The 288,358-nt window shown below is 43.3% G+C and overlaps 1 protein-coding gene across 4 annotated transcripts; it reads left to right on the top strand.

The window, feature by feature from the left end:
• Positions 1–61,095: 61,095 nt before the first annotated feature.
• LOC140717270 (transcription factor SOX-13-like) lies at positions 61,096–268,627 on the top strand. 4 transcript variants are annotated; one of them, XM_073030688.1, is made up of 15 exons: positions 61,096–61,316; positions 212,939–213,161; positions 223,793–223,895; positions 227,913–227,999; positions 229,175–229,347; positions 230,963–231,031; positions 233,977–234,094; positions 237,279–237,355; positions 238,919–239,084; positions 243,230–243,268; positions 246,958–247,073; positions 253,283–253,379; positions 254,140–254,304; positions 261,878–262,094; positions 264,832–268,627. In XM_073030688.1, the coding sequence occupies exons 2-15, from the start codon at positions 212,940–212,942 to the stop codon at positions 265,115–265,117; spliced, it is 1,935 nt and encodes a 644-aa protein (XP_072886789.1). In that variant the 5' UTR covers positions 61,096–61,316; position 212,939; the 3' UTR covers positions 265,118–268,627. The 4 variants fall into 4 exon arrangements, with proteins under 4 accessions (XP_072886789.1, XP_072886787.1, XP_072886788.1 ...); XM_073030686.1 differs by lacking the exon at positions 61,096–61,316 and adding an exon at positions 192,777–192,840; XM_073030689.1 differs by lacking the exon at positions 61,096–61,316 and adding an exon at positions 207,647–207,754.
• Positions 268,628–288,358: the final 19,731 nt, after the last annotated feature.

The raw sequence follows: 288,358 nt of genomic DNA, 5'->3' as shown, positions 1-288,358 counted from the left end.
ATGTAGGAATTTCTTGTTCCACGGGACACTTCCCTGTCCCGGACAGATGTGGAGAACTCTGCCATGGACAGTCCCAAACCTGGCTGGGAAAGGAGAGATAGATAGATAGATAGATAGATAGATAGATAGATAGATAGATAGATAGATAGATAGATAGATAGATAGATAGATAGATAGATAGATACTTTATTCATCCCCATGGGGAAATTCAACTTTTTTTTCCAATGTCCCATACACTTGTTGTAGCAAAACTAATTACATACAATACTAACTCAGTAAAAAATATGATATGCATCTAAATCACTATCTCAAAAAGCATTAATAATAGCTTTTAAAAAGTTCTTAAGTCCTGGCGGTAGAATTGTAAAGCCTAATGGCATTGGGGAGTATTGACCTCTTCATCCTGTCTGAGGAGCATTGCATCGATAGTAACCTGTCGCTGAAACTGCTTCTCTGTCTCTGGATGGTGCTATGTAGAGGAGAGGGGTTAGGCCAGGGGCTAGCAACCCCATCCCATAAGTCAAGTCAACTCAAGTCACTTTTATTGTCATTTTGACCATAACTGCTGGTACAGTACATAGTAAAAATGAGACAATGTTTTTTCAGGACCATGGTATTACATAACACAGTACAAAAACTAGACTGAACTACGTAAAAAACAACACAGAGAGAAAAAACAACTACACGAGACTACAGACCTACCCAGGATTGCATTAAGTGCACAAAACAGTGCAGGCATTACAATAAATAATAAACAGGACAGTAGGGCAAGGTGTCAGTCCAGGCTCTGGGTATTGAGGAATCTGATAGCATGGGGGAAGAAACTGTTACACAGTCTGGTTGTGAGAGCCCAAATGCTTCGGTGCCTTTTCCCAGACGGCAGGAGGGAGAAGAGTTTTTATGAGGGTGTGTGAGGTCCTTCATAATGCTGTTTGCTTTGCGGATGCAGTGTGTAATGTAAGTGTCCATGATGGCGGGAAGAGAGACCCCGGTGATCTTCTCAGCTGACCTCACTATCCGCTGCATGGTCTTGCAATCTGAGATGGTGCAATTTCCGAACCAAGCAGACCCAGACCCAGAGACCCAGAACTACTGAAATGCTGACATAGGCTCCAGAGAGCTCTTTCCTTGGGAAAGGAGGACATTTGCCTGGAAGATGGGCTACATCTGGGAACAGCTTGAAGTACCGGCCCAGGACAGAGAACTCTGGCGAGCTGCTATCAGAAGCCTATGCCCCAGTAGGGATGATCTGCTTAAGAAAGTAAGAGGGATGTGGAGATGGGATCATTTGAAATCTTTAAAATGGAGATAGATACATCCTTGAAAGATCGGGATCGGGCAGAGAGAAGGCGCTGGGGGCCGGGGTGGACTGATCATACTGAATGGAAGGAAAGGTCTCAGAGGCCAGCTGGTTTATTTCTGCTCCCACTTTGGTGCGTTGTGTTCTGAGAATATTGGCCAATTGGTAAATTAGTTTATTATTGTCGCATGTATAACAATAATACGAGTGCGATCTCTCTCCGAGGAGCGTCACCTTGTCACGGTGGAGAGGCTTGTCAGTCCCTGGGACCCTGAGAGCCATGCTGCCTGGCGGATAGCTCCCGGCAGGGTCACCCATGATGGTTTGGTCAAGGGAGGAGGTTCCAGAGAAAGAGCTGGTGGAGCAGGTGGAAGATGACGGCACATCACATCACCAGTGAAGGCGGCGGAAGGCTGCAGCAGCAAAGGGACCCAGTCATGTTGCATTCAAGGACCATATGGACTGTCAGCGCGTCAACCTTCCCATGTTACACAAAATCATGCACAGGTGTTCCCCACAAAGGGAACAACCCCTAAGGAGATCCCCTTAGAACATCATACACTACTTGAGTGATCGCATTACTGCTGCTACGGGGCAAATCATTGCTGTAAATGCCACCCATACAGATCATTTAATTACTGCAGTGCACTGAGGTAATACAAGGAAAACCAAAAAGGGAATGTAAAATAAAGTGTTACAGTTAAAGAGAAAGTGCAGTTCAGGCAGACAATAAGGTGCAAGGCCATAACAAGGTTGACTGTAAGGCCAAGAGGCCTTATCATACCTGCGGACCTTTCAATGGTCATCTAACCAGTGGTACGTGCTTTCAGGTTTTTGTATCTTCTGCCCCATGTAGAAGGGTAGAGGAGGGAACGACTGAGGTGGGAAAGGTCTTTGATTATGTTTTCTGCTTTAACAAGTCAGCAAGAAGCACAGACAGAATCTGCGGAGGGGAGGCTGGTCTCTGTGAGGTGCTGGACTTGTGTCCACGATTCCCTGCCACTTCTCCTGCTCCTGGGCAGAGCAGCTGCCATAGCAAACGGTGAGGCAGCCGGATCACGGCTAGGTGTGACAACTGCCTGCCCAAGACCACAAGAATGAGCTATGAGAACTGGAATGGACCGTTGCAGGCAACTGATCGCATTATATCAGAGAGCTGCTTGCTGCAGCAATTGCTTGCATGCTGCAACTTTTTTATTTCGAGGTACAGCTTCAGAACAGGCCACACAGCCCCCTCAGCGTACCTAATTCACAGGTCGATTTACTTCATTTGGTACACCGCAAGTTTGATTCGCTGATTTATCGGATGGGTTGCAGGGGCGGATGGAGAGATGGAGGGGTATGGAAGCCTGTTTGCAGCTGCCCCGGAGTGAGGGGACAAAGCCGTTGCGCTTCACCGGGGTGGGGGGGTGGCACGGTGTCCAGAACAGAGCCGGAGCCGGAACCGGAACCGTCCTCTCGGGGTTTCGCTCGGCAGAAGACAAGCTCTGTTGTGGGTGACTGCATCTTTTTTTTAGCGGCCCTCGGCCTCAAGCTGTGGGGCCGCTTGCTTTTCAAACGCCGGAGGAGAGACGCCCGGGCCATCGTGCTCTACCAGGGGCAGCGCAGCTGTGGGACTGAATATTTAAAATGGACCCAGGGGTCTGGACCATATACATATATATTTGCCTGGCTGTGTTTATATTTACATTCCATGTGTGCTTGTATATGTGAGGACTGGGCCTCAAAGCCATGGTGTTGCTTAGCGGGCGTTGGTGGCCAGTCAGCACATGAGATCGGTAGGCTGAACGGCCTGCACTCTATATATGCATATTCTGCACATTGTAGTTTTACTGATATTCTATGTGGGTTTGTTGACTTGTATGCATCAAGCCACAACATCGCAGTGAGGGGGAGAGGTGGGCCTCGGGACTCTTATTACCTGATTGTAATCTAGTGTGTGCTTTCTGTGCTGGTAATGTGTCTTTGCACCTTGACCCCGTGGTAACACTGTCCCGTTTGACTGTATTCATGTATGGTTAAATGACAATTAAACTTGAATTGAATTGACTCAAATTTCTTTGGGCTGTGGGAGGAAACCCGTGCGCTCACGCGAAGGACGTACAAACTTACTTCAGAGAATGCTGGAAATGGACTCCGATGCCTTGAGCTGTGTTGGTGTTAAACTAACCACTACGCCGCTGTTGTTGTAGTTTGCTAAGTAGATTGTGGTGGCTGTCCGACGAGGATAGGAAACCTGTGCAGGAGAGCTTTTAAAGTGGAAAATTCATATTTCACTCGCTCCACCTCGTCGGTCCGGGTCCGGAGCGTCACAAACTGGGATCGTTCTCGGCCGCAGTGGATGACCATCACCTTGTCCTGCTCTTCGCTCTCCGCAGCACAGCCTTCCTGGCCGTTGGATTTCACCCATCCAGTCTGCCATAGCTGACCTCACGTGCTAGAACAGGCAGCTCCCTATCTCACCGGGGTATTAAGCCTGCCTGCTACCCTCCCCTGCTTTAGCTCGCCTGTCGAAGTGTGTACCTCTGTCGCATGCAGGCAGCTACTTGGAGCCACAGGCGAGGGCCGAGTATCTGGTGCGCACCAAAGGTGAGGGAGCTGCCCCAGAATGGACGCGACAAACCCCTTTATCAGAGGTGCTGGACACCCTATACACAATAGATTGCAATAAAAAGCTGCCATAGTTGGTCAAATTGTTGCATTATTGGTTCTGCAATATAGTGTTCTACTTGATTGGGTTACAGAGTGTAAAGCTAGAATACTTTTTGAATTAAACAAAATATACTGCAGTGGGTAGCTGGTGGAAAAAGATCAAGCGTCTGCAAAGTACAATGTTTCAAAGTTACAACAGGGAATGGTTGATGAGTAGCTCATAACCTTTGGTCTCTGGAGACCCCAGGACACTGGTAACATTGTCTTCTTCTTTTCCTGTTACCTCACACAGTCCTTAAGCTTTAGTGAGTCTTTCTTCTGTGTACTTTGCTTACCCTCGGTTCCGAGACAGAGTCCACTCAATCAATGTCTCCACTTGGTTGTTAGTAAAATATACAATTTCATTAACTCACTTGCTCAAACATACTGCCGTCATTTTTCACCTGACCTTAACGTGTAGGAGTAGAATTTGGCCTTTCAGCCCGTCGATTCCGTTCAAGCATTCAATCATGGTCGATTATTTTAACCCCATTCTCCTGCCTTCTCCCTGTAATTCTTAACCAGTCAATAACCCATTAATCTCTGCCTTAAATATACCTAAAGACTCTGTTTCCACAGCCCTCTGTAGCAATGAATTCCACAAAATCACTACGCTCTGGGGAGTTCAGAGTTAATCCCAATGCTGTCTGTAAGGAATTTGCATGACCTCCCAATGAATGTATGGGTTTCCTCCAGGTGCTCTGGTTTCCTCCCACATTTCAAAGACATACTGGTTAGTAGCTTAATTGGTATAAGTTGATCTATGAAAAGGCGAGGCTTAAATAGGACGGCTGGGCCAGTTCTGCACTGTATCTCTAAATAAATAAATAAGAAATTCCTACTCAGTCAGTGCTAAAGGGGCACCCCTTTATTCTGAGGATGTGTCCCCACATCCTAGATCCTCCTACTGATGAATGTACCGTGACCACACCCACTTTATCCAGGGCTTTTTGTCTCTGGTAGGCTTCCGTGAGATCCCTCATCATACTCCTGAAGTCCACTGAAGATCCTTATTCCTCCCCACAAGTCCGAACCTCATGGTAATTCAGACACTGTTAACATCCTGTTCCTCTGACAGATAACTCACATCCTCTTTCTTCCTGCAGATTGCCAATCATGATTAAAGATTTGTCACATGTACATCAAAACGTTGAAACACACAGTGGAATGTGCCCTTTGTGTTAAAACAAATCATCTAGGATTTTGAGAGCAAACACGAGGAAATCTGCAGATGCTGGGAATCCAAGCAACACACACAAAATGCTGGTGGAACGCAGCAGGCCAGGCAGCACTATAGGGAGAAGCACTGACGAAGGGTCTCGGCCCGAAACGTCGACAGTGCTTCTCCCTATAGATGCTGCCTGGCCTGCTGCGTTCCATCAGCATTTTGTGTGTGTGGCTAGGATTTTGCTAAGCTGCCCTCAGATATCGCCATGCTTCTGGTGCCAACATAACATGCCCACAACTCATTACCCATAAGTGCATATCTTCTGATTATAGGAGGAGAGTGAAGCACTCAGAGGAAACCCCTGAGGAGAATGTACAAACTACTTACAGACAGTGGTGGGAATTGAACTCAGACCTGTGTTTACTGTAAAGCACTGCACTAACCAACCTGCTACCAATATTGTGAAAATTTTCACATACTGGAACTCACCAGATGACTTACAGAAACACGACATTATGCAAATTCTCCCGCAAACTTTTAAAGAAGTTTTTCAATGTAGAAAAGCTATTTACAGAAATGAAAGCTAACAGCATCCTTCTTTATTTCTTGAGTTAGCGACTGTACTACTATTTATTTAATATACAGTACTGTGTAAAAGTTCAAGGCATACATCTATAGCCAGGGTGCCTCAGACTTTTACAGAGTACTATAGTAATTTTAGGTACTGCTCTTACTGCTGCCACAAGAAAAAAACAAATTTCATGTCACGTGTGAGTGATGATAAACCTGATGCTGATATGGGTCTCTATTGCGGACTGAGAGTGGGTTGGGGGCAAGGAGAGAGGAAAAGGGGAAGGGAGAGGGGAGGGAGCGGGAAGCACCAGAGAGACATTCTGTAATGATCAATAAACCAATTTTTGGGAATCAAATTACCGTGCCTGGTGTCCCAGAGCTGGGTGTGTTTGCACCCATGCCACCCACCACCTCTGGCACTCCTTCTCAGCCATCTGTCCCCCATCTCTGCATGGCAGTCCACCCTCGACATTCCCAACATCCTTTGCGCCTGCCAGATTTACAAACTCGCTCTCCGCTCCACGTTGACAAACGCAGTACTGTGCAAAAGTCTCAGGCACCCTCGATACATAAATGCCTAAGATTTTGTACAGGACTGTAGTTTAACTTTAATTACTTCCAACCTCAGTCAACACTCTGAAGTGGATGTTTTGTTCAGCTAACAAATATTAATAAAAAGTTCTGTTGTATTCATTAACAACTAAATACAGTATATGTTCTATTACTTTAATTATGGTGTGATGATGTTGAGTGCACCCATTCTAAAACACTAACTTAATCAACACCGTAAGTCTTATAGTTAGAGATGTTCATGAATACCCTCACTTTAGGGAGATTATTCTATATTAACTTATAATTCAAAACAGGGCAGCAGTTAGCACAATGCTTTACAGCACCACTGTAAGACTGGGGTTCAAATCCCGCTGCTGTCTGTAAGGAGTTCTGTGCGTTCTCCATGAGACTGTGTGTGTTTCCTCTGGGTATTTCAGCATCCTCCCACATTCCAGCGGTTTGGGTGAGTGAGCTGTGGGCATGCTATGTTGATGCTGGAAGCTTGGTGACACTTCCAGGCTACCCAGAGTAATTCCCGCCAGTTTGATTTGACACAAAACACTGCATTTCATTTTACATTTCAGTATACAAGTGACAAATATACCTAATCTTTTAAGATAGACTCCAAGCTGATGACATGAACTTCGATTTCTCGAACTTCCGGCAATGCTCAGCCCCCTTCACCATTCCCCATTCCCTTTTCCCTCTCTCACATTATCTCCTTACTTGCCCATCGCCTCTCTCTGGTGCTCCTCCCCCTTTTCTTTTTCCCCATGGCCTTCTGTCCTCTCCTATCAGATTCCCTCTCCTCCAGCCCTGTATTTCTTTCACCAATCAACTTCACCCATCACCCTGTGTTTCTCCTTTCCCTCCACACCTTTTAACTCTACCCCTCATCTTTTTTTCTCTAGTCCTGCTGAAAGGCCTCGGCCCAAAACGTCGACTATACTCTTTTCCGTAGATGCTGCCTGGCCTGATGAACTCCTCCAGCATTGTGTGTGTGTTACTTGGATTTCTAGCACCTGCAGGTTTTCTCTTGTCTGTAATCTTTTAAGATTAAGGTCTTAATTTTAAACTGTAAATAATCTCTATTTCAAGCAATGACCCCCCCCCCCACCCCCACCAGGGAGAAGAAACTTCCAGCACAGATTTAAAAGTCATTTTATTTTAAGTGGAGCGCATTTATTTTGATGAATAATTCCAATGGAAATTATAATTCTACAAACAATTTTCAAACACAAGTACAATTCTCACAAGCTAGAAAAATGTACTGATGGGTTGCAGATGAACATATCGTCTGTTACAGAAAGGGGGTTCAGGGAAGAGATCTTCCTTGGGTCAGGACTGAGGAGTGGACTCTATGTCTTCATGTCTGTAACTCTTCCCCACTCTTATTGCCTTCTAATATATATATATTTGTATTTTCCAGTAATCTAGTGATGATCCATGTTCTTTATTCCTACTCCCGCCCCCGTTCTCCATTCTGACCTTTTACTTCTTCTCATCTGCCTATTTCTTCCCCCTTATGCCCCTCCTCCTCCTTTCTCCTACTGCCCATTCTCCTGTCCTATCAGATTCTTTCTTCTCCAGCCCTTGACCTTTCCCACCCACTTGGTTTCACCTATCAACTTCCAGACAGCCTCTTTCCCCAATCTCCACCTTTTAATCAAGACATCTTCCCCTTTCTCCTTCAGTCCTGAAGAAGAGCCTCAGTCCGAAACGTTGACTGTTTATTAATTTCCATAGATGCTGCCTGACCTGCTGAGTTCCTCCAGCATTTTGTGTTTGTTGCTAGTGACAACCTCATCAGTGTGGGATGATTTCACAACTGCATTAATTAGGTCAGATGGCGGGAGCTTCAGGCTAGCAGACAATGCTATTTCTTCTGATTAGGATACAGTCTCAGTTAAGTCAACAATAGGCTTTCTGAGCCTGGACAGTATTGTTTCTCAAGAGGATGGCTAAGTAATGCTAGTTAAAAATTAACAATAAACATCTTGAACCTTGAACAGTTTCTTCTACTGTGCTAAAAAGCTGAGCTTAGCAAAAAGCTTCCAGCTACCATGAGACTCGACATAGATCGGGAGATCGCTTTGCCGAGCAGCTACGTTCCATCCACCAGAAGAAGCGGGATCTCCCAGTGGCCAACCATTTTAATTCCACTTCCCATTCCCATTCCGATATGTCAAATCCATGGATTCCTGTACTGTCATGATGAGGCCACACTCAGGTTGGAGAAACAACACCTTATATATTCCGTCTGGGTAGCCTCCAACCTGATGGCATGAACATTGATTTCTCTAACTTCCGTTAATTCCCCCTCCCTTCACCATTCTCCATCCCCTTTCCCCCCTCTCATCCTATCTCCTTACCTGCCCATCACCTCCCTCTGGTGCTCCTCCCCTTTTCTTTCTTTCACGGCCTTCTGCCCTCTCCTATCAGATTCCCCCTTCTCCAGCCCTGTATTTATTTCACCCATCAACTTCCCAGCTCTTTACTTCCTCCTTCCCTCTCCCGGTTTCACTTATCACTTTGTGTTTCGCTCTCCCCTCCCCCACTTTTGAAATCTACACATCTTTTTTTCTCCAATCTTGCCGAAGGGTCTCGGCCCGAGATGTTGACTGTACTTTTCCATGGATGCTGCCTGTCCAGCTTCTGGGTCGTGAACAATGGGCAATATGAACGTGACACAGAAGAAACTGGATGGAATTAAAGAATTCTAGGAAGTGTATGATATGATATCCAGAGGGATATGATATGAATGTGATATATCCTACAAAAAAGTGTAACTGTGCAAGTCAGTTCTGAGAGAAAAGTAGAGTTGCACATCAGGAAGGGGAAGCTCAAATAGTCTGGACAATTGGCTTTTATCAAACACATAAGGGATTCTGTAGGTGCTGGAGGTCCAGTACAACAAACACAAAATGCTGCAGGAACTCAGCAAGTCAGGCAGCATCTACAAAGAGGAATAAACAGTCAACGTTCTGGCCGAGACCAAAATCGACAATTCATTCCTCACGATAGATGCTGTCTGACCTGTTGAGTTCCTCAAGCTCTTTGGGCTTTTATCCAAGTCAGAATTCTAAATCAAGTTTATTGTCATTATGCACAGGTGCAATGAAAGACTTACTAGCAACAGCATCACAGGCACATGACATCATACAAGGGAATCGTAAAGCAAACATTAATAAAGCAGGTTTGCAAGAAAGTAAGCAACCAGAACAAAAAAAAAAGTTTTGTTCCGTTTAGGGGAAATCATCTGCCCCTAATTTACAGAAAACCAGTTTGAGAACAGAACTCTGACATAACCCAGAAACTGCCTTGATCTATCCCGTTGTGTCTATCAGCCTGATGACTGTATAAGTTTGGCCTGATTCATTGGTGTTCACAATCTTACCATGCAGCAGATAGGCTCTGCATCATCTCCTCAGGAAATGATAAAACTAGAGAGATTGTTTATAGGTATCAGGAACATCAGTGCCTGTATGGTTTACGAAGCAGCTGCAGAATTCCTGCTGGCACGGTAGTATAGTGGTCAACATAACGCTCTACAGAGCCAGTGACCTGGGCTCAATCCCCGTGCTGTCCGTGAGGCAGGATGGTAGTGAAGGTAGTAAAATGTTCCTCCTGTGCGATGAGGGATCTCAGGGTACCTAACGGTCTCCACTTTCTGCAGGAAGTGCACCAAACAGGCACGGTCAAGGAACTGGGGCTGGAGTTGGAAACGCTCAAGGCCATTTGGGAGGCTGAGAACCTCAGCTGAGATTTTACTGAGCTGGCCACGCCCAGCGTGCAGGCTTCAGATAGTGGATTGGTGACCACCAGGAGAAGTAAGGGGAGTAAGCAGTCAGTGCAGGGTTATCCAGTCCCCTCAGCAGCAAGTATACTCCTGGGGGGGTGACCCCTCAGGACACCACAGCACCAACCAGGCCAGTAGCACTGTGGCGCAGCAGCGGACAAAGTCAGGCAGAGTGATAGTGACAGGTGACTCTGAAGTTAGGGGGATGGACAGGAGATTCTGTGGCCACAAAATGACACCAGGATTGTATGTCACCTCCCAGGTGCTAGGGTCTAGCACAGGGGTCACCAACAGTTTTTTGCACCGCGGACCGGTTTAATATTGACAATATTCTTACAGAATGGCTGGGGGGGTGGTGGGCACGGTGTGGGTGTTAATATTGACCGGAATATAAGTGATAAGTCAACTATAAGTCACTTATAAGTGGCTAATACACTCAATTTCATTTCTAAAAGGGTTTATCTAACAAATTTAATATTAAACACACAGCGCATATTTTCCTTGCATGAATATAGTGATAATTCAATTATAACTCACTTATAAGTCAATAGCATCATAACATTTTAAGTAACATTTGGATATTAACCACACAGTGCATATTTTCTTTGAGGAAGTACAGGCAAGATAGACAAAGTAGAGTTGTTTATTTGGATTTTCAGAGGGCCTTTGACAAGGTGCCAAATTTGAGGTTGTTTAACAAGATAAGAACCCATGAAATTACAGGAAAGATACTAGCATAGATAGAAGATGGGCTGACTGGCAAGAAGCAAAGAGTGGGAATAAAGGGGGCCTTTTCTGGTTAGCTGCTGGTGACTACTGGTGTTCCACAAGGATCTGTGTTGGGACTACTTCTTTTTACATGTAATGCGCTGTAAGGTTTCTCTGCTAATGTAATGGCCTCTCTGTAATGTCTCACGGCGAAGGTAGTGGTTTCTCTGTAGCAGCAATGTTTGAGTTATGTCTAGAGATAATGGGGGCTTTGGAATGTATGCTAGCCAATGAGAGGTGTGTTGTTTTTTCTCTTGTGGATCTGGGAGCAGGGATTTCATGGCCTTTTGTTCAGTGGAAGATGGAGAGAGGAAGTCGTAGACTGCAGGACGGAGTGGACTTGGAATGGGGGTCGGGAGTCGATGCCCAGGGATGAATTCGATGGAGAACGAACAGACAGGAAAACCACGAGCACCAAAGTTGCAAAATAAACTGTTTCAAGAGAATGGGCCCTTTTCCTTTTTTTTGTTTCTTTACTAACCCTATAGTCAAGTTAAGAATTATAAAGCTCAATGGTTCATTTGCATATTGTGTACTGTTTGTTATTTCGTGGTACTGATTTGTAACAGGGGAACACATCACACAGCATCCACACAAACAAGATTTCTCAAGTTTGGCCGGGCCGGGGGCTGTTTTTTCCTAGAGTAATCCACTAGGTGAATCTGAGGGTTACATACATTATATGTCAATTACTCAGATGATGGAATTGATGGCTTCGTGGTCAACTTTACAGAAAACACAAGATAGGTGGAGGGGCAAATAGTGTTGAGGAAGCACAGAGTCTGCAGAAGGACTGAGATACATTGGGAGGATGGGCATAGAAGTAGTAGTTGGAATACAGTGTAGGGAAGTGTATGGTTGTGCACTTTGGAAGATGGAATAAAGATGTTGACTGTTTTATAACCCATAATGTACTTAATTAAGACTGGCTGACAACTCCTGCGATGCTGCTAGTGCCAAACTGCATTGGTCTTTGCCGTTCCTTTGTGTTTATCAGATATGTGGAGAGGGCGAGCTTGCTACATGGGCAACAGCTTGCTTTCCATACTTTACTGCCCAGGCTTGTGTACCTAGCCAGCTAGGACGCCGCATCTATAGTCGACCCAGACCAACAGAGGCCTAACTTAATAAAGCTTCCCATCATGGTTTGCAATTGGGGTTTTATAAGTATTCACAAATAAAAGATCAAGCGGGATTTATTCAATAAAATTACACTCCCATAGACTTGTCTACTTTGTTACAGGTGGTCACAACTTTAATAGATTACTGCATTCTATCACTACTACTTCCCAAGATTGTTGCTTCCCAATACGACTGATTAAATAACGCAAAGGAGTCTTTTGAGATTGTAGTTGACGAATATTGCAGTAGACTGCTACATGCTGCCACAAAACATTCGTTCATTATGTGCCAGTTGCCAAGGGTGATCATGGACTTTCCACGACCACGATTGTTCTTGGCAAATTTTTTGACGGAAATAGTTTGCCATTGCCTTCTTCTGGGTACTGCCCTGACAAAACAGATGGCCCCAGTCACTACCAATACTCTTCAGAGATTGCCTGCCAAGCGTCATAACCAGGACTTGTGATATGCATCAGCTGCTCATACGACCATCCACTACCTGCACCCATGGCCTCACGTGACACTGATTTGGGGGGGTTAAGCTGGTGCTACACCTTGCCCAAGGGGGATCTGCAGGCTAACAGGCTGCAGGCTTACACCTCCGTTGGTAGAAGCATATCTCCACCCTGCCACCCAGATTGATCATAGAGTAGATTAAAACGTCAACATTACATCGTGGGCCGAAGGCTCTGTAGTGTGCTGTCATGTTCCATGTCTGTTTTTCCAACTGGTTCTGTCAGGTTGTTATAGCCGGGGGTGGTAATGGGAACCACCCATTACCTATTAAATGCTCCCAAAGGCATGTGACTCAAATAGCCTCTGCCAACCAAGTCCAGCTCCTGGCCTTCATGTGTGGCTTAGCTACGAAGCCTAGCGGAACCATTTCTACTGACAGGAGAAGAGGCAAAGGTGGGTTACTGGCGCCTTAAAGCCAGTCACTTCGGGCAGAAGGGGCTTATCAGCTATGGTTGGCAGGTCATCTAGGAGAAAGAAAACTCTGATCTCAAACATCCACTGCCTTGTGGCTATACCCACTCATGGGCGAGGTTTCGGGAGTAAAGCCAGAGAGAAAACTCTGGAGCTAGAGCACTTAAGGCAGTCTTACGTTGAGTTCAACACTGACTGGCATCTCCTGTGATGCTGCTGGTGCCAAACTATATTGGACTCTACTGCTCCTTGAGATTCATCAGATGTGTGGAGGAGGGAGCTTGCTACACGAGCAACAGCTTGCTTTCCATAGCATACTGGCCAGGCTTGCGTATCTAGACAGCTAGGACGCAACATCCGTGGTTGACCCCGACCGATGGAGACCTCAATGTTTCCAACTCAATAGAAAGTGTCTCAAATACTTACCAGCAAGTAAATAATCTATGTGACCAAATATTGTCACTCACATTGATTGGTTGGCCAGAGTAAGTGGACAAACTGACCCTCACATGTCAGTTTTGTAGGTGTACAGTGAAGATCTGACCTTTAGATAAACTCACTAGGAGGAAAGCTTCATGGAAAGAAAACACCAGAATGAAAAAGGCAGTCAAAGTATTCTCGATTGATTTATTTTCTGTGTGTTGTCTGTACCTACATGTTTGTGGTGCTGTTGCAAGCAAATTTGTCATTCTACCTCTATCTCACCATACTTGTTCTTGACTTGATTATCACATACAGTGATTCCAAAGTGAGCAATATCGACACATCCCCCCCCCCAAGCTGGGGGGTGGAGGGAGTTTCTAATGGAGAGGTGGGAGAGGGCAGCTGAAGCACTACATGTTTAACTTAAGAAATGAATTACTTACTGTAAGCATTTCATTCTCAGTGCCTCGTAATTGATTACAATGATCACATAATCATCTCATCTCTTGCTAACCCACTGTTCTCTTACTCTTTGCTCAAAGCATATTATAGTTGTTGAAAAGCAATGTGACACTTCTGTATTTGGGATATCATGCAAAATCTGGACTGACTGAAGAAATTGTGTTATTTCCAGGCCTGCCATTCACTAGTGTGGTACAGTGTTAGTTAGTACAATTCCCATACTCTTATCACACAGTGACACAATTCCTGCAAATTTGGGTATGGTGTTTAATGGGGCAATGTTCAGAATCTACCCTTTCGAATGGTCTGGACTGCATTTCTCTAGCCCATTGCCCAATTGAGATATCGCAGCTCTGCTTTACACACCTTCAGCTGGAAAGTCAGGTTTTGCCTGAGCTATGAAGATGTCATAACTTTCCCCTTTATTGAGCACAGTGCTTGAGATTGGGCTTAAACAAAAGGCAATTGACTATCGCTGGTAATCTGTAATGAAGATAGCAGAAGCAGATGAAACAAAAGGAAGTGTAGACAGTAAACTGTGGAGTATCTCATACATGGATTTACACCTGAACCAAGCAACCAACAGCAGCCAACGTATCTGTTGTGTAAATTCTCTTTCAAATGAGGCAATGAAATCATCCAGGCTCCTTAAGCATTTGCAGAGAATACGTTCTGATAAAGCAAACAAGAACTTGGCTTATTTCAGTCACTTCTTGAAAGATTTCAGAAACAGAAAACACTTCTAATCATGTCTGTCAGTACTTAACAATAAAACAGTAATGTTTTGCAAGCTTCAAGCAACATTTCATTGCTCATTGCTAAATCTGGAAAGCCCCATACAATTGGAGCAGAACTGATTCAGCCAGCAGTAAGGGAGTTCTGTGTATGGTTTTCCATTAGTCATCAGACCAAATAATTAAAGGGATTCCAAGGAAATGTTTAACAATGTAGAAGACATATTGTGCAACCTATTTGGAACAGCAGAATTTGTTCTGCATTTGGATGAGTGAACTTTGTCAGACAACAAATATTTGCTTCGTGGTTACATTCACTTCATAAAAGATGGAAGCATGGTTCAAGAGCTGTTATTTGCAAGAATAGAAACAGATACAAAGGGGGAGCAACATTGCAGGTTCTTGAGCAATCACATGCTTGTGCAACAGATGGGGCACCATCATTGACAGGACACCGCCTTGGGGTTATTGCTTTCTTGATAAGTGTCATACCTAACGTATCTACCATTCACTGTGTAATTCAGAGACAACATCTTGTTGCAAAAAAAAAACAGTGATCAGCTGCACAAGTCATTAGATACTGTTATTACAGTGGTAAATAAAATCAAGTCCCATGCTCTCAATTTTCAGCTGCTTTGAGGGCTTTGCTTTGAGAACGATGAACAGTTTGAAAGCTTGCTTTTGCACACAGAAGACAGATAGTTCTCAAAAGGAAATGGACTGAGAAACTTTTATGTGCTTTTTGAAACTTTGATAAAATTATTTGAAGACTTGAATGCTTCATTCATTAATCGTCTCAAGAATATTAGGCATGATATTGCTTATTTGTCAGAATTCACAAAGAGTAATAAACTCAATCTTCAATTGCAAGAAAATGATGCGAATCTTGTCAAAGTCAAATCAGTCATCTCCATATTTCTGTCCAAGTTGACCCTATTTAAGTGCAACATTGTTCTTTGTGAACATTTCTAATTTCCGAGCCTCTCTGAGTTGAAAGAGAAAGAAAGAATACCAGATGATAATCTTCAAGTACACTGTGCCGACCTGGGTGAGCTGCATAAAGACGCATCAGAGAGACTGGATCTTCTCTCAATCCAAATTCCAGATTGGGTAATGAATCCATTCCTGAACACTTGTAATGAGAAATTAACAGAAAGGATGGAGGGAGATCTGAACTCTATACAAAATGATTTTGTGCTGAGGTCAAAGTTCAGAAAAATCATATCAAGACTTTTGGCTGCAGAAAGAAATCTCTGAACACTATCCTGCTCTGTGGAAAAGGGTCAAGATGTTCTTTATCGCCTTTCCAACATCATATTTAGTGGAGAGCAGTTTCAGTGCAGACACACAAATTCTTTCAAAGCAACAAAACAGACTGTAAATTACTGAATATGCAGAGCTGAGGCTCCTTCTGATGTTGAGAAGCTGATATCACTGTGCCAAGGCCATCCATCTCACTGGAAGGAAAAAAAGCAAGGAAGTAGTGAACAGTTGGACTACTGACGTATACTCTAAAATTGATGAAAATTGCTTTTACCATAATTAAATAAAGAAATAATCTTATTTATAGCTTTAAATCGATTTGATTTTTTTTGGCAATTATTTGCCACTGCTTTGAATTTGCAATTCCTATTTTCTTTCACTGTGCATCGTAAATCAAAATTCTTTGAAGTTTTGTCATGGCTGACAGGGAGGATGGTGGGGGGGGCACGGAGAATGTGGTCTAGGAGCCAAGGAGGCAGGAACCCAAAAAAAATTTGGGAACCCACTGGTAATATAGACTGCTGTGTGTTACAATTTTACAATTACAGCTAACTTGTACTAGATTGTTACAATTAGTTAATGTGGCAATGATTGTTCCATGGTGTTTCAAGTAACTAATAATGTGATGGATTGTTGCAATTAACTAAATACCATACTAGATTGTTTCATGTTGTTACAATAAGCTAATATTGTAATAGATTGTTTAATGCTGTTGCAGTATGTTAATATGTCATAGAATGTAACAGATGGTTATTGTATTAAGTTGTTATGTGTCATTGTAATTTGTTATCAACTGTAAGAGGTTACTTCATACTTTTTGAAACTTGTTCATTTTGTGAATGTATAGAATTACAATCAGAATTCACAAGGCTTTACATTTGGTTAAGTAAGTTCAGGATCAAGGGACTGTGTAACTAATATTTAGCAGTAGTAGTGCGATCACTCAAATCGAGTATGATGTTCTCCAAAAGGGTTGCCTGTTGCTGGGTCCTCAGGTGGTTGGAGACGCCGATCAGAGGGCCACATAACTGCGATGTTGAGGTGGATTCCGCTAATGGGGAATGCAGTGTTTGATTTTGTTTAAGGTACGGAGACTGATGTAGGGGCATCCAATGCGCAGTCCTTGACATATTGGGGTGAGGGTCCAGTAGCCAAATCATCCAGTGAGTGGCAGTTCTATGGCTGAAACTGCCTTGCTAATGAGAGAGGTCAGAGGAGAATGGTCAGACTGGTTCAAGCTGGCAGAAAGATGGCGGTAACTCAAATGACCTTGCGTTACAACGGTGGTGTGCAGAAGCTCATATCTGAATCTTGAAATGGATGAGCTGCAACAGCAGAAGACCACGAATATACACTCAGTGGCTACTTTCCGAGGTACAGGACGTACCTCATAAAGTGCTCACTGAGTGTATTGCCTCCAAGAGGACCACAACTTCATCGTAGGGTTTGGAGGCTTATGTGCCTCACTGACCCGGACAGCTATGCTGGCTGGAGTCAGGGCTTGATGCTTTGTCTCTTGGTAGGGTCACCCATGCCAAACAGGTCAAAGGGTGGAGGCCAGACTAAGAGTCGTTCACCAGTCCTCCAGGTTCGGGGGGTTCAGCTCAGGGCTAACAACCCTGACTGGTAAAACAAAACTGCTACGGAAACAGCAATGAAGAATCCTTCTACATCTGTGTGCGATGGTATTCCTGAGTCTCCATCCGGGACTTGCGTGACTAACAGCAGTGAAAATTGAGATACTGACACGATGAAGGAAGCCCAGTGCACCGCCAGAGACAGAGGGCTTTTGCTGCTGCCCGAAGTGGGCAGTGCAGAGTGAGTGTATTGCACAAATGCTGCCTATTTTGCCTTCCAGTCCTACGGTGCCGTGCACAAAGCTTCTGGAAGTCACAAACGGCTGCAGACATTCAGTGGTCACTTCGTGCCTCTAGGCATTGTAATTGGCAACGACGATACTCTCACAATAACGTCGATGTTTACAGACTGCTGTAAATTGTTGCATGCAGTTGGTCATTGATAGGCTTGGATGACTGCAAATTGATAGAGATTATTGCACACGCATGCAAATAGATGGGTGGTTTTGCCAAGGCCTTGCAGGTCATTGCATGCCATTGCAGATAATTCTTGCAGACAATTGCATTTATTGCCAACTGCTGACTATTGTTGCCGATGCTTACACCCTCATTGATTCCCGCACGCTATTGCAGTTGGCATATACTGCTCTGGACCGCTGCCTGCTGATACATGAGTCTATTGCCTGGTGAGCGTAGCCGCAGATTATTTCTGACTGCTTCTTGCTAGTATGAATTGATGCCAAATGTTACATATTGTATCACTCATTTAAGCTACTGCAGATTGTTAACCATTACATACTACTTTGAAATGGTTTTCAATTGTTATCAGATCTTGCCTGCTTCTGTAACAAGGAAACAAGACCAGAGGTCCCACAACACCCGGTTCAGGGTCAGTTATTACCCCTCAACCAATGGGCTCCTGAACCAGCATGGATAACGTCTCTCATCTCAACACTAATCCCACAATTTACAGACTCATTTTCAAGGCCTCTGCAACTCAACTTCTCAGTATTATTTATTATTTTGTTTTTCTTCTTGTATTTCCACAATTTTATAGTCTTCTGCTCATTGGTTGTCCATTGTACACAGTTTTAAAAAAAGATTTATTGATTTATTGAGATAAAGCACAGAAAAGGCCCTTGCAGTCCTTTGCGCCATGCCACCCAGCAATCCCTGATTTAACCCTTGCCTAACCATGGGGCAATTTACAATGACCAATTAACCTACCAAACAGCAGGTCTTTGGACAGTGGGAGGAAGCTGGAGCACCTGGAGGAAACCCATGCGGTCATGGGGAGAATGTACACACTCCTTACAGGCAGTGGCACCAATCGAACCCAGGTCGCTAGTACTGTAAAGTGTTGGGCTAACCACTACCCTGCTGTGCTGCCCCCAGTAGATGATTCTATTGTGTTTCTTTGTATCTACAGTGAATGCTGCAAGAACACGGATCTCAGGTGATAGGTATGTACTCTGATAATAAATTTACTTTGAACTTTAAACTTTGAATGCCAACTCCAATGGCCTCTGTCAGCAGTTGTCTTACGGAGATTTATTTGAAAGCTTGCCACACTTTCCATTTGCAGGATTACAGTCTTAGCAAAGTGTATGGAAGAAGGAGTCTTGAGACGTTGGAGGACACAGAGAAGTTGGGATATACAATACTGCCTGCCGGTCTTGGAAATATTTTTTTGGCAGGACAGTGCAGTACACCTTCTGAGCCCTGTGCTGTCCCTTCAGAGGTGTCTGGCTGACTCATGAGCAATGAGAGACATGAGCATATTGATCAACAACAGTGATGGTTCGGAGTACAGAGGGGAAGTGGAGCAGCTTGTGGACTAGTGTGAGAAGAACAACCTAATTCTGAACGTGGAGAAGACCAGGGAAGTTATTGTGTTCTTCAGGAAAGTACAGACAAGCCATTCCTCTCTGCGAATACATGTCTCCTCTGTACAGAGAGTTAAGTGCGCCACGTTCCTGCGAGTTCACATCATAGACAATCTCACCTGGTCCCTTACTATCACCTCCCTGGACAAGAAGGCACAGCAGCGCCTTCCTAAGGAGATTGAAGCAAGCAAGGCTCCCACATCACCCCCACCCCAATCTTAACTACAGTTTACAGGAGCACCATCGAGAGTGTGTTGACAAGTTGCATCTCCATCTGGTATGGGAGCAGCCGAGCGTCAGAGTGGAAGTCCCTATAGAGGACTGTAAGAACAGCTGGGAGAATCATAGGGGTCTCCCTACCATCCATCAGGGACATTTATCAGGAGCGCTGTATATTCAGGGCCCTTAGTATTGTCAAGGATTCTACCCACCCATCCAGCATCTGCTTTGACATCAGGCAGGAGACTCCGATGCATAAAAACAAGAACAGTCAGAATGGGAAACAGTTTCTTTCCTCTGGCCTCCAGGCTTCTGAACTCCCTGCCCAATGGCATTCAAAATGTCACAGTTTAAACTGTTCTATACCTTACAGTATTTAACTTATGCATTTTACTTTGTTTATGAATGCTTAATTCATCTGTAGATTTTATCCCTACTTTCCTAAGTTATTGTGTGTTATGTGTACCACTGTGTTTTGCACTCTGGTCTGGAGAAACGTTGTCTTGTTTGAAGGTATACATGTACAGGTTTATAGTTAAATGACAATAAACCTGACTCTACCAGCAGTAAGAAGCTTCTACTTGCTCATTCTACAAATTCCTGTGGTGAAAGGAAACCTCGAACAATGCAAACCAGATCTCAATCCCAATGAAAAAAGTATTGTCTCTGCTTGGAGTCATTCTTGATAGCTTGGTAGCTTCAAGTGACCAGCTTCCCACTATAGAGGATATCTTCAAAAGTTGATGCCTTAAGAAGGTGGTATCCATCATTAAGAACCCTCACCAACAGGACACGCCCTCTTCTCATTGCCACCAGCAGAGAGGAGGTACAGGAGCCTAAAGACCCACACTCAACATTTTAAAGACAGCTTCTTTCCCTCTGCCATCAGATTTTTGCATGGTCCATGAATCTGTAAACACTACTTCACTTTTTTATTCTCTTTCTGCACTAATTATTTATTTGTTTGTTTGTTATTTATTTATATGTATTTCTTGTTGTAACTTTATGGTATTTCTTTATGTATTGCACTGTACTGCTGCCTCAACACAATAAATTTTACAACATGTCAGTGAGAATAAATCTGATTCTGATTTTATTACAAGTAAAGTCAAAGTCAAGTCAAAGTTGACATAAATGTAGTATTAAAGTATGTATATGTCACCATATATTACTTTGAGATTCATTTTCTTGCAGGCATTTACAGGAAAATAAAGAAATACGATAGAATTTATGAAAAGCTATACATAAACAAAGACTGACAAACAACCAATGTGCAATAGAAGACAAATAGTCCAAGTAAAAAAAATAAAACTGAGGATAAAACTCAGTTGTAGAGACTTTGAAAGTCAGTCTAAAGGTTGTGGAATCAGTTCAGTGTGGAATCTGGTTCTGGAGTGTTTCTTATTGAAAGCATGATCCAATTAAAACATATAAATACTTTACGTGTTATGTTCTTTAATAAAAAAAAAAGAACTTCCAGTCCTTTCATGACCTTGGATTACTCAAAAATCCTTCTATGTCAGTGGAATCTCTTTCAAGTTCAAATCACCGCTGGAATTTGTGAAACACCACGGCCAATTTCTGCCATGTGACTACCCATGAGTGCAAGAGTGACCAGATAGTGTGATAGACAGGAGAATAGGGTTGAGACAGATAATAAATCAATCATGATCAAAAGGCAGAGAAGGGACAAATGACCCAATTCTGCTCCTATGTCTCATGGTCCAGTCAATCTCCTTTAGATATGTTGACTGAGCCTTGATTACTGGTCTTTATTCTTTGGAGCGTAGAAGGTTGAGGGGGGACTTGATAGAGGTGTTTAAAATTATGAGGGGGATGGATAGGGTTGACATGGATAGGCTTTTTCCATTGACAGTAGGGGAGATGCAAACAAGAGGACATGAGTTGAGAGTTGGGGGCAAAAGTTTAGGGGTAACACGAGAGGGAACTTCTTTACTCAGAGAGTGGTAGCTGTGTGGAACGAGCTTCCAGTAGAAGTGGTAGAGGCAGGTTCAGTATTGACATTTAAAGTAAAATTGGATAGGTATATGGACAGGAAAGGAATGGAGGGTTATGGGCTGAGTGCGGGTCAGTGGGACTAGGTGAGGGTAAGGTTTTGACATGGACTAGAAGGGCCAAGATGGTCTGTTTCCATGCTGTAATTGTTATGTGGTTATAAGAATCAGTATATTGTCTCCTGTTCTCCCGTGAGGTACACAATAGTTCCAGGAGACATTTTCTACCCATCCAGAAGAGCAGATAAAGATTACACTTCTGTCAGTGGAGCATCAGAATGCACTTTCATGCTCAGGTTTCCAGAGTGGAAATTGATGATAGGAAAATGGAGGGCTACGTAGGAGGGAAGGGTTGGGTTTTTCTTGGAGTAGGTTAAAAAGTCAGCACATCACTGTAAATCAATAGGTCTGTACTGTGCTGTAATGTTCTGTTCTCAGATTCCAATGAAAGCACAAAGTGACCTAAATCCTTACCAGCAAGTAAATAATTTAGGTGACCAAATATTGTCACTCAAGTTGATTGGTTGGCCTGAGTAAGTGGACTAACTGACCCTCACCTGGAGGTTTTTGAGGTGTTGAGTAAAGATCTGGCTCTAGGATAAGCTCACCTCGTGGAACATTTAGCAGAAAAAAACCCCAATAGAATGAGAAAAAGCAGCCAAATTATTCTCCAAACACGAGGAAATCTGCAGAGGCTGGAAATTCAAAAAACAACACACACAAAATGCTGGTGGAACACAGCAGGCCAGGCAGCATCTATAGGGAGAAGCGCTATCGACGTTTCGGGCCGAGACCCTTCGTCAGGAGACAAAATCAACTGACGAAATACAAAATCAATTGATTTTGTATGTCCCAGACCTTTACACCCACCTGTCAAGGCAAACAGTTAGCATTGAGGACATCTTCATAAGACGATGCCTTAAAAAGCCATCATTAAGGACCCTTATCGTCCAGGACATGCCCTCTTCTCATTGCTACCATCAGCAAGGAGGTACAGAAATCTGAAGACGCATACTCAGTTTACCAGAACAGGTACTTTCCATTCTCCATCAGATTTCGGAACGGACAATGAACAATGGACAATGTACATTACAGTACCTCTATATTTTTAAATATATACATACTTATTGTTGTAATTTTTAGTGTTTTTTAATATGTATTGCACTGTACTGTTGCCGCAAAACATCATAACAATGCCAGTGATATTAAACCTAATACCGATTCTCAGTTTATAGACAATAGACAATAGGTGCAGAAGTAGACCATTCGGCCCTTCGAGCCTGCACCGCCATTCTGAGATCATGGCTGATCATCTACTAGCAATATCCGGTTCCTGCCTTGTCCCCATATCCCTTGATTCCCCTATCCATAAGTAACCTATCTAGCTCCTTCTTGAAAGCATCCAGAGAATTGGCCTCCACTGCCTTCCGAGGCAGTGCATTCCAGACCCCCACAACTCTTTGGGAGAAGAAGTTTTTCCTTAACTCTGTCCTAAATGACCTACCCCTTATTCTCAAACCGTGCCCTCTGGTACTGGACTCTCCCAGCATCTGGAACATATTTCCTGCCTCTATCTTGTCCAATCCCTTAATAATCTTACATGTTGCAATCAGATCCCTTCTCAATCTCCTTAATTCCAGCGTGTACAAGCCCAGTCTCTCTAACCTCTCTGCGTAAGACAGTCCGGACATCCCAGGAATTAACCTTGTGAATCTACGCTGCACTTCCTCTACAGCCAGGATGTCCTTCCTTAACCCTGGAGACCAAAACTGTACACAATACTCCAGGTGTGGTCTCACCAGGGCTCTGTACAAATGCAAAAGGATTTCCTTGCTCTTGTACTCATTTCCCTTTGTAATAAAGGCCAAAATTCCATTAGCCTTCTTCACTGCCTGCTGCACTTGCTCATTCACCTTCAGTGACTGATGAATAAGGACTCTGAGATCTCTTTGTATTTCTCCCTTACCCAACTCTACACCGTTCAGATAATAATCTGCCTTCCTGTTCTTACTCCCAAAGTGGATAACCTCACACTTATTCACATTAAACGTCATCTGCCAAGTATCTGCCCACTCACTCAGCCTATCCAAGTCACCCTGAATTCTCCTAACATCCTCATCACATGTCACACTGCCACCCAGCTTAGTATCATCAGCAAACTTGCTGATGTTATTCTCAATGCCTTCATCTAAATCGTTGATGTAAATCGTAAACAGCTGTGGTCCCAATACCAAGCCCTGTGGCACCCCACTAGTCACCATCTGCCATTTCGAGAAACACCCATTCACCGTTACCCTTTGCTTTCAGTTTTCTACCAATGTCAATATCTTCCCCCCAATGCCATGAGCTCTGATCTTACCCAGCAATCTCCTATGTGGGACCTTATCAAATGCCTTCTGAAAATCGAGGTACACTACATCCACTGGATCTCCCTTGTTTAACTTCCTGGTTACATCCTCGAAAAACTCCAATAGATTAGTCAAACATGATTTGCCCTTGGTAAATCCATGCTGGCTTGGCCCAATCCTATCACTGCTATCAAGATATGCCACTATTTCATCTTTAATAATGGACTCTAGCATCTTCCCCACTACTGATGTTAGGCTGACAGGACGATAGTTCTCTGTTTTCTCCCTCCCTCCTTTCTTAAAAAGTGGGATAACATTAGCCATTCTCCAATCCTCAGGAACTGATCCTGAATCTAAGGAACATTGGAAAATGATTACCAATGCATCTGCAATTTCCAGAGCCACCTCCTTTAGTACCCTAGGATGCAGACCATCTGGACCTGGGGATTTGTCAGCCTTCAGTCCCATCAGTCTACTCATCACCGTTTCCTTCCTAATGTCAATCTGTTTCATTTCCTCTGTTACCCTATGTCCTTGGCTTGTGTCTTCCCTAGTGAAGACAGATCTAAAGTACTTATTAAATTCTTCTGCCATTTCTCTGTTTCCCATAACAATTTCACCCAATTCATTCTTCAAGGGCCCAACATTGTTCTTAACTATCTTCTTTCTCTTCACATACCTAAAAAAGCTTTTGCTATCCTCCTTTATATTCCTGGCTAGCTTGCGTTCATACCTCATTTTTTCTCCCCGTATTGCCTTTTTACTTAAATTCTGTTGTTCCTTAAAAATTTTCCAATCATCTGTCCTCCCACTCACCTTAGCTCTGTCATACTTCCTTTTTTTTAATGCTATGCAATCTCTGACTTCCTTTGTCAACCACTGTGGCCCCTTTCCCCCCTTTGAATCCTTCCTTCTCCGGGGGATGAACTGATTTTGCACCTTGTGCGTTATTCCCAAGAATACCTGCCATTGCTGCTCCACTGTCTTTTCTGCTAGGATATCCGTCCATTTAACTTTAGCCAGCTCCTCCCTCATGGCTCCATAGTCTCCTTTGTTCAACTGCAACACTGACACCTCCGATCTGCCCTTATCCTTCTCAAATTGCAGATAAAAACTTATCATATTATGGTCACTACCTCCTAATGGCTCCTTTTCTTCAAGATCACTTACCAAATCCTGTTCATAACACAACACTAAATCCAGAATAGCCTTGTCCCTGGTCAGCTCTCGTACAAGCTGTTCCAAGAATGCATCCCGTAGGCACTCTACAAACTCCCTATCCTGGGGTCCAGCACCAACCTGATTCTCCCAGTTCACCTGCATTTTGAAATCCCCTTGGTTTTAACTACTGCGACATTACCTTTGCCACATGCCAATGTTAACTCCCTATTCAACTTGCACCCAATATCCATGCTACTGTTTGGTGGCCTGTAGACAACACCCATTAGGGTCTTTTTGCCCTTATTGTTCCTCAGTTCTATCCACACAGACTCTAATTCTCCTGATCCTATGTCCCTCTTGCAAAGGACTGAATCTCATTCCTCACCAACAGGGCCACCCCACCCCCTCTGCCCACATTTCTGTCCCTACGATAGCACGTATACCCTTGTACATTCATTTCCCAGGTCTGATCTCCCTGCAGCCATGTCTCCGTTATCCCAACAACATCATAGTTACCCATTCGCACCTGAGCTTCAAGCTCATCCGCCTTATTTCTGACACTTCTTGCATTCAGATATAGAATTTTTAGACCATTTCTCCTCTCTCTGTTTAAATCGCTGCCTATTGTGCTTAACCCTGCTCCCCGAACTCCCATCGGGTTATACGCCCCTTGAATTTTGTTGTCCTTCCTAAATTTACTTATTCTTTCTGCACATTTAACTCCATGTTCCGTCAGACCATCCCTCTGTACATGTGTCCTCCTTATCACTTGTTCCGCCTCACCTTTCTCTACTATACACTTAATATTCCGGAACCGTGTAGTCCCCACCTTAAAATTTATTTAAAGTTTTTAAGTTTATTGTTTAATCTGAAAGATGACACCTCTGGCAGTGTCTCTTTGGTGCTGCATTGGATCTGCAATTCAGATTTTTTATCATTTAGTTCTTGTTAGGGATTTGAATCAACAATGTTGAAATTCAGAGGTGCAAGCGTACCAACTGAGGCTCAGCAAGCACGTCGAAGTCAAAGGCAATGTATTATCAAAGAACATATATTTCACCATGTACTATCTTGAGATTCCTTCTCCAGGGATCTGTCATTGTCGTGGTGTGATTTCCTGAGATCCTGAGAGCAGTGCCAGTTGGAGTTTAGCCATCCGGCCCTTAACATTAGCTGGGGCTATCCATGGCAGTAAGGTCAAAGGTGAGGTTCCAGGCAAAGAACGATCCAACCAAGAGCTGGCAGAAGATGGTGAGATGTCACAATGTCAGTAAAGGCTGAGGAAGGCTGCTGCAGTGAAAGGCCCCTAATTGTCTTGCCCTCCAAACCACTGGACTCTGACCCCAATTTGACAAGGACCTGTGTATCAGCCTCCCTGCGTTAAACAGTCACACACAGGCATTCTCCATTAAGGGAACAAGTACTTAGGAGAACATCATACTCAGGACGAGTAATCACACAAATAATACCTTGAGGTTCATTTTCTTGATGGTATTTACAGGAAAATAAAGAAAAACTATGAAATTTATGAAAAACTATACATATACTATTTACTTACAAAGAATTATTCAATAAAATCTATTTGCCATCCATTAAAGGAGCTTAATTCAGACCTGGAATTTGAATTCTCTTTGTTTCCATCAGACTGGTTTTGCAACTTCGAGGTGAAAAAACATTGTTTCTTTCGATCTTCTTTTATTCCCTCAGTCGTATGTTACTAGAAGGAACACAATAGAGCTGGGAGGGTGAGAAAAAATATTTTTTGATGTAGTGAGTCGTAAATGGAATGCTTGCCTCTGTTTCCATCACTGCTTTTTAAAATAATACTTTTGAACAAACTCATGTATATTTCAAACTCACTGGCAGAAAGCGGTATAGCAACTAAATTAACAATTTCTCATTTTTCATTGGCTAAGCATTAGCACGTTACCCACACAATGTAATTGTTTTAATCATGTTTCCTATTAATCCATTCATTCCTATCTAAGAAATTTGCTTTATCTTATCTATAAAAGTTATAGATCTTTCAGAGGCGCCATCCTTATTCCATTTGCGTTTGTTCTTTTGTCTTACACCCTGAACATTAATTCTCCCCTTAGCATCGTTTCTCAGCTCTTTATCTAGTTTCCTTAGTATTTTTATGTTTGTCTGTACTCTAAAATAAACTAAAATCTTGGACTTAAGTTTGCTCACCATTCCAGATTCCCACAAGAACCCTAAGGATCAGAAATTAAACAGAAATCCAACACCTCCTTGCCTGAACTTGGGCGCATAGCAGCTGTGTTTCTGACTTTGTCGGACTGTCGTAGGGAAAGTCCCATGACACACCGAGGGAGAGAAGCAGGGTCACAGAGTCATGGAGTCGTACAGCATAGAAATAGGCCCTTCAGCCCACCATGCTCATGAAAACCAGCATGCCTACCTTTCCAGATCCTACATACCTGCATTAATTCTGTATCCCTCTATGCCATGCTTATACAGCACGTGTTAATGGTTCAATTTAATATCAGAGAATGTATACAGTATACAATCTGAAATCCTTACTCTTCGTAGAAATTAACAAAACAGAGAAAAAACCCCAAAAGAATGAATGACAGAAGTGCGTTGGAACCCCAATCCTCCCCCACACTTCCACATACAAGCAACAGCAAAAACATCAATACTCCCCTCTCCTCCTTCCCTCCTCGCTCCAACAAAGGCACCAACATCCACACCACCCACCATGCAAGAAATAGGAAGCCCTCACAGACCACGATCTACAGTCCATCAAAAACTATTGTCCATCCCAGCACTTCGACATCCCCTCTCACTAACGAGGGAGAAAGAGACATCGTTCCTGTCACAGCGAGAGGAGGGGCCAACAGCTCACTTGCAACGCTTCTTAAGTATTGTTCCTGTCCCTGTCTCCACCACCTCCAGATCCCAGCTACTGTTTGAGTGAAAGATTTACCACTGATATCTCCTTTTCACCTTCATCGTTCGTTCATTTGCTCGTTATGTGCCCTGCCGTATGACATAGGTGATCGTGGGCTTTCCATGACCATGATTGTTCTTGGCAAATATTTCTACAGAAGTGGTTTGCCATTGCCTTCTTCTGGTCTGTGTCTTTACGAGATGGGAGACCTCAGCCATTATCGATACGCTTCAGAGATTGTCTGCCTGGCATCAGTAGTTGCATAGCTAGGAGTTGTGATATGTCCCAGCTGCATATACGACCATCCACCACCTGTTCCCATGGCTTCATATGATCCTGATCGGGAGCTAAGCAGGTGCTACGCCTTACCCTAGGGTGACCTGCAGGCTGGTGGAGGGAAGGAGTACATTACACCTCCTTTGGTAGCAATGTGTCTCCACTCCACCACCCGTAAACCTTCATCATCTCTCTTTAAACCTATGCTTTCTAGTTTTAGACATGTCTAGCATAGGAACCACATTCTGGCTCTCTCCCATCTCTATTTTGTCACCTGTCAGCCTCCTTCTCTCCAAGGAACACAGACCCAATCTATCCAACCTCTCCTGAGTACACAAATCTTCCAGGGATAGACAACATCCTTGTAAATGTTTTCTGCACCCTTTGAGAATAGAGATGAGGAGGGATTTCTTTAACAGGAGGTTAGTAAATCTGTGGACTTGATTGCTACAGATGTCTGTGGAGAGCAAGTCATTGGGTTTATTTAAAAAGGAGGTTGATAGGTTCTTCAATAGTAAGGGTGTCAAAGGTTATGGGGAGAAGACAGGAGAATGTGGTTGAGAAGGATAATAAATCAGCCATGATGGAATGATGAAAAAGACTTGATGGGCTAAATAGTCCAATTCTGCTCTTATGCTCTCATGGTCTCTGACATAATCATGTCCTTCCAATATAAGACCATAAGTTATAGGAGCAGAAGTAGGCCATTCAGCCCATTGAGTCTGCTCCACCATTCAATCATGGGCTGATCCAATTCTTCCAGTCATCCACACTCCCCTGCCTTCTCCCCATACTCTTTGATGTCCTGGCTAATCAAGAACCTATCTATCTCTGCCTTAAATACACCCAATGATTCAGCCTCCACAGCTGTTTGTGGCAACAAATTCCATAGATTTACCACCCTCTGACTAAAGTAATTTCTCCGCATTTCTGTTCTAAATGGACGTCCTTCAATCCTGAAGTCGTGCCCTCTTGTTCTAGACTCATACCATGGGAAATAACTTTGCCATATCTAATCTGTTCAGGCCTTTTAACATTCAGAATGTTTCTATGAGATCCTCCCTCATTCTCCTGACCTCCAGGGAATACAGCTCAAGAGCTGCTAGACATTCCTTATATGGTAACCATTTCATTCCTGGAATTATTCTCGTGAATCTTCTCTGAACCCTCTCCAATATCAGTATATCCTTTCTAAACTAAGGAGTCCAAATCTGCACACAATACTCCAAGTGTGGTCTTACGAGTGCCTTATAGAACCTCAACATCACATCCCTGCTGTTAGATTCTATACTTCTAGAAATAAATGCCACCATTGCATTCACCTTCTGCACCACCCACTCAACCTGGACATTAACCTTTAGGGTATCCTGCACAAGGACTCCCAAGTCCCTTTGTGTCTCTGCATTTTGAATTCTCTCTCCATCTAGATAATAGTCTGCCTGTTTATTTCTTCCACCAAAGTGCATGACCAGACACTTCCCAACATTGCATTTCATTTGCCACTTTTGTCCATTCCCCTAAGCTATCTAAGTGTCCCTGCAGGCTTTCTGTTTCTTCATCACTACCTGTTCCTCTACCTATCTTTGTATCATTGGCAAATTTAGCCACAAATCCACTAATCCCACAGTTCAAATCATTGATATGCATCATAAAAAGCAGCGGTCCCAACACCGACCCCTATGGAACTCCACTGGTAACCAGCAGCCAGCCAGAATAGGATCCCTTTATTCCCACTCTCTGTTTTCTACCGACCAACCAATGCTCCATCCATGCTAGTAACTTCCCTGTAATTCCTTGGGCTCTTATCTTGCTAAGCAGCCTCATGTGTGGCACCTAGTCAAAGGCCTTCTGAAAATCCAAGTACACCACGTCTACTGCATCTCCTTTGTCTACCCTGCTTGTAATTTCCTCAAAAAATTGCAGTAGGTTAGTCAGGCAGGATTTTCCTTTCAGGAAACCATGCTGGCTTTGGCCTATCTTGTCATGTGCTCAAGGTACTCTGTAATCTCATCCCTAACGATCGATTCCAACAGCTTCCCAACCACTGAAATCAGGCTAACAGGTCTATAGTTTCCTTTCTGCTGCCTCCCACCCTTCTTAAATAGCGGGGTAACATTTGCAATTTTCCAGTCATTCAGTACAATGCCAGAATCTATCAATTCTTGAAAGATCTTTATTACTGCCTCCCCAATCCCTCCAGTCAATTCCTTCTGAACCTGAGGGTGCATTCCATCAGGACCAGGAGATTTATCCACCCTCAGACCATTAAGCTTCCTGAGCACCTTCTCAATCATATTTTTCACTGCACATTCTTCACTTCACTGACACTCTTGAATGTCCGGTATACTGCAGATGTCTTCCACTGTGAAGGCTGATGCAAAATTTGTATTCAGTCCCTCTGCCATTTCTGTGTCTCTCATTACAATATCTCCAGCATCATTTTCTATTGGTCCTATATCTACTCTCAACTCTCTTTTACCCTTTATATACTTAAAAAAGCTTTTGGTATCTTCTTTGATATTAGTTGTCAGCTTCCTTTCATAATTCACCTTTTCCTTTCTAATGACTTTCTTAGTCTCCTTCTGCAATATCGTGCTGATCAGAACTGTATGCAGTGATGCCCAACAAAGCCTTTGTACAGCTGTAACGTGGATTCCCAATTCTTATACCCAATACCCCAGTTGATCTTGTATGCTTGCTTTACCATCTGTGTTCCGGATTTAGGGAACAATGTGCTTTTACCTCTTGGTCTCACTAGTCGACAACTCTCCCCAAGGCCCTACCACTCATTATGTACATCCTGCCCTGATTCAATTGCCCAAAATCCTGCATTTTTCACTTGTCCAAGACATTTGCCAATTCTTTCCCCATTTTCCCCGGTGATCTGATTCTACATCGTGTTGTCTGTCAATCTGAACGAATAACCCAATTAAATGTGTTATTCCCCTCCATAGATGCTGCCTGACCTGCTGAGTGCCTCCAGCATTTTGTGTGCATCCTGACAATGGGCTTTCTCTAAAAGGTTCTGAAAGTTCTGAATTCTCTACCACTCTGCTATCTGAACCACTCAATGCACCCTTCCCTAACACCTCCATCTGTTAAGTTTTACTTGGCACCTCTCCAGTGGATTGGCTTTGCACCTTCTGCCATGCAAGGGGCACTACAGAAATGCATGTAGTTGCTGCAACGTCCTTGTGCCCAATTACTGGAGGAGTGTTTTGTTGAACGTTCAAAGTAAATTTATCATCAAAGAGCGTCCTATATGTTACCATATACGACTGTGAGATTGATTTTCTTGCTGCATGTTCGGGAGAAATAAAGAAATGCAATAGAATTTATGAAAAACCAAGGCTGACAAATAACCAATGTGAAACAGAAGATAAACTGTGCAAATAACAAAAATACTGAGAACATGAATTGAAACTGAGTCTGTGCATCACAGAGTCAGTTCAGAGTAATGGTGGGTTTTCCATGGCTGTTCAGGAGTCAAATGGCTGTAGGGTAACAACTCTTCCTGAACCTGGTGCTGCGGGGTTTAAGGCTTCTGTACCTCCAGCCTGTGGGTGGTAATGAGAAGAAAACATGCCCCAGATAGTGGGGGTCCTTAATGATGGATGCTGCTTTCTTGTGCCAGTACTCCATGAAAATGGGCTCAATGGTGGGGAGGGCTTTGCCTGTGACAGACTGTGCTGACTCCACCAACTTCTGTAGCCTTTTCGTTTCGTGGGCGTTCGGGTTTTCATACCAGGCAGGCCATGAAGCAAACAGTTAGGGTTCTCTTCACTGTGCAGCTATAGAAGTTCAAAGTAAATTTATTATCAAAGTACATATATATGACTCAGATTCATTTTTTTGCGGGCATTCATACAAGAAACACAGTAGAATCTATGAAAGACCTCACCCAACAACCAATGTGCCAAAGTCTGTAAATACAAAAAGAAAAAATATATAATAAATAAATAAATAAATAAATGGACAAACGAATGAATGGATGAATAAATAAATAGATATATAGATAGATAAACAAATTTTGAGAATATGAGATGAAGAGTCCTTGAAATTGAGTCCCTATGTGCTGGGAACATTTTAGTCATGGGGCAAGTAAAGTTAACCCCTCTGGTTCAAAAGGCTGATGGTTGAGGGATATTAACTGTTCCTGAACCTGGGAGTGTGGGTCCTGAGGCTCCTGTACTTACATCCTGATGGCAACAGCGAGAAGAGAGCATGTCCTGTGAGGTGGGCGCCCTTGATGATGGATGCTGCTTTCCTGCGACAGCACTCCATTTTGATGTGTTCAATGTGCTCAATTTGTTGAAGAAGTTTGTTCCCTGCTTCTCCTACACTAACTTAGCTCACTTGATTACTTGCATTTAGAAGTAACTGCCAGGAAATACCAAAAGTAAAAATACAAATATTCTCAAGATGTCACAGTTCCAGCTTTGGTTAATCCCAAATTTAAATAAACTGGTCCCACCCTTGTTGAAGGAATGGGTTCATTGTATGTATATCAAGTGTAAATTTTCAACACTCATAATAGACTGGCTCGAAAGAGATGAAGAGGCAAGAAAGAATGGCAAGTCCATTCACGGCAAGAAAGAGGCGTAGATAAAGGGAGTGAGGAGAATGCCTACCGTGCTATTCCACGCCCTCACTTCGGGAAGTCTGATCTCCTGGCTGTACTTCTACTCCCTGAGTATAGGCAGAGTCTGAAGACTGCAGCACCAGCAGTGAGGACCGAGAAGGTATGAACAAGGGAAGCACAGGAGTGCTTACAGGACTGCTTTGAATCAGTAGACTGGACTGTATTCAGGGATTCATCTTAGAATCTGGATGAGTATGCTGCAGTTGTTACCGACTTCATTAAAACTTGTGTGGATGAGTGTGTGCCTACAAAGAATTACTGTACATTCCCAAACCAAAAGCAGTGGATGAACCAAGAGGTAAATCATCTGCTAAAGGCTAGATCTGTAGCATTCAGGACTGTACCAGAAAACCAGGTATGACTTGCGGAGGGCTATTTCAAGGGTGAAGAGACAATTTTGAATGAGGTTGGAGGTGACATTGGATGTACGACCACTCCGGCAGTGTTTGCAAGACATTACTTCCTACAAAGCGAAACACAACAGCATGAAAGGCAATGATGCTTCACTACCAGATGGACTGAACACCTCCTATGCCCGCTTTGCAAGGGAGAGTATAACTACAGCTGTGAAGATCCCTGCTGCACCCGGCGACCCAGTGATTTCTGTCTCGGAGGCCGATGTTAGGCTGTCTTTAAGGAGGGTGAACCCTTGCAAGGTGGAAAGTCCCAACGGAGTACCGGGTAAGGCTCTGAAAACCTGTGCCAACCAACTGGCAGGGGTATTTAAAGATATTTTCAACCTCAAACTGCTACGGGTGGAAGTTCCCACTCGCTTCAAAAAGGCAACAATTATATCAGTGCCTCAAAAGAATAATGTGAGATGCCTTAATGACTATCGCCCAATAGCACTTGCATCTACAGTGATAAAATACTTTGAGAGGTTGGTCATGACTAGACTGATCTCCTGCCTCAACAAGCACCCGGACCCATTGCAATTTGCCTATCACCACAATAGGTCAATGGCAGGCATAATCTCGATGGCTCTTCACATGGCCTTAGATCACCTGGACCTATATCTATATCAAACACCTATATCAGGATGTGGTTCATTGACTATTGCTCAGCATTTAACACAATCATTTCCACAATCCTGATTGAGAAGTTACAGAACGTGGGCCCCTGTAACTCCCTCTACAATTGGATCCTTGACTTCCTAACTGGAAGACCACAATCTGTGTGGATTGGTGATAAATATCTCCTCCTTGCTGACAATCAACATTGTTGCACCTCAGGGGTGTGTGCTTAGCCCACTGCTCTACTCTCTCTATACCCATGACTGTGTGGCGAGGCATAGCTCAAATACCATCTAGAAATTTGCTGGTGATACAACCATTGTTGGTGGAATCTCAGATGAAAATGAGAGGGCGTACAAGAGCGAGAGATGCCAACTAGTGGAGTGGTGTCACAGCAACAACCTTGCACTCAACATCAGTAAGACTAGAGAGCTAATTGTGGACTTCAGGAAGGGTAAGATGAAGGAACACATATCAATCCTCATAGAGGGATCAGAAGTGGAGGGAGTGAGCAGTTTCATGTTCCTGGGTGTCAAGATCTTTGAGGACCTAACCCGGTCCCAACATATCAATGTAGCAATAAAGAAGGCAAGACAGTGACTATACTTCATTAGGAGTTTGAAGAGATTTGGTATGTCAACAAAAACACTCAAAAACCTCCATAATTTAATGGTGGAGAAGACTTGATGGGCTGAATGGCCTAATTCTGCTGCTTCAGGATATCTTAAGGTCTTATAGTCTTATGAAAGGATGGTTTGAACACTAAGACCTCAAACTCAACACAAAGTTCAAAGTGTACCAGGCAATGGTGATATCTGCTCTTTGTGCGTTTCTGACGCATGGTTTACACACAGCAGCACCTGAAGTTCAAGTTTATTGTCGTATGCATACATACCCAGGGTATAAATATCATGAAAGGGTTTGCACTGATCTACCTGCTGGGAGATCTGTCCAGTGAAGTACAATAGAAACATGTAAACCCTTCAGCATATTCTCAGCATTGTTACTTCTTGTTCTCTGGGTGTAGCCGGGATTTAGAGTTGGCCTGAACCTTTAAATGCAGTCTTGCCTGTTTGCTGGGTCTATGATATTCATAAATTCTCACAAACAAAGCCCAGAATATCTGACATTTCTTTTACATATCAGCTGAACAATTAAAAGGAGTTTAAACAGCTTGAGGGTGCACATGCTTTTATCTCTCTTACAAACTTCTCTCAGCTCACTGCAAGGAACATAGGTACCAAAGAAATACTTGCACCTACCCCTACGAAACTCCATTTGTGCTTCTGATTATATACGTCACACAAGTGGACATGGGGAGGCAGATTTAAGAGACCTGACCACCCAGTCGCCACTTCCTTAGGTACACCTGCTCATTAATGCAAATATCTAATCAGCCAATCATGCGGCAGCAACTCAATGCCTAAAAGCATGCAAGCGTGGTCAAGAGGTTCAGGCCAAACATCAGAATGGAGAAGAAAAGTGATCTAAGTGACATTGACCATGGAATGATTGTTGGTGCCAGACAGGGTGGTTTTAGTGTGTCTCAGAAACTGGGATTTTCACTCGCAACAGTCTCCAGAGTTTACAGAGGATGGTGTGAAAGACAAAACAACATCCAGTGAGCAGCAGTTCTGTGGGTGAAAACGCCTTGTTAATGAGAAAGATGAGAGGACAATGGGCAGACTGGTTCAAGCTGACAGGAAGGCAAAACTAACTCAAGTAACCATACATTACAAGTGATGTGCAGAGGAGAATCTCTGAATGCACAACTCATTGAACCTTGAAGGATATGGGCTACAGCAGCAGAATACCATGAACATATACTCATTGGCCACTCTATTAGGTACAGGAGATAAACTCTCAACTCGTTTACGGGAACACAAACTGGCAGTATGGAGACATGATCCATTGGCGCTGACTCTCGGTCACCACTTCAAATGGGACACCGGGAAGGTTCTGGCGCAGGCAAGCACAAAGCAGGCACGAGAATTTTTAGATGCGTGGTTCTCGTCTGAAAACTCTGTAAACAAACAATGAAATAGATGCAGTCGACTATCCCTTGAGAGCCAAAGAAAGGCGAGCCAGTAGAATTCAAAGGTCAGCTGAAGGGGTAGCCAATCAGGACTGAGGCAAGCGAACAGGAGAGCTATATAAACGCGAACGCTCCCAGACAGAAACACCAACAACTGTGTTCTGAAGATGTCACCTCGTCTGGTGATGAAATGTCTGCAAGACAATTGCTAAACTCAGCGAGCACCGCAATATTGACAGAAGGTACCTAATAAAGTGGCCACCGAATGTTTGTACCAAAGGAAGGCTTGCCTCAACTGAAGCTCCATTTCTACATCTATTATAAGTGTCACACAAAAGGGGGGAGAGAGAAGGACAAATTCAAAGGAACAGATGAAAGCCGTCCTGACCACCCAACATAATTGAATCTTTCTACATGTGGCTCCCATGCATTCACACCAGACTCTTTTGTTGATGCGTCTGTGGAATTCAAAGCACTCAGCTTTTTTCTCCCCTCTCCTTCTGACAGATGATTGCTAATGGCTTTGTTGTCACCTCAGCAATTGTGTAGTATGTAATGCAAGAGGAATTTGAAGGGGAATGGATTGTTCTAGACAAAGAGAAAATAGATGCCTCACCTTCTGCCGCTTGTGTTAGCTCTGTCTGAGATTTGGAGCCTCCTGGGATGAGGTCAGCTGACAGTTCAATGGTGTAAAAGGCAAATGAACAACGACAAACAGGACTATTAACAATGCCTTGAGTTAACTGGTTTATGCACCTATTGTTGAATGTGATGCAGAGCTGGAACATTAGTAGACAAGAAGGTTGATGCACAGACACAGTCGCTGTCCCATTGCTACCTAGAAGAGTTCTCCTTGCCAAGAACCACTTTGTCATTTCATCATATCCTGTCAGAGTCACCTTATGTACAGATACTCCTGCCCCAAGTGTCGCTTTATGAACATACAATCAGTCTATGAGACCATTAGATACAGGAGCAGAACTAAGCTGTTTGGCCCATTGTGTCTGCACTGCCCGTTCTTCACGGCTGATCCAGTTTTCCTCTCAGCCCCAATCTCCTGCCTTCTCGCCGCATCTCTTCATGCCCTGACCAATCAAGATTTAGACAAAATGAGTCAGCCTCCACAGCTGCCTGTGGCAAATAATTCCACAGATCAACCACTCACTGGCTGAAGGAATTTCTCCTCATCTTCTGTGTCCCTAGTCTTGGACTCTCCAACCATAGGAAACATCCTCTCCCCATCCACTCTGTTAAGGACTTTACTGTTCGATAGGTTTCAATAGGTCACCCCTCATTCTTCTGAATTCTAATGAATACAGGCCCAGAGCCATCAAACACTCTTCATATGACAAGCCATTCAATTCTGGAATCATTTTTGTGAACCTCCTTTGAACCCTTTCTAGTTTCAGGACATCCTTTCTATGATGAGGGGCCCAAACCTGCTCACAATACTCCAAGTGAGGCCTCACCAATGATTCTTAAAGTCTCAACATTACATCCTTGCTTTTACATTCTAGTCCTCTTGAAATGAATGTTAACATTGCATTTGCCTTCCTCACCACAGACTCAACCTGAAAATTAATCTTCAGGGAATCCATCAGTTTTTTGTAGAAATTAGTCAACCTTTTCATTTCTTCTACCAAAGTACATGACCACACACTTCCCAGCACAGTATTCCATCTGCCATTCCATTGCCCATTCTCCTAATCTGTCTAAGTCCTTCTGTAGCCTCTCAACTTCTTCAAAACTACCTACACCTCCATCTATCTTCATAAAACTGTCTGAAAACTTTGCAACAAAACCTTCAATTCCATCATCCAAATCTTTGAAATATAACATAAAAAGAATCAGCCCCTGTGGAACACCACTGGTCACTGGCAGCCAACCAGAAAAGGCTCCCTTTATTCTGATTCTTTGCCTCTTGCCAGTCAGGCACTGTTTTATCCATGCTAGAATCTTTCCTGTAATACAGTGGGCTTGTAGCTTGTTAAGCAGCCTCATGTGTGGCACCTTGTCAAAGGCCTTCTGAAAATCCAAGTACACATCATCAACCACTTTGATTCTTGGAAGATCATTAGTAAGGCCTCCATGATCTCTTCAGCCTCCTCTTTCAGAACTCTGGGGTGTACACTATATGGTCCAGGTGACTTTCCTGCCTTTCAGTTTCCCAAGAACCTTCTCTCTTATTTTGGTAACATCACATGCTTCATGCCCCCAACACCTGGAACTTTCATCATACTGCTAGAGTCTTCCACAGTGAAGACTGATGCAAAATACTTGTTCAGTTCTTCTGCCATTTTGTTGTCCCTCATTACTACCTCTGCAGCATTGTTTTCCAGCAGTCCGATATCCACTCTCGCCTCTCTTTTACACTTTATGTATCTGAAGAAAATTTGGTACCCTCCTTAATATTATTGGCTAGCTTACTCTTGTATTCCATCTTTACTTGCTTAATAAATTGTTCGTTGCCCTCTGTTGGTTTTTCAAAAGCTTCCCTATCCTCTAACTTCCCACCAATTTTTACTCTATTATATGCCCTCTCTTTGGATTTTATGTTGGCTTTGACTTCTTTAGTAGGCCATGGTCATGCCATCTTTCCTTTAGAATACTTCTTCCTCTTTGGGAAGTATATATTCTATGCTGTCCGATTTCCTTCCAGAAATTCCAGCCATTGTTGCTCTGTTGTCATCCCTGCCAGTTTTCTTTTCCAATCAATTCTGGCCAACTCCTCTCTCCTGCCTCCGTAATTCCCTTTACTCCACTGTAATACTGATACATCTGTCCTTAGCCTTCTCCTTCCGAAATTTCAGGGTGAATTCAATCATATGATTATCAGTTACCCCTAAGAGTTCTTTTAGCTTAAGCTCCCTAATCAATTCTGGTTCATTGCACAACTCCAGAATAGCTGATCCACTAGTGGGCTCAACCATGAGCCATCTAAAAAGCCATCTCGTAGGCACTCTAGAAACTCCCCAGTTTCTAGAAAATCCAGCACCAGCCTAATTTCCCCAATCTATCGGCATATTGAAGTCCTCTATGACTATTGTAACATTGCTCTTTTGGCATGCAGTTTCTATTTCCCATTGTGATTTGTAGGCCATATCCTTACTACTGTTTGGGGGTCTGTATGCCATTAGGCTTTACAATTCTACCGCCAGGACTTAAGAACTTTTTAAAAGCTATTATTAATGCTTTTTGAGACGGTGATTTAGATGCATATCATATTTTCTTACTGAGTTAAGTATTGTATGTAATTAGTTTTGCTACAACAAGTGTATGGGACATTGGAAAAAAGTTGAATTTCCCCATGGGGATGAATAAAGTATCTATCTATCTATCTATCTATCTATCTATCTATCTATCTATCTGTATACAGCTCCAACCAGGGTCTTCATACCCTTGCAGTTCCATCATTCAATCCACAATGATTCAACACCTTCCAACCATTTGTCACTTCTTTCTAATGATTTGATTTCACTTTTTACCATCAGAGCAATGCTGCCCCCTCTGCCATCTTGCTTATCCCTTCAATACAATGTATAGCCTTAGTCACTAAGTTCCCAGCGATAATCTCTCAGCATGATTCAGTGATGCCTACAACATCATACCTGCCCATCTGCAACCATGCTGCAAGTTCATCTACCTTGTATACCGTGTGAATTCAGATACAACACCTTCAGTCCTGTATTCACCCTTTTCGATTTTGTCGCACCATTTGATTCCTAACTTTGTCTGAGTCTTTCCAACCTCTCCACTAACTGCTCTGGCAATCTGGTTCCCATCCCCCTGCAACTCTAGTTTAAACCCCACCGTGCAGCATTAACAAACCTTCCCGCTAGGATATTATTCCCTTTCCAGTTCATGTGCAAACCGTCCCTTATGTAGAGGTCACACCTTCCCTGGAAAAGAGCCCAATGATCAAAAAATCTTCTGCCCTCTCTCCTACACCAACTCCTTAGCCACACATTAAACTGTATAATTTTCCTAGTTCTAGCCTCACTAGCACATGACATGGGTAGCAATACTGAGATCACAACCCTGGAGGTCCTGCCCTTTAACTTAGCACCTAATGCCCTGAACTCACTATGCAGAATCTCGTCACTCATCCTACCTATATCACTGGTACCAAATGGACCATGACTTCTGGCTGTTCACCCTCCCACTTAAAAATGCTGAGGACTCAAACTGAGATATCCCGGACTCTGGCACCCTGGAATCGTGTTCTTGCCCACAGAACCTCCTGTCCATTCCCCTAACTACTAAATCCCCTATCACCACAACATGCCTCTTCTTCCCCCTTCCTTTCTGAGTCACAGAGGCAGGCAGCCTCACCACTGTGACTTTCCTCTGTTAGGTCATCCCCCCGACAGTATCCAAAGTGATGTACCTGTTGTTGAGGGGGATGGCCACAGGGATACTCTGCACAGGTGTGTGACCCCTTTCCCCTTCTTGACTGTCACCCAGTTTCCTGTGCCCTGCACCTTGGGTGTAACTACTTCTTTATCTACCTATCACTGCTTCAGCCTCCCAAATGATCTGGAGTTCATCCAGTTCCAGATCCAACTCCTTAACGCAGTTTGTTAGAAGCTGCAGCTGGATGCACTTCCCACAGGTGTAGTCAGGGATACTGGAGGTCTCCCTGTCCTCCCTCAGCTTGCAGGAGCAACATTGCACTATCCTGCCTGTTATCTCTATGGTCCTAGCTTGCCAGATATAAAGAATAGAAGTGAAGAAAAACCTTGAGCTTTTCTTTCCTTTGCTTTCTCAGAGTTAAACCTCTCTTTGCTGAAGCCTCGAAGAGCTCAAGCCTTAAGATCACTGCTTGCACTATATCCACTCAAATGATGGCCGCTGTGACAATGGCCGCTGCACTTGCCCCATCCTTCCTTTAATTTGCTGTTACTAATCAATCCCAGATGCCGACTGGCCACTGGTCAAAGCTCTGTTACACTGCCACCACCTGCTTCTAACTTTTATCCTTGGGCAGTGGATTTGATTTATGTCCCCTCCTCTCCAAGCATCCAATGTCCGGACTGGCCACTGGTCAAAGCTCTATAATGTACATACATAAGCTAAGCTTACATATATAAGACCATATGACCATAAGACATAGGAATAGGGCACTGTCTCTTTGAGATTACTTTGCTATTCCATCATGGCTGATGTATTATCTTTCTCAACACTATTCACCAGCCTTCCCCCCGTAACCTTTGACACCCTAATTAGTCAAGAACCTATCAACTTCTGCTGTATATATACATGATAACTTGCCCTCCATAGTCGTCCATAGAGATGAATTCCACAAACTCACCTTCGTCTAGCTGAAGAAATTCCTTCTCATCTCTGTTCTAAATGGACGTCCCTCGATTCTGAGGCTGCACCCTCTGTTCCTAGAGTCACCCACTATTGGAAACATCCTCTCCACATCCACTCAATCTAGGCGTGCCAATATTCAATAAGTTTCAAGGAGATCCCCCCTCATTCTGTTACACTGCAGCAAGTATGGGCCCAGAACCATCAAATGCTCCTCATACCTTTTCATTCCTGGAATCATTCTCATGAACTTCCTCTGGACCCTCTCCAATTCCAGCACATCTATTATGTAAGTGGCCCAAAATTGCTCACAATACTCCAAGTATGGACTGATCAATGCCTTTAAAGCCTCAGCATCACAACTTTGCTTTGATATTCAAGTTTTCTTGAAATCAATGCTAACAATGCACTTACCTTTCTTACCATCAACTGAACCTGCAAATAAACCTTACAGGAATCCTGCACAAGAGCTCCAGGTCCATTTACTGCTGTGGTTTTTGAACTTTTTCCCTGTTCTACAGACCCCCAGCTTCCACAGCACTAGGTGTCCTTTCAGCTATCTTTGTATTGTCTGTAAACATGGCCACAAAGTCATCAATTCCATCATCCAAATCATTGACAGATAATGTAAAAAGAAGCGGCTCCAATACCATTTGTCTCCTATCACTACCCCCCCCCCCCCGCCCACCTGACATCACACGTCCCTGCTGAGCCTCAGAGCCAGCCAGAGTGCCTCTAGCCTGGCTGCTGTTGCTGTGCCACTAAAGGTCATCCCATCCAGCAGTATCCAAAGGGGTATACTTGTTGCTGAGGGGAATAGTCACAGGGGAAACCTGAACTTATTGCTTACTTCTTCTGGTGGTCACCCATCTACAACCTGAAGCCTGCACTCTGGGTGAGACCAGCTCAATAAAAGACTCATCTGTGAAGTTTTCAGCCTTCTGGATCCTGAGTACATCCAGTTCCAGCTCCAGTTCCTTGACCTTGTCGGTCAGGAGCTGAGGTCGGCTCTGTAAAGGAAAATCATTATGTACCCTGAAATCCCAAATCTCACAGAAGGAGCTTTCCACTGCCTGAACTACCATCCTGCCTATACTTGTTATGCCTCTAACTTCTCAAACTTAAGTTCTAGCCTGAGGCAGTACTTGCCCAAGCCCATTGAGCCAAAGCCTGACCACTCTAACACTGTCCTCGCCAACAACTGCTGCTCTGCTCAAATCCTGCTTCTTTTTATTGGCCCCTGATAATTAATCCTAGTTATTATTAACCCAAGCTATCTCCCACTCTGCAGACAAGTCCTGACAAGCTATGTTCACTTTTTGACACTGACGGGTAAAGCCCACAAGGAACTGTCTCCAACTCAGTCTGTGGTCGTTAGTTAGATGGATAGACTGGAGAAGGCAAGGCTTATGTCCTTAGAACCGAATGGGAGATGCGATAGAGCAGGGTGGTGAACCTTTTAGAGAGCATATCTCCAAATTGGCAAGAATATTATATTAAAAAAATTCTTGTAATTTTGAACAAAGATTACCATTGATTAATGAATGAATAATAATAATTATGGATTTTTAAGGAAAAAGGATGTTCTGTTGCCTATTTGTGTATACATTATTCTACTATTAATAAAAGTATAAAAAAGACAGATTGAAATAAAGCATTATAGAAAATCTGATCAAAATTTCAAAATTAAGTTTTTTAAAAGACAATTAAAAAATAACATTATTTCTAAATAGTATTATTAATATAACCATCGCCTATCCAAATCCTGATGTCGATACATATCATCTAATGTCATGCGCTCTCGCAACTGTCTAGCTGGTGCCAAGCTGGTGTGAGATGTGAAAAATCATTTGCTGCTTCATTTGACTACAAAGACAATCATTATGTATCTGTTCTATTATGGGTGGGGCTTGAAGAGTCGAGGCATACCACATGAAAAAAAAATCTGCCACCTGCCATCTTGGGCACTTGTGCCGTATCTTTGCCACCCCTGCAAGAGAGCAATGTGAAGTGTTCAGCTCCCTCAGGGGACTGTGAAAGCTAAAGTTCAAGTGTAATTATCATTCAGCCATACATAAATATAGCTAAACGAAACAGCGCTCCTCCGGGGCCAAGGTGCAGAACACATTAGCAATAGTGCACAGCACATATGGTTACAAAAGCTCACTGGAGAATTTAATAAAATGGAGATAATTAAATTAGAAAGCTATAAAAATTGTCAATGAAAATTCACTTAGCTTCTAAGGGTAATGAAGCCTCAAGAGGTTTCTGGGAATGAAGAGCACTAGACCCCCGGACTGTAATTTCAGCTCCACTAAAGTCAATGGACAAGGTTGACTTCTGGAGGTTCGTAATGAGCAGGTGCCACAATACAGAGGCTTTAATGCACAAGAGAGAAGTTACATTTCTTATATTCTGTAAAATGAATAAACCATCACATATGGACCCTGTCCAGTGCAAGTCTAGAGGTTTTCCACTCACTTGGGCCAACTGCTGAGCAGATGTTATGGCTGAATCTCCCAGCTGCCACATTCCACAAATGGTTGAGCTTGGCGCAAGTGCACTGGAAGAGTCAACAGAACAGTGGTGCGTTGCTGCAAAACAATATGCTCTGAGCTCTCCATCTGACTTGGGGAGATCTGGAAAGCGAGTGGGCCAAGGAATGGCAAATAGAGTTTAATTCAGAGAAGGTCAAATCATTGCGTTTTGGAAAGTCAGATCTAGGAGGGACTTTCACAGTGAACAGTAGCGCCCTTTGGTTTGTCCAACAGAAGAATAAAAGTAGACAGGGTGATAAAGAAGGCTTTTGATACTCTGGCCTTCATAAGTCAAGATAAAGTTGGGAGTTTATGGTACAGTTGTACAGGATGTTGGTGAGTATTGTGTTCAGTTTTGGTTGCTGTCTTGTAGGAAAACTGTAATTAAACTTGAAAGAGTACTGAAACAATTCGCAACAGGAGAGGTTGGACATACTAGGACCTTATACTTCAGAGCATAGGAAATTGAAAGGTGATCATATAGAGATTCATAAATAAGAGGAATTTGTTGAGGCAAGTGCAATAACAACTTTTAAAAGACAGTTTGGGTTGCAAATGTTACTATGACTGGCAAATGGGACTAGCTTGGATGAGGCATCTTGGTCAACATGGACTAGTTGAGCCAAAGGGCCTGTTTCTGTTCTGTATGACTATAACTCTCTCTCAGTGATGTTCAGCGGAGCTATCTGTTGATTAGAATGGCCAAAAGTAATATTCTCAAGTTGCTTGTTTGGAGCCAGGATCCAAGTTATCATCAACCTGTCTGCTTGCATATGAGAAAGAAAGTGCCTTAATCTAAACACCCACAAAACAAAGGTCCTTGACCAACTTTCCTCTGCCGTACAACACCAGCATTAGATCATAAAGGTCCACGATGACAGTCTGGAAAATGTAGAAAGTCATTGAGAGATACAGCCTGGGAAAAGGCCCTATGTTTATGCGGACCATCAATAATCAATTTACATTAATCTATGTAAATCCCATTTTTTATTCACTCACATTTTCACCAACTTCTCCCAGGTTCTGCCACTTACTTACCTTCTAGAGACAACTTACAGTAGCCAATGAACCAATCAGCCCCCAAGTTATTGGAATGATGGAGGAAACTGTGATGTGGGATAAAGTCCATACAGCTATAGGGAGAACTTAACATTGATATCAGATTTCTGAATGGACCATAAAGACTACCTCACGGGGTAATCATGCACTATTTTGCTCTCTTTTTCCACTACTTATTTATTTTTTATATATTTCTTATTGTAACTTACAGTATTTCTTTTATGTATTGCAATTTACTGGTGATGCAAGACAACAAATTTCATGACATACAGTACTGTGCAAACGTCTTAGGCACATATATATTACTAGAGTGTCTAAGACTTTGGCACAGTACTCTATTTGTAAAGTGAAGGAGAATGTGAGTTTGTAAATCTGGCAGGAGCAAAAGATGGTGAGGGTGGAGTGCCATGGGAGGGGCGTGGGACAGGTTGCAGAGAAGCAGTGCCAGGGGTGGGGTGTTGCCCAGGTGCAGACACACCCAGCCCTGAGACATTAGGGAAGGTCATTTGATCCAAGCAATCAGTTTATTGATCATTACAGAGTATCTCCCTGGTGCTTTCTGCTCCCTCCCCTCTCCCAGTCCACAAGAGAGACCCATATCAGAATCAGATTTATCATCACTCATATATAATGAATTTTGGTTTTTTTTTGTGGCAGCGGTACAGTGTGATACATAAAATTACTACAATACTGTGCATATGACTGAGGCACCCCAGGTATAGTATATATATGTGCCTAAGACTTTTGCACAGCACCATATTCTGATTCTGATCCAGACAGACAGTACCTGAGGTCAAGATTGAACGTGGGTCTCTGGCACTGTGAGGCAGTGACTCTGTACCACTGCTGTGCCTTCCAGATATCCAGAGCAATTTCTCAACAGAGACAGCGCAATGCAATTCACCATCACCCTCTGAGGACCACAACAGCCTTTGGCTGTCTGTGAAGAGGGATTTTTGAAGACTAACTCAGCAAAAAATTCAGGCAGTGGTGATACCTGCTCCGCTGTATGTTTCTAACAGGTGGAGGTACCTACTGGAGGCACCTCAAGTTCAAGTTTATTGCCATGGGCATACACACCTAATGCCATAGAAGTTAGTAGCAGCAGAGTACATTATAAACATAACAAACATGAGATAGCATGACTTAAATTAATGTAAATTATAGCTAAATTACATGACAAAAAAACTACTATAAATATATTAGTACAAGTTGAGAGAAAAATGATTATAGTCTGAGGTAGCGTTAGGTTCTTTCAGGCTTGTTTGAGAGCTGACACAGTGGAGAAGCTGTTGTTGAAATCTGAAGTATTGATTTTCAGTTTCCTGTACCTCCTGCCTGATGGCAGCATCAGGGAGGGTGCTTCAGAAACATCACTAGTGCTCTCTTTGTAAAATCTTTTAAACCCACTCAAAAGTTCAGTGAATCATTTTCTCTTCTCCCCTCTGCCGTTGGGTAGAATATACAAAAGTTGTTGCAAGGAGGTGGCTGGGGATGAACCCAGGTGCAGGACACAGGCGCTGAGGCAGAGTCGTTAGGTGTTAGCACCACTGTGAACGGAGAGACAGTATCTCAGAGAGTCTTTATACAGAGACAAGGTTTACGTAGAGAATCCAGGAGATGATGCAGAACTTAGAACTGACAGTCCTAAATGAGCATGAAACGAGGTTACTCATACAAGACTTGATCAATGAACTGGCCGTTCCCTGTTGTGATTCCAGGGTTTTTATCCTGCATTTAGTGATGGGAAGCAGATGTATGTAATTTGCTGAAGTGGGAACGATTGGAAATCAGGCAAGGGGATTTAAGGCTCAATTAAGGAGGTAATGGGGAATTGCCAAGACGGGACCATGACAAAGGCAAACCACTAGGCATGAGGACAGCTTCTGTCTCACTACTGCGCCCAGCAATCCCCTGATTTGATGCTAGCCTAATCATGGGAAAATTTACATTGACCAATTAACCTAACAGCTGGAACATCTCTGGACTGTGGGAGGAAACTGGAGCACCCAGAGAAAACCCACGCAGTCACGGAGAGAACGTATGAACTCTTACAGGCAATGGCACTATGCTGCCTTGCCACCTTACGCCGTACCTCTGTACATACTACACTAGTAAACCAATTCTAGTCTTCATCAGGGTTCCCTCCCAGACAACATGACAAACTAGCTCTAATGCACAGGCTAGCTCATCCACTTGCCTAATTCTGGACTCCTCCCTATTCTGAGTTCTGTCACATCGAGAGAGCGGAGGAAACAATTTAATCATGTTCTTAAATCCTCCTTGAGAAAGGGAGATAGTTCCACAGAATCACTGCCCCATTACCACTCAATAAGGACTCAGAATACCACGAGGACCTTAAGAGTCCTCATTAGTTACAGAAGGTAATTGTAAATGGTAGATGGAATGCAGCCCATCCCAAGCTCTTCAACTACGTGCCCTGCCTTCTCTGGAACTAAGTCCACAAATCCCAGTTTAGCTTCATCAGTTATCTTGGAGCTTTGCAGAATTGGAATAGAAACAAGCATTTCTCGATCCTAAGAAGGTGAAGAAGAAGAGAGTTCCATTGTCAGTGCCAGCCACTGGCCCAACTCAATAATCTGTGCTAATTACTCAGAGGAGGAGGGTAGAAATACTCAGGGACCATGGAATGAAATGTGAAAGCAGCAGTCTTGAATAATACAACCAGAGAACAATAATATGCCGTCAGATTCAGATTCATCTAACACATGTACTTTGAAAGATACAGTGAAATGCATCTTTTGTGTTAACAACCAACACAATCTAAAGATGTAGTGGCGGCAGCCCGCAAGTGTCACCACACATTCTGGCACTAACATAGCATGTCCGCAATGTTCAGCAGTATGTCCAAACAACAACAGCGAAAAAAGCCTCTTTCCACCCTCCCATGTGGCGATTGACACAACCTCAACAGTATTAACCCTCAGAAAGATGCAATGCCATGGAGTGGGTTCGCAGTGGAAGATGTTAGCACACATTAATACAAAGGAAGGATTGCAAGGTGGAATCTTTTGGGATTCAGCGCATGAATTTCAAGTTCCTGGGTGTCAACATCTCTGAGGATCTAACCTGTACCGAACATATTGATTCAGTTACAAAATAGAGACGACAGTGGCAATATTTTATTAGGAGTGTGAGCTGATTTGGTATGCCACCAAAAACACTTGAAAATTGCTACAGATGTACCCCGGAGAGCAACTTAACTGGTTGCATCACCATCTGGTATGGAAGGACCACTGGAGTGGATCGGAAAAAGCTGCAGAAAGTTGTAAACTCGGCCAGCACCATCATGGGCACTAACCTTCCCAGCATCAAGGACACCTTCAAAAGGTGCTGCCCCAAAAAGGTAACATCCACCATTAAGAACTCCCATCACCCGCTTTTCATTACTACCATCAGGGAGTCTGAAGGCATACACAACGATTCAGGAATAGCTTCTTCCCCTCTGCCATCAGATTTCTGAATGGACATTGAATGGTTTTTTCCCCCTCTTTTTTTGCATTACTATTTAATTTAAATTTTTAAATCTCTCTATACTTCTTACTGTAATCTTCAAACGTTTGTGCAAGTTTTATCACTGGGTATTGCAATGTATTGCTGCTGCATAACAACAAATTACACGACATATTCCTGCTTCTGATTCTGATCCTGACAATTTTCTGAAAGGTGATCTGTGATCGTTGCATGGTTCGGTAGTCTCCAATGCTCACCACTCTGGGACTTACTGCATGCTTACTGTGAAGCTCCACAAGAGAGATCATGTACCACAATGTGGGAACCACAGTTCAGAAAGTGACGCTATTACAGCTCGGGCCACTAGAGTTTGGAGTTCAGTTCGGGTGTCCTTTGTTAGCAAACTTGTATGCTCTTCCCATGAGTGCACGGGTTTCCTCCGGGTGCTCCGGTTTCCTCCCACAGTCCAAAGACATACACAATTAGCAGGTTAATTGGTCATTGTAAATTGTCCTGTGATTAGGCTAGGGTTAAATAGATGGGTTGTTGGCTGCCACAGCTCAGTGAGCTGAAAGGGATTGTTCCGTTCTGCATCTTTAAATAAGCATAAAAACAAAATATATTGGAATTTCCACTTTTTCATAAATGTTATTGTATTTCTATATTATCCTGTAAATGCCTGCAAAAAAATGAATCTTAAGATAGTATTGGTCACATACACATGTGACCAAAAATTTTGATAACTATGTTACTTTGAATTTGACAATAATGCTATATCAGGGTGGCAAGGGAAACTAAATACATTCTGATGTTTGTTACTGAGTGATCCCTAATTTGGTCTAAGGAAAAAGTGATTGAGGTTCATTTGAAGAGCTTTAATTAGCTTTACTGGTCTATTCTTAGGACTAACCAACTAACTTTAATTGACTTCAATTAATCTAAATTGTTACCAATATGTTTTCTCCATGTAGTCAAATTGTCTATGTATCAGAGAAATGTGCTTATATTTATAAATAGGTTATTTCAGATAACTGTGCAAATTATTCTGCATTCAATGCCCACTTATTAGTTACTTCCTGTACCTTATAAAGTGGCCACTGCATGGTGGAGTTTGGTCTTCTGCTGCAGTAGCCCATCCACTTCAAGGTCTGATGTGTCGCGCATTTAGAGAGGCTCTTCTGCACGCCACTGTTGTAACATGTGGTTATCCGAGCTACTGTCACCTTCCTGTCCGCTAGAACCGGTTTGGCCATTTTCCACTGACTCCTTTCGTTTACAAGGTGTTTTTGTCTACAGAACTGCTCACGGGATTTTTTTCGCATCACTCTGTAAACCAGAGAATGCTCTGCATGAAATCCTGGGAGATCAGCAGTTTCTGAGATACTCAAACCGCCCTACCTGACACCACGGTCAAAGTCATTTAGATCACATTTCTTCCACATTCTGATGGTTGGTCTGAAAAACAACTGATCTTCTTAACCATGTTTGCATGTTTTTATGCATTGTGTTGCTGCCACATGATTGTCTGATCAGATATTTGCATTAATGAGCAGGTGTACAGGTGTAGCTAATAGAGTGCCCACTGCGTTTATATCAGTAGCAGGGACATTTATGCAGAGCAACTAGACCTGAGTTATACCTGTTATACTGCACGCGTCTGCAAAATTCAAGTCCCATTATGAATTGAGATCCTTTCTCTAAGAAAGAAGGTGTAAGGCACTCCTTCTCTCTGCTAGCCTGCAAGTCACCCTTGTGCAAGGTGTAACACCTGCTTAGCCCCACCTCGATCAAGGTTACATGAAGCCATGGGAGCAGGTCGTATGAGCAGATGGTGCACATCACAAGCGCCGGTTATGTGGCCACTGACGCCAGGCAGACAATCTCTGAAGAGTAACGATAATGGCTGGCGTCACCTATCTAGTAAGGATACTGACCAGAAGAATGCAATGGCAAACCACTTCTGTAGAAAACTTTGGCAAGAATTATTCTGGTCACGGAAAGACTGTGATCGCTCACGTCATACAATGCGGCACAAAATGATGATGATTCATTATCATCACACACTCACCAACGCACTGGTTCTCAGTGAAGTTAGGTTCTGATCTTATCAATCTCACACCCGTTTCCAAACGCCTTAAAGATCTTACATTTGTTGATGGATGCTGCTTTCTTGTGGCAATGCTCTGTGTAAATGCCCTTCTCCAATTTTACTCACTTTTAAATTTATTGTCTTGGACACTTTCCACTCTTGCCTTTGGCAGCTGAGCCTCGAAACTCCGGAATTGCAGCAAGTGCAAGTAGAGTGATATGAACCGACTTGCAGAGAAATTGGCTTATGGGCTGTTCCCAGGAACAAACCTTGCATAACCTGGAGATTCTTTGTAGACTGCATGGTACGGGAGGTTATAAACTGCAAAAATGACCTTGCCTAAATTGCAGTACTGCAGAAATTGTGAATTCTGTAACATCAGCTCTCTATTTGGGAAATGGGGAAGGGTGAAGATGCCTTAACACTGCTCCCGCATCTTGTGTCGCTGACCTGCACTGTAACTAGTGCTGGGGCTTGCTGTGTGCCCTGGCCATTTTCTGACCACTGTCTCACTTGTTACTGTATTAGACTCAGCAAACCAATAAACTTTAGTGTACCAAGGGATGGATATTTGACTACAGAATATAGTTACTTGGGCAAAATACTCCTCCAGTGTTTAAAAAAAATCTTTAAAAATGTTTATGTTGTTAAGCTGCTTTTCCCATCAAAAATTAATGTGCTGACTGAATAGTTCAAGTTAGTTAAGCCCACCAACCCTATTGGGGCATAGGCCGCAGACAGTACTTGCCAGAGTCCTCTGTTCTGAGCCAGTCCTTCAAGTTGTCCACAGCGGTAGCCATCTTCTTAGTGTCAGCTTCTATGTCGCGTCACCAAAAGTTCTTTGGGAAGGCTCTCTTCAGCTTTCCCTGGGGATACATAGTCCAAAGGTCATGGTCTTGGATATGGAAGGTTGATTGGCCTTGTGGTTTCCGTGGACTTGTGGCTTTCATCATATGACTTCATACATCTTCCGGGCAAAGATCATTCCCCTCCAAGGGATGAGGTGTTTGGAGCTTCAGTTGGCGTTCCTGTAGTTCTGGGTTTTTATGGGATGGGGTTGCTAGCCCCATGCCCAACTCTCCTTTTGCAGCCGGGCTTGGCGGAGTTGACTGTCCACGTGCAAGGTACTGCAATAACTAAAAGGTAGATATTACTTTGAAGAAGTTTTGTCTGCCTTGTTTGAAACTAGATCGCGGTTTTTTAATTGCACTGTATAAATGAGCCCTTTTTGCATTTTGTTTAGTAGCAATCTCAACTCCGACTTCCTGAGATTTCTCAAAAATGTAGTTTGACACTGCAAAGCAGCGAGGTAGTAAGCAGTGCATTGAAGTAGTATAAAGGCAACATTCCCTCAATTTTATTTTACAGCTGTGCAGACCAACCATTGCTTTGAGCAGGAAATTTTTACACCGCCTGAAAACTGTGTGGATCCTTATATGTTCTTGTTAGTAATATGCACATCAAACAAACACAAACCACAACTGACTATACAAGTAAATGAATGTCAGACGGTCAAAAAAACTAATAGGCACAATGGCAAAAGTAAAATGTTTTGACTAGATGGTGTCAGTGTTCAGCAGGCTGGTGGTTTATTAACAATGAGCTCCAACTTCCATTCTATATTTATTGGTACAATTTGTAACACTGTTGTCACTTGAAACTGACAATGTAAATACATTGAAGTTCTAAAATGCTTCAAAGTAAAGGTTGTGGTGCATTTATTATTTAGGAAATGTGTAAGACCATTTGCTAGCTGGTGGCGTAGTGGCATCAGTGCTGGACTTTGGGACGGAAGGTCCCAAGTTCAAATCCGGCTCCTGCTGGCAACTCGGCCTCGTAAAAAAGAAATTGCCTGCTACAGAAACATCAACGGCAAAAAAGTTGATGGCCTATGCTCTCTCGTGAGTTGAAAGGCAATTTCTTATTCTTCTTCTATAAGACCATAGTACCATAAGACGTAGGAGCAGAATTATATAGCAGAGGCTCGTTTCGGTGATGAGCTAGGCTGTGTCCTCAACAGTTTCTAGTGTTCTCGGGCATGGCAATTGCCATACCAAGCCGAGATGCATCTGGATAAGATGCTTTCTATAGTGCATTGGTTAATAATTGAAAGCATCCTATCCGAATGCAGTATACTTTGATATGTAACTGCTCTAAAACAATAACACAGATGCCAACAACAGCAGATGCTGAAATTTGAAATAAAAATAGAAAATGCTGGAACTATTGAGCAGTGGTATGGGGAAACAGAGTTAATATGTCACGTTCATAGCTTTTCATCAGAATTATTCTGATGAAGATTTACTACAAATGGCTGTTAAGGGATCAGGGGCATTCTAAGGCTATGTGAGGCTCTGTAAATGTGTGTTTTATATTTGCAGCCTGGGGTCCATGGCATAAAAAAGGTTGGGAGCCCCTGATACATAGGGTGCCAATCTTCATAGTAATTCAGCCATGCCCATGTGGAAAGGTGAGTTGCAACATGTTAACCCCAAAAATTGACATTAAGGAGTACTATAATTAAAATTAATTGACTAAAATAATTATTAAATCTAATTGACTGAAATAAAACTAATTATAATTATAACTAATTGACTAAAAATGCTCAAAATAAGAAACAAAATCAGAAAATGCTATATACAGGCAGGAAGTCAGACAGTGACTTGATGAACCAAATGCCCTCCTGCAGTTCTACAATCCTATTTCCTGCTCAGTGAGTCTTTATTGAGCAGGGAACAGAGTTGTAGAACTATGATGACGTAGGAGGCCATTTGGTTCATTGAGTCAATGCTAGATCTTAGAACAGTCCTGTCAGTCGCATTTCCCTTTTCCTTTCCCAGAGACCTGCTAGTTATTTTCCCATGTATACTTCCCCAATTTTTAAAACTCCAGATTACTCTGTTCTACCAGCTTTCTGGTCAATAAGGTCCAGATCATAACTTACTTTCTCGGATCATATTCTCTTCCTTAAGATCTGCCTTGAATCTCTGCCTAAACATGTTGTCTAGTTCTTGAGCCTTCCAACACTGGTTACAGTGTCCTCCTCTCTATCCTTTCCCAATAGGGCAGTGCCTTGTGCACCTGCATTAAATCTCTGAATTTACTTCGCTCCATTAACTCTACTTCTCTCCACAGATGCTGTCTGATCTGCTGAGCATTCTGTTTTTAAGTCCTAATGAGTAGTAAGCTGAACAAAACAAATAAATCTGGAAAAAAGAACCAGCATAATATTTTTAATTTCCTTACATATTCCAGAAAGCTAAGTTAAAAGAATGACATGCGTATCTTAATAGGGAGACACTCAGGATGAGGATGATTTGCTAATGATTCCAGTTCTCTATGTTCTGAGGTGATTGATGGGCACTGCAGGCATCTGCAATTGGGAACAAAGGTGCTCAAATCAGCTGGATGGGTGATGTCCTCCACTCCTTCACAGGGCTTCTATCTGCTCTCTATTCATGAACTTGTTTCTCAATAACATTCTGAATGTTCCTTCTCTAGTTTGAGCAGTCATGGGCTAGCGATCCCTAGGAATCAGAGGGGAAGTCATAATTATTTTAAGGAGCCACCGAGAACATCCTTGAATCTTTTGCTCTGTCCACTAGATAATCTCTCCAATGGACAAAGTGCCTATTTCAGGAGTCTGGTATTGTGTATGTGAACATCCTAGAGTCACAGAGTGTTACAGCAAAGAGACAGACCCTTTAGCTCATCTCATCCATAGTGACCATGGTGCCCACTAAGCTAATCCTATTTGACTATGCTTGCCCTATATCCCTCTAAACCTCTTATCCAAGTACTTATTCAACTGTCTTTTGAATGTTGTCATTACACCTGTCTCAACCACTCACTCTGGCAGCTTATTCTGTATACGATCCACCCTCTACATCAGGGGTTCCCAATGTAGAGTCCAATGACCCCTTGCTTAATAGTGTAGGTCCATGGTATTAAACAGCTTGGGGACCCCTGCTCTACATGAAGAGCTTTCCCCTCAGGCTCTTCTTAAATCTTTCACCTCTCACCTATGGCCTCTAGTTTTTAGGCCCCCTTCCCTGGGGAAAAGGCTGTGTGTGTTCACCCTGTCTCTGCCACTCAATATTACCTGCATAACAGAGCTGATAGAGTTTAACTGGATAGGGAGAGAACACTATCTACTCATGTTCCTGGTTTAGTTGGGGTGGTCTGTGGAGATGGAATTGAAGGTACCAGTCCTGTGTCCAGTGCCTGGAGATACTGGGTCTAAATGTATAAAGAAAGGTTACCAGCACCAGCTTCATTTTACTGTCCTGCAGTGCCAGATTCAATCCTGACCTTGGTTGCTGTCTGTGTGGAGTTTTCACATTGTCAGAATCAGAATCAGGTCTGTTTGTTTGTTTGTTTATTTATTGGTTGATTGATTGGCATACGTTGTGGAGTAGGCCCTTTGTGTCGCGCCATCCAGCAATCCCCCGATTTAATCCCAGCCTAATCATGGGACAATTTACAATGACCAATTAACCTACTGACCAGTAAATCTTTGGACTGTGGGAGGAAACTGGAGCATCTGGAGGAAACCCATGTGGTCTCAGGGAGAACATACAAACTCCTTACGGACAGCGGTGGTCACTGACGTACAGTATGTCACTGAATTTGTTGTTTTACAGCAGCAGTACAGTGCAAATAAAATATACAGTACAGATAACATATACTATATATACTATAAAAATATATGCTAAATGTACAATAAAGAAATAAATTATATGTAAGTTAAATAAGTAGTGCAAAATTAGTGGGATAGTGTTTATGTATTCATTGTCCATTCAGAAATCTGATGGCAGAGAGGAAGAAACTGTTCCTAAAATTTGCCTTATTTGCAGGGAGAAAGCAGGAGAATGGTGTCAAGGAGGGTAATGAATCAGCCGTGATGGAATAGCACAGCTGACTCGAAGGGTCGAGTGGCCTAATTTGGCTCCTATGTCTTATGGTCTAAAATGTTGAGTGTATTTCTTCAGGCACTTGTACCTCCTCTCTGGTGGTAGTAATACGAAAAGAGAATGTCCAGGGTGCTGGGTGTCTTTAATGATGTGTGCTACCTTTTTAAGGTATCACCTTTTGAAGACATTCACGATGGTGGGGAGGCTAGTGCCCATTATGGAACTGGCTGAGTTTACTCTGCAACTCAATGTGATGGTGGGAGTTTTCATAAGACCATAAGACACAGGAGCAGAACTAGGCCATTTGGCCCATTGAATCTGCTCCACCATTCAATCACGGCTGATCCCTTTTTCCCCTCCTTAGCCCCACTCCCCAGCCTTCTCCCCATAACCTTTGATGCTGTGTCCAATCAAGAATATATCAAGCTCTGCCTTAAATACACCCAACGACCTGGCCTCCACAGCTTCCACAAATTCACCACCCTCTGGCTGAAGAAATTTCTCTGCATCTCTGTTTTAAATGGATGCCCCTATATCCTGAGGCTGTGCCCTCTTGTCCTAGACCCCTCCACCATGGAAAACATCCTTTCCATATGTACTCTGTCTAGGCCTTTCAACATTCGAAAGGTTTCAATGAGATTCCCCTTCATCCTTCTAAATTCCAATAACTACAGACCCAGAGCTATCAAACGTTCCTTATATGACAACCCTTTCATTCTCAGAATCATTCTTGCGAGCCTCCTCTGAAGCCCCTCCAATGCTAGCACATCTTTTCCTAGATGAGGAGCCCAAAACTGTTCACAATTCTCAAGGTGAGGCCTCACCAGTGCCTTGTAAGGGCTCAGCAGCACATCCCTGCTCTTGTATTCAAGACCTCTTGAAATGAATGCTAACATTGCATTTGCCTTCCTCACCACCGATTCGAACCTTTAGGGTGTCCTGCACAAGGACTTACAAGTCCCTTTGCATCTCAGATTTTTCGACTTTCTCCCTGTTGAGAAAACAGTCTGCCCATTTATTACTACCAAAGTGCATGACCATGCAGTTCCCAACACTGAAGTCCATAATTTCCGCCACCTCCAACGGGATCCCACTACCAAACACATTTTTCCCTCCCCCCCCCTTTCTGCTTTTTGCAGGGATCGCTCCCTACGTGACTCCGTTGTCCTCTCGTCCCCCACATCCCTTCCCACCAATCTCCCTCTTGGCACTTATCCTTGTAAACGGAACAAGTGCTACACCTGCCCTTACACTTCCTCCCTCACCACCATTCAGGGCCCCAGACAGTCCTTCCAGGTGAGGTGACACTTCACCTGTGAGTTGGCTGGTGTGGTATACTGCGTCCGGTGCTCCCGGTGTGGTCTTTTATATATTGGTGAGACCCGATGCAGACTGGGAGACCATTTCGCTGAACACCTATGCTCAGTCCGCCAGAAAAAGCAGGATCTCCCAGTGGCCACACATTTTAATTCCACGTCCCATTCCCATTCTGATATGTCTATCCATAGCCTCCTCTACTGTCAAAATGAATCCAAACTCAGGTTGGAGGAACAACACCTTATATACCGGCTGGGTAGCCTCCAACCTGATGGCATGAACATTGACTTCTCCAACTTCCGTTAATGCCCCTCCTCCCCTTCTTACCCCATCCCTGACATATTTAGTTGTTTGCCTGTCCTCCATCTCCCTCTGGTGCTTCCCCCCCCACCTCCTTTCTTTCTCCTGAGGCCTCCCGTCCCATGATCCTTTCCCACCATGCCAGAGACCGACGATTCTTGAAAGACCATTGCTAATGCCTCCACAGTCTCTACCACTACCTCTTTCAGAACCCTCGGGTGCACTCAGGTGCTCTGGATTTCCTCCACATCCCAAAAACATATAGGTTGGTAGGTTAACTGTCACTGTAAATTACCCCTAGTGCATAGGTAGTAGTGAAATCTGGGGCAGTTGATGGGAATGTTGGGAATAAAAAATAAAATAGGATTAATATAGGATTAGAGTGGTTGATGGTCAGCATAGACAATGTGTCAAGCTGGCTGTTTCTCTACTCCATCTCTCTACAAATCCATAACTATATAAAACTTTTGTTCTACCTGTTTCATAAACACTAGTGATTCTGAGGATGCTGGAAATCCAGAGCAACACACACATAATTCTGGAAGAACTCAGCAAGTCAGGCATCAACCATGGAAAGAATAAACAGTTGATATTTCAGGCTAAGACCCTTCATCAGGACTAAAAAGGAAGGGGGGGGGGGTTAGATGCCAGAATAAAAAGGTGGGGGAGGGGAGTGGAAGCAGGATAGCTAGAAGGTGATGGGTGAAACCAAGTGAGTTAGAAAGATGAAGGGCTGGAGAAGAAGGAGTCTGATAGGAGGGGAGAGAGGACCATCGGAGAAAGGGAAGAAGGAGGGGACCGAGGGGGAGGTGATAAGCAGGTGAGAAGAGGTAAGAAGCCAGAATGAGGAATAGAAGAAGGGGGGAATGGGAGGGGGAAATCCAGAGTAGTATACACAAAATGCTGGAGGAACTCAGCAGGTCAGGCAGCATCTATGAAAAGGAGCAAACAGTTAACATTTCAGGCTGAGACCCTTCATCAGGACGGGAAAGGAAGAGAGAAGAAGCTGGAATAAGAAGGTGTCGGAGGTGAAGGAATACGAGCTAGAAGCTGATAGTGAAACCAGGTGAGTGGGAAGGCAGATTCAACTTTCAAGACTGTTTTATATAATTTCCAGTGCACAGTTGTAAAGAACACAGTAGATGTAACTCTGGATGTGACGCAGCATGAAAAAAGTGTATCACTTTTGCCAATCACCTTTCCAGCTCTCAGCTTCACCTCCGGTCTTCTCCTATCATTTCACATTTCCCCCTCCCCCCACTACTTTCAAATCTCTTACTATCTTTCCTTTCGGTTAGTCCTGACAAAGGGTCTTGGCCCGAAACGTCGACAGCGCTTCTCCCTATAGATGCTGCCTGGCCTGCTGTGTTCTACCAGCATTTTGTGTGTCGTTGTTTGAATTTCCAACATCTGCAGATTTCCTCGTGTTTGCTCTTTGTATTTCATTTGCCACTTACTTTCCCATTCTCCTAATCTGTCTAAGTCCTCCTGCAGCCTACCTGTTTCCTCAACACTACCTGCCCCTCACCAGTATTCATATTATCTGCAAACTAGACAGCAAAGCCATCTATTCCATCAAATAAATCATTGATATACAGCATAAAAAGAACTGATCCCAACATCGACCCCTGCAGAACACCACGAGTCATGGGTAGCCAATCAGAAAAGGATCCTTTTACTCCCACTTGCAGCCTCCTGACTATGCTCTAACCATGCCAGTAATGCCATAGGCTCTTAACTTCATGTGTTGCACCTTGTCAAAGGCCTTCTGAAGGTCCAAATATACAACATCCATTGCATCCCATTATCTATCCTACTTGTAATCTCAAAGTATTCCAACAAGTTCATCAGACAAGATTTTCCCATAAGGAAACCATGCTGACTTTGTCCTACCTTGTCCTGTGTCACCTAGTACTCCATAACCTCATCCTTAACAATTGGCTCCAACATAATCCCAAACACAGAGGTCAGGCTAACTGGTCTATAATTTCCTTTCTGTTGCCTTCCTCCTTTCTTAAAGAGTGGAGTGACACCTGCAACTTACCAGTCCTCTGGCACTGTGCCAGAGACCGATGATTCTTGAAAGATCATTGCTAATGCCTCCACAGTCTCTACCACTACCTCTTTCAGAACCCTCGGGTGCACTCAGGTGCTCTGGATTTCCTCCACATCCCAAAAACATATAGGTTGGTAGGTTAACTGTCACTGTAAGTTACCCCTAGTGTATAGGTAGTAGTGAAATCTGGGGCAGTTGATGGGAATGTTGGGAATAAAAAAAAAGGTAGGATTAATATAGGATTAGAGTGGTTGATGGTCAGCATAGACAATGTGTCAAGCTGGCTGTTTCTCTACTCAATCTCTCTGCAAATCCATAACTATATAAAACTTCTGTTCTACCTGTTTCATAAACACAAGTGATTCTGAGGATGCTGGAAATCCAGAGCAACACACACAAAATTCTGGAAGAACTCTGCAAGTCAGGCATTAACCATGGAAAGAATAAACAGTTAATATTTCAGGCTAAGACCCTTCATCAGGACTAAAAAGGAAGGGGGGGGGGGTTAGATGCCAGAATAAAAAGGTGGGGGAGGGGAGTGGAAGCAGGATAGCTAGAAGATGATAGGTGAAACCAAGTGAGTTAGAAAGATGAAGGGCTGGAGAAGAAGGAGTCTGATAGGAGGGGAGAGAGGACCATCGGAGAAAGGGAAGCAGGAGGGGACCGTGGGGGAGGTGATAAGCAGGTGAGAAGAGGTAAGAAGCCAGAATGAGGAATAGAAGAAGAGGGGAATGGGAGGGGGAAATCCAGAGAAGTATACACAAAATGCTGGAGGAACTCAGCAGGTCAGGCGGCATCTATGAAAAGGAGCAAACAGTTTACATTTCAGGCTGTGACCCTTCATCAGGATGGGAAAGGAAGAGAGAAGAAGCTGGAATAAGAAGGTGTCGGAGGTGAAGGAATACGAGCTAGAAGCTGATAGTGAAACCAGGTGAGTGGGAAGGCAGATTCAACTTTCAAGACTGTTTTATATCATTTGCAGTGCACAGTTGTAAAGAACACAGTAGATGTAACTCTGGATCTGACGCAGCATGAAAAAGTCACACTAAGATAAGGACGACGATGAAAAAACAATAGAAATAAATACAAAAGATAGCTTATGTACATAGATTGATTAAATGTACATAAGGTGATGCTAGGCACAGGAGAGTCTGTACATAAAGCGACTCTGGCAGGAAATGATAAAGTAGTGGTGATGAGGTGGTTAGTGGGAAGAGGTGTTTTTCATCCTTACTGGTTTTGAGCCTGGTGCTCCTGGTGTGGATACTATGTAGTCTTCTCCCTGATGGGACTGGGACAAACAGTCCATGAGCAGGGGAGGTAGGATCCTTCATGATGTTACTGGTCGTTTTTTCCTGGCACGTTTCTGTATATATTTCCTTGATGGGTGATGCTGGTAGTTTTTGACTACCTGTTGTAAAGCCTTCCTGTCTGCTGTAGTGCACTTTCTATACCACACAGTCATGCAGTATGTTAGGACACTCTGTCTGTAGAAGGTTGTTAGTAGTATTGAGGTAGATACCTTCTTCTTCAGTCAATCACCTCAGAGCTTCTCACTTCATCCACCTTCCCCACTCGTCTACCATCCCCCTCACCAGGTTTCCCCTATCGCCTTCTAGCTCATACTCCTTCCCCTCTCCCCCCCCCCCACATTCTTTCTCTGGCTTCTTTCCCTCTTCCTTTCCAGTTCTGATGAACGGACTTGGCCCGAAACATCGGCTCTTTATTCCTCTCCATTCCTGACCAGCTGATTTCCTCCAGCACTTTGTATGTGTCTACCTGCATTTATATATTGACTTTCACATCCACTTCCCTGATCTCATACCTACCAGGGCAGCGGTCTCTTAGCAACGCACTGCAATATAGGTCCTGATTTTTGTGTTCAAATGTCTAGTTTGGATGTTAAGCTCTTTCGCAGAGAAGCAAGAGTTCCACTAGTATTATAATTAATAGTCACATTGCAATTACCATTTCTTTTCAATCATTGTATATCATAGCAGGAAGGAATAAACTAAAAGACTAACCTGCCTGGCGGTTAGAGAGCAACGCTTAACTTTCCTCAGGCCACCGTGAGAGCGGCACGACCCGCGCCTTTAATGAGATTGCTGTCGGCCAAAGGTTGCGAGACCTGCCCCTTTAAGTGCCGGCGAGTGGCTTACAATGGAAAAGAAGCCGGGATCTCAGCAGACGCGCCGCCGACACCAGCCGCTCCGCACGGGGCAGCTCTGATTGTAACCCCTGCCTGTCCCCATTTCCCCTCTCCCTCCTTCGCTCTTGCTTCCCCGAGGACGAGAGCGGGTACACACAAGCTCCGGTCCAGTCAACAGTACTCATCCAGAGCCCAGCGGAGAGCCGAGGCACGGGAACAAAAGGAAGCCAAGGAGTCCGCTGTAAGTGGGGTAGGGAGCCGGGCGATGGGTCGGGTCGGGTCTGCCCAGGGTGATTGTACCAGGATCCTTACTCTGAAATCGCCTTGTCAATATCTCCCGTCCTGCCGCTGAATGTGAGGAATCCTGCAACATTTCATGTCCACTTTCACTATTTTCATAATGTCCTGTTTTAAAGTTCAAAGCAACAATAACCCCCTTGTCAACATCAGCGCTTTTAATTCTCCTCGCTACCCGCGTTATTGGCGAATATGTCATGTTTAATAGAACCTGACTTGAACGCAAATTGGACTGCAGTTTGGATGATTTTAGTCTAAACTTTTCCTCTGCAAACTTCTGAGTTAACAGTATATTTAAATAAAGACAGACAATTCGTAAGTCGGCTTGGAAGTTATAAGGGACTGTTCACCGCTGGTCACAGTCGCATTTGTGAAATGTAAATATTTTTTAAACATGTTAATTATAAACTAGGCAGCTCAGAAAATATCCAAGAATGTTGACGGGAGATTTGGCGCCAACATTAACTACAGAAACCAGTTTTTCCTTGTATATTAAAACTTTTCTCTCCCTATCCGATATAAATGGAGCGATTGTTTGTGTGTTCATCTATTGATAGACCAAAGAGTAAGTCTGTTTCATAGTAAATTCCAACCACTGTTCCTGGGTAATTATTGCTCGCAGTCGAGTCCACTGTGTACTCTACACAAGCGCTGAATTAAGTGAAGTTAGCTAATTAATCCTGTGTTTTAATAATCAGATAAACCCCGATCAAAGTAGGAGACAGGAAACTAAAGCGCGAGATGCATTTTGTTTATAACCTGGCTGTTAATGTTGCCTGATCCTTGAATTTGAAGTTAGCCATTAAAAAAATAACTTGGCTTTTGAACCCAACAGTTTTGCAAAATGCTTACCAGGTTGGTCTGTAAGCAATTTAACTCTTTTTTTCATTAAAAGGCAAATTAAAATATAATCAGTGGCCCCTCATAAAGCCAGTTTGAACTTCAAAGAGGAGCCCTCCATTCAATCTGATAGTATTGTTTTACTGAGAGATGTCGCCTGTTTTTTTGGGGGAAGTGATTGGGAAGAAGAGCATCTTTCTCTGTACTCCAAAATCCCTGTTTAATCCTGCAGATTACGCTGGTTTTCAATCTATGTACCTGGGCATTATATTTGCTCTCCTTAACTTTTCTCCTGTACCCGAGCAGGGTAGGCACTGAGCTCTGATCAGCTGCTGTGTGGGGCGCATCTCATCTCTAAAACCCACACACAGCTGCCGGACGCAAATTTCTTGTCGTCTGAATGACGGATTGAAATTGCTTCAGTTTTACAGCCGGTTCTGCTAACGCTGACATTAGAAGAGAAAATACTTGTCAGGCGCACTGATATTCTCCATCAAAACATCTTGTGCATCCACTGAAATGGCTGCAAGTCAGCTAGTGTGTGGGCTACAACTGCTCGTCCCTGTGCACTGAAAGGCAAAGCAAAGCACCTATCGAATCTCCCCAGTCACTGAGGGGAATTTCAGGAAGTGCGGTGCCTAGATAGTCACACCAGATTGTGAAATCCTTTTGTTGTCCCGGCCCTTGCTTCCTTGTTAACAGATTCTTTCTCAGACAGAAATGTTGGTTTTGTGTCTCTCTTTAGTCCAGTGAGGCACAGTGGAAGATTTCTCCCGCTAGGGCTTTGTGCATGTAAGTAAATTGTATTCATAGTAGATATCATCTGCCCCCTCTCTAATTCCCCAATTTCAATACTAAACAGTACAAGCCAATCACACGTTAATTCAACAGTATCTTTGCAATCAGTGGACATTTTGCTGAAAAACTGAACATTGTAATCCACTTGAATTTAGATATGTAAATATTATTCAGAAGTTTAAAGGCTTGCTTGCTGTCGTCTGCAATACAATTAGGGTCAGGAATGGATTAATACAATAAATATTATTTCATGTCATTTGACCATAATTGTTGCAGCATGTAAAATTCATGTTAACTGTTATAAAAGTTCCAATACTTTATAGCAAAGTTTGCCAGCAGCATTGGTATGCAATGAATAGTTGTGCTTACTTGTACAGAGTCCCTGTACCACTGCTTATAAAGCTGATTTTTGTGTGAATTTACAATTCCGATGCTTTATTTACAATTTATACGGGGACTCTTTAGTGAGTTCATACACAAAAGTGGTTAATCCAGCTAAACTTCCAGTGGGCAAGTGAGTCATGGCCACAGACCTATATACGGGGGCACCGTGGTGAGGGCCTTTATTTTAAATAAAGCTGAGAGGGAAATGAAACAATCACAATGTACAAATGTGAGTGATGCCAGTGGGAAAGAAGAAACAGTCACTAAAATAAAGCAACTGTAAATAAGGCTTTGATAATTTAACTGTGGAAGTTCATCTGCATCATTGCTGAGGGACTGTCCGTGTCTACATTGTGGGCTGGGCACAGAAAAAGTTAGGCTGAAATGGAGCTCGTCGAACCGGGCAGTTTTCCCTCACTTCAACTTTTTGTTTTTCCATTTGCCCTCCCGCTCTTACTGGTCCACTTTTGCATCCAGATGCCAATAAAACAATGGCTTGAACTGTCTATTTTCTAAAAAGTAATATTGAGCTCAGAGGCAACTTGCATTTGGGAACCATTGCACTCTTCCTGCTTTATAGCTTGGGCCCTTGTTTCAAGGTTGTCGTGTGATTGCTTCCGTATTTTTCTTGTTGAAAATCCCTCCCTGTTGTGGAAATCAGTCGATGTTGAAAGAGCCAGGGTAATGGATTGAGAGGTCAGAATAATCTTCAACCCAATGACAACAGGACCAGAATGCATTTTCTCTGCACTTCTGTAATCTCTAACACCCTGTGTTTGCATGCGCATTGGTTTCTACGCTCCGGTCGAGTTTTATAGATTGACAACAGATTTAATGATTTGGAGCTAAACACATAAAAAGATTGCTGGCCCATATAATTTTTAAAATGGATAATTGATTGAGCCCCGTATTGGGGTGCGAGAACTATGATGTCCAGCAGTAATGTTTTGACAAGAGGGACTTGGCCATTCAAATCTTTGGGCCTCGACTTGGAGGTTAGATTTCACACTGGTATGGGACTTGCAGCAGTGTTGAACAAGGAAGGTCTTTATTTCAAGCAGCAGGCTGCAAGCCTGTTTAACTTTTTGTTTAAACTGGTTTCCTCTCAGGCCGTTGTTAGTTTTCCCCTCTCGGGTCCTGGCCATGATTTTGGTGATGCTGACTGGCGTTGTGGGGAAAGGTGCTCCTTACCCATCCGTGTTCCCTCCAGAGCTGGTGTAGGGTTTGCAAGAATGGTTTTGAATTATGATGATACAAAACTGCAGAGTACAGCTTTGTTGTTAGGACTCAAGAGTTTTGATTAAATATATTTGGTTGATGTAAAAGAGGGCCATTGAAGGCCAAGGGAAGAGAAAGGCGGATTTGGGTTCCGACTCAACACTCTGTGCTTCATGTGAGTGTTACCTGAGGACTGCTGATTTCACCCAAAGGATTTACTTGCGAATTTGCTGTTGAGGGGAGGGTAATGTGGCTGCTATTTGTCGAGAGCAAGGCAGTAAGTACAATGAACAGAAAACTACGGTACTTCTTCTCCCTTATTTCCAGTCCTAATGAAGGGTTTTGGCCTAAAACATTGACTGTTTCAATAGGTTTCAGTAGGTACATTTAATGTCAGAGAAATGTATACAATATACGTCACGAAATTCTTTTTCTTTGCAAACATCAGTGAAAACAGAGGAGTGCCCCAAAGAATGAATGACAGTTAAACATTAAAACTCCAATGCCCCCCACCCAGCTCCCCCCTTCCATGCACAAGACCCTTCTCTCCATGGCCACTGCCTGACCTGCTGAGTTCCTCCAGCATTTTGCGTGCATCTCTTGTGTTTAAGTACAATGGGGTGTGATAAGGAAGCTGAGATGAGTGAGCAGTAATCTTAACTGTTGCTGATTGGGTCAACTGGTTTAAATTGAGCAGGGCGGACATTGCTGGGAAATAGGGCCCAGCCATTCCCGGCACGGACCAGGTACAGAGAGAGTCTGAAGATGGAGTGGAAATTGTGAGAGTCAGAATTGCTGGTGGGGTGGCGACACCTGAAAGCCTGATGGAAAGTACTGTAGAGATGTACAAAGTGGTATGGAGAGGGTGGGTGTAAAGTTTACACCTGAGGATTGTCTGTAAGTATCTCACTGTGCTACCACTAATAGATTAATGTTGGAAAAGGTTGTTGTGTTAAGTGTGTCGCTGAAAAACTTGATGTTTGTTCTATGTTGTATACAGTGGGGAGCATGTTTATTGCAGGCTGGTATCCTTTGTTTTGTTCTTAATATGCAGGCCTTTAACAGCTAGGCTGTAAGGTGACACCCTATTTTGCATCTTATGTTCTTGCTTTTGTATTGGGTGAGATTTGGCTTTGCTTTGTTTTTAAACATTTTAGCATCGAGCAACTCGCCAGAAAGAGTTGCTGGATGGTCGTGGAATAGGGGAGAATTTAGAAGAGTTTTTATTCTCCTGTTTTGTGCGCTTGTTGGTGAAGAGGAGGGGGACTAATTGAAGTTGGGATGGGGGAGAGCTGAGATGTTCTGGATTTCCAGCATCTGCAGAATCTCTTGTGTTTAGGTACAATGACGTGTTATAAGGAAGCTTTCAGGTTTAAAATCACCTTCATGTGCCATGAAATTTGTCATTATGTGGCAATAGTACATTGCAATAGATAAAAACAGTAAATTACAGTAAAAATGTATCTATTAGAAAGTTAAATAAGTAGTGCACTTAGTGTTCATGTGCACAGTTGTGGGTGTAGAATAGAGTGGTGGGCTAAGCACACATCTTTGAGGTGTGTCAGTTCTGATGGGAGTGGAGTGGAGTGATAACTTTGCCATTTGAGTTCAGACCAGAGTGTCCTTTTTGGCCTGCTCTTATTTTGGGCATTGAAAATTTGCTGAACACCTTAACAGGAGAGGGTAAAATATTTGGGGTTCTGTTTTCATTAGATAAAGGGGGTATTTTGGATTTATTCAAGGCTGGAGCCAGCATTTGATTACATTGTGAGCTGATGGGCCCATTTCTTGCGCTCTCCTGTTCCAGTTGCCCTTGAGAAGGTAGTGGTGTGCTGCCTTCATGAACTGCTGTAGCCCTTGGAGGTCTGGGTAGACCCATAATACTGTTATGATCTGACAAGACTTCTTCAAATACCTGAAAGGTGCAAATGTCTTTTCTGTAATATTAATAATCATGGTTAAGATCAATAAAAATCAGAGTGGAAAGGTGAACAAATTCAGCTTTGATATTCCTCAGCACCAGAGCAGTCTGAGAGTTTTACAGCAAACTCTTGCTGCCATTTCTCAACACAGCTCAATGTCAGTGTGATGCTTGAAATTGGTCTACTTTTGTCCATATTTGTTTCAAATTAATCTTTTAAATTAGACAACTGAAACAATTTTGAAGCACAATGAGTTTATATTTCTGCAACAAAAACAAGGGCTTGTGAATGTTTCCTGAAACTTTGAAGGAAATGGCATGCGGTTCTGCATTTACCTTAAATACAAACTCATAGACAAGCATGCGTTCATTTGGTTTCTCTCCATGGCTTCTAAAGAATGTAACAGTCATTAGAAATGAAGATTGACTTAAGCTGCATCCTTATCACATTTCTACAATCCGACTGGTTAAAACTTCCCGTGTGGAAGTGAGGCTCTATTACGAATCTTCTTAGCAACTAAAATTATTTGTCAGTTTGTTTTTTTTTTAAAGCCCCCTTTTATTACTCCCACAAATGCCTGCCTGTCTGTAAGTGATGTCTTTGTGCTGTTGGCTGAGTTACCCTTGAGCTGAGTTTCCAACAGACCTTCAGAAACTAAAGGCTGGTGTAGCAGTGTGTAGGAGTCTGAGGAAGAGCACTTTATAAGTAGGAATATTTTAAAAGTGTTTGTGCGTCTTCCTTCTGAAGTTAAGCTCGTACATTGGAGGCACCCAGAACATACAATTTACTTTATTACTTACTTTTACTTTAATTGCTTACTTTATTTCTACCAGGTAGAGCCATTGTGGATTTTGAATGAGAGGAGTCCAAAATCTGTGCTAGTTAAACATGCGTTATTTACATGGCATTTGCTATTGACAGTGTTCATTTCCCGTCAGTTATTTATTGACTGTTAAATATTATTTTTTAAAATTTAAATGATGATAAAACGGTACAAGCTTCACTGTGGAAACCCCAGCTGTTCTATATGATTGCTGTATAAAGTGCCTTTGTTTTGCCGTTGGAAAGCAAATTATAAGATATAACTTTAGATCGGTGAGATTGCTGTGACGAGCTTTGATTGGATTTGTGGCCCGTCTAGTTTCCCTTGGTAATGGCAAACTAACGTTTTGTTCACCCCCCGCCCCCCACCACTAAGGGTGGCTTCTCCTGTGCAGGCTTGTTGCCACCATTTTAACTGCTGGTTGTGGTGAGATGCGCCATTTTGTTTTGATCGTGTCTGTGTGCATTTTGTGCAGTGGGTTGGAAGTGACGCAGATCTGTCACGTTTGTGCACAGGCACCGAGTTTAAAACTACGCACTCAGTTCTTGGGGGGTATGAGAGGTGCTAATGCTTAGTGGAGACAACAGACAGTAGGAGGCCAGCGCACATATCAGGTGCCACGTTAGCGTGATGCGTTTTGGAATTCGATTCCGGCGTTGCTTTGTAAGGAGTCTCTTTGCGTCCTCCCCGTAGAATGCATGGGTTTTCCGAGTGCTCCGATTTCCTCCCACAGTCCAAAGACATACGTTATAGGCTAATTGGCCATTGTAAAGTGTCTCGTGATTAGGTTAGGGTTTCTCAGGGTTGTCGGGTTGCTGGAGGGCTGGGAGAACGTAATCCACGCAGTGTTGTTAAACAAGTACCATCTATCCCTTATGACAAGATGAGGCCACCCTTGGGGTGGGGGTGCAACACTTTGTATTTTGTCAGGGTAGCCTCCAACCTGATGGCACGAATGTCGATTTCCCCCCCCCCCCCCCGGTAAAAAAAATCCCTCCCCCTCCCCGTTCCCCTTCCCCCACTCTGGCCCTTTTCCTCTTCTCATCTGCCTTTCACTTCCTCTGGGACCCTTTCTCCTATCAGATTCCTTCTTCTCCAGCCCTTTTACCTTTCCCACCCACCTTCCAGCTGGTCTCCCTCACCCCCACATCCCACCACCACCACCTTGTTCTTCTAGCATCTTTCCCCCTTCCTTTCCAGTCCTGAAGAAGGATCTTGGTCTGAATCGTTGACTGTTTATTCATTTCCATAGATGCTGCCTGGCCTGCTGAGTTCCTCCAGCATCTTGTGTGCACGTATGTGCGTGCGCGCATTGCTCTGGATTTCCGGCATCTGCAGAATCTCATGTGTTTATCATTTCACCCTTGATGTTCATCTATACCAGAGGCATTTAGTCGTACCTTGGTTTGTTGCAGGGAAGTGTTTAGAACTTCATTCTTGGATTTTATTTTATTGTCACGTGTACTGAGATACAATGAAAAGTTTTGTTTTGCATGTCACCCATATAGATTATATTATCACATGGAGGTGGTACAAGGGAAAACCAGAACAGAATACAGGATGGTGTCACGGCTACAGAGAAAGAGTAGGCAGGCGATAAGGAGAAGGCTCAAACACGAGGAAGTCTGCAGATGCTGGAAATCTAAGCAACACACACAAAATGCTGGAGGAACTCAGCAGGCCAGGCAGCGTCTATGGGGAAAAGTACAGCCGACGTTTTGGGCCGAGACCCTTCGGCAGGACTGGAGAAAAAAAAAGAGGAGTAGATTTGAAAAGGTCAGGGAGCGGAGAGAGAAACACAAGGCGGTAGGTGAAACCGGGAGGGGGAGAGTTGAAGTAAAGAGCTGGGAAGTTGATTGGTGAAAGAGATACAGGGCTGTAGAAGGGAGAGTCTAATAGGTGAGGCTAGGAGGCCATGGAAGGTGTTGGGCAGGCAAGGAGATAAGGTGAGAGAGGGAAAAAGGGATGGGAATGATGGCACTACCAGAAGTTCGAGAAATCGATGTTCATGGCATTAGGTTGGAGGCTACCCAGACACAATATAAGGTGTTGTTCCTCCAGCAACAGCGGAGGAGGCCATGGATTAATATATTGGAATGGGAAGTGGAATTAAAATGGGCGGACACTGGGAGATCCTGCTTCCTGCGGACAGAGCGTAGGTGCTCACGGAAACGGTCTCCCAATCTACGTCGGGCCTCATCGATATACAGGAAGCTACACCGGAAGCCCAAACACAGTAAATGACCCCAACAGGCTCATGGGTGAGGTTGCGAGGGAGGAAGTGTAGGGGCAGACGAAGCACTTGTTCAGCTTACAAGGATAAGCTGATAGGATTAACTGAATTATTTCTTTTTACCCTCCCTGTTCCTTGCCACACACCACCAGTGTTTACAGGCTTGGGGTCGGATTGCCTGTATCCATGAGGTGGCTGATTGCTACCTCCTGATGGCAGATGATTAGTTGTTTTAATTCTTGAGTTTCTTGTTTGTCAGAATGGAAATGACAAAGCTTCAGGCCCAGCATGGCAGTCAACAGCTTTGATTAAATCTTGGTCCATTGTTCAAACACTAATTCTGATTTATTTATTGCCTAAGATGATGCCTTAATGTGGACTTCGGCCTCATTCTCTCCCCTGACTTGTCCGTTTGCTTGCTTTCCCCCACACTGTGGCGGCAGGCAGAGCGTGTATGAAAAAAACCTCACCTCTGGTCTGCTGTCTCTCCTGGGCAACTTCATAATTGAATTGAATTTGCGTTATTTCTAACATCCCTCACATACATGAGGAGTAAAAATCATTGTTACGTCTCCATCTAAATGTGCCAAGTGCAGTCATTGTAATTTATAATAATTTATAATAAATAGAACAGTCAATGTAATAAGAGTACACTCAAATCAGCATTAATTAATCAGTCTGATGGCCTGGTGGAAGAAGCTGTCCCGGGGCCTGTTGGTCCTGGCTTTTGTGTTGCGGTATCTGGCTGAGTGGGAGTTTGAAAGAATTCAAAGCAACAGCAAAGAGAACTTCAGACATTCTTGAGGAATGTACTAAGTCTATTCGGTTTATCAACTCTGTCAAATAGGGTGGCATGGTAGCGTAGCAGCTAGCACACTGCTTTACAATGTAGGAGTCCTGGTTCAATTTCTGCCACTGCCTGTAAAGAGACTGTATGTTCTCCGTGTGACCATGTGGGTTTCCTCCGGGTGCTCCCACAGTCCAAAGACATACCAGTTGGTAGATTAATTAGTCATTGTAAACTGTCCTGTGTTTAGTCTAGGATTAAATCGTGCATTGCCAGGCAGCGTGCATCAAAGGACGAGAAGGGCCTGTCCCGTGCTATATCGCAATAAAAAGAAATTATTTTTAGCAAATTGAGTTAGCAGTTCTGAACATTTCTTATCTTTAATATTTCCAAATATGAGGTAAATAAGAGAACCTACAGGCTTGTTTAACTAATCTTTAAATGAATTATTGAATACAATATTGTGGTGATTGTGCCAATTACCGTAGGGAAGAAAGTTATCACTTTCTCATTTGTTTGGTATGATTTATTAGAACTGCAGCGTGCATTGTTTTGTTACCAGAAGTCCTTGACACAGAACCTATTATTTCCTCATTGGGTTACAGCTGGGTGCCAGAATACTTTGGTGAGAGACTGGAGCCGTAGGTATTGGCTTATTGTTGTCACATGCACGGAGATACTCTGAAAGGCTTCAGTCTTGCATCCCATCCAGACAGATCGTGCCAAACGTAATTACAGCAAGGTAGTAAAAAAGAAATAAAATGCAGTTAAGGTTGAAAAGTAAAGTGCAAGGGTTATGACAAGGAGATCAAAAGTTCACCTTCAGTGTATTTGCTACTTACCTAGTGAGACGTGGTGTTTAATGGGCCTTTCCAGCCTTTGTTCTGCACCTCCCGGCAACCCACCTACTTAACCCCAGCCTAATCACGGGACAAGTTGCAATGACCAATTAACCTACCAGCTGGCGTGTCTTGGACTGTGGGAAGAAACGCATGCGGTCACAGGGAGAACAGACAGCAGAGGGAGTTGAGCCTGCGTTGGTTGTACCGTAATGTCCTGTGCTGACCACTATGATACCGTGCATGATTTCTGGAAGACACCAGTGGAATAGCACAGGTGCAATGGGCCGAAAATGCTCATGACTTTTGTACTGATGATTTTGCATTTTCTAAATTTTCCTCTACTTGTTGCTGGAGTGACTGCCATGGTCTGAACAATCTGTTGAATGACCCAAGTGGCTTTGTTTGGCTAATCTGGCCTAAACCTTTACTAATATCTGGGTGTGCGGGTCCTGTGGCTTGTTATCTACCTTCACTGTCAACCTTACAATGTTCACCTCTCATCCTCTGTGTTCCTCTCAGTTCTGTGCACATGTGACCACTCTGTCAGTGACCTTTTCTCTTGAGCCAGTGCTGACCATGAGAGACCAAGAACCCTGGGTGGGTTGTAACAGCATTTAATGGCAAGAACTTTTGAAACCCAAGGTTGTTGGCTTCCCTTTATTCTTGGGTTCTGCTTTAGTATTCAGATCAACTTTCTTTTCAGACTGAAGAAAGGCCGGTTCTTTGCTGCAGTTTCGGGCTTTGAGCCTCTGTCCACAATGTGATGACATCCATGAACCTAGCCCCCACCAGGGATCAATCCCAGCATTCGCACAACCAGTACACCATTCTGATGACAGAGCATAGGACAGTACAGCAAGAATGCAACAGGTTCTGCAGATGCTGGAAATCCAGAGTAACACACAAAATACTGGAGGAACTCAGCAGGCCTGGCAGCATATATGCAGGAGAATAAACAGTCATTGTTTCCGGCTGAAACCTTTCACCAGATCCTCCTGATGAAGGGTCTTTGCTTGAAAACAGTCATGGTTACTCCTCTTCTGATGGTATTGGGTTTACTGACCGCGAATTCCTAAACTCAAGCGACCTTGAGCCTTATCCAATTATACATACTGACTGGCTCCCGCTTATGACGAGAAGCTAAATAAAGAATATTGGTTGGAAGTTTAACTTACTCAAAAACAATACTCTAGAAGTGTCAGTTACTATGTTTAGAAAGCTGAGCTTGACAATAAAGGAAAAAAAATCTCCTGGGCAGTAAATATCTATCATGCTCTCCATAGATGCTGCCTGCCCATCTCAAGTCCTCCAGTATTTTGTATGTTGCTGTAGAACGTTACAGCACAGGAACAGGTCCTTTAACCCATGATATTGTGTTGAGTTCATTAAGTTGAGTTTTATTAGTCTGTTCATGCTGCATGTGCCCCATATCCCTATATTCTCTGTACATTCATGCACTTGTCTAGGAGCCACTTAATGCCTCTTGTCTATCTCCACCACCACTCCTGGCGGTGCATTTCAGACACTCTCCATTCTTCTTAATAATAAAAAAAAATGCCTAGCTCTTCTTTTGAATCTACCCTTTCTCAACTTAAATGTGTGCCCTCTAATAATAGACATATCAGCCGTGGGAAAAGATACTGGCTGTCTACTGTATCAAAGTCTATTATAATTTTATGAACTTCTGTCAGGTCTCCAAAGAAAATAACACAAGTTTGTCCCAACTCTCCTTGTATCATCTGCCCTCTAATCCAGGCAGCATCCTGGTAAACAGCTTCTGCACCCTCTCCAAAGCCTCACATCTATCCTATAAAGAGGTGGCCAGGATTGAATGCACTGCCCCAGATGAAGCCTAAGCAAAGTTTTATAACACTGCATCATAACTTGCTGACTCTCAGTTCAATAGAACCATAGAACATTACAGCACAGAAACAGGCCTTTTGGCCCTTCTTGGCTGTGCCGAACCATTTTTCTGCCTAGTCCCACCGACCTACACCTGGATACTGCACCTGCATCCCTCCAAACCCCTCTCATCCATGTACCCATCCAAGTTTTTCTTAAATGTTAGAAGTGAGCCCGCATTTACCACTTCATCTGGCAGCTCATTCCACACTCCCACTACACTGTGTGAAGAAGCCCCCCCTAATGTTCCCTTTAAACTTTTCCTCCTTCACCCTTAACCCATGTCCTCTGGTTTTTTTCTCCCCTAACCTCAGTGGAAAATGCCTGCTTGCATTCACTCTATCTATACCCATCATAATTTTACATACCTCTATTAAATCTCCCCTCATTCTTCTAAGTCCTAACCTATTCAACCTTTCTCTGTAACTCAGTTTCTCAAGTCCCAGCAACATCCTTGTAAACCTTCTCTGTGCTCTTTCAACCTTATTAATATCCTTCCTGCAACTTGGTGACCAAAACTGCACACAATACCTCATCTGATAAAGACAAGGATACCACCAGCTTTCCCTACAACCCTGTCGACTTGTGCGGCCAGTTTTAGGGAGCTATGGACTTTGATGCCAAGATCCCTCTGCACGTCACCAGTGTTATGGATCCTGCTATTAACTGTGTACTGTCTCTTCACATTTAGATCTTGATTTCATGTGATTGATTTGATATTGCATAATATCTGAGATGTACAATGAAACACCCTGGTTTCCTTGGTTGCCTAAGTCTAGGGAAGACAACCTCCGGCCCCGCCAAACTCGTGAGATTGAGGCGCGCTTGATCCCACCCTAAACCTCGGTTTGTGTGGATGCTGTGTCATTTTCTACACTGTTACAAAATAATACCCATCCTAATTAAACAGTCAAATATGCACAAGTCGGATCTCATCTTGAACTTCTTTATCACTCTGTCAACGTGAAAGCACACATCACTTTCCAAAAGTCGCTCACAATCGATCTCGAACAAGCAGGTCTCCCACTGGATCGTATGCTACGATCGGTTCTCCCCAACGTCTTCTCTCTTCATCTCCTCTCGAACAAAAGCCCCAAGCCCAACTTTGGTGTCCCGCACCAGAGAAACCTCCCCTTAATCCGACCATCCTAGTTGGATGGCAGACATTTCTCCTGTCTCTCATCTTCAACAGTGACCCAAACAAGCATGAAAACAGAACAGCCTGCTCTTACAGAACTGCCAAAATGAAATGCATACAGCATAACAGTAAACATATAAACCAGGGCACTACATACATGTGTGTTCCTTCATAGTTGCTAGAACTTCTTGCCTGTTAACTCTATGGAGACATGTTAGCTGTAAGATTCAAGAATCTTTGTCACAGGAAAGCACCATCCAACATCTGTGATTTCCTTCCCCACCCCCAATTTGCCACCACTTGGGTCATGCTATCTTCTCATTGCCACCATCAGGAAGAAGTTATAAGAGTCACGGGATTCTCACCACCAAGTTCACGAACAGTTATTACCCTCCAGTCATCAGGCTCTTGAACCAAAGGTGATAACTTCATTCAACTTTGCTTGCCCCATCACGGAACTGTTCCCTCAACCTATGGACTCATTTTCAAGGATTTTTCAGCTAATGTTCTTGAAATTTATTACTTAATTATTTATTATTATTATTGTTTCTTTTTTCTTTTTTCTTTGTATAGTTTGTTGTCTTTTGTGCACTGGTTGCTCTGTTGCTGCAGTCTTTCATTCTATTATGGTCATTGGCTTTATTGAGTGTGCTTACAAGAAAATGAATCTCAGGGTTATATATGGTGACTTGTATGTAGTTTGATAATAAATTGAATTTGAGCTTTGAACTCTTCTCCCAACCCCACCATTTCCTCAAAGCCTCATAATGACCAATTTAAGGTGGCCATTAACCATAGGTTTTTATTTCCATTAAGTGTATCCACAAGTTCTCTCTAGACTTTGAAGCAAGTGGAGAAGACCTGTGGGGCATTTCAAGAGCAGATGATTTGGGCGCCATCGCCTGTGTGCTTCACCATACGCCTCCAAAGGCCCTGATAAGAATACTGTCCTCTTTGAATTATGGGTTTCAGGGTGAAAGGTCAGAGAATGTAAACCAACCATTTCAGTAATAAATGACTTCACGTTTGACTAGCTTATTCTTTCTCCTAATTTTATGTCAGCAGCACTTATTGGGTGAGTTCCTTGATGATGTAACTTCCCAGTCTAACAACCATCCTGTAAACAAAGATTTTTTTGATGTGTGTGAACTTCCTGTAGTTCTATTCATGGTGATTTGTCTTGCCAGTGACACAGTAGTCCGTCGAGCCTGTGAAATGAATGGTGTTTAGTCATAGGAGGCTCTATAGCTCAACACATTAGTGTTGACTTCTCTGCCCTTCCACAGGAATCCTATCTATCCATACTAGGAACATTATGCCTTGCCTATTTAAGTGCCTTTCTAAATGTAACTTCACATTTGATTGTATCTAATTCCATCACCAACTCTGTCAGCACAATTCCAATATCAACTGCTTTCTGTGTGTTTTAACAAAACTCTTCTCAGCTCGCCTTTCAAAAGAAAAATGGAGGTGATGGCGCAGGGAAAAGTTGCTGTTGGAGTAGGTTGAAAGTCAGCACATAGCAGAGTCTGCGCTCTGCTATGTTGTAAGACCCCTTCCTGTCACTCTTAACCTCTTTTTCATGGTAACCCCACCATACAGGGCATTGAAATAATTTCTATCTACTATGTTGTCTATGCTTCTTAAAACTTTATGCATCATTTGTATCTTCCTTCCCCCTGTAATAACAGCTCAAAAATCTATGGTGATAAGCTCAAGTGGAGTGCTAAGAATGAAGCCATGTCAATGTTGGGCAAATAATGATTGTGGCCAAACTACTAAGGGCAAATGTGCAAGTGTCTCCACACTTCCAGTGCCAACATAGGATACCCACAATTTACTAATCCTAACCTGTACATCTTTGGAATGTGGGAGGAAATGGGATCACTTGGAGGAAATCCACACAATTTACTGGGAGAACGTGAAAACAGAAAAGAACTCAACCTCGATGGCTGATTGCAGGTGTTATGCTAATTGCTATACTATGATACTAGCCCACTATTGTCACTGACATATGTCATGAAATTTGTTATTTTGTGGCAGCAATATAATGCTATATTTTTTTCAAGATTATGGACCATAAGATATGAGAGCAGAATTGGATTATTCAGCCCATCAAGTCTGCTCTGGCGCCATGGTAACGTAGCATTTAGTGCAACGCTATTACAGCTTCCATAGTTTTGAGTTCAATTCTGGTGCCATACTTGTATGTCCTCCCCTCAGAATGCGTGGGTCTTCCCCAGGTGCTCTGGTTTCCTCCCGCAGTACAAAGGTGTACCGGGTTGGATAATTGGCCATTGTGAATTGTCCCATGGTTATTTTGGGATTAGTCAGAGTTGTGGGGTTGCTGGGGTGGAATGGTTGGAAGGGTCAGAAGAGCCTATTCTGTGCTGTATCACTAAATAAGATAAGGTAAGTTTAATAACCCTCTTAAGCCCACTCTCCTGCCTTCTGTCCCTAATTTTTGACACCACTAATAATCAAGAACACATCAATCTCCACTTTTTCTATACCCAATGACTTGGCCTCCAAAACCCTCTGTGGCAATGAATTCCACAGATTCACCACCCACTTGCTGAAGAAACTCCTCTTTATCTCAGTTCTAAATGTATTTTCATGCTGTCCTAGACTCGCCCACTACAGGAAACATCCTCTCCACATCCACTCTTTCTAGGCATTTCAATATTTGATAGATGTCATTAAGATCCCTCCTTATTCAACTCCAGTGTGTGTAGGCCCAGAGCCATCAAATGCTGCTCGGGGATTAACGTTTTCATTCCCAGAATCATTCTCGTGAACTTCCTCTGGACCCCCTCTAAAGCCAAATAAGAGGTCCAAAACTGCTTATAATACTCCCAAGTGCGATCTAAACAATGCCTTATAAAGCTTCAGCATCACATCCATGCTTTTATATTCTAGTTCTCTCAAAACGAACACAAATATTGCATTTGCCTTCCTTACCACCAACTCAAATGACAAGTTAACTTTTAGGGAATCTTGCATCTGTTCCTTTGCACCTCTGATTTCTGAATTTCCCGCCCATTTAGAAAATAGTCTACGACCGAATTTCATGAAGCGTGCTCTTCCCTACACTATGTTCCATCTGCCATCTCTTTCCCCATTCTCCTAATCTGCAGTCCTTTTGCAGACTCTCTGCTTCCTCAGTCAACCTGTTCACCCCCACCCCCGCCCCACCTATCTTCGTATCATCTGCAAACTTAGCTACAACGTCATCGATTCCATCATCCAAATCATTGACATGCAACGTGCAAAAGTACCAATCCCGACACTGACCCCTGCGGAACACCACGAGTCACTGGCAGCCAACCAGAAAAGGCCCACATATTTTAGCTCTTGGCCTCCTACCAATCAGCTAATCTTCTATCCATGCTGGTATCTTTCCTGTTATACCATAGGTTCTTATCTTGTTTAGCAGCTTCATGTGTGGCACCTTGTCAGCAGCCTTTTTAAAATCCAAGTAAACAATATCCACTGGCTCTCCTTTGTCTATTCTGTTATATCCTCAAAGAATTCCAACAGATTTGTCGGGCAAGACTTTCCCTTGAGAAAACCATGCTGACTTTGACCTATAGTTTACATTGAGAAACATAAAACTAAATAGTGTAAAGAGAACAATACAGTGAATGATGTTCATGAACCATTCTAGCATCCGATGTCAGAAGGGAAGAAGCTGTTCCTGAAATGTTGAGAATGCTTCTTGGGCTTTTGAGATCTCTTGAGATGTTGACACCCGGGAACTTGAAGCTGCTCACCCTTTTAACTGCTGACCCCTCTGTATGCTGTTGTGTGTTCCCTTGACTTCCCCCTTCATGAAGTACACAATCAGTTCCTTGGTTTTTATGTATGAATCAAGAGAATGCAGACATGATTGATGGAGAATTCATTGGGCTGGGTCAAGATTATTTGGTGTGTGACTGTCTTGACTTTGAATACTGTGGATTATTCATCTTCTCACTTAGACACCAATTACCATGGAACAGAACTGATCTTAGTGATGGTCAGCTGAAGGCACAGTATTACTGTAATAAATTGCATGGCATGTCCTCTTAGATATTGGAAGCTCACCATCTCTAAAATAACCAGTCACCCCTCTGCTGTTACTCATCCCCCTATTTTTTTAAGAAATTAAAAATGCTGTTCAAACAGGTAAACATATTTACAATAGAAGTTTGTTTACACTGGAAGTAGAAATGTTTGTTTTAATTATATTTGGAAATGTAAACATGTAAAGCTAGTTATGTTGAAGATAGCACGTACGTCAGCAAAACTCTGTGGGTTCATAAACACAAGATTCTACAGATGGCTGGAAATCTTGAGCAACGTACACAAAGGGCTGGAGGAACTCACTAGTTCAGGCAGCATCAATAGAGGGGAATGAACAGTCGATGTTTTGGGCTGAGACCCTTTATCAAGGAAGGAGGAAGAAGCCACTTCTAGGCTCTGCCCAACTTCTCATTCTGGCTTCTGTTCCCTTCCTTTCCAGTCTTGAAGAGGCATCTTGGCCCGAAATGTCGACTGTCTATTCCTCCCCATAGATGCTGCCTGATCTGCTGAGTTCCTCCAGCATTTTGTGTGTATCCCTGGCTAAGTTTTTCCAACATTCTTGTTTATTTAGGAATCATGACAGAGCAGTCTAAAGCATTTCACATTTTACATTTTTTGTCCTTTGTTCCAATTCGTCTTCTATTTGCACCATTAGACAAGTCATCTAAAGGTTGAACAAGTTAGGTCTCTATTCATTGGAGCGTAGAAAAGGTTGAACAAGTTAGGTCTCTATTCATTGGAGCGTAGAAGGTTGAGGGGGGATTTGATCGAGGTATTTAAAATGTTGAGAGGGATAGATAGAGTTGACGTGAATAGGCTGTTTCCATTGAGAGTAGGGGAGATTCAAACGAGAGGACATGATTTGAGAGTTAGGGGGCAAAAGTTTAAGGGAAACACGAGGGGGTATTTCTTTACTCAGAGAGTGATAGGTGTGTGGAATGAGCTTCCTGTAGAAGTAGTAGAGGCCAGTTCAGTTGTGTCATTTAAGGTAAAATTGGATAGGTATATGGACAGGAAAGGAGTGGAGGGTTATGGGCTGAGTGCGGGTAGGTGGGACTAGGTGAGATTAAGAGTTCGGCACGGACTAGGAGGGCCAGAATGGCCTGTTTCCATGCTGTGATTGTTATATCTATAGTTGTCAAACTTTCATAGCCCACCTTTACCAGCAGCACCACCAACTTTCTTGGTCTCCACCCCATCAGCCATTACTGTCGAGAATGATGGTGCTGCATCCTCTTGATACAGCATATTGAGAGGGGGATGCTGTTGTCAGGTCAGCAGAAGAAGTCATTAGCTGTTGTTTACCATCACTGCAGACTTGTATGTGGGCAGGAAAAATCATTTATAGTCCCTAACCACCCTGCAAACTGTCTTTTCCGAAAGTGCTGTTGGATTATTAAAATAAAAACTTCATGCCATGTTAAACAATTCTTCCCCTAGGCGATTAGTCTGATCAACAATTCTAATTACCCCCCCCCAATTTCCCCTCTAACTATTGCCCCAGTCTCTGCACTGCACTGTAAATACTTTAAACCGCTTTTTAAAATGTTGTTTTTATTGGAAGTACATGCTGTTATTTATGTATTTATGCACATTTTATTCTAGATTCATACTTAACCTCTAACTTTATTTTTATATAAATATTTACTCTTTATAATTGTTGAATATTATTATTTTTCTTGTTGCATGTCACGCCATGACCAACACACTGCAGCAAATTCTTAATATGTGTAAATATATATAGCAAATAAAATTGATCCTTGATCACAGACAGCCTCTGTTTCCACCTCCCCTCTTTACCTCGACCTTAATAACTTGTTTTCCAACTTCACTTAGTAGTGCGATCACTTGCGTCAAGCAGGACCTCTTCCTAAGGGGTTATTCTCTTAATAGAGAACGCCCGTGCATGACTTGGAGTAACATGGGAAGGCTGATGCATAGACAGCCACCATGTGGTCCATGACAGATCAGGGTCCAGCGGTATGGAGTGCAAGATGACTGGGGACCCTTCACTGCCGTTGAGATGTGTCATTACCTTCCATCAGCTCCACTGTTGAGGTTTTGGTTGGATCGCTCTTTGCCTGAGCTCCCTCTTGATCTTACCACAATGAGTGACCCTACCAGGAGTTAAGCACCAGATTGCCTTTCCCTCGGGAACTCTCAAGCCTCCCCACTATGACAAGGTGACAATCCTTGGTAACTTTGCTCACCTCCTAAGTCATTGTGAAGCCTGAACTCTCTGCTGGGTCTCTGTGTGTCTCCTGCTCAGTCTTTGTTTCGGATTTGCAGCGTTATGCCCAAATGCTGAGACATTTTCTCTGCCAAGCTGAATAATACAGTCGGCCCTCCTTATCCTCAGGGGATTGGTTCCGGGACCCCCCGCGGATACCAAAGAACGCGGATGCTCAAGTCCCTTATTTAACCTGTCTCAGTGCGGTGGACATCAGGACCCGGTGCAGCTCTGAATCCGCAGTGTTTCTGTTCACGAAAATAATCACGATCACGATTGAAAATAAGGTGGAAGTAATAAAGCAATCGGAAAGAGGTGAAACGCCATCGGTCATTGGAAAAGTGTTAGGCTACAGTCGGTCAATGATCGGAACAATTTTAATGGAGCATGTGAAAGGCCCTGCCCCGATGAAAGCTACAATTATTACTAAGCAACGCAGTGGTTAAATTATTGAAATACGTATGTTTCTTAAGTGTTTTATATGCATAGAAAGATAAAATATGTACTATATACTAAGAAAAACGTTTGACTAACTGACGCTAAATAATACCGGATGTACTTGTTCCGACTTCAAATCTGACTTAAAGATGGACTCGGGAACGGAACACATTCATAACCCAGGGACTGCCTGTACTCTAAAATCATCTCTAGATTACTTATAATACCTAATACAATGTAAATAGTTGTTGTACTGTATTGTTTAGGGAATAATGACAAGAAAAAAATAGTCTGTACATGCTCAAACAACGAGTGCTGGAGAGAGAACTTCCGGGTTTTCCTGATCTGCAGTTGGTTGAATCCGCGCATGTGGGACCCGCGAATAAGGAGGGCCGACTGTACTTCAGTGCTAATACCTATTGTATTCTGTAGGGCTGTGCATCTTTTCTGTGGTCATATCCTTTCCTGATACTGAGTCGTAGTTTTGTGTCTCATTTGCCCAGGCATTTCCTGCTTCTGCTTGTCCCAGAGGCTTGCTTGAGTGTTTGTCTCTCTTTATCATGCCAAGACAAAGGCAGCGCGAAAGATTCTAGTGGGAAATGCCTCGTCTTTGTCTTTTCCTACTCCACCAAGCTAAGAGTTTAAGCAGGATGTGTTGACCCCATATTCCCCAGTGCTGTTGGGTCTTGTCTGATGTTTTGATCCACAGTTTAACATTCCACCTAGTCCACCACATTGCTCCTCGTGTTACTAACCCATCTGCAGAGTAGACAATGGGCTGTCACGTCCGCTGTTCACGGGGGATATTTCACCTCATTTCTGAGCTACTGAAATGGTACTTACACCCATTACTACTTCATTCAGAGGGTGGTGATTCAGAAATTCAAAAGTTTCCAATACATTTATTCTCAAAGATTGTAAGCAGTATACAGTCCTGAGATTCGTCTTTCCGCAGGCAGTCTCGAAACATGGAAACCATGTGGAACCCGTTCAACGACAAACATCTAACACCCAACATGCAAAAAGATCAAAGAACAAATCACACAAATGGCATAAACCGATTGAATAACACAGTATTAACATCAAACCGCAGAGTCCTTGAAACCGTCTAGGCTTGTTCAGTGTAGTTCAGTCAATTCAGTGCTGTGTTGGTCTTGACTGCAGGCTGGAGACCCAGTCAGTGTCAAAGTGCCCTGTCCAAAATAGCAATTAAAAAAAAAAATGGTGTAACCAGAAACACATTTAACATGAGCTGCAGAGTTCACTAAAAATGAGTCCAAGCCACAGACCTCACTGATCAAGCCTTGCCCAAGACCCAAGACTCCTGTACCTTCCTCTGGTAACAGCGAGCGAGGGGGCGAGGGAGACTGGTCGAACACTGGCAGACGGTGTTGAACACCCACTCACCTTCCACTCTCATCCTCATTGGTCAGCATGTAGACCGAGCTAGCTGCCAGCAGGAGTGGTCGATGCGGGTTCATTTGTAGCATTTGAGAGATGTTTGGTTAGAGACATGGATGAGAGGGGTATGGCTGAAGAAATCCCTCCTCATTCCTGTTCTGAAGGGAGAACCATCTATTCTGAGGCTGTGCCCTCTGATTCTAGACTTTCCCACTATTGGAAACATCATCTGCACATCCACTCTATCTAAGCCTTTCAATGTTTGGTAGATTTTCCCCCTCTCCCCATATTCTTGAACTCCAATGAGTGCAAGCCCAAAGCCATCGAATGCTCCGCATATGTTAACCCTTCCATGATCATTCTCATGAGCCTCCTCTGGATCCTCTCCAACGCCCACATATCCTTTCTTAGATATGGGATGCAAAACTGGTCACAATTCTCCAAATGAAGCCTGACCAATTCCTTATAAAGCCCTGGTTATCCTAAGAAGCACAAACACAAGCACGGACTACAATTTTGTTCAAGCATCGTAGTCCAAGTGAAGACCAGGCCGGCTTGAGGTAGATGGGCTATCGGATTATTCCATCCTGCCAGTTATCATAATGGAGTTTGCAAACTTCCTGCAGTCTTTGGGGTGTGATTATTATTCAACTAGCATTCCTCTTACCATCATTAAATTTAATGGTTTGCCTTGGAGCACATTTTGAACTGTTTTTTTTCTACATCAGCCACATTTTTTTGGATTCTGCAAACCGGTGCCAATTGTCCCCAATTTTCTTTTATTGGAGTAGTTTACAATGCCTGCTTGAACTGAGCAAATGGATTAGTAATAAAGCCATGGGGAAAAACAAGCTACTGGAGGAACTTGGCAAGTCAGGTAGCATCTGTGTGAGGCATAGAGGTCGTCAACGTTTTGGGTTGAGACCCTGCAGCAGAACTCAGAGTGTGTGCTTGACCTTCTGAGTTCCTCCACCAGCAGCTTGTTTTTTGTTTCATGTTCCTGCATCTGCACTCTCTTGTGCCTGCAATAATAAGGCCACCTGGGTTTCACCTTCAGCCGCTGATGCAGTTTATAGAAGTTGACAAACTTCTATAGATGGACAGTGGAGAGTGTCCTGACTGGCTGCATGGAAGCACCAATGCACAAGGAAGGAAAAGCCTACAACAAATAGTGGATACAGCCCGGTCTATCACAGGAAAAACCTTTCTCACCACTGAGCACATCTACAAGGAGTGCTGCCACGAAAAAAGCAACATCCATCACCAAGAAGCCCCCCACCATCCAGGCCATGCTCTCTTCTCACTGCTGCCATTGGGGAAAGAGGTACAGGAGCCTGAGGACTCACACAACTAGATTCAGGAACACATTGCCCATCAGCCTCAGGTTCTTGGACTTCTCTCACCACAACATAAAACTCAAGCTACAGATTCACTTTGAAGGACTCTACAACTCATGCTCTCAGTGTAATTTATTCACTTATTTAATATTATTTTCTATTTGCACTGTTTTCTTCTTTTGCAGATTAGTGTGTAGTTTTTCATTGATGCTATTGCACTTCTTTGCTCTACTGCAAATGTCTGCAAGAAAATGCATCTCAATGTTGCATACGGTGACACATATTGACTTAGATAATAAATTTAATTTGAACTTTAAAAGCTGATGCCCAGCAATCTTACCCTTACATCTTAAGCATACTGGAGCCCCTTCACATATCTCAATAGCTCTACATACGTTTACAGCCACTTCGCAACGGTTAAACATGGTACATGGTCCTCAAGGTGACATTCTCCCCACCATCTATAAATGGTAGTCACTCTTTGCAATTAGATATGTATGTTAATTTGCCTTTGATGTAAAGATTTGGGGTGGTCTATCACTGTTTAAGGTTGTGGAACAAGAACATTAGAATGTGGCATTAAAACCAGACTCCGTGGGTGAAGATCAGTTGATGTAGATTATCTAGAACAAAGAACACTGCTGTGCAGAACAGGCCCTTTGGCCCACGATGCTGTGTGGATCTTTTAAACCATTCTAAGATCAATCTAACCCTTCCCTTCAGCATAGCCTTCCATTTTTTTTAATCATCCATGTACTCATCTAAAAGTTTCTAAGTTTCCCTTTTGTGTCTGTCTTTATCACCATCTCTGGCAGGGTGGTCTACACACACTCCACTCTGTGGGTGTGAGGAACTTACCTCTGGCATCTCCCCGATACTCTCCTCCAATCACCTTAAATTTAAGCCCCCTTGTATTAACCATTTCAGCCCTGGGAAAATGCCTCTGGCTGTCCACTCGATCTATGCCACTTGTCATGTACACTTTTCATCCTTATTCTCTCCAAAGGGAGCAGCCTAGCTCACTCAACTTATCTTCATTTCTCGCAAATCCAGGCAGCATCCTGGTAAATCTCTGCACCCTCTCTAAAGCTTCCACATCCTTCCTATAATTAGGCAACTGGAACTGAACACAATTTAGTCCAAGTGTGCTCTAACCAGAATCTTATAGAGCTGCTACGTTACTTTGTGGCTCTTGAACCCACTAATGAAGATCAACACATCATACACCTTCTTAACAACCCTATCATCTCTAAGAGTTTCAGACTTCGAAAGCAAAGGAACAATCAGCTGTCATGTTGTAGATTTGCCTTTCTAGTTGGTTTTTGGATCTGAGGGTAGAGAACGCATCAAAAGGGCATGTCTCCTCACTTTTTCAGCAGTCAGAACTTGTATGGGTTATATTGTCCCATCACTCAATCTGATACTCATCCATCCCACAGTACTCTTCCAAAAATTACTGTTGTGCTAAATCCTTCAGGCTGATAATATCAACCCTGATACAATCCTAATCAAGGGTCTCAGCCCAAAACCTGGAATGTTTATTCATCTCCATAGATGCTCCCTGAACTGCTGAGTGCCCCCAGTATTTTGCTCAATGTAACCCCCTAAAAGCTTTCTCTGACATCCCAGTCAGGTCAAATTTATAATCTCAAGTATGTCTATGCCAGCATGTCCTACCTTGAGATTCATTTTCTTGTAGGCGTTTACAGAAAAGCTAAAAGAAGCAAAACAGAAATCATGAAAAATTATACATAAAGTTTGACAAATAACCAATGTACAAAAATAAACAAATTGTGCAAATAAAAATTAAAAATGCTGAGAGCATGTAGAGTCGTTGAAAGTGAGTGTGCATACCTACAAGTTACAAGCACTAAACTTGTAATTACTAAATATTTGAGACAGTGCTGGACTGACAAGTTTTTCTTTAGCTTTAGAATAATTTCATCTACTCTAATAGGATACTTATTGTAGTCTGCAGAGCTAACATGGTCAACACCAACCATCTGCTAATACAGATCCTAAACAGGTTAGGAGCACTCGACTTGTGTGTAGTCAGTACATTTGGGTAACAGACAGGATGGATTTATCGGCTGCTGGCATCTTCTGCCTGGTTTGTAGCAACATTGTCGCATCTTGCTGAGAAGTCAGAATGGTAGAGTTAAATGCCCTGATTTAACTACATTTTGGCCTACGCATTTATTGAGTTATACAGCCGGGCAGCCACATTCCTAGCTTGTGAACTGCTCCGCGTAATTTTGGGAGGAACTATCCCTTGCATTTTTTTTCACTTGCTGATCATTGCGGTAGCGTCAATCTTCTTGATATTTAGTGAGATTTCTCCTCCATCCAGTATTGGATTCCAGGCGAGCAGTGTTACAAATCAGAGACAGTGGCGAGATCTGGAGAAGTGGACATGAGGTTAGAATAATGCCTTGCAGTGCCAGCGACCAGGGTTCAATTCCTGGCGCTGTCTGGGCTGAATTAGTGATCGCCTGGGTTTCCTCCAGGTGCTCCGGTTTCTCCACATTCCAAAGACATACAGATTAGTAGGTCAATTAGTCACATAGATGTAATTGGGCATTCATGGCTTGTGAGACTGGAAGGGATTGTTACCATGGTGCATTCCAAATAAGTCAAATAAATGAACACCAGTGAACACAAGGAGTCGGATGTATTTTTAGATCATAACAATGTGGTGAAGCATAGATCATTGGACACCTCAGTCGCGAAAGACCAATCCCTATTTTTGATACTGTTTCCACAATCCACAGCCAGGAGCTTCATCAGCTGCTCATCACACCATGAATTTTGTATATGTTGATAATTCTTCTGAAATGCAACATTATCGGTACAGCTATTACTCATTAGACAAACCCTCCTCTCACAAACCAACCTGGTGATTCTTTGCTCCTTTCCCTCTTTCTTGAGTTGATCTTTAATTTTGGTCCAGAGGGTGCCATCTCACCTGGACTCTATTTAATTGCAGTATGACATCTTTACTCCTGAACGCCAATCCTCTTCTAATAATGGCCATTGCACTTTTTACCTTCCTAATTACTTGTTGTAGCTTAACTTTCAGTGATTTGTGTACAAAGACCTGGGTGTTTCTGAACTCTTAAAAACCTTTCCCTTGCCACTTTAAAAAAAATGCAATGGCTTTCTGAATTGCATTCAGCCATGGTGAATGATCTCGCACTCTGCCCTTTCATTCAGCATGTCTTTGTCCCCCTTGTTTTGCATTCACAATTTACCTCACCATGGCCTTGCACCATATTTTCTGTCAGTGTTTCACTTTTGCTATAACTGTAACACCGTGTACTAATCGGTTTGTCCTTGTACTCCCTCAAGATGTCATTGTGATGAAGTTACCTGCATGAATGTCATGCAGAGCAAGGGTTTTTCATTATACCATGGTATCTGGGGCAATAATTATCCAATTTTCTAATTTCCTTGCAACTTACACTGCCACTTGACTTGGTATCATCAGCTTATGAGACTACATTTCACTTGGGGTGGGATGCCTGGATACATTACAAAGGTTATCTACATGATCTGACTGTTGAAAAACCGAATGGTAGGCAACTTTGGAGCAGACTGCCTGATGCATCCAGCCTACCCCACTGTTCATTACGTTATGGTAGATTTGCCCCAGTCTTCAACTTCTCTTCTCCACCTGTTCCCTGGAGCCATCAATTCCCTGGTCTTTTAAACACGTATCTACATCTTTAAATACCTCCAGTGACCTAACTGTCAGTATCTTGGATCTTTCCTGGGCCCACCATTTTGATGGAATTACAAAGATACAGCAGTGTTTCTTCATTAGGATTTTGAGGAGATTTGGTATGTCTTCAAAGACTCTAGCAAATTTCCACAGATGTACCGTGGAGAGCATTCTGACTGGTGGTATCACTGTCTTGTATAGAGGCATCAATTGGGGGGGAAAAACTGCAGAGGGTTTGTCTTTCAGCCAGCTCCATCGTGGGCACTAGCCTCCCCACCATCGAGGACATCTTCAAAAGGCAGTGCCTCAAGAAGTTGACATCCATGATTAAGGACCTTCACCACCCAGGACATGCCCTCTTCTCATTACTAAGAAGGAGGTACAGAAGCCTGAAGACACACACTCAGTGTTTCAGGAACCACTTCTTCCCTACCGCCACTGGTGTTCTGAATGGTCCATGAACCTTGGTCTCCACAAGATCCAGGCTTTCTATTCATCAAGCCTCACACACACAATGCTGGAGGAACTCTGCAGGCCAAGCAGCATATATGGAAAAGAGTAAACAGTTGACGATTCAGGCTAAGACCCTTCACCAGTCCTGTGTGTGTGTGTTGCTTGGATTTCAAGCATCTGCAGATCTTCTCTCGTTTGTTTACTTGGACCTGACTATACTACTTTGGATTCTCATGCAAGCAAACTATTGAAGGACCATCTCTGGTGTTCCACAAAGACTTATGCCACTGCAATTTACTTTTTGGCAATTTCTTATGAACTAAATTGCTTCTTCAGTCTATATTAGTCCATGGATCTATGCTATGCTGGATGCTTTGTCAAATAAGTATTTTTACCTAAGTGATTATGTAAGGAGGATCCACTCAATTGATTCTGGGGGAAAAAAAGGAGTTATCTTCTGAGGAATAATTGGATCTTTTCTAAATATATGACATCCATTTCTAAATGTTCTTTAGAGAGTAGATGGTGCGGATGTGTTGCCGTCGTGGGGCAAGCTAAAACTAGAGGGGCTAGCATCTGCTAATAGTTAGTTTAAGATGGAGTTCTCAAATTCAAAAAGTAAATTTATTATCAAAGTACATGCATGTCACCATATATAGTACTGTAAGATTTATTTCCTTGCAAATGTTTACAGGAAGGTAAAGAAACATAACAGGATTTATGGAGAACTATACAGAAATAAAGGTTGACTAACAACTGGTGTGCAAGACCCTTAACGGTGTTGCTGAGCAGAGAGATCTTGGGGTCCAAGTTCATTGCTCTATGAATGTGGCTACACCGGTCGATAGGATGGCTAAGATGGCTTATGAGATGCTTGCTTTTATTAGTTGAGGCATTAATTTCAAAAATCACAAGGTTATGTTACAACATTATAGAACTCTGGTTAGACCACTTCTGGAGCATTGCATACAATTCTGGTGGCCCCACTATAGGAAGGATGTCAAGCTTTGGAGAAGGTGCAGAAGAGATTTACTAGAGTGCTGACTGGTTTAGAGGGCATGTGCTATCATGAGAGGCTGAATGAATTTGGGTTGTTTTCTTTGGAGTGGCTGAGGGGATATCTGACAGAGATTTATAAGATTATGAGAGGCATAGATAGAGTAGACAGGGAGTGTCTTTTTCCCAGGATAGTAATATCTTAATAGCGGAGGGCATGCCTTGAAAGTGAGGGGGGGGGTAGATTCAAAGGGGATATGAAGGCTAAGATTTTACTGGGTGGTGAATGCTTGATATGGTAGTAGAGGTGAATGCATTAGAGGCTTTTCAGAAATGTTTAGATAGGCACATAAGTATGAGGAAGATGGAAGGCTATGGACATTGTGTAGGTAGGAGGGATTAGTTTTGGGTTTAAAAAAAATACTTTTAGCTGATTTGGCACAATATTGTGGTCTGGTTGGCCTGTTCCTGTGCTGCACTGTTCAGTGTTCTTTCAAAGAGGACAAATTGTGAAAATAAAGGTAAATAAGACAAGGTAAATTGGGAAGTCCTTCAAAGTGGACTTCCAAGGTTGTGGAATCAGTTCAGAGTTGAGATGAGAGAAATAATCCAAAATCTTTGGAAACATCTACCCCAGAGATCATTGGTATATCTGAGGCTAAGGGAGGTGGGGCTGTAGGGATCATGCAGAAAAGAAGCGAGGAAGTGATTGTTCAGATCAGCCGTTGAATGATCAAGCAAGCATTGAATACTTGTTGCATTCTCCCGTACAGGCTGACAGTGTTGTCCATTTTCATGGTTGATGCACTGGTTGGGTTATAATTGTGAAAGAATAGGCATGTTAGAGGAACAGATAGGGAGAGAAAATGTGTTGGAGCTGACATTGGGACCCAGGTGCCTCCTTTTCTCCTAGGAGAAGTGTAAGTACTCTTCTCCCTGATGAACACTCCTGGAATCCATTTGGGAGCTGGGGTCCTCCATAATAGTCAGGTATCAGGCTGCCAACTTGAAAACAGGCTGAAGGTAATGAACAATGAAAATGAAAGACAAAATATAGACTTGGGAGAGAAGCATGCAAGCAGAATCAGCTTTGCCTTCAATGCCAATTAAAATCTTCTGTCCCTGTGGTGACATGGGGGGGGGGTTAGGGGATATTTTTCTGTTTTTTAATATGTTTGCATTTATGATTAATAGCTCATTGTACATATTTTTGAATCCACAACTTGTGCAGCGCAGGTGTGTCAAGTCAAGTTTATTGTCATTTAACTATACACATGTATGCTGTTAAATATTTTTCTGGACCAGGGTGTAAAACACAGTAGGACACATAACACAATAACTTAGGAAAGTAAGGATAAAATATACAGATGAATTTAGCATAAATAAAGTACATAAATTAAATATTGTAAGGTATAGTACGAATTAACCAGTGACACTTCGAAGGTGAAGTGGCAGGGAGTTCAGAAGTATAAAGGCCTGACAGAAGAAACTATTTTCCATCCTGACCGTTCTTGTCTTTATGCATCAGAGTCTCCAGCCTGATGGGTAGAACGTCAAAGAGGATGCTAGCTGGATGGGTGGGATCCTTGATAAAACGAAGTCCCTTGTGTACACAGCACTCCTGGAAAATGTCCCCGATAGATGAGAGGGAGGTACCAATTATCCTCTCAGCCGTTCTCGCAGTCCTTTGTAGGAACTTCCGGTCTGGAACTCTGCTGCTCCCGTACCAGATGGAGATGCAGCTCGTGTTCCTCCGTTAACGTTTCCTGACTTTTGAGTTGGTCAGGCGCGGATGTGAGAGCTCAACAACTGGAGCTCGGGCTCTGTCTTTCCATTGGGTGGGAGTGACCCCGCAGTTTTTTAAGCGTCAACAAATACACTCAAAAACTTCTATAGTTGTACCGTGGAGAGGATTCTGACAGGCTGCGTCACTGTCTGGTATGGAGGGGCTACTGCACAGGACCGAAAGAAGCTGCAGAAGGTTGTAAATCTAGTCAGCTCCATCTTGGGTACTAGCCTACAAAGTACCCAGGACATCTGTAGAGAGTCTCAGAAAGGCAGCGTCCGTTATTAAGGGCCTCCAGCACCCAGGGCATGCCCTTTTCTCACTGTTACCATCAGGGAGGAGGTACAGAAGCCTGAAGGCACACACTCAGAAATTCAGGAACAGCTTCTTCCCCTCTGCCATCCGATTCCTAAATGGACATTGAATCTTTGGACACTACCTCACTTTTTAAAATCTACAGTATTTCTGTTTTGGCACGTTTTAAAAAATCTATTCAATACATGTAATTGATTTACTTGTTTGTTTATTATTATTATTTTATTTATTAATATTATTATTTTGTTTTCTGCTAGATTATGTATTGCATTGAACTGCTGCTGCTAAGTTAACAAATTTCACGTCACATGCCGGTGATAATAAACCTGATTCAGATATTGTTGTGTGCTGTACATTCAGGGCCTGATTATTCCATGAAGCCCAACCAGCCATGGAGTGGAGTCATACAACATGCTGACCAAGATGATCATCAATAGTGGTCCTATTTTGGCCCTTAGCTTTCTAAACCTTTCCTATCCATCTACCCATCCAAGTACCTTTTTAAATATTAATGTACCTGCCTCAGCCACTTCCTCAGGCAGCTTACTCCATATACTGATACCTTCTGTGTGAAGAAGTTTCCCCCTGTAAATTTTTATTATTAATTTTGCACTTCTCACCATAAACCTATACCCTTTAGTTCTTGATTCCCCAAACTTTGAAGGGCAAGGAAGAACTGAGTGTTTTCTATGCATGCTCTGTGTGAAGAAATTGCCCTAGAGTTAATCTACATTTTGGATGATCTCTTCCCCAATTAGCTCTCCAATTACTGACCCACAATCCATCCACTGTTACTGAGGAGTTGGGCTTCCCAATGTGACATAAATGTTCATGCATTTAAGATAGCTTTTCCCCATCTTTTTTGTCATTTCCCTGTTGGGGTGAGGCTAATTATGGTGAGGTTGTCAATTCCTTTCATGACTAGGACATCTTGATTAGACTTTTGAAATCCAAATAATGAAATGATTTGCCTTCTTGTGGACGTGCAAGTTTGGTTCACTCTACCTGTTGCCTGATTGGGTGCTGTTGACTTGTCTAACTCCAAGTGGGCAGTGCTCTTGGTGGTTTATGAAAGATTTCCATTTGAACCGGCTTAACAAATGGAACCTGACAGTTACCAGACACCTTTGTTTGCCATTTGTGAAGCTGCTGCTGGCCCTGCTCTCGTTGGTCTTTGGCAGAGAGTCATACAGCGTGGAAATTTGGGCCCTTTGGCCCAACTGGTCCATACTAACCAAAGCAGAATCAGAACCAGGTTTAATATCACTGGCGTATGTCATAAATTTGTTGTTCTGTGGCGCCAGTACATTGCAATTTATAGTTTTTTAAAATTGTGTATTGCAATGAGAAAAAGCATTTCAGGATGTATATTGTATACATTTCTCTGACATTAAAACTTTTGAAATATTTAAAAATAAATTAAATAAGTAACGCACAAAGAGAGCAAAAAAAAATGAGGTTTAGTACATGGGTTCATTGACTACTCAGAAATCTGATGGTGGAGAGGAAGAAGCTGTTCTTAAAATGTTGAGTGTGCGTCTTCAGGCTTTTCCTCCTCCTTGAAGGTAGCTATGAGAAGAGGCCATGTCTTGGGTGATGGGGGATCAAAATGATAGATACGGCCTTTGTGAGGCATCACATTTGAAGATGTCATGGATGCTGGGGAGGCTATTGGCCATGATGGAGCTGGCTGAGTTTACAATCCTCTGCAGCTTTTTTTTCCTATACAGTGGCCCCTCCATACCAGATGGTGTCAGTTAGAATGCTCTCCATGGTACCCAGTTAAGCTAGTCCAATTTGCCTGCATTTGGCCCATATCTAGCTAAAATTCCTATTTACGTACCTTTTAAAATATTATTAATGCACCTAACTTGTATTCCATATAGTGACCACTGTCTGTCAGTTTGAATTCCCCCCCCCCTCCAGATTCCTATTAAATATCGTCTCCACGTACCTTAAATCTATATACCCACCATCTATACACCTGACTTCACTGGGACCTACAGTGACAGATTATAATGACACCGTTATATACTATACTTAATTTCACACAAGATGACCACCAGGGTAAGCTTGTGGCTGGCTGGTGACTCCCACTTAAAGACCAGGGTGGAGAGTGTCAGGGAAACTGAATGTGCTCGACTTTAGTTTGATGTAATGAGATTTGTCAATGGCAGCTTGCTGCTCGTGGCACCTTTTAAGGGAACAGAACATCACGAGAGGCTTGGCAACACTTGGAACAAAGCAGATCCTACAAGGATGTATCAGGGCAGGTGGACAAAGGTAAGGGGGGGACTTCTATGGAGTTATCTCATAGGGGAAAGTAGAATCCTGACATTTATGGGGTGGGGGAAATTATTTTTATGCAGGAGTTTTAAACCTAAATTCATAAAATATCCAAGAGTATTGCAAGGCCTTGTGAGCCCAAAATGTTCTGCTGAACCCATTCAACTAGTAATTAAACTAGCCCCTACTGCCTACACAATGTCCGTAACTCTCCATTCTATGCATGTTTATGAACGTATCTGAGATCCTCTTTAAAAAAAAACCTCTCCTATTTGCCTCTAGTACTATCCCTGGCTTTCCAGGAAACCAGCACATTGTGTTCTACCAAAGACCAATTTGCCTCGTATGTCTCCTTTGAACTTGCCTTCTCTCACTTTAAATGCATGCCCTCTAGCATCAGCCGTTTTGACCCTGGGATCACGTGCCAGCTGTCTGCTCTGTCTATGCCTCTCACAGTTCTATAAGCTAAAAATCGGGTCTTCGCTCAGCTTCCACCGCTTCAGGAGAAAACAGCCCAAGCTTGTCGGATGGCTCCTCATTTTCATAATCCAGGCCCTCAGGGCACTTCTAAGTGTTGTTTCCGCAACGTGCACAAAATACTAGAGCAACTCAGTGATCATAAGCTATTCTACCATGGCTGATCCCTTTCAACACTTCTGGAGGGAAGAGAATAGTTGATATTTTGGTCCGAGACTCCTCACCAGGATTGGAAAGGAAGAGAGCAGTGGTAGAATAAGGAGGTGGGGAAGGAATACCAGTTGACAGATGATAGCTGAGATCGCGTCAGGAGGAAATAGTTGATGTTTCCTCCCCTTCCTTCTCAGTAGCTTTCTGACTTGATTATATTACTAAGATCTTTCCAGGCTTTTCATTCCAGCACAATGATAAAACCACAGATTTGTTTTTTAGCAGACAATATTTCCATTGCTTTGTGTGCAACATCAAGCCTCACTCACCTATCATTATGGACCCAGTTTATTATATAAAGCCTTGTATCTAAGGTAGTCATTGCATTCCCAGGTATTACAAATACTGATAGAAAATATTACTGTTTATACAGAAGGCTGGAATCCTCTTTACTGGAGCTGGCACGTTTCCAGTGACTTCTGGAGGATGTAAGGTTTTGTAGTTTTGTCAAGTTGCATCTACACAGGGGACACTCCCATCCCTTTAGTCCCACAGTCTCTTTGCCCTCCTACGGTCAGGCAGAAGGTATTGAGACTATAAGAACAAGGATTGTTATTCTGGATATCATCTTCTCCCCCCCACCCCAGGCTGTGAGACTTCTGAACACCCTGTTACCCCCCAGTACACATTAATTATGACTGTGCTAGTGGCATTATACTGTTGTATATTTAACTATATGCACTTTGTGTCAACTTGTGCATCTACAGAATACATTTTTTAATCAGTTAGTATTAAGTAATGTTTTTTTATGTGCTGTATGTGATATATGTGCTGTGTTTTGCACTTTGGTCCCTGAGGAACGTTGTTTCGTTTAGCTGCGTGCGCATGTACAGTTAAATGACGGAGAACTTGAAAATGAACTGTGCCCTCGAGGGGATGGGTGCATCACTACATCAAAATCTCCTCAGTCTCTTTCTGGAGCCCCACTTCTTAACCATGGGAAGGATTTGGCCAATCAAACCTAAACCAAGTCCTTTGTTGAGTTACGGAATAATCCCAGTTCCCAGCACAGACTTGGAAGTTCATAATTCCAGCTCCCATTGAAATATTAGTACTGAACCCAATCTTGAGTTGTACACTGCAGATCACTCTATATCTCTCAGTCAAACCCCTCCAGGGTATTGACCAGTTTGTGAAGACTGGAATAGATGCAGCACTGACCCATCTAATTCCCATTCAACTTCATTTATTTATCACAGTGCCACCGCACATTCCATTGCCAACGTAGCATGCCTACAGTGGTCAGCAGAACAACACGACTCCAAACTCCGGACACGCCAACACAGGAGTCTTGACCATCGTGCTGTGACTTCCTGACGTACTGACTTTGGGTCTTGAGCTTCAGGCTTGGACCTTTGGTATTGGACCGCAGGACTCACAGATCACGGGACTTTGAACGCTGGACAAGTGCAATTGCTTCCCTTCTCTACCAACTTCCTGCCACCCATCCCTATCAGTTCGCAACTCTACTTCCACATTAATCTGCCCTCATTATCATTGCCGGTTTCTGTAGCACCTTCTCTGATGCAAGTTCTTGCTGCTCTCTGGATCAAGAATATTTGCTTTCTTTATTAAGTTATATTTTAATTGGTTTATTACTGAGCTATGATGAAATATTTCTGTTTGCATGCTGTCCAGATAAATCATTTCATACATAGGTATGTTGAGGTAGTACAGAAGGGCAGGGGAATACAGATTGCAGAAAATAACATCACAGTTACAGGAAAAAATACAGTGCAGGTAGATAAGTGTAAGGTCTACAACAAGATAGATTGAGAGATCAAGATTTCATCTTTGTCAGTTGAGAGCTCTGTCAGAGAGTTTCAGACAAAAAGCAGGATAGAAGCTGTCCTTGAGCCTGCTGGTATAAGACCATAAGAGATAGGAGCAGAAGTAGGCCATTTAAACCATTGAGTCTGCTCCATCATTTCATAATGACTGATCCATTTTTCCTCTCAGCCCCAGTCTTCTGCCTTCTCCCCATATCCCTTCTTGCCCTGACTAATCAAGAATCTATCAACCTCTATATTAAGTATACCCAAAGACTTGGCCTTCGCAGCCGCCTGGGGTAACAAATTCCACAGATTCGCCACTCTGGCTAAACAAATTCCTTCTTGTCTCCATTCTAAATGGACGTCACTCTATTCTGAGGCTGTGTCCTCTGGTCTTGGACTCCCCCACCATAGGAAACATCCTCTCCACATCCACTCTATCAGGGCCTTTCAGCATTTGATAACTTCAACGAGACCCTGAATTCCAGTGAGGGCAGGCTCGGAGCCATCAAACACTTTTCAAATATCAAGCCTTTCAGTCCCAGAATCATTTTGAACCCTCTCCAAAGTCAGAACGCCCTTTAGTTAAGGGACCCAAAACTGCTCACAAATACTCAAGTGAGGGCTCACCAGTGCCTTAATAAGCATTAAAATTATATCCTTGCTTTTGTTTTCCTAAACCTCTACCCGGTGGGAGGAGTTCTTGACTACTTTGTTGGCTACTTTCCCAAAGCAGGAGGAAGTGTAAATGGAGGGGAGGGATGTTCTGAAATCAATCACAATATTCTGCAATTATTTTTCAACACTCATGTATTTATTAAACAAATGCCTGGGACCTGTTAGTAATTTAGATACTTCCTGACCCCCTTTCTTGTGTTGGAAGTCAGCACGTGGTTTTCTTGGGTGCTTCTCTGACTCATCTGTCTGATTGTGTCTTCGGAGAGCGACGAAAACCCTCTTACCATGGGACTGTGAGCCATTGGAAATCTCCAGGTGCTGCAGCATTAAGTGTGGTTGTGACCAAGAGTCGGAGATGTTTTCATAATGGGCAGGGTGGTAGAAGCCTGGGGAAGGAAGAGTGGAGTTGAGATAGAAAGTTGACGATCAGTTCAAGTTCCAGTGCACTCGTCGTTCGACCATACACAGGAATACAGCCAAATGAAGCAGCGTTTCTCTGGTGCCAAGATGGGAAACACAGCTCCAGCAGACGCAAATGGCACACGTAGCACAGAAAAACGTGCAGATAGAAAAATAAAATAATTTGTACAGAAATGATGATGATATAGTCCGAGTCACTGAGTGTCGTGGCCTGTAAATTGATGGTGCATGGGATGTTGTCCTGGAGCCACGTCTCTGCAAGAACAAGTCGTAGCAGTTGTACAAGTACGGCTGCAGACAAGCACAATTCAGCGTGTCTTCCACTGAGCGAGCACTGGAGGGCAGCACTGACAGGAAAGGGCCAGCTCCAAGCCCAGTGCATAATCCAGCAGCGCAGAGCCAGCTCCGCGGAGCACTTCCTTCAGCGATAGGCAACCCCGAGGTGTGAGGGCCTTGTCCGCTCAATAACTGAGGCAATGCAGCTCCCTTGCCATCGGACTCACAGTATTCTATGTTGCTGATGTCCAACAGGGTCTTGCTGTCATAATAAAAGCATGCAAGGCAATCATCGGTTAGACGGCGCTCTGCGCGCCACCTCTGATGCCGCCTTCCCTACGTGGCTGAAGCAGCCACAACACGATACCCAGCAAGTCCAGCGGCGTCGCTATTCAGCAGCTCACTCGAGGGGTAGGCCTGCAATATTTAATGTTCTTGATATCCAACAGTGTCTTGTGATCGTAAGGCACGGCAGCATAGAGGTTAGCACAACGCTTTACCTTACCAGTGACCTGGGCTCAATCCCCTCAAATGTCTGTAAGGACCTTGTACGTTTTCCCCGTGACCGCCTGCGTTCCTCCAGGTACTCTGGTTTCCTCCCACAGTCCAAAAGTGTACCAGTTGATAGGTGAATTGATCATTGTAAATTGTCCTGTGAGTAGGCCTGGGTTAAATTGGGGTTGCTAGGTGACACAGCTCAAAGAGTTGGAAAGGCCTATTCCACGCTGTAAATAAATGGGAGCTATATTCCCATTTATAATGAATAAATAATTTTAAAAGAAGACAAAGGATGAATAATTGGACCCAGAGAGGTCACCGCGTCCAAGCGCACGGTCATTTTGCCGCTAATTCATAAATCCACCGGGGAAACCGAAGGCGCAGTGTCTGTGCATCCACGGGCCTGCTGGCGGCTGGAGGCCGAAGAGGATGGGCTGTCCTGGGATAAGAGGGTTGTGTACATGCATGGGAGGCAGGAACAGGGCTTGTTCTTCTGTTGTCGCTTCGTCACTTGGTATGTTCTGGGCTGCTCCGCCAAGTATTGCGAGCATGCTATATTGGCGCTGGAATTCGTAGTGACGGTTTCGGGCTGTCCCCTGCACATCCACGTGTGTGTTGGTTGTTAACGCAAACAACGCATTTCCCTGTACATTTTGGTGTACGTGCAATAATCAAATCTGAATCTGGTGAAACAAAAACAAAGGATTATTCATCCTTTGTGAGGGGCTATACGTTTTTGGATCGTGTGCTGCTTCTGCCTCGAGGAAGTGACCCCCTCTGGCTGGAGATGACCTGCAGAGTGCTGTGGACAGCTTTAATACCCTGGCTGATATCCTGACTCGTGTCACCTGTCACTATATAAACCAGAGAACGAGCCCTTTAGTAATCCTTATTTTCCACTCCATTTAGCTAATGATGAAGACTCCAGTGCAAGTATTTAGCTCCAATTAAAACACTTAATTCCTTATTCTGGATCAGCTAATGATAATTTTATTTAGTGCTTTTCATACAAAGTGCTTCACAATGGGATAAAAATACAAATATGAAAATAAAATTAAAAATAGAAATTTAAAAAAACATGAAAATAAAGACAAAATAATGTTAGTTAAAAGCAAGGTTAAATAAATAGGTTTTGAGCTGGCTTTTAAAAGTGTCAACTGAGTTTGCATCCCTTATAGTTTTAGGTATTGAATTCCACAGCTTAGGAGCGTAACTCAGAAAAGCCGACATGCCAATTATTTTTTGAGGGAGATTGTTTAAATTGAAGAGACCGGCAGAAGAAGGCCTGAGAGCTCGAGTGGGATTATAAAACAAAAACGATTCTGTGATGTACTCCGGTCGCATTCCATTCAGAGCCTTAGAACAAGTAGAACTTTAAAATCAATTCTAAGAGATACAGGAAGTCAATGCAGAGTCACTAGTATGGGAGTGATATGTTCCCTCATCCTGGTTTTGGCAGAAGTCCAGCAGTGTTGCTCTGAATGAGTTGAAGTTTATTAATAGATTGCTTTGGAAGGCCAGTAGAAAGTGCATTGCAGTAATCTAGTCTATTCGATACAAAAGTGTGAATTAATTCAGCAGCATCATTATGTGATGAAACGAATGTACCTTTGCAATATTTCTTGAGTGTAGAAATGCTGCTCTGGTCACTTTCTTAATGAGGAACTTAAATTTGAGTCAAAGTTAACACGCAGGCTTGTTACTTCTGATTTGACAAGAGGGGTCACATTTATCAAGAAGTTTATCTTTCGACTTTGTGACCCACCAAAAGTATTTGTTTTATCTTCATTTAGTTTTAGGAAATGATTGCTCATCCATTTGTTTATTGCAGCTGTACCAGATGTCAGAGAAGATAGGGTGTTATCGCCATCAGACTCAACTGAGATGTACAATTGTGTGTCATCTGCATAAATGTGGAAATTAAATTCATGCTCTTGAATTAGGTCTCGTAAGGGGAACATGTGTAAGGAGAAGAGAAAGGGGCGAAGACAGCTTCCCTGAGAAACACCAATAGATACTTTGTATCTCTTTAAGAATTGGTCTTCAAGACAGACAAAACAATTCTCTGTAAGATATATGAACAAAATCAGTTAGGGGCAGTACCAGAGAGGCCAACCCAGTTCTCAAGGTGGTCTAGAAGAATGTTGTGGTCATTTGTGACAAAGGCTGCATTTAGGTCTAGAAGCACTTGGGTCTAGAAGAATTAGAACAGAAAATGCTGAACTTAAGGTCACCTACAATTTTGCTAAGGGCTGTCTCCGTGTTGTGGTCTGTTTTAAAACCTAACCGAAACTTTTCTAGAACATTGTTCTCATTCTGAAAGCTGCTGAGTTGGTTGAAAGTGAATTTCTCAGGAAGGGAAGATTTGATTATAGGCCTGTAGATGGCTATCACCTCACTGTCAATGTTTGACTTTTGAAATATTGAGTGGTTTGACAACCACAGTATTGAAGGCATTTGGAAAAATTCCAGTTTCAGTGGATGAGTTAATAATTTTCATAACAGAATTGAAAACACTATTAAAAGAGCCTTTAAAAATGTGGTAGGGACAGGGTTGAGATAGCAAGTAGACGGTTTACTCTTTGTTACTATCTTATAAAGTTCTGATTCAGAAATGTTATAAATTTTGACATGGTTCTATCTTTTTAAGAGCTTGGTTGTGGCTATACTCTCCCTAATGGAAGTAATTTTGTTGATAAAAATACTGCAAATTCCTCACTTTTTGTGACAGATGCTTGACTGTCAACATTACAGGATGGATTTCAACAGTTGGTTTATAGTAGAGAACAATATTCTTGGATCACCACTACTCTCTGTAATAATATTGGGAAAATGGGTGCTTCTTGCAAGGTGTATAGCAGCATTGAAGGAGCTTAGTTCTCCCCTGAAAATATTACGAGGGAGTCCTAGTCCAGTTTTCCTCCATTTTCTCATACAGCCACTGTATGATCTCTTGAGTTCACGGACAGAATTGTTTAGCCATGGTGATTTTTTTTTTACTAAGTGATTTATTTTTAATCTTAAGTGGGGCCACTGTGTTTAATACCTTTGTCAAGTTATTGTTGAAAGAATCAACCATTTTATTTACTGAGTAGTTGAAGTTGCATGGGTCAGATAAACTCGCCAAGTTACGTTGCAGCATCAAGAAACAGTTTTTTAAACTGTAATTTCTTTTGTGGTCTCGGGTCAGAGCAGGAGGGCATCAAAAAATACACAAAGACCTAGTCTGTCTGCTAAGCTGATGAATTCACCTGCCATAGAATTTGTATTTGAGATATCAATAATATGAATATTGACATCACCAGAGATGAGAATCCTGTCATGGTTCAATATAATAGTGGATAAGAATTCTGAGAATTCCAAGAGAAAGCAGCCACTGGATTTAGGAAGGCGATAAATGATAACACAGCCAACCGGATCCGTACCACAAATTTTAAACATACGTACATCAAAACTTTGAAAATTGTTGACAGACAGTAGATTGTGCCTAAAATGCTATTTAAAAAGCCCACCACCTCATCCTCTGGGCCTTGGCATGCTGAAGCTGTCAGAGCCAGGGGGAACACAGTTTGGATAAGGGGCTGCAATCGTTTGATTTGACCAGGCCTCAGCTAAAGAAACATAAAATCAAGGTCTGTAGAGGTAATTAAAATCATTGAAGATAAAAGTCATGTTTGAAAGGGATCTCGCATTTGGAAGAGCGACTTTAAGCAGAGTAGCTTGGAGTGGTGCAACCGGGGAGGCAGATTTTAAGAGTAGTTTATTTCTGTTGACCCATTTAATAGGATAGTTCAATCTGGGCACCCTTCCAATATTTATTTATTTATTGAGATACAGCACGGATTAGGCCCTGTGAACTGTGCCGCCCTGCAATCCCCCAGTTTAACCTTAGCCTACCCACGGGACAATTTACAATGACCAATTAACCCAGTGGTCCCCAACCACCAGGCTGTGGACCGACTGGGCTGCAAAGCACGTGCTACCGGGCCACGAGGAAACGATATGATTTGGCGATATGAAATGATATGAGTCCGCTGCTCCTTTCCTCGTTCCCTGTCACGCCCACTGTTGAACTTGAACGCACGCGAGGTCATCAGTTGCCTAAACGCAGTGATACCCTAGTGACAGGGGTCACTGGTTGGTCTCGGGTAACCGGCTGGCGAGAAGTGCCGTTGCTACCGGCCTGGAGCGCGGACAGATGGGCGCCGCCTCTAAACCTGCTTAGCACACCGAATGTTCGTGGGGAACCCGGTGCTAAAATATTGGCAGACGACCTAATTCGGGCTCAGGGTTTCGTAGGTAGCAGACCTCGCTGCGATCTACTGAAAGTCATCCCTCGAGCCAAACTTCTGTCGGCCGATAGATCCTACCCACCTCCGGGGGGGGGGGGGGGGGGGCATGCACTCTGTGGCACTCCTGTTTGATCAGTCACTCTCTCCGGACTGCGACTGCTGTGGCCCCGGTACTGGGACCTCCAGCCCTTACCTTGTCCTCTCACTGGTGTGTTGCAATGATTTTATATGTTCATATGAGGAAAATATGCACTGTGTGGTTAATATCCAAACATTACTTCAAATGTTATGATGCTATTGACTTATAAGCGAGTTATAATTGACATCACTATATTCATGCGAGGAAAATATGTGCTGTGTGTTTAATATTAAATTCGTTGGAAAAACCCTTTTAGAAATGAAATTGAGTGTATTAGCCTCTAGTAAGTGACTTATAGTTGACCTAGCACCTATACTCCAGTTGTGATTAACATCCCTCCACCCCCACACCCGTCAGCCAGTCCGCAAAAAATATTGTCAATATTAAACTGGTCCCCGGTTCAAAAAAGGTTGGTGACCCCTGAACTAATTTACCAACTAGTATGTCTTTGAACTGTGGGAGGAAACTGGAGCATCTGGAAACCCACGGAGAAAACATACAAACTCCTCACAGGCAGCTGTGGGAATTGAACCCCGGTTGCTGGTACTGTAAAGCATTGTGCTAACCACTACGCTACAGTGCCAAATAGTCTGAATAGGATGGGTATCATTTACAGAACTGGTGGACAGTGAGAACATAGTTAGGGAAGGCTCACATACCCAGGGGTGTGCCAAAGTGAAGTGGAATATGTTTGCACACAGCATCTGTGTGCCCTTAGTGTTTGGCTGAAGATTATCGTGTTTGAAAAAGGTGGGGTTTTCCCAAAATGGGTTAAAATTGTCAATGTTGCTTAAGTCCAGTGCTCTACATGGTGTCTGAAGCCAATAATGCAGGCTGAAGAGCTTCTACAATGCCCAGAGCTGCAATCCAACGTGTGAATTGGACATGGGAGCAGAATAAGGCCATTCAACCCATCATCTGCTCCACCATTCTATCATGGCTGATTTATTATCGCTTTCAATCCCATTCACATGCCTTCCCCCTGTAACTTTTGACACCATTACTAATCAAGAACCTATCAACCTCTGCTTTAAAAACACCCAATGACTTGGCCTCCACAGCTGTCTGTGGCTATGAATTCACCACCCTCTGGCTAAAGAACATTCTTCCTCATCTGTGAGTAGACTCCCACATTCTGTATGAATTAGAGTTGCTCTAGATTCTATCCTGCTGAGGTTCCTGATGTTTACCTCACAGACGAGACTTTGTGGGCAGTCTGCAAATAAGAACTTGCCCCCCCCCCCCCCCCCGCTTCACATGGTAAGCATTTTCCTCCTTAAAGCTGCATTTGAGATCTAACTACTGTGACTGTAAAAATGACATGGTGGGACCTTGTAGATCCTGCAACTGTTTGCCATATCACTTCTTGGGGAGGAAAAAAGGTCAGGAAAATGGCATTAGTGGTCCTCTTTGGAATAGAATCTCAAAAAATTTACAAAGGATGAGGCCATTCTTCTCATCCAGCTGTTGCTGGTCAAAGCAGACCTCCCAAGCCTACTCACAGTTCCCAGTGCTGTAGCTCTACGTGAACTTTCCTTGAAGTGCACACCAAGTACTGTTGTAGTAGTGGTGTGGGTATCTACCTCCACAGTGTTGGCTGGGGTTTCAGACTCCAACCTTCCTCTGGGCTCATCTCCTCTAGTTAGTACACCGGTTTAAAATTTTACCCCCGTCTCTTTAGACCCCCGTTAGCGAGAGGAAACGGGCCTCTACGCAGCCGTCATGATTGTAGGTACCCCCATTAGGTTTCCCTCGTCTTCCTCGTTGGGCGAGAACAGCATTGGAGCAAAGTTTAGTACAGCATGAGGTGGGACAAAGAGGGAAGAAATGACAATATATGCCTATGTTTATTGTGCACGTGAAGTAATTGTATTTAAATGGTACTTTTCTGTATCTTGGGATCCTACCATCAATTTCCCATCCAATGTTACTATGATAACTAGGTTGGTCAGAATCCTCCAGCACAGAAATGAGCTATTTAGCCCAATGACCATTGTTGATTTCCATCTTTTACACATATCCTAGGATTATTCCAATTTTTTTTTGATCCCCATGGATTTGGGGAATGCTTACAGCACCCAGTTGTGTTGGCTTGTGGCTAAGTGGTTAAGGCGTTCGTCTAGTGATCTGAAGGTCGCTAGTTCAAGCCTTGGCTGAGGCAGCATGTTGTGTCCTTGAGCAAGGCACTTAACCACACATTGCTCTGCGACGACACCGGTGCCAAAGTGTATGGGTCCTAATACCCTTCCCTTGGACAACATTGGTGGCATGGAGAGGGGAGACTTGCAGCTTGGGCAACTGCTGGTCTTCCATTTTAAAAAAAAACCTTGCCCAGGCTTGCGCCCTGGAAACTTCCCAAGGTGCAAATCCATGGGCTATCGAGACTAACGGAGGCCTACACAGCACCCAGCAGCACGTAATGCAAATTGTGACAAAGTGCTTTGAGAAGTTGGTGGTGAAACATATTATCTCCTGCTTGAGAAGCGACATGGTTCTGCTCCAATTTGTCTTCTGGAACAGCAAGTCAAAAGCAGATGTCTCTTCGTTGACTCTTCTCTCAAGCCAGAAACATCAGGACGTTCTTCATTGACTACAGCTTTCCCTGAAGCAAACCAATAAGCTTCAATACCTCTGTGCAGCTGGATACTCAACTTTCTCACTTGCAGACCCAAGGCAATTTGGATTGGTCGCAACCTTCCCTCCACCATCTCCAGCAACACAGGTGCACCACAAGACTGTGTGCTTAGCCCCCTGCTCTCCTTGCTTTGTACTTATGACTGTGAAGCTAAGCACAGCTCCAACGCCATATTTAAATTTGCTGATGGCACCATTGTCATTGACCAAATCGAAGGTGGTGTTGAAGGAGCATCTAGGAGGGAAATGGAAGTCTGGCTGAGTGATGCCATAACAACCACCTCTCTCTCAATGCCAGCAAGACCAAGGAGCTATAGCTTCAACAGGAGGAAAATGAAGGTCCACGAGCCAGTCTTCATTGGGAGACCAGAGATGGAGAGGATCAGCAACTTAAAATTATTTGGTGCTATCACTTCAGCAGATCTGTCTTGGGCCCAGTTTGTAAGTGCCATTACAAAAAAAAGCACAGCAGCACCTGTGCTTTCATAGAATTTTGTGAAGATTTGGCAGGTCATCTAAAACTTTGACATTCTTCTATAGATGTGCGGTGGAGAGTACAGTGCTTACAAAAAGAAGTATTCACCCCACTTCAAAGTTTTCATGTTGTATTGTTTTACAAAATTGAATCACAGTGGGTTTAATTTGAGGTTTTTTGACACTGATCGACAGAAAAAGACACTTCCGTGTCAAAATGAGAACTACAAAGTGATATAAGTTAATTACAAATATAAAACGCAAAGTAATTGATTGCATAAGTATTCAGCCTCTTTAATTCAACACGCCAAATTATCACTGGTGCAGTCAATTGGTTTTAGAAGTCACATAATTAGTTAAATGAAGATCACTATGTACAGTCAAGGTGTTTCAATTGATTCTAGTAAAAATGCAGCTGTATTGACTGCTGGTGAGTCAGTATCCTAGCAAAAACTACACCATGAAGACAAAAGAACTCTCCAAGCAACTCCGTGAAAAGGTTTTTGAATAGCACAAGTCAAGAGATGGATACAAGAAAATTTCCAAGTCACTGAATATCCCTTGGAGTACAGTTAGGTCAAACATCAGGAATGGAAAGAATATGGCACAGCTGTAAATCTGACTAGAGCAGGCTGTCCTCAAAAACTGAGTGACCGTGCAAGAAGGGGACAAGTGAGGGAGGCCACCAAGACTATGACGTCACTGGAGGAGTTGCAAGCTCCAGCGGCTAAGATGGGAGAGACTGAATATACAACAACTGTTGCCCGGGTGCTTCACCTGTCGCAGCTTTCTGGGAGAGTGGCAAAGAGGAAGCCACTATTGGGGGGCAGGGTAAAAAAAACTCGCATGAAATCTCAGCTAGAGTTTGCCAGAAGGCATGTCAGTTGGAAGAAGGTTCTATGGGCTGATGAAATTAAAACTGAGCTTTTCGGCCATCAGATTAAATGCTATGTTTGGCTCACGCACATCATCAAAGACACACCGTCCTTACCGTGAAGCATGGTGGTGACTGCTTCATTCTGTGGGGATGCTTCACTGCAGCAGGCCCTGGAAGGCTTGTGAAGGTAGAGGGTAAAATGAATACAGAAAAATACAGGGAAATCCTGTACACAGTCACAAGAGAACTGCGACTTGGAAGATTATTTTCCAGCAAGACGATGACCCCAAGCATTAAGCCATATTTACACGGGAATGGCTTAAAAACAGCAAAGCTAATGTCCTGGACTGGCTAAGTCAGAGTGCAGACCTCAATCCAATTGAGAATTTGTGCTGGGCTTGAAAAGGTCTGTTTACTCATGATCTTCCTGCAATCTGACAGAGCTGGAGCAGTTTTGTAAAGAAGGATGGGGAAACATTGCAGTGTCCAGATGTGCAAAGCTATAAGTAATTGGATTGAGTTAATCTGTTGCAAGATCCTGTAATGTGTTGGATTGTTTCTGGTTTCTCTTGGCATTTTCTGCATTTATCATCTTGAATTTGTTGGTCTTCTGCTGTGCATTTTTGATAATAGTTTGTGTTAACCACCTGGTCTTGTATTGCCACAGGGAACCCTCCTGCTTCTGGGGAAGGGTCTGCAACTCTGAGCCGTCTGTTTGACACTTCCTTACCGACATCTAGTCTGCTCAGATCTTGGGGTTGCCTTCCATGGAGGGTCATGCTCTTCCATTGGTTAACTTTTTCTTCAATAGTGATCATTTCTTCATTTTTCTTGATTGTGCCTTCAGTTACGTTTAGTGGTGCGTACTTATCAGAATTGCATGAGGTGTTAATCGATGTGTTTGTTGACGAAAATGTATCCAAAGATGTTTTATCTGACTGTTACGTATTTTTTTTAATATCTATTATTCCTCTTCCTCCTATCTAGATAGTGTTATCTAAGCATGTTTGAGTGTTCATGGTGTTTTCTAAAATTTGTCCTATCAGTTCTTGTTTTTCTCCTGATCAGTTTCCAGCCAAGTCTCTATGCCAAAAGAGTACGTTAATATAAGTATAGCAAACATGTTTAATGCCTTTGTTATATTTTTAATGTTGAGCTTTGTTTGGCAGATTTTCTTAAGCCTTGAAGTAAATTCTGTTGAAGATTTTCCCTTTATTGGACCATGATCTTTTTTCTTGGTTTATTGATATCTCAGATAATTGTTTATATGTTTCACATTCATCCATCAGTTGTATTGTATCCTGCTCTGTTTTATATGTTACTAGCTCAATTGCACCTTTATGGCTAATGGTCTGCACTTATCCAGTCCAAAGTTGCTATTATTATTTTTTGTATTGGCACAGTTTGGGGCATCATTTCCATTTTGTTTCTTTGCCTGTCCTTTTGGATATGGTCTTTCATTGATTTTGTAGTGTTGCTTGTATCTACATGAATGCCCTTAAGTAACTGAATCTCAGGGTTGTATATGGTGACATGTATGAACTTGGATAATACATTTACTTCGAGCTTTGAAGCTCCCAAAAGAAGTGACTGGGGTATACTGTTTGAGGTTTGCTGGTAAACGGACAACCAACACCAGCCAAATATTTCCCCTGGGCCTTTGGGATTCAGCAACAATGGCTTCTCCCCAAGTCCAACCTTCCTTGATGAAATCTTGATGACGGATCCCAGCGTGAAATGTTAGCCATTTATACCCTCCATAGATATCACTTGACCCGTTGAGTTCCTCCTGCATTTTGTGTGTGTTGCCCATCATTGCTGTTTTCTTCCCTTTATGGATGGCTTTTCACTTGTTTGTTGGAAGGCTACCTCTTTAAGGTAATATCCGGGTTGCAAAATTTTCTTTTTGTGCACAGGCTGTTCCCCTGTGTTCACCAACAATAGTGATGCTATCTCGTCAAAGAATCTGAACAGCAAAATTTCTCTGTCACAATCATAAATCTGTGATTATTTTTCCTTGGTGAAGCGTGGAGACTTGAGATGGTTATCTCTCCTTTCTGAGGGAGTGGAGCCTGTTTTCCACAGAGTGCTGCTGTACTTTTTATAGGTGAGAAAGCTTTAAATGTCAAGACTGCTCCTTTGAACCCATTGATGCTGGCTCTCCATTAGAGTGCCCTTCACTTTATTTTAGCCTGTGGGTCTGAAGAGAATGGATGCCTATTGTTCTCTCATCTTGGCCTGTTCACCACTGATTGTTTCACACACTGCAAGCTGACAAATACAAACAAACCCTATACTTTTAAATCATGTTTTCCTTTTATATAAAAAGAAACTGCAGAAACTTCCTTATCTAAGCTTCAGATGGACAGCCATTCCAAAAGTAGTTAAAATGTAATCCTTCTTGCTCGAAAGTCGTGCTCAGAGTTCAAGGAGGGCTGAATATTGAACAGGGTGCTGGGTAAACCATGCAACCTGAGACTGAAGGGTGGTCTTATAGAGGGATACAAAATCATGTGGGTAAACGTACACAGTCTTTTTCTCCCCCAGGGAAGCATACTAGACAGCCTAAACTTAAGGTGAGAGGGGTTCAATTTAAAAAGGGACCGGAGGGTCATCAACAGCTTCCTAGTGTGGGTGGTGGATGCATGAGACTCTGGCAGGCTTTTCCAGGAAAATAAATATAATAGAATTATAGGACGTAGAAGCAGAATTGGGCCATTCAGCCCATCGAGTCTGATGTGCCACTTCCTCATGGCTGATCCATTTTCCTCTCAGCCCCATTCTCCTGCCTTCTCCCCATAACCTTTCACACCACGACTGATCAAAAACCAGTGAACCTCCACCCAGTGACTGAGCTCCACAGCCACCTCTGGTATAAATTCCACAGTTCCACCACCTAAAGAATTTCCTCCTTATTCTGTTCTGAATGGATGTCCCTCTATTTTGAGGCTGTGCCCTCTGGTTCTAGATTCCCCCCACCAAAGAAACGTCCTCTTTGTAACTACTGTAGGCTTTTCGACATCAATAGGTTTCATTGAGATCCCTCCTCATTATTCTAAGTTCCAGCACTTATGTAAGATTATACTTAAAAAGTGACAAACAAGCGATGTGCAAAAGAAGACGAGTTGTGAAAATGTAAAAAACTACTGAGAAGCAGTTCCTGTTCCTGATGGTAGCAGTGAGAAGAGAGCACGTCCTCGATGGTGGGCGTCCTTGATGATGGATACTGCTTTCTTGAAGGAGCAATGATCTTTGGAAATGTGTTCAGTGTAGGGGAGGCTTTGCCTGTGATGGACTGGACTGTACTGTATCTACCGCTTTCTGTGCTTAATGTAATGTTGACAATTACATTATTAATTGTCTTTAACGTGGCAGTGCAGATTGTTCAGATCCTCTGGTGGCTAGAGTCTAGCCTGTTTGGTGTGATCACATCTGATCAACCTCCTTATTCTTAAAGAGAACAATTGAGCAGCTGGAACCCCTACTCATTGGAGCTTCTAGGAATTTACCGAAGTGTTGAGAATTCTAAGGGGGCCTGACAGAGAAGATGGGTGTCTTCTTAGAGAATTAAGAACCAGGAGATCTTGGCTCTCAGAATTCTGGTAAACAAGAACTGTGTAGGGGCTAGTCTAATTTGTAAGGCCAACGGGATGGAGATCAGTGCGGCAGAGTTTAGATTTCATAGTTCAGTGATCTACCAAATGTTTCAATCCTCAAAATCAGTGGACCCACCACCAAAAGTCGATGCCTCAAGAAGACGGCATCCATTATGAAGGACCACCCCCCCTCACCACACCACCTCCCAATGCATGCCCTCGTCTCATTGCTCCCATCAGAGAGGAGGCACAGGAGTCTGAAGACCCACACTAAGTGTTTTTGGAACAGTTTCTGCTCCTCTGCCATCAGACTTCTGAACAGACAATAAACCCATGAACACTTCTTATTTCTGCTTTCTTTTTGTGTTATAATTTATAATATATTTTATGTATTGCACAGTACTACTGCTGCAAAACAAGAAGTTTTGTGATTCATATCAGTGATGATAAACCTGATTCTGATTCATTAACCTGTGATTCAGACACTTGCTGTTCCACTGAACTATAAAGCGCAGGAGTAAATAACCTGTGTTTGGAAATATTTAATGGTTACTTCTACTTCTCGGGAGTGCTGCTGTTGGATCATTAGTGGGATGATGGCTATTGTGCTGATTTCTAGGCCTATCCAAATTAAAAGTCCGTCTGATCAAATAAATATAATTGCTGTGCCTCCATCCTAGATTTAGGGCCATGCTCGATCAAGACATGAATCGGATTTAGCTTTTATTATCACTGATGGATGCAATAAAATTTGTTGTACTTAGTTATTTTGTATTTTTGAAATTACAGTTTAGGCCCTTCTGGCCCAATGGGTCTCACCTCCCAGCAACCCACCTATTCAACCCTAGTTTAATTACAGGAAAGTTTACAATGACCAATTAACCTACTAGCTTCGGGATGTGGAAGGAAACAGTAGCACCTGGAGGAAGCCCGCACATTCACAGGACAAACTAACTCTGAATTCTGATGCCCTGAGCAGTAATGGCATCTGGCTAATAAGTGTGCATTTTGTCACATGGTCTGTGATTACATGTGACAACCCCAGCAGTACAGTGCAATACATTTAAAATAATATAAGTTACAATCTCACACAAAATGCTGGAGGAACTCAGCAGGCCAGGCAGCATCTATGGAAACAAATACTCAAAAAAGTTACAATCTCTCCTATCAAATTCCATCTTCTCCAGCCCATTACCTTTTCCTCCCTCCTGTCTTTTCCTATTGTTTCGTAGCTATCCTCCCCTCCCCACCCCCGTCATTTCTATTCTGTAGTGTTCCCCCTTCCTTCTCAGTCCTGAAGAAGGGTCTTGGGCCAAAACACTGACTGTTTATTCATTCCCGCAGATGCTGCCTGGCCTGCCAGAGTTCCTCCAGCAGAGTGAGTGAGTGAGTGAGTGTGTGTGTGTGTGTACGTGTCAAATCAATGCAAACTTTTAAGAAATTAGAGGCGCTGCTGTGCCTTCTTTGTGATGACACTTCCATGGTATTTCCAGGGAAGATCCTCAGATAAGCTAATGCCAAGGAATTTAAAGCTACTTGTACTTTCCACCTCCATTCAAGTTTACTTTGAACTTTGAATTAATTTTTCATTCTGTTACCAGATTGTACGTGATGAAATGATCTGTATGGAGGGCATACAAAAAGAGTTTTTCACTGTACATCAGAACATGTGACAATAATAAACTAATTCCTGATGATTTACCATGGAGTACTGAGTCCAATTCCAGGCCTTGGCAAGGATACAGAACCGATTTACTGTTATATGGCTACGTAGGGCGAGTGATTTAGTTACTGAAGAAACTGGGTGGTGTCTTCTTGAAACAGGGAGAGGACTGGCAATCTTGTTGCCAATTTGTACTAAAGGTCCTTCCCTCTATCATTCATATTCCCTTCATAATCATGAAAATGCCCGTTTCCTTGACTACCCCAATAACCAGTTCAGGTATGGACCATCAGTGTTCCCATTAATTTCTGATGACCAGTGTGCGCAAAAATCTTGTGCTGTGCAATTTTTTGCCCGGTGGCACCAACAAGTGCGTTTTGAATAATTTCTTCAATAAAAACAGTATAAATAAGCCAGTTCTGAAATCTGCAGACAAATCATTGCAGACTCCACGTTGTCAACACCGTCTGCATCAGAAACCGGAAAAGGAAATGTGATAGCATATGGTTATGAAGCATACTTAACATGCCAACGAGGTAGAGGGTGATAGCCTTTTATGCACAGTTTAGTTCCTTTGTGCAAAAGATGTGTGTGCACGCACCTTAGAGGGAACAATGCCGACCATTCTCTGTGTATAATTAAAAAAGACTTGCCTTTGATGATTGCTTTCAAGCTCCTTCCCCCACTCCACCCATCCTTAAAAACATGACTGTCTATCTATGCCTCTTGTAATTAAAAAAAAAATCTTCTGATGTCTCCCCTCAGCCTCCAGCACTCTTAAGGAGAGCAACCCATGTTTGTCCAGCCTTGGAGCATATGGCTCTAATCCAGGTATCATTCTGGATGATTCTGCTGAACCCCTTCTTCATCCTTTCCCCATCCTGTGACCAGAACTGCACATAATACCCCAAGTGCATGGTGACTGAAGTTTTATAAAGCCGCAGTAAGGTTTCCTTTTGTTTTATACTCTGCTCCCTTACCAATGTGGGCAAGCATGCTGTACACCACCTTTAGCACCTTATCCGCTTCTGTAGGGCTCTGACAATTGGATTGGGTCTCGGATCTACAGCCCAGTGTAGTAATGGCGTCAGATTCAATGGCCAATGGTGGCACTCATAAGTACCAGAGGGGAGAGAAGTTTGCAGAGGCGAGGGCAAGAGACTGGGAATAACGATAGCTCTTGAATGAAGCGACTACAGACTTAATGGGCTGAATGGCCACTATCTGCATTTTTCTTGGTTCTGATTGGAGAGGGGGTTTTTGTGCCACACATTGAGTAAGCTTTCAAAGTCTGTGCTGGCGAGTTGTCTGTTTCTAGACTCTACTTTCCCACTCCTGGGGTGCAGTGGGATGTATGTCCTCAGGACCCTCTCAGCCCCTTCCAAGGAGCAGGGTGCTGTAATACCAAGAGATGATGGGAATAGAATGGTATTCTACTGAGGGTGAACATTAGTGGAAAGGGGTTAGAACATTGGGCCGGGGGGGGGGGGGGGTGGGCGTGTTTACATGTCCTAATGGGGCATTAGGGGAAATAGAGGTTTTTGGGGGCAGCGGTAAGCAGCATCTGTAGTTGAGTCACAAGAACTGACTGACTGTTAGTTGAGCAGGTGTTTCCCCAAAAGAAAGGATGAGGCACTGGAACCCAGGAAGGACCGTAGCTCTGCAGGTGATGAAATAGAGCCAATTGGTGAACCTGCCGACCCCGAGGGTTCCCCTGGAGGCGTTCAAAGCAACCGCTGCTTCATATGTGGCATCAAGAGCCACCTTTAGGGATTGTGAGACCTTGCATGTTTAGTCACTCGCGCTAACTTCCTGATCACCAGCTCTGTCTCGACTAACATTCGGATTCTAATCTGAATCCTTGTCAGCGACCATCGGTTCCATCCATGTCAACTTGCTGCTGTCATCAACATCCAGTAGGCATTCCCAGTTTGTGTTGATTTTTAATTTTAACTTAGCTCTGCTAAGGATGAAAAAATACGTATGATGCAATCTCTGAGCCTGAAGGTGATTCTAATCCTCTTCTAAGAAACGTAAATTACAGAAAGTGCGTCAATACAATGTTATGTACCTGGAGTATGGTTTTATTCCATTCCTGTCAGATCAGCGATGCCCCAGGCATCTTATTTGTAATACTGTACTGTCTAATGAAGCTGTGAAACCATCAAGATCACAGGAACACATCTGGAAGGGCTACTTATGGCCTTACTCAGTTGCAGAAGTTGAAAGAAGCATTTGAAAAGCGTTGTACACTCAAGTCATTTGCCAAGAAAGCTAAAAATAACCTTGATGGTGGTCTCATTGCTTTTTATAATATTTCCAAAATGATGGCAAAAGGTGGAAAATCTCATACAATTGGTGAAAGATTAATAATCCCTGTTGTATGAGAAGTGCTCACCGCTGTCCTGAAAAAGAATACCAGTATTTTAAAATCTATTCCTCCTGAGTAATAACTCTGTAACTCGTCATATTGATGAAATGAGTGAAGATTTTGAGTATCAACTATCCACAGAGCTACAAAAACCAGAATTTGGGATGCAGCTGGATGAGTCAACTGTGCCAGACAACATGGCATTTTAATGGTATATACACAGTTTATCAAAAATGGAGAAGTTTATCAAAATGGAAATGTTAATGAAGAGATCCTTTTTTGTAAAAAGTTAAAAACCAATGTCAACAGAGAATCAACCTATGACGAGCTCAAAACGTATATTGAAAAGAAAAGTATCCTGATTAGGAACATGATTTCTTGTGCAACAGATGGAGCACCATATATGACAGGTCGCCTTGCTGGTTTAGTGGCATTCATTGAAAAAAGAAATTCCAAGTCTGTCTGCAATCCATCGTGTAATTCATCGTAAACACCTCGCAGCCAAAAACCTCAGCCAGCAAATAGTTTCAAGCATGACTCTTGTAATATCTTGTAATATCATCAAAAGTAAAGCTCATCCATTGAATAGCAGAATATTTCACCAGGTATACCAAGGTAACAATGAATAGTTTGAACGCTTGCTTTTTCATACTGAAGTGCATTGGCTGTCAAAAGACTGCTGCTTAAAACATTCCTTTGATCTTTTTAACGCTGTGGTTGAGTTTTTGCTCAAAGTCGATAAGAGTTTGAGAAACAAGATTGAACTTTTGCGTGGAAATGTGGCATACGTAGCCAATCTGTATGACAAAATGAATATTCCAAATGTGAAACTACAGGGTGAGAAATCCATTGTAATCCAGGCAAAAAGTGCAGTTCACTTTTATTGGAAATATATAAGCAAAATATTAGGAGAAGAATGTTCTCACAGTTTCCCTGCATGGAAAGTATGACACTCACAGACGGTGATTTGCGAGAGTATTGCTTACATGTGCAATCACTGAAGAAGGATTTTCAGAATCAATTCAAGGATTTGAACAATCTGGAAATTCCAGACTGGATAATTAACCCATTTATTTGCAAGGCGAAAGAACACGGAGCGCTCACAAGAAGAGATTATCAAAATTCAAAATGATGAAGAAGCAAAAATGCTTTTCAAAAATGTTGGCTTTTGTGGCTACACTGTCATACGAAGTTTCCTGGTCTCTGCAGAAGAGGCAAACTGCTCTTCATTGCATTTCCAACCTCTTGTTGAAAGAGGCTTCAGTGCAGTGAACCACATTCACAAATAACAAAACCCACTTGGTCATTGTTACGCGTGGGGTCCTCAGGCTTTTGTTGTCACAACTTGAACCAGATATTTCAAGTCTTGCTAAAAACAATCAAGCTTAAGGATCACACTGATATCAAAGCTGCTGTACAGCACACAGGCACTGTGTGTAAACTGGGATTAAAGACAAATAAAAAACTAAACAAAATCATTTCTCTCATGTTAGTATATGGCAGACATGTTTTTACACTACTGGGCATGGAAAAGTGTATTGTGCCTGAGAGGGGCATTGGCAAGTGTAATGGTACTTTAGCAGGGCATTAACAAGTGTGTTAGTGTTTTAGTGGGCCATTGGGCTAAAAAAAAGTTGGGATACCACTGGGTTAGAGTCACAAATTTAACCTTTAGATAAAGAACCATAAAATGAATGCAGACAAAATGGAAATGGAGAACTCACTGGTTCAAATGGGTCAGAGATGTTGAGATAGAATTACAGACTACAATTTTGGTTATCAGCTGTTAAATGTGTTTAATATCAAAGGGTACTTGATGATCAGCATGCATGAGATGGGCCAAATGGCCTGTTTCTGTGCTGCATGGCTCTGTGATGCTGAATGTGAGCTGTTTTCTTATGGAGGGTGCGTGGTGGCACAGCCAATTTCCAAAGTAGAGAGTGAAAAGGAATAAACTGAAGGTGCTGGAAGTAGAAACAAAATCAGAGCCCGGGAAACATTCAGTGGGTTGGGCATTAGTGTTAGTGAATGCAGGGTAACCGGCTTCCTGTTCTGAAGTTGTGGTGATCCGCCCCCATAACATAGAAACATAGAAAATCTACAGCACAATACAGGCCCTTCGGCCCACAAAGTTGTGCCGAACATGTCCCTACCTTAGAAATTACGTAGGGTTATCCATAGCCCTCTATTTTTCTAAGCTCCATGTACCTGTCCAGAAGTCTCTTAAAAGACCCTATCGTATCCGCCTCCACCAGTGTCGCTGGCAGCCATTCCACGCACTCCCCAGTCTCTGCGTTTTTTTTTTAAAAAAAAGCTTGCTCCTGACATCTCCTCTGTACCTACATCCAAGCACCTTAAAACTGTGCTCCCTCATGCTAGCCATCTCAGCCTTGGAAAAAAGGCCTCTGACTATCCACACGATCAGTGCCTCTCATCATTTTGTACACCTCTATCAGGTCACCTCTCAACTTCTGTCGCTCCAAGGAGAAAAGGCTGAGTTCACTCAAGCTATTCTCATAAGGCATGCTCCCCAATCCAGGCAACATCCTTGTAAATCTCCTCTGCACCCTTTCTATGGTTTCCTACATCCTTACTGTAGTGAGGCGACCAGAACTGAGCACAGTACTCCAAGTGGGGTCTGACTAGGGTCCTATATAGCTGCAACATTACCTCTCGGCTCTTAAACTCAATCCTACGATTGATGAAGGCCAATGCACCATATGCCTTTTAACCACAGAGTCAACCTGCGCAGCAGCTTTGAGTGTCCAAGATCCCTCTGATCTTCCACACTGCCCAGAGTCTGCCATCATATTTGACCTAGCAAAATGAACCACCGCACACTTGGTTGAACTCCATCTGCCACTTCTCAGACCAGTTTTTCATCCTAACAATGTCCCGTTGTAACCTCTGTCAGCCCTCCTTAATATCCACAACACCCCCAACCTTTGTGTCATCAAAACAATATGTAACCTACCAGTATTGAGTGAGCAGGTCCCTTCTTGCTTCTAATCCATTGGTATGAGAACTATGAACCCCAGGAATATTTTACCTGTAGGTGGAGAGTGATGTGAAAGAAGAGAAAGCTGATGTTGGGTTGGCAACCCAAAATCGAGGGGTGGGGTGGCAGAGAGTGACAGTGTAGATGGGAGACATGGCATTAGAGGAGAGAGTGGGGTCTTGAATTGTTTTGGATAGAATGTTTAGTGAGATTGAAGTGGGTGTGAGAAATGTCTTAAGTTGGGGGAATGATGTTGCAAGCCATTAAATTATAGGAGCACACACTTCCTCAGGCAGATTGTTCAATCAGGAATTCTTTCATTTGTGATGGGGGATCCTGGCTGTTTTAACAAAAGTTGCTAGGAGAGTGTGCCAAAGATTCCCACTCACTTCCTTTGGAAGCTGGGAGTGGAATGAGGCTGTGTATGGTGCTCCAAATCAAGGGGACAATCAGCACAGAAACAGGCCCTTCAGCCTATTTAGGCTATGCTGACCATCCACCACCCTTTTGCATTTATCCTACACCTAATCCCTTTTTATTCTTCCCACGTTCAACCCCCAGTGGGTTCCAGAACTCATTACACACTTGGACCAATCCACAGCTAATTAATCGACACATCTGCTTGACGTTGGAATGTGGGAGGGAACCTGGAGGACCTGGGAGAAACACACACAGTCACATGGAGAATGTGCAAACTCCACACAGGCCGCTTTGCCAACGCTGCCTCCAGGATGGGGTGAAAGTGTCTGAGACTGGAGCAAGGAGATTGTGACTAAAGCAGAATGAATGGCCAGTAGTTTCAATCCATAATTGAAGGAAACTTCAAAAGTAAATTTATTATCTAAGTACATATATGTCACCATAAACACACAAGAGACTCAGTAGATGCTGGAAATCGAGAGCAATGCATGCAAAATGCTGGAGGAACTCAGGCAGCATCTGTGTAAATGAATAAACAGTTGATCTTTCAGGCTGGGATCCCTCATCAGGAATGTCCTGTGTGTGTTTGTGTGTGTGAGTGTGTGTCTCTATATGTCACCATATACTACTCTACTAAATTAAATGAGTAGAATAATTTAAAAAAAATAAAAGTAGTGAGGTAATGTTCATGGATTCAGTGTCCATTTAGAAATCGACTGGCAGGGGGGAAAAAGCTGTTCCTGAATCACTGAGTGTGTGCCTTCTGGCTTCTGTACCTCCTCCCTGATGGAAGCAAGGAGAAGGGGGCATGTCCTTAATGATGGATACAACCTTTTTGAGGCACGGCTCCTTGAAGTTGTATTTTGAAGCGTTTGAAATCGGGCCACGCTGTGGACATTGACATAAAAAGGTGTGAGCAAGTTGGGTTAAATTTTTATAGAGTTGCATTGGACAGAATCTTCCACAGCCACTGCTATTGTATCCTTTGGCTTCTATAGTACCGAGAACCTGAAAATAGTAGGTTACAGCAAGCGTCCACTGGTCTGATGCCATTTGTGAGGTAGTGGTCGGTAATGCTGGATTATGACATTTCACCATTATCCGTCAGAGACATGGGAAAATGTTGCCTGGCTTTCGAAGGGCAAGGGCAGATGTCTGACATCCCTGGTGCCAGGGGAGGTCCAGTCGCCAATTACTCCTTTTGATCTTCTGGATTTGCTTTGACATGATGTCAAGACATCAAAAGGAAACACTGGGATGCAGCCAGCGATCGAGCTGAGATGGCAGCTCACTATGTCGGGACTGCATAACAAAAAGGGGTGTTACTGAATTTTGTTTTTTGTTTTTACCTTACACAAAGAAACCACAAATTTCCTCTAAAATTAAAATCCATTGTCCGAAGTGTTTTTCTACGATGAAGCTGAGCCTAGTTCCATTTGTTTTGTAAGTTTTTTCCCTTGCAATAGCAATAAACAATAACCACTTACATTTGCATAGCACCTTTCTGCAGTTAAAGCACAGTGACATTGCCAGCAGCATTGACTGAATGATTTATATTGTACTGTTAAACGACAGAGATGTTAAGGTACAGAAAGAGGCAATTTACCCAATGCGTCTATATTGGTTTCTTATGAAGTCATTTTGACATTCCTATTTGTTGCTCTCTGTCCTGTCCCTCACCATCCTCATCTTTCCCAAACTCCTGTTCTTGGTCCTTTCTCAAGTGCCTGTCAAAATCCTTTTCAAGAGTCCTTTTTGGATGACCACATGTGTTGTTTCCTCCCAAAGTGCAGAGACATGCCGCTTGGCAGGTTAATGGGTCATTGTAAGCTGTCCTGTGATTAGGCTAGGATTAAAATTGTGGGATTGCTAGGTTTCACGGCTTGAAGGGCTGGAATGGCCTATTCTGCGCTGTATCCCAGTAAATAAATAAATGCTGTGTACTTCACCTGTGGTTTTTGAGTTTAGGATCTGAACTGATCTCAGTGTGGGGAGGATGAGAAAACCTTCCTTTATATCTGTTCACCCCGGAGTTGTAATCTCTGCTGAAGGGAATAGTTTTAGTCACCCTGTTGTAGGAAGGATGTGATTAAGCTGGGAAGAATAAAATAAAGGTTTGCAGTGATATCCCATTCCAGTTTCCATCTCATCTTTTCTCCACACCTGTCATTCATCCCCTGGTTCCCCTCCTTTTTCCTTTTCTTTCGAGGTACTGTCCTCTCCAATCAGATTCCTTCTTCTTCAGCTCTTTAACTCTTCCACCTATCACCTCCCATCTTCTTCTTAGCCTTCTTTTTCCCCCATCCACCCACCTCCCCGGTCACCTGGAGTCACCTAACATCTGCTAGGTTGTACACCTTATCTTCCCTCCCCCTATCCCCCGACCTTTTAATTCCAGCTTCTCCCCCCTTTTCCGTCCAATACCAATGAAGGGTCTTGACCTGAAACATTGACTGTTTATTCCCCTCCCTAGATGCTGCCTGACCTACAAGAGTTCCTCCAGCATTTTGTGTATGTTACAGGGATGCTGCCCGAACCCCAGAGGCTGAGTTACAGAGACACGTTAGACTGACCTTTACTCCTTGGGCCGTAGGAGACTGAGGGGGTGATCTCACTGATATATGCAAAATTGCGAGATGCTTAGATAGGATGTTTAGTCTTTTTCTAACTGATGGGGAATCCAGAACTAGAGGACATAATTTTAAGAAGTGAAAGCTCTGTATGAACCCGAGGAGTATTTTTGTTTACATAGCATATGGTAGAAGTATGGACCAGCTGCCAGAGGAAATGGTTGAGGCAGGTACATTTGATACATTTAAGAAGTTTATGAATGGGTATATCGATGACAAGAATTTACAGGGATGTGAATTGTTTGTTTGTTATGTGCCGTGATGTTTGATGTAGGCAGTCATGGCCTTTCCATGACCACGATTGTTCTTGTCAAATTTTTCTACAGAAGTGGTTTGCCATTGCCGCCTTCTGGGCAGTGTCTTTACGAGATGGGTGACGCCAGCTATTATCAATACTCTTCAGAGATTGTCAGTGGTCACATAAGCAGGACTTAAGATGTGTACCGGCTGTTCAATATGGACATCCACCACCTGTTCCCATGGTTTCACATGATCCTGATCGGGAGAGGGGTTGGTGGTTGGCTAAGCAGGTGCTACAACTTGTCCAAGGGTGACCTGAAGGCTAGTGGAGGGAAGGAGTGTGCTTTGCACCTCCTTTGGTTAGACACATATCTCCACCTACCACCCAGTACTAGAAGATGAGGTTGATTAGGTTGAATATACATCTTGGACAGTAGAGAGGAGGTTTTCTCCATGCTGTTCAACCCTGAACCTATGTTAACAGCCTCCCTTTACATACACCAATATACTAATCATGATCTTGTACTCTCAAATTTCTCACCCCTGAAGAGAGCAGTACCGGCTTCTCTGGGCTAACCTTGTAATTGGCAGACGTTGTCTCTGGAACCATTATTGTAAATCTTTTCTGCACTTTCTCTCAGAAATTCATGTTCCTTATTCCTTACCCATGGTTCCCGGAGCTGGACTTGTGACATAATCTGATACGAAGGTTGACAACTAAAAGCACGCTCTCAAAGGATGCTTCAAGGCTAGAAGTCACTAAGTTTTATAGCACAGAAACAGTGTTTCCACCAACAGAATCGACACCAACCATTAGCTTCCACTAAAGCTATCCTGGTCCTATTTTATTTTTCCAGTATTCCCATCAATTCCCCTTGGATTCAACTCCCCTACACACTAAGAATTATTTACAGTAGCCAATTAAACTTCGAGTCTCCATGCTTTTAGACAATAAGACATAGGAGCAGAATTAGGTCATCCTTCCCATCAAGTCTACTCCACAAATTCCTCTTGGCTGATTTATTTTTCTTCATAAAACCATTCTGCTGCCTTTTCCCCAAAACCTTTGACACCTTTAATAATCAAGAACCTAACAACCTCTGCTTTAAATATGCCCAATAACTTGGCCTTCTAGTTTGTGAGGGGATGTCAGAGCATTCAGTGGTCACAGAGAGAACATGCAAACTCCACACAGAAGGTCAGCATTGAACTTGTGTCCCCAGAGAACTTTACAGAGAGAATTCCAGAGTTCATGAACCTGTAAACAAGACTCAGGGCCATTGGAAATGAAATGTTGGGGGGTGGGGGGGGGGGGCGGGGTTGGGATTCCTGAAAGAGCCAGAATTGGAGGAGCAGAAAGTATTGAGCTGGATTGGAGAACATACCAGAGGTCGCCATGAAGAGTTTAAACATGAAGTAAGGGTTATAGATCAATATGTAGCTCATCTAGAATATAAAGCCACCTCATGAAAAAAATGTTTTCATCTTCTTTCTGCTCCACACTGTCGTGTTGTTCCTCATTCCTGGGGTGGGGGCAGCTGCATAAACAGGCAATGCATGGGATGGGGGAATCGGAGTTAGCTTTATTACCATGGGCATGTAGTGAAATTTGTTGTTTTGTAGCTGCAGTGCAATGCAGGACTAAAAGTTGCAATAAGTTGCAAAATAAATAAAGAGCACAAGCGATGAATAATGAATAGTCGTTCATGGACCATTCAGATATTTGATGGCGGAGGAGAAAAAGACGTTTGTAAAACATTAAGTGCAAGTCTTCAAGCTCCTGTACCTCCTCCCCAATGGTAGTAGCACAAAGAGGGCATCTCCCAGATGGTGAGGGACTGGGCGGTTTGGGGTAGTTATCCAGTTGAGGTAGGCTTGTTTTGTTTTTGGAGCCGGTTGATGCAGAAACAAGTTGCTAGGTTTCCATACCTCCAGCAACCTCACCTGGTCCTTCCGTACTGATGCGGTGATCAAGAAAGCACATCGATGTATGTAATTTATAGGGGTCTGAGAAGATTTGGCTAGCCAGTCAGGATTCTCTTGAACTTTGTCAGGGGCACAATAGAAGATATCCTACCAGTTTGCATCTCAGCTTGGTATGGTAACTTCTCTGCTCTAACCTCTCATATCTACAGAGAGAGGTAAATACCTGCCTAGTCTATCACCGGCTGATCATTTTCTTCCATCCAGTCGATCTTCATGCTGCATTACATCAGGAAGTCTAACAATATCATTAAGGATGCCTGCCACCCGAACTGTCCCCTTTTCTTTTTTTTTCTACCTTCTTGGGGAAGCTGCGCAGGCTTGAAAGCCAGGGTGGCCAGAATTAGATTTCCTACCACTGATACGTAGATCGAACTTGCTGTTTTGCTGTAGGCAGTACAGTGCAATGTATTAAAAAGAAATTAAAAACAAATACAATAACCATAAGTAATGCAGAAAGAGTGCAATATGGTGAAGCATTCAGAGGTTCATGGACCGTACAGAAAACTGATGGTGGAGGGAAGAATCTGATCCTAAAACAGGGGTGTCAAACTCATTTTAGGTCACGGGCCGGATTGAGCAAAATGCAGCTTCATGCGGGCCGGATCAGTCGGACGCGTGCGAACGCAACTTTCGTTGCCTCCGTTTTTTCAGCCTGCTCTCATGTGTCTCAGTCTCTGCTATAACTAAAAAGTGTTTCACTTTACAAATTCCGTTTCTTATGAAGAAGACTGCCGAGCAAGACTGCCGAATAAACACTAAAGACCCTGAAAACCTGGTACCTGAATAAACTCAGCATTAGCCATATCATACGCCATAGGCACTTCGATTACTGGGGCCAGCTTTAATAGTAATTAGATATTATCTCGCGGGCCAAAGATAATTCCACCGCGGGCCGGATTTGGCCCGTGGGCCTTGAGTTTGACATATATATCCTAAAACATTGAGTGTGGATCTTCAGGACTAGTGCAGTGGTTAGCTCAACGCTTTATGATACACATAACTTGGGTTCAAACCCTGCTGCTGCCTGTAAGGAATTTGTACGTTCTCCCTGTATCCGCATGAGTTCCCTCTGGATGCCTCGGTTTCCTCCCACAGACCAAAGACGTACCAGTTGGTGGGTTAATTGGTCATTGTAACTTGTCTCGTGATTAGGCTAGGGTTAAATCGGGAGATTGCTGGACGGTGCAACTTGAAGGGCCAGAAGGGTCTATCCCAAACTGTATCGCAGCGAGATAAATACATTGCACCTCCTCCGCAATGGTAGTAATGCAAAGCGGGCTGCCTTCATAAGACATTGCCTTTTGAGGATCTCCCTGTGGTAGAGAGACTAGTGCCCACGATGGAGCTGGCTGTGTCTACCATCCTGTGCACTTTTTACTCCATACCAGATGGTGTTGCAACCAGCCAAGTTGTCTCCCTGGCACATCTGTAGGAATTTGCTAGAGCCTTTGGTGACTGTAATGGTGAATCGGGTTCACGGGTCTGGTGAGTGAGACAGAAAGCACCGACTGCGAATAAGTATTGCAAATCATTTATTTACAAGCAGTAAATTTGACCAAGCGTTCATGTTTCCCAAGAAACTTCAAAGCTGAATATTCATCAAGCATACATTCAACGAACATACTTAGCTAAAAGCACATGCAGAGCTGCTTGAACCGGTTGACTAAACAAAGGAAAAGCCTCTTCCACGTGCTGTTTTATACCCGGGATATTTGATATTTGAGTCTGGATACCAGGCCGCTAACCAATGGGGAAAAGCAGCTGCAGTTTCTAAACTAACCAATCAGGATGGAAGCGACTTTTGGCAAACTGAATAAGCCACGGCCCCCACAAGACAGTGACATACTAGATAAAAGAGGAAAGGCAATTAATTCCCTTTTCTCTTCCTTTCTACCTTCTTGGAGAAGAGACAGAAGTTTGAAAGCCTGGACAACGTACTGGAACAGCCTCTTTCCCACTGCTCTGAACTAATCACTGGTTTGATATCCCCTTCCTAGTGATGTTCTGGAAACCTTTATTCTTCCATTATTATCACCTTAGTCTAGGGGTTCTCAGCCTGGGGTCCACAGACCCCTCGGTTAATGGTAGGAGTAGATTGTGTAAAAAGGGTTGGGAACCCCTGCTGCTTTAGAATTTCTTTTTGAATTATTTCAGTCTGCACGACTGTACTTTACACTACTCTCATTTTCCACTCCCCACTATGCATTGTTCTGTTTATTATGACCAAGTTTACTGTTTGCTCTGTGAACCTTGTGCGAACAAGGAATTTTATTGCTCCCTGGTGTGTATGACAATAAACTAATCTAAATCTGAAAAGAGGGTAACTATGACCACCCATGTTTCCCTCAGCTGTCCTTGACTCCCTAATGGTGTCTGAGCAGGCTTAGCATATTTTACTGTTTGCATGGTTGCAAAGGGCACAAATGGGGCTGTTGTGATAGCTTAATCCTTCAGTCACATGGCAAGAAAATGTGTTGTAGTTGGAAATCATAGTGGGAAAGGAGGGGGTGGAAGAAAAAAGCTGAAAGTCTTGATTGTATTGTATCAGTTCACTGTAGCCCAGTTGTTCGAGCTACTTGCGTAGAGCACTGCCCGAGGCCAAGTGCCTGATCTCCAAAGACAAGTCGATGCCTGTGGAACGGAGCAGATTTAATTACAGATGTCAGCCTGTCAATGCTGTACGCTTGGTCAGGGGTTAAGTGCTGTCCAGTTCATGCTGGGCTCACTGCTAGTGAGGGGCAGCCCAACTTGAACAGGATAGAGTCACAGAAAAGTACAGCAGAGAAGCAGGTCCTTTGGCCCATCTAGTCTGTGTTGAACCATTTAAGCTGCCTGCTCCGATTGATCTGCACCAGGACGGTAGCCCACCATACCCCTACTGCCCGTGAACCTATCCAAACTTAAGCGTTGAAATCGAGCTCGCATGCACCACTTGTGCTGGCAGCTCATTCCACACTTTCATGACCTCCTGAGTGAAGAAGTTCCCCCCCATGTTCCCCTTAAACTTTTCACCTTTCACCCTTAACCCATAACCTCTGGTTGTACCTCAATGGAAAACACCACCTTGCATTTATCCTATCTGTACCCCCTCACATTTTACTGGGCTCTGGGCTCAGTGGGGAAGGACCACAGTCTAGGCTCTCCCACTACTGGAGGTGGAGAGACTGGGTTGAGTGAGGAAGCCCCTCAATTATTGCAGTAGTGTTCTACCCGAAGGGGTCAGATGAGTGGCAACAGTCCTGCTGGCTTTAAGAAATGCAGTGGAACAGTATTAAAAGCATTGGCTATGTAATGTAAGAATGCAAGATATTGCATTCTGGATTCTTGTAACCTTTTTTAACGTTGATATAAAAAAACAAATTGAAGAGCTTCTGGCATCCCTGTGGTGTTGGGGAGGTCACTCGCTTAAACTTGGGGGGGCAATCTACAGTGGTCCATTAACCCCCCGCAAGCCTGCACGCCTCCGAGATGTAGGAGGAAGCTCACACAGTCGTCGGGAGAGCCTGCAGACTCCACAGAGACATCGGGTTCGAATTGGATGGTTGAAACCGCAGGGCAGCAGGAGTACTGGCCTCACTCCACTGTGCATTCAGAGTCAGATTTATTTATCACTTGCACAAGCGGAAAGGGTGAGCAATTTCAAGTTCCAGGTTGTCAGTATCTCTGAGGATCAATCCTGGGCCTGACATGTCGATGTAGTTACAAAGGAAGTACAGCAGTGGCTGTCGTTCATTCGGAGTTTGAGGAAGTTTGGTATGTCACTCAAGACACCTGAAAATTTCTACAGAGGTATGACGGAGAGCATTCCAACTGGTTACCTCACTGCCGGGTATGAGGGGGAGGTGCCCTGCACAGGACCGAGTTAAGCTGCAGAATGTTGTAAGCTCAGTCCCTCTGTCTTGGACACTAGCCTCCTCAACATCCAGGGCATCTTCAAGAAGGCATCATCCATCGTCAAGGACATGCCCTCTCCTCATTGCTGCCGTCAGGAAGGAGGTACAGGAGCCTGAAGACACTCACTCAACAATTCAGGAACAGCTTCTTCCTCTCTGCCATCGGATTTCTGAATGGACATTGAACCCATAAGCACTACCTCATACTTCTCTCTCTCTCTCTCTCTCTCTCTTTGCCCTGCTTATTTAACTTAAATAATATATTTTACTGTAATTTCCAGTTTTTATTATGTATTGCAATGTACTGCTGCCTCATAACAATCTCCATGACATTTGCCGGTGATATTAATCCAGATTCTGACATATAGTGAAATGCTTTGTTTGCGCTCACAGCGAACACGCCTAGGAATTTGCAGGGAGCAGCACTCAGGGGTTGCGACACATTCAGGTGCCAATATGACATGCCCACAGTACAACACAAACCACAACAGGAAAACATGCCTCATTCCTCCCCTTTTGGCCACATCAGGCTTCAACTTCAGACGTCCGATCCTATCTTCGATGTAGACCTCCAGACTGGCTGATAACGGGAGCCTAAATCCTACACCACGGGCTTCAATATAGCATTCAAGGCAGTTCCAATAATGCTGTTACAGCTCCAGTGACTCGGGTTCAATTCGTCACTGTCTATAAGGAGTTCGTACTATCTCCCCATAACCTCATGGGTTTCTTCCAGGTGCTCCGGTTTCCTCTCACGTTCAAGAGATGTATGGGTGTGTTGGTTAATTAGTCACATGGGTGGCATGCCCTCATTGGGCCAGAGTGACCTGTTACCGCACTGTATCTCTAAATATTAAAATACCAGTCCATCACTAAAGCAGAGTTATACATCAGAGGCGTACTGTAAACATGAGTTTCTGCAGACGCTGGAAATCCAGAGGAACACACACAAAATGCAGGACAGGCAGCATCTCATGGAGAGGAATGAGCAGTTGACTCTTTGATTCCAGGAATGAAAGGGTTAACATGTGAGGAATGTGTGGCAGCTTTGGGCCTGTATTCGCTGGAATTTAGAAGACTACGTGGGGATTTCATAGAAACCCACCGAATGTTGGAAGAACGAGATAGGGTGGATGCGGAGAGGGTGTTTCCTGTGGTGGGGGTATCCAGAACTAGGCGACATTTTAGAATAGAGGTAAGGAGGAATTTTTTTTATAGCCAGACTGTAGTGAATCGGTGGAATGTTCTGCTACAGACTGCAGTGGAGGCCAAGTCTGTGGGTATATTTAAGGCGGAAGTTGATTGTTTCCTCAATAGTCAGGGCATCAAAGGATATGGCAAGAAGGCAGGTGTCTGGGGTTGACTGGGATCCGGGATCAGCCATGATGGAATGGCGGAGCAGACTCAATGGGCTGAATGGCCTAATTCTGCTCCTATGTCCTATGGTCTTATGGACATTTTGGGCAAAGACAATGAAGAGTTTTGGCCTGAAACTTTGACTGTTCATTCCTCTCCATCGAGGCGTTCTGAGATTTGTTAGGTAAAGTACACCCCCGCCACCCCCCCCCCCCCAAGTACCTGAACAGGCACATTGTTATTTGAGTACCCTACTTATTTTATCATCCATGTTACAATACTTACAGTTCAAAAAGCATTTTGAAGGTGTGAAGCACTTTTAGACATATAAAAAAAGGAAGTTAAATGGAATTCTTTTTCCCAGTTGCTCTGTTGCTCTCTATATTATGGTTTGTCCTATTTCTCCTGTGTTCTTGCCCTTTTCTTTCTCACTTCTGTCTTCACATCACGTATCCTGTTGTGCTTTTGGTCGGCTTGAAAACAATATGTAACAGCATAGCAGTCCACGATAAGATCTCAGAAGCACCACCTCGTGTGTGGTGCGCTAAACTGGCTTCTGTGTTAATTGGCTGAGGAATAAATGTTTACCAAGAGTCTGGAGAGAACGCCCCTGCTTTTTACATCCACAGAAGAGGTTTAATGGCTTTTTCATAAGGAGGCACCTGTGACTTCCAAGCTCACTTTGGTTGTTGGTCTACTTCCCGCTATCATGGGCCTCTCCTTGGGATCAGGCTGCTGGGAAAGGGTTTCATGACTGACTAATAGTCGATAGCTTCCAGGAAGAGGTTTCCTGCTTTCCCAGTCAATTTATTCTCGTTCCTCCTTTGACATGACGCATGTGTAGGCCTCATGGAGTTGCTAATCTCCCAAAGAGTATGTACTGATGAGCTGTTAAACACAACCCTTTGGTGATCTGTGTAATAACATTCAGTCATTGTTAAAGCAAGCAAGGAGTCTCTTGGGAGTTCTCCCAAAGGAGTTGAATGGTTCCATAATATTCTACTTGGACTATAATTGAGGGGAAAGATGAAGCATGTTTTGAGAAAATAGGATTGGTTGCCATGGTTGTCAAATCAACAAAGTTGGTGGGGTGGGGGAGGGATTGGATTTACAGGAGGAAGATGCAATGTACAGTTTATCCTGAAATTTTAAGATTAGATTATCTGTATTTGTCACATGTATATCGAAACATAAAGTGATACGCATTGGTTTGTGCCAATGACCAACACAGTCCAACGATGCACTAGGGACAGCCCACAGGGGCCGCCATGCTTGTGGCACCAACATAGCACATCCACAACTTACTTAACCTGAACTGTATGTCTTTGGAACGTGGAAGGAAACCTATGCGGCCATGAGGAGAATGTACAGACTCCTTGCGGACCGCGAAGGGAATTGAACCTGGATTGGTAAGTACTGGCGCTGTAAACTGATGGCACTAACTGCTACGATACCGTACTTTCTCCATTAGAAAGCTAAGTGAACATGCATGCATTGTTTGATGCTAATGTTCTTTTCTTTAGCTTGGATTAAAATAAAAACAGAGAAGGCTAGAGGTATTCAGAAGTAGGGCTAAAGTTTAGGCTCAAAGAACGTTCTCTAAGTTTCTCTGCACTTTGTTCTTTGCCTGTGATGGGCTGATATATTCAGTACCAGATTGAACTTGTCTACCCTGGGAACTACTTTGGAGAAGTATTTTAGAAACCTTGTCCATTCATCTGATCTAGCGAAGGTTAGAGGCTGACACAAGAGACTGTAGAGGCTGGCGTCTGAGAAATACACAAAACCTAGAAGCAACTTGGCAGGCCTGTCAGCATCTATGGAGGGAGGTGGACAATCAATGTTTCAGGTTGAGACCCTGCACCTGGACTCCAAAGATCCATATGAAATGTCAGGACCAAATATCAGCTGTCCATTTCTCTCCAGACATGCTGCCTGACCAGTAGTTTGAAGGTTTGGAGACCATCTTGTATGGCCTCCTCCAAAAAACACAGTGTGCAGACGATATTCTCCCAGTTTGTCTGGTTCATCTCCTGTGGCTTCTGACATTGGGTATTTAGGTGGACCCTGCTGTTCGTTTACTTGTGACTTCCATGGGTCATTTTACAGAGAAAGTACAGTGCAGGTGGACAAATGAAAGATAAGGGCCAGGATGAGGTAGAGTGGAAGATTAAGAATCATCTTTTGGCATCTTCAGGAGTCTAATGACAATGGGATCAAATCTGTTCTTTAAAACTGGTGGTGCATGGGGAAGACCTGTTGTAAATTGGGGGAGGCCACGTTTTCAAGCACCATCCGCCACAAGCAGGACTCCCCGATGGCCAAACATTTTAATTCTGATTCCCATTCCTGTTCCGACATGTTAGTCCATGGTCTCCTTTTGTGCCAAGATGAGGCCACCTCAGGGTGGAGGAACAACACCTTTATTCCTCCTGGGTAGCCTCCAACCTGATGGCATGAGCATGGATTTATCTGTCTGGTAACCAAATTTCCCCAGCACCCTATTCCCCAGTCTCCTAACTTTTGCCTCTTCTCACCTGCCTATTGCTTCTCTCCTTGGTCCCCTCCTCCTTCCCGTTCTCCTATGGTCCAATCTCATTTCCTATCACATTCCTTCTTCTCCATCCCTTGACCCTTCCCACCCACCTAGCTTCAATCACCTTCCAGCCAGCCTCCTTCTCCTTCCCCCCACCCCCAACCATCTTTCTATTCTGGCATCTTCCCACTTCCTTCTCAGTCCTTAAGTAGGATCTCAGCCCGAAACATCGACTATCTATTCATTTCTGTAGGAGCTGCCTGACCTGTTGAGTTCCTCCCAGATTTTGTGCGTGTTGCTTATGATCTCAAGGTCCTTTATCTTCTGTTTGACAGGAGAAGAGAGAATGCTCAGGGTGGAAAGGGTCTTGACTATGTTGGCAGCTTCCCCAAGGCAATAGGAAGTGTAGATGGAGTTACTGACAGAGAGGCCGGTTTTCATGGTGGACTGGCTATGCTATGTCCCATTGACTAGAGTTCCTGACCACTTCAGCCAGTTCCTAAGTCGATGCTTCAGTCTATCAAGCACTTTCTGTTGTTTTGTTCATTCCAGCAAAAGCAGGAATGCTGCTTGAGGACACAAGGAATCTTCTGGGAGAAAATGACTTGTGTAAAGAACAGTGCCATATACAAGGTCTTCTTGGCTGTGCAGCCTGCGTACTTGATGGCTTTTTCCATTGAGCTATGGTTTACAATAGCACACCCATTCAAGCAACACACACAAAATGCTGGTGGAACGCAGCAGGCCAGGCAGCATCTATAGGAAGAAGTACAGTCGACGTTTCAGGCCGAGACCCTTCACCAGCATCTTCCTATAGATGCTGCCTGGCCTGCTGCGTTCCACCAGCATTTTGTGTGTGGTTGCTTGAATTTCCAGCATCTGCAGTTTTCCTGGTGTTTGTATTATTATCACTAGCCATTGGTTGTGAAATGTTCTGTTTGCAGTAGCAGTTCAGTGTAGTGCATAAAACAACATTCTTATGAGTTACAATAACAAATATAAAAAAGAGTAAGTAGTTCAAAAAAAGAGCAAAAAAGTGAGGTAGTGTTTTCGGATTTGTGGACTGTTCAGGAATCTGATGGCAGACGGGAAGAAGTTGCTCCTATAATGCTGAGTGTGTGTCCTCAGGCTCCTGTACCTCCTCTTTGAATGTAGGAATGAGAAGAGGCAATAATCCTGGGTGGTGGGTCCTTGATGGGTGTTACTTTCTTGAGGTCTTGCCTTCTGAAGATGTCCTTGATATTGGGGCTGGCTGATTTACAATCCTCTGCAGCTTTTTTCCCGATCTAATGCATTCAAAGTTCAAGGTAAATGTATTATCAAAGTACAAATGTGTCACCACGTGCTCCGAGATTGATTTCCTTGCAGGCATTCACAGTAGAATAGAGAAATACAATAGAACCAGTGAAAACCTGCACACAAAGTCTGACAACCAACCAATGTGTAAAAGAAGATAATCTGTGCAAATACTAAAATAAATAAATAACACTGGGGTACAAATGAAGGGTCTTGGCCCAAAGTATTAACTCTTTACTCCCTAAATGATGCCCAGTCTGCTGAGTGTGGATTTTGTGTGGATCTTTAGCATCTGTGTCATGGAGGGCATTCTTAAGCACATCTTGTAGAAATTTGCTGGTGTCTTTGGTGACATACCAACCTCCTTATGAAATATAACAATGTATAGATGTGTCCTGGTACTCTAGAAAAATTATTACTTGTGTTAGAAGTGAGCAACTGCCTCTGAAGTAAACATGTGCACAAGACAGCCGAAGTTTCTGAGCATAAAGGATAGTTAGTTGGTTAGAGCTTTATTTTTGAGGACAATGAGATTTTAGTATTACTCCATTCCATGCAAAACAGCATACTGGCAATTCAATTACAAAATACGCAATGACTACATTTAAAATAACTTCTGAGTTGTGTAGAGTGACAACTAAGTCGCAGCTGAATTTTCTCCGCTGCCCCAGCTCTTCCCTTCCGGAAAGTAACCCACCTGTGCCCCCCAAGGACTTCAGTGACGGAGACCTACATGCTAGAAATTGGGTGGAATGTTCTCTGAGTCTCTCCTTTTTCTCCCCCACCTCCCCCTCTCACCACCCCCACTCCCCTCTCTCCCCTCTCTCCCCTCTCTCCCCCCTCTCCCCCCCTACCCCATCCTCTCCCTCTCTCTCCCCTTCTCTCTCCCCCCTCTCTCTCCCCCTCTCTCTCCCCCCCTCTCTCTCCCCCTCTCTCTCCCCCCTCTCTCTCCCCCCTCTCTCTCCCCCCTCTCTCTCCCCCCCTCTCTCCCCCCTCTCTCTCCCCCTCTCTCTCCCCCTCTCTCTCCCCTCTCTCTCCCCCCTCTCTCTCCCCCCTCTCTCTCCCCCCTCTCTCTCCCCCCTCTCTCTCCCCCCTCTCTCCCCTCATCCCCACCCCTCTGAGTATTTCCCCTGCTGGGGCACAGACTTGAACAGAGACATTGATGTTGAGATGGAATTGCTGATGCCGTGTGATCATAATGACGGAGTCTGGAATCAAGCAGGCAGTGTTATGATTGAGGTTTCCACATCCTGCTCTTTCCATCCATTCTAAGTCACCCTGCGTCAGACCTTGGAAAGTTCCATAAGTATATATTTTTCATCTAATAAAGCTTAAGGCTGTCAAGGTTGTTTTTCCACAAGTTACCTAGTGCATGTGTTTACCAGTGTGAGTTGCTTGGCACTGCCTACGAGGAATTTAGGCTGTGTATTCCATCTAAGTTATTGATCTTTGAGGCGGCTTGTGTCTTTTTAAAAAAAAATGTGTGCCCTTTTACCCTTGTCTTGTTTCCACTGTTCTGCATCTTCAAGGCCATTCTCTTGGTAATGGTTCTCTCCCTTTTTGATCTCTCCCCATCCCCCACCGAGTTCAGCATTTTTTATTTGTTCAGCTGTTTCTTGCTCATTTTCTCCTCTCTCATCATTTCCTCCACCTCTCCTTCATACTTTTTGTACTCCCCTTTTCCTGTCTCACCATTCCTTCCCTTAATAAAGGCCATCTTCCCTCTCTGCTTCCAGCCCTGGTGCAGGGTTTTGACTCAGAGAGGCGACAATCCTGCCCCCACCGTCCCACAGCTGCTGCTTGGCACACTTTGTTCCTCCAACAGATCATTTGCTTCAGTTAGACAGCTTTGGAATGCAATATTAAAGACATCAAAGAAGTACATTATATGGTTATTTTGGCTTTTAGCTGATTTCATCCTTTCTTTGCAGCAGAATTCCTTGTCATTTGAAGCAACTTAACAACTTAAGCCCATCACCATAACTGGGGCACAGGCCTCCGACAGCAGCTCACTAGGGTCCTCTATCCCGGCCAGTCTTTCAAGTTGTCCCCAGGTAGCCCATCTTCTTGGTGTCTCCTTCCTCTCCTTTGGGGCTCTGTTGGTGTTTCTGTAGCTCTGGGTTTTGTTTTTTTGAACGGGATTGATTCCACGAGCCCCCATGCCCAAACACCCCTCCTCTGCTGGCTGGGCTTGGGATTGTCCACGGTGGAGTTACTTGAAGCCAGGCTTTTTTTTCTGTAAGGTGGTGGTCACTTGTTTAAAAGAGTTACACGTTCAAAATCTCTAATCCCTCAAACTTGACCCTGTGTGCACCCGCTGTAAGCAGCCAACCCCAGGAACTCGTGAAGAATTGTGGAAAAATCAAGTGCTGTGTTTAAAGGGAAATTATCGGGCTCCCAAAAGAACTTGTGTACGACTTGTAGAACAATTCAGTTTTATCGCTGTATCTGCACAGGAAAAACTGGTTTGAACCAACACTGTTTTCAGCTCTCTTATCACTGGACCAAGGTTTCAGTGCCTCTGATCAGCAATTCAATGCATGACATGGCTGCATTTGTATGGCAGCCTGAGACTTGAGCACTTTGTAACTCCAAAACATAAACAAATTAAAAGAATACTGGAGTCCCGAATGCGTGTAGAGTAACTTTGTTTTTACTTTAAACGAGGTACGCACTTACGACCTCTTGGCGTGATGACGTATGCCATTTGCGTACTTTTACATATAACTCATGAATTGTTTAAATGACCGAGAATGCTTAATCAAGCAACATATTTGCAATATTTCTCAAATATTACTGAAATATTAAATACACTACACTCCTCCCTGCTCAGCTATAAACTCTAATTCGATATAGAATTCAACTCAACTCAAATGTAACATATTACCCTCTAGTAATTCAACAACCATATTGATATTCACAGCATGGTCAATTTTAGAGTGTCCCATTCAGGCCTAAAGATTTAATTGCTGTGGAACTTTGGTGGGATAATGCCTTTGCTTGGCAGATGAGACTTATGGCTGTGTAACAATCTCAGGTTCTCGGTCCTCCTCAACAGTTGTTGGAGTTGACTCTTCTCTAACAATTGCCTCTGTTCTCCTCAACTGATCGATGTGCCTTCTCCAGATGCAATATTTACTGTGTAGGAGAGGGGTCCAGTTCTGCCCTTAAACTTTCTGAATACCCCGCTTTTGCTCACTTCCTCAGTCCCTTGCTAGATCTGCTTGTCCCAGGAGCTTGGGGAGCCCTCAGTTCATCTCAGCTGTTTGTCTGCGTTCTCCTCCTGAGACTGGTCTCGAGGAAATCCAAGTGTGAATGCAAGGGACGACCCAGGAACAGCCTAGCTGGTGAGTTGCTGGTGGTGGGGTGTGCTGCAAGGAGGAGATTGGTGAGCTTCTGGTTCAGTGTTAGTGTACTGTGTTCTGCAGTGAGTTCTTTAGACTCTGGACAAACCCTTCTGCCAAGCCATTTGTAGCTGGCAGTATGGTGCAGATGTAACATGTCCTTATTAATTTTCAAGGATGACTGAAACTGTTTCCACAACAAACTGAATTCCATTGTCACTAGCTAACCAGTCCTTGATGAAGCTTCTTAACACGTTGGCAGTGTGTGAGGCTGTAGTGGAGGCTTTTGGAGCACTTCTGGCCATTTTGCACCTGCATCCACTACTGCTAAGAAGCTTGTGCCCATGAACGGTGTGGCCACAGTAAGTGATGTTCGATTTAAAAAAATATATATACTTGTTGCATTGTACTCCAAGCCCATTAGCTTCTAATCTTTTTATCACTGTCATGAGATTTTGGAGATGATCCTTATTGGTTAGAATGTTGTCGTCCCGGTAACACTAAATGCCTGAGCAGCCTTGCAGCACCTGGTCCATATCCAAAAATAAGCCTATTATAGCAATAAAGCCCTTTGTGAGTGGTCATGTGAGAAACAATTTAGACTCTTCTTTCATCTCCATCCATAGGTAGGACTCAGCTAAGTGCACTTTGCTCAGGTTTTTTTTCTGCTGGAGAGGTTTGCAAAGATATCCTCTATCCTAGTTAAGCGATATCCATTCACCTTCAGTACTGGGTTGATTGTGACCTTAAAATCACCGCAAATCCTGACAGACCCATTTTGTTGTTTTAGCTGCTGGGGCCACTGGTGTTTCCCATGGGCTCCTCCCAACCTTGGAAAGAATACCTTCAGTCTTCAGGTGATCTAGCCACTGGCTACTTTATCATGGGTGGACCAGCTTTGTAAAACCTGGGTGTGGCTTTTTCATTTAACACTATTTACCCGTGATATGTTTGAGTTTTCCAATGAACACTGGCTTGGCCTCGTTGAGTACATTTCTTATTTCAGTTTCAGTTAACTCTATTTCAGGCAATGTGGCATGCAAATAGTGGATGGATTGCCAATCACGTTGTAGTTGTTTGAGACGATCACTCACCCCCCCCCCCCCCCCACCCCCCACCACCACAATGCTGGCCCTCTTGTTTTTATCACGTACAAATCCAATGTGGCTTGTTGGTTGTTGTATTTCAATGTTACAAATGTCATTCCCAGAGGAATTATCTTTTCTTCACATTAAGTTTCTTAGTTGGGTACCTTCAGGCTTCAGTTCAGTATCTTTGAAATGCCATTCAAGCAACACACACAAATGCTGGAGGAACTCAGCAGGCCAGGTAGCATCTTCGCAAAGGGGTAAAACAGTCGACGTTTCAGGCCGAGACCCTTCCTCAGGAGGTAAAAAGTTAGAGCAAGAAGGTTGAGGGGATGGGAGGAAGAAGTACAAGGTGTCAGGTGACAGATTGAAACTGGGAGAGGGGAAGTGGTGGAAAGCTGATAGGTGAAAGAGATAAAGAGCAGAAAATCTGATAGGAGAGGACAGAAGGCCATGGAAAAAAGGGAAGGAGAAGGAGCACCAAAGGGGATGCTTGTCTTGTCTTGTCCATATTGCACCAAATGCTGCCACTGAGGCTATAAACATACAGGAGCAGTGTGTGGTTAAGTGCCTTGCTCAAGGACACACGCAGCCTCGGCTGAGGCACGAACTAGCCCAAAGTCTTAACCACTTTGCCACGCGCCAGCAGGTAAGGAGATGAGGTGATAGAGGGAAGCGGGGGAATGGGGGGGGGGGGGGGGGGGAGGAAATGCCAGAAGTTTGAGAAATTGACTTTCATGCCATCAGGGCTGGAGGCGACCAGATGGAATATAAGATGCTGAGTGCAGCTTCATCACAGCAGTAGAGGAAGCCATGGACTGACATGTCAGAATGGGAATGGGAAGTAGAATTGAAGTGGTGGCCACTAGGAGATCCTGCTTCTTCTGGCAGATGGAGCTTAGGTGCTTGGTGAAGCAGTCTCCCAGTCTATGTCGAGTCTCACCAATATACAGGAGGCCGCACTGGGAGCACCAGATACAGTGGTTGACCCTAACAGGCTCACAGGTGAAGGGTTGCCTCACCTGGAAGGACTGTCTGGGGCCCAGAATGGTGGTGAGGGAGAAGGTATAGGGGCAGGTATGACACTTGATCCACTTTAAACTCATTTTGTGGAATGATTGAAATAAGCTGAGCCAGTGTTCAATTCTATTTTAATCAGTTTGCCTTTCACTTTTGGTGTTGGCCATACTGCTTGTCTGTTGTTAAATTTCACACTGTAAATCTCAAGGCTACCCAGTCTTGTATCACTCTCTTCATTATCAGAATTTTCATCAACAGCAAGCAGATTAGTGCTCTTTTTGAAAATTAGCTTGACTTTTTCTCTTCCCTTTGCAGTCCATTTATTTTTGTATGTGTCCTACTTTGCCGCATTTTCTGCAAGTTCCACCTTTAAATCTGCATTAGTCTGTGTGTGTGATCCCCTGCCACAATGGTAATGCAATTTTGAAAGAGAAGTTTGGTAGCTCAGATTGGCTGTTTGTTTGTAGGTTTGTTAGCTGAGCCTGAAGTTTGCACTGTTTGTTTGGCCAGGCAGGTTTCTGTACTGAAGTTGCAATTTTGTTCACATTTATGTTCGTTCATGACTGCAACACAATTACGTTTCTGTTTACTGCTCCCATTGATACAGCAACATCAACTGCTCTTTTAAATGTAAGTTGTGCTTCAGTAAGGAGCCATTTTTAAATGCTTTCATGTGAGATTCCCCCTGACTAAATGACCTCTCAGTGCCATTACTGAACTCGCAATGGTCAGACAATTGCTTCTGCCACGTATGCCAAAAATGGACTCCGCTTCTTTTTTTATTCCACTTATGAGGCTTAAAGGTTCTACAATCAAGAACGATTTCAGTTTTAAATGTTTGTATCACTTTCACAATATCAGCAAAGCTCATTTTGGCTTGCATGCCTTTAACTCAATGTTCTCATCAAATCTGGTACTCATTTCTCATTGGCTATTCCATTTGCTGCAAGATACTAATCAATTCACTGAGTATACACACTGTGTATTAACTGTAAATTTGTCTGTTTTCTGCTAGTTCTTTAACCATATTCTCTCTCTCTCTCCCCCCTCTGAAGAGCTGCGTGCTACTTTTATTAATTTCTAATGTACTTTGTTTTAAAACTCAAAAGTTCTTGCTGCTCTTCAACAAGTAGATAGTCATTCTGGGTTAGATTAAAACTTCCTCATTGCCACTGTTATATTTTATAACTCCAAAATATAGAGCTAATTAAAAGAAGATAGGAGTCTGGAATGCATGTACATTAGTTTCCTTTTTACTTTAAGCAAGGCATGCACTTACAATGTGGTGGTGTGATGATGTATGCATTTGCATACTTTTAAATTTAACCCCAATGAATTTTTTTAATGAACAAGAATACTTAATCAAGCAATGTATTACAATATTACTCACATGTTATTGAAATGTTAAGTGTACTGCGGTTATACTTAAAAGATTGCACTTTCTTTTCAAACACTACCTTCTGTGTCATCTTGCTGTTGTGAAACCGTGCAAAGGCAGGGTCCTCAATCTATGCAAGTCAGCAAGAGCAACAGTTCCATTCTTGGCCAGTTATGTAGCAAGAGCTTTTCCAATATTTTATTCCAGGTTGGGACCCTCTGCTTCTTGGAATAGACCTGGGAACGTATTTTAGACATGAATCTGCTACCCCACTTTCTTCTTTGAGTGAAAGAACGTAGAGCAGTACAGCACAGAAACAAGCCACTTGCTCCATTGTGTTGTACTGAATTAATTAACTAGTTATTTATGCCTAACTATATCACATGTCCTCAAAGCCAGGCAGAATCCTGATAATCCTCTTCTGTATCGTCTCCAAAGCTTCCATGTGCTTCCTATATTGCGGCACTCACAGCTGAGTACAATACCACAGATGTGGTCAAACCAGAGTTTTGTAAAGCTGCATTGTAACTTCCCAACTCTTGAACTTAATGCCTTGACTAATAGATGTGTGCATGTCGATGCTTTCTTTACCACCCTATAAACCTGTGCATGCACTTTGAGGGAGCTAGTTATCGACATGTCAAGATTCCCGCTGTACAGCAGCTCTGTTAAGGGCCCTGTCCTTAACTGTACCATTCACTTAATTTTAGCTAGATAGATCGGTTGATAGAGCATCAGACTTTTGTTTCTATTGTTGTCTCAAATACAATTAAACACATTCTACTGAGTGGCTGTTTCTCAGACATTGTTCCTGTGACCTGCCCTTGACTTTAGAGTGGAACTGGACTGGGAAAGCAGGGCCCTCTGTGGATCTACCTAGGAAGAGCATTTCATCACCTCACTCAGGGCTGAATTTGGGCATTGGCCTCAAGGTCAAAGGTCAACATGGTGCCCTAACAGGCCTTTTGGCCCACGATGTCTGTGCTGAACATGATGCTGCGTTGAACAGAATCTGTTCCACCTGTAGGTGATTCATATCTCTACACAATAGTGGCTTCTTTAAGGCTTTGTATCTACTTCCACCTCTAGCCTGGCAGATCAGACCATTCCAGGCACCTATCACACTCCCGCAAAAAAAAACCATGCAATCCTTTAAACTTGCCCCTACTTGACATTTCTACCTGAGACAAAGATTCTGACCATCTCCCTGTCTATGCTTCTCATAATTATACAAACTACTTTCAGATCTCTACTCAGAGAAAACAGCCCAAGTTTGTCCAATGTCTCCTTGTCCAACATCCTCTAATCCAAGTCGTATCTTGGTAAACCTCTCCTGCACCCATTTCAAAGCCTCCACACCCTCCTAAAGCCTCCACACCCTTTCAACACCGCCACACCCTTCTGTATAATCTCAGCACCTTCTTTCAAAGACTTAGACAGGCATATTTAATTCTTTTCCTCAGTCATTAAATCTTCATTGACTTGCCTCAACACTGAACTTGCTTTCACCTTATTTTAGAAGGGTTTTTAATTGCTCTCCTCTGTGTCATTCAAAGGATGCTGGTGTAGGGATAATAGTTAAGTGAAAGGGTCTGGTGATTTTCTTAGGGTTAAGGATGACCTATCTCCACCCCATGACCGAGGGTTCTGAGGTAATTTTTATTCTTTATTTAAGATGTGGATGCTACTGGCAAGGTTGGCATTTATCAAAGTTCGAAGTTTATTATCAAAGTAGTATGTGCCTCCATATATAATACCCTGTGATTCATTTTTGCCGGCATTCATAGTAGACCAAAGAAATACAATAGAATCATTGAAAAACTACATACAGAAAAGAAGAATTTCAGAGCTGTATGCTTTGATAACCAATGAACCTTCGAACAAAGACTGACAAACAGCCAAGGTGCAAAAGAATGCAAACTGAGCAACATACAAAATAAAACTTAACCCCACTATGGTTTTGTCTTGCTTTAAACATGCTCTCTAATTTGCTGAATTGGATGAAAATAGGGTCTCAAATCAGAAGCGACCAACCAAATTGTACCTTGACATATCTATATATGGAAGAATTGAAATTATGCTCTCCTTCATCAATAAAAGCTGAAGCAATTGATTCCAATATTAGAACTGTTTCCAAAGATTTAAACATGAGCTTTGGACTAGATTAGTGCAGAACATTAAACATTAGAGCTAGTAGAATATAAAACAGAACAGCAGGATACAATACAACTGATGGAGTAATATGAAACATCAGTATCTGGGATATCAACAAGCAAAGAAAATGATCATAGTGCAGTCAAGGGAAAGCTTTCAATGGAATTTACTTCAAGGCTTAAGAAAAATCTGCCCAAACAGAGCTCAACAGTAAAAATATAACACATGCAATACCAATATTTGCTATACCAAAATTAACATGCTCTTTTGGCGGAATAGCTTGGCCAGAAACTGATCTGGAAAATTTACAAAGAAAAAGGTAAGAACTGAGATGATAAATTTTAGAAAACAGTACATAAACTCAAACACACAGGCTAACACTACCTAGGACAGAAGGAGGAAGAGGAATAACAGACATTTAAAAAATTGACACAACAGTCAGATAAAACTTGTAAGGATATATTTTCATCAACGAAAACAGCATTTAGCATTCCTTGCGAGCATATGCATTCTGATTAAAAAATACATACCACTAAACTTAAAAAGAAGAAATTATCACTATAGAAAATGTTAACCAATGGAAGAGCATAACCCTTCATGAAAGACTTCCCCATGATCTGAGTAAATTGGATGTCGACAATGAAGCATCAAACACCTGGCTCAGAGTTGGAGACCTCTTCCCAGAAACGAAGGAGTTATTTGTGGCAATACAAGACCAGGTTAACACAAAAATATAATCAAAAATACATATTGAAAGACCAAGAAATTCAAAATAATAAATGCAGAAATCGCCAAATGAAACCAGAAACAGTCCAACACATTACAGGATGCTGCAGAGGTTTAACTCAATCTGATTGCTTACACAGGCAACATCATTCACCAAAATCTTGCTTTAAAATGCAAAATCATATATTACTATAAATACAAGCCTGATCCAGTTTTAGAGCCCTGAGTCCTACAAATTATATTACAACCAATCCATTATTATAAATAGGACAATCCATAATAACCAGCTGGATATATTATTACAGGATAAACGAGCAAGACCAACTTTCTTAATAGATCTATCCATTCCAAACTCTCATAACACATAGAAATAAATAACACCTGAAATATGATGAATTCAAAGTGAAAATTGAAAAACTATGGAAAATGAGCAAGGTATTAGGTATCATCTCAAAGTCACTACACAGTAGTATTAAACAATGAGGCCTACACAGCAATATTTATGTAAATCCTCAGAAAGCCACAATACTAAACATCACTAGAATAGTCCAAATGTTCCTAGCAATTGAGAAATGAGTGTGCTTGGCTACGCCCATACCTCAGGTTTTACCAGCTTGAACTGAGAGAAAAAAAATAATAATGCATATTTACATATAGAGAGCCTGGGTTGTAAAGTCCTTGAAAGTGAGTCCATAGGTTGCTGTTCAGTGTTGGGATGAGTGAAGTTATTGATGCTAGTTCTGAAGTCCAGTGGTTGTATGCCAATAGTTGTTTCTCAACTTGGTGTTGTGGGACCTAAAGCTCCTGTACCTCCTTCAAAGTTCAATATTCAAAGTAAAGTAGATTTATTATAAAAGTACCTGTACATCACAATATACAACCCTGAGGTTCATTTTCTTGTGGGCATACTCAAATCCATGATAGAATAATAACCATAACAGAATCAATGAAAGACTGCACCAGTTTAGGCGTCCAACCAGTATGCAAAAGACAACAAATGGTGCAAACACAAAAATAAGTCAATACACAATGAATATGTAGAACATGTGACGAAGAGTCTTTGAGTCCATAGGTTGTGGGAACAGTTTAATGATGGGGCAAGTGAAGTTGAGTAAGTTATCCCCTTTGGTTCAAGAGCCTGACAGTTGAGGGGTCATAACTGTTCCTGAACCTGGTGATGTAAATCCTGAGGCTCCTGTACCTTCTTTCAGTAGGTAGCAGTAGTGGGAAGAATGCATGTCCTGTACGGTAGGGGTCCCTGATGATGGATCCTGTTTTCATATGACAGTGCACCACCCATTTAGATGTGCTCAATGATGGGAGGGCTTTACCCGTGATAGACTGGGCTGTATTCACTCACCCCAACATTGAACTGTTCCCATAACCTATAGATCTCTTTCAAGGACTCTTTATCTCATGTCTTGATATTTATTGCTTATTTATTCATCATTATTATTGTTGTTTTTGTATTTGCAGTTTGCTGCCTCTTACATGTTAGTTGTTTGTCCATCTCCTGTGCGATTTTTCATCGATTCTTTGGTGGTTCTTTGCACCTATTGTGAATGCCCACAAGAAAATGTATCTCAGGGCAGAATATGGTGACATGAATGTAGTTTGATAATGAATTTATTTTGAGCTTTCATCTTTTGCTGCACCCCTTTGTCTCATCACTTTATATTGGCTATCGCCCCTCAACTCTTTCAGTCCAGGTAAAGAGTCTCGACCTGAAACGTTGATAGTCGATTTCCCTCCCACAGATGCTGCTCGACCTGCTGAGTTCCTCCAGCATTTTGCTTGTTGCTTCACCTTCCAGCATCTGCAGTCTCTTGTGTCTACATTTCTTCATTTGTCTGCCTTTCCTTTTTGTGCTTTGTGCTGTTCCGAGACTATGGAATTGATGTGGTTGTAACCAGGCCGGTGAACTGGTTTGCCCCTGTTTTTGAAAAACGTGGCCGAATTTGCAGCAAATCTGCTGACTGGTGTGCAGTGGCTGGCAGATGAGTTCGACACTTTTCACAGGAATTTGGCCCGGAACTTGATATCTGGGGGTTATCAGAGACAGAAAATAATGACGTGACCTTTCTATTGTCTAGTCAGTGCAAAGAAATATCAATCAATGCTACTGCTTTCCTCTTGAGCTGATCTGTAGTTACCGAGAAGAGGCTGTTCACCAGAAGGTTAGAGCAGTTGAACAGAATCTGCAGAAAATCTGATGTAAAGTGTTATTTAAACTGCAAATACCGAACAACAGCATTTGTGGTTAATAGTAAATAGCCTGAAGTCTTGTTTAGGCTAGAGGCTGCACAATTTCGAACAGCAAAGGCTTCAACATTGGCCTGTGGAGCAAGTTAGACTCTAGCCTTAGCTAGACCTATCATGTTGATGCTGCTCACTCAGCAAACCTAGAGGTAGTTAGTCATTTCACAAAATCTGACTTCATGTCCTCATTCAAAGATGGGCTCTCGTCGCTGGGACTCATCCCTTAACCAAATTCAAGTACTTTTCCCCCAGGAATCCATTTATTTTTTCTTAAATGATGAAGATCTGGTATTTCATTAATGATAAAGGGGAAGTTAAGGAGAAAGATAAATACAGAGAAAAGAGTTGGTTTATAGAAAACCAGCTGCCTAGAGAATTAATTCCCAAATTCAATGATTAATTCCTGTTTCCTGCTTTCGCACTTTAGAAGCGTATCCATAATATTAATGTGCTTTGGGACATCCTGAAATAAATTCACAGGGTGCTAACAAAATGTAAATAGATTGTTGCTATTGCTTATTTATTCATTCCTTTTCTTCCCTTTTGCTCTTCCCCTGCTTTTTTCCCTTCATTCCTTTTTTCCTTTCCTTTTCCTCCTCCACCCTTTTCCTTTCCTCACCCACTATCCGTTCATTTCGTCCTCCTCTTCCCTTTTCCTCCTCCCCCTTTATTTTCCTCCTTCACCCTCTCCTTTTCATTTCTTTCCTGCTATCTTCCCTCATTTGTTCCTTTCTTTCCTTCTTCCTTTGTCTTTTCCATTGTTTTCTCCTTTTTCCCTCATTTATTCCTTTCCCTTTCCTTTTTTTTTATCACCACGCTTTGTTACATAGCCTGGAAAACGAATTGTTATGAATTGGTCTCAGCTTGATTTTTCTTGATAAACAGTTTAATTGGAAGGGAAAGTGAACGTCAATTCTAGAAGCCTAGAACGTCAGACAGTTTTAGTAGTTGAAGGTCACCCCGGCACTAGAAAGTAAGAGGGTGACTCAATGGCCAGGAAGAAGAGAATCTGGGACTTTTAATTGACAAAGCTGAAAGTTATACAGTAATACTCAGTCAGTTGACACCCACACAGTACGAATGGTAAAGTGCAGCATTAAATGCGTCTTTGGCTCTAAGTGTTTGTGCACAGATGGCTGCTGTGAGTGGCCAGCTCATGGGTGTCGACTAGTTTCAGAGTTCCTTGTGGACATTTCACAATGTGATTACTTGAGATTGCCAATACGATTCTATTTCAGTGTGTTTTTTTTAGGGGGAAGGGAGAGTGTTCTATATTTACAGGTAACTCTGTAATACAATATATTAAATGCAGTGCCATCTGCAAGTCCCATTGTTATCCATACAGCTGAAATCACTCTGGCCTTGATGTGGCTTAATCTGTACCTGTAACTTTCATTCTGTTGTTGGAGAATTTTAACCTTTGTTCAATTACTTTGAACGCTGTTTCTTTCATAGGAAGGTGCTGGCTGCATTTCATTCATTGTGGATGGATTTGCCTTGTGTTTTAACCCAAACCCTTGGTCACCTTGGGTTTTAATTGCATCCTCGTGCCCTTGCCCCTTGCACTTCCTTATGTCAGAATGCTGTTTCTGGATTTCAGCTTGGCATTCAACACTACTGTCTGACAGAGCCTGGGTGAGCAAGCTTCTACTTCTTGTCTAAATCCACCACTGTACAACTGGGTGCTGGACTTCCTAACGAACATTTGTCAAGATGCACAATTGCTCCTCCCTCCCCATCATCCTCAGTATGGGTGCCCCTCCCCAGGGCTGTGTGCTGAGCTGTACACTTGGCTCACACGTGACTGCACGGCCAAACACCTGAGCAGTCACATCATCAGTTCACCAGTGGGGGATTCTCGTCACCTACGACAATGAGGTGGCTTACAGAGGGGAGGTGGAAGAGCTCGAGGCCTGCTTCCAGGCTAACAGAGACAAAGGAGATGGTTATTGACTTTAGGAGATCTCCCACTCCCCCTTTATATTGATGGCACAGCAATAGAAACTCCGAGCAGTTTCAAAATCTTGCGATTGCACATCACACACAAGCTTTCATGGTCCCGGAACTCATCCTACGCAGTCAAGAAAACTCCCTAGTGCCTCTACTTTCTGAGGAGGCAGAAGAGAGCTGGACTTTGCGTATCCATACTTAAGCCATTTTATAGATGTGCCATAGAGAGCATCCTAACAAGCGGCATCACTGCGAAGTGCACTGGGAGCTGCACTGCGCTGGCCAGGAAGCTGTACAACTGGTAGTCAAACTGGCCTAACACATCACTTGCCCCAGGCTACCCCCCGACAAGGTCAAATATACAGCAAGGTGCCAGACAAGGGCCAGTGGCTTCATAAGGGATCGGACCCACCCTGCTCATGGACAGTTTATTCCCATCCCATCTGGAAGGAGGCTACGTAATAGCCACACCAGAACCACCAGACTCAAAAACAGTTACTTTCCCCAAGCAGGAAGGCTGATGAACACCTTCACCCTCTCTGCCACTCTACTTTATTATTTCCTGTCAGTCATCTTATGTACAGCTGAGCACCAGTTTATGGATATACAATCAATCTATACATATAAGCTAACTTAAGTGTTTATATTTATTGTGCTTTTATTTTTTTCTCAGTTCAATCTCAATTTTCCAGTTCGGTTTCTGGCCAAGACATTATGGCAAAAGAATATGTTAATATGGGTATAGCAAAAGTATTTATTGCTATTGAGCTCTGTTTGGCAGATTTTCTTAAGCCTTGAAGTAAATTCTGTTGATAGTTTTCCCTTTATTGCACTATGATCTGTGACCTTTGCTTGTTGATATCCCAGATACTTAATGTTCAATATTCATCCTTCCATTGTGTTGCACCCTGCTGCTCTTTTTTGTATTCAACTAGCTCTTTTGCACCGTTCTTTATGTTTAATGTTCTGCACTTACCTAGTTCAAAGTTGTTGTTACTATTATATTATTGTTGTTCTATTTTTTTCCTTTCAGCTCAAGCTGGTAAAACCTGAGGTACGGGTATAGCCAAGCACACTGATTTGTCAATTGCTAGGAGCTTTCAGACTATTCTTTAGTATTAGTGTTTAGTATTGTGGCTTTCTGGAGATTTCCATAAAAATTGCTGTGTAGGCCTACTCGTTTAATGCTATTGCGTAGCAACTTTGACCATGATACCAGTTGTAGATATTACAATTGGAACAATGTATATATCCTGTTCATGTTCCACAGTCTTCTAATTTCCCCTTTTGATTCAGCATGTTTCTGGTGTTTTTCACTTATTGATTTCTGTATATTATGTGTTTTTGCAATAGCTATAACATGTTGCTCGTTTATCCTGTAACATTATATCCAGGCAGTTATTATGGAATGTCTGATCTGTAATAATGGACCAGTTATGACCAGTCATAATATAATTTGTAGGACTGTGACTCTGAAACCAGATCAGGCTTGTATTTATAGTATGGTATGGTTTATTTTATGAGTTTCTATTTTAAAGCAAGATTTTGGTGCATGGTGTTTGCCACTTGGTTGTGCCGGTGTACATAATCAGATTGAGTTAAACTGCTGCAGGATTATGTAACATGTTGGTTTGTTCCTGGTTTTTCTCGGGATTTTCTACATTTATCATCTTGAATCTGTTGGTCTTTTATTATGAGTTTTTGATAATTTTTGTCTTGACCACCTGGTCTTGCATTGCCACAAGGAACACTCCTGTTTCTGGGAGGAGATCTCCAACTCTGAGCCAGGTGTTCAACACTTCCTTCTTGACATTTAGTCTCCTTAGATTGTGGAGGTGTCTTCCAGGGAGACTTTTGCTCTTCCATTGGTTAACTTTTTCTTCTGTAGTGATGATTTCTTTATTTTTTTCTGAGTTGTGCTCTCATTTAAGTTTAGTGGTGTGTACTTTTTATCAGAATTGCATATTCTCATGTGCAGTGCTGAATCCTGTTTCTGTTGTTGAAAATATATCCTGAGAAGTTTTATCTGACTGTTATGTAATTTTTAAAAGTCTGTTACTCTTCTTCCTCCTCCTATCTAGGTAGTGTTATCTAAGCATGTCTGCGTGTACATCGTGTTTTCTAAAATCTGTCATTTCAGTTCTTATTTTTCTTCGTAAATTTTCCAGATTGGTTTCTGGCCAAGATATTATGCCAAAAGAGTACGTTAGTATGAGCATAGCAAAAGCGTTTATTGCCTTTGTTATATTTTTACTGTTGTGCTCTGTTTGGCAGAGTTTCTCAAGCCTTGAACTAAATTCTATTGAAGGTTTTCCCCTTTTTGCAGTATGATCTATTTTCTTCGCTTGTTGATATTGCGGACACTAATACATTTTATATTCATTTGCATCCTGCTGCCCGTTTTCTATTCTACTAGCTCTATTGCACCGTTCTTTATGTTTAATATTTTGCAGTTATCTAGTCCAAAGTTAATGTTTATACCTTCAGAAAGTAGTTCTACTATTTGAATTAATTGCTTTAGCTTTACTGATGACATTATTGCTATTGTAGTGTTCTTTCTGTCTTGTGTTTTTTTTTGTGCTGCATCGGATCCGGAGTAACGATTATTATTTATAAGTTATTTTGTTCTCCTTGCACATGTGTACAGGAAATGACATTAAATAAACTTGAATAGCTGTGGCATTCAGCAATCATTTTGTTCTCCTTTACACTTGAATGCTGATGAATGACAATAAACAATCTTCAATTTTCTTTATATAAAAGGTATTTCAGTAAAGCAGAATCAGGTTTATTACTACTAACATATATCATGAAGTATGTTGTGTCTGTGACAGCAGGTATAGTCCGATATAATTAAAAAATAAGCTTCAGTACATCAAAAAACTAAATAAATAGTGCAAAATTGAGCAAAGTAGTGACGTTGTGTTCATGCACTGTTCAGAAATCTGACCGCAGAGGGAAATAATATGTTTTCACAAGGTTGGGTATGCATTTTCAGGCAAATGCACCTCATCTCTGGTGGTAGTGACAAGAAGACATGACCTGCACAGTGACTGTCCTTAGTGATGGACGTCACCATCTTGAGACACCACTTTTGAAGATGTTCCCAGCCGTCACTGGAAAGGAGTAAGCAGTCGACATTTCAGGCCAAAACATTTCATCAGGACTGGAAAGGAAGGGGGAAGGTGCCCAGAAGTATGATCGGTGTTATAGAAAATGTGGCATCCTGTGCTCCCACAATAAATGATAAATTCACTGATTTAGTGATGTTAGTTGAGGGAGAACTGCTCTCCCCCTCTTAATAGTGCCATGGAATACAATTAATTTGTTTTAGATACAGCGCACCTTTTGAGCCACGCCATCCAGCATCCCCTGATTTAATCTTGACATAATCACAGGACAATTTGCAATGACCAATTAACCTACCAACCAGTACATCTTTGGACTGTGGGAGGAAACCGGAGCATTCGGAGGAAACCCATGCAGTCACGGGGAGAACGTACAAATTCCTTACAGGCAGCAGTGGGAATTGAACCCAGGTCACCTGTAAAAGCATTATGCTAACCACTACACTACCGTGATTCTGATTCTGATTTTCACCATAGTTTGGAAAAGTTATTATTTGAGGACTTGCAGAAATGTGTAACAGGCTGGCGACTCGTCCCCAGCAGACTGAGAATATTTTGGGTTCTGTGCCTCCTGGTTCGGGACTCAGGCAAGGTGGGGCTTGATTACATTTCGTGACTGATGAAATGATAGAACTGTATCTCCTTTAGTTTCCGCCAGGCCCCGCGCTAAAGGTGTCAATTCATGTGGCTTTAGTCTTCAAAACGTGAGGTGCAAGAGGCTGCAAATGGTGTTTTGTTTTAATTGTACATTTGCGTACGTGGTTTCTCCCCACCATCCAGGCCACGCTCTCTTCTCGCTGCTACCAACAGGCAGGAGGTTCAAGGAGCTTTGGGTCCCACATCACCAAGTTCAAGATCAGTGATTAAGATACTGCATCTGCTTGAGTCGAGTTGTGATGTTTGGTCAAAGTTGAATTATCGTCGCATGCACAAGAGCGATGAAAAACATTCTTGCAGCGTTTTTATGTACAGTTTCGCAGTATCAGCTACGCAGCACTCGCAATAAAAGACAAACATGTTATGACATGCATTCTGTACAATTTTTACCAAAGAGAACATGCTTCGGACAAAACAGCCTCAAGTCTGTTGTAGTGCAATGTGGTCAAAGCGTTGGTGTGCTGAGGTAGGATGGGGATTAGGGTAGTGCCGGTTGGTTCAAGAACTGAATGGTTGAAAGGAAGTAGCTGTGCTTGAACCCGGTGGTGTGAGACTTCAGATTTCTCTATCTTCTGCCTGATAGCAGCTGCGACTCAGATGGTTGATTCACTTGTCTTGTTTAGAGAAGAATGCCCTGCTGGTTTGGCAAAGAGTGGCGAGATGCACGCACACCAAAGTACTGGAGGAACTCAGTGGGTCAGGCAGCGTCTATGGAGAGGAATGAACAGTCGAAGGTGGGTCGGTGGTGGAGGAGGGTGAAGTGCGTAGGCGACGGGTGGAAGAGGCAAAGGGCTGATGGAGGAGAGTGGAACGTGGGAGAAATGGAAGGAAGAGGGGTACCAGAGGCAGGTGATGGGCAGGTGAGGAGAAGAGAAGGGGTAAGAGGGGATCCAGAATGGGGAAAGGGAGAAGAGACAAGTGGGAAGAGGGTTGAAACCATCAGGTTTAGAAATATAATGTAGTAAGCATGTCAGTCAAGCTGCCCACAGTTACAGCAATGATAACATACTTTATAAATTTGATTAAGTTATCAGAGAGCAAAAGATTAGCTTTATTTGTCACATATACATCAAAACATACAGTGAAATGTGTCGTTTGACTCAACGACCAAGACGGTCCAAGGATGTGCTGAGGGCAGCCCGCGAGTGTTGTCACGCTTCTGGCCCCAACATAGCACACAACTCACTAACCCTAACCTGTACGTCTTGGGAAAGTGGGAGGAGTGTGGAGCACCCAGAGGAAAAGCACGTGCTCACAGGGGAAACATACAAACTCCTTACACTCAGACGCAGAATTAAAGGCAGGTTGCTGGCGCTATAATAACATTATGCTCACTGCTACACTCCCAGTCAGGTTCACTGAAATCCATTCTTGCCTAACTTGATCCAGTAAGTGATCTCAGACACATCTACAAGGTGCTCTGCCTCAGGACAGCAGCATCCATCATCAAGCATCCAGACCATGCTCTCTTCTCACTGCTGCCATCAAACAGGAGGTACACGAGCCTTAGGTCCCACGTCACCTGGTTCAGAAACAGTTATTAAATCCCTGTCAACCTCAGGCTCCTGATCCAACGTGGATAAATTCACTCACCTCAACACTGAACTGAGTCCCCAACCTATGGACTCACTTTCGAGGACTCCACAACTCATGTTCTCAATATTACTTATTTTTTGAAGTTTGCACAACTTTGTCTTTTGCACATTGATTGTTTGTCAGTCTTCATTTATAGTTTTCATAAATCCTAACGAATTTGTTTATTATCCTGTAAATGTCTACAAGAAAATGAGTCTTGTATTCATTTTGTAATATTGTGGCACGTGGTGCCATATATGTGCTTTACTTTGATAATAATTTGACTTTGAGTTAATTGTCATAGCCCATCGGCTGACAGCAGCTGCTAGAGCTGTAGTACTGTTCATGATGAACTTATCCAAGAACTACTTGGATAAAACTTAATTTAGCAGTGTAGTGTGATCTGCTGGACTATTCAGAGGTCAACTGTTAGGCTGAACGCACAACAGTGATTGGTAACGTGGTGGACCTTCAAGAGCTGGTTGCAAGGTAGGAACTTAGGTCTTGCAAAATACTTCACATGTTTGCACAAGCCTATTTGTCTTTGAAGTGAAAAATGAATATTATTGTGAGGATGAACTTCCCTTTCTATTTTCTCTGCATTAAATTGCTGATTTTAATTTTACTGCCGAGAGCTGTTTCCGTTTCCCTTCCAGATTTAAAGATAGCTTGAAAGTCTATCTCTATATCCTTTACAAAATCTAAACTTTTCCCTTCAGAAAGAAACAAAAACCTGTTTACATAACTTTGCTCTTAATCATGTTTGCTTTGTCAATAAAATCTGTTGTCATTTAACCAGTTCTCGCACTAATTACGTAGCCTACAATATAGCCTGTCCGTTTACTCTAAACTATATTTTTTATTCTGCAAGGAGATTTCATAGCATGCGTGGCACCAAATTCAGGTTAAATTGTCCATAGTCCTCCATTTGTTTAGATGCAAGAACTGTATCCTTCTGTTCATCTCTCTGTGTATCCCTCAGTTCTTCTGTACAGATTTATTATCACTGGCATATGTCGTGAAATTTGTCTTTATGGCAGAGTACAATGCAATACATAATAGAAAAATGAAGTGAATTACAGTAAAAAATTTAAGGGTTAAATTAAATAAGTAGTGTAACACTAGAGATGACAAATTAGTGAGGTATTATTCACGGGTTCAATGACCATTCAGAATTCGATGGCAGAGGGGAAGAAGCTGTCCCTTCAGGTTTCTGTACCTCCTCCCTGATGGTAGCAATCAGAATGCATGGACCTTTGTTATTTGCCTCCGGTAGTCCTTCAACTTTTGAATATTCTCTGGGTCAACATGCTTCCACATAAATCTCTGTTGGATTAGTTCTGAAATAAACTTCATACAAACAGCTTTCAAGTACAGAAGGATAAGGGGAGCCATTCTTTTCTAGATTCCTGATTGCTCCTAATGTACTTAGAACGTCTTGGTCTTCTCCTTAACCTTCCCTACCAAGAATAGTTCATGACCTCTTCTTGCCCTCTTAATTTCTTCCTGAAGTACTATCTTACACCCCCTGTATTCCTCAAGGGACTTGTCTGCTTGTATTTGCTGAATCTGTCATCTTCATTTCCTCAGTAAACATTGTCATAGAAGGTTCCCTAATCTTGCCACCTTTGTATTTCACACTTACCTGAACATGCTGACCTTGACCTTTAGCTGACTCCCTTTTAAAACACCTTTCAGATGTTCTTTTACCTGTTCCAAAACTACTTCTCCAAGTCTTCTTTTGAAATCTGACTTCCCTCAATTCCAGCATTTATCAAAGTACGTGTATGTCATCATATCCTACCTTGAGATTCATTTTCTCGTAGACATTCTCAGTAGAACAAAGAAATACAATAGAATCAATGACAAACTGCACACAAAGACTGACAAACAATGTGCGAAAGAAGAGAAACTCTGCAAATACAAAAAAAAAGAGTAAATAATACTGCAAACATGAGTTGTAGAGTCCTGGAAACTGAGTCCAGGGGTTGTGGAATCAGTTCATTGTCCAGACGAGTGAACTTATCCATGCTGATTTAGTAGATTAATAATTGTCCTGAACATGGTGGTGGAGGAACTAAGGCTTCTGTATCTCCTCTCCAATGGCAGCAGCGAGAAGAGAGCATGGCCTGGATGGTTAAACAGAAGGACAAACTTATCCCTTTCCATAATGACATTGAAACTTGCTGAATTATGGACACTGTACTCACTGTGCTCCCCACCTGTCTGTTTTCTTTTCCTAAGTTCAACTATAGTCCCTTATCTACTATAACTTTGGCATGAAGTTGCGGAGCTACAGAGGAGTAAGGCGAAATGTCACTGCTGCATGAACCCGATGGGCTGAAGGGTCACTATGTTGTAATAATATGCATAAAGTCAGAATTTGCAGCAGTCGTTGGAGACTAATCTTGACAAGGTCACCTACCTTCATGTTAGTGGTGTGGTTTTCTAGTTTTCCTATAGTTCACTAGTTTACTGTAGGTGATATAGTGAACAATGTCTAAGTTAAGGGTTCCCAATCTTTTTTATGCCATGGACAGCTATCATTAACCGAGGGGGTCTGTGGACCCCAGGTTGGGAACCGCCTGGTCTAAGGCCACAGCGGGGAAGTGGAACAAGGGATAGCAGATGCAGTTCATTTTATTTAAAGATACAGCAGTGTAACAGGCCAATGAGCCCACACTGCTCAATTAAACCCATGTGACCAATTAATTTACAAACCCATGCATCTTTGGAGTGTGGGAGGATACTGGAGCTCCCGGAGGAAAGCCACTCGATCTGGGGAGAACGTGCAAACGCCTTACAGACAGCGGCGGAATTGAACCTGCTGTTGGAGGGTGGTGCTGGAGCAAGGTTTAATCGCCGTGGTCTGTAGATTTGGACTTGAATTTAGGTGCACAATGTGTTCTGGTTCTGGGCTCCTTTTTTGATGCTACTTGTCGTTTGTGCAATTTCTTTTGGTGCATGGGGGAGGAGTTTGATGCTTTTCTTTGAACGGGTTCCATGGTTCTTTGTTTCGTGACTGTCTGTGGGGAAGACGACTTTCAGGGTTGCATGTCACATACATACTTGGATAATAAGTGTATGTACTTTGAATCTACTTTTCCTCGCATTTGCCACATTGGTATTCCGTCTACCAGACCCTTGCCCACTCACTTCTGCGGATTCTCTACATCCTTTGACAATTTGTTTTTCCACTCAGTGCATTTGGAATACATTTCAACAGGTCAGTGGATAGGGAATGTTTAGAGGTATGTGGCCAAATGCAAGCAAATATCGTTAGCATTGACAATTTGTTGGCATGATCGAGTTTTTCTTTTATTTTTATTTACTCGAGCCATGCTGCCCAGCAACCCCCGATTTAACCCTAGTCTAATAGGCATCCGTTTGTCTCGTAAGACCATGGATTTGTGCCTTGGAAGGTTTCCAGGGCGCAGGCCTGGGCAGGGTTGTATGGGAGACCAGCAGTTACCCAAGCTGCAAGTCTCCCCTCTCCACACCACCGATGTTGTCCAAGGGAAGGGCACTAGGACCCAAGCAGCTTGGCACCGGTGTCGTCGCAGAGCAATGTGTTGTTAAGTGCCTTGCTCAAGGACACAACACGCTGCCTCAGCTAAGGCTCGAACCAGTGACCTTCAGATCACTAGACCGATGCCTTATCCACTAGGCGATGCGCCAACGTACCCTAGTTTAATCATGGGACAGCTTACAATGACTAATTAGACTACCAACCAGTTGACCAAGTATGTTGCGTAACTGAAACTTTCACAGATTTTAACAAACTTTTGGTGAAGAATCCTGAAGAGGGTGGAGAGAGTTAGAACTGCCTCCATCAACAAAAGGTTCACCAACCAGATGAGATGAGTGTAACTATTAGAGGTTAATTTTTAGAACACACACCTGAGGGCAATGGAAAGAAATTCAGTGGAAGCCCCCGAAACAACATTAGATAAATAATTGAAGTGAAAGGTGCAATGATATGAGTGCCTAAGGAGGGATTAGCTGAGTAGCTTCAGAAACGTTGCTGCCATGGCCTCTTCCTGAATTGTGCAAAAAAACCAAAATAATAATAAATAATACTGAGAACATGAATTATAGAGTCCTTGAATGTGAGTCCATAGGTTGTGGAATTAGCTCAGAGTTAACTAAGATTGATGGAAAGGCCATCTGAAATCGTTCTCGTTGTTGAGATCACAGGATTTGGCTGAAAAGATGAGGTACTGCTCCACAAAGTTCAAAGTATGTATACATTTTACAATCTTCAGATTTATCTCCTTACAGGCAGCCGTAAAACAAAGAAACCCTAAAGAACCCATATAAAAAATACGGACAAACATCCAATGTGCAGAGAGATAAAAAGAAAGAGGATTGATATTAGAGAAAGGGTGTATAGAACTGGTACTGTTTGGCTAATTAGATAGCTAGTTCAAAGGATTATCACTGAATAGCCTCAACTTGTGCTGTGGGTGTTCAGTAATATTTCACTGTGTAATATTCATGCCACATAAAGCATGGCATGTAACTGTTCATATCATCTGGTCTGTTTATAAACTGAGATAGGATATATCTTTAATGATCGGATGGCATCTTATTCACCTTGCTTTAGTTATACAGGGTCTTAAGCAACACTTCTATGAAATCCAGCTAAGATTATGCCCATGCCACCATTTCAAACTTTATGTAATCCTGCAGCAAAAGAACTTCTCCTTTCAATAGTTACACCACTGTTTCAAGACCCTATTCAAGGACTTTACAACTCATGCTCTCAGTATGATATATTTACTTTTTTTGTATTTGCACAGATTGTCTTCATTTGGACATTGGTTGTTTATGAATCTTTGCAAGTAGTTTTTCCATTGATTCTATTGAATTTCTTTGATCTTCTGTTAACGTCTGCAAGGAAGTGAATCTCAGGGTAGTATATAAGGTGACATATCGTACTTTGATAGCAAATTTACTTTGAAGATGTAAAACGGGAACTGAGAGTATCACTGAGGAGACGGTGCAGTGTGAAAGGTCATCAGATGAATCACGTCCATATTCAACAAATGCAGGTAGAATGCAAAGCAGCAACACACACAAGATCCTGGAGGGCTTCTGATGAAGAGTCGTGGCTCAAAATATCAACTGTTCATTCCCCTCCATTGATGCAACCTGACTTGCTGAGTTCCTCCAGCATTTTGTGTGTGTTGATCAAGATTGTTGGCATCTGCAGAATTTCTTGCCTTTATTGAACCTGTTCATTGTTTGGCACCATGTAAAAACATTCGTATGCTCTGACCATTGTCTCTGCATCAATTAATAACCCTCTCCATACCATTTTGCTGCTCTTTCCAACTACTGTCCAGGGCTGATCTAGAGACTAGCAAGTTCTGATCTTGTAGCAACAAATAATCTGCTGGAGGAACTCACCAAGTCCCTCTGCATCTGTAGGGGTAAAGGAGTTGTCGATGTTTCAGGCTGAGACACTGCATCACATTCTGATGCAGGGTTTTGACACAACGAATATGATTCCTTTCTCCCTCGCTGATGTCACTTAACCCATTGAGTTCTTCCAGCAGATGGCTTGTTGCTCCAGTTTCCAGGGACTTCAGTCTTCTGAATTTGTAAAACAAATTCATTGAGCGTCACACCTTGAGATGATGTTTTAAACATGAAAGATTTTTTTGTCCCATCCTCAGCCTAAGTCTCTTACTTATTCCCTGACAATGTTCCTGACAAGTTAATTTGTTCCAAGTTACGTAGTTTTTCTACACAAAGCAAAATCTTTGATAAACTTCTCTTGATGGACAGTGGAGAGCGTCACAAAGTCAATGTCTAATACAATTTACTACCTCATTCAGTCGCCGGCCATTCAAGATGAGGTAGTAAATTGGATTAGACATTGGCTTTGCAGGAGAAGCCAGAGGGTGGAAGTAGATGGTTGCCTCTCTGACCGGAGGCCTGTGACTAGTGGTGTGCCTCAGGGATTGATGATCTATATCAACGATCTGGGTGATAGTGTGGTCAACTGGATCAGCAACTTTGTAGATGACACCATGATTAGCGATGGAAGGCCATTGTGGCTTGCAGAGGGATTTACATCAGCTAGGAAAGATGAAAAATGGCAACGGAATCTAATACAGGTATGTGTGGTGTTGCACTTTGGGAGGACCAACCAGGGTAGGTCTTACACAGCGAAAAGTAGGGCACTGTGGAGTGTGGTAGAACAAAAGGATCTAGGAATATAGATCCAGAATTCATTGGAAGGTGCTGTCACAGGTAGATAGGGTTGTAAAGTAAGCTTTTGGCACATTGGTCTTCATAAATCAATATACTGAGGTCAGAAGATGCGATGTTATGCTGAAGTTGTATAAGACACCGGTGAGGTCTAATTTGTAGTATTGTGTTCAGTTTTGGTCACCCTCCTACAGGAAAGAAGTAAACAAGGTTGAAAGAGTACAGAGAAAATTTACAAGGATGTTGCCGGGTCTGGAGGACCTGAGTTATAAGGAAACATAGACTAGGTTAGGACTTTATTCCTTAGAACATAGAAGATTGAGAGGAAATTTGATAGAGGTATGCAAAATTAGATAGAGTATATGCAAGCAGGCTTTTTCCCCTGAGGTTTGGTGGGCTACACCAGAGGTCATGAGTTACGGGCGAAAGGTAAAATGTGTATGGGGAACATGAGGGGAAATTTCGTCACTCGGAGGGTTGTGAAAATGTGGAATGAGCTGCCAACACAAGTGGTGCAGGCAAACCCAATTTCAATGTTTAAGAGATGTTTGGATAGGTACATGGATGGTAGGGGTATGGAGGGCTTTGTTCCCAAGCAGGTCGATAGGAGTAGGCAAGTTAAATGGTTTTGGCATGGGCTGAAGGGCTGTACCACTCCATGACTAGAATGGAAAAACCAGCGGCCAAGTACTGATAAGCCTACAAGATGTGGTGATTTCAGCCCAGTCCATCACAGGAAAAGCCCTTCCCACTGTTCAGCACATCTACATGGAGCACTGGAAAGCAGCATCCTTCGTCAGTGACCCCCACCATCCAGGACATACTCCCTTCCTGCTGCTGCCATCGGGAAAGATGTACAGGAACCTTAGATTCCACACCACCAGGTTCAGGAACAGTTATTACCCTTCAACCGCCAGGCTCCAGACCCAGCGTGGATAACTTTGCCCACCTTAACAATGAGCTGATTCCACAACCTATGGACTCACTTTCAATGATTCTACAACCCATGTTGTCAACATTATTTAGTTACTGATTTATTTTATTTTTATTTATTTATTTTACCTTTGTACAGTTTGTCTTTCGCATGTTGGTCGTTTGCCAGGCTTTGTGTGTAGTTTTTCATTGAGTCTATCGTATTTCTTTGTTCTATTGTGAATGCCTGCAAGAAAGTGAATCTTAGGGTAGTATATGGTGACACATACAGTGCCTATAAAAAGTATTCACCCATCTTGAAATTTTCATGTTTTATTATTTTACGGTGGACTTAATTTGTTTTTTTTTTGACACTGATCAACAGAAAAAGACTTTTTTGTGTCAAAGTGAAAACAGAGCTCTATAAAATTTATTACAAATATAAAACACAAAATAATTGATTGCATAAGTACTCACCCCCTTCAAGTATTTAGTAGATGCACCTTTGGCAGCAATTACAGCCTTGAGTCTGTGTGGATAGGTCTCTATCAGCTTTGCACATCTGGACACTGCAATTTTTCCCCATTCTTCTTTACAAAACTGCTCAAGCTCTGTCAGATTGCATGGGGATTGTGAATGAACAGTCCTTTTCAAGCCCAGCCACAAATTCTCAGTTGGATTGAGGTCTGGACATTCACTTTGTTCTTTTTGAGCCATTCCTGTGCAGCTTTGGCTTTATGCTTGGCGTCATTGTCTTGCTGGAAAACAAATCTTATCTTAAGTCACATATCTTATGGTCTTATGATTTCCCTGTATTTTGCTGCATTAATTTAAACCTTTACTTTCACAAGCCTTCCAGGGCCTGCTGCAGTGAAGCATCCCCACAGCATGATGCAGCCACCACCCTGCTTCACGATAGGGATGGTGTGTATTTGATGATGTGAATGGCAACCATATCATTTAGTTTGATGGCCAAAAAGCTCTGTTTTGGTTTCATTAGACCATAGAACCTTCTTCCAGCTGACTTCAGAGTCTCCCACATGCCTTATGGCAAACTCTAGCTGGGACTTCATGCAAGGTTCTTTTCAACAATGGCTTTCTCTTTGCCACTCTCCCATAAAGTTGCGACTGGTGAAACACCCGGGCAACAGTTGTATGCACAGACTGTCCCATCTCAGCCACTGAAGCTTGTAACTCCAGAGCTATCATAGGACTCTTGGTGACCTACCTCACTAGTCCCCTTCTTGCACAGTCACTCAGATTTTGAGGACAGCCTGCTCTAGTCAGATTTACAGCTGTCTTTCCATTTCTTGATGATTGACTTGACTGTACTCCAAGAGATATTCAGAGACTTGAAAATTTTCTTGGATCCATCTCCTGACTTGTGCTTTCCAATAACCTTTTTGCCGTGTTGCTTGAATTATTCTTTTGTCTTCATGGTGTAGTTTATGCCAGGATACTGACTCACCAGCAGTTGGACCTTCCAGATACAAGTGTATTTTTACTACAATCAATGGAAATTCTTTGATTGCACACATGTCTCCAAAGACAGATCTCCATTTAACTGATTATGTGACTTCTAAAACTAATCGGCTGCACCAGTGATGATTTGGTGTGTCATGTTAAATGGGGGTGAATGCTTATGCAATCAATTATTTTGTGTTTTATATTTGTAATTAATTTAGATCACTTTGTAGAGATCTGTTTTCACTTTGATACAAGAGTCTTTTTCTGTTGACCAGTGTCTAAAAAAACAAGTTAAATCAGCTGAGATTCAATGTTGTAAAGCAACAAAGCATGAAAAATTTCTAAGGCGGGGGGGGGGGGGGTTGAATCCTTTTTATCGGCACTGTACGTTCTTTGATAATAAATTTACTTTGAACTTTGAGATTCCAGCATCTGCAATCTTCTGAACCTGTAAAACATCTATTGAGTTTTGCACCTGGAGGTGATGTTTTAAGCACAAAAGGGTTTATTTTTTTGTCCCATCCTCTGCCTAAACCTTTTATGTTTTCCCTGACATAAGGGTAGAAAGTTCCAGGTGAGTTTGTTTATTCCCAGTTTTGTAGTTTTCCTCCCAGGCAGTCAGTGCTGGCCCTTTCCCAGAAGGTGAAGAACCTTTGGGAAACCTCCACCATAGATTTCCATGGTGATTCAGTGTATTTCACTCACACTGGTTGGTAATAACTGCCCTTGTTTCAGTCAAAGCAAAAGCTGGTAGAAATAATGAGTAAAGATAGCCATAGCTGCTGTTGAAATGGTATACGACCTTTTAATGGGCTTAACTTCTGTTTTCCTATGTCTTTTTACAGTGGATGAGAAAGGAGCATTGTTTTTGTTTGTTTTCTTAGAATTATTGGTAGGTTTTTGTGCATGGCTGATTAAATTTAGAGTGAGAAAGGAACCATTTGGTAATATTTAAAGAGCAACTCACTGAATGTTCAGAAATACTCTTGCTCCAATAGATGGAATAACTTGGCTCTGATTGTCTGTTTATTTATTGAGATACAGCACAGAATAGGCCACCGCCTCGACTCTGCCTCACCTCCACTCACCTTGCCTCAGTTCTGCTGCTTCAAATTGCCTCCAAGTCTGCTTCAGAAATGGCGCAGTCCTCACTCTCGGGCGAGGTTCTACCTCCTTGCTTGGGCCCATACTTACACTTGCACTTCTGTGATTTTTCACATCTACTTGCGCGAGTCATCTGAACGAGGCCTTCTCTAAAGCACTCTGGAGTATGAGCACAGATGCTCTCATTTTGGGGTGGCACCCAGAGCCCTGAATTTCCAGTTTCTGGCAGAAGTGCCTCTAACACGCTCAGTACCGGGATAAAATTTCAGTGGCCTAGAAAGAGGTCACGAGCTTTCATTAACTAATGAGCGTGGGAATTTTGCACAAGTCTGTTAGCCATTGCACTAAAAATAGCAATCGGGAACTTCAGCCCTCCAATGTAAATAAACTCTATTTAGGCTTAAATAAGGACTGTAATTCCCTGATCTACTGCACAATAATAACATGCTTAAATATAAAGCCTTCACTTAAATAAGCATCCTGTTAGGGAAACAATTAATTAAAAGAATGATTCCCCTTGCAGAAAGCTGCAAGTACTGTGGTACAGGTTGGTGATATTTCTGTGCTTTACGGAGCTGATCTGGATTAAGCTGTATCTCTCCAATGTGGAATATCAGATGGGAACGTTACAGATAATTCAAAGGAGAATATGGCATTAACTCAGCACTTTATATCCTGTCTGGATAGAATCCAACCTGATGGCATGAACATCGATTTCTCAACCTTGTGTTAATTGCTTTCTTCTTCAGCACCATCCCCCCTTCAGCATTCCCTATTCCTGTTTCTTTCTTACCTTATCACCTTCCTTTGGTACTCCTCCTTCCCTTTCTTCCAGGATCTTCCCCCATCAGATTCCCCCTCTTCCAGTCCTTGATCTCTTCCACCAATCAACTTCCCAGCTCTTTACTTCACCTCCCCTTCTCCCAGTTCCACCTATCACCTACTACCTTGTACATCTTCTTCCCCTCCCCTCACTTTCTTCCTCTGACTTCTCACTTTTCTTGAAGGGTCTCAGCCCGAAATGTTGATTGTTTACCTTTCTCCGTTGATGCTGCCTGGCCTGCTGAATTCCCTCCATAAGTTTGTGTGTGTTGCTTTGGCATTTATAGGTTCATTCGGACTATCCCTCTTATTCAATCGTCCACCCACTGAACAAATCCTTGCTTTGTGAGGGTGGACGCCCATAGCACTATCTGTCTTTGGGACTTAGCAGTTAGCATAACTAGTGCTAGCAACCAGGGTTCAATTCTCGCCTCTGCCAGTAAGGAGTTTGTACGTTCTCACCATGGTTGGCTCCGGTTTCCACTCACATTCCAAAGACATATGGGTCACAAAGTTGTGGCATGCTCTGGTGGCACTGGAGAATGTGGCCCTTGCCGGCTGTCCCCAGTACACTATCGAACTGTGTTTGTTGTTGATTCAAATGCCATGTTGTATGTTTCATTGTAAAATGACAAAGCTAATGTTTAATCTTTATCTTCAAAGCCCTTCCATACATGTGTTTGGCATTAATGAGGAAAATTAGCGATGGGGTCGGGGGGAGACGGGTGTGTCACAGACCTACCTTTACCACAAAGATTTTGTTGAAACTTAATGAGACCCAGCAACTCTTCAACTAATGTATGCAGCAACAGCTACATTCCTTCAACCATCTAGTTCTTGAACTGACCTTCTCACCTCTAACTCAACTCGGGGTTGAGTGGGGCAAGAAATCAGCCATGATTGAATAGCGGAGTAGACTTGATGTCTGCTCCTATGACTTATGGCCTTTATGTCTTATGATCAGAAATGGAACGCTACGGACCACCTCTTGCACTATCACAGACTTGTTTCTGACTGAGTTGTTTTGTTTGTGCTAATGTCTTGATTTGCACCATCTTCACCATCTTGTACTCTTTATGAATAACTGATGTATAACTTGTCTGTATCTACATTCCTGTGATGTTTCTATAAGTTAGATTTCATTGTATCTGTACCTCACCATACTTGTGTATATGGTAATAAATTCAACTTGCATTCCTCCCAGTGCCTCATTTATTGAAAGTGCTTTGGCTATGAAATCGTGCCCAAAAATGCCAAGTCTTTCACTCTTCTGTATTGTGCAGGTAGAACTTGGTACAATTTTGAGACTAAACCTACAAACTCTGTGACTTGATGTTCAATGCTACAATTAGGGATGAGGTATAGGAGCCTAAAGTCACACACTCAGCATTTTAGGAACAGCTTATTTCCCTCCATTATCAGTTTTCTGAATGGACAGTGAACCAACTGATGAACACTACCTCACTCCTTTTGCTCTCTTTTCCCATTACTTATTTAATTTAATCTTATATATGCATGTGTGTATGTATTTGATCGTAATTTATGGTTTTATTATGTAACGCATCGTACTGCTGCGAAACAAATTTCTCGACATAAGTCGGTGACATTAGATGAGATTCTGACTGAATAAAAATAGTCTATGTTCCAATGGTGTACTTATCTTAGGGAAGGGCGGGGCTCGACTCTCGTCCTTACAGCTGCCGTTGTCTTTGGAAAGCGACGCGTCTCGAGTATCGCTCGCTCTCAGGTGCTGAAACCCGCCTGAGTTTCTGGTATCAGTTTGTGAGACTAATGAATAATTACGCACAAGGCCAGATACCATCGCGGTAGGCGCGGTGTATGCAGATGGTAGTGTGCAGGAGGATGCTGTCGAGATGAGACTTCCGATAATTTGAAGTCTGACCGAGAGAAGGATGGGTTGTTGTTTCCTCTTGTATATTAGTTATGTGGGGGATAAAAAAGAACAAAATTGTTCGTGGAAGAATGTGTTTATCTTTTAAACTCAACGTCTTATCTTATCCCTCCACATCTTGTGCTAAAGTTAAACTCCTTGTTCTATTATTTTCTTTCTATACATACTTTTTTACTTATTTCAAGACACTTTTATAAATTGTGAGATTATATTATATCTTTTCCCGCTCAGTATACAACTGGTGGCCATGTCTTCGCCCTCCCGAGTCTCACAGCATGGAACTCCTCTTTACCAATTGGACCAGCCGTATTCCTGAAGTGTGATCATTTAGTTCTGTCACTGAGCAAAATGGCACAGAACACTCACCTTAACACATTGGACTTCCAGAGTCTGCAGTTTTTTGCTTCCATTTTGAATGGCAAATTTTCCTTTAAGTGTTTTTTTTTGGTAATGAAATGGAACATCAGGTAGTGTTTGGTAGCTCAAAAAGTCCGGATCTGATCATTTAATTTAATTTCAGTATTTTTCACTTAATCTCTCCCATTTGGTGGCACGTTCTCACTTGTCAGCTTCTCTTGCTATTTCCTCGAAATCTACCTCATCAAATTCCTCTATTGCCATTCTCATGTGAACACTAAAGGGTCGGGTCTTTCCCTAGTTATGTCTCAGACTATCAGGATCCCTGACTAATTGGTGTGTTACATTATTCTAATTCTTCTGCCTACTCTTTGCCTATTTTGCTCTCACTCGCTGTGTATGTGTTCTGAAATGTTACACGTTTACGTTCCAGTCTACTTGCATCCTGTCTATCTCTTTCCTGCACCCGTACTAATTTAATAACTTAATTCATTTGATTCAAGTTCACATTATTTAAGTCAGTGACAATAAATTTGATATTGAACTCTGTGTCGAATTTGTCTGTGAGGTACATTGCTTTCCCTGGATGCTCCAGCTTTCTTCCCGCGCCCCAAGAAATACCAGTTGTTGTTGTTGGTCCTCTCTATGGCACATTGGGTGGCAACCTTGCCATTTCTTTAGTACTTGTCTGTTTTTTTTTACAAGGTCGAGTTACTAGCTCAATGTCCAACCCAGCACAGATGGGAAACATGCAAGGAGCTGGCTGAATGGCTGGGTTCGAACCTGGGACCAACTCGCCTTCAAGTCCGGCGCAGATGTCACTAAACCACCAGTCGGATTGGTGGATTAATTAGTTTCTGCCATTTACCCTTTGCTTGGGTCTGCGATAGGAAAATCAGTGTGGAATTGAGAGGGAAGTAAGTCGAGGAATGTGGCAACGGCATTATTGGTTGAGATGGGAAATTGGCATTCCCAAACTGCTAAACGTGGTTGGGTTAGTTTTGATGGTCAAAGTAACAGCCTATAAACTACCATATCACCTTATTAATGAGTAACAGCAAGGAACTTTCAACATTGAAAATAAATGTCACCATATACTACCCTACGATTAATTTTCTTGCAGGCATTCACAGTTGAAGAAGAAAATACAATAATGTGAAGGAAAAACTACACAAAAACTGACAAATAATTAATGTGCGAAAGAAGTCAAGCTATGCAAATACAATAATAATTAATAAATAAATGATATGTGGACATGAGTTGTAGAGCCCTTGAAAGTGAGTCCAGAGGTCAGTGTTGTGGTGAGTGAAGTTACGCACACCAGGTCAGGAGCCTGGTGAGGTTATCTGCCAAACTGCTCTTTAGCAAGCATACAGCAAAGCATTGTAGATACTGAAAAGTTGAAATTTATTAAAAAAATGAAAATCCTGGGAAAATGCAATAGGTTTGTCAGCATCTGTAGAGAGAGAAGCAGGGAATTGATGTTTCAGCTTGTTAACAAGCTATCGCATTGCTTTTTGCTCAGTGCCAGTGTCGATTCCTTTAGTAAGCTGCTTGTTTCAGCATTACTTGTCCTGGCCTCGTCTTTAGAAACTCCAGTTTGCTGCGGCATAACCTGTACAAGTCAATGTTTTACTCCAGATCTTTCTTGAGGCATTCTTGCTGCTTCAGCCTGAGAGTAGTCCTTGCAGAGATAACGAAAACCGATCATAATGGAGCCATCTTCTCTGGGGAACAGTGCGTGCCTGGCAATATCAAAAGAGAATGTCCAAAACGCTCATCCGGTGAAAGACTGTTCATTCCACCAGGGAATCAAAATTGGATTGATTCTCACCGACATGTGTCATGAAATTTGTTGTTTTCAGTACAGTGCAAGACAAAAAAAAATGCTATAAGTTACAAGAAATAAATTGTACGAAAGAGGGTTAGTGAGGTAATGTTCATGGATGATTCAGAAATCTAATGGCAGAGGGGACGACGCTGTCCTTAAAATGTTGTGCCTCTGTCTTCAGGCTCCTGTACCTCCTCCCTGAAGGTAGCAATGAGAAGAGGATATCTCTCGGATGGTGAGGGTTATTATTGATGGGTGCTGCCTTCTTGAGACATGGCATTTAGAAGATTCCCTATATGGTGGGGAGGGTTGCACCCCTGATGGAGCTGGCTGAGTCGACAAGCCTCTGCAGTCTCTTCCCCATCCTGCGCACTGGCCCCTCCATGACATGCAGTGATGCAACCATTCGGAACGCTCTCCACTGTGCATCCGTAGAAATTTGCAGGAGTCTTTGATGACATACCAAATCTCCTCAAATTCCTAGTGAACTATAGGCGCTGGCATGCAGAAAGGTTGGGAGGGGTAAGGTAGGACAGGGAGGGTGAAGGTTGAGTTTCCTAGGTGGTTCTGATGTTCACAGAGCCACCTTGATAACTGCATAAAGAGGCTTATTGGAGAAATGAAACATGGACATGTAAAAGCCGTGAAATGTAGGTCTGAAACCTGAAGCCCAAGGCAAATGTTGGAATGGGCAGAAGGAAAATCCTGAGTTAAAGATGGACAGATGGACAATTGTACAAGATAAGTGGCTGTTTCTGGTACCAGCAGAAAATGTGCATTACGTGAAATTGATGCATTTGATATTGACATCTGAAAGCGACAAGATGCCCAGATGGAAGATGAGGGATTGATAGAGGCCTACACCGGCCGTTGTTGTAGGTGTGCCAGAGGTACAGATAGAGGGGTCAGAGGGGGAGGGAGAATTAAGATGTCTTGGTGAGGATTTCCAGTGTTTTCTGCTTTTATTTTGGCTGCAGCATCGAGCAGCAAGCAAACGAGGCGGCACAGTAACATAGCGGTTGGCGCAACGCTTTAAAGCGGAGGCTGTGAGAAAAGAGTTCAATTCCCACCGCTGTCTGTAAGGAGTTTGTATGGACTTCCCCGTGACAGAGTGGATGTCCTCTGGGTGCTCCAGTCTCCTCCCGAATTCCAAGGACTTACAGTCAAGGGCGTGCTATCTTGGCGCCAGAAGCATGATGGCACGTGCGGGCGGCCCAACACACTCCTTGCTGATTTGATTCGATGCATTTCACTGTATGGTTCGATGTACATATGATAACTAAAGTTACTCTCTTTAAGTCTCTTTAAAATCTTTTTTTTAAAAAAAACGATCTGCCAGAGTAAATCAGCTGATTGACCAGCAACTGTGGGAGGGGAGTGGAACTGTTGAGGTTTCAACTCACAACTCTACATCACGGCTAACTCCCTCTCCCCCACAGTTGGTCTGGACCAGCTGAATCCCTCCAATGGGTTGTTCACTGTCTTCAGGTTCCGGTATCTGTAGTCTTTTCTGTTTCCATCATCTACCATGGTTTTTTTTTGATTTTCCAATTACATCTTTTAGACTCTGCGCTTGCCTATCGTTTGGTACAATTTTGTTGCTCTGTCTGAACTGAACAAGTTAAATGTTGAACCCGGCACAGTCCCATAAATATTTTCCAAAGTAAATGTTTGGCTGGTTTGATGCCAATAAAGTTACAAAAGTCTCATTTTATAGTTAAGCTTAAACCCAGAAATCCCTGTAAGAAAATAATTGCTGAAACCTTTTCATTGTTTTAACATGAACGAGAAATTGTGTTTCCTTTTCCTGCAAACTTAGTTGGCTTTGAGATGCTCATGCCTTGATTGAATTTGTGTGTGTGTGTGTGTGTGTGTGTGTGTGTGTGTGTGTGTGTGTGTGTGTGTGTGTGTGTGTGTGTGTGTGTGTGTGTGTGTGTGTGTGTGTGTGTGTGTGTGTGTGTGTGTGTGTGTGTGTGTGTGTCTATAGTTGGAATAATTTCATGCCTGTGAAGTTATGGAATTCAACCAGGCAAACCTGAGATCAGGTCCAATGAATTTTAACATTTGGGCACAATTCCAGTTGTACTGTGAGGTTTTTGTTGCCCTGTTACGTGAAGGATGTGGAGTTCTTTCGAAAGGGTGCTGGAGAGGTTCATTAGGATGCTGCCTGCATTTAGTGAGAGTGAGCTGTAAGGGAATATTGGGCAAACTTGGATTGCTTTCTCTCAAGCAGTAGAAGCTAAAAGAAGTTGATAAATCTTTCTCCCAGAGGAGAAGTCTCAGAGGATCTAACCTGGACCCAACATATCAGTGCAGCTCCAAATAGGCATGGCAGTGGCTATATTTCATTAGGAGCTTGAGGAGATGTCAGATGTCATCAAAGACTCTCGCAAATTTCTACAGATGTACCGTGGACAGCATCCTAACTGGCTGCATCACCGTCTGGTATGGTGGAGGTGGTGGGGGGGCGGGGGGGGGGGGGCTGCATAGAAACAAAATAAGCTGCTGAGAGATGTAAACTTAATCAGCTCCATCAGGATCACTAGCTTCCATAGTGTCGAAGACATCTTCAAGGGGCAATGCCTTCGAAAAGGTGGCATCCATCATTTAAGGGCCCTTTCACCCGTGTTCATGCTACCATCTGGAAGGAGGTAGAGAAGCATGAGGGCACACACACAGCAATTCAGGAACAGCTTCTTCACCTCTGCCATCTGATTTCTGAATGGACATTGAACCCATGAACGCTACCTCACTACTTTTTTTTATTTTTGCACCAATTAATTTAAATATTTTATTTCACATTGTTTTTCTATTATAGGTATTGCATTGTACTGCTGCCGCAAAGACAACAGATTTCATGGCATATGCCATTAAATCATGCCAGCGATATTAAACTAGATTCTGATTATGAAATGGCAAGTACTAGAGGGCATGAATTTAAGGCAAGAGGGGGAAAGTTTAAAGGGGCAAGGGTATCTCATTAAAACCCGTTGACTGTTGAAAGGCCTTAGATGGAGTGGATGTGGAGGAGTCTAGGACCAGAGGGCAGCCTCAGAGTCAAAGGGCGTCCTTTTAGAACACAGATGAGGAGGAATTTCATTAGCCAGAAGATGGTGAATTGGGGAAATTCATTGTCAGAGGCAGCTGTGGATGCCAAGTCATTGTTTTTTTTAAAAGAGGAGGTAAAGACGTCAAAGGTTATGGGGAGAAGGCAGGAGAATGGGCGTTGAGAGGGATAATAAATCAGCCATGATGGAATGATGGAGCAGACTCAGTGGGTCAAATGGCCTAATTCTGCTCCTATGTCGTATGATCTTGGGACATGAATTTAAAGTGAGAGGAAGAGAGTTTCAGAGACGTACAGGACAAGTTTTTTTTAAGACAGTGGTGTGTGACTAGAATGAATTCTCAGGTGTGGTAAGGGATGCAAATACAGCAGAAACATTTAAGGTGCTTTTAGACAGAGAAATTTAATATGCAGGGAATGGAGGGCTACAGGTGATGCACCAGCAGAAGTGACATCATTTAAACTGGCTTTGTGTGAGGTACAGGTGTTGCAGGCTGAAAAGCTTCTCCCTGTGCTGTACGGTTCCAAAGTTGTTGGTTGAATGGAGACTGCCTCATCCTCACAAACCCTTCCCAAAAATCTCCCCAGAAATAAATCCTTGTCCGTGTTCGGGATCAGCATCCTTTCAAGGAATCTATATATAGCTCAATACTGTGGATCAAGCTCTCAGGTCATCTTCCACCAGTCTCTTAAACAACCTCCCTCAAACAAATAATTGGCAGGTTGGCTTTACTCAACTACACTCCCAAACTGTGGAACTCAATACCTGAAACTGTAAGGGATGTAGACTTAGTTGACACTATTAAGTGCCTGTCAAAAACCTATTTATTTAACCTTCCTTTTAACTAACTTCATTTTGTCTTTTATTTTCATGTTTGCACTTTATCCCATTGTAAAGCATTTTGAATGACTTCATTTATATGTAAAGTGCTCTATAAATAAGGTTTTTGTCATTATTATTACTTTATCTACTAATGAAGGATATTAAAGGTGCAACCACGATCCTAATGTGGGAAACGTGGCAATCAATGTGTGCACAAAATAACAATGCAGAATTTATGTTTAGTAATGGCTTAGCATGTGTTTAGTAATGTTGAGTATCTTATTGAGAATCCTGCCTCGGTTTATTGGGTATATTTGGCCTCCGCCTTGTTTGATTATGGTGCCGTGGGAGCCTCTCAAGATCCACACAAGAAAGCAGATAATCAGAAGTTCAAAGTTCAAAGTACATATAGGTCACCATATACTAGCTTGAGATTTGTTCTTTTGCATACATTTAAAGGAAAATGGAAAAAATTACAACACAACCAATGAAAAGCTATATAAAAAATACATGGCCAAGCATCCAACGTGTAAAAGAGGACAAATCATGCCAATATTAAAATTAGTAAATGAGTTGCGGAGTCCTTGAAAATTAGTCTATAGATTCAAAGTGTTGAAGTGAGTGAAGTTATCAACATTGGTTCAGGAGTCTGATGGTTACTTGTTCCTGAACTGGTAATCTCGACCAAAAGGCAGCTCTTCCAACGATGGACTTGAGTCTAGATGTTTTGTATTCGGCTGTCCAGAGGAATCAGATCTGCTGCTTTACAAGCTGGATGCAACCCAGCCAAATGAGTTGGGTCTGACTTAGGCATGCGTGAGGGTGTCTCAAGGTTGTTGCCAGTATATAAGTGGGGTTTTGTTCTCATGTTGAGATCCTTGGTGAGATAAATGGATTTGCTGTGATCTAATCAAATTTAACACTCTGCTACCGTGAATGTGTAAGGAGAAAATTTAACCAGCCACCATAGTTCTCAGACAAACAACAAAGCTGGAAAAGCAGCCAACGCACTTTCATCGTCATGTTGCCCAAGAACATTGCTGAGGTGGAGATGGTTCAAAGGAGGTTTGGGTGACGCAGAGCTGTGCAGTGGAATACCAGTGCAAGTTCATTCCAAGAAGGGGAACAAGCTTCGCCCTATTTCCTACAGTCATCACGATGTCCACGTCAACTGTGCAAAGCTTCAGGATAACAACCTTAAAAAAAAAATCTAATTTAAAAATCCTAATTCTTGTCCACAAATAGAACTTTAGGTAAGGTAAAGAAACAGTACTTTTATTACAGACTCAGAATATAGATGACCAAAAGGATGCTATTAATTTTTTTTTGGGGGGGGGAGGAGCGAAGATTCTGGCTCAACACACACAAAATGTTGGAGGAATTCAGCAATTCGAGCAGCATATCCAGAGAGGAATAAACAGTCAATGTTCCAGGCTAAGACTATTCAAGACTGGCCAGTCCTGATGAAGGGTCTATGCCTCAAAAACTGCCTCTTTATTCTGCTCTGTCGATGCTGCCTGACCTGCTGAGTTCCTCCAGCATTTTAATAATGATAACAACAATTATAATGTTTTGTAGTTATTCTTGTTGCTTGTGTTCTGCAGAACATGTAGTGGCACTTGCGGGCTGCCTCCAGCACATCCTTAGGATGTGTTGGATGTCAACACAAAGTGCCACATTTCACTGTATACTTCGATGTATATGAGAACAAAATCTGAAGCATAAGATTGCTTGAAATCGATTTCGCTCCCAGTTTGTGCCTCTTTTGGTAACTCCTTTGTAAACTTCATTATGTTTGTAACCTTGCAACCGATATTGCTGGAACAAGTGATTCTTTTTCATTGAGCTCATAATTCCATTTCAACTCTTTCTGTTGAGCTGACTTGAGATCTGATTTAAAGGCCTTCCCTTTAAAGGCAGAAAGCAGCACTGTGGTAAACTAAACTAATGTATTGTGGGGCACATTTTATAATAATAATAATAATTTATTTATAGAGCATTTTTTCATACAAAGTCATTCAAAGTGCTTTACAATAGAATAAAATGCAGACATGAAAATAAAAGATCATTTTGAGTGTGTTACTTCAAGGCTATTGTCTGCTTTGATTCTTGAGCTGGTAAATTGGTTTATTATTGTCGCATTTACTGGGGTACGATGGAAAAACTTTGATCTCAGCACCATCTTTACAGATAACTTAATTATGATAGTGTATTGAGATTTTTCGGGGAAAACAGAAACAAAATGCAGAGGAATTCAGTGTCGGCAGGCAATAAGGTGCAAGACCATGACGATGTAGGTTCTGAGGTCAAGAGCCCTTCTTATCATACAAGGGGACCATTCAATAGTCTCTATGACAGTGGAGTAGAAGACACCCTTAAACACGGTGGCATGTGTTTTCAGGCTTTTGTGTCTTTGGCCTGATGGGGTGGAGGAGAAGAGAGAGTGTGCAGGGTGGGTGAGGTCTTTGATTATTTCAGCTGCTTTACCGAGGCAGCAAGAAGTGCTGACAGAGCCCATAGAGCAAAGGCTGGTTTTTGTGATATGCTGAGCTGTTCCCATGGCTCTCTGCCGTTTTCTGCGGTTGCAGGCAGAGCAAGTGCCAAACCATAAGAGCAGAATTAGGCCATTTGGCCCACTGAGTCTGCTCTGCTATCTCACATTAGCTGATCCATTGCCCTCTCAGCCTTCCCCCGATTCCCTTCATGCCCTGACTAATCAAGAATCTTTCAAACTCTGCCTTAAATATAACCAATGACTTGGTCTCCACAGCTGCCTGTGGCAATGAATTCCACAGATTCACCACTCTCTGGCTTAAGAAATTCCTCCTCATCTCCATTTTAAATGTATGTCCTTCTGTTCTGAGGTTGTGTCCTCTGGTCTTAGACTCCCCCACCATAGGAAACATCTTTATCACATCCACTCCGTTCAGGACTTTCAGCATTCAATAGGTTTCAATGAATTCCAGTGAGTACAGGCCTAGAGCCATCAAACCGTCCTCGTATGATAAGTCTTTCAATCCCAGAATCATTTCCGTGAACCTCCTTTGAACCCTCTCCAATGTCGGTATATCCTTTCTAAGATGAGGGCCTAAACTGCTCACAATACTCCAAGTGTGGTCTCACCAGTGCCTCAACATATTCTATTCCTCTCAAAATGAAAGCCAACATTGCATTTGCCTTCCTCACCACTGACTCAACCTGCAAGTTAACCTTCAGGGAATCCTGCACAAGGACTCCCAAATCCCTTTGTGCCTCAGATTTTGGCATTTTCTCCCCATTTAGAAAATATTTTATGCTTTTATTTCTTTTACCCAAGTGCACGACCGTACACTTCCGATACTATATTCCACCTGCAACTTCTTCGGTCATTCTCCTAAAATGTCTAAGTCCTTCTGTAGCTTCCGTACTTCTCTAAAACTACCTGTCCTCCACCGATCTTCGTATCATCTGCAAACTTTGTCAGAGAAGTCATCAATTCTGTCATCCAAATCATTGACATATAACATAAAAAGAAACAGTCCCAGCACAGACCTCTGTGGAACTCCACTAATCACCAGCAGCCAACTAGAAAATCCCCAATTTATTCCCACTCGTTACCTCCTGCCAATCAGTCCCTGCTTTACACATGCTAGAATCTCTCCTGTAATACCATGGACTTCTTTACTTGTTAATCAGCCTCGTGTGGCACCTTGCCAAAGGCCTTCTGAAAATCCAAGTGCACAACATACACAGCTTCTCCTTTGTCTATCCTGCATGTTATTTCTTCAAATAATTCCAACAGATTTGTCAGGCAAGACTTTTGTTTGAGGAAACCACGCTGACTGCAGCTTATTTTATCATGTGCCCAGAAACCACATCCTTAACAATCAACTCCAATATCTTCCCAACCACTGAGGTCAGACTAACTGGACGATAATTTCCTTTCTTCTGCCTCTCTCCCTTCTTGAAGAGTGGCATGACTTTTGCAATTTTCACTTCCTCTGGAAACCAACATCAGTTGATTCTTGAAAAATCATTGCTAATGCCTTCACAATGTCTTTAGCTACCTCTTTCAGAGCCTTGAGATGTAGATGTTTCAGTTTTCCAACATCCTTGTCCCTAGTAATGGCAACCTCATACACTTCTGACCCCTGAACTTTTGGCATGCTGCTAGTATCTTGCACAGTGAAGACTGATGCTAAGTATTTTTCATTTCATCTGCTATTTCCTCGTCCCCCATTACTACCTCTTCATCATCATTTTCCAATGGCCCAATATATACTCTTTCCTCTGTTTTACACCTCATGTATCTGAAGTGTTGTGGGTCCTGGTTATATTGTCCATGACGTGCACACCAAGGAACTTTGTAATCTTCACTCTCTTCATGGCACAGCCTTTGGTGTGCAATGGAGAGTGGTTGATCAATGCCTTCCCGAAATCCACAATCTCTTGTATCTTGTCCTTGTGGAGTCTCATGTTCTCCGCAACATTTGACAAGCCTCCTGTTAAGATATTTTTTCTTTGGTTCATCTATTAAAAATTTGTGTGGGTCAAAGGAGACATGTCTGATATACAGTGGCATGCAAAAGGTTGGGCATCCCTGTTCAAAATTTCTGTTACTGTGAATAGCTAAGCGAGTAAAAGATGACCAGATTTCCAAAAGGCATAAAGATAAAGATGACACATTTCTTTAATATTTTAAGCAAGATTACTTTTTTTATTTCCATCTTTTACAGTTTCATAATAACAAAAAAGGAAAAAGGCCTGAAGCAAAAGTTTTGGCACCCTGCATGATCAGTACTTAGTAACACCCCCTTTGGCAAGTATCATAGCTTGTAAACACTTTCTGTAGCCAGCTAAGAGTCTTTCAATTCTTGTCTGGGGGACTTTCGCCCATTCTTCCTTGCAAAAGGCTTCTAGTTCTGTGAGATTCTTGGGCTGTCTTGCATGCACTGCTCTTTTGAGGTCTATCCACAGATTTTTGATGATGTTTAGATCAGGGGACTGTGATGGCCATGGCAAAACCTTCAGCTTGTGCCTCTTGTGGATTCCATTGTGGATTTTCAGGTGTGTTTAGGATCATTATCCAATTGTAGAAGCCATCCTCTTTTCATCTTCAGCTTTTTTACAGACGGTGTGATGTTTGCTTCCAGAATTTGCTGGTATTTAATTGAATTCATTCTTCCCTCTACCAGTGAAAAGTTCCCCGTGCCGCTGGCTGCAACACAAGCCCAAAGCATGATCGATCCACCCCCATGCTTAACAGTTGGAGAGGTGTTCTTTTCATGAAATTCTGCACCCTTTTTTCTCCAAACATACCTTTGCTTATTGCGGCCAAAAGGTTCTATTTTAACTTCATCAGTCCACAGGACTTGTTTCCAAAATGCATCAGGCTTGTTTAGATGTTCCTCTGCAAACTTCGGACGCTGAATTTTTTGATGAGGATGCAGGAAAGGTTTTCTTCTGATGACTCTTCCATGAAGGTCAATAGACAATAGACAATAGGTGCAGGAGTAGGCCATTCGGCCCTTCTAGCCAGCACCGCCATTCACTGTGATCATGGCTGATCATACACAATCAGTACCCCATTCCTGCCCTCTCCCCATATCCCTTGACCCCGCTATCTATAAGAGCTCTATCTAACTCTCTCTTGAATGCATCCAGAGACTTGGCCTCCACTGCCTTCTGGGGCAGAGCATTCCACATATTTATGTTATATTTATGCAGGTTTTGCTGCACAGTAAAACAGTGCACCCCCACTCCAGAGTCTGCTAAATCTTCCTGAAGGTCTTTTGCAGTCAAACGGGGGTTTTGATTTGCCTTTCTAGCAATCCTATGAGCTGTTCTCTTAGAAAGTTTTCTTGGTCTTTGTTCCTGTTAACTGCCATTTCTTAATTACATTATGAACTGAGGAACCGGCTACCAGAAAACGCTTTGCTATCTTCTTGTAGCCTTCTGCTTTGTGGGCATCATTTATTTTGACTTTCAGAGTGCTAGGAAGCTGCTTAGAGGAGCCCATGGCTGCTGATTGTTGGGACAAGGTTTGAGGGGTCAGGGTATTTATAAAGCTTTGAAATTTGCATCACCTGACCTTTCCTAATGATGACTGTGAACAAGCCATAGCCCTAACAAGCTAATTAAGGTCTGAGAACTTTGTAAAAGTTATCTGAGAGCTCAAATCTCTTGGGGTGCCCAAACTTCTGTATGGTGCTCCTTTCCTTTTTTCACTCTAAAATTGTATAAAACAAACATAATGCACTAATCTTGCTTAAAATGTTGAAAAGAATGTTTCATCTTTAACTTTATGACTTTTGGAGATCAGTTCATCTTCTACTCATTTAACTATACACAGTAACAGAAATTTTGACCAGGGGTGCCCAAACTTTTGCATCCCACTGTATCACTTTGCAGAAGTAGATCTGTTGTTCCAGTCATGATTAATGATTGCTTACGTAAGTTGCTTGAAAACGATAGGCAAGCATAATTGAAAGGTGATTTGCATCTTTGGTGATTGTGTATGGCTTGGTTTTACATTATTGATGACACAAAATTATGTAGGAGGGACTGGTCTGATGAGAACATTTGTGCTGTGAAGCAATGTATAGGTAGGTTGTGTGAGTGGGCAAATACTCGGGAAATTGATTGAAATATGTGACAATGTAAAAGAAATCAGCAGGCAGATTATAATCTGTGAAGACAGACAGGAAATGATTAGCATATTGAGAGATTCTTAAGAATGTAACCCAATAAGAGAGCAAATAGTTTTGGAGTGTACATGAAAGGGGGTCAGAATTTTGAAATGGAGACATGTTGTTATGATATCGGGGATTACCTGTGAGGCCACACCTGAAGTAATATGCAATATTGGTTTCCTTGTTCGACAAATACAGAAATTAGATTTGGAGCCAGTCCAGAGGAGATTCACTTGACTGATTCCTTGATGAAAGGTTCAATAGTTAAGAAAGGTTAGGTCAGTATTACTTCAAATTTCTAAGGAGGAAAGCTATTCTTACTGAAGTGTACAGTACGTGATCGTAAAACGGCATGACAATTTCAAAGTTCAAAGTAAATTTATTATCAAAGTATGTATAATGTCACTATATACAATGCAGAGATTCATTATCTGGTGGATGTTCACAGAAGGTACAATGCAATCAATGAAAAGCTACACACAAAGATGGACAAGCTACCATTATGCAAAGAAGGCAAAATGTGCAAACACAGAAAGACAATTATTTAATTAGCGAGCATAAGCTGTAGAGTCCTTGAAAGTGAGTCCCCAGGTTGTAGAATCAGTTCAGTATTAAGCTGGATGAATTTACCCATACTGGTTCAGGAGCCTTATGGTTGAAGTGTACTACTTGTTCCTGAACCTGGTGGCATGGGACTTGAGGCTCCTCTTCCTCCTTCCTGATGACAGCAACAAGAAGAGCGCACGGCCTGCCAGGCTCGAGGCAGACATGTTTTCACAAGTGGGAGAATCTCGTATGACGGGACGCAATTATAAGTTTAGTAGGCAGTCATTGAAGTCTGAGGGAGGTAAGAATTTCTCACATAGGTTAGTGAACCCTTAGAAGTTCCTGGCCTAGAGGCTGGATCATTGGAGATATTTAAAAAGAAGATAGGTAAGGTGTTGATGGAACATTTCCTTGCTCCAACACTATCTGGAAATGCTACAAAAAGAATAACTATTGACCAGGACAATGAGGAAAATATCTTAGCTTCTTGAAAGAACGCCACCTTCTAAACACATGCCTTCTCTCTCCAGAGAGGCTGAACATCTCCCAGAAAAAAGGCACATCTGACAAAGGGAATACTGCACTGTGGTGTAAGACAAAATTCTGCCCTCAAGCCTCCAGTGTGGGTTTTGAACTTGTGACTGCTTGACTCAGAAGCACTGGGTGTAACAATCGATGTCTATCTTCAATGCAAACTAACAGTCACAAGAATGTCTTGTTAAAGCTTGCATGTGCATACTTATACTGATTAAATTTTATTGGAAGAGGATAGTCTTCAAAAACCAGTGCCTAATTCTGATGTAGGAATGTAACTTGGTAAAAATTGTCCAGAGGACACCTTTTTGATATTTCAGTGTTCCAGTTGGTTTTGGTTTTTATTTTATTTAGAAGTACAGCACGGTTAACAGACCTTTCGGCCCAATTACACCCAGTGACTAATCAACCAACCAACCCATCACGTGCAAACTCCTTCCAGACAGTGGTGGGAATTGAACTAGGGTCGGTGGTGCTATAATAACATTATGCTAACCACTTGTATCTGCTCTTGAGAAGCTGTTACCTGGTCCAATAACCCCAGTAGTTCATGGTTCCCTTCACCACAAAATCAGAAAGAGGATCAAATACTTTTCTTGAGAAATGTTCAGTCTTTTCATTATAAAAAATTCAGTAATGGAACCATAAATAAATTAGTCTCAAACACCAACGACCAAGAAAGGAAAAGCCTATGAAAAGTGGTGGATATAGCCCATTACATCTCAAGCAAAGCCCTCCCCACCATTGAGCCCATCGACAAAGGGCACTACCACAGGAAAGCAGCATCTACCAGCAAGGACCCCCACCATATCAACCATGCCCTCTTCTCACTGCTACCACCAGGAAGGAGATACAGGAACCAGGTTCAGGAGCAATTATTCCCCTTCAACAATCAGGATCCTGAACCAATGTAGATAAATTCACTCTCCTCAGCACTGACCTGATTCCACAACCTATGGTCTCGCTTTCAAGGACTCTACAACTTACGTTCTCATTTACATTTTTTTTGTCTTTGCACAGTTTGTCTTATTTTGCACAGTCAGTCTGGTTGTTTGTCAGTCTTTGTGTGTAGTTTTTCACTGATACTATTGTATTTATTTGTTCTACTATGAATGCCTGCATGAATGTATATGGTGACGTTTACTTACATTGACAACAAAATAAATTTTTCTTACATTACTTTCAACTTTACAAATAACTCTGATTACAAATATACCTCACTTTCTCTTAGCAAATGCCATTGCACTAAAAATATTACTGCAGATGCACTAGAGCCCGTGAGCACCACCTCTTTATTCCACTTTTGGCACTATTTATTTAATTTATAATTTACAGTAATTTCATGTCCTTGCACTTTACTGCTGCCACAGGACAACACACTTCATGTCACATATGTCAGAGATAATGGAAGTTTAAGAATGTGCACAATTTTGTAAATCCAAGTACAGTTGGTTGTAACCTAGAGGAATTTAATGTACTCTTACTTTGTATTTGGTAAATTAATGACTTTCACAGTGATTATGAACTTGATTTTGATTCTGAAGTGATGGAAGTCTTATTAAGTAATATTCCTTGAATAGGCTGCAGTAATTTACCCAGATTACATAAATACAACCATCAGCCCTTCAACACTGAGTGTAAATCCTGGGGCAGTTAACCTCAAAACACGGTTGGATTAGCTTCAGAAATACTGCAGCAGTTCAAGGAAGCAACTCGCCATCACCTTCTGAACAGCCACGGATGTGCAGTGAACAATGACCTTTAAAATCATGTCCATACAATGTATTTGAATAAACAACTTTAGTTAACTTTTGCCCTTAAAGCCTTGACTTAAGTTTCTATTTGAACTGAGCCGAAGTAAAAATAGAGCAAACTGTGTTGAAATTTATTTGTTTTGATACAGAGTGGCCTCTCCAGCGTTCAGTGATCAGCTGTTCATGGTGTGATTTTACTTGATAGAAGATCTGATCACTGTGTCCCACTGGGAAAATTACTATCCAGTCTTTGGAGACACATCTTCCTTGAGGTCTTTCTCCATCTAATTATTGTTGAAGATGTTAAAATCTCTCTGGGTTTTCATGAATATGCTATTAGATTCTGTTTTAATCCTTTAGTAAGGACTACATCATTGAGTGAGTTGTGTTAACCATTCAATGCCCAATCTCCTGTTCACAGCGATGTATTTCCTCGCTGAGTTCTAAGCAGTTCTTAAACAAACCATATTTGTTCAAGGCTGGGAGAATTTCTGATTCATGTATTGAGCTTTTACTTGGAGAAGTTACATATAAGGAATAAATTTAACACTTTTAATGAAAATTGTGCTGAAGTTGACAGAAACAAACAATATCATCCACATATTTGCAAATGGTGAGATATGCTATCTTGACTTCTATTGCAGTTTGGTAACTGAGTGTGATCTGATCACTCTCCAGGAAGCTTTGTTCTTATAACTGGGTGTAACAGATGATGTCTATCTTCTAGGCAGGTTGCACGAACTTCTCAATTAACTTTGCACCTATTTAACACTGATCGGATTGTGTTGGTAAGTGTCACTTTTCCAAAAGTTGGCATCTGTTTCTAAAGTTTGAGAATAACTTGGCAATACACTCTAATAACACCATTTTACACCACAGAAGCCAGAAAATTCAAACTGGCTTTTGTTTAATGTGTGATCTTAGGAAGAAAAACTGGAAGAGTGAATGTAACGTAAATTTTAACCTTCATTAGACTTTAAACCCAAAAGAGTTACGGTTCTTATCATCAGGAACGAGACGTAGGTTTTGATTATTTTACATAAATTGATAGTGAAATTTCCTAATATTAAAAATTTCATAATGGGTTCATAAATGAGTTTGTGTTCCAGAACAGTTTAATGCAAATATATGTTCATTTGGTTTCAGTATATATGTCATAATCACTATAGATAGTACAAAAATTAAAAGAACGGAAATTCAAAACCAGTTTTTGTTTTTCAAAATATAACCAGATTACTGGCATGAAATTTTTGTTTAATTTGCAATAATTTTTGTTTGCAACAACTTTACATATTTTTCCCAACCCCTTCCCTCACACCACCATTTTGTCAGCGGAACTGATATTTTAAGACTGGGGGCCTAAAATGGTACATTGTGTTCAGGTCTTTGCAGTGTCTTGCATCCGTTTTGAAAACTCCTCACTGGAAGTGGGGTGGGCCCTGACAAACCAAACAAGCCACACCCTTTGGTGAACCAATCACCATTTAGAGTTTGTGCTAATAGCTCACATTTCTGGGTTTGCAGGTGTACTGAGGATTAACTTGGTTCTCTTAAGTTTAACCTATCAGGAATCCTACCAGCAGGTAGCTATATTGAATTGGGAAGGAGGTACAAGAGCCTTAGGTCCCACACCACCAGGTTCCAGAACAGTTATTACCCTTCAACCATCAGGCTTCTGAACCAGGCTCCTAGAGGGGAAGAAGCTGTTCCTAAAACGTTGAGTGTGCAGCTTCATGTTACCTCCTCCCTGATGGTAGTAATGAGAAGAGGACATCTCTCAGGTGGTGAGGTCATTAATGTCTTCTTGAGATATCACCTTTGGAAGATGTCCTTGATGGTGGGGAGGCTTGTGCCCATGATGGAACTGGATGAGTCTACAATCCTCTTCAGCTTCTTTTTGATCCTCTGTGTTCATGCCTCTACAACAGACAGAATAATCTCCACAGTACATCTGTAGAAATTTGCTAGTCTTTGCCAGTGTATTGTTCAAGGGCTATTTTCTAAATTAGTTAAATGTTAATACCTAGCAATATTGCAGAAGAGTTGCAGAGCGTCTGAGATTGTGTGAGATAGAATATGGTTGCATTTACTTAGTTCTGAGAAACATGCTGACATTGTAGACTCAACTGAATTGATTTGGAAGCAGGTCAAAGATGTGTGTAGGCAAAACTCAATTCTCACTGCAAAGTTTTGAGAAGAGCACAAACAAACAGAGACTTGTAGACCAAATGTACAACCAACCACAGAGCCAAGGGAGATGAGCAAAGTTAGAATATCTAAAGAGTGATGATTCAACTAAAGTTTCATACCTCAGGGTAAATGAACCAGGGCACCGAGTTCAGAAACAAGATCAGATGACCCCCACAATGCAGGGTGAGGTAAGGGTTGAGTTCCCAGAAAATTGTGTGCATCAAAATTCTCCGTAACACATACACCAAGAAAGAAAAAGGTACACAGATTCCGTGAGATTATTTTTTTAATTCCATTTCTCTGATTTTTGGGAAGTGATTTGTGAGTGTCAGTTGGTGAATTTCCATTACCCAAACTGCTGTGTTGAGTCACCAATACCCAAACCAGTCTGTCAGCTTATATCAAGGACTGTTCAAAGTAAATTTTATTATAAAACTACATATGTCATCAATACAGCCCTGAGATTAATTTTCCTGTGAACATACTCAGCAAATTATAGAATAGGAACTATAACAGGACCAACGAAGGATCATTCAGAAGATGACAAACTGTGCAAATATAAATAGGTAGCAATAAATAACTGGATCATGCAATAACAAGATAAAGAGTCCCTAAAGTGAGACAAGTGGTTGTTGAAACATCTCACTGGCTGGCCGAGTGAGTGCAGTTTGCATTTTGTTCAAGAGCCTAATGGTTGTGGGGCATCAATTGTTCTTGAACATGGTGGTGCGAGTCCCAAGACTCTTGTACCTTCTACTCGATGGCAGCAGCGAGGAAAGAGCACGGCCTGGGTGGTGAGGGATCTCCAAGGATGGAATTTGACTTTAAGTTCAAGAGCTTTACCATATCAAGTTGTATTCCTTTGTGAAATAACCTCCTGGGGTTGGAGGCCTGTCTCTGCGTGAGTGGAAGGGAAGAGGTTTGCTTAGTATTTTTTGTTTTGTTGTTACTTGTGTTCTGCTGAATGTGTGGTGACGCTTGGAAGCAGCCTCCAGCAGATCAGACTCAGAATCAGGTTTAATATCACTGACATATGTTGTAAAATCTGTTGTTATTTGGCGACAGTACATTGAAATAATACATAATAATAAAAACCGTGAATTACAATAAATATATATATATATATAGTTAGATTAAATAAGTTGTGCAAAAAAGTAGTGAGGTAGTGTTCATGCATTCAATGTCCATTCAGTAATCTGATGGCAGAGGGGAAGAAGCTGTTTCTGAATCACTGAGCGTGCGCCTTCAGACTCCAGTACCTCCTACCTGATGGTAGCAGTGGAAACGGGGCATGTCCTGGGCAGCGGGGGACCTTAACGATGGATGCCGCCTTTTTGAGACATCACTCCTTGAAGATGGCCTGGATACTACGGACGGTAGTGCCCGTGCTGGAGCTGACTGAGTTCACAACTTTCTACAGCTTCTCTCGATCCTGCGCAGTAACCCCATCTCCTCCACCCATACCAAGCAGTGATGCAGCCAGTTAAATGCTTTCCACTGTACATGTGTAAAAAATTTTAGGTTGTGTTGTCTGTTAATGCAAAATAATGCATTTCACTATATGTTTTGATGTACCCGTGATAAATAAATAAAGCTGAAGCATAAGATTGCCTGAAATCCATTTCTCTCTGTTCTGTGCATCTTTTGGTAACAATATCGTATACTTCAATATAGTTGTAACCCTCTAGCCAATGTTGCTGAAACAAGTGATTTTTGTCATTAAGCTCATGTTCTATTTCAACTCTTTCTGCTGAGCTGACTTCAGATCTGGGTTAAAGGCTTTCCCTTTGAACACAAAAAACAGCACTGTGGTAATTATAACTCATATCTGTTGTTGGGCACATTTTATTATAATAATAACAATAACTTATTTATAGATCACTTTTCATACGAACAATGTAGTTCAAAGCTCTTTACAATGGGATAAAGTGCAAACACGAAAATAAAAGACAAAAAGATGTTAGTTAAAAGCAAGGTTGAATAAATAGGCTTTGAACTGACATTTAAGAGTGTCGACTGTGTCTGCATCCCTTATCATTTTAGGTATTGAGTTCCACAGTTTCGGAGCTGACCTGCTAATTACAGTATCTCTTGAGGAAGATTGTACAAACTTAAAGAGACTGGCGGAAGAACCGAGAGTTTGAGCGGGATTATAAAACAAAAGCGATTTTGTGATGTACTCCGGTCCCAGACCATTGAGAGTTTCAAAAACTAATAGGAGAACTTAAAAATCAATTCTAAAAGGTAGAGGAAGCCAATGCAGAGTAGTTAGGACGGGACTGATGTGCTTCCTCATTCTGGTTTTAGTTAAAAGTCAAGCAGTGACAGTCAGACTGAATTGAAGTTTGTCTGAAGATTGCTTTGGAAGGCCATTAAATTATATTTTTATTTTTGAGGCCTTTTTAAAAAAAAAATTAAGTATTCCCTTTCCGCATTCCAATCCCTTGCACAATCAGCCTGTCCATGTTGGTTTCTTGAGAGCGATTTACTCCTGAGTTCAGAACAAGGTATACCAAATTCTGAGAGTATAAAGAGGGTAAATTCAAGCAGGCTTTCCCCGCTGAGGTTGGGTGAGTCTAGTACTAGATGTCATAGGTTAAGGGTGAAAGGTGAAATGATCAAGGGGACGTGGGGAGGAACTTCACTCAGGGCGTGTAGACCCAGCTGCCTGCAGAAATGGTGGGTGTGGGCTGAGTTTCAGAACTCAAGGTAAATTTGGATAGATACATTGATAGGAAGGGTATAAAGGGCTGTGGCCACAGGCTGATGGAGCTGGCTCAGCGTGGAGTAGAGAGCTGAGGGGCCTGATTCTGTTCTGTAATGTTCTGACTCTTAACTATGAGTCAGACCATACATCTTTCTTTCCCCCTCTGCCCATTGTCATTCTCTGGGGTGAGAGTCTGGCGCCACGTCATGGAGGAATCATCCCGGGACGAGTTTCATTGGGCCCACTCTGTGTCGGAGAGATCAGTGGTTAAACCAGCCAGCGGCTAACTTACCCACCTCTTCTAGAAACTTGCCCAACATTATCAGAGCGCCCTTTTTGGAATGGGAGCTGCCATTCCATTGTAGAAATTCCACTCTGTGGTTAGACTCACCCTCGTGACACTATTCATTAAAATCAGTGCATATTTTCTCACTTTCTCATCTCTCTGTCTGTTTAGAGCCTGTTGCGGTTAAGGTGTTTCCACCAGTTAGAACAGCTGTAATTTGATCCTGATGTCTGGTGCTGATGGGTATATTTCCATAAGACTATAAGACATAGGAACAAAATTAGGCCACTTGGCCTATCAAGTCTGCTCTACCATTCCATCATGGCTGGTCCTTTTTCCCTCTCAACCCCATTCTCCTGCCTTTACCCTGGAACAATGGCCAACCTTACTAATCAAAACCTTTCAACCTTCGCCTTAAGTATACTCAATGGCTTGGGCCCACTGCCGTCTGCAGCAATGAATTCCACGGATTCACCACCCCCTAATGCAAGAAGTTCCTCATCCCCTCTGCTCTGAAGGGACATTCTTGGATTCTGAAGCTCTGCCTTCTGCTCCTAGATGATCCCACTAGTGGAATATCTTCTCCACATCGGCTCTATCTGGGCCTTTCAATATTCCGTGAGATCCCACCTCATTCTTCTAAGCTCCAGTGAGTGCAGTCCCAGAGGCATCAAACACTCCTTATACATTATCCAAGCAAACACGAGGAAATCTGCAGATGCTGGAAATTCAAGCAACACACACAAAATGCTGGTGGAACGCAGCAGGCCAGGCAGCATCTATAGGAAGAAGCACTGTCGATGTTTCGGGCCGAGACCGTTCATCAGGACTAACTGAAAGGAAAGGTAGTAAGAGATTTGAAAGTAGGAGGGGGAGGGGGAAATGCAAAATGATAGGAGAAGACCGGAGGGGGTGGGGTGAAGCTAAGAGATGGAAAGGTGATTGACAAAAAGGATACAGAGCTGGAAAAGGGAAAGGATGATGGGAAGGGAGGCCTAGGGAGAAAGAAAGGGGGAGGGGAGCGCATTATCCTTTCATTTCCAGGATCTACCTTGTAAACTTCCTCCGGATCCTCTCCAATAGTTTCTTCACCATATAGTGACTTGTTTCTTTCTACCTTTTACTATGGAGTACAGTTTCATTGGAGGTTCCTTGTGAAATAGTAGCTTTTTCATTGATGTGGCATGTATGCATTCAGCACGGCACCTAAACTTCAACAAACTTCTATAGATGTTTAGTGAAGAGTATGTTGACTGTTTGCATCACAGTCTGGTATGGAAACACCTCTGTCTTGAACGGAAAATCCTACAAAAAGTAGTTGATCGGCCCTCCCCACCATTTAGCACTTCAGCAGGGAGCATTGTTGCAGGAAAACAATATCTACCATCAGGGACACCCACCACCCAGACCATGATCTCTTCTCGCTGCTGTCATCAAGAAGGTATAGGAGCCTCAGACCCACACCAACAGGTTTAAGCAACACACAAAATGCTGGAGGAACTCAGTAGACCAGGCAGCATCTATGGAAAAAAGTGCAGTCGACGTTTCGGGCCGAGACTCTTTGGCAGTTTGTGATTTGACCACCAGGTTTAGGAACAGCTATTATCCCTCAACCATCAGGCTCTTGAACCAGTTTTCCCACAACCTATGGGCTCACTTCAATGGCTCCTCATCTCATGTTCTTGATATTTATTGCTTACCACTTAGTATTTCTTTTTTCTTTTGTATTTGCACAGTTTGTTTTTTTGCACGTTGGTTGAACACCCAAGTTGGTGCCGTTTTTCATTGATTCTATTACGGATTTATTGAGTATGCCGGCAAGAAAATGCATCTCAGGGCTATATATAGTGACATATATGTACTTAGATAATAAAGTTACTTTGAACTTTGAACCCTGTTTTGCAACCATCTACTCAGCTCAGTCATTCTGAAGGTGATAAACTTGGGAGCCTTTAGGACATCTCTCCCCCAGCCTTGTGTCATTCTTCTGGTTTTCTGAAATGGGAGGGAGAGGTGTAAAGAAATCAAAAGACTAGGAAAGAACAACCTTCCTCCCTTCTGGCTCCTTGCTACAGACATGGTACCAAGATGTAGCTGATAGGGCAGACTCGATGGGCTGAATGGCCTAATTCTTCTCCTATGTCTTATGGTCTTATGGTCCAAGTGCATTACGTTCACTTTCCACCGTCTCAGTAAAGCAGCCAACATTTAATTAAAGACCGCCCCCACCCTGGACATTTTCTACTTTCCTCTCTCATCAGGAAGGAGATACAAAGGCCTGAAACTATGTATCATTTCTATCCTGCTGTACCAGGAATCTCGAACAGTCCCTCGTACAATGGGATGGGCTCTTAAACCTCCCAATCTACCCCGTCACGGCCTTGCCCCTAATTGCCTGCCTGCACTGCAGAAGTCCTGGTCTGAGTCTGCAAAACAGGATGAAATCAGTGGTTGGTGAAATAATAGTGTTTGAGGAGGTCGGAGACACTGGCCAAAAGACAGTGCCTACAAGACGTGTGGGCACCCTGACAAGAATTACACCAAAACCCAGCTTGGTGACTAGAGGTTTTTGAGGAACTGAACACGAAAGAACTCCAAAAAGATTCACCAACATGTACATCATGATCTCTCCGATTACTTCTCACAGAGAAACGTCAGAAGCACTGGCAACTCCATTCCAAGGACACAAAATCAGCATTCCTACAGAGAATGGAGCTGTCACGTGACGTTTACATTCAACCCTCGCCTGAAGCCAGAAGTGAAGGAATGCAGTGGAAACTCAAAAGATGTGTGTATAGTCTAGCAGATGCATCACTGTATTGGTATTGTGGGTATAAAGATGGTGGCCCTCATGCATTGATAGTAAGGCTGTTTAAACAAATGGAAACCATGTCTTTGTTGTTTGAGCTGCAGGTGCTCAAACTCCAAACTGTGCATACTGTGTATCGGAGCCATATCATATGTCCCATTCTTTTCTTAAAGCACCAAAAACACTATAAAAATCTGGGAGAATACTTCAATCCTGGCTGCGAAGTGCTCCCCCCTCCCCCCCCGCCACCCACCACCCAACACCGAATATAGCATTTATTTTAAGTAATGATTCAATATTTAATATTGTTGGACCTAGAGTTTGTCCCAAAGCCACAGACAAGGACAAGTGGAGCCTATTTAGTTCCTCAAGTCTGTTCTGATGTTCAGTCTATGCCCTCTATTTCCCCACATCCCTTGTTCCTTCCCATCGGCTATCATGCTCTCACTAAAATTAACAATTAAGCGGTATTCATTGCCACCCATGGTATAGAGTCCTTCCGTCCTTTCTGCAAAGTAGGGATTTCCGAACGATGTCCTCCGTGTGCTATGGGATATCTTGTGATGTCTGAAATGATTTGGTTACATTCTCACTTTCAAGATAACAGACAGCAAGGTAGGTTCCCTTTCCAGAGTATTGACAACCCAACCTTGGCTGAGACACTTAATTTTACGTTTATGATGATGATGTAAAATATTAAAACTGCTACAGCCTGTCTTGGTCTTAAAATGCACTGGCACTTGGTTTACCTGATTGAAACCTATTGAATGGTGTATGGCCTTGATAGAGTAGATGTGGAGAGGATGTTTCCCATGGTAGGAGAGACTAAGACCAGAAGACATAGTCTCAGAATAGAGGGGCATCCTTTTAGAACAGAGATGAGAATGAATTTCTTTGCCACAGGCAGCTGTGGAGGCCAAGTCTTTATGTATATTTAAGGCAGAGCTTGATAAGATTCTTGATTGGACAGGGCATAAAGGGATACGGGGAGAAGGCAGGAGATTGGGGCTGACAGGAAAATTGGGTCAGCCGTGATGAAATGGTGGAGCAGACTCGATGGGCCAAATGGCCTAATTCTGCTCCTATATCTTACAGTCTCGTGGTCTTGCCTTTTACCTTGCATGCAGGATCGTGGCATGAAATAAATATGTTGTGTTTCAAAAAGCCACCATCATCTTATGTGCCATGTTGTATTAATGTGGGCAACCATGGTCTTATACATGACTCTTCTACAGAAGTGGTTTGCCATTGCCCTCTCCTGAGCAGTGTCTTTACAAGATGGGTGACCCCAGCCATTGTCAACACTCTTCAGAGATAGCCTGCCTGCCATCAGTGTTCGTATAACCAGGACTTGTGATATGCATCAGCTGTTCGTATGTCCATCCATCACTGCTCCCAGGGCTTCACATAACCCTGGTTGGGTGGGGTGGGGGGCAGGGCTAAGCAGGTGCAACACCTTGCCCAAGGGTGTCCTGCAGGCTGGCGGAGGGAAGAAGCGCCTTACAACTCCATTGGTAGAGACCTCGCCACCCAACAGTAATGCCCGATGTATACCTGTTGAGAGTCAATCACATTAGCTTACTCTTGCTGTGTTAATGCTATGTAAACTAGATTGAATGCAATATGTATATACTCATAATAGCTTCAGGCATTTTTGGGTTTAAGATTGTCTCTGCTTCTGCAAATGTACAGACCATGCAGACTGCAAGACCAATTAAATTGTTAAATTGACTGCAACTCCAAAGGGTTAATGTGCCTGTATTTCTTTTCCTATTTTCTTATTAATTGTTCTGGGATTGAATGAGTATGAACTGTGTAGTTAAATCATGTTGCACAGAACTATACATTTTTCTCACTTCTGCTGTTAGCCAGGATCAGGAACCCTTTCTCTTCCTTGCTGTCTTGGCTGCCAAAATAATTGGTGGTTCATTACGACAAAGAGGGTTTTGTTAAAGAAATTTTCTATAAAATAATCTCAGCCAGTTCAATTTGTGCACCAACTCCAAATCTGAGCCCTTTCCATCCCTATAGGTACAAACACTTGAACTGTTTACCAAAAATTCGCCTTTTTTAAATGTTGTGCAGAGTTCCTGCTCTTGCATATAAATTCAAAATGATTTAGTCCATTTGGAGAGTAGACAATGAAGTTATTAAAAATATGTATTTTCTTTGAGCTACTGAGATTCGATGTATTCAAGATTGTTCTTAGCTTGCTAGTATTTACAGTGCCTTGTAAATGTATTCGCAGTGCCTTGTAAAAATATTCAGCCCCACCCCCTTAGTTCACATAAATGCGATCTTGATCAATTTAACTGAGAATTTTTATATGTGAATTTCACAGAAGAGCCTTAAAAACAGAGAAAATTGTGAAACATGAAAAAACTAAAAAACTTGAAATGTCAGCAGCTCCAAAGTATTCATCCCCCTTTGCTCACCTCTCATAGCTATTATGGCCAGTAGTCCTTTTGGATGAATATCTATGAGCTTTACACAATGTGATGGAGCAAGATTTACCAATTCCTCCTTGCAGGTTTGCTAAAGCTGTGCCACGTTAGTTGGGGAACGGCAGTGGACAGCAATCTTGAGGTCTTGCCCGGGGACTCTGCCTGGGCTACTCAAGGACATCATTTTTCTTAATTTGAAGCCACTCCATGATTGCTCTGTAGTGTGTTTTGGGTCATTGATGAACTTCTTCCCCAATTTAAGGCTTCTGGCAGAGTCTAGCTGGTTTTTATCCAGGATCTCTCTGTATTTAGCAGCACTGGTCTTCATATCAATCCTGGCCAGATTTTCAGTTCCTGCTGCTGAAAAGCATCCCCATAGCTGCTACCACCATCATACTTTACAATAAGGATGTTGCTATATGTCTGATGTATTAGATAAGCTTTCTTTTCAGCCAGGGCCTCTTCCTTGCCACTCTTCCACAAATACCCTTTTTGTACAAGGCCTTAGAGACTGTGGCATGATGAACTTTATCTCCTGTTGCAGCCACTGAATTCTGCAGCTCACTCAAAGTGACTTGGCATCACAGTAACCTTTCTTCCAAGTGCCGTTCTTCTCCAGCAATTAAGTTTAGAAGGGTGTCCTGACTTGGGTAGTGTGGCCATGGTTTCATATTTTTTTTGCACTTTTTCATGTTGGACTGCGTGGAGCTCTAAGGTATGTTCAGTGCTTTTCAAGTGGCCTTGTACCCTTCCCCAGATTTGTGCTTCTCCATTATCATTTCCCTGACGTCATGAATGCTCTTTAGTCTTCATTTTAGTCTAGTCTGTTGAAAATCTGCCAAACATTGGACCTTACAGAGAGAGGGAGTATTTATTCTTATCAATTAACTGAAAACAAATGATCCTCCAATTCTCTACATCAACAAATTGGGTGAGTTGGTAAGGTAATACGGTATATTGCACCTAACGAAAGTTAGCGTAGTAATTACAAAGGGGATGAATTCTTTTTCAGCCTCACAATTTTGGTTTTTGATTTTTAGTGGATTGTTCATACATTTTGGAATTTTTCTTTTGATTGGACATGATGCCCAATAATTTGTGGATTGGCTCAAAAAAAAAAATCCCGTTTCAATATATTTTACATGTAGAATGTGAGACAGTAAAATGTGGTAATAGTTGTGGGGGATGGATGCTCTATCAAGGCACTGTATGCTGTGCATGTTGCCAATAATTATCACATCTCTGGCTTTATCCCAACTCCTCTGCTTGCATTCGCAGGAAGTAGAGGTGACTTCTGTAACAAAAACGTGCGTCTTTCAGTAAATAAAATACTTCTAAGAATAAATCTTTGTCACAGAGTAGAGGAGGCCATTCTGCCCATTCTGATTGTACCAGCTCTTAATGGCTGATGGATCCCACTACAAATTCTCCTTAGATTGATTAAAGTTTCCTGATTTATTCACTTACTTTCTGAAAGTTTGTGTGGGATTAGTGAGAGAGTGTGGCATCTCCACCGGGTTTAATTCTCATTGAGGAAATAGCAAGGTGGGATTGAATGGGTTTTGTGATGCTGCTGAAGAATTCTAATTCAGGATTGATAATACTGGCAGATATTCAAGGTAAAATCTCAAAATTCAAAAGTTCAAAGTAAAAATCTCTATCAGCATGCACGCATGTCGCAACATACAAACCTGAGATACTTTTCTCCTGTGGGCATACTTAGCAAATCTATGGAACAGTAACTGTAAACGGGATCAATGAACAACAAACTGTGCAAATGCAAACATAAATAAATAGCAATGAAATAACAAGTTAAAGAGCCCTTAAAATCTGGATTGGGATAAGCAAGTAATCCAGGGTGTTAATGTTTTTACAGAGGATGTTAAGTTACCCAATGGGCTATTCCAATTGAAGTAAAAGATTGTAGCAGTAATCAATGTTTTCCTAAATGTCCTGGGTAAAATTCAAGGCTGAATCATTATCAAAAAGTAACTTGATTGATTATTTATCTCACTTGTGGTTTGAGAGATCTCACTGGGTACAAATTAGTTGCTATGCTTCCGACAGAACAGGATCGACATTTCAAAAGTAATTAATTGGCCATGAAGTGCTTTGGCATTCATTGAGAGAATAAAATGTGAATACAGATTTGCTCATGCTCTTTATGAGAGCATTTTACAGTGGCTCCGTGCCATGTTTTTCTTTCCTCACTGGAGGATATGAAGTGAACTTTGCCACTCTTAGTGGTACAGGTTTAATCAGGTCGAATTTATTTGCCCCATTGGAGATGCATTCCTGTGGGAGATTTCACCTTGCATAAAGGGCTTGATGATGATGGTGGGGAGTGGAGGGGTTCAAAATTGTTATAAAGACCTGCGAGTAAATAGTTTGTGTATTAACTTAAATTGCACAATACTTAACCAAAGATAAAATATTGCCATGCATTAACTTAGACTTTGACATGCAGAAAACTTAACACAATACACATCTTTGTGTGGAAGTTGCTACCTTAAAGTTGGTGGGATGGTATTACTTTAAAGATCTAGTGTAACGTTATCTATTGTTACACGGCTGTAAGACCATTCAACTCATTGAGTCTGGCCCACTATTTCATCGTGGCTGATTAATTATTCCTCTCAACACCATTCTTCTGCCTTCTCCCCATAACCGTTGACACCTTTCCTAAATCAAAACCTATTAACCTCTGCTTTAAATGTACCCCCTCCGCTTTAACTGTGTCCAATGGCTTGGCCTCCACAGCCATCTGTGGCAATGAACTCCACAGATTCACCACCCTTAATTGTGGCCCTTGCTCTTTATTTGTCTGCCTGTGTTGCACTTTCTCTGTAAAAGCAATAGTAAATACTGCTTTCTGTTTCCTTTCTTGAGGAGCTTCTGTATGGAATGATCCTTCTAGATGGTGCACAAAAGAAAAGTTTGACATTTTATCTTGGTGTGCATGACAGTAGTAGACAAATAACTTCCACTGATCAAACTTTGCGCTAAATTCAAATTGACGTTGTAGAGTCGTACAGCACAGGAACGGCCCTCTGGGTACACTCACACACTCACAATGCTGGAAGAACTTAGCTGGTCAGGCAATGTCTATGGAGAGGAGTAAGCGGTCAATGTTCCAGGCCAAGACCTGTCATCAGGACTGGAAAGGAAAGGAGACGAGGAGACAGACGTCAGACTAGAGGGTACCAGCTGGCAGGTGATGGGTGAGATGAGGTGAGGAGGATAGTGGGGATCCTGTCTCTCCCCTCCTGTATCTTCATCAACCAATTTTTCTGCTACCCACCAACATTAGAGCAGGTAAATGGCCTACCTACCAACATGCTTTTGGCACATGGGAGGCAGCTGGAGTATCACAGGCTCAGTAGGAAAACTCCACATTGAGAGTACTGGAGGATCTCAGCAGGTCAGCCATGAAGAGGAATAAACAGTCGATACTTTGGGCCGGTGAAGTGTCTCGGCCTGAATCGTCAACTGTTCATTCCTTTCCCTAGATGCTGCCTGACCTGTTGAGTTATATAACAATTTGCAGCACGGAATCAGGCCATCTCGTTCCTCCAGCATTTTGTGTGTGTTACTCTGGGTCTGCAGAATATGCAGAACCTCTTGTGTTTATGATTTGAAACTCTACATCGATAGCATTGACTGAGCCCCATTCGTGGAACTGCGAGGCATCTGCTTCATTGCAAGATCACAAGGAGCGTCTGAAATGGCAGTTTACTTGACAATCTGGCTTGGTGTATGTTTTACAGCCAGCATCAAAGGCTTTAATTAAGGAAATGTTATCGTAGACTTTAGCATTTGGTCTAAAGTGAAAAGGAAAGAGCTCTGTAATCTGAATAGCAACCTTGTTACATTGAGAGCCATATCAAGAGTGTCTCTACAGGCATGGGGTTGATTCCTGGCCTTGTGCCCAGCGTGAGCATGTAACTATTTATAGGTCCACATACTTGGCATTGGCAGGAGTTTTTCTCTGGAGTAAAGAACGATACTTTCTGACGTGCAGCCTGCACAGGATGGGAGGTACCCTGACAAGAATGGGCATTCAAAAGAATTCCAGGATGTTAGCTGGGTAAGAAGATTTGTTTACGAAGGGCCTGTGAAAAATGACTGTGTAACAAAGCCGTTTTGGCACAGACCGCGATCCAGGTGCACAGTCTATAACTGGGTCAAACCAGCCACAGTGTGTAGTGCAAACTTTGTACCTCCCTCTAAACTCCAGTTAGGCCTCTGGCGCCCTGACCAGCTTCAGGGGGCGTGACTGCATTTGCTAACTTTTGCTTGATTATGTAGTTTAATTGACCACACTGTGCCAAGAAGGTGTGTGGAATAAACCAATAAAGCCACACAGCAATTGATAAGGTTTTTCTAATGCAGATTTGGTATTGAACTATTGATTTTCAGTTATCATTCACAAGTATCACTTACGAAGCAAAATTGGCAGGTTGTTTTGTGTCTTAAGGATCCCCACCATCCAGGCCATGCTCTCTTCTCGCTCCTGCCATCAGGAAGGAGGTACAGGAGCCTTAGGTCCCACAGCACCAGGTTCAGGAACAGTTCAAACCCCTGAACAATCAGGTTCCTGAACCAGAGTGGATAACTTCACTTGCCCCATCACTGAATTGATTCTACTTTCAAGGACCCTACAACTCATATTCCCAATATTATTTCCGTCCCTTCCACGGCGCCCCATTCCATTGATCTTCATTGATTCTGTTGTATTTCTTTGTGTTTGTTATGAATGCCCGCAAGAAAATGAATCTCGGGATCATATATGGAGGCACATGTCCACTTTTACAATAAAATTTACTTTGAATTTTTGAACTTTAAATAAGCTTTGTCACATAGCAAACAACAATTTTTATTGTCTGTTAACACAGTCGGAGCTGTTTCATGCCCATTTTGAATACTCTGTCAAGAACTATCAAGCTCAGTCAGTGGTTGGATTTATTAACAAATGTGGTCGTTGGAAGATTCCTGACTTCTGTCGCACAAACTATTTCTAACCTCCTATCTGTCAAAACCTTTTAGGCCAAGCTAATCACATGTTTATTTACAAATGTGACAACAGAAGGTTGAAATGCTCATTGAGATATGCAACCCTTCGCTAATGCAATAATTAAACCGTTCCAAAAATAAGCCCAAGTTCTTTGTATTATTTTCAGAGAGTTTCCAAAGAGGTATTGAGAGCTGAACACAAAAGGAGCAATCAGAACTTAGCATGGGGAGAAGTCAATTGTCTCGCCCCTGTCAGTGACAGAGTTGACTGGAAGGGGAAAGAAATCACCTCAGTCGTCAAGCAATCAAATCTTCCACTTCAGTCACTGGACTGTGAACAGTATCTAGTGTGCAGAGTCATTTGACATTTGAGCACCACTCTAGGTGCATGGGTATTGCTTCAGTCTGTTAGAATAGCTAGCATTGACCCGCATTGTTCTTAATTGGGCCTAGAAAAGAAACAGTGGCTGTAAACCTCCCTGTGGAATTTACTAGATCTCTTGCCTGTTTATTGTTTCTTCACATACAAGTATTAAGAACAAGTTTTCATTCACAAGTATCTTATTTAAATTACATGCAAAATGCGTGGGGTAAGGGACTTTAAACTTGATGAGTCTGGAGTTTTGTTTTAGTACTTTAGCCTGCCTTGTCAACACCATCAGATATAGGTGCAGAATTAGACCATTCTGCCCATCGAGTCAAACTAGCATAGGGCTTGCAATGTGAATAGTAAGATGCTAGGGAGTGTAGTGGAACAGAGGGAGTTAGGAGTATAAGTTCATTGAAAGTGGTGTCACAGGTGAACAGGGTTGTGAAAGAGGTGGTTAGCATGCTGGCTTTCATCAGTCAGGGCTTTGAGTATAGGAGTTAGGACATTATGTTGCTGTTGTACAAGTCAAGTGTGAGTTGGCACTTGAAGCACCGTGTGCAGTTTTGGTCACCCTGTTGTAGCAGCTGGTGCCTATCACAAGTCCTGTTAATGCCACCACTGACGTCAGGCAGAGAGTCTCCGGAGAGTATTGATAATGGCTGGGGTCGCCCGTCTTGTAAAGGCATTGCGGGTATTGGTCAGCAAATATCTGATCAGCCTCCGCTCAGTTGTCTCCGGATCCAGAGAGGAAGGAGGGAGGGTGCTGGGAAAGTTACCTGGAGTTCAGGAATATTTGTGGTTCTTGGCGTAGAGCTGATGTTTCCGTTTTGGCTCTTTTGTACATTTTTGCCTTTATGTTGAGCATCACAGAAAACAAAGAAAAAAAATGTAATATTTATTGCATCTAATTTGATAAACTATTTGCCTCTGGCTGAGGTAGGAGGGAAACCTGACAACAGACTTCCAGTGATCGTAGTTCAGAATTAGTCCAGCTTCTACTGTGATGCAGATCCACCTTCACCAAATTTCTATTGCCTTATTTATTCTGCTACAGAATAACGACACGGCAATCAGTTATACACAAGTCTGTGTGTTAAGATAAAAATGAACAGAGGAAGGTTGGGGGGGGGGGGGGGTGGTGAATGACTTCTTCCTCTCAGACCTCAGCATTGTTTCCATGTTAACCAAGCCACGGAGAGCAGCGTGCCGATGTCACACCTACAAAAGTCTCTGTCAATTTCTCTCCTTATTCAGTAGTGGCAGAGCCTTCTTTCTTGCTCCGAGGAGGTGTCTCACGCCTACACCTACTCTAGTCAGGGACTGTTCTATTCCATTGACTAGTTTTACTGTAAGTAAAAGCATTGAGTCACCTCCCAACACAGGAGATTCTGCAGGTGCTGGAAACCCAGAGCAAGAAATGATGGAACTCATCAGGACAAGCGGCAACTACGGCGAGGAATAAACAGTCAGTGTTTTGGACTGAGATCAGGACTGGAAGGGAAGGGAGAAGAAGCCAGAATAAGGAGGTTGGGGGAAGGGAAAGGATAATATGCTAGCAAGCGATAGGTGACATCAGATGAGGGGGAAGGTGGTTGAGAGGAGGGGAGAAATACTGGGTGACAGGATAGGACTTTATTCTTTGGAACGTAAAAGTTTGAGAGGAGACTTAATAGAGGTATGCAGAATTATGAGGGGTATAGGTAGGGTAAATGCAAGCTGGTTAGGTGGGACCTCAACCAGGGGTCATGGGTTAAGAGTGAAAGGTGACAAGTTTAAGGGGAACATGAGGGGAAAATCTTCATTGCAAAGGTTGGGAGAGTGTGGAATGAGTCGCCAGTGCAATTGGTGCATGCCAGCTCGATTTGAACATTTAAGAGAAGTTTAGATAGGTACATGGATGATAGCGGTATGGAGTGCTATGGTCCTGATGCAGATCAATGGAAGTAGGCAGTTTAAATGGTTCAGGACATACTAGATGGGCTGAAGGGCCTGGTTCTGTGCTGTACTTTTCTGTGACTCTATGACACAATATGAGGTTTGCATTCGAAGATGATGGAAAGAAGGCGAGTTCATTTTGATTTTAAGTTTGGAAAAAATTTCAGTAGGAGGCAACAGTTCATTGTATCTTCACTTGGGTCACAAAATCGCTACTTTCTCTGGAAGGACAGTTGTGAAACCATGGGGAGTTGATGTCATTGGGTGGATAGATGCCAGCATTGAACAAGAACAACTGCGATAGATTTGACCTTGCACAACCCAACCCGGACTAGCTCAGTGTCTCATACCTGAGGCACTGTGGAATATTTTGAGACAAGTATCTTGTCATTCGTCCATTGAGCTGTCAGGCCAGGGAGAACCTTGTAGACCAACCTTTATCAGGCCTTTTCATGCAAGATCCCTCGAACTGAGGTTAACAGTCTTTTGCATACTTGTGTGTCATCATCAACAAAAGCAGTGAAGCATACACTGCTGGAACTTCTCTTTGTTCTCGCTCTAAAGACCAACAACCCACTCCCTGGTTCAGCCCATCAAATCCAGTTGTCAACTTATAAATCTGTCAACAAGTCCCACGAAACAAAAAGATGGAAACGGGAGTACTGTGGCTCCACTCAAAGCATACAGAGAGAGAGAGAGCGTTGCCTGCCAGTAGCAAGGGTATCTGAAGAATAACAGCAATGATAATTAATTGTGTTTGAGAGAAGTATTTGCAGAAGGTTATTTATAGTCAATGTAGATGCTTCGAGAGAGACGGATGGATGTCTAATGAGGCTGCACCTATTCCAGTATCTCTGGTCAATCGGAATTGTAGGGCGGAGCGAAGGGTGAGAGCGAGCTGTAACAAAATGTCATCTCTTGGTTATTGTGCGTCAGCAGAAAAATACCACCACAACCTTTGAAGAAATGTCTTTATGCCATAGTTTATTTTTTTATTCTTAACTTCCCTTCCACTCTTACTAGAATCTCAGAGATTATCTTGCTGATTGAACGTGTTTTTTTTGCTTTTGATGCACTTTCACACTGCGAGGCCCCACAAACTGTAATGAGATTTTCAGTGATGCAGGCGGAGAGCGAACTCTTCCTTTCTAGATTGAAATACGACATGGACGCGCTTCGATTCGGCTTGATCAGGTAAATAGGAATTTAATTCAAAAAGGAAAGATCGTGCACCTGGCTGTGGAGCTGCCTGTTGGCGTGGTAGTGGGCAAAATGTTCTGGTTCTGGAATGGTGTTTGGACACTTTGTGCTTCTTCATAAGTGATCAAGTCTGGACTAACAAACTCTAATACAGACGTATGTGTACCAGTTCATGGTAGATACACCCATCTTCTGTGTTCCAAGGAGGGAACTGTGTGGGGCTTCTTATTTAAATGCATATTTGAGATTGACAAGAGAACTACACCTTTTCTTAATTTGGTGTCTGAATTCCTGAAAGGGTATTATCTGCTTGAAAGTTCTCCTGGTATCTGTGTACCTTTTGCCAGTAAACCAGAAAGGGCGAGTTGTTGACCTCTTATAGTAAGTGGGAGCTGAACGTGTGTACCATTTCAATGAAACGTGAAACGTAGGAGCTGCAGTAGGCCGTTTGAACCTGTTCTGCTTTTCGATATGATCATGTTTCACCACCTATCCCACCATCCTGGACAAGCTCTCATTACTACCATCAGGGGGGAGGTCAAGGAGCCTTAAGTTGCACACTCAACCTTTTAGGAACAGCTTCTTCCCCACCGCCAGCAGATTTCTGAATGGTCCAAGAACACTCCTGTACTATATTGCTCTCTTTTTGCACTGCTTATTTAGTTTATTATATATTCCATGCTGTGACTTATAGAATTTTTTAATGTATTACACTGTACTGCAGTAATAAAACAACAAATTTCACGACATGTGAGTGATAATAAATCTCATTCTGATTATATTCCTATTATTTCCCTGTACTATTAATTAATTGATAATTAGTTTATTATTGTCTCATATAACAGCAAAAATCTTTTGTTGGCATGTCATCCAGACAGATCATTTCCCAAACGTAAGTTCATCGAGACAGCACAAAAAGGGACAAAACGGTGTAGAATATATTATTAAAGTCGTAGAGAAACTCTAGGTAGACAAATCATGTTCAAGGGTCTTGATGAGGCGGTCTTTGTAATGTTTTCAGTGCTATGTTAGCCAAATTCTACACCTTCACCACCCTCTAAGTGTAGAAATTTCTCTGCATCTCAGTTCTTGGAACTCATTCTAAAGATGCCAACCATCTTCAACCTGTCCTGTCGGTCCTGCCCTGTTAATATTGTTTAATTTAGCGCCCCTTATAAACTCGCTGGTGAATACAAACCTAGTTGAGTCAATCTTTCCTCATTTGGCACTTCCACCACACCTGAAATCAGCTTGGTAAATTTAATTTTTATTGTTTATTTAGCGATACAGTGAGAGTAGGCCCTTCTGGCCCTTTGAGCCATGACGCCCCAGCAACCCCAATTAACCCTAACCTAACCACAGGACAAGTTGAAATGACCGATTAGCCTCTCCGGTGCTACTTACGACCGTGGGAGGAAACCGGAGCCACTCAGGGAAAACCCACACATTCCACCAGGAGGGCGTGAAGAGAATCCTCTCAGAACGCTGCCGGAATTGAACTCCGAACTCCAGGATGCCCCGAGCTGCAATACCGTGACACCAGCCACTATGCTACTGTGGCGCCAGTCCTCGGTGCTCTCCCACAGTAGCAAACGCGAGCCTTCACTGCAGCTCTCTGCGGCAAGCTTTAGAGCACAGCAGTCTTCCTTTTTGCTCTGAAGTACTTTTTGATTGTGTAGCACGGCAAGATGCTCTTACCTCAACCATAGGTCATGCTTCCCATTCTTGGGTTGGGAGACATTCCATAGATTGTCCTCCAGCAAGCCCTAAGAGCTGGAGAACCAGGTACCATGATGGAAAACAATTCAGTAAACAACAGTGATTTTGGGATATTTTACTTCCATGGTAACTATGTTCCTCTGACCACCATAACCCTTCCTGAGAGGGAGAGAGAAAGCATATTTAAAATAGCACTGACATGCTTTTTGAACAAGGAATTCACAACTCCAATTTTTCCTCTTTTGTATCTCGAATTACTTGAAATAAAATCCTTCCAGCTACCGTTGTTGGAGTCACAACTTTGGGACAGAATTTATATGAAGACAGTCTTATTTTGGTCACTCAGGATTCTTGGAAAACAGTCTCCCTGCAGGGTATCTTGTCTGACCAAAAACAACTGAACATTGTAGCTGAACAGCGATAGTGTTGTAACTTGCAAATCTGATATCGCAGCATGTGACATTGATTGGAAACCTGTGAGTGGAGATATTTTCTCTTGTGACCCGTTCTATTTTTAACATTGATATTGCTTATTGTCTGGGTCCATCTGAATCCTCCCAGCGCACAAGTTTGTGGTTTCTTTGTCCCTCTTCAAATAGCCTCCATTTCGAATCCAGTGTTGCTATCTTCTATCGCTGTGTAGTAATCCTCTGAGACTTCTATGTTCTGAGTAATTCTGACCTCTTGCTTGTCTCCAATTTTAATGATTCTAAGCTCAAGTTCAAATTCAGTTTATTGTCATTTAATAATACACATGTATTATACCAAACGTTCCTCTGGACCAAGGTGCACAACACAGTGCTTATAACTCATACACGTGATACATAAACTAATATTACCACTAGCAAATGTACTTATTTATTTAAGAGTCCATTCTTTCACTGCCTTCCAACTCAAAATCTTCCTTGGAGTCTTTAAGAAACAGTCTGTTAGGCCCACCATGTTCAGAACAACCTGTTTGCCCATCTGCAGCAGTCCCATTTACCATCATTTAGGCCCATGGACCTTCTCAGTGGTCACCTGATCCTCATCCTTGGTGACCTACTTTGTGCTGGAGCTCTCTTGCTCACTCCCTGCCTGATGTTGTGCTGTCATTATCGACCTCCATTTTCCCCGGCGTTATGTGCTCGCCATATTTACACTGAATTAAAAAATCCTTTCTCTTCCAAGTCCGTCCACCAGCCAACCCCAGCCATGTCCTGCAGTCTGCGTGGCCCTGTATGCTGAGATGTCAGCATTGCTGGTAAAGGCCAGCATTTATGGTTCATCCCTAGTTCCCATGACAACCTAGTGATGATCCACTGTAGGTGACGACACTCCCTCAATGAAATTAGGTAAGGCACTTCTGGATGTCTTGATGAAGGAATGGTATTAATTTATTACTGTCACTTACCAAGATACAGTAAAAAGCTTGTAATGTATGTCCAACTCAAGATGTTAACACACATTCACTCTCCCAATATTAAAGTGTCATCATTACCTCTTTACCTTTCTCTGGTATGTCTTTTGTCTCTCTCCTTTTCTATACCTCCTTTCTCTTGGTTTAAACCTTGGGGCTCACAGGCCCTCTTCCACCTTTTTCAAATAAAAAAGCTTTGTGTCAGAGCAGATTCAATGGGCTGAATGGCCTAATTCTGCTCCTATGATTTAAGGTGTTATGATGCCCATTCTGTACCAATGCACTCTCTAAACATAACCTGCAGTGTTTGTTGCATTGTTTGTGGTATCTTGCTCTGTGGTGTGACTACCAACTATCCACATTGAAAGCAGTCACTGTTGCATGCAAAAAGGTGCTTTGAATGTTTCTAAGCAATGCATTCTCTATTCTTTTCATTGTCCTGGACACTGTTCTAGGACCTCTGTCAGATCTACAATGTAACCTCAATGTGGAGCAAGCTAAATCCAATTTTTAAGCTCCATCTGCACAAAATTTCTGTTAATAATCCTCCTAAGACCCAGGGGTGTTTCACAGAAAGCGAGATTTTTGAGCATTGGTGGTGAATAAAAGGAAGTTGAACCAGTTGCAAACCCACTTGGGCTGAATCAAGCAGTGATATTAAAATGGAAAATGGCAGAGATACTCAGCAAGTCAGTCAGGAACTGTGGGAAGAGAAGCAACGGCATCTCAGGTTAATGGCTTTCAAGATGTTCTCACCTCCGAATGTTTGCTGACTCTGAGTGTCAAAAGGTGAATCCTGCCCCATTTACCTTAATTAGAGCAATTAACCTTAAACACCTCTGTTTGTCTAGACCTGTCTTGCAGTTTAAGGCTTCCAAACTATTAATTATATTGTTTTTGCAAAATTTTTTTACTTTGGCTTGGAGACAGGAATTTGCAATCACCTTGACTCCTAGCAAATAACAGTTGAAATGTAATGGACTCCAAGATTTATTTATGTACAGCAATTGATATATGTATTCCGAATGGTACAGACTAGACTCAAAGCATCAGCATCTCAGCAAGCAGAGTAAGATTTAGTGTGCTACTAGTTTCTTTTCTCATTGGTGGAAACCAGGACTTAGTGTCCAAAGTGCTCCATGTGACTTCAAACATAATTTCCAAAAATATTGATGTATTTGACTTTGAAATTTACAGAAGGTAATGTAGAACATAGAACACGACAGCATTGCACAGAGTCTTTGGCCCCCCGATGTTGTGCCAACCCTTTTACTTACTATAATGTCAATCTAACAATTTCCTCTGACATAGTCCTCCATTTTACTATTGTCCATGTGCCTAAGAGTTTCTCAAAAGCCCCTAATGTACTTGCCTGTAACACCACTTTCCGTGCAAAAGAAAAGCCTGATATTCTCCCATACTTCCTCCAATCACCTTAAAATTAGGCTCTCTGGTAATAGCCATTTCCAAACTGGGGAAATGTCTCTGGCCACCCATTTGATCTGTGCCACTTTATCATCTTGTACACCTCTATCAAGTCATCTTTCATCCTCCTTCACTCCAAAGAGAAAAACCCTAGTTCGTTATTTGTTGGGTCAATCACATCTTTGAATCAACCTCACAAGCAGGATGTCTAGAGTTCCATTTGAAGTTAGAGTTGTTGATGGGAGGATATCTCCCAATGCTCTCTCTTCTGAATATTTTCATCTTTCTTGATTTGCTGATATGGGAGCTCAGAGCAAATAGTTGAGGTTGGTTTAATATTGTTGAGATGCAGTGAAAAGCTTGACTGTTCATACGGATCAGATCATTGCACAGTGCACTAGAACAGGTTAAAACAATAACAGTTCAAAATAAAGTGTAACAGCTACAAAGAAAGTGCAGTGCGGGTAGGCAATAACTAGAGAAGAGTTCATTCAGATGAGGTCGCCTATCCCTATAAACTGGAAGAGTTTTGTTCTCCGCTTCTCTCACCCCAGAGACCAACTCCTTCTGATGGGCAGAGTGTTATACAGCCTCTCAACCAATTTGATAGCCGTTAAAATTGAATGCTCATGGACCTTGAGTAGAAAAACCTGGGAATCTTCCCTTGTTTGTGATGAATTGCCAATAGCACACAGAGCCTTGTGGTCAAAGAGAAATAGTTCTTCACGCTCTGAGTGCGGATCTGTGGGAAATTGACGAAAAAAGGTCCAAGATTCCACTTCTTCCCATTCTTTGTAGGTGGTGAAAGAGAAAGTTTACAAGGAATGCTTGTGAGGATAGGCTAGGCAAGCTAGGACTTTTCTCTTTGGAGAGGAAGAGGATAAGAGTGACGTCATAGAATTGTACATGATGAAAAGGGGTGTAGATCCCAGGATGAAAATGACACGTACGAGGGGCATAATTTTAGGCATTTGGAGGCATTTTAGGCATTTAGGCAGGGGGGATGTCAGTGGTACGTTTTCTTTTACACAGAGTGGTCAGGGCTTGGAACATGCTGCTTGGTAGAGGCAGATACATTAGGGATAATTAAGAGAATCTTAGATAGGCACATGGATGAAGGAAAATGGAGGACTACCTGGGTGGGAAGGGTTAGATTGATCTTTGAGTAGATTAAAAGGTTGGCACAACATTGTGGGCTGAAGGGCCTGTACACTACCAAACTTTTCTGTATTCTGTGTTCTTACATTCATTTGGTCAACGACGGAGGAAGCAGCAGATAATAAGCTGAAGTGTGTTTAGTGGTTGAGAGGATTTACAAGTATCTGGATCGTCTCACGGTAGAGCTTGGAACACTGGAGGAAAGGAACTTAAACCAGCAGCAAACTTGCCGGCACAAAACGTTTGTATTAAAATGCAAAGTCAAGAACCTGGTGGAGATACCCAGCAGGTCAGGCAGCATCTGTAGAGTGGTAGTTAAAGATCTTCCATTGGCAAATTTACTCTGGGCATTCTACGTCAGGATATTCAAAGTTGCTTGTAAATAAGTGGAGGTGTGTTCATTAAATTTGCTCGAGCTAGAGGACGTTGGGTATATTTAAGGCAGAGGTTGATAGGTTCTTGTGTTGAAGGTTATGGGGAGAAGGCAGGAGAATGGGGTTGAGAGGGATAATAAATCAGCCATGATGGAATGGTGGAGCAGACTTGATGGGCCAAATGGCCGAATTCTGCTCCTAGTTCTTATGGACATGCATTTAAGATAATGAGGGTGAAAATTTAAAGGATAGATGCAGAACAAGTTTGTGACACCAAGAGTGATAGGTGGTGGACGGAGCAGCCCCGGAGTAATGGTGAAAGCAGATATGATAGTGGCGTTTTAGATAGACACCTGAATGTGCAGGGAATGGAGGGGTATGCCTTGTGCAGGCAGAAGGTTACTCACAAGAGACTACAGACACTGGAATGTGGAGCACCGTACAAGATGCTGGTGAAACTCAGCAGGTCAGGCAACTTCAATGGAAAGAAATTGATGGTCGGCATTTTGGGTTGAGACTCTTCATTTGGACTCAATTTGGCACTGTGTTCAGCACTGACGTTGTGGGCCGAAGGGCCTGTTACTGTGTTGTAGTGCTCTACATTTTAATGATTTAGCACTAATATAACAAATTATTTTCCCTTCCTTCAGTGTAGTATGTGCTTTTTTGGGTCCTGGCCTATTCTGTGCTTACTTGGTGCAAATTAGCTGGCACAGTGTGTGCAGTGTAGTTAGTCCCTTACCACCACCACTACCCCCCCCCCCCCCCCCCCCCCCCAGCACTGACTGAAAGAGAAGTGTCTTTGCATGTTCCTAGAGCGCTTCCTGCCCCTGTGCCCCTGTTCGTTAGCTGTGCATCACTCACAGCCCTTTGCTGGCAACCTCCCATTGCCGAGTCGCCATCACGCGAACGTATCGACAGCAGCTGGTGTGATGGTGACACCTGGTGGACATAAATGACGGAACAGCTGGATGTATAAATCAGGACATCCTCCAAGCCACCCCTACTACACCCTTACCAAGAAATGTCCACCCTGCTTAGAAGGAAGCACAAATAAATAGATTACAAACAAGAAAAATGCTGGTGGAATAGTCAGTTATACAGCAGTGAAACCGGCCCTTCTGCCCAACTTGTCCATGCTGACCAAGGTGTCCACCTGAGCAAGTCTTTGTTTGGCCCATACCCCTCTAAATATTTCCTTTCCATGTAACTGTCCAACGTTCTTTCAAACATTGCGGTTGTACCTGCCTCCACCACTTCCTCATTCCACACACCCAGCAACCTTGCTGTGGAAAAAGTGGCACCTCAGCCCTTCATTAAAACTTTCCCCTCTCATGTTAAAACTGCATTCAACGAGTTGCATTTATGGCATTAGCTCCTTGTGAATGTGCTCAGTGGGGGAAGGCTTGGCCTGTGAAGCCCTCCAGCAGCTTCTGTGGGAGGAAAGGAATCGTTGACGTTTCGGGCTGAAGACCTGCCTGTCCTGACATAGGGTTTTGATCTGATACGTAATTTTCTGTCCTCCCACGGATGCCACTTGATTTGCTAAATTATTCCGGCAGACTGTAGTTCAAATAGCTCTTCAGATTCCTCATCACACTTTCTGGTTGAGCACTGAGTAGTGAATATAGAACATTACAGCACAGTACAGGCCCTTCAGCCCACAATGTTGTGCCAACCTTTTAGCCTACTCTAACACTTCCCTCCCACTATGTTTCTATTACCCATTCCTTTCTTAAATACCTCTACCACCACCCCGGCAGGTCACTCCACACACCCACCACTCTCTGTAAAAAAAAATACCTCTGACATTCCCCCCCTATACTTTCCTCCAAACAGCTTAAAATTATGCCCCCTCGTATTTCTACCTTGGAAAAAAGTCTCTGCCTATCCACATTATGCCTCTTATCATCTTGTATACCTCTATCAAGTCACCCTTCATCCTCCTTGTCTCCAAAGAGAAAAGCTCCAGCTTTTTCGACTTGTCCTCATAAGACATGCTCTCTAAATCTAGACAGCATCTTGGTACATCCCCTCTGCATCCTCACTAAAGCTTCCATATCTTTCCTGTAGTGAGGTGACCAGAACTGAACACAATACTGATCTACCCAGGGTTCTATGGAGCTACATTACCTAGTCACTCCTAGTTCACTCTTTCCAAGTTAAAACTTGTCAGTTTCTCTGATACCATCGCATCCCTCCTGAATGGTCAAAACTCTAGTTGGGACCCAACTGTTACGGTACCTGTCACATATTGGTTAGGTAAGTGCACATGTATTCTCTCAGTGGAGATTAACTGCTGGAGCCAAACACTTTGTTAAATTTAAACACAAATAAGTCTCCAGAAGCTGGAAATCCAAAGCAACACACGCAAAATATTGGAGGAACTCAGCAGGTCAGGCAGCATCAATGGAAATGATTGAACAGTTGATGCTTTGGGCTTCGATCCTCCTTCAGCACTGGAAAGGAAGGGGGAAGATGCCAGAACGAAAAGGTGGGTGGTGGGGGGAGAGGGGAAGGACGATAGCTGGAAGATGATGGATGAAACCAGCTGGGTTGGAAAGATAAAGGGCTGGAGAGGAAGGAATCTGATAGGAGAGGAGAGTGGACCATAGGAGAGAGGGAAGGAGGAGGCGATAGGCAGGTGAGAAGAGATAAGAAGCCATAGTGCGGAATAGAAGTAGAGGGGGGGTGAAGGAAAAAGTTTTTTAAACCAACAGCTCCACACAAGATCTAGATTTCAGTTGGAACTTCTTGTTTCGATGTATTGGAGTCACAGTACAGGCCACGAGGGGTTTATTCTCAAGGAATTTGGGCAGCTTGCAGAATGAGGCCGACGGTTTCCGGTGCAGCCGATCTAGATGAAATAATTTTGCTGTCGTCGGGCCCCACGCGGGGCATCCTGACATTTGAACTCCCATTATTTTTGTCACCATTAATTAAAGTGTCAGCTGGGATTGAGCGACTCCTCCGCGAAGGATTGGCTCCCTGCCCTGCTCAAGGCTTTCAGGGGTATTGATGAGTTTCATCGTACGTGTACAGAACAGACCCAGTGTCTCAGTGCTTTCTGAAGACCATCTTTCCGTGCTTGCCCAACAATGCCAGATTGTCCTTTGTACTGAATGGGAGTTCTGGGAATGAGAGAGGCAGTATTGTATTTTCTTGCCAAATTCCTCTCTCCTGCTCTTTGTTTGTTTTGTTTGCAGAGTACAAAGGATTGATAGCATATTGTCAACCCCAGGCTCTCATTACAAAGCTTCAATGTTGGGCAGACCAACCGTATTGTCACTAATATAGTGGCCAGTACCGTATTTATTCCAAACAGAGCTCACAAGTCATCTTGTTCATCATGTGCTTGGAATCTAGTCACCCAGGCGGTCTCACCCATCACCACGACATCCACATCAGCCACTCCTCTCCACAGCCCCTCAGCACTCTTCACCCCCCCACACATGTACTGTAACTTTACACCTACACTCCGCACCTCATACCTACACTGACGCAGTCACTGTCCTCCTGTGCTCTCATTTGCCCCATTGCTACCTAGAAGAGTTCCACTTGTCAGGAGTCACGGTCACGTTATCATTTCCAGTCAGAGTCACCTCGCGATCGGAGACTCCTCCACGTAGTGTGACTTCAAAGTTCAAAGTACATTTGTTATCAAAACACATGTACATTATACAACCTTACAGGCAGCCACGAAACAAAGAAACCCAAGAGAACCCATTTTTAAAAAAAACTCTTTAATCACCCTACGTGCAGAGAGAGGAGAAAAGAAAGCAAACCATTCAAACAATGAACGCAAGCAAATAGAGTTCTGAATGGTCCACAGACCCTTAGTTCAGCGCAGAGCTAAGTAAACACTGAGGAGCAGCGAAAGCTGAGCCAGCCTGCCCCTCCGATGCCCTGACCTTTTTCAATCTGGCCCGGCGCCTAAATCGTCATCCGAACAGCGGGTTCTGTTGTTTCGATGTGTTCAGGGGCCTGGACCCGACCTTTTCAATTTGGCCCAGTGATTAAATCAGTTGAACCTTGGGTCTTCGTCGCTCTCGGCAACAGGCCTGCTGCCTCGCCTCACTTTGGATCTGTCACTTTAAATTGCCTCCAAGTCCAAAGGGCAGTTGCAGGTGATTATTGCACTTATTGTGCGTACTGAGTATATAAACTAATCTTGTGTATATACGCCCACTTTCAAAATATTTGATGTTTTATAGGATTTTTAAAAATATATTTATATTGGCTTTGTTTCTTTATGCTGCGTCAGATCTGGAGTAACAATCAGCGCACGCAAGATGCTGGAGGAACTCAGCAGGCCAGGCAGCATCTATGGAAAGAAGTGCAGTCAACGTTTCGGGCCCAAACGCTTCGGAAGGACTGGAGAACAAAAGCTGAGGAGTAGATTTAAAAGGTGGGGGGGGGGGAGGGGAAAGAGAAACACCAGGTGATGGGTGGAGGGGGAGGGATGAAGTAAAGAACTTAGAAGTTGATTGGTGAGATGAGCTGAGAGAGGGAAAAGGGGTTGGGGGGCATTGCCAAAAATTTGAGAAAGCGATGGTTATGCCATCAGGTTGGAGCCTACCCAAACGGAATATAAGGTGTTGTTCCTCCAACCCAAGTGTGGCCTCATCACGACAATGGAGGAAGCCATGGATGGACATATCGGAATGGGAAGTGGAATTAAAATGGGTGGCCACTGAGAGATCCCGCTTGTTCTGGCGGACGGAGCGTAGATGCGTGGCAAAAGCGGTTTCCCAATCTACGTCGGGTCTCACTGATGTACAGGAGGCCACCAGGGAGCACCAAACACAGTAAATGACTCCAACAGGCTCACAGGTGATGTGTCGCCACACTTGGAAGGACTGTTTAGGGCCTTGGATGGTAGCGAGGGAGGAGGTTTGCAAGCAGAACAAGTGCTACACCTATCAGCTGGTGTTTCTCTCTCCCTTCCACCCAGCTTTTAAAACTACTCCTCAGCTTTTTTTCCTCCAGTCTTGCCAAAGGCCTAAAGCATTGACTGCACTTGTTTCCATAGATGCTGCCTGGCCTGCTGAGTTCCTCCAGTATTTTGTGTGCATTGCTCAGATTTCCAGCATCTGCAGATTTTCTCTTGTTTGTGGACTAACAATCATTTTGTTCTACATATGCTCGTGTACTAAAGAATGCCAACGACCAATTTTGAATCTTGAGTCTCAACAGCAACTCCCACTTTGCATTCCAACAGGCTCAACTTTTAAACAAAAGCTTGAGTCTGTTTGTTACTAACTTCAAGAGCATTTCTTATGTAAAATCCCATGTTATGTGGATAACCACAGCTGTCATCCTGTCTCAGCAAAGCCATATTAAGAGCAAAGAGGTGAACTGCTTTGGTTGCCTCAGGAAATTTAGTGCAAGTTTGTGAGAGACTGCACCAGAGTCTTTGATAATCAGGGTTCCTGACCCTGGCAAATCTTAGACCAGTAGCTTCACATGGGACTCCAATCTTGTGACCTCTCCAAGGCCTGAAGCTATTGCCAGTGTTCCATCCATGAAATAAAGGGTTTTAGAGAAAAAATACTTCATTAGATTAATTTAGTGTCATTAAGTTGGGGTTGGAAGTTTATTGTTAAAACATTGTAACACAACCACGTACAAAGGATTTGGGAAATCTCCCTTGTGCCCAGGCTGCTTCTGGGAGAGAAGGCACTCCTTCGAATTACCTTCCCCTCCAAAACCTGCTTTCTAGAATTGACGTTGACTAAACAACAAGTATACTCCACGGTTAGGAAATAGAGGTTGATTGCACCTCTCCCTCACCATCTAGAGACAATGTAGTCAGAAGAAAGACAGATTTCTCCCCCGAAGGACTTCAAAGTACATTTATGATCGAAGCACGTATACATTGTACACCCTTGAGATTCGTTTCCTTACAGCAGCCACAAAACAAAAAACCCAAATGAACCCGTTTCATTAAAGACTGACAACCACCCGCTGTGCAAGAGAGAGAGAAAAAACAAGTCATGCAATCAAAGAAAGTAGGCAAATAGTATTGAGAGTGAAATTGAGCCCTCAGACACAAAGCCCAGAGCAGGCCACAGGCTCGGCTTCGGTTCAGCACAGAGCTGAGTAAATTCCGTGGAGCCCGCACACACGAAGCCCGGAGCAAGCCCATACTTTCAGCCTCAGTGCAGTAAACACCGTGGAGCTGTGAGCAGAAACACCCTGGCTTTTCATTCCACCTGGCCCGGCATTTAAATCATCCAGTTATCGTGTCATTCCTCGCTCTAAGACCTGGGCCCTGTCACAGCGATGCACTCATGTACTTGAATTTTGGTGCCGGTTTGGTATTATTGTGGGCATCATAACTAATTAATTGAAGTCAAGTCTTAAGCCATGAACTTAATTCTCGATTTCACCACCTACATTGCAATGACCCTCGCAATTTATTTGCCTACCTGCACTGCCTCCGTCAATGTCACACTATGCTCAATGTCACACCATCTCAATATACTTATGTATGGAATGATTTGGCACACAGACAAGGCTCCTCACTGTATTTTCATTCACCCAAGACAAAGTTTATTGTCGTAAATTCAAGGATATTTGTGCACACTTGCAGCTGCAGCTGCATTGCAGGCACGTGGCATTGGATGATTTATTGAGTAGCCTTTCCAGCCCTTTGAGCCGTTGGTTTAACCCTAGGACAATTTACAATGACCAATTCACCTACCAAGCTTTGGACTGTGGGAGGAAACCGGAGCACCCGGAAGAAACCCACAAGGTCACGGAGAGAATGTACGAACTCCTTACAGGCAGTGGCTAGAATTGAACCTGGGTCGGCTGTGCTAACCACGACTCCACCGTGCCACATTTAGCAGTGTTCACAAGATAAGTGTAACTTTAAAACAAGGAAGAAAGTCCATTGTGGTGACAAGTGACTGGAGTGGTCCTAGGTTTGCTATACTGTAGGGGTTATGGTTGTGCCAGTTGATTCAAGGAAAGAATGGTTGAAGGGAAGTAACTGATCTGGAACCTACCCGGTGGTATGTCACGTCAGGCTTCAGTCTGTTGTAATGCCAAGTGATCAAAGTGGTCCTAGTCTTGCTATACTACAGGCCTCTGTACCTCCTGCCCGACGGTAGCTGTGAGGAGATGGTGTGGCCCGAATGGTGAAATTTTAAAAAAGATTACCTTTACTTGTCACATGTCCGTCGAACCATGCAGTGAAATACATCATTTGTGTCTAGAACTGACAAAGTCTGAGGAACAGACCACGTGTGTCGCCAAGCTTCCAGTACCCACATAGCATGCCCCTAACTCACTAACCGTAGCCCTATCTGTATGTCTTTGGAACGTGGAAGGAAACTGGAGTCTCCAGAGGAAACCCACACGGTCACGGGAAGAACGTACAAACTCCTTACAGACTGTGGCGGGATGGAACCCAGATTGATGATCGCTAGCGCTGTAAAGCATTGCGCTAACCGCTATGCTCCCTTGCCATCCTTTGATGATGGATGTTGGGGATCTTCGGTGATGGTACATTGCCTTCTTGAAGCAGAGCCCCCCTATATATACTACCAAGAAAACCTTCTCCAGAGCCTTGTGCACGTTATCCAAGCTGCCTCGAACAGCTGCTGTATCTTTGGAGCTCCTGTCTCTCCTTGAGGCATTTCTCTGCAAGTGTAAGAACAGTTATTGAGAACAGGATAAGACTTTATGGTCTCCTGGTAACATCGATCACTGTCAGATTACAGGTCATTGCTGCTTTTCAGACTTTTCCTGTGAGGCTCCTGGCTGCAGGTTTATTGTGGTAATCAAGTCCCATTCGTCACACAGTTTAACAGGATGTCCCAACGTACGGGCTTTCCTTCCACATCGAGTGCAACATTTCTTTTTGCAATAGTCACTTTGCAGGCCTTCTGCAAAGTGCACGAGGGACGGGAGTTTTGAAATTGATCATTTGATTTGTATAGCGAGCTTTACCTTTATAACAAAAGCAGCAGTATTTGTCTGACATCTTTTGCTAGCTATGAAATGTAAAACTTGTTAAACAGACACCTGAGCTATCTGTGAAGAGGAAAAAGAGGATTTTAAAGAGGTGTGGGAGATTGATAGGTTTTGGAAAGACAGAATCGGAAACTCCATAGAGGAAGACAAAAGTAGGTCAGAAATGGTGGAAAGCAGGAACGTAAGCCCTTATTGACTGGAAGAGCTGTACGTTATGGGCCAGACCTGTGAGGCGTTAAGAAGCGTGCCAGTTTTCAGTTTTGCCTTTTTCTCATGGCCTTATACACAAGATGAGGCATTTTGGCACCTGAAGAGTTAACAGTGCATTCTATTCTGTGGGTTACTGTTGACTCACACAAGAGCTCAAATTAAAGCTTACATTAACCTGATTGTGGATCAAATCCAGTGCAGTGGACAAAGCAGTGTGTTGAAAGGAAACAAGATATGATGAAATCCAAACAGGAGGCTTTGGAAAGGGAAGGAAAGAGAGATAAAACTGCTATGAAAGCAGGAATGACGGAGCAAACTATACGCCATTGTCCCCTTGTCACATTTCCCTTTTGTTTGATTCTTTTGTCCGGAGGCCCATTGTTACACTTCCTCCCGCTCCTGTTTCTCCATCCCCTTTCCATTACAAGGCAGATTCTGTTGTTGTGCTACCTTTTGTTTGGAGTTCCATTTGCTGCCACATTGCCTCGAGCTGTTTGCCTTGCAGGTTGAATTGCTGGAGTTACTTTTGTTATCTGCGATATTGTTATCGCCACAAATCTTCTTTCTCTCTTGTCTCATCACTCTCTGCGTTATCGATTTCTTGGCGGCCACATAACGTGTGCTGGAGGGGGGGGGGCGTCACATGGTCTCGTGCTGTGCGGACAAACCCAATGTTCAGCTCTGGTTGACTGCAGTGTGGGTTTGTGCATTTCCAGTTCGGACTTGATCCTTGTGGGTGACAACTCTGGCACCCCATCTCCGGCAGGATTGAGCACAGGCGCATGGAGCAGAGTTAAAGCCCTTATACAGTTTGGGGCTTGCAGAAGTTTTTAAACAAACCTCTGCCTTTTGAAGGGTACGTCCCACTGGAAATTTTAAATCTCTTTTCTCCAGATGCTGCTTAACAGGCTGAGCTTTTCCAGCATTTTCTGTTTTTATTTCAGCACCGGCGACTGGGGTTCAATTCCCGCTGTTGTCTGTAAGGAGTTTGTACGTTCTCCCCATGACCGAGTGGTTTCTTCTGGGTGCTCGGGTTTCCTCCGATATTCCAAAGATGTATGGGTTAGTAGGGTAATTGATCGCATGGGCCTGTTGTTGCTGTGCTGTAACTCTAAATACAAATACGAAATTTCAGATTGCCAACATCAGCAGCCTGTTTTATTTTCTCAAGTGCTTGAAAATGCCCTTTATGTTTACCATTCTAAGCATGTGTGATTGCCACCTTGAAGTGTAAGCGCACCTTCATCTTTCCTCCTCGCCGTCAAGACCTCTCCGGTTGTGGACCACTGCCCTGGATGGGTCAAATAGGTGGGCCGTGTTTCGGTTCCGAGCCCAGCTCCAGGATTTTAGGCGGCCTCATCGAGTTTTACATTTCACCTTTTTCTCTCTCTGCTCGCAGGATGTCCACACGACAGCCAACTCGTTGCATGGACCTGAATGGAGACACGGTCATGGTCCACGACCAGGTGAAAGTGGAAGAGGTGGAGGAAGAGCGCTCCTGTTATGGACCCCACGGCGCTTCATTCCCCAACAAACCTCATCCCGAGGGGCTCCAGGCCAAAGCGGCCGCGGGGAGAGAGAACCACGACCTCGAGAGGTTGGGCTTCGTGAAACTGACACACGTAAGTCACCAACACCAAGGCAGGAATTAGGAGAGTCAAATCTAACTCGCAGCTTGAGTTGAACCCAACCTAGGTCGACAACTACTGTTGAGTAACTTATGCTAAAGTGAGCCAGTTTGAACAGAAAACGCTAGAAGTACTCAGCAGGTCAGGCAGCATCTGTGGGAAGAGAAACAGAGTTAACCCTTTGGTCAAAGAGCCTTTGCCAGAACGAGGAAAGAATAAACTAAAGTGTGGAGAAAGAAGGATAGGTTAAAGGGAATATCTATAATAGAGTGAACATCTTTGTATTTCTGTATAGAAGCTGTTACATTTATCTGTGCAAATGACAAAATTAGGTTCAAAATTACAGAGGAAGAGCTGTAGTTTTAACATTGCAGTTGGGAGACAAGAACCAGTGAATGTTGTATTCAAATCACAACAATAAGATACAAGGGAATAAGCGTAATGTTACTTTCTGAACTGATAATAATCCTTGCCTAAACAAAAAGCCATGGTGACCTTCACTGTTACCTCAGCCATGCTGTGAATTCTCTAAGAAATATTTGCTGCTTACTTTATAGAGATCCTGTACTTCAGAATCAGAACCAGGTTTATTATCACCAGCATGTGTCGTGAAATTCTTCATCTCTTTCTCGCTGTCTCCAACAGTACAATTAACGCTACCACTTCCTCTATTTTCTGCGTTCACCTTCTCCACCCGCCATGTTGCGGTGGTACAAGGCGGTGTCGAGGCCGCACTTGGAGTACTGTGTACAGTTTTGCATCACTGCCTTGCAAAAGATGCCATTAAGTTGGAGAAGGTTCAAAGAGGCCTTACGAGGTCATTGTCAGGACTCAAGGGGAAGTGTTTGAGCAGCCTAGGCCTCTAATCCCTGGAGCATTGGAGACTGAGGAGGTGACATTCTGGAGTTGTATCAAATCATGAGGAGCCTTCTGGCTGTTCATGCCGCGCTGCCCAGCAACCCCCAATTTAATCCTAGTCTAATAACTGGACAATTTACAACCTACCTTATCTTTGGACTGGGGGAGAAAACTGGAACAGCCAACCGGTCACGGGGAGAATGTACAAACTCCTTAAAGGCAATGGCAGGAATTGAACCTGGGAATGAAAACAGTCTTTTTCCACAGGGTTAGAGGATCAAGAACCAGGAGGCATGACTTTGGTTTGAGATAAGAAAGACTTCACAGGAACCTGCGGTTGGGGGAGGGGACTTTTTCTCCAGAAGGTTACTTGCATATGGAATGAGCTGCCAGAGGATTGTGTTAAAGCAGGTACATTAACAGCATCTAAAATGTACTTGACAAGTACAGTCGGCCCTCGTTATCCAGGGGGGAATGGTTCCGGGACCCCTCGTGGAAACAAAAAACCATGGATGTTCAAGTCCCTTATTTAACCTGTCTCAGTGCGGGTGGACTTTAGGACCTGGGGGAGCTCTGGAACCACTGCCCGCAGCTGCTGCTGAATCCACTGTGTTTCTGTTCTGTTGACGGAAAACGATCACGATTGAAAATAAAGTGATAGGAAAGAGGTGAAATCAGTCATTGGAAAAGCATTAGGCTACAGTCAGAACAATTTTAAAGGATAAAGTGAAAATAATGGAGTATGTGAAAGGACCTGCCCCGATGAAAGCTACAATTATTACTAAGCAACGCAATGGTTTTTAATTTTTGAAATACATGTAGCCATATATGCTTCATAAGGGTTTTATTTTACCTTTCTATGCATATATATACTATATACTAAGAAAACGTTTGACTAACTGACACTAAGTAATACCAGGCATACCTGTTCCGATTTACAAATCCGACTTAAAGACTACCTGTACTTTAAATCATCTCTAGATTACTTATACTACCTAATACAATGTAGTTATAGTTGTTATACTGTATTGTTTAGGGAATAATGACAAGAAAAAAAAAGTCTACATGCTCAAACAACGAGTGCTGGAGAGAGAACTTCCGGGTTTTCCCGATCTGCGGTTGGTTGAATCCGCGCATGCGGGACCCGTGGATAAGGAGGGCCGACTGTACCTGGATAGGGGCATGCGGGCCAAATACAGGCAAATGGAACAACCTTAGGTGGACACCTTTACCGGCATGGACAAGTTCTGCTGAAGAGCTTGTTTCTGTGCTGTATGACTCGATGAAGTGACCAAACGAATTGCTCGGTAGCTAAGAAGCAGTATTGCCGCTCCCTTCTCCTTGCCAAGGAATGAGCAAGTCCGTGACTGGCAGAGTCTGTGGACACGGCACAGCCGAGCCAGGGGAGCCTGTGGTCGAGGCAGCCTCTCAGGAATATTGACCTCTCCCCTCTGGGACCCAAGCTGGAGAGCTAAGAGCAGAACGTGGGTTGACATCCTGTTCCCGAGGAAGAGCCGCACTATTGCAAGTCCTGTACTGCGCTGTAATGTTCCGTGTTCTAGAGGAGGGAAGGGTTAGATTGACCTCACAGTAGGTTAGAAAGGCAGCACATTATCATAGGCCGAAGGGCCTGTACTCTACTGCAATGTTCTATATCTGGAACGAGGTGGAAATAGACCATCAGTCTAAAGGAGAAACTGTTCTACGTAATTTAACCTACGCAAAACATGTTGTGAATCATATCACTGGCCTGATATTTGTTGTCTCATGGAAGGGCAGCAGCAGACTGCTACACGTAAAAAATACTATGTTACAATTAAAAAATCCTCAGTGGGAATACTTCACGAAGTACGTCATGGGGGCCTTAGGTTCCATATGACCAGTTTCAGGAACAGTTATTACCCTACAACCATCAGTCTCTAAAACCAGCGCGGATAACTTATTTCAGACAAGAGAAAATCTGCAGATGCTGGAAATCTGAGTAACACACACAAAATGCTGGAGGAACTCAGCGGGCCAGGCAGCATCTATGGGAAAAAAAAGTACAGTGGGCATTTTGGGCTGAGACTTCTTGGCAGGAAGGGTCCTGCTGAAGGGTCTCGGCCCGAAACATCAACTGTACTTTTTTCTATAGATGCTGCCTGAACTGCTGAGTTCTTTCAGCGTTTTGTGTGGATAACTTAGTTAGTTATTACTGATTATTATTATTATTGTTGTTATTATTTTGTGTTTCCACAGTTTGTCTTTTGCACATTGGCTGTTTGTCTGTCTTTGTGTGTAGTTTTTCTTTGATTCTGTTGTACTTCATTCTAATGTGAATATCTGCAAAAAAAAGAATCTTCGTTAGTATATGATGACATATAAGGTACTTTAATAATAAATTTGTTTTGAACTTTGAACTGTAAGCTACTTTAAGATGCCTTAAGATAAAAGCAATTTTCTTAGGTTTTCTAACAATTATGCCACAGTTGAGACGACTAAGAGTTATTCACAATTTTGGTTATCAACGCAGTACAGAAGCTGTGGTGCACTCTGGTTTTACCCCGGTATTGCATATTATAAATAGGTAACCAGGAATTAAACACTTTGGAAGAGCAGTTACTGTTAACTTCTCTTGGCTCTGCGCACAGGATGCTGCCAGAATCAGCAGTCGGGGTAATCCTGTGGCCTACACTGTGATCCGTGGGGAGTTTCCCAACCTTTTTTATGTCGTGGACCCCTACTATTATCTGACGGGTCCATGGACCTCCGGTTGGAAGCCCCTGGTCTAAAGAATCACAGTCAACTCCCAGCACAATCTGGCTACTGCTGAGTCTTTGCAGAAGTCTACTCAAAATTGCTGGCTCTTGAATCTCCTTTGGTTTTATAGGATAATCTGTAGATTGAGGCACTAGTTTAGAAACTCCTTTGATGTTCTCAATGTCTTTAGCGCTTTGAACAACACTCCGAAGATCATTAGTAAGTGTGGTATGATGATTGGCTAGCAGTCTATTATTAGCCTTCTCCTGCCTTCTCCCCACAATCTTTGACACCCTGACTAATCAAGAACCTATCAACCTCCACTTTAAATGTACTCAGTGACCTGACCTTCAGAGCTGTCTGTGACAATGAATTCCACAGATTCACTACCCGCTGGCTAAAGAAATTTCTCCTCATCTCCGTTCTAAATGGACGTCCTCTATACTGAGGCTGTGCCCTCTGGTCCTTAAATCACCCACTATAGGAAGCATCCGCTGCACATTTACTCTATCTAAGCCTTTCAATATTTGATAGGTTTCAATGAGATATCCCCTCGTACTTCTAAACTCCAGCGAGTACAGTCCCAGAACCATCAATCAGTCCTCATGGCGTACTCTTTCATTCCCAGAATCATTCTTGTGAGCCTCTCTAATGCCAGCACATCTTTTCTTAGATAAGGGGCCAAACCTGTTCGCAATATTGCAAGCGTGGTCTTATCAGTGATTTATAAAGCCTCAGCATGGCTTCCTTGTTCTTGCATTCTAGTCCTCTTGAAATGAATGTTAACAATGCATTTGCCTTCCTCACCAACGACTCAGCCTGCAAATTAGCCTTTAGGGAATCCAAGTCCCAAGTCCCTTTGCAACTTCGAGTTTTGAGTTTTCTCTCCATTTAGAAAATGGTCTACGTTTTATTTCTTCTACCAAAGTGCATGACCATACATGGAGCATTGGCTGATTGGCAGGAGGCAAAGAGTGAGAATAAAGGGAGCCTTTCCTGTTTGGCTGCTGGTGACGAGTGGTGTTCTGTAGGGGTCGGTGTGGGACCGATTCTTTTTATGCTATGTGTCAGTGATTTGGATAATGGAGTTGATGGCTTTGTGGCCAAGTTTGTGGACAGTACGAAGATGGGTGGAGGGTCAGGTGGTGTTGAGAAAGCAGGGAGGCTGCAGAAGGACTTAGAAAGGTTTGGAGAATGGGCAAAGAGGTGGCAGATGGAGTTCAGTGTCGGGAAGTGTCCATTCAGAAATCCGAAGCTGTTTCTAAAACATTGATCGTTTGTCTTCAGGCTCCAGGCTTACTGTGACTGTGTTCAATTTGCCAGCAGAAACACCCTTTGTGATAGCTTTCTTCTGCTCTGCAGTAACTCTTTATCCAGTCTCCAAAGTCTGAATCCACTGGTAGCTGAAGGTGTGAATGTACTCTAAGTTGGAAAATCACACAAAAAAAAACTTTTTTACAATGTTGGCCACTTGTTTGGGTCCAAGTAAGTTCAAAGTCAGTTCGTGCAGAGTCAGAAGTTTCACAGGTTTGTTCAAAGTGCTGCTTTATTGAGGCGTGGCTTGCCAGTTAAACAGAGTGTTTCTGCAGAATGGCTTCACCACTCCTTTGCTGGGGTGGAACAATATGCCCCATCTTCAAAAAGCAGAGTAAATAGTATAGAGTTGTATATAGTGTGAAGGAGTCACTTGGCATGGTTATTGGTTTACAATTCTCACATGCAGTGAAAAGCCCGGCTTGCATTCTGTTCATTCGGATCGAATCAGTACACAGCACGTTGAGGTAGAATGAGGTAAAGCAATAACAGAACGCAGAATAAAGTATGACAGCTACAGAGAAAGTGCAGTGCAGTTAGACAATAAAGAGCACAATCGTAATGAGGTCAGGAGTCTATCTTTGACTGTTCCTGAGTCTGACAAGGGTGGGATAGAAGCTATCCTTGAGCCTGCTTTCAGGCTTTTATATTTTCTGCCCGATGGGGGAGGGGAGAAGAGCGGAAGTCTGGGGTGGGTGGGTTATTTGATTAGACAGAGTATTTGTATTTGAAAGGGTAGAAGAAATATAATACATTGATACCAGCTGTAACCATTCGGGAAATTCAGCATAAAAGCCAGCACCAACAGGCTTCGGGACAGCCTCTTCCACCAGGCCCTCAGACTGATTAATTCAGGCCGATTCAATTGTATTTCTATGCTATATTGGCTGTCCTGTTGTACATACTATTTATTCCATTGCACATTTAAACGGAGACATAACGCAAAGATTTTTACTCGTCATGTATGTGAAGGACGTAAGTAATGAAGTCAATTCAGTAATCGAAGTAGTGAGAGATTCCACAGAGAGTCACAACACTCTGGTGCCATCTTGCACCCATTGGGTCTTCTCTGACACATGGAGGAACCCACCCGGCTGCGCACTCCCCTCCCCCTCACAGTTTACAGCCCAGCAAGAGAGTCTCCTTTTCAAACATCTACCCTTTCTTAAAAGTTAATTTCCTCCCAACTACTGCAGGTCATTGTAGCGACTGATCTTACAATTACAGTCCTTCCTTGGTTAACAAAAGGGTTCCGTTGTTACCAACATCATTAAGGTTGACTTTGTTTGTGAGTTGGAAAATACATAAAAATCTAAGATACAGTAAGCCGTATCTCCACAGTGCTGTAATTAATGCATCAAAGGCACATAAGGCTGATAAGAAAGGACAATGGCTAAGACTGGAGAAAGAATTAAACCAGTCCTGCCGTGCATAGGAACCAAATTATGTATGTACGTCGGACTTTTAAATGTACCAACATTATGAGAGCTTGCTTGTATCTGGAAGTGCCTGTAAGTCCGGCATTTGTAACCCACAGAGAGCATTATACATTAATCCAGGTCTCCTGGCAACTGACCCGCGATCATTCGATACAACCATCACTGTGCCTGCTAGGTAAGGAGATGGGCACTTAAGCTTGCAAATCTGTCATCGCCCCCGATAATTGTGAACAGCCCCCTTAACCTACTCCGCGCTGAGGAAATTAATCTCATTATTTCTGATCTTGACATGCTAGTGGATTTCCCTTCTGCAACTCGATAAATCTCTCCGCAGAGTCTTGCCATTCTTCTTAAATGATTTGGCGTGTTATTTCTGCAAACGTGAAGCAGGCTGTTCAGGCTGAAGGAGGAGTTTCATCTCACTTATCCAGGACACAGCGGATTAATGTCCCGGATTCTCTTTTTGTAATCACCTTTATAAGAAAATCTTGTATGCTTTAATTTGAAAGTTTTTTTTCTGTCGTTACTTTTTAAATTTTTTTAAAATTTTGAATGTGAAATCAATTTTTAAAAATATAGTCATGAGGAAATTTTTTATTGACATTAATTTTTATTGAATTTTGGAAATACTCACTGGGCCATCAGTATTTATGAGGAGAGAATCTAAACTTTAGAAACACGAGTGTTTCTGCTGATGCTGGAAATCTAGAGTAACACAAACACACACACATGCACAATGCTGGAAGAACTCAGCAGGTCAGACGGCATCTATGGAAAGGAATAGAGAGTCAACATTTCAGGAATGATCCAGATGAACGATCGCAGCCCGAAACTTAGATTGTGTATTCCTTTCCGTAGATGCTGCCCGACCTGCTGAGCTCCTCCACCATTTTCCGTGTGTGTATCTAAATTTCGTAAGTGGTGAAAAGTTAGAGACAAATCGAAATACAAAGACGAGAGGGGACGATGGGCCGAGAGAACAAATAGGAAGAATTGTGATCGGGTGAAGAACAGGGGAGATTTACTGAAAGGACAGCAAAGCTATGAACGGAGAAGGAATAAATCGGAGGAAAAAAAGATCTGATATACCTGGCAACAATTGTTTTGCTCTCCCCTCTCAATACCATTTCTGTTTTTCAGATTGGATTTATAGCCTCCCATTTACTCTTCTTTCTTTCAGGCATAGCTGTTGTTAATCAGTACCCTAATCACCCACTTAGACCAAAAAATAACAAACTGCTGAATGAACTCAGCAGGCAAAGAGATGCTGCAGGGTTTCAACCTGAAATTTCAACCCCCCCCCACCCCCTTGCCTCCACAGATACTGCTTGACCCATTAAGTTCTTCCATCAGTTTGATTTTTGTTGCGGATTCTGGCTTCTGCAGTCTCTTGTCTCCTTTCCCTCTCACAGTCGTCCAGTACCCTTACTGTACATATGACTCACTGAGTGCTGGTCTGCACCCATCCCTTTTGTTCTCTATGCAATATCCCACTCTCCTCTCCCACCCCTTTCCCGGCAATGCGTTTCATTCCTAACTTTTACCAGTTCAGACACAGTATTAGCTCTAAAGACACAAGGTACTAAGAGGCAGCAGATGCTGGAATCTGGAGCAGCTAACAACCTGTTGGAGGTACTCAGTGGGCCGAGCAGCAACTGTGGGGGGGGTGGGGAATGGGAAGGTAAAGGAATTGTCAGGTCGAGCTTGGTGCTGATCCAGCATTTCAGCCCAAAACGGTGACAGTTCCTTTTCCCTCCCCAGATGCTGCTCAACCTACTGAGATCGTTCGGCAGATTGCTTGTTGAAATATTAACTCTCTTTCTCTCTGTTCACGTGTTTCCTGGCCAGCTGAGTTGTTCCAACAAATTCTATTTTTATTTTTGATTTCCGAAGTTTTTTTTCTCTCTTGTTTTTATATCATCTATCTACCAATCAGAATTAACGTCGCAGTTTTTTTTTGAAAGGTTGTGGTATATAATATCAATGGAACATTTTTCATTGCTTGAAGCAAAGTTGATGCTTTTTTTTTCCTCATTGAATTATCTTTTCTTCTACCATCCTCATGGTGTTTTAACTTTTTTTTCTTTCTCTCCATTTTTTTTTCTTCTTACTGCAATTTTCTTCTTTCATTCCACCTCCTCAGTAATTGAGGGAGGCCTCAGTAAGAATGGGTGCCTTATGCCTGCAGGCCATTGCCTGGATTTACAGCAGCAGTGTAGAAGAACATCCCAAAAAGTAAGTAAGCAAGGTGTTGTCTCTCGTGTGTTCTCCCAACCTGTAGTCACATTGGGCATCAGGCTGTGTTGCCGTGTAAATTAGAATTGGAATGCACCGGGGCCAGGGAATGGAAGCCTTTGAATGTGGTAAGGAAGAAATTATGTTCATGGCTGTTCAATATAATCCTCAAAAGCAAAGTTTACTGCAATGGTATCCTCCTTTTCAGAATCAGAATCACTTTCTTGCCAGTATGTGAAACATACCAGAGTTGATTGTGGTAAAGTGTCAAATATAAAACACAGGACAATACCATAACAGACAACACAACAGCAACCAGTAATTTACAAAAGACAATGTACTATTGTTTGCACTGAACAACCATGAGTAATCAACAACCAGCACAAATATTGATAACCAAACTTAAATGTGAACATATGGGCAGACTAAATAATTATCAGTAAACCAAAGAGAGCAGGAAAGACTGTTGAATGGGTGTTGTGCGGGGACAATTAGGGTATTGGAAGCTGGATAGCTACAGGAAAGGAACTTCGAAGATGACGTGTAGTCCTGGTGGTGATGGACTTATTATGTCTTCCTGTTGGCAGTTTGGTGACTGCTAGGGTGGGTGGGGTCAGCAGTAATTTTCCCAGCTCTTTTCTTCGCTCTCATTACTCCTAGAGGACATCAACCCCAAGTCCCGTGGTTACGTCAGCGTCAGGGCAGTCTTGCCTGCCTTGCTTAGTGCAGCCTGGACCTTTGAGAAACATTGCAGAATGTTGAAAGGTGATCACTGGGAACACGCAATGAACCGGGCACCACGGAGAGGGTGAAGTCATAGATACAGCAGGGAAACAGGCCATTCGGTCCATTGAGTCAGCACCAAACATCAACCAGCCATTTACACTAATTCTACATTGGTCCCTTTTGTTTTAGAATGATCCATAGACATGAGGAAACTTTTAAGATCAAAGCTGAGTTTATGGTGACCTTCACAAGTGCTTTGACAATAATTCCCCAGTTGCTTGCATCATTTTTAGTGGCAGGGTAAGAGATAGTGGAGGGTTGGGAAGACTGTAAGAGCTGTGGGAGATGATAGATCTTTTCACTTGTTCTGGAGTAACACAACCTGTTTTGTTGACCTCATTCACTTTTTGCCATCCAGTCAACCTCTGTCCTTCTACTCTCTTCAAGTTCAAATTCATTTTATTGTCATTCGCCAAGCACATGTACACCACCAAATGAAACAGCGTTTCTCCGGACCAAAGTGCACAACACGGTACAGAATAACTCAGACAGAACACAGAAAGCAATATTGCCACAAATGAATTAACAAATAACAAGGTGCATTTACGACAGAAGTTAAAGAGTGAAGAGTATAGCACTACTGGCGCTTCATACGTGATGAGGATGGGAAGCACCTGGTGAGAATGCATTCCCGCTTACCTTTGAACAGCATGAATCATGCAGACGGATATTGCCCACTGCGTAAGCTTAACTATGAACAGGCTCTGCAGAATGAAACCCAGACAAGCAAACTCCAGCAGAGAGAGTGGTCAGGTAGCAAACCTTTGGATCTTCCTCTCTCTCTCTCTCCCTCCCTCGCCCATGCTTCCCCCCTTTTTGTGACGCCCCACACTCCTTTTGTTCCCCATCCCAGGCATTTTCCCTTCAGCCTTGCCGCCATGCTCTTTTCTCTCCATACCTGAAATATTCCAGTAGCTGTTTCTCAGAGTAAAGCTCCCTGAGTAAAGTTGCCACAGTTTGGGAAATCAACTGGACAGACCTGGCATTGCCTGTGGATTGTGCACAGTTTACGGTCGTTCCGTGAATCACTTTTATATCTATTCTGGATTATGCGCACCCCCTTTGTAGACAAATGATATTTCCTCTACAGTTGTCTGTCAGGAAGAGTTTCACATGGCAAGTATGTTCACCCAGTTGAGCTGCTAGGCACAATGCACGCGTTTGTTTATCGCGACCTTGTGTTCCTTAGTGCCAAGTAAGAGCCTGTGCCCTTGTCAGTTCAAACTAACCGAATTCCTCCATTTGCAATGCCAGGCTTCATCCTCACCGAGAGACGATGGCCACCAGGACAACAGTACGTTCACCATTGCATTAAGCAACCTGGAGAGAATGGATTTCACCAAGAATTTAACAGAGGGTGAGTTCAGGCCAGAAAGCCCATTGTAGAAATGCATGAGACTGGTTCAACTTGTGGTAGGGAAACATTCTTCTGCTGGGCTTCTGCAGTTATTCAGGGTTACAGAATATCTTCCATCTTCAGCTTGTTCCTCAAGTGTTGGTTGCAGTGTTCCTCGGCAGAAAGAACGAAGGTTTCAGCATAAACACAAGAAATTCTGCAGATGCTGGGAATGCACAGCAACACACACACTAAATGCTGGAGGAACTCAGCAGGCCAGGCAGCATCTATGGAGGGGAATAAGCAGTCGATGTTTCAGACTTGAAGTGTCTGGGCCTGAAAGAGTATCAGTGGGCTTTTTAGCTGGCATCTGACTCAGTTCTTTCCCTGATGGATCCTTGGGAATGTTATCCCTAACTGGATGCATTGTGGAGCCACTAAACGGGACTGGCTTAAGCATTCTCTTCCTCGTATTCCGCACTGCTTTAGTGTCCCTGAAACCCATCCACCCACACCACACACACATGCACAAACTGTTCAGTCACGGGAGTTGTTACAAGGAAGGGTGGAGGAACCATCCCACTGAAGAATGGTCATAAAGTCGGAGAGTAACACAGTACAGAAACTGGCCCTTTGGCCAAACCCATCCAAACTGACCAATACACACGTCGATTCTGGCCTGCATTTGGCCCAAGTCTCTGTCACCTTCCCTGTCCATGTACCTGTCCAAATGTCTTTTACCTTCCTCAATGACTTCTTGTGGAGGCTCGTTTGATGTACAAGCCATCCTCTGTCACGTTTTTTATGCCATGTACCAATACCATTAATTAAGGGGTCCGTGGACCCCAGGTTGGGATCCCCTGATCTATGTGAAGAAGTTCTCCCTCAGGTCCCTTTTAATTCTGTCCACTCTCACTTTCAACTCAGACCTACAGTATGCCCTCTGAATTTTAATTCCTTTCTGTTGGAAGAAAAAAGACTCTGTGCATTCATTCTGTCCAAGCCCCTCATGATCGTATGCATCTCTATGCAGTCTCCCTTCAGTCTCCTGTGCTCCAAGGAATAAAATCCTAGCCAGCCCAACCTCCCCCTATAACTTGCACCCTCGAGTCCTGGGAGAGGTCACGACACCCAGATATCCAGCTAAGGTTGGAGGGTGAGGAAGAGGAGAGAAAAGTTATTTGTAACCCCAATTTAAAACCGTTGATTATAGTGATAACGCACACCATGGTTTCCCAACTTTTGATTTAATCTGTAAGCCAACTCCAACTGCACTATCATTTTGTGTTCTATATGAATACCTTTGTTCATATGGTGAGCTATGATGTTTAATCTATTCATTAGCTAGATTTACAGAGAATGGGTGAAATCCTGGATAGACTGAGCCTTTATACTGAGATTTTCACAGAAGGATATCCAAATATTATGATTCAGTGCAATCAAAGTTGGCTTTATTCCCATACAAATTGTGTGTGAAGACATAAGCCTTGAATGCAATGTCTCTGAGCTGTGAGCAAGGTCAGTACTATACCACATCGCCCAGGAAACCCTTTGAACTTCAAGAAAGTTGCAAGTTTATTTTATTTATCTGTGATAACTTCTGGTTGCCAGCAGTTTATTCTCACAGCTTCTGAGAATGAGCCACCTTCTTGAACTCTTGTAATCCTTCTGGCCAAGGTGGGCCCATTCCAAATGGGAAGAGAGCTCCAGGGTTTAGACACAACAACGATGAAGGATCGAATGTTGTATTTCCAAGTTAGGAAGGCCTGTGGTTCGGAGGGGAACCTTCAGATGCTGCCATTCCTCTTTATCTGCAACCCCTCTTGCTGGTAGAAGTCACGGGTTTAGCAGGGACTGTCAAAGAAGCCTTGGAAGGTGGTCAGAGTACATGTTGTAGATGGCATTCACTGCGGCTGCCTGAGAGGATCTTGACCTGCTTGGGTGGGGTCGAGTTATTCAAGTGTGATTGGAGCTACACCCTCCCCTCCAGGTTTTGGGAGAGCATTCCATTGCCCTGATACTTCCACTTTTCCTGTGAACTCCCAAGGTTTTCTCCTTTCGGACTGATAAGAATCACTTGTTGCCACAAGTTAGGAGCTCAGGGAATAAGGTGTGACCTGGGAAAGGTAAAGGTTGACCATCAGCCATTTCTGTTGACTGACAGGACGAGTCATGATATCCTTTGAGATCCCAGCCACTGTTCTTCACGGCTTGCAGCTGTCAAACAAATTTCGATGCGGGGTTGGCTCCAGTCATTTCCAGGGTCCCTAGCAATATGACGTGCAGAGAACTCTGCTCATCATCCACCTCGCCCCTCATCAGAGACATGCCACCATAACTTCTTTACAAAGACTTTTGGTCAGGTACTTGGAACACCTGTTTTCCCTTTGACTGTGAGGCTAAGTACAGCTCCAACACCATATTCAGGTTTGCTGATGACACCACTGTGTCAAATATGGTATTCAGTGTACGGGAGTGAGATTGAAAATTTGGCTGAGTGGTGTCATAACAACAACCTCTCGCTCAGTGTCAGCCAGACCCAGGAACTGATTGTAGACTTCAGGAGAGGGAAACCAGAGGACCATGAGCCTAGAAAGCATCATCTATCATCAAAGATCCTCACCACCCAGGCCATGCTCTTTTCTCGCTGCTGCCATCAGGTAGAAGGTACAAGAGCATCAGGACTCACATCACCAGGTTCAAGAACAGCTACTACCCCTCAACCATAGAAACATAGAAAATAGGTGCAGGAGTAGGCCATTCGGCCCTTCGAGCCTGCACCGCCATTCAGTATGATCATGGCTGATCATCCAACTCAGAACTCTGTATCTGCTTTCTCTCCATACCCCCTGATCCCTTTAGCCACAAGGGCCATATCTAACTTCCTCTTAAATATAGCCAATGAACTGGCCTCAACTGTTTCTTGTGGCAGAGAATTCCACAGATTCACCACTCTCTGTGTGAAGAAGTTTTTCCTCATCTCGGTCCTAAAAGGCTTCCCCTTTATCCTTAAACTGTGACCCCCTCGTTCTGGACTTCCCCAACATGAGAAACAATCTTCCTGCATCTAGCCTGTCCAATCCCTTTAGAATTTTATACGTTTCAATAAGATCCCCCCTCAATCTTCTAAATTTTAGTGAGTATAAGCCTAGTCGATCCAGTCTTTCTTCATATGAAAGTCCTGCCATCCCAGGAATCAATCTGGTGAACCTAATCAATATGCTGAACCATCAGGCTCTTGAATAAAAGAGGATAACTACACTCATCAATTGAGATGTTCCCATACCAATTATCTCATTTTAAGTTCTCTTTATCTTGTTATTTCAAGTTCTCGTTATTTATTGCTATTTATTTGTGGTTACATTTGTGCAGTTTGTTGTCTTCTATGCTCTTGCTGTTTTATTGATCCTGTTTACAGTTACTATTCTATAGATTTGCTGAGTATGCCTGCAGGAAAGAGAATCTCAGGGTTGCACGTGGTGTCATGTATGCACTCTGATAATAAATTTTACTTTGAACCTTGAACCATATTTGTAACATCTTCCCCCTCTCTGCCCCTTGGTCTCGGAGAAGTTTAATGCATCAGGGAATGTCTAGAACAGGGTCTTCCAACCTTTTTTATGCCATGGACCAATACCATTAAGCAAGGGCTCTGTGGACCCCAAGATGGGAAGCCCTGGTCTAGAATTGTAGAGAAATTCACGTCAGAAACAGACCTTTCAGTGCATTTACACTAATCCTATATTAACCCCTTTATTTATTCTTCCACATAGTCCACAGATTCTTCCCTTGGCCCACACACTAGGGAAAATTTACAACAGCCAATTAACTTATTACCCTGGTGTGGGAGGATATAGGAGGAAAATTCACGCGGTTATAGAGTGAATGTGCAAACTCCTCACAGACAGCACCAGACATTGTGATTGATCTGGGTCTATGCTGTTGTGAGGCAATGGCTCTACTAGCTGCATGATTGTAATTTATGTCCAGTAATTCTTGGGCTTTCTCTAACTGGTTGTCCCTCTCGCTCTCCTGCAGTTATGCCAAATATTGAGAAGTTACTGTCCAACGACTGGAAAGACAAGTTGCTGGAAAAGTGTTCATTGAACAGCAAAGATATCAAAGGTACAATGTCAGTGCTCGTGCTACACCTTCCTGTTGCAGTGGGCTCTGTCTCTCTAGCCTCCGCAATTTAACTGACTGCAATCTCCACACCTCGTGTTGTCCCTCCTGTGGATGTGTCAGACAACAGCTTTTGAATAGGGGAAACCGACTGCTGGTTATCAACGCGGTATCCCTGGAAAGCCTGGGATTTCTTGTTGTACGTGAAAACAGAAGGAGCTTATCATTTGCTAAGCAAATGGTCAAATTCACAGCACAGCAGGCAGCATCAGAAATGAGGTGTTGTCGTTGAAATCTTGGTGACAAATGCAGAGCATGGTCAGAGTTTTTTCAGGGAAACTTTTTATATCAGGACACACCAAACACTCTCATGCTTGTGTTTCGTGTACATGATCCAGCTATTTTCCACCCACTGCACACTTTTGGGTAGTAATGAAACCTCAGAGTCTCCCATTGAAAGCCCATGCTAATCTTGAGGTGCAAACCATGTTGGTTAAGTTAATGAGGATTGACTGAATCTGCCCACTGTTAAAATGATGGCTGATTCAGGTTAATCAAGTTAAGGGGCATAATGTTTGTTTGACGCCTGGCTTGTCCTCAGGAAACATCGTGCCTGCAGTTGTAAACCTTTCCATAACCTGAGCTAAGATGGAATCCATAGTCATTCCACCAAATGAAGAGATGCCTGTCAGAACTAAGAGCTTGAACTGTAGATATATCGGGATGGCAAAGGTCTTGATCATCTAATGCAAGGGCAGTGTTATAAACTCGTCATGAAGAATTATGACTCATTAAGCGGTTGTAAACCTAAAACGGGTCACTTAACTGGGAATTTCAGGCCAAACTCATTTTAAAGACAGAGGTACTTATGTAAATAGGATGGGGGCAGGTATCTCACAAGTACAATTCACAGCAGATAGTCTAAAACAGCTTCCTGGGCAAGCTAAAACTGTTTAGCAAAAATAATCTGAGGTGATGAATAAAATTATTGTTTTAAAACAATGTCAATGTTATCAGAGATAAACCTTTAAATGAAACTACATCAGTGGGAACACTGGCTTAGAGCTGGGTAACTTTCATATGGTTGCTGCTTTATTAAAATCATTCTGGCAAGTTTCTGTGCTCTTCATAGTAGTTTTTTTCCTGATTAATTCAGTGTCTGTTTTTGGATTGGCCAGGAACGGCAGAGAGTCTGGCAGAGAAGGAACTGCAGCTGCTGGTGATGATAAACCAGCTGTCTAGCCTCCGGGAGCAACTACTGACGGCTCATGCTGAGCAGAAGAACATGGCAGCCATGTTGTTTGAGAAGCAGCAGCAACAAATGGAACTGGCCAGGCAACAGCAAGAGCAGGTAAGTGGAAGACAGCCGCGGGAGAGCGAGGTCGACAAGGGTGCGATCGATGTCTGAATTGAAGCTGAGGCTCTGGTGAAGGTTCTTCAGCCTCAAACATTGAGTCTGATCCTCCTCCCATCGATGCTGCTTGATCTGCTGAGTTCTTCCAGCAGATTCGGTTTTTGTTTCAGGTTTGCAGCATCTGCACAGTGCCGCAGCAGGTAGAGCCACTGCCTCACGGTGCCAGAGAGCCGGGTTCAATCCTGACCTCTGGTGCTCCCTATGTGGAGTCCACACGTTCTCCTGTGAACTCGGTGTTTCCTCCACCTTCCCTAGTTTCCTCGCACATCCCAAAGATGTGCGGGTTTTTAGGATAATTAGTCAGGGTACAGTGTCTTGAGGTTAGATGGATGGTAACAAGGATGGGAATGAAAGGAAAATAGGTTATGGGGAAAGTCGGTGAATTCTGTGATCTGCTATGGATTCAGTGCTCTACAGACACCAGCTAAATAAAATTGGAGAAGAGTAGGCCACTTGGTCGTTCAAACCCATCCCATCTTTCAATATTAGTAACAGCATCAAAGTTTCCGGGGAAAAAGCAGGAGAATGGAGATGGGGAGAATAGTAAGTGAGCCATGATGGAATAACTGAGGAGACTCAATAAGCTGAATGGCCTAATTCTGCTTCTGTGTTTTTTGGTTTTATGATGATGGTTCATCAGCCCTGTGTCTCAGCACTTCCTATCAGAATCCGGTTTATTAACACTGACATAAATTGTGAAGTTTTGTTGTCTTGTGGCACCAGGACAGTGCAAGACGTAAAAATACTACAAGTCACAATTAAAAATGAGTGCAAACGATGAATAGTGAGGTGGTGTCCACTGATTCACGGACCATTCTTGTTGTGTTCTGTGTTGCTCTGCCAAACATTGTGGGAGTGCTGTGTTGGTGCCAGAGTGTATGGCAGCTCTTAGGTTTGTTGGTTGTTGACGCAAATAGTGTATACTTTGATGTACATGTGATAAGTAAATTTGAATTGTGAATCTTCAGAAATCTGATAGTGAAGAGGCTGGACCTAAAATTTTGAGTGTGCATCTTCTCCCTGGTGGTTGTAATGAGAAGAGATGATGTCCTGGGGATTGAAGGTCCTTGATGATGGACGCTGCCTTTTTGTCCCATCTCTGGAAGACTGGGTTTAGCTTATTAATGTCACGTATACCAAGATACATTGGACCACTTGTCTTGCATACTGTTGAGGTAAAATCATTACGAATTGCCTTGAGCAAGAAAAAAGTAAAATGATAACAATGCAAATAAACGGTAGATACTACTTGTGCAGATGGAATTGGCTGAGTCTGGGCTGGATCTCCCTCTTTTTGAAGGGAGGAGGAGGGTGTTTTTCCAAGGGGAAAGGGAGCCTGGTTTACTAACATCCTTCAGGAAATAAGGTCTATAGTCCTCATCTATTCTGGGCCCCACAGAATCCACAAATGTTTGTACTTCTTTGGTCAGAATCCCACAGCAGATTTTGAAGTGACACGCAGGTTCTCCTGAGTACCCTGCTCGTGTTTATGCCTCGACCAACTTTCCTAAACCATTGAGAGGTAAAATCTCCGTTTTTTCCTCCATCACAGATTGCCAGGCAACAGCAGCAACTCATCCAACAGCAGCACAAGATTAACCTGCTACAGCAGCAGATCCAGGTAAGAGACCAACCAGCAACTGCTCGACGCAAGAGTCCCCGAGAAACTGCTGAATCGGCATCTCGGTCAGGGTTCCACACGACTTTTCTACCTCCCGGCACTCTAGATAATGGAAATCACAGAACCCTGGGCACCTGTCCACAAACCCTGGTGCTGCAGCTAGACAGTCCATGCACGGGTCGTGTGGGTAATGCTTCTGTAGGTTGCAAGCTGGAAACTGTAGCCCTGATGAGCCTCTTGACCACAAATTGTAGGGTTTCCAGTTTGCTTAGTTTCGAGCCTCCTGTCCATTTGATCTAATGTACAGTCATTGTTCATCTGTTATTTAAAGTTATGACAATTGATGGTAGGGTGGTTAAGAAGGCATATGATGTGTTGGCCTTCATTAGTCAAGGGATTGAGTTCAAGAGCCACAAGGTTATTTACAGATCTATAAAACTCGGGTTAGCCAGCACTTGGGTTATCATGTTCAGTTCTGGTTACTTCATTAGAGGAAGAAGGTGGAAGCTTTAGAGAGAGATTTCCAGGGATGCTGCCTGGATTAGAGAGCATGTTTTATGTGGAAAGGCTGAGTGACCTAGATCTTTTCTCTGGAGTGAAGGAAAATGAGAGGCACCTTGAAAGGTAATAATAGGTGTAGATAGCATTCCTTTTTCTGGGGTGGAAATCGCTAATACCAGATAACATCCTTTTAAGTGGAGTGGAGGAAAGTTTAGGGGAGATGTCAGAGGCAGGTTTTTTTACATAAGGTAAGTGCCCGGAATGCACTGCTGGGGATGGTGATAGAGGCTGATACATCAGGGACATTGATGAGACTTTTAGATACGCACGAGGCTGAATGAAAAGTGGAGGGTTATGGGCTGTGTAGGAGTGAGAGATTATCATGGTGTAGGCCCAAACCATGTTCTATGAGACTTCCTTTTGATTTGCTTCAGGATCTGTTGTTGGGAGAGAGCTAAATAAAGTCAACGATCGCTTAACCTCCACCAGATCATCTACCAATTCTACAATGAATTGTACCACTTTCCCTGGTAGACCTTGCTGAGTTCTTGCACCCCGGGATTATCTGATACTCATGACATTAATGCTACCTGTGATTTGATAATTGCAAGGAGTTGCCAATAAAGAGTTACATCTAACTTTCCAATCTGAACTATTTAATAAAGACCACCACTCTATGATGAGATACCAATTAAGTGTCACACACACAAAATGCTGGAGGAACTCAGCAGGCCAGGCAGCATCTATGGAATAGAGTAAACTCTTGACGTTTTGGGCCGAGACCCTTCATCAGGACTGGAAAGGAGGGGGACAAATCAGAGTAAGAATGTGAGGGGAGAGAATGAAGAAGACAGGTGATAGGTGAAACTGGGAGGGGGGTGGGGGGGGTGAAGAAAAGAACTGGGAGGTTGATTGATGAAAGAGATAAAGGGCTGGAGGAGGGGAATCTGATAGGAGACGATAGAAGACCTAAGAAGAAAGGGAAGGGGCAGGAGCACCAGAGGGAGGGGATAAAGTGAGGGAGGGCCTGCTGAGTTCCTCCAGAATGTAGTGTGTGTTGCTGTGGATTTCCAGCAACCGCAGATCTTCTCGTGTCTGTGATCCATTGAGTGACCTGTGCTAAAGAATTCTGTACAGTAAAAGAATCAGGGTTATTATCACTGACCTGTGTTGCAAAATTTGTTGTTTAGCAGCAGCAGTAGAGTGCAATACAGAAGAATGGAATATACAGAACTGTGCAAAAATCAGGCACGTGCATTGCTGGGGAGCTGAAGATTTTTGCACAGTATTGTGAGTAATTTTATCTATTGCACTGTACTGCTGTTGCAAAAAAACCCCCAAATTTCATGACATAAAATGAGCGATGATAACCCTGATACTGATATGGGTCTCTATTGTGGACTGAGAGTGGGTAGGTAGAGAGGGGAATCATGGTTGAGAAGAGGGAGGGAGCAGGAAGCACCAGAGAGACATTCTGTTATGATCAATAAACCCGTCATTTGGAATCAAATTACCTTGCCTGGTACTTCACGGCTGTGTGTGTCTGTACCCACGCCACAACACCCCCTCCCCTAGAACTCCTCTGCCACCTGTCCCACACCCCTCCCAGGGCGCCTCACCCTGGCCATTCCCAACATCCTTTGCTCCCACCGGATTTACAAACTCGCTCTCCGCTCCACGTTGACAAATACATTGCTGTGCAAAAGTCTTAGGCAGCCTAGCTATATATATGTGCCTAAGGCTTCTGCACAGTTACTGTATGTAAAGCTCAATTCAATTAGTTAGGCAAAAGTGTTGAGATACTATTAGTTGTGCTGTCATAGTAATGAGCTGGAAATCCAAGTGACCAAGTGAATGGATGTCAAATCCCATCAAGGCAAATTTCAATGCAGTTAACCAACGAAACTAGGAATGGAAAGCACGTCTTGGCAGTACTGATCCTACAGCCACTGGTTTGTCAGACAAACTCGCTCGGCTCCCTAGTGATCATTCGGGAAGAAGAAGAGCCAACTTTAACCGGTACAACCCATGTCTTCCACCAGAAACCCGGGCCCCGCCTGCACCTTACACCATTCAACAAGATTCTGACTGATCTGAATTTTGACTCATTTTCCCTCGAGTGCAAATCTGAGCAAGTGTAATTTTGACCTGAAGTACTGCGCGGAATGATCAAGGACAAACCCCGCCCTGCGGGTGGAGAAAGTGAATACTCTTGTCACAGTACATGTCTGCGTGGCGCCGTTCTGACTGAGGGGGGACACAGCAGAACCAATGCTTTCTTTAGCTGCGATGTGTTCTTGGGTGCTTCCCACTAAGATGATTATAGACTTCAGAAACGTAGTTTTTCAGTAACAGTGGCATTGATTATTGTGTAACTTTATTGCAAGATTATTAGCTGCAATATATTTACAATTTAATTAAACGTGGAATATCTTGCCTTTCAGCAAGTTAACCTGCCTTTTGTGATGATCCCAGCCTTCCCTCACAGTCCTCAGCCTCTTCCTGTCACCAGTGATCCCCAGATGGGTCTCCCAATGCAACCAGGGCTTTCCTGTAAACCAAGTAAGTGGCTTTTTGATCTCGTGTGGACCTGTTGGTTTAACAGAGGTCTGACTCTAGTAGTTAATTTCCATTGAGAATGTATATTCAGCCATCTAATCAATAATTGTACTGTACATGACTGTCGCTGTGTGAAACTGAGGCAGGTACTGTAACTGAGCAAAGCTCCAGGATCATCCCAACTAGAATATTGTGTTCAGTTCTGACTATTCAGGAGAAATGCGATGGTATCAGGGAGGCTTTGGAGGATGTTGTCTTTGCTGATGGGTTTTAACTTGAAAAAGATCTAACTAGGCAAAGCAACACACACAAAATCTGCAGATGTTTGTGTAACTAGGCTAAGATTATATACTTTGGAACATAGAGTAAAGTCAGTTGTATGAAGTTTTTACACACACACACGCACGCACTCGTGTACGTCTTTTTACATAGTAAATTGCTTCAAAGGCATTGACAGGACACCGCTAACCAAGCATTGATAACGAAGAAAGGTGGGCAGATGGGTTTTAAAGGGTGAGATGATGAATTAGGAGTCAGAAGTGGTTCTATCATAATCTATCATCATTATGTGCCGTGTTGTATGATGTGGGCAAACATGGTCTTTCCATGACTAGTGGTGTCCCACAAGGATCAGTTCTGGGACCTCTACTTTTCGTGATTTTTATTAACGACCTGGATGCGGGGGTGGAAGGGTGGGCTGGCAAGTTTGCAGATGGCACAAAGATTGGTGGTGTCGTGGATAGTGCTGAGGATTGTCGAAGATTGCAGAGACATTGATAGGCTGCAGAACTGGGCTGAGAAGTGGCAGATGGAGTTCAACCCGGAGAAGTGTGAGGTGGTACACTTTGGAAGGACAAACTCCAAGGCAGAGTACAAAGTAAATGGCAGGTTACTTGGGAGTGTGGAGGAGCAGAGGGATCTGGGGATACATGTCCACAGATCCTTGAAAGTTGCCTCACATGTAGATAGGGTAGTTAAGAAAGCTTTCATAAATCAAGGGATAGAGTTTTAAGAGTCGCGGGGTAATGATGCAGATCTATAAAACTCTGGTTAGGCCACACTTGGAGTACTGTGTCCAGTTCTGGCCACCTCACTATAGGAAGGATGTGGAAGCACTGGAAAGGGTACAGAGGAGATTTAACAGGCTGCTGCCTGGTTTAGAGAGTATGGATTATGATCAGAGATTAAGGGAGCTAGGGCTTTACTCTCTGGAGAGAAAGAGGATGAGAGGAGACATGATAGAGGTATACAAGATATTAAGAGGAATAGACAGAGTGGACAGCCAGCGCCTCTTCCCCAGGGCACCACTGCTCAGTACAAGAGGACATGGCTTTAAGGTAAGGGGTGGAAAGTTCAAGGGGGATTTTAGAGGAAGGTTTTTTACTCAGAGAATGGTTGGTGTATGGAATGCACTGCCTGAGTTAGTGGTGGAGGCAAATACACTAGTGAAATTTAAGAGACTACTAGACAGGTATATGGAGGAATTTAAGGTGGAGGGTTATATGGGAGGCAGGGTTTAAGGTTCGGCACAACATTGTGGGCCGAATGGCCTGTTCTGTGCTGTATTGTTCTATGTTCTATGTATGGAGATGAGGGCATCTTCCCCAGTCTTCGCATTGCTGTTCAGACAATGCTAACCATTGCAGTTTCCATCGCCAGCTGTGAGAGATCATTCAGCAAGTTAAAACTAATACTTTCATATTTGAGAGCCTCCATGGAACAAGGCAGACTCTGTGATCTTGCTTTGCTGAGTGTAGAAAGAGAAGAAACTGAAAAAACGGACTTTGATCACACCGTAGACCAATTTGCATCAGTGAAAGCAAGGAAGGTGCAGTTATAATTTTCATGTAGTGCCATAACTTGTTAATTTAAAGATTAACAAGCTTGACTTGTATTTTTGAGCTGATATTATGGTAAAGTTATCTAAAAGCTGGGTGTCAGATATTTGGACTGGCGCAATTTCAGTGCTTGCCATAGGCGCTATTTTCCGTAGATACGCCCCTGATCACTAGTTTTAGTTTCATGAGTTTTTATCACTACAAGATCGTTCACATTTGTTGGTTTCGTAATAAAGCATCAAATGTATTTTTTTTCGACTTGAAACTCAGTTACTTGAAAGCAGGTCACGCAGTATCAATTCCCACACCCGGTCTCTCAGTGGTTTTGGTTTATTTTCAAGTAACCGCTACACTAGTTAAACCAGCATAAAGCTGATGGACAAAGGATATCAGGCCAGAACTAACGTCCATTTCATAGGGGCATAGATAGGGTAAATGTGCACAGTCTTTTCCCCAATGTCAGGGAATCAAGAACTAGAATACACAGTATTCTAGGGAGAGAGAGGAGAGATTTGATAGGATCCTGTGGGATAACTTTTTTTTACCTAGAAGGTGATCCATACGTGGAATGTGGTTCCAGAAGAATTGGTTCAGGCAGATATGTTAATACTTAAAAGATACTTGGACAGGTACATGGATAGGAAGATTTAGGACAGGGGTTCCCAATATTTTTTATGCCATGGACCTTTATCATTAAATGAGGACCCCAGGTTAGTAATCTGTCATTTAGAGGAATATAGGACAAATGGAGCTTAAATGGGAACCTTGGTCAGCATGGACTATTTGGGTCAAAAGGACAGTTTTTGGACTATATGACTCTGTGTCTCAATTCCCCCCCCCCACCCCCCCCCAACTTCCACCCCTGTCCCACTGGCCACAGAATGATTCATGGTGCCCCTCCCCCCCCCCCATGAACCAAAAGATACAACATTGGGGGAGGGGAACAGAAGACTTCACAAGTCTTCCTCTTACCTCAGGTGTGTATTAACTCCCTTCATTAACAAATTGACCAAACGTTCAAAATCTCCACATCCCCATTTTACCAGCCACTTTACAGACACTGGATTACGCTAAGGCTCAGTTTTATTCTCCCAAGCTAGTGTTTGGAGATTCCAGGGCTCCCTTGATGGTGGAATTCAGTCAGTGGGTACGGCGTAAACTACAGAGGTTAGCGGGTTGGCTTTACTCAGGAAGGTCTCACTTGGTGTCTTCAAAAGTGGAGAGAATTGAAGACAGAATGCACAGCTGACAAAGTTTTTAGTTTAGTGTTTGATTGTCTGGGGTCTCTATCATTTGTTTTGCAAGTTCTAATTTTTAATTTGATTTTGTTTTCCCATTCCACCTGCCAGGTGACTATAACATGCAGTTGTTGCCAACTCCCCCAGGAGCCAGGAGGACGCCAGGGCCAAGTCCTGCACACTCTCAGGTAAATGAGGCAGGGAATTAGAATCCTGTGTATTGTCACTGACGTGTGTCATAACATTTATTGTTTTGCAGGAGGAGTACAGAGCAAGACATTAAAAAATTTAAAAATGCATTAAGAAATAAAATAAGTAAATAGCGTAAAAGAGATGTTGTTGATAGGTTCATGGACCATTCAAAAATCTGATGGTGAAGTTGTGCCTAAAACATTGAGTGTGTGTCTTCAGGCTTATGTATCTCCTCCTTGACAGTAGAGGGCATGTCCTCGATGGTGAGGGTACTTGTGATGGACGCTGCCATCTTGAAGTACCTCCTTTCAAAGATGTCCTCAATGATGGGGAGGCTTGTGCCGCGATGGAACCGGCTGAGTCTACAACTCCTTGCTGCCAATCCAGTGTGTTGGAGCCTCCATACCAGACGGTGATGTAACCAGTCAGAATACTATCCAGAGTATGGCTGTAGAAATCTGCTAGAGTGACAGACCGAATTTCCTCAAACTCCCAATGAAGACTAGGCACAGGCCTGCTGTCTTCATGATGGAATCACTACGCTGGCCCCAGGTTAGATCTTCTGAAATATTGACGCCCAGGAGCTCGAAGCTGCTCACCATTGCTACTGCTGACTGCTCAATGAGGATTGCTGTGTGCTCCCCTCCCCGAATTCCATAACCTACCAGGCCTCGGACTTCAGATTCGCCAACTTGCGTACCTAGAGGCTCACCGGCCCTCGTACCTCTGGCCCGCAAGGACCTCCAATCCCGAGACCTGCCGACCTGGGAGGGTCTCACCGGACTAGGGTGTTACCAGTCCTCCTTCTCGTTGGTCTTCGACCACAGTGCTCGTCAGCTCAACACCCGTCCATGGATGTCCTTTGTCACGCATCCACCTCACTGGCCTGCAAACTCTGAGCGCAGAGTGGAAGCCGAGACTCTACCCTAACCTCTACTGCCTCCACGTCTCTGCCTAAACCCTCACCTGACCCCTAATTTCCTGTCAGTCCCCGAAACCATCACTATGAACCTAAAAAAAAACACCTAAGACTGAGCCTTGATCTCGATGGAGACCGCACCTCGGCGCCATCTCGACCGACCTGTGTGGAAGGATCATTTCAATCTGACTGTTTTATTCATTTTCCCCTTGCCCACCCTTCCTGGTAAAGAGTATGAATGCTGGTAATCTCTTTCAATGTTTGAAGGTCTATCTGTCCCTTTATTATGACCCAGCTACCAACGGTTCTCTGCTTAACTATAAGCTGACTAGCAGTGTGACTAATGAAAAGCTGCACCAACAAGCAGTCTTCCAGAGGAACTCGATGGGTCATGTGGCATCTGTGGGGGAGCAAGAATTGTCGATGCTTCAGATTGAAAATCTGCACCAGGCTTTGACCTGATTCCCTTTCCCCACAGATGCCGCTCGACCCCCTGAGTTCCTCCAGGAGACGGTTTCTTGCTTCAGATTCTACCAGGCTCTGCTCGGCTTTCGAACGTCTATTGAGAGTGGGGGACAATGAGTAACTTAACCTTGGTTAGAAAATCTGATCTTTCCTCTTTAATTCCTCCTGGCTTTAGGAGGAAGCGTCCCAGCCATTGAATCTGACCGCCAAGTCTAAAGGAGGAGACGTTTCAAAGTCTCCGTCACCTCCACAGGCTAAACATAGGAGAGGTCCCTCACCTTCCAACTTCGCAGTCGCGTCGGAGCTGCAACCGAGCACACCGTCATCCTTGTTAACCAGAGGTAACTTGCATTCAACCTTGTGATTCTGCTGGTCTGGAGGAAGGCATATTAGATTAGATTAGCTTGGTGAAATCTACATTGAAAGCCACAGTGAAATGCATAATTTGTGTTAAATCAGCGAGGATCATGCTGGACAGCCCGCTAGGGGTGTCGCACTTCTGGTGCTGGAAGTATGCCCACAACTCACTAACCCTAACCGCACTGCTTTGTAACATGGGAGGAAACCGGTGCACCTGGAGGAAACGCACGCACGCAATCACAAGGCGAATGTGCAAACTCCTTAATGGTGGTGGTGGGAATTGAGCCCGAATCGTTGATCACTGGTTAGTGCTGTAAAGCATTGTGCTAACTGCTATGCTACCGTGCCTGTAGCACAGTAAGAGCATATTAATATTCTGTTACCTGTAACTTTTTTGCTGCTTGAAGATTCAGCCAAACATTTTAGGTTTGAAAAATCGCCTGTGGATCATAGAATCCTAGAGGCCACCACATCCATAACTATAGTAGTTCAAGGTAAATTTCATTATCAGTGTATATGTATATATGTCACCACATACAACCCTGAGGTTCATTTCCTGCGGGCATGCTCAGCAAATCTATAGAATAGTAACTATAACAGGATCAGTGAAAGATTAGCCAGAGTGCAAAAGACAACAAACTGTGCAAATGCAAATATAAATAAATAGCAATAAATAACGAGAATATGAGATAACAAGGTAATGTGTCCTTAAAGTGATATCATTGGATGTGGGAACATCTCCAATGGATGGGCAAGTGAGTGTAGTTATTGGTTTTTGGTCAAAAGTCTAATGATTGAGGGGTAGTAACTGTTCTTGAAACTGGTGGTGCAAGTCCTGAGATTCTTGTACCTTCTACCTGATGGTAGCAGCAAGAAAAGAGCATGGCCTAGGTGGTGAGGATCTTCTTTCCTGCAACAGCGTTTCATGTAGACGTGCTCAGTGGCTGGGAAGGCTTTCCCCGCGCTGTTCTGGGCACACAGCACTATTTCCACATCTTCCCGTTTTCCAGTACTTGCTTTCTAAACTTGTTGGCTTTGACAATTCATGCGCTCATTCAGATGTTTTTTTCCCATGGGGGTGAGGTGTTTGTAGAATGAGCTACCACAAGAAGTGGTTGAGGCAAATACAGTAACAACTTTTAAAATATAAAATAAAACACGTTCATTGGAAGGAAACTGGACCAATAAGTGTATGGGATGATTCAAACATAGATGGAATTGATAGCCAGCTACTGTTTCCAAGGGTGGAAATGGCTAATCCCTGGGGTGCACATTTTTAAAGTGACTGGAGGAAAGAGTGGGGGAGGGGTGGTGTCAGAGGTAAGTTCCTTACAGAGAACATTGAGTGCATGGAAGACCTTGCCAGGGTGTTGGCATTAGGGGCATTTAAGAAACTCTTAAGAATGATAGAAAAATGGAGGATTCTGTAAGTGGGAAGGGTTAAATTGATCTCAGAGCGGGATAGACACAACATTGTGGGCCAAAGGGTTTGTACTATGCTGTAGTGCTTTATATTTTAAGTACTAACAAGCCAGACTCAATTAGATGGGCAGTTTGGTCATGGGCCAGATGGCCCAAAGAGTCTGTGTCCATGATGTGTGGCTCTCATCCAATGCTGTGAACGCATCTGCCTCCACTACTTTCTCAAGCGCTACGTTTCAGAATGACAAATATTCTCCTCAAAACCCCTGTAACTCTCCTGCTTCTCACCTTAAACCCGTGCCCTCTAGACATCTCTGCCATTTCCTACAATCTCCTTTCTCCATGCCTCGCAAAATCTTGTACACCTCAGTCAAGTCCACCCTAGAGCATCTCCGCTCCAAGAAAAACAAACCTAGCCTGTCCAGTCTCTGCTCATACCTGCAACATTTCATTTTGGGATTCATCCTGGTAAATCTCCTCCACCCTCTATTACATAGAACATAGGACACTACAGAAGAGCGCTTCCACCATTTTTGGCTTTCTTGAACACTAGGTCGTACTGGTGCAGTTCAATGGGCAGTTTTGTTTGACGGACGCTCCTGTAGATTATTGTTCCTGGTGTGGGAACAAACACTGCACTATACTGGAGCCTGGCCACTTCCTTGCCTCTATTTCCATGTGAAAGTAAATGCTTTGCATTCTCCATGGCATTTTTCAATGCTTGCCTTTCCCCGTCCAGAGTGCTTGGCCCGTGTCATACTTACACCCATCCAACAACAGGCCCTTCAGCCCACAGAGTCTATGCTGAACATTAAGCATCAACTCACACTAATCCCAATTTCATCCCATTACCATATCCCACCTCATCTATGCTAGGGGCCGTTTTCAGTGGCTAGTGAAACCACTGACCCATATGTCATCGAGTCATAAAGAGATGCAAGGAAACAGGCTCTTCCACCAACCACTGGTCAATAACTGATGCTGAACATTAACTACTCGTTCCACACCAATCCTACATTTATCATGTATTTAAGGTAGGTGGTAAAATTTGGTCGAATTTTCCCAAATTCTACCATCCGCCTGCACTCTAGAGGAAGTTAACCTGTCACTCCATGTGTCTTCAAGACATGGGGAGATACCCGAACATTTGAGGGAACCCACAGTGTCACAGGGAGAACATGCAAACTCCACACAAACATTGTCTGAGGCTGGGATTGAACCGGACTAAAGAAATCCCTCCTTGTCTCTGTTCTAAAGGAGCGTCATTCTATTCGGAGGCCATGCTCTCTTGTCCTAGACTCTTCCACTACTGGAAATACTGTCTGCCTGTCCACTCTATCTAGTCTTTTCAATATCTGTTGGCTTCAGTTAGATCCCCCTCTTTCTTCTAAGCTCCAGCAAATACACACTCAGAGCCATCAAATGTTCCTCGTATGTTAACCCTTTCATTCCAGGGATCATTCTTGAAAATCTCCTCTGGACCCGCTCCAATGCCAGCTCATCCTTTCCTAGATATGGGGCTCAATACTCTCACAACACTCCAAATGTGTTCCTTCTAACCCTCAGCATTCTGTCCTTGCTTTTATATTCTAATCTTCTCAAAACTAATGTTAACATTGCACTTACCTTCCTTATTATTGACTCAACCTGCAAATTAACCTTTGGCGAATCATGCACTAGGACTCCCAAGTCCTTTGCACCTCTGATTTCTGACTTCTCTCCCCATATAGAAAATAGTCTATGGCTTTATTCCTTTTACCAAAGTGCATGATCATACACTACACTATATTCCATCTACCACTTCTTTGCCCATTCTCTTAATCTATCTCCCTGCTTCCTCAGGTAGGATGGCTGGTGGCGCAGTGACATCAGCGCCGGAACCTGGAACGGAGGTTCCCAGATTCAAATCCAGTCCGGCCATTCCCGAGTACACTTTCCATCCTTGCCGGGTTGAGTGTTGAGCTCGCAACTCGACCTCATAAAATAAAGAAAAATACTGCAAAATGTCTGTGTGAGGAGACACCTTCTGTTCCACACCTTGTAAGGCATGAAAATGCCCTACGCTGGCCTCACAGGTCTGAGTAGACATTATCATCCATAAACTTGGCCACAAAGCCATCAATTCCATCATCTAGATCATTGTCATATAACATGAAATCAAGCAGTTTCCACACCAACCACTGCAGAATACCACTAGTCAAAGGAAGCAACCCTTTACTCCCACTCTTGGTTCCTGCCTATCTTCAATCCATGCTAGTGTCTTTCCTGTAGTACCACAGGCCCTTATCTTGTTTAGTAGCCCCATGAGCTGTGGCTTGTCAAAGATCTTCTGAAAATCCAAGAAAACATGCACAACCTGTGACAGTGAGGGCTCGTGACTGTGGATCTGAATCTCACCAGTTTAGAACTACAGCTGACCAAGGGAGGAGGAGGTTTCCTCCTGTTGATGTAATCACAAATCACTTCTTGTGCTCTGGGTGAGCAGAATGCTTGGTAAATTACCAAGGGCAGATTATTGTGGCTTCAGAAACCTGTGTTGGGTTTAAGTAGGTACAGAATCCAGCACCCACACTCCGAGCAGAAGTGCAATACTTGCTGTGTGTTTCACTGTGACTAAAAGGCTTCTGCATTGGGTGGGGGACTTCACAGATCTCTTTATTTGGTAGGATACTAACTTTCCTTTTCAACTGCCTTTCTTTAATAGAAATGATAAGTAAAGAAGTTTTCTGGAGGATTCACTGGGGTCAGTAATTGTTCATTTTTACATTTTAAGCTTGTGTGTCAAGCCAGAAGCCTGCTTGGCAGCTTTTTTTGTGATGTGCTAAGAGCTTCCCCCAGACATTAAGTTGGGGCTGTCGTCTCATGTCCCACACATGCAGAATAGTCTCCACAGCCAACTGACCTTCCCAGTTGGTGGAGGTAGGAGGGCAAAAATGTTAGAGTCAATGGGAATTTAGGGAGGAACAGGTTTACAAAAGGCAAACAGTTGAGAGGCGGTGCTGGAGGAAGTTGTGTCAGGAAATAGGCTGACAGTGGTGTCCATTCGAAAGAAAAATTAAAGAAGAAATGTAAACGCGGTGATCCCACAATTATTTCCCAGTTACACTCCTCCCTCTCCAAATCTGAGTCCGTAAGTCCTTTCTCTCTGGCTTTTATAAGTACTGTACAGGAGAATTCCAGCAAAGCAAAGATGAGAAGTAATAGTGGAGAGCCGATGAGATATATTTAATGCAGATTCTCCCTTGCTGTTTGAGCAGGACCATTAAACCCCTAAAGATAGATGATTGTGTGAAAAGAATTGCTACTTTGAGTTGTCCAACCATGGTCTAAAATCTGTTAAGAAACATGCCAAAGTGCCATAAGATGGGAGGGAATGTAATAAATGCAGGGTCCCAACATTGCTCAGTTTCATCTGCAATAAGTTAACGAGTAAATAGCTGCGAACGTGGCAGCTAGAAGGCACTGGGAGTGAGGAGTGCACAGTATCCACTTCCCAGTAGGATTGACCTCTTTCCTGCATGTCATTCTATCCTGGTTATCCCAGTGAGCAGGTGTGAGACAGCACTAGTTCCAATACATGGAAAGCTAAGTCTCATTTCCAGTACAAGATGAACACATGTGTTCATGTGGAGTGTGCATCTGTGGCTCATTGTGTAGGAAGCAGTTGTTTGTCGCTTATCCATGCACATCTGTCTGTCTGACCGTCTGTAGTATCTGTCTCTGTCCCTGTGCAACTGTCTCTGTCTGACTATCTGTAGTGTCTGTCTGTCTCTGTCCGACTGTCTCTGTCTGACCGTCTTAAGCGTCTGTCTTCCTCTTTCTGTCTGTGTGCAATTGTCTGGCTGTCTGCATGCTACACATGCGTCTGTGCATCTACTCTCTGTCTATGTCTGCTGTAGATCATCTCCTCTGGCAATATCCAGAGGCAAGACAAAGGCCACCATCGACCTGCTCTGGCAGCTCATTCATTACCATCTAATTCTGTTGGAGAAGATAATGAGATGGTCTAGAATGGATCTGAGGTCCATGTTGGACAGTCAGCTGTCATTTCACTTTTGTACTGTGGATCCAGTTAACCCCTCTGCCTTGACTTCCTTTCTCCTTTTGGACATTTCCCCACGTTCTAGGACACCTGAGACAATTTGCTAAGAATTCTGACCTCTGACTCTTGGACACAGGACAAGACAATGTTAGATTTCTGATTGGCATTTTTCTAAGTCTGGCGTCATCACCAATCAGCCCTGTCTGTGTCACACTCACTTCCTCTGTGTCCCCGTAGTCACTGAACCTGCATTTCCTTCCTGTTCTTCTTCCTTAGTTGGGCAGCAGCCAAGAGCACACACAACTCACCTCTCCCTCTACAGCCCTCACTAAAGTAGTCACACTCCCTCCCAATGTTCTCAGACCTTGAGGGCGGATCTGGTTAAAACCCCTCCTTCTGACGACAACTCACAGTCACACTTCCTGATTTATTTTGTCTACTTTTCCTGCGTTAACACCCTGTATTATCAGACAATGGAACCTTACCTCAAAAGTTTTGAATTAAAACAGCATATATCTTACACTTAGCAACAAAGTCTTCCTTGACAACAACCCACTCCCAATTCTAAATCAGAATCAGGTCCAATATCACTGGCGTATGATGGCAAATTTGTTGTTCTGTGGCAGCAGTGTATTTATGTACTATATGTATGTGTGTGTGTGTGTGAATATTTATGTATGTAATTAAATTAAATAACCAGTGCAAACAGAGAGCAAAAGTAGAGAGGTAGTGTTCATGAGTTGGTTCATTGTCCACTCAGAAGTCTGATGGCAGCGAGGAAGAAGCTGTTCCTAAATCTTTGAGTGTGTGTCTTCAGGCTCCTGTACCTCCTCCCTGATGGTAGCAATAAGATAAGGGCATGTCCTGGGTGATGGGGGGTCCTTAATGATGGATGCTGCCTTTTTGAGGCATCATCTCTTGAAGACGTCCTGAGTGCCAGGGAGGCTACTGCCCACGATGGAGCTGGCTGAGTTGGCAACCCTCTGCAGCTTTTTTACGATCCTATGCAGTGGCCCTTTCCATATCTTTCCAAGGAGGACACGAGCGGTGCTGCTTTGGAATTTTGCTCCCAAGTCGAGTGCCTTCCAGGTTTGCATATAGCATGCCAATCCTTCAGCATCATTAAGCCCTAACAGGGGGAGCTCCATTACATCACAGAATTAATGCAGGTGGAGCAGGCGCCACACTGCCATCTTACAAGTCATGAGGGACGGGCAATAACTGCCGGCCTTTCTGCCCGTGCCCAGCAATAGATATATAAAGGCAGGAGTACAAAGAAAGATGCTTACTTATAGCTAATATGTAAAGAGCGTACATTGGTTAGCTGTATATGCTTTTCGTTATGTTTCTGCCTTTATGTATGTACTTGCCTTACTATGATGGATGACAACTTGATGTGTTAATTTTTTTTCAACCAATTAACCACACACATTCGCCTAGAGATCAAAATTTCTAATTATGTGGTCAGGGATGCAGGGGAAAATTAGAGAGGGAAGGGAACAGGGGGTTATACCAACGGTGTTCAATGAGGATAGGAGGGAGGGTGGAGGGGAGATTAAGTGCCAACTGGAAGGGCTGAGTGGCCTGTTGCTCCGCCATGCTTCTGATAGAATTCCCTCTCGGATTTTCATGCTTAGCCTCCCTGAGCCCTTCCCAATTGTTCCAGTGAGTGCCTTTCCCAAGTGGTGCATGGAGCTTGGAAAAATAGAGGGCTGTGGGTAACCCTAGGTGATTTCTAAGGTAAAGACACAGCTTTGTGGGCCGAAGGGCCTGTATTGTGCTGTAGGTTTTTCTATGTTTCTATGTTGCCTTTAATACGAGGGGTCCATTCCTCAGGAGAAAGAGGCTGTCCATATAACGGAACAGCAGGCAGGTCTCTCTGCCTTAACCCCTTCCAAGCACTGGATTGGATGACAGCTGACATGTGACCTGCATCCAAGTAAACACCTCTTCTCCTTATCCCCCAGTATCTCCTCTGGTGCAAAGTCAAAAATTCTTAAATTAATCTGACAGCAGTCGGTGTTCACAAACCAGATTTCCAAAGTTCTACCACCCCACTGTTGGTGGGAATATTTTCTGAGCTCATTCTCAAAAGCCACTGGCTTTAGATTGCTTAAGTGAAGCCTTCCGGGCCTGGAAGTAGTTTCTGTCTCACACCTGATGTCTGGGTGTAAGGCGAGGAGCAGGGGAGAGGCTGCAGTTGAGCATTGTTGTCCAGTTACAGGGGTTTTTGTGGTTAGGGCCCTGTCTGAAGATGACCTTCCATCTCGTTCCCAGGCACTTTTGCCTCGATGCCCCGTGGGCTGGTTCTGCCGAGCTTTGCTTATGTCTCCAGAAGTTGGGAAGCTGGCCGCGAGTTTACATTCCAGTTTCGTTTTTGTGCCCTCCAGGTTATCCGGTGGAGCAGGATACAGTCGGGAAGGCCACACAGAGTCCAAAGCAGATCTTTCTTGGGAAGAGTCGGGCAATGGAAAGCCCTGGTGCAAACAATGGCAGGAAGGAAAAGGTCAGTGTGGACCAGAGGAAAATGAATTTGACCTGCCTGTCCCCCTCCCTGAAGATCGTCACTGCCATTAACTCTCAAGCTGCTCATCACCTAGTCCTGACAGTGTAGTGGGCACTTCACCAATTTTGGCCTCTTACTCTGTCCACAGCCACTTGGACTTCCACGGTAACTCAAAGATTAGCCTTATTTGTCACATGGACATTGAAACGTACAGTGCAATGCTCGTTTCAAAGACCAACACAGTCTGAGGACTGAGTCCGGGGGCAGCCCACAAGTGTCGCCCTGCCTCTGGTGTCAATATAGCATGCCCACAACTTACTACCAACCCTAACTCACGTACCTTTGGAACGTGGGAGGAAACCGAATTACCTGGAGGAAACCCGTGTGGCATACGAACTCCTTACAGGCAGCAGACGTCAGCAGGAATTGAACCCGTGCCTCTGGTGCTGTAAGAGTGTTATACCAAGCCCTTCATAGGCACGCCAGATATCTGAACTAAAAGCCAAAAATACTGGAGGTACTTTAGATTAGATTAGATTCAACTTGATTGTCATTGTGCCGAGTACAGATACAAAGCCAATGAAATGCAGTTAGCATCAAACCAGAAATGCAAAGAATAGTGTTATTTACAAAATAACTGCAAATGAAAAGTAAGTGCTACAGCACACAAATATAAAAGTACTGAGACAGTACAATATGGGTGCAATACTGCTTAGCGTTGTGATGTGAGGTTCAGCAGGGTCACAGCCTCAGGGAAGAAGCCCTTCCTGTGCCTGCTGGTGTGGGAGCGGAGGCTCCTGTAGCGCCTACCGGATGGGAGGAGAGTAAAAAGTCCATGGTTAGGGTGAGATGCATCCTTGATAATGCTTTTTGCCCTGCCCAGGCAGCGTTTATGGTAGATGTTCTCAATGGTGGGCAATTGGGTGCCCATAATCCGCTGGGCAGTTTTCACCACCTGCTGGAGTGCTTTGCGGTCCGATGCGGGACAATTGCCATACCACACTGAGACGCAGTTGGTGAGTATGCTCTCAATGGTACAGCGGTAAAAGTCCGTCAGTATCCTGGGACAGAGGTGAGCTTTCTTGATGCTCTGCAGGAAATAAAGGCACTGTTGCACCTTTTTGATCAGGATGGAGGAGTTCAGGGACCAGGTGGGATCATCGGAAATGTGGACACCAAGGAATTTGAAGCTTGATACACGCTTCACTACAGCTCCCTTGATGTAGATGATGTGAGTGTGGACGTCAGCAGGTCAGGCAGCAACTGTGGAGGGAAGAGCAGTGTTAACATTTCAGGTTAATGACCTACCAAGAAAACCTGTCTGAATAAGTCTGTTGCCTGGGTCAGTTTTTGGTCAACACTCTTGTGGTGGGATGCTTGGAGACCAGAGATCTCCAGTGCTTGTAGGGCTGGGAGAGAATTTGTGGATGTGAATCTCCAAGAGAGGTTGGAGAAGGAAAGGTCAGGGGATATTCAAAATTCAAAGTAAATTTAATTTCCTGCCTTGAGATTTGTTTTCTTCCAAGCATTTACAGGGAAAAAATGCAATGCAATTTTATGAAAAAATGTACATGAACAGACAAAAAGAAGACAAACTGTAAATAATGATAATACTGACAACATAATATTTCACATAATCTGTATTTCCTTACAATATATTGGAAGGCCTTTTAGCTCATAAATCTATGAAGAAGCATTGCTGAAGGAAAAAGCATCACCAGGCCACAGCAACTTAATAAGGTGATCAAGGAGACGTCCAGAAAAGAAGCCATACATATATTTTATGTTGCCAAGGGAGAGTTAGCGGTGTTACACTCCCAGCTCTTGTAGATGTTCTAGATCACCAGAAAAGAGAGGTCAGGTTGAAAGAGGCAATTTCAGAGGCTGGGGTCCAGGCCGATGCCTGCTAGTGGTCAAGGATTTATGGATCAGAATTTCCAAAGCTCGTTGGACTGAGGAGAACTTGGCAATGGGAAGGAGAGAGACGAGGAAGTGGTTGAAAACAAGGATACGAATGCAGAACATAGAACAGTACAGGTCCTTTGGCCCACGGTGTTGTGTTGAACTTTTAACCTACTGTCAGATCAATCTGATCACAAACCAGAGAAAACCTGCAGAGGCTGGAAATCCAAGCAACACACACACACACACACACACACACACACACACACACACACACACACACACACACACACACACACACACACACACACACACACACACACATACACACACCTCCCCCCACCCCCAACAGGCCAGGCAGCACCGATGGGAAAATAAGTTACAGTTGACGTTTCGGGCCGAGACCCTTCTGTAGGACTGCAGAAAGAAAAGGCTGAAAAGTCAACAGATTTACAAGTTGGAGGTGGGGGGAGGGCCACCTTTTCACCTCCCCCACCTTTTAAATCTACTCCTCAACTGCCTGGCCTGCTGAGTTCCTCCAGCATTTTGTTTGTGTTGCTCAGATTAATCTAACCCTTTCCTCCCATATAACCTTTCATTTTTCTTTCATCCATATGCTTATCTTAAATGACCCTAATGTATCTGCCTCCATCATCACCCCTGGCATGCATTCACCCCTCACCACTCTCTGTTTTTAAAAAAAATCCTACCTCTGGCATCTTTTCTCCAATCACCTTAAAAGTATGTCCTCTCATTTTAGCCCTTGCCGTCCTGGGAGAAAGGTGTGGGCTATTGACTCTGTATATGCCTCTTATCATCATATATTACCTCAGTCAAGTCACTGCTCATTCTCCTTCACTCTAAAGAGAAAAGCCCTGGCTGGCTCAGCTTTTCTGCTACTGCGGTAGCATTAGCGGTCAGCGCAATGCTATTGCACCTTGGGGCACTGGAGTTTGCAGTTCAATTCCAACGTCTGAAAGAAGTCTGTACGTCCTCCCTGTGACTGTGTGGGTTTCCTCTGGGCGGTCTGGCCTCCTCCCACAGTTCATAGACGTACTGGTTAGTAAGTTAATTGGTCATTGTAGATTGCCCGGTGATTCCGCTAGGGTTAAATCAGGGGTTGCTTGGTGGCGTAGTTTGAAGGACCAGAAGAGCCTATTCCATGCTGTATCTCAATAAATAAATGTTCTCTAATCCAGACAGTATCCTGTCTCCACGGCAACCTCTCTAAAGCTTCTACATCCTTCCAATAATGAGGCAACCAGAAAGGAAGGCTAGTGTGGTTTAACCAGAGCTTTATAGAGCTGCCACACTACTTTGCAGCTGTCGGACTTATTCCCCAAAGTAAATACCCCAAACAATTAAAAACTGAGGCACAGCTGGGAGGGGGGAGGTTGCCAGCCCAAGTTGGGGAGGTGCGGAGGTCATGGATTGGCAGGACTTCCTGACGGCAGAGGTTGGGTGAGCGTGAGGTTATGCTGGGTGGCAGGTAGTCAGATGGAGTGCTGGATGACAATGACATGCACAAGTCTTCAGCCTCAGAGATCACAGATTTGCCCATTCTGCCTGTGACCATCCCTCAGGCTGCCCTAGTTCTCTCACGCATCCCAAAGACGAGTGAGACAGTAGATCCCCTTCTGTGTGGGCTAGTGGTAGACTCTGGGGGCAGTTGATGACAATGTGAGGAGAATAAATTGGGCTGGTGTCGGATTGATGTTGCCCTGTTGGCTTAAAGGCCTGAGTCCCTTCTGTCTCCCGGGGATACTGTGCCTATGGGAATCTGAGGTAGGCACACAAACAGTTAGTGATAGTTGCCCACTGATGCGTGTAAGGGGTCCCAGCAACTGGAATCTGCCCCCTCCACTTCCTGCTCATCCCCATTCACCTGCGGACTTCAGTCTGAAACCCCCTCCCTCCTACTCGCCAGTGCAGATTTATTATCTGTCTGGCTCGATCCTTTCCTCTCCACTTCTGTTGTTGCTCAACATGCAACCACAAGACCGACTTACTGAGCACCATGACCCCTTCTGGCAAGGAGGAGAACTGCTAGCAACCGCGTACATTCAACTATAGCACACAAGATTGAGACAAACGTACATTGAGACGCATGGGGAAATGTGCCATTCGTGTCATCTACCAACACAGTCCAAGGACGCGCTGGGGCAGCCCGCAAAAGTCACCGCACTTCTGGTGCTGACATAGCATGCCCACAACTTGCCCGTACATATTTGGAATATGCGAAGAAACCGGAGCACCTGGAGGAAACTCGCAAAATCATGGGAGAACCTAAAGATTCCTTACAGAAGACAGTGGGAATTGAACCTGGGTCACTCGTGCTGTAAAGCATTACACTACCCACTACACTACCATGCCATGCAAGTTGTATACATTGCCGCCACTCTCCTCACGAGTGCTTTTACGTAATGGATTCTGGTTAATTGGGACACACTGGGACAAGTACATTTTGGCCCAATTAAGTGACTGTCCCAATTAACCGAAGTTTCATGGAAATAGACAAAATAGTATAAAAATAGACAAACTACCGCTAAATGAGTAAGAAATTATGTATTTAAATGAAATACAAACCAAATTAGAACACAATCAATATTACTACAGTATTATAAAACTCTGTATTAGTTCCTAATAGTTATTGACAAGAAAAATCACTGTTCATTGAACATTGTCACACGCGACTGACGTTACTTAAAAAGTGCTTGCTCTGAGCTCAGTGTAGTGTCTAACAGCCAACAAGGTGCAACTGACTGACGCTCGTTAGAAACTGCACGGCCACAGTCTCCTGCTCCAATTAAGTGGCATAGTGTCGCAACTAAACTAAAGGAATCCCAGCTATTTTATTGGCTAGTCTTCGCTCTCCCAAAATAAGGAGCTGGCCTGATGAACTGATGGCCCAATTAAGTGGAGTCCTCTGTATATCCCACCCTACAGTGCCTCTGACCATTGCCTCCCTGCATCTTTGGATCTGCTTCCCCAGCATCCAGACATTCCTTCCCCAGGGTACAGTACCTCCTCGTCTTTGACCCTGTGATGTAGCAGTAGTAGAATAAAAACCTCAACAGTTCTTCATTAACTTCAGTAAATCACTGTAATGGAATAAAAATATAACAAAGACTATTTCTGAATTTAAGAGTTAATGCCAACGTTTTACAATTTTTTATCTAAAGGAAACAAATGATTAAAATAAAGAAAGATTAATCATTAATCCCCACCTCTCCCTTCTCTCCTTTTCTATTCCCCATTCTGGATCCCATTCTCCTCTTCTCGCCTGCCTATCACCTCCCTCTGGTTCCTTCCTTCTTCCCTTTCCCCATGGCCCACTCTTTCTCTCCTATCAGATTCCTTCTTCTTCTGTCCTTTACCTTTTCCACCTATCACCTCCAGGCTTCTCATTTCATCCAGCCACCCGGCTCCCCTCTCACCTGGCTTCACCTATCACCTGTCAGATTGTACTGCTCCCCAACCTTCCCCCCTTCCTTGCCAGTCCTGATGAAGGACCTTGGCCTGAAATATTGCCTCTTTATTCCTCTCCATAGATGCTGCCTGACCTGCTGAGTTCCATGCTCATATTGTGTATGTTACACTCTGTATAGGAGGTATCTAATAAAGTGGCCACTGAGTGCGTGTTTGTGGTCTTCTGCTGCTGTAGCCCGTCCACTTCAAGGTTCGAGACATTGTGCATTCTGAGATGCTCTTTTACACAAACTTGTTGGGACACAGGTTTATTTGAGTTACTGTCGCCTTTCTGACAGCTTGAACCAATTTGTCCATTCCCCTCTGACCTCTCTCATTAACAGAACCACAGAACTGCCATTCATAGGATATTTTTTTGTTTTTCGCACCCTCCTCTGTAAACTCTAGAGGCTGCTGAGCATGAAAATCCCAGGAGATCAGCAGTTTCTGAGATACTTAAACCACCCTGTCTGGCACAGACAATCATTCCAGGGTCAAAGTCATTTAGGTCCCATTTCTTCCCCATTCAGATGTTTGGTATGAACAACAAATGAACCTCTTGACTATCTCTGCATGCTTTTATGCACCGAATTGCTGCCATATGATTGGCTGATTAGATATTTGCATTAATCAGCAGGTGATGAGGTGTACCAAATAAAGTGGCCACTCGGTATAAGTTCACAGTATTTTTGCTTCATGAGGAAATGTTGCCCCATTAGAGGACTGTTGGAGAAAGTCTGCTGCATTGAGTTGGATTTTTACATGGTCAGGGGTGGGGGACTCTGCTCCTGCACTTATCTTCCTTAGGGAGTTCACTCTAACCATGCACCTCCCCACAGGACTCGAGGGTAACAGAGTCTCCACACGCAAAGCAAGGAGATGATGGCAGAGCAGCAAGTGGAAATGAGGACTTCAACATAAGCAACGACTCTGAAGGTATGTGGCATGAGACCCCCTTCCCCGGGCGGTGAGGGCGATGTCTTTCTCATCCCCGTCGCCACTTTCGTTAATGAGGAGTTTCTAGTGAACGAGAAGTTGAGTACAGCATATTCAGCCATTGTAACTCCTCCAAGAATAGCCATAAAGAGATATGTTGTGGAAACTGGCCATTTGGCCCATTTACTCTATGCTATCAACCACCAATTGACTTAAATCCTTGCTTTGTTATCTTTCCAATGTTTTCATGAACTTCCCCTCCGCTATGTTCTCACATTCACTATCATACAAGGGGTAATTTACACTGGACTATCAACCTACCAACCTACATATTGTTGGGTTATGGGAGGAAAACCATTGCAGACACAGGGAGAACAGACAAACCCCACATGGACCGCACCAGAGATCGGAATCAAACTGGGAACTACCGGAGCTGTAAGAATCACCTCTTCAAGCTTCACTGTGCCACCCCAGATAATATCAGCTTTGAACAATATTTCCTGTCATCCTTCTTAACTCCAATGAATTTGGAGCTATCCTGCTCAGTGCTTCATCGTAAGATGTGGCAGGGAACAGCATGGCAAACCTCATCGGGATTTCTTCCAACACAGCCATATCCTTGAGGAGACCAGAACTGGGCTCAGTGTCCCAGTTGTGGTAAGATCGCAAAACTCCATTGTTCTATACATGTCAATTCCCTTCAATGTTATAGGAAGCCAGCAAATACTCAGTCATAATCTATTTGTTTTTCTTCCGTCAGGAAATTTGGCTCTTCCCGGGGCAAAAGGCTATGAACCCAGAGGCAGCAATCACGAGCACATCAAGCGACCTATGAATGCTTTCATGGTTTGGGCAAAGGACGAGCGAAGGAAGATTCTTCAGACTTACCCTGACATGCACAACTCCAGCATCAGCAAGATACTGGGTGAGGAATTTGATTGTTCGGGCAGTGAAATTAGAGCTGGAGTGAATGTGAGGACATTTCCAGGGGTAGTCTATGAATTGGTGGGCCATCTTTCTAACTGTATTCCTACTTTCTGACTGAGGCCCTATTCTTTGTGACTTAGGATGGTGGTGAATATTGGTAGCTCAGGTTGAGGCATTTGATGCTACGGTGTGGCAGTTAGCTTTCAGGCGTTTCATCACCAGTTGAGGTGACATCCTCGGTGTGCAATTGCTGGTGTTTCCCTCTGGGAGTGCTCGCATTTATATAGGCCCCATCTATGAACCCCTAAGAGCCAGAGAAATGTGAACCAACAGAATTCAAAGGTCAACGAAGGGATAGCCAATCAGGACCAAGACAAGCAGATGAGGGCCTACATAAACACAAGCACTCCCAGCGAGGAACACCAACTGAGGATGTCACCTCGACTGGTGGTGGAACGTCTGCAAGCCAATTGCCAAGCTCAGCAAACACTGCAACATCAAACTCTTTGTGGTCCTTATAAATCAGGGGTTTGTAACCTAGAGTCCATGGACTCCTCAGTTAATGGTGGGACTCCGTGACAGAAAAAAGGTTAAGAGCTCCTGTCATAAATGAAATGGATGAGAACGTGGAAGCGTGGGGTAGTACGTCTGCCGATGATACAAAGCTTGGTGGTGCTGTGGATTGTGTAGAAGTTACAAAGGGACATTGATAGCTGGGTTGAGAAGTGGCAGATAGGGTTTCAATCCAGAAAAATGTGAAGCGATTGACTTTCAAAGGTCAAATGTGACAGCAGAAGATAGGGTTAATGGCAGAATTCTTAACAGTGTGGAGGAACAGAGGGATCTTGGGGTTTGCGTCCAGAGATACCTCCAAGTTTCAGGGTAACTTGGCATGGTGAAGGCGTATGGTGTGTTGGCCTTCATTTGTCGAGCGATTGAGTTCAAGAGCTGCAAGGTAATGCTGCTCTAAAAACATTCCTGAAGTATTTTGTTTGTAATATTGACCACACTCGGAATATGGTGTTTGCCTCATTAGAAGGAGGATGTGAAGCTGTAGAGAGGGTGCAGAAGAGATTGACCAGGAGCTGTCTGATTTAAAGAGGTTGTATAATGAGGATAGGTTGAGCAAGCTGGGGCGGAGAATGAGCAGTGACTTGATGATTATAGGCATAGGTCGAGTAGGCAGCCAGAGACTTTCCAAGGGTCCAAATCGCTAAAATGAGGGAGCATAACTTTAAGGAGTTTGGAGTAAATTATAGAGGGGGATGGCAGTGGTAGAGATTTTATACAGAGAGTGGTAGGTGGTGGTGAAGGTAGATACATTGGGGACATTTAAGGGACTCTTAGATAGGCACATGGATGGAAGAAAAATGGAGGCTTGTGTGGAAAAGATGGGCTGGATTAATCTTGGGGTAAGTTAAAGGGTTGGCATATCGTGGGCTGAAGGGCCTGTACTGTTCTATATAATACATCACATTAAGTTGTGAGGAAAGTTGATATGAACAAGTATGTCCATCCAATTTACCAAGTGACAATTTGAAGTTTGTTAGCTGGTTAGGGGAACTGGTGGGGTCAGTGGAGCAAGATGATTTCTGGTGGGTGGGAGTCCTTAGACAATCAGTTAGGGTTAGGACCGAGGGAGGAAGCAGTGAGGAGTCTCAAAATCTAAGACTGGTGAAAATGTGGATCTCGCTGCACGTATCGCAGTTGATGCAGGTAAACTGTTAATTATAAATCTAGCTTTGGATTTATTGTTAAACAAAGAGATTAAAGGCTACAGGGGAACTGCCAGGTTTATGGACACAATTCAGCCTTAATCTCATTGAAACAAAATAAACTGAAAGAGCTATGTAATCTATTCCTGATACTGTTTCCTTGTGCAGTTTCCTATCTTGCAAAGTCTCATTATACAATGGATGCAGTCGGCTCCTTTGGGAATATCAATCTGTTTGAACATGTTTCATTTCAAATGGGAATATTATTCTGTAGAAAGCAGTCCATTCATTGGGAATATAATCTCCAGTACACACACTACATTTAGAATGGGACTCATTGTTCATTTTGGTTGGGCTCCCACTCATTTCCTTAAAGGTCAATCCAGCGAAAGCATAATCTTCTGCATTGGGAGTCGGATTCAATCGAACTTGTCCGCAGATGCAGGAAACCTGAAATAAAACCGGAAAATATCGGAAACTGTCAGCAGGTCAAGTCAAGTCAAATTGCTTTTATTGTCATTTCGATCATAACTGCTGATACAGTACACAGTAAAAATGAAACAACGTTCCTCCAGGTCCATGGTGCTACCTGAAAAAACACAAAACTACACTAGACTACCTGAAACAACACAAAACTACACTAGACTATGTGAAACAACACAAAACTACACTAGACTACGTGAAACAACACAAAACTACACTAGACTACGTGAAACAACACAAAACTACACTAGACTATGTGAAACAACACAAAACTACATTGGACTATGTGAAACAACTATCCACTGCAGGGTCTTATGATCCGAGACGGTGCGATTTCCGAACCAGGCAGTGATGCAGCTGCTCAGGCTGCTCTCAATACAACCTCTGTAGAATGTGATAAGGAAGGGGGGGTGGGAGATGGACTTTCCTCAGCCTGCGCAGAAAGTAGAGACGCTGCTGGGCTTTCTTTGCTATGGAGCTGGTGTTGAGGGACCAGGTGAGATTCTCCGCCAGGTGAGCACCAAGAAATTTGGTGCTCTTAACGATCTCTACCGAGGAGCCGTCAATGTTCAGCAGAGGGTGGTCGCTCCGTGCTCTCCTGAAGTCAACAACCATCTCTTTTCAACACATACAAACAAGCTGGATGAACTCAGCAGGTCGGGCAGCATCCGTTGAAACGTTGACTGCTTGTTTCAACAGATGTTACCTGACCTGCTGAGTTCATCCAGCTTGTTTGTACGTGTTGATTTGACCGCAGCATCTGCACTGTACTTTGTGTTAGCCATTTCTTTTGTCCGGCAGAGAGAAAGAGGTTTTTGATCTTTCATCGGAGATGAGGAAAGTTAGAAATCAGAAATCTTGAAGAGAAGGGGGTTCATGGGAAGAACAAAAGACGTAATAAGATTGAGACCAGAAGAGACTCCCGCTGCTATAAGGAGTTTGTGTGTTCTCCATGTGGCCACGTGGGTCCGGTTTTGACCCACAGTCCAATGACCTACCAGTTGGTATGTTAATTGGTCACTGTAGATTGTCCTGTGATTAGGCTTGGATTAAATCAGGGGACGGCTGGGCAGCGTAGCTCGAAGGGCCAGAGGAGCCTGTTCTGCGCTGAATGGTGCTGGCTGAGAGAGAACGGCAGAGACTTGTAACTTGTATCTGGTCCGTGTAGAAAAAGTGTACATAGAACATAAAACAGTTACAGCACAGGACTGTTTGCACCATAACAGTAAAAACCAAATCAAAAATACACAAATACTAATCCCTCCAAACTACTCCATGTCCATATCCCTCCATCTTCCTCACATCTGTGTGCCTATCTAAATATCACTTAAAGCCTCTAATGTATTTGTGACTACCACCATACCAGGCATCCACCACTCTCTGAGCAAAATCTTATTCCTCACATCTCCCTTGAACCTACCCCATCACACCTTCAATGCATGCCCTCTGGTAATAGATACTTCTTCCCTGGGAAACAGATACTCCCTGTCTACTCCATCTATGCCTTTCATAATCTTGCAAAGCTCTATCAGATCTCCCTCCAGCCTCCGAAGCTCGGAAGAGATCATCCCAAGTCTTATCCAGCCTTTCATGATAGCTCATGCCCTCCCAAGTAGGAATAAAGGTCGTGAGCAGGAAAGAAACCAAAAATGCACAAAATTCAGATATAAATTGAGCGCATAGCAGGAAACTTTTTTCCTCAGGGCTGAAATTGGCAATACAAGGGGATATAATTTTAAGGTGATACCTTGGATACGTCTCTACCAAAGGAGGTGTAAGGCGCTTCTTCCTTCTGCTAGCCTGCCTGCAGGTCACCCTTGGGCAAGTTGTAGCCCCTGATCAGGGTCACATGAAGCCATGGGAGCAGCTAGTGCATGGCACAAGCCCTGGTTATGCGACCACTGACACCAGGCAGGCAGCCTCTGAAGATATTGATAGTGGCATCTTGTAAGGACACTGCCCAGAAGAAAGCAATGGCAAACACAGCTGTAGAATAATTTGCCAAGAACAATAATGGTCGAGACCATGATCGCCCACGTCATACGACATGGCAGATGTCATATGACGTGGGTGGGGGGTATGTCAGAGGTAGGATTTTTTTACCCAGGGAGTGGTGACTACATGGGGCCAGGGGTGATGGTCGAGGCAGATACATTCGGGGCACTTAAGAAACTCTTAGGCACATGAATGATAGAAAAGTGAAGGACCATGTGGGAGGGAATTGTTAGATTGATCTGAGATTGGGTTAAAAAGTCAGAGCAATCTCACGGGCTGAAGGGCCTGTACTGTGCTGTAATGTTCTATAAAACACTGTGGACGCTGGAAGTCTGAAATAAAAATAAATGTTGTATGTTCCAATAAAATAATCAGAATCTCTGCTCCAGTAATGTTAGTATGAAACCAAAGTCTGAAACTGTTTATAGGGGTTGCTGCAGAGTGAATGCTGGACAATGATTTGTTAAAAGGCTGCTCCATGGAGGTTGGAGTAGAAGTTTGTTTAGTCAGTGCAGAACATGGCAGAGTGCCCGGGACACCTGCAACTCTCTCAAATCTAATCAGTAGTACATTGATCCTGTTGATTCATGTGCGTGCGTGAGATACGTGTGCTATCTTCACTGGCATGTGTTCAAGCTAAGTGCTTGGGATGAATAATTAATACAGTGGAAATACAGAGCTGCCGGTCGCCAGCGTTTTATCGGCAGTTTGAATTGCTGAGTTAATTGCAGCACTTTAACTGGAGCTTTCTCCAGGGAGCCCTAGATATCAGATGGGATCTTGCTGACGGGTAACCAGTGCTTCCAAATTCTCCAACTCCTCTCTGCGCCCAATCCCAGGCAGGCATTCGAGGGGTCCTGCAGGTCAGACCCTGTTGCCTCGTGTAGTCTACAGTGGGATGCTGCCAAACTGCCGGAGGAGTCCAGAAGCACTTTGGTGCGATACCCCAGCTTCAAAAGGCGATGCCTCAGAAAGGTGGCATCTGTCATTAGGAACCCTCATCACTCCAGACCTGCCCTCTCCTCATCGTTAGCATCAAGGAGGAGGTACAGGAGCCTGAGGGGGCACACCCAATGCTTTAAGAACATCTTCTTCCTGGGAGTTCACATCATGGATGGCCTCACTTGGTCCCTCAATAAGAAGGCACAGCAGTGCCTCCACTTCCTAAGGAGATTGAGGCAAGCGACGTTCCCAGTCCCCCATCTTCACTGAATTTTACAGGAGCAGCATTGAGAACATCCTGACAAGCTGCATCTCCATCTGGTATGGAAGCAGCTGAGCATCGGATCGGAAGTCCCTACAAAGAATTGTGAGAATGGCCGAGAGGATCACAGGGGTCTCCCTACCATCCATCAGGGACATTTATCAGGAGTGCTGTGTTCTCCGGGCCCTTAACATTATCAAAGATCCCACCCATCAAGCATCCTCTTTGGTTTTCTACCATCAGGCAAGAGACTCTGATACACAAAAAAAAATAGTCGGGATGGGGAACAGCTTCTTCCCTCAGGCCATTAGGCTTCTGAATTCCCTGCCGCATCATATTTGAAAGTGTTACCAGTTAATTTGTTCTGTACCTTATAATATTTAACTTATGTCCTTTACTTTGTTTATTTATGTGTAATTCATCTGTAGATTTTATCCTTACTTTCATAAGTTATTGTGTGTTCTGTGTACTACAGTGCTTTAAGCACTGGTTTGAAACACTATCTAATCTGTACATGTATGTAATTAAGTGACAATAAATTTGACTTATTCCCCGCCACCATCAGATTTCTGAATGGACAATTAGCCCATGTACAGTACCTCACAACTTTTTGCTCTCTTTTTGCACTAGAGTGTGTGTGTGTATAAAAATTGTAATTTATAGTTTTATTGTTATGTATTACAATGAATTGTTACCTCAAAACAAATTTCATGACATATGCCTACGGTCTTGAACCTGATTCTGATTCTGATTTTCATTGAACCCTTGAAAGAGCAAAATACCAGGGGTGTGGATAGAGTAAATACAAGCAGGTTTTTTCAGCTGAGGTTGGGTAAGACTAGAAGTAGAGATCATGCGTTAAGGTCAATGGGTTGAGCTGCAGTTGATGTCCTACAGGATAAAGGAAAAAACTCTGTCCATTTTGCTTTCATGTTTGTAATTACTCATTATTGCTTCAATTAATTTTAGTTTTTAAATGTATTTAATTCTTACTCAATTCAATCACATTTTGGGATTGGAATTGGTTTTGGTTTATTTTTGTCATGGGTACTAAGTTGAAATGGAAAGCTTGTCTTGCGTACTGTTCGTATAAATTAATTCAATGCAGAGTGCATTGAGGTTGAACAAGGTAAAGCAATGGCAGAATGAAGAGTAACAGTACACAGAAAGTGCAGTGCAGGAGTAAGATCATAACGAGGTAGACTGTGAGGTCAAGAGGCCCCTTATCATACGACAGAAACATTCGATAGTCTTGAAACAGCGGAGTAAAAGCTGTCTTTAAGCCTGGTGGTGTGTGCTTTCTGGCTTTTGTATTTTTGAAAGAATGTCCAGGGTAGGTGGGGTCTTTGATTGTTCAGGCTCCTTTGCTGAGGCAGCAAGAAGTGTAGAGAGAATCGATGGAGGGGAGGCAGGATTTCATGAGGTGTTGACCGCATGTGACCACAACTCTCTGTGGTTTCCTGTGGTCACAGGCAGAGCAGTAGCCGCACCAAGCCATGACGCTTTGCTTTCAGCAGTGTACTGATAAAAATTGGCAAGAGTAGACTGGGTGAGTAGCCTCCTGAGCAAGTAGAGGTGTTGGTGAGCTTTGATGTCTTTGTGGTTGGATTGGACTATTGGTGATGTTCATTCCTAGGACCTTGAAGCTCTCAATCCTCTTGATCTTTGCACCAACTGTACAAGGCCAAATAGATATCTTCTCCCACCGATCCCTATTGTTTGTGGCTCCAACAGTCAGAGACCCTCTCAGTCCACATCCTCACAATATCTGTGGGGTGCAGAGGACTGCAGTCTGTCCTTGGGGGCCACTGGGGTGAAGCGAGTTAGTATCGCACCCTGTAACAGACTGGGGTTCCGATTTATTTATCAATGACGGCGCTCAGGAATGCTGCTCTCCCTCAAGATGGCACTCTGCTGCCTGCCCCAACCTTGACTGTTCTTGCTGTTCACCCACTCTGACCAGTAGGGAAATAATCCCTGTGTGTTTACTGCTGACTGCATTTTGCCTGCAGTTCAAACTGTCAATTCTTCTTGCCGTGGGCAGAAATTAACGCGCAAAAAATCCGTCACTGAATGTTCCCTTGTTCCGCTATCCTAGCATCGATTCTGGGCCAGATGCAATGAGCTGTAGTAGCAGCATGTGTTGACACTGGGCCCTGTGTCTGATTTTCCAGGCTCGCGCTGGAAGGCCATGTCAAACATTGAGAAGCAACCCTACTACGAGGAGCAGGCAAGGCTGAGTCGCCAGCACCTGGAGAAGTATCCAGATTACAAGTACAAGCCTCGGCCAAAGCGGACCTGCATCGTGGACGGGAAGAGACTGAGAGTCGGGGAGTACAAGGCTCTGATGAAGTACAGACGGCAGGAAGTGCAACAGTGTTACTCTGTTGGGTGAGTAGATCTGACAGCCCAGAGGGAAAACTTTCTCCAAGTCAGGGGGATCTTCAGTGACCGTCCGCCCTTGAACTGGGTGCCACACCCTGTCACCTCCTGGGGCAGCTGAGACTCCACGTAGATCAGGAGTCACCTTGGCCTGGTCAGGTAGAAATGGAACGCCAGTGGCTCCGTAATCATCACTGATAAGAGCCATCAGGGACGGCACTGTAGTGCAGTTGCCTCACAACACTATAGAAACCCCAGTTCAACCCACGTCTGGTGCTGACTGTGTGGAGTTTGCATGTTCTGGGACCAACTGTGAATTCCAGTTTCCTTCCACCTCCCAAATTCAGCAGAATTGACAGCCTCACCTTTCACCTGCCTGTTTATACCACTTCCTCTCCCCCTATTCCCCCCGCCCCTTCCTGAACTTCTTATCCTAACTTCAACCTCCTTCCTCTCCATTCCTGATGAAGGGTCTTAGCCCAAAATGCCAAATGTTTATTCCCCTCCATAAATGCTGTCTGACCTGCTGAGTTCCTCCAGCATTTTGTCTGCGTGTGTGTTGGGATATTTGCCCTGTGTTGTGCAGGTGAATGGTAGAATCTTGGGAAGAAGAGATGAGAACACAGGGAGAAAACACGGGATCAGAGCAGTCGATCTTTGGTGTGAACTTGATGGGCCAAATGGTGTACGATTCCGTGGTTAAATTGGAGAAGCAAGCGTTGTTATGGGATCTGGGTTATTTGTTCGGACAGGAGAATCCAGGCTTGTTCTCCTTCGAGCAGGGTAGTTTGAGAGAGGGCATCTGATAGAGGTATTTAAAAATTATGAAGGATCTGGTCAGATGGGAAAGAAACTATTCTTCTTGAAGGACGGGTGAAGAACAGGAGGGCACAAAAGGAAGGCGATTGGTCTCCAAAGGTTCTTCTGCCAGAAAGCTGCCTACAAGAACTCCCATGTGGCTGAGAACCTCATAATTTTGGAATGATTTATGTGATTCCAAGCCCAAGCTCTATTAATAGATAATTAATTAATATTGCTCCGAAGTTATCTGATCATATTTCAGTCATAACAATAGGCTGGGATTGTTGTCTTTGGAGCAGAGGAAGCTGAAATGGGACCTGATTGAGCTGTACAAAATTATGAGGGGCATAGATAGGGGAGAGGGTGAGAGACCTTCCCTCCCCCCCCCCCCCCACACTGGAGAGATGTCTAAAAACACCAGTTTTAAGCACATGGCTTAATCACAGAAGCTTAAACACATTGGTGGTATCTTTAGGAGGTGTTGGCTCAAGTGGCAACATTATCATCCATCACCCAGGCCGTACAATTTTTGCACAGCAACTGTCAGCCAGCAGGTACAGAAGCTTGAAGTCCCAATAACAACTACTTCCCTTTAACCATGTAGTTCTTGAACCAACCAGCAAAACCCGAACCACTCACTATCACAACACTATGACCATTTTAAGCAAAAGAGATTCTGCAGATGCTAAAAGTCTTGAGCAGGGTGTATAAAGTCCCTGAATAACCCAGAAAGTGAGGCAGCATTTATGAAGGGGAATACAGTTGATGTTGGAGGCTGAGACCTTTTGTCACGACTCATTGCTATTTTGACCAAAGTTCAAAGTACGTTATTATCAAAGTATGGAGGTTATACAACGTTCAGATTTGTCTCCTAACAGGCAGCCCCAAAGTAGAGAAACCCAAAAGAACCCAATTAAAAGAAAAAACTGTCAAACACCCAACATGCAGAGAAAAAGAAAATCATGCAGACAAAAAACGCAACCAAATAGCACTCTGAACTGAAGTCCTCAAAGTGAGTCCATCCACAGACCCTATCTATCTCAGCTCGGAGCACAGCCGTGTGCCGAACCTCCCACCCCTTCGCCTGACACCCTGACCTTTACACAAACAAGAGAAAAATCTGCAGATGCTGGAAATCCGAGCAACACGCACAAAATGCTGGAGGAACTCAGCAGGCCAGGCAGCATCTACGGAAAAGGGTACAGTCGACATTTCAGGCCAGGACCCTTCTTTAGGTGTGGCCTTTTCAATTACTTTGCACTACGATAGAGAATCTTGGAGCATGTAAAAAGGACTTTGGCCCAACTTGTCCCTGCCAACTGTGTGGCTCGTAAATCTAAACCCACCTGCCCACGTTTGGTCCACAGCCCTTGAACCCCTCCTACCCACTTTCAAAGAATCTACTATTTCTGACGGTTCATTTCAAAATCTCACCACCCTTTGCATGAAGAAGCTACCTTGATGTCTCTTTCAAACCTGCACCTCCTCCCTGGGAAATAGACTTTAATTTTCTAATTGCATATAATTCAGTATAATTTATGTTTGATTTGCGCTTTCGTTATGTATGTTGTGTATCTAATGTTTTGTGCCTGAGCTGCTGATGCAAGCCAGCTTTGCCATTGCAGATGTTTCTGCATGTACTTGTGCATGTGACAATAAGCTCAACTCTGAATTGGACTAAGGTGAGGAGTAGAAACATTGGTGGGGTAGAGGTTTTCTGAGGAAAATCTTTCATCCAGAGAATGGTTGGAATCTGAAGCCCGTTGCTAGGGAAGGTAATGAAGGGCAGGTACATCTAAAAAGAATCTGGACCGTCCAAGACTGCAGAATAAGTGCTGGTAAATGGGATTGGCAGACATGGTCAGTATGGATGTGATGGGCCAAAGGGCCTGTTTCTATGAGCTGATGGAACGTTCACTATATTTCGCGCTGCTCACTTCCACAGGCAGCAAGACCAGGTTCACCTGCACCCCTCGGAGATGATGTACCCCGGACAGCTTGGGATGGGCTCCATCCCGGTACAGCAGGCAGTGTCGGAACAGTACCGAGCCTGCAGCCCTGACCCCAGCATGCCTGTAATCCTGAACACGCGGAGCCTCAAGTCAGAGCAGGCGGACATGAAGGAAGCGCAGCTCTCCGAAGCCAACGGGGAGATGTACGAGTACGGCGAGGAGGACGATTCCGATGTGGAATATCGCAGCGATGGCGAGCACGTCGTGCTGACTGACTAATGGCAGCCATCGCTCTTGTCGGTGAACGATATGAACCTTTCCAGCGATAGCTGGGCCACTGTGTTTCTCCTGTCCTCCCCCGGCTGAGCAGAGCAGCCTGGGGAGGTCTTACTGATCAGATCTGGGAATGGAGGGCAGATTGGGGCGTTGAGAGGGGAGGAGGCCGTTAATCTGCCCCTCAAGTTCATCGCAAATCTGCTCACTTCACGGAGCTTTGAAGGACACCAGGATGGAAGGCAGAGGTCAGTGAGCTAGGACGGTGTGAGTGCAGTCAGGACAGATGAAACATCTCCTGTGTATGATTACTCGGGTCTCCCGTCTACTCCCTTGTTTCAGTCCAGGACGTGAAATTCACACAGCCCAGTTAATTGATGATTTGTAGGACTTTCCCCAACAACAGAGTCCAGTCCCATTGACAAGAGGGCACCACAGCCACCATGTCTTTGAAAGCCCTTGCAATGAGCTTTCCAATTGCTCCTTTCCCCAGAGGCTTTGGACTTACTCCTTTGCAAATATATATGTCCCAATATCCCAAACCGGACTCAACTAGTTACTGTGGATGAGCTGGCCAATTCTATCCCATCAAGGCATGATCCCAGTCCTTTCATTGGCAACCGGATTGACCATTCCTGGCCTGGTTGTTGTTCTATGAACCATTCCCCACCCCTGCTCCGGTCCTAGGTTCTGTCAAGAGTTCGCCCAAGAGAGACAGTGGAACAGTTTCACAGAGCTAGCGTGAACACAGCCACGCTGTCACCGGAACGTTAATACCCAACGTAAGCAGAAGGCATTCTGTAGATGCTGGCATTCCAGAGCAACACTCACACGGGAGGAACTGAGCAGATCAGGCAGCATCAATGGAGAGGAATGAACAGTCAACGTATCCGGGCTGAGACTCGTCAAATAGGACATTTGATCTTTCAGTTTCACGGTTACACCTGCGATTCCCAAGTACAACTTCCTTAGCTGCCTTTTTGGATGAGGCCGCACCCACGGTCATGGCCATTTTGTGCATCTCCGCTAGCATCATGGACCCATAGAGTCGTGCACCTTCCACCCATCTCAATCATGCTGACTGTGTTGCTCTGTGAGATGGTCCACATTTGGCCCATGGCCCTCTAAACCTCTCCTGCCCACGAAACCATCTGCCTGGCTTTTAACGCGTCGCTCATGTGCCCACCTCAGCCGCTGTTTCTGGCAGCTCATTCCAGACTTTACGTGAAGTAGTTGCCACTAACATCCCTTTTCGATCTCTTGCCTCTGATCTTAAGCCGATGCTTTCTTGTTTTTAGCACCAGCTCCCTGGGAAATAGACTATATGCCTTCACCCTGTCTCATGAACTTACATACCTCTATCAGGTCACCCCCCCCCCCCATCTCCTCCATTCAAGGGAATGAAGTCCTAGTATATGTAACCTCTCCTGATATCTCAGGTCCCCATAGTGCAGGCGACATCTTGGTAAGAGTCAAACCCAATTAGAGCTCTCATATGCTGGCAGATTCAAATCCTCCCACCATTTCCCCCTCCCCCTCTGTTTTCTTAGCAGCCTTTTTTTGCCACAGGTGGGGGCAAATCCCTTATTGTTGTACTTTCACGGGGATTATAGCCTGATACTGGACCATCTCTACAGTTGTAGATGGAATGGATTGCTCTAGTTTATGGTTGACACCCTGTCCCTGCCAGCCAATCAATGAGCTGCTCTCTTGGTCACATGGTGCAAGAGAAAGCTGGCCTGATTGGATGGGAAAGATTCCCACTGCATGCTGGACACAGAGACTCCTCAAATACTGCTGTTCCCTCAGGTACTCAATGGTATGTTTTGAATAAAAGATGTCAATATTTGTATAAAGAGTTAAAAAAAAAGTAAGATTGCGACCTGTTTACTGTGTGTTTGTGTGTATGTGTGTGTGCGTGCATGCGCGAGTATATTTTCTAACTGCAAGGGCATTCTTCAGTTTCTCCTCCTCCAAATCTCAGCTGAGAAATGGCTGTCAATACAGGGCTTTAATTTATTTTGTTTTCAGGGTCTATTAACCGTTTCTGCCCTGGTCATTCTGTTTCCATTCAGTCCAAGAGAGCTTGGTGTGGGGGTATTCAGACCTCTTTGATCACGTTAAAGGAGCCTCGACCTAGGCTACAGCAACTTTGAGAAAGGTTTTTATAAATTGTATTTGCTGTAATCTTTCTACTTGCTATTTTTCCCTTTACTCTAATTAGATAATGTTTTCCAGAGAAAGGGGAGGTAGCATAAACACATTAAGACATACAAAAAAACTGGATGAACTCAGCAGGCCAGGCAGCATCTATGGAAAAGAGTAAACAGTCGACGTTTCGGCCCGAGACCCTTTACCAGTCCTGATGAAGGGTCTCGGCCCGAAATGTCAACTGTTCACTCTTTTCCGCAGATGTTGCCTGCCCTCCTGAGTTCTTCCAGCGTTTTGTGTGTGTTGCTGGGATTTCCAGCATCTGCAGAGTTTCTCTTGTTGGTGTTTGGAGGCTGGCTGTCAAACTGTGTTTGATGATGCTCCTGTAAAGCAGGTTTTGAAGGTGTGTTACTGCAAAAGCCATTTTGCTGTCGGGCTGTTGTAAATTGACATCAGTAACACTTGGGAATGGTGGATAGTCTGATCACAGACTGGCAAGTCAGTGCATTGATCTCAGAAATGCTAAGGATGGCCTGCAGACACTTGGGCAAAGTGACTTTTCTATACTCACCTATCTATCTCCATCACTCTCCATCTCCATCTCTATCTCTCTGTCTCTATCTCTCTTTATCTCTATCACAATCTGGCTATCTCTCTATCACTCTCTGCCTCTCTCCTTCCCCACACCAGCGACCTGTGGAAACCTGATCAATATTCTTTCTGTTTCTTCAGCATCAACTTTCTTCTGTCTGTGCATGTACATGTGAGAGTGTGTGTGTGCGTGTGCGCGCGTGTTTGCATGCTTCCTCTGCCCTGAGCAAATTGTGTGCAATTGTGTTGTATAGACCAGTCAATGCAAGTCGTTGCAGAATAATGTTACAAAGAAATTAAACTTGTAATACTTTTTTTTTAAATCAACTTTTTCAGTGTTTTTAGTTTCTGTTAATTTGGGAGGGAGGGAAGATTGGAAGCCAATTGTGAAATACTGTTCCCTTAGCTTGAAGTTTTACCTCCTTTTGAGATTTTGAGTTTGGAGTGACGGATCAAGATTTCTCTGTTACATGGCGTGAGACCTTATCAAACTTTTAATTTAAGTGTACATTTGTTCTCTTTGTGACCTGCTCCACACAGGCCCTGACAAATGCTTGTACGTAGATCGTACTGAATTCATTACCAAAAGCTGTTGTGGCATGACAGCATTTCATTTAAGATGATAATTGGATATAAAAAATTGACAATGTGAATCTGTTTTGATTTATACAGTGTAATATATGACCATGTTTCTGTTAACAAGAGAAGAGATCTCCCATTAGGGGTGATTTAAATTTATTAGTACATTCAAAATAAAGTAGAAAATGACAACTACTTGTTCTCTTTGACTTTTATTTCCTGACTTCAGCTGCAAAATAGAAGGTGTTTTGTCTTGGGATTGAAATCGGAGAAAAAGTTGGAGATGTTCTGCAGGTCAGGCAGCATCAGCTGAGGTAGAAACAATTCAGGTCCTCTGTCCATATATGGAATAGAGAACACAGCCAGCAAGGAGCTTCAGAGTGGACTAAAAGGGGACGCTGGGAGTAGGATTAAAGAAAATCCCAAGGCATTCTACACGTACATGAAGGACAGGAGGATGGTCAGTGAGTGTCAGCAAATGTCATTCATTTCTGGAGGTCGAGAATATAAAAGCAAGGATGAAATGTTGAGATTTTATAAAGCACCAGTGAGACCCCACCTGGAGTACTGTGAGCAGTTTTGGACCCCATATCTTAGAAAGGATGTGCTGCAACTAGAGCCGGTTCAAAGAAGGTTCATGAAAATGATCCCAGGATTGAACGGCTTGTCGTATGAGTGTTTGATGACTCTGAAATTCAGAAGATTGAGAGGTGACCTCGTTGAAGCCTATTGAATGGTCTTGAAAGAGTGGATGTGGAGTGGATGTTTCCTATGGTGGGAGAATCAAAGACCAGAGGTCACAGCCTCAGAATTGAGGGGCATCCTTTTAGAGCAGAGAGGAGGAGAATTTTCTTTATCCAGAGAGTGGCGAGTGTGTGGAGGCCAAGTCTTTATGTATATTTAAGACAGAGGTTGATAGATCCTTGATTGGTCATGGCATGAAGGGATACGGGGAGATTGGTGCTGAGAAGAGAATTGGATCAGCCATAATGAAATGGCAGAGCAGACTCGATGGGCCAAATGGCCTAATTCCGCTCCTATATTTTATGGTCTTGCCTTTTACCTTGCATGCAGGATCGTGGCATGAAATAAGTCTGTTGTATTTCAAAAAGCCATCATCATCTTATGTGCCATGTTGCATTAATGTGGGCAACCATGGTCTTATACATGACTCTTCTACAGAAGTGGTTTGCCATTGCCCTCTCCTGAGCAGTGTCTTTACAAGATGGGTGACCCCAGCCATTGTCAACACTCTTCAGAGATAGCCTGCCTGCCATCAGTGTTCGTATAACCAGGACTTGTGATATGCATCAGCTGTTCGTATGTCCATCCATCACTGCTCCCAGGGCTTCACATAACCCTGGTTGGGTGGGGTGAGGGGCAGGGCTAAGCAGGTGCAACACCTTGCCCAAGGGTGTCCTGCAGGCTGGCGGAGGGAAGAAGCGCCTTACAACTCCATTGGTAGAGACCTCGCCACCCAACAGTAATGCCCGATGTATACCTGTTGAGAGTCAATCACATTAGCTTACTCTTGCTGTGTTAATGCTATGTAAACTAGATTGAATGCAATATGTATGTACTCATACTCGCTTCAGGCATTTCTGTTCCTACGGATCAAGAGCCCGATGGCTGAAAGGCAGTAACAGATCCCGAATCTGGTGGTGTGAGTCCTGAGGCTCCTGTACCTTTTACCTGATGGCAGCAGTGAGACGAGAGCATGGCCTGGGTGGTGGCGGTTGCTGATGATGGATGCTGCTTTCTTGCTACGGCGTTTCATGTAGTTGTGCTCAATGTGCCAAAGAGTGGATAGCCAACACTTCTTTCCCCCAGGGTGGCAGCAATGGCCAATACAAGAGGACATATATTTAAGGAGAGTGGAGGAAAGCTTATGGGAGATATCAGAGGTAGGCTTTTTACACAGAGTGTTGGGAAAGCTCCGCCAGGGCGGTGGTAGGGGCTGATACATTAGAGGCATTTAACAAACTCTCGGATAGGTACATAGGTGAAAGAAAAATAGGAGGAATTGAACCCTGATCTTCCAGTCATCGGCTCTGTAAAGCATTACACTATCTAGCACCTTTGTACTACCTCAGTGTACCACTGCGATGAACTGATCTGTGTGGATGGCAGGCAGAGCAAAGTTTTTCCTGTACCATGGTACAAGATTCAAGAATGTTTCATGTCTGGTACAGGAGAATAAAATAATTCTTACTCCAAATCTGATGCAGCACGAAAAACAATTAGGTAAAGCACACAATAAAAAAACACAACAAATATAATAATACATACGTAAGATACTTTATATCCATAGATTGATTGTATGTCCATAAAGTGATGCCAGGCACAGCAATGTCTGGACAAAAGGTGACTCTGACAGGAAATAACGAAGTAGTGATGGGGGTGGGTGTGGAGGGGTTGGGTTAGTGAGTCAGCCACAAACAAGAGAAAATCTGCAGATGCTGGAAATCCGAGTAACACACACAAAATGCTGAAGGGTTTCAGCAGGCCAGGCAGCATCTCTGGAAAAGAGTACAGTCGATGTTTTGGGCTGAAATGACTGGAGGTTTTGATCGGCCTTACTGCTTGGGGAAAGTAACTGGTTTTGAGTCTGATGGTTCCGGTCTGGATGCTACGCAGCCTCCTCCCTGATGGGAATGGGACAAACAGTCCATGAGCCGGGTAGTTGTGATCCATCGTGATGTTACCAACCCCCTTCCGGCACCTTCTGTATCTCTGTCCTTGATGGCGGGTAGGCTGATGCTAGTGATGCATTGGGCAGTTTATTGAGCCATCTGTCCATTTAAAGGCAATTAAAAGCCAGAATGAAGGATATAGTGTTACAGTTACAGAGAGTGCAGGTAGACGAGTAAATTGCCAGATGAGGTAGATTTGGAGATCTAGCGTTCATCTTCAGTATATGACAAGATATTTGAGGAGCAGAGTGGCTTACTCCACCCAATTTATAAGGAGTTGTACAGTGTGGAAGCAGCTCCTCTGTGCTGACTGTGTGACCCATCTGTCCACAATGGTCATCCTGCCAAAACTGTGGTGTTAAGGTTAGTCCTTATGAGCAAACTCTTGACAGGGAGTTTTAATTCAGCAGCAGACCTTCTGTACAATGATGGTGATTGAGGCATTGCTGCCCTCTGGTGGGCAACTGGGCCCACTACTGGGTCCTCAGGAGGAACAATCGGCGAGAGAACCACAACATCGGGCCCGCTTGGTCAAATTACACCTGGGTAGTTCATCAGGGGTCCCGGACCTTGCATAGACTCTTCGCCAGCGGCCCATATCTGTGCTCTGTCAGGTTTGGAAGATCGAATCTACTTTTCCGAGGTGTCATATTCCACATACCCAGCACCCTCTGTGTGGAAGAAGTTGACTTTAAAGCTTCTCCCTTTTCAGTTTAAACCTCTGTGTGGGGGGTGGGAGGGTTAGACTGTGGCTATCTACCTTATCTACATCCCTCATTTTATAAGCCTCCATAAGGTCACGGCTCATCCTCCTACACACCAAAGGGGAAAGTCCCAGCCTATCCAGCCTCTGCCTCTCGAGCAGTCTAGTCCTATAAACTTCTCAGCTTAGTGGCATCGTTCCTATAGCTGGGCAACCAGAACAGTGCACAATACTCCAAGTGTGCTAATGACCTGTTCAGTTACAACACGACATTCCCAGCTGCTGTCTTCATTGCCCACACCGATGAATGAAAGCATGTCAAGTGCTGCCTTCTACCCCCGTTGCCACTTTCAGGGAACTGTGGTATGCAACGGGGGTGGAAGGGGGATACCACATACCCCTCTCTTCTACAGCACTCTCCAGGGGCCCTATACTTACCTTCACAAAATGCTACCATCTTGCAAGTTGTCCGAGTTAAGCTTATACATTCTTTGCTCTCTTTTTGCATTGCTTATTTATTTATTTTAAATGTTTTTTCTTTTTTTCCCTCTCCCCTTATGGGTGGAGTGTATGTGTATTTTTTACTCAATCTCAGGTCCTCTACCAGAGGCCTGGGAGCTGGAGGGTTGGGCACGGTATCCTTGCTGTTCCTAATACAGTACGCTCTTAACGACCGAGATCTCTGACGCTGTTCCAGGATTTGTTGGAGCCACTCTCCAGTCCAGGTGTCACAGCTCCAAGTGCTCCTCTCACCACCGGGGTTATTCTGGATTTAACATTCCATCTGCTCTTTCAAGCCCTGGTATTTCTCCAGCTTCTCATATTCTTTCTTCCTGATGTGCAAGAAATCCACTGAAACCATCCAGATGCAGGCAGGGGCAGCGTACACTGAACGACACAGCCAAGTTGCAGGAATTCTGTACAGTGTTACGAATGTGAAGCAACTCTGATGGGCCGAAGGGTGCAAAGTCGCCTCCTCCTTTTGGAGAATCGCAAATCGCTACTATTCCGATGCTGTTATCAAGGGAGATGAGAGAGACACAGGATAACAGCAAGGGCAGTTGTTATAGACAACGCAGAATACACAAGGTGGAATGTCTCCTATTGACAAAGAGAGAGATCACTGCTATTGTCTCTTGAAGGAGGAATTGTGTATTGAGTACCATACTATTCATTGAAACCCCTCAGGGGGCAACCAGAGTGGTCTGGTTGAGGGATTGCATCATCCCAACCTGATTGACATCTGAGGCCCCGTGAGTGAGGATAAAAGTCGGGTCTGGGGATCACCCCTCAGACGCACCAGGAGAAACGCTACGAGACCGGTGGGGGCTTGTGCGTGTGTCCACCCTTGCCTGGGTGACAAGTCCACCACGGAACGGTCTAGCTAAAGGATGCGGAGGAGTCATACATGAATGGCCACAACAACAACGAATCGAGGGATCCAGATCGTAAAAGGAAAGTTGGCAAGTTAATAGCTGTTACTGCTTTTTCTCTCTTTCTCTCTCTCTCTCCAGCAATTGCAACACAGTGATCAACGACTGCAGCCTGTATGAACTGAACTGAACTTTATATTTCCATTGGACAATTCATTGTCCCCTAGACAACGATAGAGCTTATTTCTTATTGATTAGTATTATACCCGCACTTTTAGGTTTAGTATTGATGACATATATTATCTGTATATTTGCATTGATATTATTTTTGTGTATTTTTACTAATAAATACTGTTAAAAACAGTATCATCAGACTTCAACGGCTACTCCTATCTTTGCTGGTAAGACACCCAGTTACGGGGTTCGTAACAACTGGAACACCTGCACTGAGAATGGATTGGACGCTCCCAAGTTCAAATGAGGAACACCCAAGAAGGTGGTGGAGAATGACAGAGCTAAGACATGGGGGGCTTCCACATGCAGACTGATGATCAGCCACTGGCCAACCAACCAGACTTAGTAATACTGGACAAGGAACAGAAGAAAGCAATAGTCACAGATGTGGCGATCCAGAATGACAGTAACGTCAGGAAGAAAGAATATGAGAAGCTGGAGAAATACCAGGGCTTGAAAGAGCAGTTGGAAAGGTTAAAGCCAGATTAATCCCGGTGGCGACAGGAGCACGTGGAGCTGTGACTCTGGAGTGGGCGAGAGGCTCCAACAAAGCCCAGGAACGGGGCCTACCTCAATAAATAAAAATAAAAATAAAATGAACATCTGACATCTTGGTCCAGGAGAGTGCACTACTAGGAACAGCAAGGATCCTGTGCTGAGCCCTTAATCTCCCAGGCTCCCCGGTAGAGGACCCGAGATTGAGGGGAAAGTACAGATCCACCCCATAAGGGATGAGAAAATATTTTAAATATGTACATAAGGTTTTAAATTTTTTAAAAATATATAGTTTTACGTGTGTGTGTGTATGTATGTGTGTGTGTCATAACCGTCGAAATGTGTGACTGACAGCAGTGAAAACCGAAAGGAAGCTACTGGCACGGTGAAGGAAGCCCTGAACTCCGCCAGAGATGGAGGACCTTCATTGCTGCCCGAAACGCCAGCAGCACGACAGGCGGTAAACATAAAAATCATTGCAATCTGACAAAAACAAGAAACGGTCGTGTACCCCTCAAACACCGGTGACCGCACAGACATTCGGACATCCACACACATACAAATGCTTTTTCAGTATCACACTGGGGTGCCAGTTTAGATCTTGTTCTTCCTTCTTCGGTGGGTCTCGAACCAAGAGCCTTCTGGCGCACAGACAGGAGCTAACTGGTAGAATTGTTCTTATAAACCAAGAAACATTTTTCAGACATCTGCAGCTGTTTTGTTTGCTCTTTGAAGTATCATATTCAAGCTTTTAGCACTGGTAGATACAAGATAACCCAACGGGAAAATTATTAACAATTACTAAAATGAACTCAACTCTTCTGGTGTCAGCCCGGAAGGATTTAAAGTCACACTTGTTTATACAGCATGACTACTTAAAAATTGCACTGATCTGTCAAACAATGGTTGCGTGATGTTCCAAAAATAATCTGATACGAAATAACAGCTTCCTTATTTATTTTGAAGTTTTAAATATAATTTATTTTGAGGTTTTAAAAAAAAGTTTATTTGAAGTCAAATCCATGTGCCTGAGATGTAAAATTTGTCAATTTTAGAAAAAAATTTGATTTGAATAGTTTTAAAAAAAGCAAACTAAAATAGATAGATAGGATTGTGAAGAAAACTTTTGGCACATTGGTCTCCATAAATCAATATACAGTATTGAATACAGGAGATGAGCTGTCATTTTGAAGTTGTATACGAAGTTGGTGAGGACTAATTGGAGCCGTTTTGGTCACCTACCTACAGGAAAGATGTAAACAAGGTTGAAAGAGTACAGAGACAATTTGCAAGGATTTTGCCGGGTGGAGGGCCAGAGTTATGAGGAAAGATTGAGTAAGTTAGGATTGTATTCTTTAGAATGTGGAAGATTGAGAGGAGATTTGATAGAAGTATACAGAATTATGAGGGGTATAGATAGGGTAAGCGCAAACTGGCTTTTTTCCACTGCGATTGGGTGGGCCTACAACTAGAGGTCATGGGTTAAGGGGGAAACTTCTTCGCTCAGAGGGTCGTGAGAGTGTGGAACGAGCTGCCAGCTCAAGGGGTGCATGCGAGCTCGATTTCAATGTTGAAGAGTAGTTTGGATAGGTACATGGATAGTAGGGGTATAGAGTGCCATGGTCCCGGTGCTGGGTGATGGGAGGAGGCAGTTTCAATGGACTAGATGGGCTGAAGTGCCGGTGTCCGTGTTGTACTTCTCTATGACTCCAAAACTGACTTTGAGAGTCAGGTGCCAGGACCTGATAGAGGTGTATAAGATGATGAGAGGCATTGATCGTGTGGATAGTCAGAGGCTTTTCCCCCAGGACTGAAGTGGCTAACACAAGGGGGCATAGTTTTAAGGTGCTTGGAATTAGATACCGAGAGGATGTCAGGGGTAAGTTTCACACAGAGAGTGGTGAGTGCATGGAATGCACTGCCAGCGGCAGTGGTGGAAACGGATACAATAGGGTCTTTTAAGAGATTCTTAGATAGGTACATGGAGCTTAGAAAAATAGAGGGCTATGCGCTCAGGAAATTCTAGGCAGTTTCTAGAGCAGGTTATATGGTCGGCACAACATTGTGGGCCGAAGGGGCTGGAATGTGCTGTAAATTTCTATGTTCTATGTTCTTCACCAATGGTCTGCCAGAGAAAGTGGGCACAGTCACAATGTTTAAAATGCACTTAGACAATTGCAGGTGGGTATAAAAGACTTAGCGAGATATGAACCAAATGCTAGCAAGTGGGACATTTTGGTCAGTACGGAGAAACAGGAGAATCTGCTGGAAATCTTGATAACGTACTGGAAGAACTGCACAGGTCAGGCAGCATCTATGGAGGAGAATAAACAGTCGATATTTCGGAGCAAGAAGGCTGCGAGTGAACTGCTGATTTTGGAGTGAAGGGAGTTTTTTGCTACTCGGGGTAAAGAGAGGTGAGACTACGCAGGCACGTGACGTCAGCCAGTTGAGCATGAAAGGTTTAAAAAGAAGACCGCCCTATCCAGCAGAGTGATAGGGCTTTGGCTCAACGGGCTTAGGCGGTAACGGGACAAGGCGAGGTAGGAATTATGTGTGTGAGACCAGTTTTCTGTGCTCGGTGTCAGATGTGGGGGGTCCTGGAGTCTCCCAGCCTCACGGACGGCCACATCTGCACCAGGCGTGTCGAGCTGCAGCTCCTGAGGGACCAAGTCAGGGAACTGGAGATGCAACTCGATGACATTTGCCTAGTCAGGAAGAGCGAGGAGGTGATAAAGAGGAGTTATAGGCAGGTGGTCACACCGGGGCCATGGGAGACAGAGAAGTGGGTCACAGTCAGGAGGGGGAAGGGGAAGAGTCAGGTACTAGAGAGTACCCCTGTGGCTGTACCCCCTGACAATAAGTACTCCTGTTTGAGTACTGTTGGGAGGGACAGCCTACCTGGGGGAAGCGACAGTGGCCGTACCTTTGGTAGAGTGTCTAGTCCCTGTGGCTCGGAAGGGAAGGGAAGAGGAAGGCATTCGTGATAGGGGACTCTATAATTAGGGGGTCAGACAAGCAATTCTGTGGACGCAGGAAAGAAAGTCGGATGGTAGTTTGCCTCCCAGGTACCAGGGTCTGCTTCTGATCGCATCCAAGATAATCTGTGGTGGGGGAGAGAACAGCCAGAGGTCGTGGTACATATTGGAAGTTGAGAAGCAGGACCGCAAAGGTAGTAATCTTGGGATTACTGCCTGTGCCACGTGACAGTGAGAATAGGAATAGGATGAGGTGGAGGATAAGTACATGGCTGAGGGATTGAGGCAGGGGGCAGGGATTCAGTTTCATTGATCATTGGGACCTCTTTTGGGGCTGGTGTGACCTGTACAAAAAGGACGGGCTGCACTTGAATCCCAGGAGGACCAATATCCTAGTGGAGAAGTTTGCTAAGGCTACTGGGGAGAGTTTAAACTAGAATTGTTGGGAGTGGGAACCAAACTGAAGACACTGGGTAAGAGGAGGTTAGCTCACAAATAGAGAAAGCTTGTAGACAGTGGGAGAGGGAGGATAGGCAGGTGATAGAGAAGGGACACGCTCAGACCAAAGGCTTGAGGTGTGTCTATTTTAATGCATGGAGTGTTGTGAACAAAGGGGATGAGCTTAGAGCATGGATCAGTGCTTGGAGATATGATGTGCTGGCCAGGATTGGTTACTTCAAGTGCCGGGTTTTAGATGTTTCAGAAAGGGCGGGGGAGAGGCAAAAGAGGTGGGGGTGTCGCACTGTTGACCAGATATAGTGTCACGGCTGCACAAAAGGTGGACACCATGGAGGGATTGTCTACGGAGTCTCTGTGGGTGGAGGTTAGGAACGGGAAGGGGTCAATAACTTTACTGGTTGTTTTTTAAAGGCTGCCTAATAGTAACAGGAATATCGAGGAGCAGATACGATCCTGGAAAGGTGTAATAACAACAGAGTCGTCGTGATGGGAGATTTTAATTTCCCAAATATCGATTGGCATCTCCCTAGAGCGGGGGGGGGGGGGTTTAGATGGGGTGAAGTTTGTTAGGTGTGTTCAGGAAGGTTTCTTGACTCAGTATGTAGATAAGACTACAAGAGGAGAGGTTGTACTCGATTTGGTATTGGGAAATGAGCCTGGTCAGGTGTCAGATCTCTCAGTGGGAGAGCACTTTGGAGACAGTGGTCATAATTCTATCTCCTTTACAATAGCATTGGAGCGAGATAGGAACAGACAAGTTAGAAAAGCGTTTAATTGGGGTCGAGAATAAGGAGGCTATCGGGCGGGAAGTTGGAGGCTTAAATTGGAAACAGATGTTCTCAGGGAAAAGTACGGAAGGAATGTGGCAAATGTCCAGGGGATATTTGTGTGGAGTTCTGCATAGGTACGTTCCATTGAGACAGGGAAGTTATGCTAGGTTATAGGAACCGTGGTGTACAAAGGCTGCAATAAATGTAGTCAAGAAGAAAAGAAAAGCCTACAAAAGGTTCAGAGAGCTAGGTAATGTTAGAGATCTAGAAGATTATAAGGCCATGAGAAGGCCTTGGCAGACAGGATTAAGGAAAACCCAAAGGCATTCTACAAGTATGTGAAGAGCAAGAATATAAGATGTGAAAGAATAGGACCTATCAAGTGTGACAGTGGGAAGTGTATGGAACTGGAGGAAATAGCAGAGGTACTTAATGAATATTTTACTTCAGTATTCGCTATGGAAAAGGATCTTAGTGATTGTAATGATTGCAGCCGACTAAAAAGCTTGAGCATGTAGATATTAAGAAAGAGGATGTGCTGGAGCTTTTGGAAAGCATCAAGCTGAATAAGTCACAAAATGTACCCCAGGCTACTGTGGGAGGCGAGGAATGCGATTGCTGATACTCTGGCGATGATCCTTGCATCACCAATGAGGACAGGAGAGGTTCCAGAGGATTGGAGGGTTGTGGATGTTGTTCCTCTATTCAAGAAGGGAGTAGAGATAGCCCAGGAAATTATAGACCAGTGAGTCTTACCTCAGTGGTTGGTAAGTTGATGGAGAAGATCCTGAGAGGCAGGATTTATGAACATTTGGAGAGGTATAATATGATTAGAGGTATTCAACATGGCTTTGTCGAGGGCAGGTCGTGCCTTATGAGCCTGATTGAATTTTTTCAGGCTGTGACTAAACACATTGATGAAGGAAGAGCAGTAGATGTAGTGCCAATGGATTTCAACAAGGCATTTGGTAAGGTATCCCATGCAAGGCTTATTGAGAAAGTAAAGAGGCATGGGATCCAGAACTGACTTGCACACAAAATACTCCCAAGTGTGGTTTGACCAAAGCCTTAAAAAGCATGCATGTTTTTGTATTCTAGTCATTTCAAAATTAATGCTAACATTGAATTTGCCTTCTTCACCACTGACTCTACCTGCAAATTAACATTTATGGAATCCTGCATGAGCTCTCGCAAGTCCTTTTGCAGCTTAGATTTTTGAATTTTCTTTCTTTGTAGAAAATAGTCTACACCTTTATTCCTTCTACCAAAGTGCATGACCATACTCTTCCATACATTATATTATATCTGCCACTTCTTTGCCCATTCTCCCAACATGCCCAGGTCCTTCTGCGGACACCCTGCTTCCTCAGCACTACCTGCCTCTCAACCTATCTTTGTATCACCTGCAAACCTGGCCACAAAGCCATCAATTCTATCATCCAAATTGTTGACGTATAACATGAAAAGAAGCAGTCCCAATACCGACCCTTGAGGAACACCACTTGTCACTAGCAGCCAATCAGAATAGACACTTTGTCTCCTGCCAATCAGCCAACGCTCTGTCCGTGTTAGTATCTTTCCTGTAATATAATGGGTTCTTATCTAGTTAAGCAACCTCATATATGGCACCTTGTCAAAGGCCTTCTGAAAATCTAAGTAAGCAACATCCACTGACTCTCCTTTCTTTATCATGCCTATTATTTCCTCAAAGAATTCCAATAAATTAGTCAGGCACAATTTTCCCTTAAGGAAACCATGCTGACTTTGGCCCATTTTATTATGCACCTCCAAGTACCCTGAAATGTTGTCCTTAATAAAGGACCTCAACATCTTCCCAACCACTGAAGTCAGGCTAACTAGCCTATAATATCCTTTCTTCTACCTGCTTCCCTTCTTGAAGAGCGGAGAGACATTTACAGTTTTCCAGTCTTCTGGAACCATTCCAGAATCTAGTGATACTTGAAAAATCATCACTAGTGCTTCTACAATCTCTTCAGCCACCTCTATCAAAATCCTGGGGTGTTGTCATTCTGGTCCAGGTGATCTTTCAGTTTCCCAAGCACCTTCTCCTTACTAACAGCAACTGCAGTCATTCTGCCTCCTGACACTCTCAAATTTCTGCTAGTGTCTTCCATAGTGAAAGCTGATGCAAAATAGCTAATAAGTTCATCACCATTTCTTCATCCCCCATTTCTACCTCTCCAGCATCAATTTCCAGTGGTCCAATATTCACTCTCACCTCACTTTCACTCTTTATATATCTGAATAAATTTTTGGTATCCTCATTAATATTATTAGCTAGCTTACCTTCAAATTTCATCTTTTGTCTTCTTATCATTTTTTTTAAAATTGCCTTCGGTTGGTTTATAAATGCTTTCAAATCCTCTAACTTCTCATTAATTTTTGCAATTTTAACATTTCCTTTCCTTTTATGCTGTCTTCGACTTCCCTTGTCAGACCTGGTTGCCTCATCCTCCCTTTAGAATACTACTTCATCTTTGGAATCTATCTATCCTGAGCCTTCCAAATTGCCCTTGAAACTCTAGCCATTGCTGTTTTGCCATCATTCCTGCTGGTGCTCCCTTCCAATCAACCTTGGCCTGCTCATCTCTCAAGCATCTGTAATTCTCTTTACTCCACATAATACTGATACATCTGACTTTAACTTCTACTTCTCAAATTGCAGTGTGAATTCTATCATAAGAAACCTCCCAAGGGTTTCTTTACATCAGCTCCCTAATCAAATCTGGTTCATTGCACAACACCCAATCCAGAATTGCCTTTCTCCTAAACTACAAGCTGCTGTAAAAAGCAATCTGTTAGGCATTCTACAAATTCCCTCTCTTGGGTCAGGCACCAACTTAATGTTCCCTATCCTACATCCTGGCTACTGTTTGGGTGCCTATATGCAACTCCCATCAGGGTCTTTTTCCCAACAGAACTACCCACCACCTCTGCCCATCTACCTGTCCTTTTGATACAAGATGTATCCTTTGACTTTAAGCTCCCAACTATCATCTTCTTTCAGCCACATCTCAGCGATACCCTCATCATACCTGATGATCTCTAACTGCGCTACAAGATCATATACCTAATTCTGTGCACTGTGTATTCAAATATAATGCTTTCAGGCCTGTATTCATCACCATTTTTGATTTTTGCCCCTATGTTACACCACCTCATCCCACTGACTGAACGTTTGCCCCATCATCTGCCTGTTGCTCCTCACAGTTTCACTACACACTGCAGCGACACGTATACCAACTGCCCCATTCTCAGCCCTCTCACTCCAGTTCCCATGCCCCTGTCAGTTTAGTTTAAACCTTCCTCAACAGCTCTAGCAAGTTTGCCCGCAAGGATGTTGGTCCCCCTCGGGTTCAGGTGTAACCCATCCTTTTTTGTACAGGTCATACCGTCCCCAGAAGAGATCCCAATGATCCAGAAATCTGAAACCCTGACTCCTGCACCTCTTCCTCAGCCACACCTTCATCCGTACCATCATCCCATTCCTGCCCTGACTAGTACATGGCACTGGGAGTAATCTAAAATGTAGCTAAGACTAGACGTATAAAACAGATAATATTCCTGTGATAAGAGGTAACTTCTGAAATAACTAAGTTCAAAGACATGACACAGGCTGTAGAGAAATTTCTAGAAAACTACAAAACTTGCTAAACTTCCAATACTAATAATTCACTGAACTGTTACACACAAATGGGTGATTATACAAAAATAAAACCAAGCATGAAGAAAGTTACACTACAAGAAAAGTAACAGTTTTAGACTTTAATCCAACACCAAGTACTTGGAGCCCAAAAGAGTTAAAGAAATCCTGGGCCAGTTAGTGTGTAGGAATTGAGAGCAGAGAGGGTCAGCAAGTCCCTTCACAAGGCTCAGAACAAATGCCCTGACATCAAATCTCAATCTGCCCCCTGGTGGCAAATCAGGGAAGCGGCTACACACATAGCATCCATGCCAAAACCACCAGACTCAAAAACAGTTACTTTGCCCAAGCAGCAAAGCTGATCAACTCCTCCACAGCTCAACGTCACTACTTTATCATCTTCTGTCAGTCACCTTATGTACAGACTCTCCTGTGCCTAGTGTCACAACCTATGTATATAAGCTATTTTATGTATGTATGTATAGTTAATGCATTTCTATTGTGTTTTTTATCTTATTGTGATTTTTTTGTGCTGCATGAGATCTGGAGTAACAATTATTTCATTCTCCTTTACACTTGTATACTGGAAATTACATTAAACAATCTTGAATTTTGTACAGAAACATGCTAATAAACTTACATGATTCCTGTAAAGGTATGTATCGCGGAACTTCACTGGAAAATTATCAAAGGAAATTTTTACCCCAGGCTGTAAAGGTAAAAGCTAAGTGAGAGGTTCAGACTTTAAAGAGAGTCTCAAAGAAGCGATAAGAGACAGAGGTTTGGAGGGAGAGTTCCAAAGCTCAGTGCTGACAGAAGAATGATTGAATTTAATGATGTTCAAGGAGCCAGAAGTGGATGAGTACAGAGATCTCAGCAGTCACAGGGCTGGAGGTGGTTTCAGACTGCAAACGTCTGACTCTGATGTTAATGGATGGGGTATGAGGCGATCAATCAAGTGGAACGGGCTGTGGGATGAGCTCGGATTACTAAGAACACTGTACAGCACAGTCCAGGCTCTTGGGCCCTTAATGTTGTGCTGAGCATTAAAATCAATCTAACCCTTCCCTCCCACATAGTGCTCCTCTTTGCTATCATTTCTGTGCCTTTCTAAGAGTTTCTTAAAAGCCCCTTAATGTATATGCCTCAACCACCACCCCAGCAGGGCCAAGCATTTCCACTCTAAGTGTAAAGAACTTAAATATGACACCCTATACTTTCTGCCAGACATCTTAAAATTATGCCCCTTTTACATATTTATCACCTTCTCACCCTCCTGCGGTCCGAAGAGTAAAAAGCCCTAGCTCACTCACCCTTTTCTCATGGCCAAGGCAGGCACACATTTTGTGTGTGTTGCTCCGATTTCCGGCATCTGCAGATTTTCTCTTCTTTGTGATTTACCAGGGTGCTGCCTAGATTAGAGAGCATCTCTTAATTAGGTAAGGTTGAGTGATTCGGGCTTTTCTCTTTGGAGTGAAGGAGGATGAGAGATGACTTGATAGTGGTGTATAGGATGCTAAGAGGCATAGATAGAGTGGACACCCAGAGCAGAAATGGCTAATATGAGAAGGCATATTTTTAAGGGTATTGGAGGAAAGTATAGGGAAGGGGATGTTAGAGGTACGTTTTTTTATTACATTAAGTGGTGGGTGCATGGAAAGCACCGCCGGGGTGGTGGTAGAACAGATGCATTAGGGACATTTAAGAGAGTATTAGATAGGCACATGGATGATAGAAAAGTGGAGGGAATGGTTAGACTGAGCTTGGAGAAGGTTAAAAGTTTGGCACAACATTGTAGACCGAAAGGCCTGCAGTATACTGTGATGTTCTACGTTTTAAGTCTTGGAGCCTGCTTTCAGGCTTTTTGAGTACGTACCTCCTGTCTGATGGTAGAGAGGAGAAAGAGAACGTCTGGGTGGGCGAGGTGTTTGATTATGTTGGTTGCTTTTCTGAAGCAGTAAGAAGCCTTTTGCCAAACTTCCTCTCATTTACTCAACCTATAACCTGTCGCATAGTCTGAATACCCGCACGGCAGCCCTGCCTCAGGGCTATTTCCATATCAGCAGCAAACTAGGACACTTTACCTCCACCTCCAAGTCATAGCTAAGGGCCGAGGACTGATCCATTACTTAACACTCAGTGGCCACTTTATTAGGTACACCTATGTACTGAGCAAAAGCCTTAAACACCCTCTTATATAAAAGAGAGTGCCTAAGGCCTTCATACAGTACTGTATGCTATGTTTTTCCAGTTACCAAATGACACTCACTCCTGAGTTAGTACAAAGCTAAGTACTCATATTTCTGTTTCCCGAACACTTTCCTATTTAATCAATCTGCAGAACTGTGCAAAAGTGTGAGGCACCTAAACTATAAACACTGTACACACCTGCTCATTAATGCAATTATCTAATCAACCAAACATGGGGCAACTCAATTCATAAACCTGGTCACAAAGTTCCATTATTGTTCTAACCAAACAACAGAAGGGGGAAGAAATGTGAACTAAGCAACTTTGACCCTGGAATGATTGTTGGTACCAGACAGGGTGGTTTGAGTATCTCAGAAACTGCTGATCCCCTGGGATTTTCATGCACAACAGTCTCTAGAGTTTACAGAGAATGGGGTAAGAAGCAAAAAACATCCAGTGAGTGGCAGTTCTGTGGACAAAAATGAGTGGGGTCAGAGAGTGGCCAGACTGCTTTAAGCTGATAGGAAAGCAACAGTAACTCAAATAACCATGTGTTACCACTGGCATGCATCTCCGAACACACATGTCAAGCCTGGAAATGGAAGAACACAAACATACACTCAGTGGCCACTGAATCTGTCTGTCCAGTCTGATTATGGCTCACTTATTCAGACTGTGATAATGGTCTTCAATCCATGCGAGCTCTTACCTTGTGCACTGCCCTTTTATGTGGTCCATGGACATATCATCTGGAAATTGAACCATATCACATCTGAGTTCCATATTATTAATTCCATTTGTTATATCCTCAAGGAAGTCTTTTTGCAAATTCATCAGTCATGAGTTCCTTTTCATAAACCATGCTTAATTGCTTTACTTTAAACTTCGTTTAAATGACTAGCTATTCCTTCCTTGATCTTTGCAACAACAGATATTAATTTGGCTGGCCAATAGTTTCCCCATCTTTGGTCTCTCTTTGTAAACAAGGGCACCATATTTTTGATTTTCTGATCCATTGATATTCTGGAACTCATGAAGTTTATTGTCTTTGCGGCCACTTCCTTTGAAGTTATTGGATGGAAGCCATTGGGTCCCCATGACTTGTTTACCTTCTGGTCCTCAAACTGTTTGAATACTTTATCTCTTCAGATAGGGAGTGTTACAAATTCTGCCCTATTTGATATTAGCCCATGTTATCTTAGGGTTGTTTGCAATAACCTCCAATGTTCAAATTATATGTTTCAGTTACAGTAAAATTGCACAAAACTATTCAAAAACCCCCAAACATTAATCCCTCCTACCTACTCCTTGTCCATAACCCTCCATCTTCCTTACATCCACACGCCTATCTAAACATGTCTTAAAGGCTTCTAATGTATTTGCTTTTACCACACCAGGCATACACAATTGAGTAAAAAACTTACCCCTCACATCCCACTTGAAGCAATCCCCTCTTACCTTCAATGCATGCTCTCTGGTATTTAGGACATTTACCAACTATCAACTCCTTTGGTAGCTTGGTCCATACACCCACAACACACTGCCCCTTAGTCTCTTTCAAACCATACCCCCTCACCTTAAGTCTATGCCCTCTTGTTTTAGACTTCCCTAGTTTGGGAAAATGATTATGACAATCTAATTTCACTAAGCCCTTCATAATTTTATAAACTTCTACAGGTCACACCCTCAGCCTCCTTCACACCAGGGAAAACATTTTCAGCCTCTATATAGGCTCTCTTTGTAACTCAGCTTTCTGCCTCCTTACTGCTACATCCTCTCTGCTGGTCCTTGGGAAGTTCCCAGTCCTCTACTCTACCACTAGCTTCTGCCACCATAGGCATTCTTTTTGTGCATTCTCCTTCATTAATAACAGATGGCTCATCTTTTTCAAAATTTTGTGAACATTATGAGATAGGTGCAGCCCCCCTTAATCCACTAACTCTTCCTTCAGCCCATTTTTCAATCCACTCATGAAAACTCTTCCTTCATATCTTTGTAATTACCCTCATTTCAGTTGAGACTATTGTCATAGATGAGAGATATTTGCCCTGAAGCTGTATCTGAAATTCTACCATTGTGATCAGTATTTAGACTAGAGGATCAAGAACAACAAGGCCACCAAAGAAAACAGGAAAGGAACCTATCTGACCTCTATCATAATTTTAGTTGAGCCATCTACTTGGCTTGAATTCAACTCCGCCCCCCCCCCCCCTAAAGTTTATTTTAATTTGAAAGGTACGATCAAATCTACTCCAGCCTCCCTTTTACACGAGTGCTTAACTCACTGGGTTAAAAAGCACAGGTGATATTCTCTTTCAGGAATTGAGCAGAGTAGTTTTATACCTTCTGCTATTTAGAAAAGTCCAGCAAGACAGGAGGTAGATTCCATGAACCTCCCTATGGAATGGTCTCGAAGTTGTGGGTATGGGCTCTGGCTGGAGGGGCAAGCTACTGAGCACTGCAGAAATCTTTTTCCTCTTGGTTAATTTTTTGGCATTCTTTGCTACCAGACAGCTATGGATATAGTTAGGAACAGGAGTACAACAATCAGAGAGCAGAGAACAGGTCCCTTGGCCCGCACACATCAATGCCAACCCAAGTACCCTGATCCCATTCATCAGCATTTGGCCAGTGCATTGGTGAGCCATATATTGCTCCAGGTACTTTTTAAAATGTTAGAGTAATCTCTGCAATCATCTTTTCATAAAGTGTGTTCCAGTTTGCAGCTACCACCTGGTGAAATATTTTCCTCATGTTCCCTAAACCTTAAATCTGTAACATCCAGTGTTGTTTTTTTTAAAAAAAGCTATCAAGTGTGCCCCTTAGCTCTAAGGGAACACACACACAGCCTATCCAGTCTTTCCATAGATGAAATGCTCCATCCCAGACAATGTCCTATTAAATCTCCTTTGTACACTCCAGTGCAATCACATCCTTTGTGACCCAAATTTTAAGGTTGTACCAAAACCTCTTATACTCTATACCACAGTCAATGAAGGCTCATATCCCACTGATTTACATGCACTGCCAGCTCAAGGAACGTTATGGACTTTTAAGTCTGCACATCCTCCTGTACTCACCACAGGGTCTTACCATTCACTGTGCACATCCTAACCTTACTAGATCTCCCAAACTGCCTTGCCTCATTCATCACAATTACATCTGCCACCGCTCCAGCCAACTAACACCCTGATCAATTTTGTTGCATAACCCAACACTACTCTCACTTTCAATGCAGATGCACTTGGTAGATGTGTAAAAGCCATCAATTCTCACATCTAAAACAGTCATGTGCATCTCTGGCCCTTAAAGGAATTGAAGCAGAAATTTTGTCCAGAGATACAAGAGACTGGGGCTGCTGGAATCTGAAGCAAAAGACAGGGAAAACTCAGCAGATCACGTGAAAGATACGTCTGCCATTTTGGATTGAGATTCTGTATCAACAATTTTATCCAACCACATGAAATCTATCAATAGAAACTCTGACCTCAACATCTCTGTTGAAACCACTGATGACACTCCCTGAAATGCTCTGTGCATGGTACATCATGAGGCACTGCATTCGTCAGGAAATAGTCTCCACTTCAATAGTATGGAATACTCTGAAACACTTCCCTCTGGTCTGCTGTCTGCAAACCTTTGTGTGCATGAGGCACACCACATTAAAGTTAATAAAAACAACATGCAAAGTACACAGAAAATATTTCACTGATTATTTTATTTACACGGTTATTAGCAGTAACCTCAAAACGTTTGAATTCCACAGGAGGTAGACAAATTCATCAAGTCTTAGATCTTTTCTGCCGCCACTTTTATCCAGGGTCATCTCGCACTCGAGGCAGCAGACAGCTCCCCCCCAACCCCCCCCCAGCATCATGTGGCCACATGAATAGTTATGATCATCCAATAGCAAGGATTTAGTCTAACAAAATTCGATCAACATATTACTTGTGCGCATAGTTTAGTAAAACTGATCACAGCATGATTAGAATTCACAAGCCAGTCCACTGTGGCTAAAGTTCCTCAGGTTTGAGATCTGAAAGTTTCGGTGCTCTCTTTTAGTCATCAGATCCTTCACCATCATAAGTTTATGAACAGCTAGGCAAAACAGAATACAGATTTCTTGTTCTCTCTGTTACTGACCCACATCTTCCCTACTCTGGAATCTGCTTGATACAAGAAAAGGCGACCCTCCTGAATAAAGGAACCACCAGTCCACCAACCAGTAGCTGGAATCACATATTAAATTAAATCTCTTTATTTTTTTTTAAAAGAGAATCTTGGATTCAGTGCTTCACAGGTTAAGTTCACCCTTCATTAATCAGACACTAAAAGAAAAACAAAACTTCCGCTCAGTCTAAAACTAG

This window comes from Hemitrygon akajei, chromosome 27 (genome assembly GCF_048418815.1).
Source record: "Hemitrygon akajei chromosome 27, sHemAka1.3, whole genome shotgun sequence".
NCBI classification, from domain to species: Eukaryota; Metazoa; Chordata; class Chondrichthyes; order Myliobatiformes; family Dasyatidae; genus Hemitrygon; species Hemitrygon akajei.
Note: the sequence above shows the minus strand (reverse complement) of the source record. Positions and strands in the feature narration are given on the sequence as shown.

What these genes read in the sequence shown, in the direction of transcription:
- LOC140717270 (XM_073030686.1), top strand. Translation starts at nt 192,785, where the DNA reads ATGGGAGGTACCCTGACAAGAATGGGCATTCAAAAGAATTCCAGGATG. An exon ending in CCAGGCAACAGCAAGAGCAG is followed by an intron (nt 229,348 to 230,962) that starts GTAAGTGGAAGA and finishes CCTCCATCACAG; the next exon opens with ATTGCCAGGCAACAGCAGCA. An exon ending in CAACAGTGTTACTCTGTTGG is followed by an intron (nt 262,095 to 264,831) that starts GTGAGTAGATCT and finishes TCACTTCCACAG; the next exon opens with GCAGCAAGACCAGGTTCACC.